Source organism: Mobula hypostoma, chromosome 21 (genome assembly GCF_963921235.1).
Source record: "Mobula hypostoma chromosome 21, sMobHyp1.1, whole genome shotgun sequence".
NCBI classification, from domain to species: Eukaryota; Metazoa; Chordata; class Chondrichthyes; order Myliobatiformes; family Myliobatidae; genus Mobula; species Mobula hypostoma.
In genome coordinates this window covers 48,020,830-48,268,631 of record NC_086117.1, presented here as the reverse complement: position 1 = coordinate 48,268,631, position 247,802 = coordinate 48,020,830, and the positions used below count along the sequence as shown (strand labels likewise).

Sequence of the window (247,802 nt, the reverse complement as noted above, 5' to 3'; positions counted from 1 at the left end):
CACAGGACCAGCTTGGTGCCAAGACTTGAGTGATCTGGCTCTTTGCTGTCTCTAAGGAGGTGAGCGGCCTCAAAGCCAAGAAACTTAGAGACTGGCAGGCCCATAATTGACTCTGTTTCTTGCTGATCAAAGCATCGAGTAAGATTGAGACACATGCAGAAGGCAATTGAGTTTGCAGTGCCGTCTACCAGTCTCTTGGTTACTGCTGCTGGAGGAAGGTGTGGGCGTGTGATGGTCTCTCTCCCTTTTGCACCCTGCTCCTGAGGGAAGGACCCTGCGTTCAAGTGGTCTGTCACTTGATGCTGTCAGTCGATGGTACCAAACTTCTGAGTTTGTGGGTTGGACTGTAGTTCAATTGGACTCTTTCAATTTTGTGTGTTTATATTTCTGTGTTGTCACTCCCATTTTTCTTGTTCCAATTTGTGCGATTTATTTTTTTTACACATTGGGGGGGAGGGCTGATGTTCTTGCTGCTATTTACATGATTTGTTTTTTTGCATGGTGGGGATTGATGTTTATCTTTGAGAGGTTTCCTTGATTTTCTTTGCTCTGTGGCTGTCTGGAAAAGACGAATCTCAGGGTTGTATACTGCATACATACGTTGGATAATAAATGGACTTTGAACTTTGCATTTGCAGTTTGTTGTCTTTTGCACACTGGTTGAATGCCCAAGCTGCTGTGACTTTCATTGATTCTATTATGGTTATTATAATGTTATGGATTTATTGTGTACGGCTGTAAGAAAATGAATCTCAGGGTTGTATATAGTGAGATATGTTCAATTCAATTTGTTTAATTGTCATTCAACGATACATGAATACCCATGAATACAGCCAAACAAGATAGTGTTACAGTGGGGCTAAGGTGCAAAACACAATCCTAACAGTCACACACAGCACAAAGCACACATAGCATATACAAGATAGCAAGCACATGTATGGTATCAGTAAAATACAGCCACACAAAAAAAACAATCCAGACCTCGAATCCATGAATGCTGGCATGTACTTCGATTATAAATTTACTTTACTTTGCCCACTTGACATAAGTGGCTTTGAACACGTTTGATTAAGAATGAGTTTTTGGGATACTTGGAGGCACATAATAAAATAGGCTAAAGTCAGCATGCTTTCCTTAAGGGGAAGTCTTCTCTGAAAAATCTATTGGAAATCTTTGAGGAGATAACAGGTAGGATAGACAAAGGAGAGGCAGTGGATAATGTTACTTGGATTTCCAGAAGGCTTTTGACAAGGTGCTGTACATAATGATGTTAATAAGAGCGCACGGTATTACAGAAAAGATATAGCATGGAGAGAAGATAGGCAGACTGGCAGGAGGCAAAGGAGTGGGAATAAATGTGGCTTCTTCTGGTTGGCTGCCAGTGAGTAGTAGTATTCTGTAGAGGTCGGTGTTGGGACTGCTTCTTTTCACATTATATGCCAGTTATTTGGATGACAGAATTGATGGCTCTGTGGTCAAGTTTGTGGATGATACAAAGATAGCGAAGAACAAGGCAATGTTGAGGAAGCAGGATGACTGCAGAAGGACTTAGATATACGAGAGGTGGCACACGGACTGCAGTGTATAGTCATGCACTTTGGTAGAAGGAATAAAGACAAAGATTATTTTCTAAATAGGGAGAAAATTCCGTTTATCAGAGGTACGGTGCAAAGGGACTTGGGAGTCCTCGTGCAGGATTCCCCACAGGTTGAGTCCATCCTATGGAAGGCAAATACGATGTTAGCATTCACTTCGACAAGACTAGAATATAAAAGCAAGGAAGTAACGCAGAGACGTTTTAAGACATTTGACAAACTTCATTTGAAATATTATCAGCTGTTTTCTGTCCATTTTCTAGGAAAGGATGTGCTGGCATTGGAGAGGGCCCAAGAAACAAAAAGGTTAATGTATGAAGAGCAATTGATGGTTCTGGGTTTGTACTAGTTGAAGTTTAGAAAAACGGGGGGAGGGGGGAGGATCTCATTGAAACTTATCAAATATTTGAAGGCCTCGGTAGAGTGTGTGGTGAAGATGGGATCAGAGGGCACAGTCTAAGCATAGAAGGACATCCCTTTAGAACAGAGATGAGGAGGAATTTCTTTAGCTAGAGGAAGATGAATATGTGAAATTCATTGCCACAGATGACTGTGGAGGCCAAGTCATTGGGTATATTTAAAGTGGAGGTTGATTGGTTCTTGAATAGTAAAAGCATCAAAGGTTACTAGAAGGCAGGAGAATGGGATTGAGAGAAATAATAAATCAGCCATGATGGAATGATGAGCCAAATGCAAATTCTGCTCCTATGTCTTGCAGTTATTGGGGGGAATGGTCACAGTGGTACTCTGCACCATCTTCATATACCCCTTCCTTCTCCTAAGAGACGCCCAGCTACCAGCCTCCTGCAATTCAGCTTTGATTACCTCCCTGTAGCTCTTATCCAATATCTGCCCATACTCCTGAATGAGCTGAAGGTCATCCAGCTCCAGCTCTGTTTCTCAAACACAGTCTGTAAGGAGCTGCACCCAAATGTACTTACCACAGATGTAGCAATCAGGGAGACTGAACATCTCCTAGATCTCCCACATCTTGCATGGTATCCATTCTCACTACTCTAGCTAGGCACTAATAAAGGAAGAAAGAGAAACTTAACAAAAATCTCAGCTAGCCACAGCCTCTTCTCACTGAAGCTTTGTGAGCAAAGCCTCAGTTCGCCACTCTAATTCTCCCACTCACGCAATGGCCACCATCAAAAACTAACTTTCTTTAATTGACCCTTGTCAAGTGCTAACAAACCAATGCGATCTCAAGCTCCGCAGGAAGTTATTAGACACTGCTCACGTTTTAAATCTGAATGCCAATGATGCCCAACTGTGTAACTCTGGTGTGAACCTCCCACCCTCTCTTTCTCTTCCCTTCCTTCCCTCCAATAACCTCACCCCTTCCTCTCCTCTCCTTTCTCCTCCCCTTCCTGCCTATCCTCCTTCCTTTTAACCTCCCCTTCCCACCACCCTCCACCTCACACTCCCCTCCTCTCCAACTCTTCCCTCTCTCCTTATCCGCCTCTCCTCACCTCTATCCCTCTCATCACTTTAACTCCTCCCCATTCCCCTTCTATCGCTCCACACCCCCCTCATTCCTCTTACTTCCCCTCTCCTACCCTCACTTCCCTCCCATCCCTTACCCTCTTCACTTACCCCCAACCACCTGTTCCCGCTACATTCCACCCTCTGCTCTCTCTCCCGTCTCCCCTAACTCACTCACCCTTCCTCCTCAAACCACTCTGCTCAGTCGACTCTCCCCTCCTCCTGCTCCTTTGTTCTACACCACCTCCCCTGACCCTCCTTCTCCTCTCATCTCTCCCCTACACCCTCTCCCCAGTCCCTTCCATCCTCTCCTGACTTCTTTACCCTTCAGCTCTTCCCTAACCTCTTCTTCCAATTCCCTTCTCTCCTCTCCACCCTCATATTTTCCCTTCCCTCTCACCCCTCCATTCTCTCACATTATCCATCACTCACCCTCTGCCACTCTACCCCTCCCCCACACTTCCCCACTTTTTCACCCTCTCCATTTCCAAGTCTCCCACCCTCCCATCACTCTCCCCTTCTATCTTCCCCTCTCCCTCTATCTCCACCACATCACCTACCCAGTCTCACCTATCACCCCTGCTGCCTCATATCCTGCTCTACTCCTCATATTCTCCCTCTTCTTCCCCTTCATCACCCCCTCCCTCACCCCATTCTCCCCTCCCTCATCACCCTACCCCCATTCTCCCCCTCCCTCCTCACCTTCATCACCCCCTCCCTCACCCCATTCTCCCCTCCCTCATCACCCTACCCCCATTCTCCCCCTCCCTCCTCACCTTCATCACCCCCTCCCTCACCCCATTCTCCCCTCCCTCATCACCCTACCCCCATTCTCCCCCTCCCTCCTCACCCTCTCCCCATTCTCCCCCCTCCCCATCACTCTCTCCTTATTCTCATCACCCTCTCCCAACTCCATCTCGCCTCCTTGATCACTTCATTCCCCATCTCCCCCTTCATCCCGCACTCTCCCTGCCTCCCTCCTAATCCCTTTTCACTCTATACCCCTATTATATCTATCACTCACCCACCACCTGCGCAGCTACGCTGATTGGCCGCCTGGTTTGTGACGTAAGCATTCTGACCGCTCTCGGCAGGCCTGCCGGATTCGCTCCGCCCTGAGCGGAAGTGACGCATAGAGCTGGAGCTGGCGTCTCTGTGCGGATGAATCGGCTGTAGGGTGAGGAGAGACCCGGGCGGCGGGGACAGAGTGAGCGGGTTGAGCGGATACTCGGGGTCGGACTGCCGTGGCGGGTGTAGAGGGAGTCGGGGGACGGTCCCGAGTTTGGGGTTGCTGTCTGGATCCTGTGAGGCAATTTCCCCGTGATGCCTCCCCCCCCCCACCTCGGCCTCCAAATCCCCTCGCCCTCACCCTGCGTCTCCCTCCCACCAGCCCACCAGACTGACATCGCACCGACCCACTTCCATAGGGCGGAATTAATGCTAGCTTTAAAAACGTTTTTTAATCTTTGTTCTGTGTTCAAGTTGTTAGATATGTTTAAGATATTCTGCTGATCTTAAAACTTTGATTAAGTGAGAATTTCCCAGCTGCTGATAGTTGTAAACAGCACCTTTTAAACCGAGCAGTTAATGTGTTGCACTCAGTAATGCACAGAGCAAGATGAAGGGTCTCGATCCGAAATGTCGACTCTTTATTTTCCTCCACAGATGCTGCCTGACCAGCTGAGTTCCTCCAGTGCCTTGTGTGTTGCTCCAGGTTCCGGCATCTGCGGTCTCTTCCGTCTCCAGGTGTTACACCCGTTTACTTATAGTTGCAGGATGTTGTTTTGAAAATATTCAGCACCTTAATTTATAGCTGAATGGGATTTGGAACCGGGTACAGAAATGCAAGAGCTCCAAAAATCCTGCATATCTGTCCATTTTATCTTTGGTGTCTTAGTTTAATTATTCTTGTAGCTTTTGTCCGTCCTTGCTAGCTAAAAGTGAAGTTTGTGAATGTAACGAAAGACACCAGGAACATCTTGTTATGTTGATTCTTTATGGTGCAGTATATTAAAATAGGGTGGCTGCACTAAGGTGAGAATGTAGGCATCCATGGTTGACAATGGCAACAGAGGGAACGTGGACTGCCTGACTTCATCACAGACATTGTCTCCTAATTAATGAGGGGTAGCAGTAACTTTTTACATAGTGGCTGATATCTGGGGTTTGCTGCCAGTGAAGGAAGTGATAAAGGATAATCACTATGTTACAAAGCATTAATGCACACTTAAATATGCAAATAACAAAGATTTGGCCCTAATGTGGGCAAATGGGGTTAGCGTAGCTGGGCTAGAAGTCGGTATGGAAATATCTGGTGGGCTGAAGGACCTGAATTTGCTATATAGACCTTTGACACTCAAAGTTGGTTTATTTTCGTTCCTAATAAATGCTGTGTCATTTCTTCATTTATCTAAAACTGCAGCTGATTCATAGTTTTTAACCAGTAATGCTCTAAGTTATATTACCTTCCTCTTTTCTTGTGAGGGGGGTGTTTGGGAAACTAGATGTACAAACTAATTTGCTGTTAAATTTTCTGCTCATGATTTAAAACAGTGGTTCCCAAACTTGCGTTCCTGCACCCTTGGCTCCAGACCACATTCCCAGTAACCCCCGGCCTTTCTGGCCATTACATAAAAGCTGTAAAGAACTTTGATTTATGATGCACAGTGAAAGAAAACAGGAACTGCAAATTCAAAACTCTCATGCAAAAATTCTTCAAATCTATTTAAAGATACAAAATAAATTATTTAATTACAGTAAAACAATTTTCATTAACGATTTTGGAGGTTGCATTAGTAGCCCAACTATTCAAATTCAAGTTTAGTTGTCATTTAACCATACATGAATACAACCAAATGAAACAATGTTACTCTGGGGCCAAGGTGCAAAACATAGTACCAACAGTCATACACAGCACAAAGCACATACAAGATAGAAGTAAACATGCAGTCCCCCAAAGAAACAATATAGCTCAAGTGCTATGTCATGTCCTGTAGCTTGATAGTGCATGGTGGTTGTGTGCGAGAAACAGCCCACAGCAGTTTGCAAATGAGCACAATCCAGTTTGTCTTTCACTGAGCAAACACTGGAAGTCAGCATGGGCACTGCACCACACTGCCTCTGGCATCTCTGTTAGGCAGCTGCAACAGGCGATCACACAGAATTGGGCCTAGTCTGCGCTACACCTGAGGCCATGCCACTCTCCCACCATTGGTCTCTTCAATAAATCAGTGAACCTTATTTGTAGTGCTCTACACTACCAAATACTTCAACTACCACTGCTTCATTACTTTTTCAGTTTTCAGTGAGATGAATGGACTAGGTGCAGTGACATCAGCTTCTCAACATCAGGCTGAACGTCACTCAGAAAGAGTCTCAGGTCCACACTTTGCCGTCTGTTTCATTGTGACTGGACTGAAACCACGCTTCGCTAAATATTATGTTGAAAAGGCAATAAAGAGCATCTTGACCCTTTTCCATGGTGCAGGATAGCATTCAGATTTCTTTTTGTGATTAAATGTCTTGCTATGATTTTTTTGAAATGCAGCTTTAGCTCAGTCATTTTGTAGTGAGGTCAGTTCTTCCTCTATCGTTCCTGTTAATTCCTCATTACAAGTGTTCAGAGATGGAATAATTACCCAAGCTGGAATTCCAAAAAGCGCACAAGTGCATTAAGCATTTTTCTTTTCAGAACCATCTGACTTCTGTGTGCAACAGCAAGAGTTCAGACTGTTCGTCATGCTCAATACAAAGCTCTTAAAATAAACGAGAATTGAGAGTATGCGACTTGATTTTATTTCTGCTGTGATAACAGCAGTTAATGATTTGTGCAGCCGATCACAGATGTTGTCTGTGAATCACAGTGAATGTTAAATATGCTAGGTACAGCTTTTTTAAAGCAAATAATAACCCCATTGTGCCCTAGAAAGTTTCTTTGCTTCACTAGAAAAAATATTTTCACCTAACAGACACATTGGCTGCTGTTGGTTGCTTGGTGCTGGTATAAATCCATATTTCAAATACTTTACACGATACTGTCTACACTTTCTCTTTTTATCTGCTTTTGCCATTTTTGATCTAGATTTATGACCATGGTCAATCGCCCTCAAGTGCTGTGATCAATAAAGGGGAAAGTTATGACATCATAATAGCTTAGGCAAAAACTTGACTCTCTGAAGATGCATGAAGTAGGGCAGTGATTTCTCAGTTGAGCTGTGGGCTATAGAAATCTGGTCAAGACCATTTGAAAGGGCAGATTCTGAACTTTTACCCCATTGAAAGTCATACCCTAATTCAGAGGAATTTCAGCATTTTAGGATATTTAGTATGGGAATCGTACCAGCAAACACTACTACAGCAGTGAACAGCAATAGTGCGCGGGCCGGGCCTGGCAATAACACAACTCCTTCAGTCCAGAATTCCCATGATGTGCCAAATACAGAAGTGTCACATTGCTTTTCAACAACTTTAACACTCTTCAATCAGTCTTAAGAGAATGGTGGGTTAGCAAGAGATGATGTGATTATGAGATCATTATAATCAGTTATGAGGCATTGAAGATCAAATGCTTATAAGTGATTCACTTCTTAAATTAAGCCTGCAATCCCTCAGCTGCCCCCCTCCCCCGGGTACTGATTGCAACCCTCTGCCCTCATTACCTGTGACACTCCCACTGTTCCCCAGGTGGGTGATAGCACCTACTTTACGCACCACTGATTTAAAGCATTTTTTTTCCAGTCTGTGCTAGGGTTGTAGGCATATATTTCAACACTTTTTTTAAGGAAATATGAACTGTTTTGGACTTGGGAATTGAGATTGCAATTTTTAAACAAAATATCAGCAGAAGACAAACTCGAGGGAAGCAGGCGATGATGATCAGCACAGAACAAGTATGCTCAGAAATCCAGGAGCTTTATTATCTGCCTCAGTGGTTGATGTATTTTGCACTCCTCCAGAACTCACCACAGCCTGTTTCAATCACATTTTATAAAAATCACTGAGCCTGGTTCCCTCACTCCTTTTAAATTGGTGTGTTTCTACTTTTTTAAGGGCACTGTGATTTTCTTCATGAGCTCTCTTTCAACTCAACTGGTGCACTGAAAACAATTATTTCACTAGAGTGTATAGAATCTTAAAAAAAAATTAAAATTGTGCAGTGGTATTAAAGGTAGTAACATCACTGGAAGATCTACCTGTCTGCCCCCAACCAAAGCCCCAACGATTCCACATTATTCCGTATTCACTTTATAATTTACAAACCACCTTACAAGGCGTGCAGGACTGAAGTGATACACTGACGTACAGTAAGTGGTACAGTTGGCTAAGGTTCACAAAAAGATAAAAAAACTATCATCCATTTTTAAGGATAGACTGAAAAGCACCACTATATTCATCCTTCGTGCAATCTTACTGGATCACAGAAGAATTGGTACTTGTGCAGTGTCACTGAGTGTCATTGAGCCTCTTGGGTGTGTGGGAGTGTCTGAAAGGCAGTCTTATTACTTGGATTCCACTTCCATTCACCTATAGTTGCAGATTTTATTGTCTCTATGTTCCCAAGAACTCAACAACTCAACTTTGGTTTTGTTTTGCCATTAACTCACAAGGACCCTCTATTGCTAGAAACACACCTTTGAGCTATTGGGGGGGCGGGGGGGGGGAAGAATCTTGAGGACACAGGGAAATTTTGCGCAGGCAAGGGGAGAATGTGCAGATTCTGCGCAGACAGCACTCCAGCCCAGGATTAAAGCAGAATCCCAGGATTCATGAGGATCTGTGTCTCCTGTCATTAAGAAAGCTCGTGTAACATTTGGAAAATTGAACACAATAGTGAAGGGAAGTAAGAGGTGTGACATCAGAGCACCGTTATGCTGCTGAGCTGCCTCGTAAGGCAGACAATGTTGATTAAATCGAACATTTTAATTTTAAATATGAATATTTTTGTAATGTTGATGACTGATGTCTCTGGTCAGTTTCCTACAGGTTCTTCAATTGATCTTGTTCTGTAAACACTCCTGCTATTTGATTTGTGGAACTTAATGATATAAAAGAATAATGTACTTTTGAAGGGAAACACATTTGTAAGCAAATCTGCTCAGAGTGCATCATCTTGTTGTTTGTATGACTTCTTTGTGCCTTGTGTTCTTTTAATTGTTTGAGGGGATTAGCCATGTTCAACTGGCAGAACGGTGTGAAGGAACACAAGTTCGTTCTGTTTCTATTGCAAATTTGATCCCTAAGCCCTTTTCTCTTTGGCTGCTATGTCATTCATTATATATTTTTTTGTGTGGGAGCATATGCTAGTGTGAAAGCTAATTTATTTTGCTGTGTATGTTAGGGAAAGCGTTCTTGTTCTGTTAAAAACAACTTTCATTTCAATGCTTCTTCATTGAATTAATTGCAGCATACCAGAAAGTGTTATCGTCGCAGGAGTGTGAAGGATGTACTCACCACAGCGAAGGGACTTCATTTCAGTGACACTGGGTAGCCAGATAGGAAGGAGCTATGATAATAGTAAAACCTGGCGAAGACAATCATGCTGGAGGGTAAGATGTATTATGTTGTGAATTTTCAGTGGTTTCTCACAATGTTTCATTCAGTGTGAGCATTCAGTCATTATGCAAACGACAGAGAATGAGGCTGTCTCTCACTTATTTGTATCAATATGGTCTGTAAGGGAAGTGTGTGGAACTGGTATATTTATATACAGTCCTCATGGCTGCATTGCTGTTTGTTTCAAGTTGCAAGTTCCGGAGAGTTTGTGCTTGTGATTGTGTGGGCCGTGCAAAAGCACTCAATGGAACCTTGCTCTGTGTCCCAACCACTTTGCATCTATGTCTGAAGCTGACAGGTTTTGTCCATGACAGTTTTATCCCCCAATGAGGCAAAGGTGTTAAAATAACAACAGCTAAATCATTAGTATACTAACTTCCATGCAACTGTTCAAGTGGCTATAATTCAAACAAGAGAAAACAGGTTATAGGAAATGTAAGTATTGTCAGGTGTGCTTATCTAGTTTTCAGACACTATACTCAATGGTTAAAATGTGTCTGGTGCTCCCTCTGCAGCATGGTCTACACCACTGAGAACCGATGCATATTAGGGCACTGCTTTGTTGAGTACCTTTCGTTCTGTTTGTGCAAGAGGCAGGATCCCTGATTGGCTACCCATTTTAATTTGACTTCCCATACCCATACTGATATGTCTGTCCATAGCTTCCTGTACTGCTATGATGAGGTCCAACTCAGGCTGGAGGGGTAACACCTCGTGTTTCATCTGTGTAGCCTCCAACTTGATGGCATGAATTTTGATTTCACTAACTTCCAGTAATCTCCTCCGTATTCCTTCCTCTCCTCCAGCGTTACCTAAATTTTGTTTTACAGCTGTGCAGATTTTTTTTTAAACAACCGTTGCTCTGAGCAGGAAATTTTTATACAGCCTGAAAACTGTGCGGCACTTTAAATTAACATTTTGTATATAAGAAATTCCCGCTGTGCGGCAATAAAGGCTATGTATGGCAGAGCATTTTGGTTACTGTGCGGCTGCCCACGAGTAACTCAGAGAGAACAGTGCATTCCTCCCACCTTATTCTGACTTCTGCTTCTTTCCTTTCCAGTGCTGATGAAAGGTCTGGGCCTAAAACATTGACTGTTTATTCCCCCTGTAGATGCTTCCTGACTTGCTAAGTTCCTCCAACATTTTGTGTGTGTTGCTGTAGATTTCTAGCATTTGCCAAATTTCTTGTGGTTAAAATATGTTGATGTTTTATGTAAAGTTTGGTATGGTGAACAGATTTAATTCCTTACCTTTGTACTGGAGACAACATTTCAAAATACATTATTTCAAAAATCCTTTTCATGATGTAAGAGTGTAAAATGTGGTGTACCAGTACTTGTGGGGCATTAGGTATAATGAGAGCCATGTTCTACTTAAAAATAATATGCTTCCAGATATGGGTTGTGGAAGTTTCATTGCGGATTTACAAAGCATTACAAAACTTGCAGTGAACAACTTTGTGAATACAGTAACTGTACAGTTGCTATAGTCACCTTATTAGGCAATCCCTTGAGATCAAGAGGAGAAAATCCAAGCAACACACACAAAATGCTGGAGGAACTCAGCAGGCCAGGCAGCGTCTATGGAAAAGAGTGAACAGTCAATGTTTCAGGCCAAGACCCTTCATTAGTTCCTCCACCCTGGTTTTGTAGGTTTTGAGTCAGTGAATTAGACCAATATGGATACTGCAGACACTGCTACAGATGGGGCAGATGGTGACCACCATGGCAGATAGTCAAGTAGTTTATGAGGTAGTTCATTCCTTCCACTGCTTACTCGGGGCCTCTATTCTCTGTGTAAGTCCAGGTGGTTCTGAATACCGTACAGAATTTTCCTTCTCCACACTTAGTGGTGATGAACAGGAAATTTGCCACTGTTTGGTAGGGATGTTGCATTTCCTCCAGGAGTCTTTGAGCACATCCTTGACTCTATTCCTCAGTCCACTTCTCATTGCGGAGGTCAGAGCAGAGTCTGGTGTTGGGTAAGTGAACCTCAGTGTAACCAGGGCATCAGTGGTGAGGACATTAGCCTGGGAAAGAACAGCAAACCAACTTCTGGTCCTTCTGATGGTTTTAGATAATTTTGTGGAGACATCATTGGTGGTATCTTTCCTGTGGCTTAAGTTGCATTCTGTGGGTAGTCCAGGTCTCAAGAGCACATAGGAGCATAGTGGTTACTTCTGACCTTGAGCACTGTGCCAGGCCTGAGGTCTTTGTTTTCAAATGCTCACTGTCTCAGTTTACTATTGGCTGTTAAGGTAGTAGTGACTGTCATCGCTATCTACTTTCAGTGAAAGTGGCTTCTGAATGGTCTATGTTTTCTTGGGCTTGTTGTTGGAGAGCAATGTGCTGTTGTAAGAAGAGGTTGGTTGAGGACCCTTCTGTATGCTTTGCCATGCAGCCTGCACTGGGCTAGCTGTGTGGCGCTGAACTGAATACTACTAGATTCTCGGTTTGATGTTTGATATTCCATGTTGTCCGCTTGCTTTTTGCCGTTTGTACAGTTTATTCTTTTTTCATGTATCAGGTGACTGATGTTTTCTTGAATGGGTTCGGTGGTGTTTCTTTGTTTCATGCCTGCCCGCGGGAGGACAAATCTCGGGGTTGTATTCTGTAACACATACTTTGTACTTTGAAACTTTGAAGGGTCCTTCCCTGAGCCTGCACAAATAAGTTAATCAACCACTTTGTGCAGCTTGAATGGGGGTGTTTGGATGACCTTGTTCTGGAATGTAGTCATGGTCTGCTCTGCAGATTTGCTCTACTGCCACTGGTAGTTTGTTGAAGGTGAGATGCAATATTGTAGCAAAAAGTATTGAGGCAACGATGCATCTAGTTTGGCACTGGTCTTCATTGAGAATGGTCCTTTTGCAATAGATTAATAGCACAGTTTCCATTTCTGATAGAATCAAAGGCTTTAGAGAGGTTGAAGTGGCAGGTGTTGTGCTCTCAGTACTTGTTATTGCACACAAAGTTCTTGTCCTTTGTCTCTGGATGAGTGGAATCCACACTGCAGTTCTTCCTTCACTGGGATGATGCAGAAGTGGATGACCCTGGCAGTGATGTTCTCTGTGACAGGTAACAAGGTCATCCTTTCGGTAGTTATCACACTCAGACTTCTTGAAGCTGGTCACTATGACAACATTTCTGGAGTTCCTTGGAAAACTTTCCCTTTCCTGCCATGGGTGAAGAGGCTAAGGGTTAATAATTGAAATGCCTCGCTGTTGAAACTACCAAAAAACAAATTCAGCAGGTAAGGCTGCAAACTTTGGGGGAAATGGACAGTCCCTCATCAGAACTAAGGGGGATAGTGAGTATGATGAGGTAATGGATAGGGCCCAGGGCACTCATGCCAAGGCTGTAGTGGTGGAAAGGGTGATCAGCTTCAAGTTGCTGGGCTTAACATCTCTGAGGATCTCTCCTGGGCCCAACACATTGAAACAGTCACAGAAATGGCACACCAGTGACTCTACATCATTGGGAGTTGGAGGAGATTTGGTAAGTCACCAAAGACTCTTACAGATTTCTCGATGTTCAGTGGAGAGCATTCTGACTGGTTGCATCATTGTCTGGTATTGTAGACTCAATCAGTTCCACCACAGACAGAATCCTTTCCACCACTGAGGTCAGTGCCTCAAGAAACAGCAACTATCATCAAAGGTGTTACATTGGAATAGGTACAGGAGTCTAAAGACCCACGCTCAAACCTTTCAAGACAGCTTTCTCCTCTCCACCATCCAATTTCTGAACAGTCCAGGAACACAAATTTGTTATTCATCTTTTGCATTATTTATTTATTTTTTAACTTGTAGTAGTTTTTATGTCTTGCACTGTACTGCTGCTGCAGAACAAATTCCATGACATATGTCAGTGATGATAAACCTGTTTCTGATTCATAGTTGTGGGTGAGGAGCTGTTGAAGTGTTCCTTCTGTCAGGCATTGACTATCGTCTTGGGTCTTGTTGAAGTGTCCTTGGAGTGGTGGGGGGGGGGTCATAGAAAGCTTTTATAGTGTTTAAAAGCCTGGGCATAGCTGCCAGTGTGTTGCAAAGCTTCCTGCAATCTCTCCAGCCACCACCCTTCTTTAGCTGGGCCTCCTCAGCTTTCAGGTGCCCGTAGAAATGTTTTCCTTCCCTTGAATGGTGGAACATCTAATCCAGGACCACTACTCGTGCTGAATTAGCTCTTGCATCTCCTGGCCATTTTCATTAAACTGGTCCAGGATAGAGATGGTTTTCAAACATAAGAGTACAGCGCAGGAACAGACCCGTCAGACCACAAAGTTGTGCCAAACTAATTAAACCGATCCATTCTGTCTGCACAATTTTAATATTCTTCCATACTTCGCACATTCTTGTGCCTATCCAAGAGCCTTTTAAAATGCCAGTATTGTATTTCCTCCACTGCCATCCCTTGAAGCACATTTCAAGCATCCACCACTGTGCTTCTTGGAAAAAACCCTGCCGCACACATCTTTGAATTTATCCCTTCTCACCGTAAATGCATGCCCTCTAATATTTTGACCTTGGGAAGAAGAAATCAGCTGTAATATCTTTGTGGCTCCTGTGTGCTGGAAATTGTAAGGCTACTTGAGTTGCTATCTGAGAAGAGCCAGCTTTGTGCCTGCCTCAACATTGTTCTTCCTGTGGCAGAACTTCTGTTGACGCTGATACCTTGGGGCACATTGAAGGAGAGTGTGGAGTAAATTGGGTGGTGGTCATCAGTCAGCATCTCAGGATACTGTATCCATGCAAAATGCCACAATTCCCAAGAGCAAGTGTTACTGTTAGGATTGTGCAGCTGAGTTCTGACATTGCAAGTCCTGAACTAGGAGCTGTAGCAAGGAAGGAGTGAGTGAGTGTGTGAGAGAGAGAGAGAGATTGATTTCCAATGTGGGGTAGCCTCGACCTGCAAGGGCTTCAGGAAAGCAGGTGAGTGACGTCAGCCCTGTGCCCAGAGTAGTGGTCGCCAATGTTTTTAAGCCCAGGATCCCCTACCTCGGCCTTAGTGAAAGGCAAGATCGACCTACTAAATCGTTTAGTCACACGCATGCGCACCGGGCAGAAAAGACCGGAAGTAAAACCCCACAACCCGGAAACAATCTCTCTTTACAAACAGATTTCAGTAGCTGGAGTATTGCCATATTCCCATTATCCTAATTAGTATTACTTATTTTTATAATGCTCACATTACAACAGTATTTGTGTATTTATTTATTTTTCATTTTTTTCGGGATCATCGAATGGTCGATCGCGATTGACCGGTTGGCGACCACTAGCCTAGAGGAAGACAGTTGTATCTGGGCAGAGCACATTTCAGAGGAGTTTCTGATTTTTTTTTTGTCCTTTTGCTTTTTCCTGCTGTGATCTTTGCTGGCAAATTGGTGGTTTTTCTTCCAGCAAGGTCAGATATATTTGTCATACACTCATCTTAAACATTTCTGGGTGGGTACAGCTTAATAGACTGTCTGTAGCTCTGCAGTTTATTCTTTTGCCTGAGGAAATGATATGGTTAACTATTGGGGAAGGAAATAAATCACACCACTTGTTTTTGATACAAAAAAGAATGACGGTGCATTTTTGAGAGAGGTTTTTAATAAACAATTAAATTTCTCCCACTTTTTGCATTTTTCTACTAGAAATGGAAACAGCTTTCAAGATTGCAACGGAGTCTGATTGCCTTCCTATTTATTTTCATGGTGTTCTGTGGTATTGCAGCATATCCTGTCCTGTTTGAATACTGGCAAGGTAGGAAGCATTGCTGGCTTTTACACTGAGTCTTTCTGAGCTGTCAATTTAAAGGCATTCTACAGTGGCATGCAAAAGTTCAGGCACCCCAGTCAAAATTCCTGTTACTGTGAGTAGTTAAGCCAGTAAAAGATGACCTGATTTCCAAAAGGCATAAAGTTAAAGATGACACATTCCTTTAATATTTTAAGCAAGATTACTTTTTTATTTCCATCTTTTACAGTTTTAAAATAACAAAAAAAGAAGAAAAGGGCCTGAAGCAAAAGTTTAGGCACCATGCATGGTCAGTACTTAGTAACACCCCTTTTGGCAAGTATCACAGCTTTTAAACGCTTTCTGTAGCCAGCTAAGAGTCTTTCAATTCTTGTTTGGGAGACTTTCGCCCATTCTTCCTTGCAAAAGGCTTCTAGTTCTGTGAAATTATTGGGCCGTTTTGCATGCATTGCTGTTTTGTGGTCTATCCACAGACTTCCGATGATGTTTAGGTCAGGGGACTGTGAGGGTCATGGCAAAACCTTCAGCTTGCACCTCTTGAGGTAGTCCATTGTGGATTTTAAGGTGTGTTTAGGATCATTATCCTGTTGTAGAAGCCATCCTCTTTTTGTCTTCCGCTTTTTTTTTTACAGATGGTGTGATGTTTGCTTCCAGAATTTGCTGGTATTTAATTGAATTCATTCTTCCCTCTACCAGTGAAATGTTCCCCGTGCCACTGGCTGCAACACAAGCCCAAAGCATGATCGATCCACCTCCGTGCTTAACAGTTGGAGAGGTGTTCTTTTCATGAAATTCTGCACCCTTTTTTCTCCAAACATACCTTTGCTCATTGCAGCCAAAAAGTTCTATTTTAACTTCATCAGTCCACAGGACTTGTTTCCAAAATGCATCAGGCTTGTTTAGATGTTCTTTTGCAAACTGCTCATGCTGAATTTTGTGGTGAGGACGCAGGAAAGGTTTTCTTCTGTGACTCTTGCATAAAAGTCATATTTGTGCAGGTGTTACTGCACAGTAGAACAGTGCACCACCACTCCAGAGTCTGCTAAATCTTCCTGAAGGTCTTTTGCAGTCAAATGAGGGTTTTGATTTGCCTTTCTAGCAATCCTGCGAGCAATTCTCTTGGAAAGTTTTCTTGGTCTTCCAGACCTCAATCGTTCCTGTTAACTGCCATTTCTTAATTACATTACGAACAGAGGAAACGGCTACCTGAAAACACACTGCTATCTTCTTATAGCCTTCTCCTGCTTTGTGGACATCATTTATTTTAATTTTCAGAGTGCTAGGCAGCTGCTTAGAGGAGCCCATGGCTGCTGATCGTTGGGACAGGGTTTGAGGAGTCAGGGTATTTATAAAGCTCTGAAATTTGTATCACTTGCCTTTCCTAACGATGACTGTGAACAAGCCATTGCCCTAACAAGCTAATTAAGGTCTGAGACCTTGGTAAAAGTTATCTGAGAGCTCAAATCTCTTGGGGTACCCAAACTTTTACATGGTGCTCCTTCCCTTTTTTCACTCTAAAATTGTACAAAACAAAAATAATACACTAATCTTGCTTAAAATGTTGAAAGGAATGTTTCCTCTTTAACTTTATTTCTTTTGGAGATCAGCTCATCTTCTACTCACTTAACTATTAACAGAAATTTTGACCGGGGTGCCCAAACTTTTGCATGCCGCTGTATATTTCCACAATAAAAGGACATTTTGCTTGAAAATATGTTGTAGTAATGTGTTCGGAGTAAAAATATGGAAATGAAAGCAAAAGATGCTGGAAACACTTGGGTGATGAAAGGAAAGTTGTTAGTGGTGGTTGATGTGAAATGTTGTTCTCACCAAGAGCCTGGACCTTACTTAACCCAACCTGTAGCGTGTGGTTAAGGCTTGTCGCAGGACATTTCAGACTATTGGAGGACAGGTACACAGTTGCCAGTGTCCACAACATCATCTTGGTGAGTGGACTAGGCCTTAAGTGTTGACCAGATCTCATCATTTGGAGCAAGGTATAGCCTTTGACTCTATAACTTTTGAACTGTCTCTGATAATCAGGGATCTTTGAAAACTTGAAATTATTTAAATAATTCAACAGATTTATTTTGGATTCTCTGTTATCAGATTTCTGAATGGTCCATGAACATTACTTTGTTGTTTTGTTTTTTTACTATTTATTTATTTTTGCAACAAAATCTCAAGGACACAGATACACAAGGAGATTTAAGAGACCTGCAAGGTAACTTCTTTACTCATAAGTGCAGTTCCAGAAGATTGGAGGGGGCTATTGTTCATTGTTCAAGAAATGTCCTGTGGCAAGGACAAGCCAGGTAACTACAGACTGGTAAGCTTGGCTTCATTTGTAGGGAAATTACTCAAGGGAATTCTAAGGGATAAAATCGCCATCACTTGGATAGTCAAGGCCTGGTCAGGCACCGTCAGCTTGGTACATGGGAGTACATGGTTCTGATTAATCTTTTGGAGTTTTTCAGAGGGGTGTCGAAGAGGGGTAGATGAAGGTAGGTCAATGGATGTTGTCCGTATGGACTTTAATGAGGCTTTTGACAGAGTCTGGCCTGGCAGACTGATCTTGAAGGTTAGGTAACATAGGATTCAGTGGAGTGGGGGTGGGGGGAGCTAGTGAGGTGGATTCAGAATTGGCTGTGTTGTGGAACAGAGGGACCGGGGAGTAGAAGTGCACAGTTTGCTGAAAACAACTGCATAATTAGGGTGTGAACACAGCCTTCATCAGTTAGAATATTGAGTCTAGGAGTAAGGACATTATGATGCAGTTATATATGTCCTTAGTAGGACTGCTCTTGGATTACGGAGTACAGTTTTTGTCACCCTGTTACAGGAGAGACATTGTCTAGCTGTAGAGGGTACAGAGAGATTTGTGAGGATGTTACTTGGACAAGAGGGGTCTGAGTTATAGGGAGAGCTTGGCCGTGCTGGATTCTTATTCCCCAGGGTGCAGGAGAACAAGGCGTAACCTTAGAAGTTTATAAAATCATGAGGTGTATGGATAAGATGCACGGTTGTAGTCTTTTCCCCAGGTTGGGGAGTCTAAGACTAGAGGACACAGATGTAAGAGGACACATGTAAGATGACGGGAGAAATTTAAAAGGGACCCGAGAGGTAACTTTACAGAGGATACTTGGTACCTCGAATAAGTTGCCAGAGGAAGTGGTCGATTGTTGATATTAGTTGGTGGGGAGGGGTGAAGGTGTTGGAATCCAGGGAAGTTAAAGTGGGATTAGAGCGAACGATTAAAACCAGTGGTTGGTGTAGAATCAGTGAGTCAAAGAGCCTGATTCCGTGCTGGATGATTACATCAGTTCAATAATTTAACTACCACACATACACTGAAGTTAAACCAGTTGATAATCCTCTCCTAACCTGTCTGAATGCAGCTAATTTGGAAAATCTAAAGCAGCAAACCCCATTGTAGCTGTTGACTGGATCATGCTAGCTGTATGAGTCTACTGTGTCAGATCATGCGCTCATCAGAAGTAGGACATTGCTAAATTGCAGTAAAACAATGAGGGGGAATGAAGGCAAGTAAGAGTGTTGGCCCGAAAGCACACAGACTGGTGCTAAAAGGTGGATTGAGTTGGGTAACACTTTAACTAGCACAGAACATTCTGAGACGAAAGCCACCTGTCTTAAATTTTCTGTGATATGCAGGTGTAACAACAGCCTGCATCACCTATATCTAAATGGTTTTATAGTTGTTCATTATTTCTACAAAATGTAAAGCATGCTGGAATACTGGAGAATCACTTAGAAGTAGATTCACTTTGATCCTAGAATCATGACTGTTCTTGATTGTAATTTTACCCAGAGTTTAAAAGAATCACCTGTAAAATAAGAGGGACTACAAGCTGTTCTGTATAAGTAGCAGGCAGATTTGACACGTGGACTTTGCTCAGACTATTAGCTTGCACAGGATGAACCTTTGTGCTGCTAAACAAATGTGATGTTTACAGTCCATATTCAGCTTTTCATAACAAAAGTAATATTTTCTTTTTTTCCTTATTTTGCTCCCCTGTAGTCTCCCTGTACAACACATCATCCATCCTTGGCTAAAAGGACAGGGTGGAGTCCTCCTCCCATGCTTTTGTCAAAGCACAATAGGAACTTCATCTGACAGGGTACCGTAGAAACTTTTTCCTCAAACACTTTGTAAATTCAGAAATGATGGTTGAATATAGAGTCTGAAGCATCACTGCTAAACAATTACCTAGTGTTCATTGTTTTCATGTGCTTTGGAAGTGAAAGGTTGGTGTAAAACTGATCTTCGAATTCTGCACATCTAAGTAAGCCATTGAAATAATAAGAATTGAAAATACACTTGGACTAAGATGTTAACTGTCCTGTGCTATCACCAGTGGGATCATCAGTTGATCTGTCTTCAGGAGTTTCGGCCCACTCATGATCAAGACTCCCTCGAGGTGGTGGGCCAGGAGCGCTAAAGCACCACCTCCCGCTGGTGAGCTTAAAAACTTGGCATCTACATCTATCAGAGTTGTTGGTCGCTTCCATCCAACAGATAGTCTACTCTTCAGGTGTCTATGCAACTACTGAACGGTTTGCAAAAGATGGATGCACTGTCTGACTATCTGCCCCTCTGGACGTACTTGGTCCACACCCATGCTGATACTGTCCCTGCTGCCTCAGCTACAGCCCTGCTGGTTGACTTGATCTCTCTACTAGTGAAGCCAAGGTCACACAGCCACTTCTAGAAACATAGAAAACCTACAGCACAATACAGGCCCTCCGGCCCACAGAGTTGTGCTGGTCATGTCCCTACCTTAGAAATTACTAGGCTTACTTATAGCCCTCTATTTTACTAAGCTCCATGTACCTATCTAAAAGTCTGTTAAAAAACCCTGCTGTATCTGCCTCCACCACCGTTGCTGGCAGCTCATTCCACGCACTCACCACTCTGAGTAAAAAATAAACTTGCCCTTGACATCTCCTCTGTACTTACTCTCCAGCACCTTAAACCTGTGTCCTCTTGTGGCAACCATTTCAGCCCTGGAAAAAAACCTCTGACAATCCACATGATCAATGCCTCTCATCATCTTCCACTGGGATGGTAAGCTTTGTCTGGCTACTGTGGATTACAACATTGGTAAGGTTAGTCAGTACTCCAAGCCACTTCTTCACATACTTGTTGATCTTCCGTTCCATTGCCTCAATGTGGGACATCGCCACTTCATAGACAATTAGTGGCCACATTATCCATGGCATCAGTCTGTACTGCAAGCACCATAACTTCAACTTGCCAGGCAAGCCACACTTGTCGACAGACATCAGACCTCTGCTGATCTGTTCTCTTGTCTCTTGAACCCTCTTGGTGTCTCTCAGCTCCTCTGTGTATCATCGCCCGAGGCTCTTAACTGGTTGGTCCTGAATGGATGGAACCTCCTCTCCACAAAGGGTGAAATGAAAGTCAACCAGCCTTCCTCTCCTAAGAACAAGGCTCCTTGACTTCTTGGTCTTGAACTTCGATCTTCCCCGATCCATTAGCTCCTTGAGACTAGATAGTACACTTTCCACTGCCTCCGTGCTGGGACCCAAAAGGGTGAGATCGTCCATGAACGCTCGTATTGCTGGTAACTCCCCTCCGCCATCAAGTGCGACACTTGGTCCCACTGATTCTGCAGCCCTCACAATGACCTCCATGGCTAACACAAAAAGAATGGGTGAAATCGCACATCCCATTGGGATTCCAACATCCAAGCTCTGCCACCTAGTTGTAAACTGCTGAGTGGAACACCTCATCCGGAAGTCATTGTAATACTGCATAACAAAGTTTCTCACCTTAGCAGGAATCCAGATTTCTTCTCAGCCTTTTCGACTCCTGGATGGTATGCCATCTCATACTAGTATGTTCAAGGCATCCTGGGAAGCCTGGTATTCCTGCCTTCTGCACAGATGTATTAACCAATCCAGTCTCTATCAGAAATGAAGATATCCCTTCTGCTAGAATGCCAAACATAATCTTCCCCTCTACACTCAGGAGTGAAATTGGTCGGAACTGATTCAATGTAGTAGAATTCTCTTCCTTTGGGATGTTTCCTCCTTCAGCCTCACTCCATGACAAAGGAACAACACCTTGCCTCCACACCACCTTTAACAATCTCCACAAGTATTTCCTCAGCTCTTCACACTTCTTGAACACCTTATACAGCACTCCATTAGGTCCTGGCACTGAACCTGACCTTGCCTTTCCGGTGACTTCTGCCAGTTTGGGTTCTGACAGATTGAACTTCTCTCCTGGCTCACTAGGCTTCACAAGCCCTGAAATGTCAAGCAAAAGAGCCTCCCACTGTTCATCAGAGTAAGTGCTTGCCTGGTGATCCTCAAGTTCTTGTTGAGAGATGTTAAGCTTCCTGCTCTTGCTTTGTTCAAACAATTTCTTTGTGAACTGGTGAGGGTTCTCAAAGAACGACTTTCTTCCGCACGACAGAGTGACGCTAACTTTAATCGAAAATGCTCTCAGAGATCAGCAAGCCCTGACTTGTCACCCTCACTTGCTGCCTTCCATCTCTGTCTCAATGATCTAAGCTCTCTCCTCAACCTACTAATCTCCTTCTGGTGCCTGTTTGGTGTCTGTGTAGGCTTTGCTTTCTTCAACTCAACCAAACCGGTACTTTCCAGCATCGTAAATCATATCCCCCATCACTTCCAACTTTCTCTTTGATGTTCCCATGAGAGTGTTCTCCAACATCATCCTGATATCCTTATCAAACACATGCCAAGCCTTCTCATCTGTCATTGCTGGCCACTTGACGCTCCTCTTCTTCGCTGTCTCCTCACCACCGCCATCATGGGTACTGTGGTCTGAAACCTGACTCGGGTTATCTCTCGTCTGACCTGGAGTATGATGACCCTCTCCAGAGTGAATCGCTAGAATAAAAAAGCTGGAATAATAAAAGTTAGACTTCTACAATTTTCATTTTTACTTTTTACACTGAAGGTGGAATACCTCATTTTTTAATCTAAAGCATACTTAAATTTGTAAGTACAAATGTAAAGCATTTTCTTTGGGTTAAGACCAATAATTCAAGAATTTTTCAGTTAAAAATATATTAATAATCCCAGTATTTGGGCAGTGTTCTTTTATAGTGCAGCAAACTATGAAATTTAAAGTGAAGTTTGTGTTATGAACCATAAAAAGCGTCTTTTTAACTTCAAAGTGATTTCCTACTTGATTGAGTTTGGTGTGGGCAAATGTATATTCTCTTGCTATATTACAGATACTTCATAATTGATAACATGACATGCCAGTAGTTTTTAAGGTAGCTTGTGGGTTTGTTTTGGCTCTGTCAACCGGGAATGTTTTTTAACCTTTGGCATTTATTACAGGGCAGAGCAGATGAAATGGGTCACGTATACATTTATATGAAATGAGTCATCAATATGTATTCATCACCCTTTCTGATTTGGTCCCCATGTGGGATGATTTGAAGTGTAACATGACAAAATTGAAAAGAGTGATAAATACAGGACTGAAGGTGTTATATTTAAATGCATGCAGTATACGGAATAAGGTAGATGGTTTTGTAGCACAGTTAAAGATTGGCAGGTATGAAGTAGGTATCAATCACTGAAAGGAGATCATAATTGGGAGCTTAATATCCAAGGTTACCTGTACGTATTGTATTGAAAAGACAGACAGTGAGGCACAGGGTGTGGGGTGGCTCTGTTGGTAAAGAATGAAATAAAATCCCTAGAAATGAGGTGACAAGGGACCAGAAGATGTAGAATTCTTGTGTGTAAAGAAACTGCAAGAGTAAAAAGACCCTATTGGGAGTTATACGGACCTCCAAACAGTAGCCAGGATATTGATACAAATTAAAACAGATGTAAAAGTTATGTAAAAAGAGCAATTTATGATAGTCATGGGGGATTTCAATGTGCAGGTAGATTGGGAAAATCAGGTTGGTGCTGGATCCCAAGAGAGGGAATTTGTAGAATGCCTACAAGATGGCATTTAGAGCCGCTCGTGGTTGAACCCACTAGGGGATAGGCAATTCCACATTGGGTGCAGTGTATTGAAACATACATGATTAGTGAGCTTAAGATAAAAGATCCCTTGAGAGACAGTGATCATAATTTGATAGAATTCATCCTGCAATTTGAAAGGGAGAAGATACTAAAGTCAAATATGTCAGTATTACAGTAGAGGAAAGGGAATTACAGAGGCATGAGAGGAGCTGGCTAAAGTTGATTGGAAAGGGGACAGTGTCATTGACAGCAGAGCAGCAATAGCTAGAATTTCTGGGGATAATTTGGAAGACACAGGATAGGTAGATCCCAAAATTGAAGTATTCTAAGGGGAGGATGAGACAACCATGGTTGACAGGGAAGTCAAATGCAGCATAAAAGGAAAAGATAGGGCATATAATGGAGCAAAAATTAATGAGAAGTTAGAAGATTGGGAAGCTTAGAAAAGATGAAATATGAGCTTAAGCTAGTTAATAATATTAAAGAAGATATAAAAAGTTTTGGCAGATACATTAAAAACTAAAAGTAGTGAGAATGAATATCGGACCCCTGGAAAATAACACTGGAGAACTAGTAATGGGGACAAAGAAATGGCAGATGAACTTAAATATTTTGCATCAGTCAGTCTTCACTGAAAGACGAGAGTCAGAAATACGAGAGTGTCAGGGGATAGAAGTAAGTGTAGTTGCTATGACTAAGGAGAAGGTGCTTGGGAAACTGAATGTGCTTGGACTACACCCCAGGGTTCTGAAAGAGGTAGCTGAACTGTGTACATACATCTATTGATGCTTCTGGACACATCTTCAGTGATGTTCCTGGAATCATCGGGTGTTTCGGGTCTTTCAACATAATACAACCTCCTCCAGGTAACCCAGCCGGGGCTGATCAGACCCCAGCTTGTGTCCAGATGGCTAGCTACTTATGACTCCATGCCTCCCCTCTTTCGAGCCACAGCCATCTTGAGGCCCTCTCTGCCGCATTGGTGGTACTGCGGATGGCTCTCCTCTTCCTCTCTCCCTCGCTGCCCGAAATGCTGAAGGCTCTAACTAAAGAATGGGCTACGAATCCCCTACAACCAGCCTCCACTGGGAGACACCTCGCTCTCCATCCAGCCCGCTGACAGTTGCTGACCAGTCCTGCGTACTTGGAGAGCTTCCTTTCAAAGGCCTCTTCCAAGCTATCTTCCCATGGGACTGTCAGCTGCAGCAGCACCACTTGCTTAGTCGACTCAGACACTAGGACAATGTCTGGTCGCAGGGTGGTGGCTGCGATATGGTTGGGGAACTTCAGCTGCCCTTTGAGGTCCACCAACAGCTGCCAGTCCCTTGCAGAGGTCAGAATGCCTGCAGGTAAGAGATTGTGGATGCACTAATCTTTCAATAATCACTAGTTTCTGAAATGGTTCTAAACGAATGGAAAGGAGATCTTACCTGACAAATCTGTTGGAATTCTTTGAGGAAATACAGGTAGGACAGACAAATGAGAGTCAGTAGATATTCTTTACTTGGATTTTCCGAAGGCCTTTGACAAGGTGCTGCACATGAGGATGCTTAATAAGATAAAAGCCCATGGTATTACAGGAAAGATACTAGCATGGATAGAAGTTTGGCAGGAGGCAAAGTGCGGGAATAAATGGGGTCTTTTCTGGTTGGTTGCCGGTGACTAGTGGTGTTCCACAGAGGTCAGTGTTGGGGCTGCTTCTTTCCACGTTATATGTCAGTGATTTTGATAACGGAATTGATGTCTTTGTGGCCAAGTTTTGCGGATAATATGAAGATAGGTGGAGGCACGGGTAGCGTTGAGGAAGCAGGAGGTCTGCAGAAGGGCTTGGTTTGGGAGTTTTGGTAATACAGTGGTAGATGGAATATAGTGTAGAGAAGTGTATGGGCATGCACTTTGGTAGAAGGATTAAAGGCAGAGACTGTTTTCTATACAGAGAGAAAATTCAAAAATCAGAGTGCAAAGGGACTCAAAAGTCCTTGCTCAGGATTCTCTAAAGATTTAACTTCCAGGTTGTGTCAGTGGTAAGAAAGGCAATACATTAGGACTAGAATGTAAGAGCAAGGATGTAATGCTGAAGCTTTATAAGGCATTAGTCAAATTGCACTTGGAGTATTGTAAGCAGTTTTGGGCCCCTTATCTAAAAAATGTGCTGGCATTGAAGAGGCTCCAGAGGAGGTTCATGAGAATGATTGTGGGAATGAAAGGGTTAATGCATGAGTCGCGTTTGATGGCTCTGGGTCTGTACTCACTGGAATTTAGAAGAATGAGGGGGGATCTCATTGAAATCTATAAACTGTTGAAAGGCCTAAGTAGAGTAGAGTGAATGTTTCATATAGTGGGTAAGTTTAGGACCAGAGGGAACAACCTCAAAATGGAGGAACGTCCATTCAGAACAAAGTTGAGGAGGAATTTCTCTAGGCAGATGGTGGTTCTGTGGAAGTGATTGCCACAGAAGGCTGTGGAGGCCAAGTCATTGAGGATATTTAAAGTGAAAGTTGATAGGCTCTTAATTAGTCAGTGTCAAAGGTTATGGGGAGAATGCAGGAGAATGGGGTTGAGAGGGATAATAAATCAAGCATGATGGAATTCCAGAGTAGACTTGATGGGCCAAATGGCTTAATTCTGCTCCTCTGTCTTATGGGTCAATTTGCATAAAAGGAGATAAAATGATGTAGATAAATCTGTAGATATTCCCAGATCATTGACTCAAGGTACGTGAGCTATGCATGACAAGTTTTTCTGAAACTTGCTAGATATTTTGGAACTGAATTATAATACATGAGAAATACCCTTTAGTCTTTACAGTTTAATACTTCGGGAGATTTTATGTGTATTTGTTGCAAACACGTGAAATGATTTATGCAAGCATTTGCAAGAAGAATTCACTTAATACTGTCTAAGATTGAATTACATCTTTGGACACTTGCTAACAGTTAACTGCAGTCCATGATGCCTACTGTTCTGTAGCATACTGTATGGTTATAGGACACAAAATGGTATGTATGGGATTGAGATCAGGCCCACAGTGTGTGCTGAACACAATGCCAAGTTAAATTAAATCTCTTCTGCCTGTGCTCAATCTGTATTCCTCCATTCCTAAAAGCCTCTGAATGCCACTATCTTATTTGCCTCTGCCTCAATTTCTGATAAACTGTTCCATCCACCCACCATTCTTGTTTTTAAAACATCTTGATCCATACATCTTCAAAACCCTGCTAAGAATTTTAAATTATGTTCTCTGAAATTTTATCATGTCTACTCTGGGGGGAAAAGATTTCTGACTGTCTACCCTGTCAGTGCCTTTCATAAATTTATTAACTTCTGTCAGATCTCCACATGTCTGATGTGGACTAACCTAACAGTAGCTGTTCTCAATTATCTCTTAATTCCAGTCTATTAATGTCGAAATTTGCTGTCTTCAAATTTAGTACTTCCTTGCAAGGTCCAGACTGATCATTATTTGTAACTATCCTGAAAGTTAAATTGTGATCACGGTTCCCACGTGTCCACGGTTCCCAACTGACAGACCAAATCACCTGGCCAGGCTCATTTCCCAAAACAAGGTCTAGCATAGTCCCTCCTCAATCAGGACTATCCATGTACTGTTTCAGGAAACACTGTTAGATGCCTTCAAGAAATTCTGCCCCATCTTGTACCAAGGAAGTCCCAATCAATATGAGGGAAGTTGAAGTCACCTACTATGACAACCCTGTTGCTTTTACATCTTTCCATAATCTGTCTCTACGTGTTCCTCCATCTCTCAGAGGCTTTTGTGGGGGGTTGGGGGGGAAAGCATGAGTCTATAGTACAACCCATCAGAGTGATTTCACCTATATTTGAGCTCTACCTATATTGCCTTAATGTATTAGCCCTTTCATATATTCTCTGACCGCAGCTGTGACATTCTCTCAGATTATTAATGCAACTCCTTCACCTCTTAAATCCCTCTCCATCGTGTTTAAAACATTTAAATCTGAAAATATTGAGATACCAATCCAATCTCCCTAGCAAACAAGTCACAGTAATGGTCGCTGATTCAGGCTTTAAGTTCACCTGCCTTACCCAGTCTTTTTGAATTGAAATAAACACACTTCAGACCATCAGTCCCACTATTTATATTGGACTATTGTTTTGTTCAGACTCGCTTGGCATGGCATCCACTTTCTTCTCAGCCCCTCTGTCTGCTGCCCTGATGGTTCCCATCTCTGTGCCTTTCTAGTTTAAACCCTTCGAAGTAGCACAAGCAAACCTCCTTGATAAGATATTGGTTCACCTTCAGTTGAGAGGCAGCCCCTTCCTCTTATACACCTGCTCCATTTATCTGAACCCCGGCCTCCTGCACTAGCTCCCAAGCTGCATATTGAATTGAACAACTTTGCAATTGCTTCACTAGCGTGTGGCAAGGGTAGTAATCCTGTGATTACAATCCTCAGGATTGCAGGATTTGGGGAGACCTGTGCATTTGGTGAAAAGGTGCAGTGAAAAGAGTGGGCTGTTGGGCTGGAAGGGCCTGTTACTGTGTGCTGTATCACCAACAGCAAAAAAATGAACCTGACTGAACTCTCCAGGATACCCGCACAACCTTCTAGTCATAGGGGAGTACATTTGTTCAAATTAGACTTGGTTATTTTCAGGTACTGTATTGCTATTAGTCTCTTATATGCCTCTTTCATCATTCTCATCAGAACATGGCAATTTACTCAAATGCGATTTTAAATTTGAATGATAAAGTCTTGTTTGAACAGTTTGAGCATGCAAGCATTATGGTGTTATAAATTCTTGAATTTTGCCTAACTTCATGCGTTGTGGCGGAGGTTATGCCACAGGATTTCAGGGATTATGGAAAATGGGTTGTACTTTAATTTTGTAAAAGGTTAATTGCCCTACTATCCATTTAGCAGATGAGGGCCACGAGGAAGAGCTGAAACAAGTTAAGCCAGTAGTTGTACCTGCATTAGATGGGCTTTTACCCAAGGCATCGTTTATCTCACAGCCACCGGTAAGTAACCTGGATTATATCCATTGCTATTAGCTACTTGTGGTTGGTTTTGACTAACAGCAAGTCAATGAATCATTTAAAGAACATTTCTAATGGTTAAATCTTAGCAAATTAACCTTGGCTCTTGGTATCTATATTCCATTTGTTATTTATTTTGCAGCTTAGTGAAGAAAGAAATGTAATAATTTTGTTTTGGGGAATAGTCTTTTTTTGGTCATTAATTATATAATCTTTCATTTTAATTGAGGTATTTTTCCCATCTGATGATTTTTTCAAAAATAACCCATATAATTACATTCTTACATTAATGTTAAAATAAATCATATTTCAATCACCTTTGCTAATAAAATGCACCTGATTTACTGGAGACAAGAGGCTGCAGATATCTTACTGTTTTGTGAGAAAGATGGGAGAAGAGTCTTTTATCTAATATCTAACACTATTTGGTTAGAAATGTGCCTTCAGTGCTTCTGTGTAATTTATAAATCTACTTTGGTAAATAATAGACATTGAAATTGAATGTTAACACTTTGAAATCGTTATGTAAATTCCTATCATTTAAACCAGCTGCTCTTTCCAGTTAATAACACAAAATGAGTGAAAAGGATTAACAAAATGGTAAATACTATTTGACCAATTATTCAAAAAGATCAGTGTGAAAGATCAAACCACAGGTAAAAATCAGTAATTCAGGCTGGATGCTACCTTCTGTTATACCTCTGTCCAAATATTACCCAGTACAACCAGTGCTACTTATTTCAAGAGAACAATATGCACTTGCTGCATTTTCATTCCTTTGAGCAGGTATATAATTTTACAGTTATGATTTATTTGAAATTGTGTGCCTGTTCTATACTGAAGAGTTGGGCCTACAAAGATTGCAACACAGCCATTCCTTGAATATAGAAATGTCAGTTTTCAAATATTATTCACAACTTTTCCTAGCTCTTCGGTGCCATTGCAAACCCATGTAATCACAAGTTACTCTCATTTTTAAACTGGTAAAAGATGTGTTATATTCTCAGCAGGATTTGTCAGATCTCCAAGAAACAATACCATTTTTTTTTCATTAAAAAAGTTGTAGAATTATTTTGCTCCATCTTCAACCAACTCCTAGGTTTGTTTTAATCCAGAAACTCAAAGGACCAAATTTGAATAAGCGTGGGCCCCCATTTTTACAAAATCGATTGTCAAAGAAAGGAAAAAAGGAAAGTAAAATAAGGAAGGAAGATAATGAAGCTGAGGCTATTCCTGACGCCAAGGATAAAGAACAGAATAAGATCAGGTACTTGATATGTGAAACTGGACATTTTAATGTTTAACACAGCATTTACACATTAGAAACATAGTTTTTCTTTGAAACCTCTGCTTTGAATTTCATGGTGAAAGGTCCCTCCTTTGGTTTTAATTTGAAAAGCTGATAAATGTTTATCTCAGCAAATATGCCACTTGATATTCAGGCCTAAGCTGTGGATAAGTGACCATTTAACTTCCTCTTGTGTCACATTGCCTGTGCTTTAATTGATAGTTTATATCCTATTTCCCAGCATGCTGTTCCATTACTGCACTAACTTCCTTTTCATATCCATCTACTATCTCTGCCCTTGCTTCGCGCTGCCAGTCTCGTGGTTGTAATTCTGACAGAATAGAATGTCTGCATCTCAATATCTGGCCTTTCAAAGGTAGATGACAATTTTATAATCTTATACCGTCCTCTTGTCCTGGGTATGACTCTAAACTGTAACCGGTGATGAGGCTCTGATTAGGGACTTTCAGAGCTTTGGGGAAAGTGGAGTTACCCCTTAGTCATTCATTGCTCCCAGGGGTGCTCTGACCCGGAACGAACGGTAACACCTGCGAGCGTTCCTGCTCAGGATACAAGCAAAAGCCAACGGCAGATCCGGCAGGTTCAGTAACTGAACTTTTGACGGAGAAGGCAGATGAGCTAGGACCTCAAATGTCAACAGCTATAGTACAGGCGGATGAATATTTGGGAAGAGAAATAGCGATTTCTTTAGTTCGCCCAACAGTAGGCAATAGCAAACCACCGTTGCTAGATACTAGGTTTCCTAGAATCTATTTGCTAAGAAAACCATGGTCAAACTCACAAAATGTATCACACATCAACAGCATCAAGAGGATCTTCAAGACAATTCTGAAGATGTTTCGCTCGGTAGGGCTGATTCTGGTCAGCAGGGGATCCCCGACCGTCATCAAGCTACTGCTCATAAAATTCAAGTAACACAAAAGAAAATTATTGCCACTTGGAATGTAAGAACCCTATATCAAGCAGGAAGATTGGACAATGTGATAAATGAAATGGAAAGACTAAAGATTAACATCATGGGAATTAGCAAAGTTTGTTGGATAGGTGCTGGAACATGTCAGAATAGAAATAGAACACTAATTTATTCTTGTGGAACATCCCATACGAATGGAGTAGGAATTCTTATGGATGAAAACATGGCAAAAAGTGTTTTAGGATATTGGGCAATATCAGAAAGAGTGCTCCTTGTTAGATTCAGAGGACAACATTTGATTTAGCAGTTATACAGGTATATGCACCAACAACAGATGGAACAAATGAGGATATAGATACATTCTATGAAGAGCTTGAACAAGAAAAGAATGGATGCAAACCTCAAGATATTGTTATTGTCATGGGAGATCTAAATGCCAAAGTAGGACAAGGTGCTGGTGGAACTACCATAGGAAAATTTGGACTGGGGAAAGAAATGAAAGAGGTGAGAAATGGGTAGAATGGTGCAAGATGAATAATCAGGTCATTATGAATACCTACTTTAAAAACCATCCAAGACGCTTGTGGACCTGGAAAAGTCCAGGTGATAACACTAGAAATCAAATTGACCAAAGATTTAGAAACTCAGTGACTTAATGCAAAACATATCCAAGTGCAGACTGTAATAGTGACCATAACCCAGTAGTATGTCATGTAAAAGTAAAACTTAAAAAACTAAAGAAGCAAAAACCTGAACAATCCCTTGACTACTTGCAATTAATTAAAGAAGAAAACTCAAGACAAAAAATTTACAATTGAAGTAAGGAATAGATTTCAAAGCCTAGAAATAGAATCTGTTGAAGATGATGGCAATCATGTGGAAATGAAATTTAACTCTAAAGGATGCCTTGGTAGAATCAGCAAAGTCAGTGATTCCTAAAAAAGCAAAAAAGCACAAAGAATAAATGGATGACAGATGAAATCAAAAATCTAATGAAAGAAAGGAGACGGAAGAAAGCAAATCCTATAGAATACAAGTCCTTAGATAAAAAAGTTAAAAGCTTATGTCAGAAAGCCAAAGAAGAATGGTTAAACCAGGAATGTGAGCAAATAGAAAGAATTCCTATTACTGATCCAAAAAGGTTACATCAACAAATCAAGAATATCACTGGTAAAAATCTCCTCTGTTCTTCAGGTGGATGTTTGAAAGCAAAGGATGGTACCATTATCATGGAAAAAGATGAGATTATGAACAGATAGACTGAGTATATTCATGAATTGTTTGAAGACGATTGAGGCGAAAAACCAGAAATTAAGAAAAACATTGAAGGTCCAAGTATTTTGAAATCTGAAGTTCGTAATGCAGTAAATAAGATGAAGAAAGGAAAGGTAGCAGGTCCTGATGAATTATCGCCCTTGAAGATCATGGAATTGAAAAACTTACTGATTTAATCAATGACATTTATGAGACTGAAATAATACCAGAAGAGATGAAAAAAAATCAGTATTTATCACTCTTCTTAAGAAAGCTGGAGCAATAGAATGTGAATTACATAGGACCACAAGTTTAATGAGTCATATCACTAAGATACTTCTAAGAATTTTGATGAGAAGAGCTAAAAGTAAGGTACAAGCTGAAATAGGTAGAGAACAATGTGGTTTTGTGAAAGAAAAAGGTACAAGAAAAGCAATATTGATGTTAAGGATACTATCAGAACGAGCTATTCAAGTGCAAAAAGATTTGTATGTTTTATCGATTACACAAAAGCACTTGATAAAGTGAAGCACAATAAGTTATTTGAAATATTATAGAAAATTCTAGATCTAGATTCGAAAGACCTCCACCTAATCAGAAATCTGTACTGGGAACAAACTGCCGCTGTAAGAATAAATGGAGAAGTGACTCAGTTTACGAAAATCAAGAGAGGCATTAGACAAGGGTGTTTTCTCTCCCCTGATTTATTTAATGTGTACAGTGAAACAATATTACAAAAAATAAGACATCTCGGGAATCACAGTTGACAGTGAAAACATCAATAATTTCAGATATGCAGATGACACTTAATTGCAAGTAAGGAGGAAGAACTACAAAACTTAATTGATATAATTGTTGAAGAAAGTGCAAAAATGGGTCAATCTATCAATTGCAAAAAGACAGACTGTATGGTGATATCCAAAAAGAAGGAGAATCCTATCTGAAGGCTGAGAATAAATGGGGAAGACATAAAACAAGTACAGAACTTTTGCTACTTAGGAAACTGGGTGACATCAGATGGCAGGTGTGACATGGACATCAAAAGAAGAATAGGGATGGCAAAGGACACCTTTATGAGAATGAAGAGTATACTGACCAATACTAAACTAGGCATGACAACCCGCCTCAGAGTACTGAAATGTTACCTTTATCCAGTTATGTTATATGGCTCAGAATGTTGGACAATATCTAGTAACATAAGGAAACAAATTGTAGCAGCAGAGATGTGGTTTTTGGGGAGGATGCAAAGAATATCATGGACAAAATGTATATCTAACGAGGATGTCATGAACAGAGCAAACACAAAAAGAGAAATAATGTATGAGATCATGAAAAGGCAACGTAACTTCATTGGACATGTGATTAGGAAAGAGGAGTTGGAATGCACGGTAATTATGGGAAAGATTGAAGGAAAGAAAGCAAGAGGAAGGCAAAGACAAATGATGATGGAGACAGCAGCCAGGGAACTGGAAATGGATACCAATAAATTGATCCACTTAACCCAAAACAGGAGTGTGTGGGTCGTGGCTGTCAAAGTCAAACTGGGCATGGCACCTGATGATGATGATACTGTCTTCAGAATCAGAATCAAGTTTATTATGACCCGCATGTTTCGTGAAATTTGTTAACAGCGGCAGTTCAATGAAATGCATGATTATATAGAAAAAATATATATAAATAAGTAAATCAATTATGGTAGGTATATACTGTATAGATATTGGATAGATGATAATATATTTTTTTTAAATGTGAGGTAGCATTCATGGATTCAGTGTCCATTTAGGCAGAGGGGAAGAAGCTGTTCTTAAATCGCTGAGTGTGTGCCTTCAGGCTTCTGTACCTCCTTACTGATGGTGACAGTAAGAGGGCATGTCCTAGGTGATGGGGGCCCTTAATAATGGACGTCGCCTTTCTGAGACACTGCACCTTGATGTCTTGGGTACTACAGAGGCTAGTACCAGATATGGAGCTGACTAATTTTACGATTTTCGGTAGTTTCTTTCAGTCCTGTGCAGCAGCTCCCTATAGCAAACAGTACTTCAGCCTGTCAGAATGCTGTCCACGGTACATCTATAGAAATGTTAATATTTTAGTTGACAAACTAAATCTTTTTGAACTCTTTTGCACATTGTTTATTACTTCTCTGACAATAAGTAGCAACTTCTAACAACTTCCTGGCCCTATTTGTAGTCCTTCATCCAGCTTTCTGGCGGAGGTCTCCAATCTCCACTGTTTTTAAAGCTGCCTCTTCCTAAATTTATTAGCCATTCAGTACCTTCCAAAAAAAAAATGCCTGTGCAAGTCTGAGTTCTTGCAAGACTTGGCTATTTGAGCTAATTTTACATCATAATAGGAAACCTGTAATTTGTTCTTCTTCTGTGCTGTGTCTCTATTCTCTCTTTTTCCCCATGCTCTCTGTTTACTCCGTCTTCCTTTCTGGTCATATCCAAGGTTCCACCTCAGCAGCTGAATTCTACAAGACATTAATGGGTTAGATGTTACTGGATGTCCCTTGCTTATTAACTCAAAACTAGACTTGGGAAGTCTTAATTATTTGCAGTGGACTCACTCATTCTGAGGTACAAATGTCACTTGTCTGTAAATGCTATTTGTTTCAACTGATGTGAAGGTGGAGTGATAATTGAATTAGTGTGCCATATATGTATTCAAAAGAGAGATCAATTTAATTAAAGGACAATGGGGAAATTTTTGAATTTTTCAGGAGGGCACTTTTGAGAATATGTGGGGCTTCAGCAACACTCACTGCTGCTGTTACAAGCATAGGGTGCGTCAGGTATATTGTAACTGGTTGGCTGCTATGTTCTTCTAGTCCAAAACCAGGAAGGTCATGCTGACTTTCATGTGCTTGTTGAACCATGTGCTTATTAACATTAGTTTAAACTTCTTTATACCCAATTGTCCAAGAGTTTTAAAAGCATCTCAATTTCCAATTGCCCTTCAGCGAGCAAGGGAACTGTCACTTGTATTCCAACAAGTATTTAAAATAGCAAATTGGTAAGAAAGTAAACAAATTGATGAAGGATTTTTTTCCTGAATAGTAAAGCTCAGCTGTATTGCCCAGTCTTGTGGTTTAGTATCGTTTCTAGCTTTTCAGAACTGTAAAATCATCCTGTCCTCCAGTTTTGCAAACTTCACATTTGAAATATATTTGGCCTCATCCAACTGTTGTTTTGTTATGTCTTTCTCAATTGCTATTTCAAACTTGATACTTTCTTCCACTTGGGATCTGATCCTTCTATATTAAATTTATCACTTGGAAAGATACTTGGTTATCTGCTTGTACAAATCATTATTTCATTTTGGTATGCTTCCACTTTACTGTTTTTGGAAGCTGCTGCATTTTGCCAGCTGGGACTGTCATCCTTTCCTCTGAAAACTTGCAGCTTTCCTTTCTTTTCTCCAAATGCCTGTTGGAGTGTTCTGAACTTGGAAGAATGGGCGCAATGAAGGCTGTGTTTCAGAGATCTCTCTGTACCTGCCAAAAGTAACAGACTGAAGTTCAACCTGCAATGGTACTCAAGGGGAATTTTTTGGCATGTAACAAGAGAAAAAGAGAGTTCCTTGTTTCAAAATAGTGATTTCAGTAATTATTTCTTATAAAACTAAATATGCAAACTGTAAGACTAGATGATAAACAATTCTTTCTTCAGTATAAATCTTTTATCTTTCCTTCATTGTCCCTTTCTGGTGTTGGAAGTAAGTTGTCTTTAATGGACTCTGGAAACATAAAATGTGAAATCTCTAATACAATTTAGAAAGAAGTTGCACAAATCTTTAAGATGAGAAAATTCACAGATTGTGGAAATCCAAGTAAAAAAAACACAAACACACACACAATGTTGGAGGATCTCAGCAGGCTAAGGAGCATCAAAGGAAAAAAGTAAACAGTTGATGTTTTGGGCTGAGACCCTTCATCACACTTTTGTTTATTCTTTTTGATCGATACTGCCTGGCCTGCTGAGTTCCTCCAGCTTTTTGTGTGTTGCACAAATCATTGGTTGGGGTAAACTTGGTGTTTTACATGCAGTCTAGTTAATACACTACAGGAAGGATGCGATTGTGTTTGAAGTTTCTGAAAAGATTCACAGCACTTTTGCCTGGATTAAAGGGCTTGAATTAGACTGGGAATGAAGTGAAGAAAGCCAAGTGGTAACCTTATTGAGGTGTATAAAGTAATGAAGGGCATAGGTAACCTGGATAGCAAGTTTATTTTGCCAGAATGAGCGAGTCCAAAGCAGAGGTGATCAGTTTCTATGAGAAGGGAAATAACCATAGGTGGTGGTTATATGAAACAAGCTGCCAGAGGAGGTGGTAGAGGTGGGTATAATTATGACATCTGAAAGTTATTTGGACAGGTACGTGAATAGGGAAGATTTAGAGAGATTTGGGCCAAACTCAGGCAGATGGGACTAGCTCAGGAAGGCACCTTATTGGACTTGGACATGTTGGGACAGAAGGACTTGTTTCCGTGCTGTACAATCTGGATCTTAGAACACTAGGATATTTTTGGCCAAAGCAGTCAGAATCAAGATTTTAGGCACTCTGAAGATGGGAATCATTGGCCAAGAGATCTTTACCTGTTGAAACAAGTAAACCGTGGTCAGTGGTGAGCAGTTCACCAAGCAGCTAATGTAAAGGCTGGCAGTTAATCCACTTGTGGAAGGACAATGTGAAGTAAACAGCTTAAGTGACATTTTAAGTTAGTAAATTAATGCAAAAATATTCATCTGAATTCAAGGTCAAATTAGGTGAAATATAAATTTTACAAATGATTTTTTTTCTATGAAATGTCTGCTGTTAACAGGAAAACGATCAGGATTCCAGTTGCTCTTCTAGCTCAATGTATTTCTCAAGGTACTACCTTCTTCTCTTTCCACTTTCAGGATCAGGTTTAGTATTTCTGATATGTCATGAAATTTGTCGTTTTGTGGCGCAGTACAATGCAAGAAAAATATAAAAATGACTACAAATTAAAATAAATAGTACAAGAGAGGAGTAGCTAGGTATCAACCATTCAAAAAAATGTAATGGCAGATTTATTTACCATAGTTTCAGCAGTAAATCTCCAATAATGTTGCACGTTTGGGACTTTGCTGCTGGACTCTGTCCTAACACGATATAAATTACTCTTATTTTGAAGTTACAGTATGATAACTTTTACAGTGAATCGGTAAATTGGAACTTGGGGGGCCCCCGGATTGTTGGAAGGGAGTGTGGGAAACATTGCTGAGCTATTGGGATTTCTGATGGTAGGGTTACCTGAGTGGACTACCTGAGCTTTACTGTAATAACAAACCACTGATGGAGACTTTTTCTTAAGCAGACCCTCTGGAGAGAGGGTGACTTGATTTCTTTCTGATTGTGGATTCTGAGCCTTTAATTGAGGCCACTGTAGGGTCTCTTCGAAGAAGACAACGACCTTGTCATGATCTGGAGGCTTGCGTGCATCAGTGACCTGGAGCTATGCATGAGCTACGTTGGCTGAAGTCAGAGCTCTATACTGTGGCTCTTTGTAGGGTCACCTATGCCGAACAGGTCAAAGAGTAGAGGACAGACCACGAGTGGTCCACTGGTCCTTCAGATTCGGAGGTTCAGCTCAGGGCCAACAACCCTAGCTGGTCAAACAACACGCAAACACGAGGAAATCTGCAGATGCTGGAATTTCAAGCAACACACATATAAGTTGCTGGTGAACGCAGCAGGCCAGTCAGCATCTATAGGAAGAGGTACAGTCGAAGTTTCGGGCCGAGACCCTTCGTCAGTACTAACTGAAAGAAAAGTTAGTAAGAGATTTGAAAGTGGGAGGGGGAGATCCAAAATGATAGGAGAAGACAGGAGGGGGAGGGATGGAGCCAAGAGCTGGACAGTTGATTGGCAAAAGGATTATGAGAGGATCATGGGACGGGAAGTCTAGGGAGAAAGAAAGGGGGAGGGGGGAAGCCCAGAGGATGGGCAGGGAGCATAGTGAGAGGGACAGAGGGAGAAAAAGGAGAGAGAGAAATGTATATATATAAAATGGATGGGGTACAAGGGGGAGGAGGGGCATCTCTCCCATTTCACGCACATCTGCTCTCACCCCATCCTCCTGCCACCCCACTAGGAATAGGGTTCCCCTGGTCCTCACTTACCACCCCACCAGCCTCCAGGTCCAACATATTATTCTCCGTAACTTCCGCCACCTCCAACAGGATCCCATCGCTAAGCACATCTTTCCCTCCCCCCCGCTTTCTGCAGGGATCGCTCCCTACGTGACTCCCTTGTCCATTTGTCGTCTCCCCCCATCCCTCCCCACCGATCTCTCTCCCAGCACTTATCCTTGCAAGCGGAACAAGTGCTACAGCTGCCCTTACACTTCCTCCCTTACCACCATTCAGGGCCCCAGACAGTCCTTCCAGGTGAGGCAACACTTCACCTGTGAGTTGGCTGGGGTGATGTACTGCGTCCAGTGCTCCCAATGCGGCCTTCTATATATTGGCGAGACCTGGCGCAGACTGGGAGACGGTTTCGCTGAACACCTATGCTCTGTCTGCCAGAGAAAGCAGGATCTCCCAGTGGCCACACATTTTAATTCCACGTCCCATTCCCATTTTGATATGTCTATCCACAGCCTCCTCTACTGTAAAGATGAAGCCACACTCAGGTTGGAGGAACAACACCTTTATATTCTGTCTGGGTAGCCTCCAACCTGATGGCATAAACATTGGCTTCTCTAACTTCCGTTAATGCCCCACCTCCCCCTCGTACCCCATCTGTTATTTATTTATTTTCTCTCTCTCTCCTTTTTCTTCCTCTGTCCCTCTCACTACTTGCCCATCCTCTGGGCTTCACCACTCCCCCTTTCTTTCTCCCTAGACTTCCCGTCCCATGATCCTGTCATATCCCCTTTGCCAATCACCTGTCCAGCTCTTGACTCCATCCCTCCCCCTCCTGTCTTCTCCTATCATTTTGGATCTCCCCCTCCCCCTTCCACTTTCAAATCTCTTAATAGCTATTCTTTCAGTTAGTCCTGACGAAGGGTCTCAGCCTGAAATGTCGACTGTACCTCTTCCTATAGATGCTGCCTGTCCTGCTGCGCTCACCAGCAACTTTTATGTGTGTTGGTAAAACAAAACTGTTGCAGAAACGACAGTGAAGAATCCTACATCTGAGTGCAACGGTATTCCTGAGATTCCACCTAGGACTTGCATGACTGATAGTAGTGAAAACTGAGAGGAAGCTACTGACATGATGAAGGAAGCTATGAACATCTCCAGAGATGAAGGACCTTCATTGCTGCTTAACAGGCAGTTATATATAGTAAAAGGATTCACCCGCTCCTTGGAAGTTTTTATGTTTTATTGTTTTACAACATTAAATCCACTGTGATTCAATCTGGCTTTTCTGATCAACAGAAAACAAATTTCTACAAATTGGTCTAAATTTATTATGATTATTAAACAAAATAATTGATTGCATAATTACTCACCCCTTTCAATTCAGTATTTAGTAGATGCACCTTTGGTAGCAATTATAGCCTTGAGTCTGTGTGGATAGGTCTCTATCAGCTTTGCACATCTGGACACTGCAATTTTTCCCCATTCTTCTTTACAAAACTACTCAAGCTCTGTCAGATGGGAATCGTGAGTGAACAGCCCTTTTCAAGTCCAGCCACAAATTCTCAATTGGATTGAGGTCCGGACTCTGACATGGCCACTCCAGGACATCAACTTTGTTGTTTTTAAGCCACTCCTGTGTAGCTTTGGCTTTATGGTTGGGGTCATTGTCTTGCTGGAAAACAAATCTCCAAAGTCGTAGTTCTCTTGCAGACCGCATTGGGTTTTTCTCCAAGATTTTCCTGTATTTTCTGCATTCGTTTTAACCTCTACCTTTACAAGTCTTCAAGGGCCTGCTGCAGTGCAGTGAAACATTCCCACAGCATGATGCAGCTATCACCATGCTTCATGATGGGGAAGGTGTGCTTTTGATTATGGGCAGTGTTTAGTTTAATAGCCAAAAAGCTCAATTTTGGTTTCATCAGACCATAGAAGTTCCTTCCAGCTGAGTTCGGAGTCTCCCACAGGCCTTCTAGCAAACTCTAGCCGAGATTTCATGCAAGTTTTTTTTTCCCCGATAGTGGATCTCTCTTTGCCATTCTCCCATAAAGCTGTGACTGGTGAATCACCCTGGCAACAGTTGTTATTTGCAATCTCTCCCATCTCAGCCACTGAAGCTTGTAACTCCTCTAGAGTTACATAGAAACATAGAAAATAGGTGCAGGAGTAGGCCATTCGGCCCTTCGAGCCTGCACCGCCATTTATTATGATCATGGCTGATCATCCAACTCAGAACCCAGCCTTCCCTCCATACCCCCTGACCCCTGTAGCCACAAGGGCCATATCTAACTTCCTTTTAAACATAGCTAATGAACTGGCCTCAACAGTTTGCTGTGGCAGAGAATTCCACAGATTCACCACTCTCTGTGTGAAGAAGTTTTTCCTAACCTCGGTCCTAAAAGGCTTCCCCTCTATCCTCAAACTGTGACCCCTCGTTCTAGACCTCCCCAACATCGGGAACAATCTTCCCGCATCTAGCCTGTCCAATCCCTTTAGGATCTTATACGTTTCAATCAGATCCCCCCTCAATCTTCTAAATTCCAACGAGTACAAGCCCAGTTCATCCAGTCTTTCTTCATATGAAAGACCTGCCATCCCAGGAATCAATCTGGTGAACCTTCTTTGTACTCCCTCTATGGCAAAGATGTCTTTCCTCAGATTAGGGGACCAAAACTGCACACAATACTCCAGGTGTGGTCTCACCAAGGCCTTGTACAACTGCAGTAGTACCTCCCTGCTCCTGTACTCGAATCCTCTCGCTATAAATGCCAGCATACCGTTCGCCTTTTTCACCGCCTGCTGTACCTGCATGCCCACTTTCAATGACTGGTGTATAATGACACCCAGGTCTCGTTGCACCTCCCCTTTTCCTAATCGGCCACCATTCAGATAATAATCTGTTTTCCTATTTTTGCCACCAAAGTGGATAACTTCACATTTATCCACATTAAATTGCATCTGCCATGAGTTTGCCCACTCACCCAACCTATCCAAGTCACCCTGCATCCTCTTAGCATCCTCCTCACTGCTAACACTGCCACCCAGCTTTGTGTCATCCGCAAACTTGGAGATGCTGCATTTAATTCCCTCATCCAAGTCATTAATATATATTGTAAACAACTGGGGTCCCAGCACTGAGCCTTGCGGTACCCCACTAGTCACCGCCTGCCATTCTGAAAAGGTCCCGTTTATTCCCACTCTTTGCTTCCTGTCTGCTAACCAATTCTCCACCCACACCAATACCTTACCCCCATTACCGTGTGCTTTAAGTTTGCACACTAATCTCCTATGTGGGACCTTGTCAAAAGCCTTTTGAAAATCCAAATATACCACATCCACTGGTTCTCCCCTATCCACTCTACTAGTTACATCCTCAAAAAATTCTATGAGATTCGTCAGACATGATTTTCCTTTCACAAATCCATGCTGACTTTGTCCGATCATTTCACCGCTTTCCAAGTGTGCTGTTATCACATCCTTGATAACTGACTCCAGCAGTTTCCCCACCACCGACGTTAGGCTAACCGGCCTATAATTCCCCGGTTTCTCTCTCCCTCCTTTTTTAAAAAGTGGGGTTACATTAGCCACCCTCCAATCCTCAGGAACTAGTCCAGAATCTAACGAGTTTTGAAAAATTATCACTAATGCATCCACTATTTCTTGGGCTACTTCCTTAAGCACTCTGGGATGCAGACCATCTGGCCCTGGGGATTTATCTGCCTTCAATCCCTTCAATTTACCTAACACCACTTCCCTACTAACATGTATTTCGCTCAGTTCCTCCATCTCACTGGACCCTCTGTCCCTTACTATTTCTGGAAGATTATTTATGTCCTCCTTAGTGAAGACAGAACCAAAGTAATTATTCAATTGGTCTGCCATGTCCTTGCTCCCCATAATCAATTCACCTGTTTCTGTTTGCAGGGGACCTACTTTTGTCTTTATCAGTCTTTTCCTTTTTACATATCTATAAAAGCTTTTACAGTCCGTTTTTATGTTCTCTGCCAGTTTTCTCTCATAATCTTTTTTCCCCTTCCTAATTAAGCCCTTTGTCCTCCTCTGCTGAACTCTGAATTTCTCCCAGTCCTCAGGTGAGCCACTTTCTCTGGCTAATTTGTATGCTACTTCTTTGGAATTGATACTGTCCCTAATTTCTCTTGTCAGCCACGGGTGCACTACCTTCCTTGATTTATTCTTTTGCCAAACTGGGATGAACAATTGTTGTAGTTCATCCATGCAACCTTTAAATGCCTGCCATTGCATATCCACCGTCAATCCTTGAAGTGTCATTTGCCAGTCTATCTTAGCTAATTCATGTCTCATACCTTCAAAGTTACCCCTCTTTAAGTTCAGAACCTTTGTTTCTGAATTAACTACGTCACTCTCCATGTTAATGAAGAATTCCACCATATTATGGTCACTCTTACCCAAGGGGCCTCTCACGACAAGATCGCTAATTAACCCTTCCTCATTGCTCAAAACCCAGTCCAGAATAGCCTGCTCTCTAGTCGGTTCCTCGACATGTTGGTTCAAAAAACCATCCCGCATACATTCCAAGAAATCCTCTTCCTCAGCACCTTTACCAATTTGGTTCACCCAGTCTACATGTAGATTGAAGTCACCCATTATAACTGCTGTTCCTTTATTGCACACATTTCTAATTTCCTGTTTAATACCATCTCCGACCTCACTACTACTGTTAGGTGGCCTGTACACAACTCCCACCAGCGTCTTCTGCCCCTTAGTGTTACGCAGCTCTACCCATATCGATTCCACATCTTCCCGGCTTATGTCCTTCCTTTCTATTGCGTTAATCTCTTTTTTAACCAGCAACGCCACCCCACCTCCCCTTCCTTCGTGTCTATCCCTCCTGAATATTGAATATCCCTGAACGTTGAGCTCCCATCCCTGGTCACCCTGGAGCCATGTCTCTGTGATCCCAACTATATCATAATCATTAATAACAATCTGCACTTTCAATTCATCCACCTTATTACGAATGCTCCTTGCATTGACACATAAAGCCTTCAGGCGCTCTTTTACAACTCTCTTAGCCCTTTTTAATGCTTGCCCTGGATTTGTTAGCCTGCCACTTTTACTTTTCCCCTTTGTACTTTTTGCTTCTACGCTCACTTTACACCCCTCTGTCTCTCTGCACTGGTTCCCATCCCTCTGTTGTGAACTAACCTCCTCACACCTAGCCGCTTTAATTTGATTCCCACCCCCCAACCATTCTAGTTTAAAGTCACCTCAGTAGCCCCCGCTAATCTCCCTGCCAGGATATTGGTCCCCCTAGGATTTAAGTGTAACCCGTCCTTTTTGTACAGGTCACACCTGCGCCAAAAGAGGTCCCAATGATCCAAAAACTTGAATCCCTGCCCCCTGCTCCAATCCCTCAGCCACGCATTTGTCATAGGTCTCTTGGTGACTTCCCTGACTAGTCCCCTTATTGCAAAATCACTCAGTTTTTGAGGACTGCCTTCTCTGGGCAGGTTTACAACTGTGCCATATTCTTTCCATTGCTTAGTGATTGACTTAACTGTACTCCAAGGGATATTAAGTGACCTTTGGAAATTTTTTTGTATCCATCTTCTGACTTGTGCTTTTCAATAACCTTTTCACGGAGCTGCTTGGAATGTTCTTTTGTCTTCATAGTGTAGTTTTTGCCAGGATGCTGACTCACCAGCAATTGGACTTTACAGACCCAGTTGTATTTTTATTACAATTAATTGAAACACCTTGACTGCACACAGGTGATCTCCATTTAACTAATTATGTGACTTATAAAACCAATTGGCTGCAGCATTGATTATTTAGTGTGTCGTATTAAAGGGGATGAATACTTAACGTAATCAATTATTTTGCACTTTATATTTGTAATTAGTTTAGATCACTTTGTATAGATGTGTTTTCACTTTGACATGGGAGTTTTTTTTCTGTTGATCAGTGTAAATAAAAAGGCAAATTAATTGTTGTACTTCAGTGTTGTAAAACTACAAGACATGAAAACTTCCAAGTGGGGGGGGCGGTTGTGAATACTTTTTATAGGCACTGTATATACTGTGGGGTCTGCAGATTCTTCCATAGGTGGAACAAGTGCGTGTGGTGGATGGGTACTTTGTAAGCTGAGCCTCTGTGTTTCCCATACATGACCTAAAGGGTCTGAACAACACCCTAGCATTTACCTGGAGTTCGTAAGAATGTTGTATTCCTCTGTAAAGGCTTTGAGCCCACCTTTTCCTCTCTGTACCTGGTAATCCCTTTCAATGGCAGAGCTTGGAATATACTCTGCTTTGGAAGTTTGGAGTTGGAGTTGAAGTTGAAGGATTTTGGAGAGGTAATATAGGTGATAGTTTTCTCATGCCTTGCGATGACGGTTGATAGTGGTCTCAGGTCTCAGTAGTTTTTGCTGGAGCAAGTTCCCCAGTGTCATTCTCCTCTGGCCAACCCACCTTTCTTTTGTAGGTTCTTAGTAGTAAGTAACTATCTCCTGAAGCAGACAGAAACACATCCTAGATTATAGAGCTACACAACACAGAAATGGATTGTACAGTGTTGTACAATGCTGTCCATGCTGACATTTCTGTCCATCTGCACGTTCTACACTTGCCTACATTAAGTCCATATTCTTCTCTGCTTTGTCTTTCTTAAACATAGTGGTTGTAGCTGACTTCACCATCTCCTCTGGCAGTGAATGCCAGATATTAACTACTTTCTGTATAAGATAAAGAAAAACTCAAATCCTCTTCAAATCTTCTACCTCTCACCTGAAATCTATGCCTTCGTTTGTTGGTACTCCTGCCCTCTCACTATAGCCTTTTATCAAGCAAGTGAGAGTAGCCAGTGATTATAAACACAAGCAGCAAAATAAAGATTGTAGCAGGCATAAAATATTAGGGAAGATGTTGAAATAACATTAATGTTTTCAAAACAAAAACTAGTATTTTAGGAAGTATACAACTTTTAAACAATTGAGGCATTATAATTTTCCTTCACTGAATTTGAATTTATTGAACAGAAATTATGGGATGGTAAGTTATTGAGAGCTTATTTATGCCACAGGTGACAAAGTTAACATTTGTGGTGGTTTATTTTTTTCCCTTTTATTTACGTTGAAAATGGTTCTTGAGACAATACTTATTTTCTGGAGAGTATGCTGGTGAAGCTTGACAAACAGTTGTGAAATATATTTAGCCCTGAAGTATTTATGAATTTATAACTTTTGTAAATTGTAATGTGACAAAATGGAACCTGTATAATCCCAGATTGCTTTGCTAATTTGCTGATATAGTTGGATAAGAAGCTTGCAAGAGTATGTGATTTCGAGCAGGAAGTGTTTTGACATTACATGACCAAAAGCAGAAAAACAGGATGCAGCTGTTGGGTGGGAGGGTGGGAAGTTGTGAGAGAGAAGCCTTAAAGACAAATGGGCTCATTTAAGACGAATGCAAGATAAGATAGGAATGCATTTAAGGGATAGAATGACCTCAAAGACATGAAGTTGATGAATTACTGGACTCTATAAACGTATAAAATGACCTGTTTTGAACTGTAAGATTGAAGCTACCTACCGACGATTTAACGTACAGAGGTGGTCTTCCCTTGCAAGTAATAAACACGCTTACAATTTGTTACTGTCTATTTAGAAGACCTAGTTGAACGGTACACACCACCGTACACCCTGTGGAGTAGCAGCATGTCCCTGAAGTTTCAATGTTTAACTGTACAGTGTGATCCACAACAGCTGCTGTTATTTTCATGTTTAATGAAGGTGAATGTTGACGGTTTTGCAGTTTAAAATCTGCACCTGTGTTAACTGAATTCCCCACATAGAACAGGATACGCTGTAACAAGATCCTTATTACCTTACTAAGATAGTTAATCCTCTGATCTCCAGGTCACTAGATCCTTACTGCAAAACTGTGTATTTTTTTTAGTTTAACCTTTAAAACTGCCCCAAAATAGCAAAAAATGAATGAACTCTTCTAAAACACAGTGGGAATGATTGTGAATAAATGAGCAACAGTAGTTTGAGGATTTAATAGAAGTGCTAATATTTGACCTTCTTCACTCTGTTTAATTCCTGGCTCACGTGTTTCATGAAAATAGTTACCATAGTGGTGTTTGTATTTGCAGCTGGCGTGGGATGGAGATCGCACCTGAATGGGTTACTGCAGCTTTACCCAATTCAAAGCAAAAGGAGAAACCAATGGCCCATGATAAAGTGAATGGCAAAGAAGCAGGTAGCACATCCATGTGAGGTGTACTCGTCTTAGTCTTTTCACACTGTTATAACTATATTGTGCAGTTTAAGGAGTAGCAGCAGACTGGGGAATTGAAACAAGGCAGGTCAGTGTATAGCATTTAAGTTTTTGCTTTGACGTCATTACAAATTCTTATGAATGGATTTCAGACAGGGTGGTTTCAGAACCTGGAGGAAAGCTTCATCTTAGGAAGTTACATGCACTCTTTACCGTTATTTCTTTGGATGGCTTTATCATCGTGGAGTCCTACTGTTAATGACATTAGAAAGGAAGCAGTTTTCCAATGTGAGGCGTGCATTTAGTTTTGCACAGTAGCTTGAGAACGACTCAACAGCCTTCTAGATGTGGCTAAAGGAAATGTTTGCCTTTCAAGATTTTTTTTGTAAAAAGTAACATTTTCTGTGGTAATCACTGTACGTTTCATCATAGACAGTGCAGCACAAGAACAGGCCATCCCCATTCCCTTATGGCTGCACCAACCATGGTCCCAATGTAAACTAGTTCCATCTGCACATGGATTATATCCCTCCATTCCCTGCCAGTTCATGTGTCCATCAAGATGTCTTGTAAATGTTGCTATCATATCTGCTTTCACCTCTTCCCCTGTACCGTATTCCAGCCACCTACCACTCTGTGTGTAAAGTAAAATCTTTACACGTTTCCTTTAAACTTTCCTCACTCACCTTAAAGCTGTGGTTTCTAGTACTTGGGGGCGGGGGGGGATCTATCTACCCTATCAATGCCTCTCATAACTTATATATTTCTAAGGTCTTCCCTCAGCCTTTGGTCCTCCTGAAAAAACAATCCAAGTTTATACAACCTCTCCTTGTAGTTAATGCAACACCTAGTGAACCTTCCCTGCACTCTCTCCATAGCCTCCACTTCTTCCTGTGGTGTGGTGACCATTCCGCACAAGGTACTCCAAACGTGGCTTAACCAAGGTTTTATATAGCTGCAGTGACTTCCTATTTCAGTGCTCTCTCTAGTGAAGACAAGAATGCTATATTCTTTCTTTACTACCTTATCTACTTATCTCTCGCTTTCAGGGAGCCATGAGGTTGTACCCAAAATCTCCTCTGTATGTCAGTGCTCCTTAGGATCCTGTCGTTTACAGTGAACTTTCCTCTTGCATTTAACCTCCCACAAAGCATCACCTCACCTTGCTTTTATTGTCTGTGCATTATAATATTCCTTCCCCATGGTATCGGACTGTTGGGAGTGTCACAGGTCAAATGAGTGTACTCATTATACTGTTTATAATGGATGCACTCAGTTCACCCATTTGATATTTTCATGATTTATTTTTTCTCATTTAATTTGGTCAAAAATAAGAGGTGAAGATGATGGGAAATCAACAAAGGCCTGCATAGCATTGGGGACATGGAATTTATTTTAAAATAGGTATTTTCATAGAACATAGAAATCTACAGCACAATACAGGCTGTTCAGCCCACAATGTTGTGCTGACTATGTAACCTACTCTAGAAGCTGCCTAGAATTTCCCTACCGCATAGCCCTCATTTTTTTAAGCTCCATGTACCTATCTAATACGAGTCTCTTAAAAGACCCTATTGTATCTGCCTTTACCACCTTCGCTGGCAGTGCATTCCACGCACCCACCACTCTGTGGAAAAACTCTGACATCCCCCTTATACCTACTTCTAAGCACCTTAAAACTATGCCCTCTCATGTTAACTATTTCAGCCCTGGGGAAAAGCCTCTGGCTGTCCACACAATCAATGCCTCTCATCATCTTGTACACCTCTATCAGGTCACCTCTCATCCCCTTTCATGGGCTATTTTTGTTGTATATGGCCATATCAGTGTACATTTTGGCATTCAAGTTAAATGAAAATTCATTACAACTGCTTTTCAGCTCATTGATATTTTAATTACTTGGGTTTGTTAAGACCAGTTCCTCAAAACCTAGTATTAAGTTCACACCACCAACCAAATGTCTGGTAGCTTTGAAATGTTGCACCATGCACCTTTTTAAATAATCCCACCAAGATTGAGAAGAGCTGAGGTGATCAGGAAAGGTCTTTAGACTGTGCTTCCATTTTATCCTCAACCTCCAATGCCCCACCCTTAGTAAAAAAAAAAGTAATGCTCTAGTAGGTGGATCTGTAAGGAAGGAGGCTGTTCCTTCAGATCACATAATCAGATTATTCAAATTTTTTTGTTGCTTTAATTTTGTACTTTTATTTCCTATATCGATTTCCTCACAATGAAAAATGCTGACTTAGTCCAAATTCTTTATTTTACAAGTTTGAACCCACACAGTTAATACATGATTCCAAATTCTCTACTTGTTCTTTTCGGCTGAAAAGCTGTTTACTTCCATTTCAAACATCGTCAGTCTGCAGAGAGGATAAACGTTTCATCATTTCTCCTGAAAGTGCACTGCAGTAAAGCAGTGACTTGCCTGTTTAAATAATGTATTCAAGCTAAAGTTAACCTGATGTCAGAGCCTTCTGTCTCTGGTTCTGCTCTGAACCAGACCGCACGTTATTTAATACTGTATGTGTTTGTATTGTTTGAACATGTTGAGTGTTTCAATCCATCAAAAGCTGTCAGATCCTTTAACCATTTGAATTTGGAGTACATAAATTACTTCATTTTTCTAAATACAAGAAATTCTGCAGATGCCGGAAATCCAGAGCAACACACACAAGATGCTGGAGGAACTCAACCAGTTAAGCAGCATCCATGGAAATGTTTCGGGCCGAGACCCTTCATCGTCATTTTTCTTCCCAGTTGGAATGATTTCCCTTGATGTTAATAAAGGTGTTTTTCTGACAGTTAAGTGTTCTGTTCCTCACCCTTTTCTCACATAAGCAGAAAATGTGAGAGAGAATAAAAGTAATCAGCTCTTGTTTTCTGATTGTTTGGTTACCTAGCTGGGAAAAAGTTTGAATGTGGTCATCTGGAAAACATGTTAGAGCGCTCTGACCTTGAACTTGAGGTACTGGAAAATTACTAGCAGAAGTAGAACTCTGGAACAAGAAGAATTAGGTCAGGAGAGAAAATAAACTACCCATTTTGAAACACAGCTTTTTTAGGAGTTCTTAGTATTTTTTATTACATTTTGAAACTTCTATAAGTAATCTGAATGTTAACATTGAAAGTAGCTGTAACAGCCTCATTTTGTTCTGTTTGCATGTAGCCACTATAAATGAACAGCAGAAGGCAGTGATAGAAGCATTCCAGCATGCGTGGAAGGGATACAAACAGTACGCCTGGGGACACGATGAACTGAAGCCGATTTCTAAGTCTTACAGTGAATGGTTTGGCTTGGGATTGACACTCATTGATGCCCTGGACACAATGTGGATTTTAGGCTTAAAACAAGGTGAGATCCGTGAATTGTGTAACCTAGGTGCCATTTTCCTTTGGTGTAAGATGGAGATTGCAGATACTAGTTCTTTTAGATAGCAGGGTACTTTTGTTTTCTGTAGTTGGAAAATGATGTTGATACTAATTGATATCAAATGATCTTTAAGACATTTGTGATTTCGATGAGAGGATGTGTTTCACATTTAGAGTCAATGAAAACTACACAGAAACAGGCCCTTGTGCCCATCTAGTCCATGCTAAGCCATTTAAACTGCCTAGTCCCATCGACCTGCACCAGGACCATAGCTCTCCATACCTCTCCTATCCAAACTTCTCTGAAACATTGAAATCAAAATCATATCCACCACTTGTGCTGGCAGCTGGTTCCACACTCTTGCCATCCTCTGAATGAAGAAGCTTCCTCTCACGTTCCCCTTAAACCTTTCACCTTTCACCTTTAAACCATGACCTCTAGGTGTAGTCTCACCCAACCTAAGTGGAAAAAGCCTGCTTGCATTTACCCTATCTATACCCCTCATAATTTTGTATATCACTATCAAATATCCCTTCAATCTTCTATATTCTAGGGAATAAGGTCCTAATCTATTCAACCTTTCCTTATAACTCAGGTCCTCCAGACCCAGGAATATCCTTGTAAATTTTCTGTGTACTCTTTCAATCTTATTTGCATCTTTCCTGTAGGTAGGTGACCAAAACTGCACGCAACACTCTAAATTAGGTCTCACCGACATCTTATACAACTTCAACTTAACATCCCAACTCCTGCACTCAATATTTTGATTAACGAAGACCAACGTGCCAAAAGCTATCTACCTGTGACACCACTTTCAATGAATTTTGGACCTGTATTCCCAGATTCCTTTGTTCTACCACACTCCTCAGTGCCCTACCGTTCATTGTTCAAGGCCTACCTGGTGGTCCTCCCAAAGTGCAACACCTTGCACTTCTCTACGTTAAATTCCGTTTGTTCTTTTTCAGCCCAGTTTTCCAGCTGCTCCAGATCCCGCTGCAAGCTCTGATAGTCATCCTTGTTGTCCACTGCACCCCCAATCTTGGTGTCATCTGTAAATTTGCTGATCCTGTTAACCACATTATCATCCAGATCGTTGATATAGATGATAAACAACATCAGATCCAGCACCAATCCCTGGGGTACTCCACTAGTCACAGGTCTCCAGTCAGAGACGCAACCATCTACTACCACTCTCTGGCTTCTCCCACAAAGCCAATGTTAAATCCAGTTTACTACCTCATCTTGAATGCCAAGTGACTGAACCTTCTTGATCAGTCTCCCACGCTGGACCTTGTCAAATGCCTTGCTGAAGTCCATGTAGACAACATCCACTGCTTTTCCTTCATTAACTTTTCTTGGCAACTTCCTTGCTAAAATTCTTAGGATTGGCTAGTCATGCATAAAGCCATGCTGACTATCTCTAATCAGTCCCTATCTATCCAAATACTCATATATCTGGTGTGAGGCTTACCTGCCTATATTTTCCTGCTTGTTTTGCCTCAGGACAGCAAACAGCTCCTCCTCTGTAATCTGTATAGGGTCCATGACCTTGCTGCTACTTTACTTCACTTCTGCAGATGCAATGTCCATCTCCCAAGTAAATACAGATGCAAAAAAATCCATTTTACATCTCCCCATCTCCTTTTGGCTCCACACAGAGATTACCATTCTGATCTCTCAGAGGACCAATTTTGTCTCTTACACTCCTTTTGCTCTTAATGTATCTGTAGAAGCTCTTAGGATTCTACTTCACCTTGTCTGCTAGAGCAACCTGATGCCTTTTAGCCCTCCTGATTTCTTTCCTAAGCGTTCTTGTTACATTTTATATACTCCATAAGAACCTCATTTGTTCTACCTGCCTATATCTGCGATGCACCCTTTTTTTTACCTAACCAAGGCCTCAATATCTCACAAAAACCAAGGTTCCCTGAACCTGTTGTCCTTGCATTTTATTCTGACAGGCTTTGCACTCGCAAAATTTCACTTTTGAAGGCCTTCCACTTCCCAAGTACACCTCTACCATAAAATAGCCTGTCCCAATCCATGCTTGCCAGATATTTTCTGATACCATCAAAATTGGTCTTTCTCCAATTTCAAATCTCAAACTGAGGACCAGACCTATTCTTTTCCATAATTACCTTGAAACTAATGGCATTGTAATCACGAGATGCAAAGTATTCCTCTACACAAACTTCTGTCACCTGCCCTATCTCATTTCCTGACAAGAGAACAAGTGTTGTACACTCTCATGTTGGGACTTCTGTCTAATGATGACAGAAACTTTCCTGAACACATTCGACAAACTCTATCCCATCTAGTCCTTTTATAGTATGGGAGTACCAGTTAGTATGTGGAAAGTTAAAATCACTTTCTTTTACAGCCTTGTTTCTTGCAACAGTTGCAATCTCTCTACAAATTTGTCCTTCTAAATCCCTCAGACTGTTGGGTGGTCTGTAATATAGCCCCATTAACATGGTTATACCTTTCTTATTCCTTAGTTCCACCCATAACTAGAAGAGTTCTCCAGTATGTCCTGACTGAGCATTGCCATGTCATTTTCCCTGACTAGTAACATCACACCTCCTCTTTTAATCCTGCCCGCTCTGTCATGTCTAAAACTATGGAATCCTGGAATATTGATCTGCCAGTCCTGCCCCTCTTGCAACCAGGTCCCACTAGTGGCTATAATATCATAATCCATGAGTTGACCCATGCCCTGAGCTCATCTGCCTTTCTGACATAGTACTTGCATTGAAATATTTGCAGCTCAAGAAATTAGTTGCACCGTGCTCAATCTTTTGATTCCTGACTTTGTCTGTGATCTCCACAACCTCTCCACTATCTTCTGGCACTCTGGTTCCCATCCCATAGCAACTCTAGTTTAAACTCCTCTGTGCAGCCTTAACAAACTTTCCCACTAGGATATTTGTCCCTCTCCAGTTCAGATGGAAACCATCTCTTCTGTACAGGTCCCATGGAAGAGAGCCCAATGATCCAAAAAATATGATGCCCTCCCTCCTACACCAACTCCTTATCCATATGCTAAACTGTATGATCTTTCTATTTCTAGCCTCACTAGCAATTCTGAGATCACATCCCTGGAATTCCTACCCTTTTAACTTAGCACCTAAGTCCCTGAACTCACTTTAAAGAACCTCATCACTCTTCCTACCCATGTCATTGGTACCTACATGGACCACAGCCTCTGGCTGCTCACCCTCCCACTTAAGAATGCTTAGGAACCAATCCAAAATGTCCTGGAATCTGGCACCCAGAAGGCAACATTTCATCCAGCAATCTCGTTCTCGTCCACAGAATCTCTTTTTCTCTTCCCCTAATTAACAAATCCCATGTCACCACAACTTGCCTCTTCTTCCCCCCCCCCCACCGACTTTCCTCTGCTTGTCCCTCCTAACAGTATCCAAAGTGGTATACCCGTTGTTGAGGAGGATGGCCACGAGGGTACTCTGCATTGGCTGTGTAATCTCTTTCTCCCTATCTGACTGTCACCCATTTTCCTGTGTCCTGCACCTTGGGTGTAATTACCAACCTATATGTACTGTCTATCACCCCTTCAGAATGATCTGGAGTTCATCCAGTTCCAGCTCCAGCTCCTTAACGCGGAGTGTTAGAAGCTGCAACTGGATGCACTTCTCGGAGGTGATGTCGTCAAGGACACTGGAGGTTTTCATATCATCCCACATCCTGCGAGAGGACCATTCAGCTGTCCTGCCTGGCTTCCCTACTGCTCTAACTGTGCAATTATAAAGAAGGAAACAATAAATAAACTGAAGTAAATATCTACCGACAGTTTTTCACCTTCTCTCACTCAAGCCTGTCCTTGCCAAGGCCTCGTAAAGCTAAAGACTCAAATCCCCACTCTAACACTGTCTACTCCAATATTGGCCACTGCGCTTGTCCCTGCCTTATTTTTATTTGTCTTTGCTAATGAATCCTGATCTCTTATTAGCTGTTGTTCAAACGCCAAAATTGCCACGAAGCACTGCTTTTTAATGCACATTCGCCAACCTGTGTGATTCACCTGTTCTGTTCCTCCTGACCTCTGGTCACTGTTCATTATTTTTAAATGTTAAATAGTACTTGAATTTAAGAAAATTGCCCTGTACCAAATGTCAAATTGTTTTCAAATTTGATATTTCTCATCATTTCATTTTTCCTTTTTCAGAATCAGGTCTGTACATAATTATTTTGTGATTTTTAGAATTTGAAGAAGCCAAGAATTGGGTGATAAACGAATTGAACCTTGGTAAAAGCGTGGATGTGAATTTGTTTGAGACAACAATTCGTATTCTCGGTGGATTACTCAGTGTTTACAATCTAACTGGAGATCAGGTTTTCCTGGATAAAGCAGTAAGGATTTTTTCTTCTCTTTAAATCAGCTCATTATCAGGCATTCATATACTTGTGTTTGACATTAAAACAACTAGTACAGAATAGTTATTATCTGCTGCTGTGCAGTTCCTAATTTAGTAAATATGTGTTAAAATTGTGGAAGCAGAAAAAGGATCCAGTACTTTCCTGGCGTATATGACAAATAAACTCTTCTTGGGCTTCCAGCCAGGTACAAGTGTTGATTATAACTGATTCGATGGCAAACATTATCATTGAAATGTTGGCTATAATCGATACTTGTGCCCGGCTAGAAGCCCAAGAAGAGTTTATTTGTGGAAGCAGTATACTATATTTCACCATAGGGTAGGCCCCTGATTTGCATGAGTAAGCCAGTGACTGTACAGCTGTGGAAGCATCTCTGATGCTTGTGCTGTGTAGCTGGAAAAGCTGGTGTGTAACCCACGTCCTTATCCCCACCATGCTGGATCCTACCCTGCCTGATGTTGGTTGTAATTAGCTACTTGAGGGAGGAAAAGTAGAATCTTTTAGTCATGCTGAGAAATGGTTATAGAGCTGTACATCTCAGGAACCTTTGGTCCACCATCTCTATGCCTATTTATGCTAATCCCATTTGCTTGAAGTTGAGCTATATCACTCTGCTTATTTCCTAAGCAGGCACCTGTCTAAATGTTACTTAAATGTTGTAATTATGTCCACCTTTACCACCTATTTGGTGATGTGTTCTTGATGACCAACATTTTCTATGTAAAGAAATATGCCTCAAATCTCCTATAAATTTCTCTCCTTTCAATTAAAATCTGTGCCTTCAAATATTAGACTGTCTTCGAAAAAGATTGTGCCTAGCCTGTGTATACCCCTCACTTATATAGATGTCTATAATGTCTGTATTCCAGTGAGAATAAACACAGTCAATCCAATCTCTCCATGCAACTCATAAACATGAGAGATTCTGCAGACGCTAGAAATCCATTCCAACACGCACCAAATGCTTGGGGAACTCAGCAGCTCAGGCAGCATCTAAAGAAATGAATAAAAGGTTAAATTTTCGGGACGAGACCCTTCTTCAGGACTGGAAAGGAAAGGGGAAGATGCCAGAATAAAAAAGGTGGAGGAAGGGGAAGGAGGTGATGGGTGAAGCCATGTGGGTGGGAAAGGTAAAGGGCTGGAGAGGAAGGAATTTGTTAGGAGAGGACCATAGGAGACCAGGGGGAGGTGATAGGCAGGTGAGAAAGGGTGAGAGGCCAGGGTGGGGAATAGAAGGGGGGATGGGGAGGGAATTATTTTATTGATATTCATGCCATCAGGATAGAGGGTACCCGGATGGAATATAAGGTGTTGCTCCTCCACCCTGAGGGTGTTCTCACCTTGGCACAAGAGAAACCCATGGACTGGCACGTCAGAATGGGAATGGGAATTGGTATGAAAATGTTTGGCCACTGGGAAGTTACACTTTTGGTGGATGGAATGGAGGCGCTCAGTGAAGCAGTCCCCCATTTTACAACGAGTCTCACCAACGTGAAGGAGACCATATTGGAAGTATATGTCCTTTTGGTATTTAATATCCCAAAATGCATTATCTTGCACTTGACTGGGTAAAATTCCATCTGCCACCATTCTGCCCATCTCTCCAAATGATTAATGATCCTCTGTAACCTTTCACAACCTTTTTCACTATCAACTGCACCAACTATTATGTCATCAGAAAACATATTGATCAGGCCACCTGTATACTCATCCAAGTCTATTCATATCTAACAACAAAGGATCCAGCATCAATCTCTACAGTGCAGTACATCAGCCAAAGACCCTCCTGCACTGTCTTCTCTCACCAAGACAACTTTGGATCCAGATTATCAATTAACCTTGGATCCCATGTGTTCTCACATTGAAGAACTTTGCATGTGGGACTTTGTCAAAATCTTTGCTAAAGTCCCTGTAAACTTTTCTATTGCCCTGCATTTATGAACTTTAATTAGTTTGTCAAAATGCAACCATATTTGTGTGATAGGATTTCCTCTGCTCAAACCATGTTGACTCCTCCCAATCAGTCTTTGCCCTGAGAATTTCTTTCCAATAATTTCCTTCATTTTTATGTATGGCTCACTGGCATGAATTTCCCTGGCTTATCACTTCTACACTCTTGAAGAAAAAAGATATTAAATATCCTTCAGTGTTGTGGAGCCTCACCTGGGGCTAATGAAAATTACTTTATGTATACTTTATATATAAAATGCAGAAGTCTCTGTTGGTGATGTAGCAGTCTCCTCCCTTACATTCTATAGCTTTCTGGGATAGATCATGTCTGGTCCTGGGGATTTATCCACCTTGATATGTGGCAGTATCTCTTAACATTACCTTCCTGACACGGACATGCTCCAGAATATCAGTGTTGCCCTCCCTAACTCTCCAGACGTCCCAGTGAGAGACATTCATTCAGGACACCCAGCTCCATACATAATTACTCCTCTGGTCCTTGAGCAGACCTGTTCCTTCCATAGGTACCCTGTTGTATCTAACGTACTTCATAAAGTTTTGTGATTACTTCATGGCCTCTTTTTGCCCTTCTAATGTTTACAAATTTTCTCCTACATCCCCTGTAATCTCAAAGGATGCTACAAAATGCCTACACCTAATACTTAGTCTTCCTTTCTAACCAAATCCTCAATTTCCTTTCACAAACAAGAGAAAATCTGCAGATGCTGAAAATCCAGGCGACACACACAAAATGCTGGAAGAACTCAGCAGGCCAGGCAGAATCTATAGAAAGTACAGCTGACATTTCGGGCTGAAATGTTGACTGTACTTTTTTTCTATAGATGCTGCCTGGCCTGTTGAGTTCCGCTAGCATTTTGTGTGTATTGTCTCAATTTCCTTTATGTATACTTTATATATAAAATGCAGAAGTCTCTGTTGGTGATGTAGCAGTCTCCTCCCTTACATTCTATAGCTTTCTGGGATAGATCATGTCTGGTCCTGGGGATTTATCCACCTTGATAGGTCCTGGGGATTTATCCACCTTGATATGTGGCAGTATCTCTTAACATTACCTTCCTGACACGGACATGCTCCAGAATATCAGTGTTGCCCTCCCTAACTCTCCAGACGTCCCAGTGAGAGACTTTCCAATTTTCAATTTCCAAGGATCCCTAATTTTACCGTTTTTGCTTCTTGTTCTTGCAGGCATGTTGATTTCTTGTCAGTCTTCATTGAAGAAGTATCAGCAATCTAAATTAGTAACTGGGGGTCAGTGGTAGAATTTGGGAAGGTTTCTTCGTTTGAGCTTTGTTGAAGTATGTAATGGTTGATGCAGGAAGGGGAAATTGACTGGATATTTGAAGCAGATTTTGTTCTTGGACAATGAGGTTACTTTAGAATCCTTACTGATGGTACTAGCCAAATGGTTTTGCTCTATACAGGGAAGGATTCAGTTGAGGAACAATATCAAGGTTAGCTGGAATGGCTTTTTAATATTTCTTCTGAACTTGGCACAAGACTGGTAAGTCTACAGAGTCTTCAAAAGAGTAAATCTACACATGGGTTGTCATTGGAGCAGTGTCAAAAGGAAGAGGTGCCTGTGGCTACCTGTAGGTGGGGAGGGGGAAGGGAAAGTTGTAAGGAATACCATTATTTTAACTCTTATTTTGATTAAAAAAATCAGACTCTCATTGGTAGCCGATAATTGAGCGTGAATAGTATAGCACAGGAACAGGCCCTTTGGCCCACAGTGTTATGCTGAACTAATTAAACTAGTAATTAAATAAGAGAAGGGACCATACTAGATCTAGTGTTGGCTAATGAGCTCGGATCAAGTGACTGACCTTTCAGTGGAGGAGTAGTTAACAACAGCAAGGAACAGTGTCCACAACTCCTTAAGCTTCAAGATGGCTATAGATGAGGATAAGTAAGGATCATTCGGGAGAATATTAAAATAGAGCGGGACAAATTACCAGAGCATTGGACAGGAATTAGAGGGAGTTTATTGGGAACAGCTGTTTTTGGGTAAGTCCACATCTGACCTGGAAGCTGTTTAAAGACTTATCTGTGCATAGTATAGGACAGGTATGTTTCAGTAAGAAGAAAAGACAAGGTTCAGAACTGCTTAATGTCCTATCCTATACATAAGTGTAAAGGTGACTGACAGGAAACAATAAAGTAGTGGTGGAGTTAGTGGGTGGAGGTATTGATCAGCCTTACTGTGGTAAAAGTAATTGATTATGCATCTGGTGGTCCTACATAGCCTCCTCCCTGATGGGAGTGGGACAAACTGTCTATGAGCAGAGTGGGTGGGATCCTTCATGATGTTACTTGCCCTGTTCCAGCATTTTTTTGTATATACGATATGTCTTTCATGGCGGATAGGCTGGTGTGTTGAGCAGTTTTGACTACCCTTTGTAGAGCTTTCCTGTCTGCCACGGTGTAGTTTCCACATGGAACTGATGCAGCTTGTCAGGATGCTCTCTACTGCACATCTGTAGAATGACATGAGTATGGACATAAAAAATAAGAGACATCTTGGGAATCAAAGTTGGCAGTGAAAACAGCAATAATTTTAGATATGCGGATGACACTGTGTTAATTGCAAGTACAGAAGAAGAACAACAAAACTTAATTGATATAGTTGAAGAAGTGCAAAAATGGGTTTATCTATCAATTGCAAAAAGACAGAATGTATGGTGATATCCAAAAAGAAGGGGAATCCTATCTGCAGGTTGAGAATAAATGGGGAAGACATAAAACAAGTACAGAACTTTTGCTACTTGGGAAGCTGGATGACATCAGATGGCAGGTGCAACATGGACATCAAAAGAAGGATAGGGATGGCAAAAGACACCTTTACGAGAATGAAGAGTATACTGACTGTCACATACCCCGTGACAGGTTAAAGATCCCGCAGAAATGGAAAACACTTCGGAGTCCAGTATTGCTATTAACTTATGGTATTTATTAGTAACTATGCAATACAGTAATATAAATGCAGATAAATCAAACAGGTTAGCAATGATTATAAGTAAGTATGGAAATATATGAAAGCCAAGCATCTTCAAGTCTAGGGGTAAATACAATGATGAGTAAAGTTCAGTTCAGTTCATGGTATTGAGTTGAGTAGTGATGGAGAAAGAGGGAGGGAGAGATTTAAGTCTTCAAGTGAGCGGATGCCGTCGATCTTCCTGTTGTCCTCCGAATTCCTTTAGAAGTTACCGACTGTGACCACAACAAAGGGGACTGTTCTTCTGTGGTGGAATTATCAAGCCAGGCAAGGGTTGGCCACACAAATAACTCCCCACCGGTCACACCCTTTTCATACTGCGAGAGCCACTGATCAATCCACCTGATCGATCCTTAAAAACCCACCTTTTCTGTGGGGCACAACAAATCTCATTCAGTGTCCAAAACCATGTGTCTGTAGGTCTATCATCTGACCTTCTATTTATCTCACTGTGCTGAATACCAACTGTCTCTCAAACAGCTCCTCCCTTCTCTCTAAGAATTTCCAAGCAGGCAGCATCCTTGGAGAAAGTATAAACATGCTGTGAGCAGTCTTCACGCTTCTCTCTCTTTCTTTCTTTCTTTCTTTCTTTCTCTCTCTCTCTTTCTTTCTCTTTTTAACAAGGTGTTTGTGTTGGGTACCTCTCTCTCTCTCTCTTTTCAAAAGCACAGTTCATAGGGGTGATTCAGGACCCCGTCACACTGACCAACACTAAACTAGGCATGACAACCTGCCTCAGAGCACTGAAATGTTATGTTTATCCAGTTATGTTATATGGCTCAGAATGTTGGACAATAACATGAGGAAACGAGTTGAAGCGGCAGAGATGTGGTTTTTGAGGAGGATGCAAAGAATATCATAGATGGAACGAATATCTAATGAGGATATGAGCAGAGCAAGCACAAAAAGAGAAATAATGTATGAGATCATGAAAAGGCAATGTGACTTTATTGGACATGTGTTTAGGAAAGAGGAGTTAGAATGCAGGGTAATTATGGGAAAGATTGAAGGGAAGAAAGCAAGAGGAAGACAAAGACAAATGATGATGGAGACAGCAGCCAGAGAACTGGAAATGAATACCAATGAATTGATCCACTTGGCCCGAAACAGGAGTGTGTGGGTCATGATAGTCAAAGCTCAAACTGGGCATGGCACCTGATGATCATGATGGATGTGCAACATCCAGCTGTCTGCATCCTCCTCAGAACACGGAGGTGTGGGTGAGCTTTCTTGACTGTATAGGATGTAGTTTTGGTACTTGAGAGGCCGTGTGTGTAATGTAGTCCCAGAGTTTGGGACTGCTTATAGTTTCCATTGTTGCCAGTGATGTAAAGAGGTGTGTGAGTGGAGCGAGTTCTCCTGCAGCTAACAACCATCTCCTTTGTCTTGTTGGCATTAAGGAAGAGGCTTTTCAAGCTCTTCCACCTCCTCCCCGTAAGCTGTCTCATCATTATGGGTAATGAGCCCTACCAGTGCTTTGACATCAGCAAACTTAACGATGTGATTGCTCGCATGTTTGGCTATGTAGCCATGTGTGAGCAGAGTGAAACACAATGGGTTTAGCACACAGCCTTGGGAAGCACTCATGTTGAGGATGATGGGAGGCAAGAGCGGTTGTGAATCCTGATTATCTGAGGTCTGTTAGGAAGTCCAACACCTAGTTACACGGTGGTGTATTTAGACCGAGGAGTAGGAGTTTGTTCAACAAGGTCTATGAGACAATAGACAATAGGTGCAGGAGTAGGCCATTCGGCCCTTCGAGCCAGCACCGCCATTCACTGTGATCATGGCTGATCATCCACAGTCAGTATCCAACAGTGTTGAATGCTGAACTGAAATCCAGAAACAGCGTTCTGACATGTGTCCTGTTCCCTAGGTGGGTCAGGGCCAGGTGCATGACAGATGCTATGGCATCTGTCGCAGAGTGGTTCTTATGTCGATAAGCATATTGGTGAGTGACCAATGTGGCAGGAATGGCATATTTGACATGTGCCGTTATCAGCCATTCAAAGCACTTCATTATGATTGGAGCAACCCACATCAAAGTTGCTGGTGAACGCAGCATGCCAGGCAGCATCTCTAGGAAGAGGTACAGTCAACATTTCAGGCCGAGACCCTTCGTCAGGACTAACTGAAGGAAGAGCTAGTAAGAGATTTGAAAGTGGGAGGGGGAGGGGGAGATCCAAAATGATAGGAGAAGACAGGAGGGGGAGGGATGGAGCCAAGAGCTGGACAGGTGATTGGCAAAAGGGATACGAGAGGATCACGGAACAGGAGGTCCGGGAAGAAAGACGGGGGGGGTGGGGGGGATCACAGAGGATGGGCAAGGGGTATAGTCAGAGGGACAGAGGGAGAAAAAGGAGATTGAGAGAAAGAATGTGTGTATAAAAATAACTAACAGATGGGGCATGAGGGGGAGGTGGGGCATCAGCGGAAGTTAGAGAAGTCGATGATCATGCCATCAGGTTGGAGGCTACCCAGACGGAATATAAGGTGTTGTTCCTCCAACCTGAGTGTGGTTTCATCTTTACAGTAGAGGAGGCCGTGGATAGACATGTCAGAATGGGAATGAGATGTGGAATTAAAATGTGTGGCCACTGGGAGATCCTGCTTTCTCTGGCGGACAGAGTGTAGGTGTTCAGCAAAGAGGTCTCCCAGTCTGCGTCGGGTCTCGCCAATATATAGAAGGCCACATCGGGAGCACCGGATGCAGTATATCACCCTAGCCGACTCACAGGTGAAGTGTCGCCTCACCTGGAAGGACTGTTTGGGGCCCTGAATGGTGGTAAGGGAGGAAGTGTAAGGGCATGTGTAGCACTTGTTCCGCTTACAAGGATAAGTGCCAGGAGGGAGATCAGTGGGGAGGGACAGGGGGGATGAATGGACAAGGGAGTCGCGTAGGGAGCGATCCCTGCGGAAAGCGGGGGGGGGGGAGGGAAAGATGTGCTTAGTGGTGGGATCCCGTTGGAAGTGGCGGAAGTTACGGAGAATAATATGTTGGACCCGGAGGCTGGTGGGGTGGTAGGTGAGGACCAGGGGAACCCTATTCCTAGTGGGGTGGCAGGAGGATGGAGTGAGAGCAGATGTACGTGAAATGGGGGAGATGCGTTTGAGAGCAGAGTTGATAGTGGAGGAAGGGAAGCCCCTTTCTTTAAAAAAGGAGGCCATCTCCCTCGTCCTAGAATGAAAAGCCTCATCCTGAGAGCAGATGCGGCGGAGACGGAGGAATTGCGAGAAGGGGATGGCGTTTTTGCAAGAGACGGTGAGAAGAGGAATAGTCCAGATAGCTGTGAGAGTCAGTAGGCTTATAGTAGACATCAGTGGATAAGCTGTCTCCAGAGACAGAGACAGAAAGATCTAGAAAGTGGAGGGAGGTGTCGGAAATGGACCAGGTAAACTTGAGGGCAGAGTGAAAGTTGGAGGCAAAGTTAATAAAGTCAACGAGCTCAGCATGCGTGCAGGAAGCAGCGCCAATGCAGTTGACGATGTAGCAAAGGAAAAGTGGGGGGCAGATACCAGAATAGGTACGGAACATTTTGTTCCACAAAGCCAACAAAAAGGCAGGCATAGCTAGGACCCATACAGGTGCCCATAGCTACACCTTTGCAGGAAGTGGGAGGAGCCAAAGGAGAAATTATTAAGAGTAGGGACTAATTCCGCTAGACGGAGCAGAGTGGTGGTAGAGGGGAACTGATTAGGTCTGGAATCCAAAAAGAAGCGGAGAGCTTTGAGACCTTCCTGATGGGGGATGGAAGTATATAGGGACTGGACATCCATGGTGAAAATAAAGCGGTGGGGGCCAGGGAACTTAAAATCATCGAAAAGTTTAAGAGCGTGAGAAGTGTCACGAACATAGGTAGGAAGGGATTGAACAAGGGATAAAACCGTGTCGAGGTATGCAGAAATGAGTTCGGTGGGGCAGGAGCAAGCTGAGACAATAGGTCTGCCAGGACAGGCAGGTTTGTGGATCTTGGGTAGGAGGTAGAAACGGGAAGTGCGAGGTGTTGGAACTATAAGGTTGGTAGCAGTGGATGGGAGATCAACTATAAGGTTGGTAGCAGTAGATGGGATAATTATGATTGGTGTCAGTACCACCAGGCAGTAATCATTTAGTTCTGAAGTTGTAGAGTTCTTTGGTACAGGGATAATGATGGCTGATATGAAGCATATGGAGACAGCAGACTGAACGAATGAACTGTTGAGGATGGTTGTGAAGATGTCAGAGCGCTTGTGTGCAGACTTTACATATTCAGCCTGGGATGTTGTTTGGCCTGGCCACCTTATGGGGTTGACTCTGCAGAATCTTTCTCGTGTTTGCTGCTGTTACAGACAGTGGCTGTTCACATGGACAGGCATGACCGGTGTGTTGCATGCCTTGAACTGCATAAAAGTTGTTCAGAGTGTCAGGGAGTGAGACATCACTGGTGTAGTCGACTCTGTTTTTCCTTGTGCAGTTAGTAATGCCAGGGATCGTTATTGGACAAGTATTCCTGATTTTTTTTGTGTGTAGGCAACCTGAGCCTTCTTGATACCTAACATGAGGTTTCCCCTGGCTTCTCCAAGAGCTGTTCTTTCACTATACTTGAAGGTGGCATCCCAGGCTTTTAGTAACGAGTACATAAGGATGCAAGGTAAAGAAACCTTGGTATTGAGAGAAGTGGTGAATTTAGTCAAGAAGAAAAAAGTAAGTATATGTAAGGCTCAGAAAGCTAAAAATCCAGTGGAGCCCTTGAGGATTATAAAGAACCCAAAAAGAACTCAAGAAGGGAATTGGAACAGCAGGGGGAGCCATGAAAAGTCCTTGGCAAGAAGGAATAAAGAGAATCCCAAGGCATTCTATACATTCTATAAGAGCAAGAGGCTAGCTAAGCAGAGGGTGAAGGATAAAGGAGGGAACATGTATTTGGAGGCAGAGGATGTGGATAAGGTCTTAAATAAGTATTGTGCATCAATATTTACCAAGGAGAAGGACATGGATAATGCAAATCTGCCAGGGTATTTTGAGAGAAACGAGGTAGCGTTGTGTTTCTCAAAGAACATTGACATTGATTAGGCCCCAAAGCCTGAACGGGATACACCCCAGATTATTGAAAGGTATGAGATGAGATATAGTTGGGGCTCTGACCAATATATTTATGTTCTCTCTAGCCACAAGTAAGGTCTTGGAGGACTACTGAATAGCTAATATTGTTCTGTTATTCAAGAAGGAAAAGAAGTTATGAGGCACTTGAATGTGCTGGAAATGGAAAGATATATAGGTATTAAGTAGGCATGAGGTATTTGGCTACGAATGTAATTAATTTGGCACAGCACTGTGGGATGAAGGGCTTGATCCTGTGTTGACTGTTTTGTGATCTAAATGCCTTACTGAATTGGTTGCTTGTGCTTACACAATGTCCATTTCCCACCATTCTCTGTGTATATCATGTCCCTATCTAAGAAAGTCTTAAGCAGCTCTATCAATGGACAATTATAAACTGGCCTTTAACAGCCTTTTTCCTATCACACTTCTTTACCAGTGCACTTGCCTCTGTTACAAGCCCTGGCAGACCATCCTAGGCATCCACAACTCTGTGTTTAAAAACGCAACTTGCCCTTCATGTCTCCTTTGAAATTTCCCCCCTCACTTTAAATATCCTCAATAGATGAGCTTTATTTCTGCTCAGTTTCAGTGGTGACACTTTACCAATGTTTGAGACTTAATGCCTATGTTGAGGAGATGGGGAAAATTTTGTGTCCTTGTGGGTCCAAACACTGGTTATCTCTTAAAAATTAATCTTTGTGATCATTAGAGCCAAACAACTAATATATAATCAAAACCAGTATTTTTCAATTTTAGTCACTTACTTTTATGTTTTATTCTTGATAGGGTACATAATTTGACTTGTACCATAAATTTATGAAAATTATTACATTTTTCAATCTCAGTAAAGGTTTCCCCAAGATAGTTTGTGTTAGTGAAAATGTCTACCTGACTTGTGATTGCACAGCATAATTGTGTCAACGCTTAGTCCATGATATCTAAATGTCACATCTCTGAAGGTTTTCCATCAGATGAATTTTACAACTGCTCCCATCAACTTAGCCAGTGATATTGAAGTAACTTGGATTTCAGTATTTTTACTTCCATCTTATTTACTATTTTTTTTGTATACACTCACTGATTTTCTTTGAATTTATCAACTGTGTTCCCCCTCTCAGCTAGTCTTGTGATAGACTGAAGGAGGAACATTCTTTAACATGTAGGAAGAACAATGTAATCTAGAAGTACTATGTTGTGGAAGAGTTTCATTGGTGGTTGGAATTCCCAAGTATCGCAGAGCCAAAGTTCAAATTCGATACACAGTGAAGATCAGCCTTTACCAGCCCTATTTTCCCGTCACACTTTGTTTACTGTTATATTTATACTGGCTATTTTGGTGATTTTTTTGCTCTTGCCTATCTGCTGTTGCATTATACATGATGCAATTCATTTATCCATTTTAATTTTCCAATCCAGAAAGTTTTAAACTTGATTATGCCATTTCTTAAAGTTCAATGAACAATAATCCAAAAATTTAAATCTTAAAAATTTGGTAATAATGACAGCTGTAAACTGTTTTTGCTCAGCAATAATGTGGACAAAATGCTTTTGCCTCCTGTACTAACAGAGTGAACTTGGAGATCGCCTAATGCCAGCCTTCAATACCCCATCCAGTGTTCCATACTCAGACGTGAATATTGGCCGTGGAACTGCCCATCCACCTCGCTGGACCTCCGACAGTACTGTTGCAGAGGTGACCAGCATTCAGCTGGAATTTCGGGAACTCAGCCGGCTCACCAGAAAGGAAAAGTATCGGGTATGGCAGGCTCTTTATTTCACTGAAATCGGTTTCAAAGTCTACCCCCCCCCCCCACCGCCCTAGTCACAGTGATATAGAACTGTGAATGTTCTTGAGTGACCTTTAATTTTTTTTTGATGCTTTGAATTTTTTTTGGTTTGATGTATTCTGAGATAAATGTAGTATATTTCAATACTCAACCTTTCAGTAATATAGTTTTTTGAAAATTTTCAGAGGAATTATCAATTTTTAATAATTTGTTGTATGTTAAATTAGAATTGTATATGTTTTGTTAAGTCTTCATTTAAATCCACATTGTAGTCTTGTAATCTATGTACATAAATAGCTGTAGAATAGACTATTTGGCTTCTCGTTATCAGTAAGGTAGTGGTAGAATTTTGAACCCAGCTCCATTTTCCTGCACTGTCTAGATATTCAAAAATCTATGGATCTATTTTCAATTTGCTCAAAGGCTGAGTGGGTCTCCGCAGCCTTTACATAGAGGGTTAATGACATCCACTGTCCTCTGTGTGAATGAATCTCTTACCTCAACCAGAAAAGGCCATTTTCTTATTCTTGAGTTTATGACCCCGCTCAGGGGAAGCATGGTCCATACATCTACCAGTCAAACCCTATCAAGTTTTTTTTTGCTTCTATGACCTTACACATGCTCAAATGTCTCTATAAATCTAAATTCAAAATTTGCCTGTTACTCAGTAAAACGGAGAGCCAGCATAGCTTTGTGTGGGCAAGTCGTATCTTAATAAATTGATTGAGTTTTTTGATGTGCTCACAAGTGTGATTGATGAAGTGGATGCTTCATGAATTTTATAAGGCATTTGACAGGGTTTCTCATTGGCCATTTGGATTCAGAACTGGTTTGCCCATTGAAGACAGAGGGTGTAGTTAAGGAACTTATTCTGGCTGGACGTCTGAGATTTGTGATGTTCTGCTGGGATCTGCACTGGGACCTCTGTTGTCTGTGATGTATATAAATGACCTGGATAAAAGTGTAGGTGGGTGGGTTAGTAAATTTGAAGATGATTCGAAGATTGGTGGTGTAGATAGGATTGAAGACTAGCATAGAATACAGCAGTAGTTTAACCTGGCTGAATGTGAAGTATTGCTATTAAGGGCAAAATCCTTACAGTTTTGATGAGCAAAGGGATTTGGTGGTCTAAATTCAGATCTTCCTGAAAGTGAAGGGTGGTTAAGAAGGCATATGCTTGCCTTTGTTAGTTGAGGCACTGAGTTCAAATTTAGGAAATTATGTTGCAGCTTTATAAAACTCTCCTTGGGCTGCATCTGGTCGCCCTGTTATAGGAAGGATGTCGAGGCTTTGGAGTGAGTGCATAGGAGGTTTAACAGGATACTGTCTGGATTGGAGGACATGTGTTATGATGAGGTTGGACAAACCTGGGTTGTTTTCTCTGGAATGGCAGAGGCTGAAGGGAAGCCTGATAGAGCTTTATAAAAGAAGAGGCATAGATAGAGTAGACAGACTTTTTCCCAGGGTTGAAATGCCTAATCCTAGAGTGCATGCATTTAAGATGAGAGTGAGTGTTCAAAGGAGAGTGAGGGGCGAGTTTTTTTTACAGAGTGGTGGGAGCCCGATATATGCTGCCCAGGGTGGTAGAGGCGGGTAGATTAGGGATTTTTAAGTAATATTTAAATAAACACACGGATGTAAGGGAAAAGGAAAGAGAAGGACATTGTGTAGGGATTAGTTTAGTTGGCCATTTGGCCAATTTAGTTGGTTCGGTACAACAGTGTGGGCCTAAGGGTAAGTTCCTGTGCTGTACTGTTCTATGTTCTAAAACAAAAGCAAAATGACAACATAAAATTGGGATCATTGCATTTTCTGTGGATCTTGCATATTCTCCATGTGACCATGTAGTTTCCTTGGGTGTTCTAGGTCCCTCCCACATCCTAAAGATCCTAAAGTCACCTACTTCATTCTGAGAAACAACTTTCATCCACCACCCTCTGCTTCCTACATCCGAGCCAATTCTCTCCCTGGATTCCATGGAACCTAATCATCCAGACCAGGCTACCATGCAATACCTTGTTGAGGGGCTTGCTGAGGTCCAAATAGGCAATGTTCACTGTCCTACTGTTATTTACATTTCTGGACTTTCCACATGCAAAGCCATGCTGATTCCTCTTAATCAGACTTCCTTTCTTTCTTTTTAAATTTTAATTTTCCAAAATTATAAACAGAATAACAATATTGATACAGAGAGATTGGAATAATCTTATTGTTGATAAGCACATACAAAAAATAATTCAAATAATACAGGTATAATAGACTTCCAAACTCTTAATATAATTAATCATAGGGAAAAAAGAAATAAAAAGAAAAAAATACAAAGAAACCCCCCCCAAAAAAAAACAAAAAAATGAAACTAAATACTAAACCCAAAAAAAAAGCAAACGGAACAAAACAAGGCTAGACCAATATCTTAAATCGAACACATTCAGTAATGTTGTCAACTCCACTCCTCTATTCGTTTATTTTAAGTTGATAAGGATTCAGAAAGGTCAAATTACATCATATAAAAATGTTGAATAAATGGTTTCCAAGTCCCTTCAAATTTAACTGAAGCATCAAAAATGTCATTTCTGATTTTTTCTAAATTTAAACATGATGTAGTTTGGGAAAACCATTGAAATGTGGTAGGAGGATTGGTTTCCTTCCAGTTCAATAAAATGGATCTTCTGGCCATTGAAGTAACAAATGTGATCATTCAACAGGCTGAAGAGGATAAAAATCTATGCTGTATCATTGGCAAACCAAATATTGCCGTAATAGGATGGGGTTGTAAATCAAAACGCAAAACTGTTGAGATAATATAAAAAATATCATTCCAGAATTTTTCTAAAGAGGACAGGACCAAAACATATGAGTTAAGGAAGCCACCTCAGAGTGACATCTGTCATAAATAGGGTTTATATGGGAATAAAAATGGGCTAATTTATCTTTAGACATATGGGCCCCATGCACTACTTTAAATTGTATTAGCGTATGTTTGGCACATATAGAAGAACTAAACTAAATGAAAAATTTTATCCCATTTCTCTATAGGTAGGCAAAGTTGAAGTTCCCTTTCCCATTCACTTTTAATTTTATCAGATATACCTGGCTGTAATTTCATAATTATATCATAAATAGATGCTAGTAATCCCTTCTGAAAGGGATTTAAACCTAAAATTTTATCAATGATATCAGTAGGGTATGAGATCGGGAAGGTAGGCAGCATGGTATTTAAAAAGTTTCTTATTTGTAAATATCTTAAAAAATGGGATCTGGGCAAATTAAATTTATTAGATAACTGTTCAAAAGACATGAAACAGTTATCCAGAAATAAGTCAAGAAAACGTGTTGTACGTTTCATTTTCCATATCAAAAAGACTTGATCCATAACTGAGGGTTGAAAAAAAAATTAGATATAATAGGGCTTGATAATATAAACTTGTTCAAACCAAAAAATTTACGAAATTGAAACCATATTCGTAATGTATGTTTAATTATTGGCTTAACCATTTGTTTATTCAATTTAGGTAATACAAAAGGAAGTGAAGTTCCTAAAATGGAAGCCAAAGAGAACCCTTGTACGGGTTTACCCAATTGGACTTGGAATTATATTCCAATCGTGTGTCCAAAATATTAAATATCAAATAGTAGTGGACTAAGAGGGCAACCCTGCCTAGTACCACAAAATAAATGAAAGAGAGGAGATCTTTGATTGTTAGTAAATACCGAAGCCAAAGGAGAAAGATATATCAATTTAGTCCAAGATATAAATATCAGACTAAAATTAAATTTCTCAAGGGTATTACACAAATATGTCCATTCGACTCTATCAAAGGCTTTCTCAGCGTCCAATGAAATGACATATTCTGGAGTTCTGGGTGAAGGAGTATAAACAATACTCATTAATCTCCTAATATTAAAGAAAGAGTAACGATTTTTAATAAATCCAGTCTGATCAGCAGAAATAATTTGAGGCAATACATTCTCCAATCTCGTTGCCAATATTTTAGAAAAAATCTTAGAATCCACATTCAACAAAGATATAGGCCTATAAGATGCACATTCAGTAGGATCCTTATCTTTTTTGAGAATTAGGGAAATAGAAGTTCGATAAAAAGATTATGGTAATTTACATATAGATACTGCATCCCTAAAAATTCTACATAGCCAAGGAGTCAGTATAGTAGAGAAAGATTTTAAAAAATTCTACTGTATATCCATCTGGGCCAGGTGCTTTACCTGAGTTCATCGAAGAAATAGCATTGGATGATAATTTTGGAATATTCAATTTCTTTAAAAATTCATGCATTATAGTGGAGTCATCAGGAAATTCTGATTGATATAGGGAGATATAAAATTCTTGAAAAGATTTATTTATCTCATCATGGTCAACCATCAGAGTACCATCTTTTTTTTTACAAATCTTAACAATCTGGCGCTTAACCAAAGCCGATTTCAATTGATTAGCCAATAGTTTCCCAGTTTTATCACCATGTATATAGAATTGACTCTTAGTTTTAATTAACTGGCTTTCAATCGAAGATGATAGTAATAGACTATGTTCCATTTGAAGTTCAATTCTCTCTTTGTAAAGCTCCTGATTAGGGGCTATAGAATATTTCTTGTCAATTTCTTTGATCATGTCAACCAGTTTAAGTATTTCATTATTAGTTCGCTTTTTTAATCCGGCAGTATATGAAATAATTTGTCCATGAATGTATGCTTTAAAAGTATCCCATAATATCCCGCTGGAAGTTCCCTCCATAAGATACGTTGTAAAGAAAAAATTAATCTGTTCCTCAATAAAATTAACAAAATCCGAATCCTGAAGCAAAGTGGTATTAAATGGCCAGTGTCTAGAACTAGAAGATGTATCCCTTGACTTAATAGATAGTTTCAACGGCGCAGACTTTGTCTACTCAAAAGCTGGTAGTCCTGTCTCTCAGAATTCCCTTCAGTAACTTCCTCATCAGTGATGTCTGACGGACCAACCCTTTGTTCCCTGCTACCATTCTCAACCAAAGGGTTGATGGATTAATGAGACCCTAGTGGGGTGAAGGGGAGGAGAACCACAATGCGGATGGGCACCGAGAAAGAATAAGTGAGGGAATGGAATAGCTGAGAGTTATTCTTGACAAGGTGGGCCAAGTTGTCTTCTGTGGCGTAAGAAAATGGGAGAAAGAAAATACTGAGTTATATTTATCAAGGACAAACAAAACCAATATTGTACTTCTGTTTTCAAACTGCAGGCTGTTGTATGCCTTGTGCAGTACCCCAAAGATCTTTGTTTCTGTTCCTTGATATTAGGTTGATGTAGTATTCCTTATATTCGGACTTCTAAGATGTTGACTTTGAAGGAGTGTCAAATTATTTTTCTAATTAAAGCAACACACATCAAAGTTGCTGGTGAACACAGCAGGCCAGGCAGCATCTGTAGGAAGAGGTGCAGTCGACGTTTCAGGCCGAGACCCTTCGTCAGGACTAATTGAAGGAAGAGTGAGTAAGGGATTTGAAAGTTGGAGGGGGAGGGGGAGATCCAAAATGATAGGAGAAGACAGGAGGGGGAGGGATAGAGCCAAAAGCTGGACAGGTGATAGGCAAAAGGGGATACGAGAGGATCATGGGACAGGAGGTCCGGGAAGAAAGACAAGAAGTGGGGGAGGGGACCCAGAGGATGGGCAAGAGGTATATTCAGAGGGACAAAGGGAGAAAAAGGAGAGTTAGAGAAAGAATGTGTGCATAAAAATAAGTAACAGATGGGGTACGAGGGGGAGGTGGGGCATTAGCGGAAGTTAGAGAAGTCGATGTTCATGCCATCAGGTTGGAGGCTACCCAGACGGAATATAAGGTGTTGTTCCTCCAACCTGAGTGTGGCTTCATCTTTACAGTAGAGGAGGCCGTGGATAGACATGTCAGAATGGGATGTGGAATTAAAATGTGTGGCCACTGGGAGATCCTGCTTTCTCTGGCGGACAGAGCGTAGATGTTCAGCAAAGTGGTCTCCCAGTCTGCGTCGGGTCTCGCCAATATATAAAAGGCCACATCGGGAGCACCGGACGCAGTATATCACCCCAGTCGACTCACAGGTGAAGTGTTGCCTCACCTGGAAGGACTGTTTGGGGCCCTGAATGGTGGTGAGGGAGGAAGTGTAAGGGCATGTGTAGCACTCGTACCCCATCTGTTACTTATTTTTATGCACACATTCTTTCTCTCACTCTGCTTTTTCTCCATCTGTCCCTCTGAATATACCTCTTGCCCATCCTCTGGGTCCCCTCCCCCCCTCCTTGTCTTTCTTCCCGGACCTCCTGTCCCATGATCCTCTCGTATCCCCTTTTGCCTATCACCTGTCCAGCTCTTGGCTCCATCCCTCCCCCTCCTGTCTTCTCCTATCATTTTGGATCTCCCCCTCCCCCTCCAACTTTCAAATCCCTTACTCACTCTTCCTTCAGTTAGTCCTGACGAAGGGTCTCGGCCTGAAACGTCGACTGCACCTCTTCCTACAGATGCTGCCTGGCCTGCTGCGTTCACCAGCAACTTTGATGTGTGTTGCTTGAATTTCCAGCATCTGCAGAATTCCTGTTGTTTTTATTTTTCTAATTGTTGACTGAGGCGTATAAATCAATGATCTCCTTAAGAATTGTCTTTCTGAATCAAAAAACTGTTTTCTTTAGCTTTTCTCCATTTTTAACTTTTGATTTTGATTTGTCCTTTTGATTTGTTATTTTATTCACACACAGCACCATACTTACATTGCCCGACACTGAGTGTTTTCATTCTGTTGCAAGCTTTCTCTGAACCCCTAGCTTAGCATGTGTTCGTATTAGGTGGATCTCAAAGTACAGGTTTTCCCTGCTATCCGAAAGTAGAGCGTTCCTATGAAACCTTTCGTAAGCGGAAATGGCGTAAAGCGAAGAAGTAATTACCATTAATTTATATGGGAAAAATTTTTGAGCGTACCCAGACCCAAAAAATAACCTACCATATCATACCAAATAACACATAAAACCTAAAATAACACTAACATATAGTAAAAGCAGAAATTATATGATAAATACACAACCTATATAAAGTAGAAATAATGTATGTACAGTGTAGTTTCACTTACCAGAATCGGGAAGACAGCGAGCACCCTGGAAGGTTCACGCATTTTTCTATCATACAGTTCTTTATAAGCACACAAAACATCCTGCAAATCTGCCCTAAACCTACGTGCCCTTTCGAAATTAAAGTCATCCTTTTCTGCAATCATTGCAGCACTGTCAATAGTAGCAAAAATTTCATACAGTTCAAAGCTATGGCTGCTCGGGGTGCGTGCTGCCTCTAACAGCTCGCTGCAAAACAAACGCTGAACGCTATTTTCGCTTTTTGCCACTCTCGCTGCTCGGGGTGCACGCTGCCTCTAATGGCTCACTGCAAAACAAACGCTGAACGCTATTTTCGCTTTTCGCCTTTTTTCGTAAAAGCAAAAATCCTCTTCGGATTCCTTTCGGTTCGCGAAAACAGGTACTAATGTAGGTCTTTCGTAAAAGCGAAGTGGCATAAGTGAACTTTCAAAAAACGGGGGGTACCTGTATTTAGGTTTTTGTGCAAAATAACTTCCAACAGAACATGCTCTTTTATCTGTACATTTATGACAACTTTTCTGTACCCAAATAATCTTTCTCTTTTTAAACAGACGGCAGTAGATGATGTAATGAAACATATTCACAGACTTGGAGGGAAGAAGGATGGATTGGTGCCAATGTTCATCAATACTAACTCTGGACAATTTACCCACCTTGGTGTCTATACACTCGGTGCCAGGGCTGACAGCTATTATGAGTATCTGCTTAAACAGTGGATCCAGGGAGGAAGAAAAGAGGCAGAGTGAGTAATGCTGAATTTAAATTGAGCTAAACAAAGCAGCAGGGATTAGTAAAATTCTAAGTCATTTCATTCTTTACTGAAATCCCAGAAATAAATGAATCAAAAATTAAACCGAATGTTGTGGTTTGGCAATTACAGAAAAACTTGAGTAGTCCACTATCTGACCGGTCAAAGTCCTGATGATTAGGCATTTGTTCTCCAGGTAATGTTTGCTGTATCCCACTTCCCCCCGCCCCTTATTCACCAGCAACCCAGTTTCTGTCCCTTGCCCATCCTTATTTGCTGGGACCCCAGTTCCAGCACCTCCCGCTCACTGGCACTCCGGTCCTGTGCCTCCCTGCTTCCCGTTTGTCAGCACCCTGGTTCTTGCACCCCCATTTCTGCTTAGCTGGTTACTGGAATATTTCTTATTTCAGGTGACATTTGAAAGGACAGAATTAAGAATGTTGAGCTATTATTAGAAATACTATCTAATAATCTGGAACATCTGCCTGTCTGGCTTCACCAATGTTAGATTATCATAAATTTATAATACTTTTTCTCTGCAACTGTTGGAACTAGTTAAAAGCCTATGAAGTGCTTTCTCAGGATGGCTGTGTGGATGCTGGAATGATTTAGTTTGGGCATGCTCTAGGACTTAATCATTTGCATTTAACAATTCTGAAACAAATTTATTCAAGTGCAAACAACAGAATGTAGAATGCAGTTTGTTTTTTTTTTCCCTTAATTTAAGTAACACTTTTACACTTCCCGGCATAATTTTGATAATCCACTTTCGGAATTATTTACACCAATTTTTAATGCCTGTGAGACTTATAATTTTAAGGACGTTCTCAAAACCAACATTTGCCTCCCATTTTCATTCTTCTGAGATGTTTAAATTTCACTGGATGGATGTAGCATCTAAACCAGCTACAGTATATAGAAACATAGAAACATAGAAAATAGGTGCAGGAGTAGGCCATTCGGCCCTTCGAGCCTGCACCGCCATTTATTATGATCATGGCTGATCATCCAACTCAGAACCCTGCACCAGCCTTCCCTCCATACCGCCTGATCCCCATAGCCACAAGGGCCATATCTAACTCCCTCTTAAATATAGCCAATGAACTGGCCTCAACTGTTTCCTGTGGCAGAGAATTCCACAGATTCACCACTCTCTGTGTGAAGAAGTTTTTCCTAATCTCAATCCTAAAAGGCTTCCCCCTTATCCTCAAACTGTGACCCCTCGTTCTGGACTTCCCCAACATCGGGAACAATCTTCCTGCATCTAGCCTGTCCAATCCCTTTAGGATTTTATACGTTTCAATCAGATCCCCCCTCAATCTTCTAAATTCCAACGAGTACAAGGCTAGTTCATCCAGTCTTTCTTCATATGAAAGTCCTGCCATCCCAGGAGTCAATCTGGTGAACCTTCTTTGTACTCCCTCTATGGCAAGGATGTCTTTCCTCAGATTAGGGGACCAAAACTGCACACAATACTCCAGGTGTGGTCTCACTAAGGCCTTGTACAACTGCAGTAGTACCTCCCTGCTCCTGTACTCGAATCCTCTCGCTATAAATGCCAGCATACCATTCGCCTTTTCACTGCCTGCTGTACCTGCATGCCCACTTTCAATGACTGGTGTATAATGACACCCAGGTCTCATTGCACCTCCCCTTTTCCTAATCGGCCACCATTCAGATATAATCTGTTTTCCTATTTTTGCCACCAAAGTGGATAACTTCACATTTATCCACATTAAATTGCATCTGCCATGAATTTGTCCACTCACCCAACTTATCCAAGTCACCCTGCATCCTCTTAGCATCCTCCTCACAGCTAACACTGCCACCCAGCTTCGTGTCATCCGCAAACTTGGAGATGCTGCATTTAATTCCCTCATCCAAGTCATTAATATATATTGTAAACAACTGGGGTCCCAGCACTGAGCCTTGCGGTACCCCACTAGTCACTGCCTGCCATTCTGAAAAGGTCCCGTTTATTCCCACTCTTTGCTTCCTGTCTGCTAACCAATTCTCTATCCACATCAATACCCTACCCCCAATACCGTGTGCTTTAAGTTTGCACACTAATCTCCTGTGTGGGACCTTGTCAAAAGCCTTTTGAAAATCCAAATATACCACATCCACTGGTTCTCCCCATCCACTCTACTAGTTACATCCTCAAAAAATTCTATGAGATTCGTCAGACATGATTTTCCTTTCACAAATCCATGCTGACTTTGTCCGATGATTTCACTGCTTTCCAAATGTGCTGTTATCACATCTTTGATAACTGACTCCAGCAGTTTCCCCACCACCGACGTTAGGCTAACCGGTCTATAATTCCCCGGTTTCTCTCTCCCTCCATTTTTAAAAAGTGGGGTTACATTAGCCACCCTCCAATCCTCAGGAACTAGTCCAGAATCTAACAAGTTTTGAAAAATTATAGCTAATGCATCCACTATTTCTTGGGCTACTTCCTTAAGCACTCTGGGATGCAGACCATCTGGCCCTGGGGATTTATCTGCCTTTAATCCCTTCAATTTACCTAACATCACTTCCCTACTAACATGTATTTCACTCAGTTCCTCCATCTCACTGGACCCTCTGTCCCCTACTATTTCTGGAAGATTATTTATGTCCTCCTTAGTGAAGACAGAACCAAAGTAATTATTCAATTGGTCTGCCATGTCCTTGCTCCCCATAATCAATTCACCTATTTCTGTCTGTAGGGGACCTACATTTGTCTTTACCAGTCTTTTCCTTTTTACATATCTATAAAAGCTTTTAGTCAGTTTTTATGTTCCCTGCCAGTTTTCTCTCCTAATCTTTTTTCCCCTTCCTAATTAAGCCCTTTGTCCTCCTCTGCTGAACTCTGAATTTCTCCCAGTCCTCAGGTGAGCCACTTTTTCTGGCTAATTTGTATGCTTCTTCTTTGGAATTGATACTATCCCTAATTTCTCTTATCAGCCACGGGTGCACTACCTTCCTTGATTTATTCTTTTGCCAAACTGGGATGAACAATTGTTGTAGTTCATCCATGCAACCTTTAAATGCCTGCCATTGCATATCCACCGTCAATCCTTGAAGTGTCATTTGCCAGTCTATCTTAGCTAATTCATGTCTCATACCTTCAAAGTTACCCCTCTTTAAGTTCAGAACCTTTGTTTCTGAATTAACTACGTCACTCTCCATGTTAATGAAGAATTCCACCATATTATGGTCACTCTTACCCAAGGGGCCTCTCACGACAAGATTGCTAATTAACCCTCATTGCTCAAAACCCAGTCTAGAATAGCCTGCTCTCTAGTTGGTTCCTCGACATGTTGGTTCAAAAAACCATCCCGCATACATTCCAAGAAATCCTCTTCCTCAGCACTTTTACCAATTTGGTTCACCCAATCTACATGTAGATTGAAGTCACCCATTATAACTGCTGTTCCTTTATTGCACACATTTCTAATTTCACATTTCTAATATCAACAATAACGCAGCATCCTGGAATTTTACCAGTGCCACACTGGCAGATGTTCTAGATTATTGAGTGTTGCCCTCCTTTATATTAAATATACTTTTATTTCATTTTTTTTTCATATAATTCACTTGTGTCATTTGCTTGTGAACCCAGGAGTGAGGAGTAGAACATAGTCCAGACCCTGGGTCTGACTGCTGAGCCACCCTCCCCATTCCTGACCCTAAACCTAGCTCTAGCCACAGGTTCAGCTTGTACTCTAGCTTCTGGTTGACATCCTGGTCGAATGAAAGAGCTTACTACAGGACAATGAGGATTGGAGTTTTACTGTATTACTAATGAGGAATAATTAACTTCTAATTACACGGGTATATGTTTCACCAGTATCTATCAGTATTCTGCTGTAAACCATTAACAATTTACATTAACATCTTGAATCATGTGAGGTGAAATTTGTAATTTAATTTTTTTGTTTAATTGCTAGCTTGCTAGAAGACTATCTACAAGCCATAGAAGGTGTTAAGAAGAACTTGATTCGAAAGTCAGAACCAAACAAACTGACCTTTGTAGGTGAATTGTCCCATAATCAATTTAGTCCAAAGATGGTAAGTAGCTTTCACTAAATTAGACTGGAGCATGATTGGCATAGTTTGATGCCTGTCACCAGATAAATTGTGATTTTTGTGCATTTTTTTTTGTGTGTGTTAGGATTTTGACGTTTTGCTTTGAACAGGTTCCGTGGTGTATCTTTGTTTCATGGTATCTGTGGGAAAATGAATCTCAGGGCTGGGTACTTTTGATAATAAATGTACATTGAAGCTTTATACCAGTGATTAAAGAGTTGTGAAAAGTGGTTAGTTCTTTAAAGGGCTCCTTCTCTGGGGAAGGTCACGGAGGGATTGCTTTAATAGTTACATTTTATTGAGTATATTGCAGTAAAACTCTGATGATCCACATTCTGGACGTTCAGAAGCCCTGAATTTGGCATCTGGTTCACCGGCAAATATTTGCCACACTCATTTCAACATACTGCGGCCCCAGTGCCTACACTCCCTTTAGATTCACCTGGTTCACTGGAAAATTTATTATCTCTCTTTGGTTATCCATCGAAATCCGATGACAACGTCCACTCCTTTAATGGTGAGATCTTTGATGACTATACAGTCCTATCCTGGACCCAGAAGCTCTATTGCAGGTGGGACATGTATATGTAGTAGTGGTGGCAACCATGGCTGCATTTCTGGCTCTCCTCTGCTGTCTTCTGGTTGTTCTTTCCATCTCCAGAATATGAATCCCGTCCCTGCACAGCTGTCGCCAACTGGTACAGTCAGCAGCAACATCCTCCAGGTCCTCGGGTCTGATCTTGCACCTCCTTAAAGCATTCTTCATCTGATCCTTATAGCACTTCTTCGGCCTTCCAGCTGAGCGTTGACCATGATGTAGCTGGCCGTATAACACTCTGCGAGGTAGCCGACATGGGGGCATCCTTATCATGTGCCCCAGTCACTGCAGCTGACGCTGGGTGATCATGGCCTCAATACTCCTGCAGTTGGTCTTTACAAGTATTTCAGTGTGAGGCATCTGCTCACGCCAGGTAATTCCCAGGATGTGCTGGAGACAGCTTATGTGGAAGCGCTCCAAGGACTTGATGTGACAGCTGTAGGTTACCCAGGCTTCACAGCAATAAAGGAAGGTGGTGATACAGACCGCTTGGTATATGGTGACTTTTGTGGAGGGACGAAGGCTCCTGTTCTGAAAGACTCTACGCCAAAGTCTCCCAAAGGCAGCTGATGCCTGGTTTAATGTGGCTCTGGATGTCGTTGTCAATGCCGTTATCCTCAGAGAGAATGCTTCCCAGATATTTGAAAGAATGCACTGTAGACTGCTTTTCATCACCAACAGTGAAGGCAGGTAGAGTGGGTGGGATACTGGTGCTCCATTGGCAAACCACGTCTGTCTTGGTGGTATTGACAGTCAGCCCCATCCTGCTGTACGCTCTCACTGCCACAGCAAGGACAGTCTGAAGATCCTCCGGAGTGTGGGCCACAAGAGCACAGTTGTCTGCATACTGCAGCTCCTGGACCCGCTCTCTACAGAGTTTGGTGGAGCCTCCTGATGTCAAAGAGGTTGCCATCTAATCTTAAGTCCACTGCCACACCGCTGCTGTCTTCAATCTCATTGTGGAGAAGTTTGGTAATACACAACAGGAAGGTGTTAAAGAGCACTGGCGCTAGTACACACCCCCTGCCTCACTCCTGTGCGTACAAGGAAGGGCTCGGACTCTTGTCCTCCTGTGGTTACTCGAGCAGCCATCCCATCATGGAACTGGCAGAGGATGTGAACAAATTTATTGGGACAGCCAAACCTAAGGAGGACATCCCAGTGTTGAATGCTTTGGAGAGGTCGACAAAGGCCATAAACAGGTCCTGATGTTGCTCCCAGCACTTTTCCTGAAGTTGCTGGGCTGTAAAGATCATTTCAATAGTGCTCCTGTTCTTCCTAAATCTACACTGCGATTCAGGCAGCATTGACTAGGTGATGTTGCTAATGAGTCTCTGAAGCATCACCTTAGCCAGGACCTTTCCAGCAATAGAAAGGAGTGATATGCCCCTACTATTGCCGCAGATGGCCTTATCACCCGTGTTCTTATAAATGACAACAATGTTTGCATTTCTCCATTGCTGTGGGATGTTCTTATCAGTCCAGGCCTTGGTGCTGTACTGGTACAGGGTGCGCCTACACATGTACCCTCCGTTCTTCAGTAACTCAGCAGGGATGTTGTCAGTGCCAGGGGACTTGTTCTTAAGGGGATGAACAGCTGATAGAACCTCCTGGAAAGTTGGTGGTAGACTGAGATCGCGGATAGGAGGAAGTTCAGGCAGTTTGTCCAGGATGGTGGGGTCTGCGTCAGAGTCCTGATTAAGCAGGGTGTTAAAATGCTCAGCCAACCTCAGCAGAATGGTATTCTGATTTTTCAGAGGTGTTAGACCATCTGCTGTTTTCAGGGGAGTCATGCATCGATTTATTGGGCCGTAGATGGTTTTGACAGCATTGTAAAAATTATGCATGTCATTGTTATTGGCAAAAGACTGGATTTCGTGTGCCTTTTCAGTCCACCGCTCATTTTGTATGGCCCATATTGCCTTTTGCACTTTCCTCTGAGCTGCCTGCCAATGTTGTCTGATGCTGGTGGATGACGTATTGTCTAAAGTTGCCCGGTGTGCTTTGTGCATGTCCTTAAGCAAGTTGTGGATGGTGTCTGAGTTATTGTCAAACCAGTCTTGGTGGTTCCTGCTCTTATGGCCAATGGATTGGGCTGCTGCCTCATAGAGCGCAGAGCTGATATAGGCCCACTGTTGTTCCATGGTATTCTCTGAGCTCAGACAAGGTTCCAACTCCCTTAGTTTCTCAGCTAGGATGCGTCGAAACTCACTTCCTGCTTCTGTGTTTCTCAGGCGGTTGCAATTTAGCCGCTTTTTATTGGGTTTTTGCAGCCGCAAGGGGGGATGCACTTTCATATGGAGCTTGGCTACAATCATACAGTGGTTAGTCCAGCACTCTGCACCTCTCATGGCACGGGTGATAAGAATATCCATGATATCACTACGACACAATGATGAAGTCAATCATGTGCCAATGTTTAGAGCGAGAGTGCATCCACGAGGCCTTATATTTTGCCTTCTGCTGGAAGATGGTGTTGGTTATGGTAAGGTTATGCTCAGAGCAAAGAGTAAGTGGCCTCATGCCATTTGCATTCACCTTGCCAATACCATGCCTACCTAGCACTCCACTCCATGTCCTGTTGTTCTGTCCTACTCTAGCGTTGAAGTCCCCAAGCAAAAGGATCTTAACATTCTTAGGTATCTGGCAAACAGCTTCATCCAATGTCTGATAAAAGCCTTCCTTGGCCTCGTTCTCAGGGGGTGCATAGGCATTGAGAAGCGTGGCATAACATTTCTTTGTCAAGGGGATACGGAGGGTGATTAGTCTTTCACTAATGCCAACAGGTGTTTCTGTAAGACTTGGTAGAAAGGTGTTCTTGATGGCCAAGCCTACTCTGTGGAGATGTTGTTCACCTGGGGGGGGGAACCTTTCCAGAAGAAGGTGTAACCCATCCCTTCCTCTGTTAAAGAGCCTTCATCCAGGAGCCTGGTCTCACTCAGGGCAGCAATGTCGATGTTGTAGCGCCTCAGCTCAGCAGCGATTAAGGCTGTTCTCCGGTGAGGTCTGTCAGAGATGCTATATGAGTCCAGGAGAGTCCTTACATTCCATGTTGCCAGCTTTAAGTTGTATTGTTTCTTATTTCCTGATAGGCGTGGTAACCTATCCAGGTAAGTGATTGAATGGGCAATTTTTAGGCCACCTTTTCTAGGCCCTTCCCCAGTTGGGGTGAGCAGTCCCTAAATAGGGCTGCTCAGTCGCACAGGGGTCTACCGAAAACAGCTGCCACTCAGTCCCAGCTGCTAGCGACCAAGTACCCTCTGCCGCTGCCGTGTAGGGTTCTGACTAGGAGCTCCCTGTCCATTCGTATCTGCACCCATTGCCAGACGCCCCATCGCCATCAGACTTCAACCATATGTAAGGTCCAGGTATTGTTCACCGTGGTCAGAGGTGGAGCCCTGCGCAAAGAAGATTTTAAAGTGCCATGGGGGTGGGCCATCCTCAGTAGCACTATCTTCACCATGATGAGGTAAATCCCCATGGCAAGGATGATCCCAGGACAACCGGTCCCACATCTTGGTTTCAGGAGGCTGCCGGGTCCTTTGTCTGTTAAGGCCCACCTATTGCACGCCAGCGCCTTGCTTTTCTGTCAGGGTGTGCTCCCTTAGCCTTGTCTCAACAGACTTACCACAAGGCAGTGGGGCTATTTTCCCATAGCTGGGACAGTGGTTGACGGGCGCCAGGGCGTGTCCACACAGTGGTGGGCCTGCACGCCATGTCTCTGGGGCCCACTGCTGCTCCGAGATACCCTGTAGTTTAGCCTGGGGCCGTAAGATACCCAGTTTCCATGTGTGACCCTGAGGAGGCACTGCAGGAGTCTTGGTGGTGGAGCGGCTCTGTACTGGCAGGAGGAGGCTTACACACTCAGCTCCTCTTTTCACCCTCTATTAAGAAGGCTAGCCAGCAGCAATAGCTACAGCACGCACTAACTACAAGTACTACTACACTACTGCACTAGACACTTCACACACACCCTGTGAGCTAATACTCCCACCCACACACTAATAAAAGAAAGTTTAAAATATGCTGAGATGTTACTATAAACAACATTCCAGAAGTTTGGGTAATTAGTTAATCAGGTTCCATCATAGTCCTGAGCATGCTGGATTATCAGAGTTTTACAGCATTGTAACAGAACAGTACAGTACAGGAATGTGCACTGTTTCCAATTGTTAAGAACAATCAGTGAAGCGATAGCTTAGCCTGCTGGAGCCCCTCTGGCCTGTCTGGTAGTCTGATCTCTGACTATCCACCACAGGATACATCCTCTCCACATCCACTCCTATCGAAGCCTTTCAACATTTGATAGATGTCAATGAGAACCCCCTCCCCATTCTTTTGAATTCCAGTGAATTCAACCCAGAGCCATCAAACGCTCCTCATATCATAAGCCTTTCAATCCTGGAATCATTTTCGTGAATCGCCTTTGAACCCTCTCCAATATCAGCACATCCTTTTGTAGATAAGGGGCCCAAAACTGCTCTCAGTGGCTTATAAAGCCTCCATATTACATCTTTGCTTTTATATTCTAGTTCTCACGAAATGAACGGTAACATTGCATTTGCTTTGCTCAACACTGACTCAATCTGCAAACTAACCGTCAGAGAATCCTGCATGAGGACTCCCAAGTCTCTTTGCAACACAGATTTTTAAAATTTTCTCTCTATTCAGAAAATAGTCTACGCTTTTATTTCTTCTGCTAAAGAGCATGACCATACACTTCCTGACACTGTATTCCATCTCCCACTTCATTTCCCATTCTCCCAATCTACCTCCTTCTGTAGCCTGTTTGCATCCTCAACACTACCTGCCCCTCCACTTATTTTTATATTGTCCTTAAACATGGCCACAAAGCCTATCATCCTTATAGTGTATGACATATAATGTAAAAGGAAACAGTTCCAACATAGGCCCCTGTGGAATACCACTACTCACCAGCAGCCAACCAGAAAAGGCTCCTTTTAATCCCACTCTTTTTCTCCTGCTAATCAGCCAGTGTTCTATCCATGCTAGTAACTTTCCTTTTCTTTTCTTTTTAAATCTTTTTATTGAGTAAGTATACAAAAAAGGTAAGCCATATAAACATTAATACAATGTTAAAGTATAATAAAATTCCAAAAGATAACAATACCAAAAAGAAAATACTACAATGTAATTTAAGCATAAGAAACCAAGATAACATAATAGTATACTAAATTTTATATATATCAATGGGAAAAAAAAGAAAAAAAAACCCCAAAAAAAAACCCACCGTGCAGCTAACTAAAAGCAAGGCAAAGCAATGGGCTAACTTGAAACCAAACAGAGTTAAACTTAAAATCACGTCCTCAATCCCGACCTCCATTAAAACAGTGAAAAAAAAACAAGAAGGGTAAATATTACATTAAATGAAAATATCGAATAAAAGGCCCCCAAATCTGTTCAAATTTAAATGAAGAATCATAAAGGTTACTTCTAATTTTCTCCAAATTCAAACATAAAATCGTCTGAGAAAACCAAAAAAAGGTAGTTGGAGCATTAAGCTCTTTCCAATGTTGTAAAATACATCTTTTCGCCATTAAAGTAAGAAATGCAATCATTCTACGGGCTGAAGGGGAAAGATTACTAGAAATTTTAGGTAGTCCAAAGATAGCAGTAATAGGGTGAGGAGAGATATCTATATTTAATACCTTAGAAATAATATTGAAAATATCTCTCCAAAAAGTTTCCAAAGTAGGGCAAGACCAAAACATATGAGTTAAAGAGGCTATCTGCCCCGAACATCTATCACAGAAAGGATTAATATGCGAGTAAAAACGCGCTAACTTATCTTTGGACATATGTGCTCTATGAACCACTTTAAATTGAATTAGGGAATGTTTAGCACAAATAGAGGAAGTATTAACTAATTGTAAAATCTGCCCCCAATCATCCACAGAAATGGTAAGCCCCAATTCCTGTTCCCAATCTACCCTAATCTTATCAAATGGAGCTTTCCTAAGTTTCATAATAATATTATAAATCATAGCCGATGCACCTTTCTGACATGGATTAAGGTTAATTATCGAATCTAAAATATATATAGGAGGAAGCATTGGAAAGGAAGAAAGTATAGTACTTAGGAAATTTCTAACTTGTAAATATCTAAAAAAATGTATTCTTGATAAGTTATATTTATTAGATAATTGTTCAAAAGACATAAGGGAACCATCTAAAAATAAATCCAGAAACCGTAAAATACCCTTAGTCTTCCAAGTTTGAAAAGCGCGATCCGTAAAAGAGGGAGGAAAAAATATGTTACCTAAAATAGGAATCGCTAACCCGAATTGATTAAGATCAAAAAATTTTCTGAATTGAAACCAAATGCGCAAAGCATATTTAACTATCGGGTTAGAGACCTGCTTAAGGCGTTTCGAATCAAAAGGAAGAGAGGAACCTAAAATAGAACCAAGTGTATAACCCTGAACAGATTGTAATTCCAATGCTACCCATTTAGGTATAGATAGTATGTCCCGGTCAAGTAACCAAAATTTCATATGTCGAATATTAATAGCCCAATAATAAAATCTAAAGTTAGGTAATGCTAAACCTCCATCTCTCTTAGCTTTCTGTAAATGTATATTACCCAGTCTCGGATTCTTATTCTGCCAAATAAATGAAGAAATTTTAGAGTCAACTTTATCAAAAAAAGATTTAGGAACGAAAATTGGTAATGCCTGAAACACATATAAAAATTTTGGCAAAAAAAACATCTTAACTGCATTAATACGACCAATCAAAGTTAAATATAAGGGAAACCATTTAGATGAAAGTTGAGTAATATGGTCTATTAATGGTAAAAAGTTAGTCTTAAATAAATCTTTATGTTTACAAGTAATTTTAATCCATCTCCCACTTCATTTCCCATTCTCCCAATCTACCTCCTTCTGTAGCCTGTTTGCATCCTCAACACTACCTGCCCCTCCACTTATTTTTATATTGTCCTTAAACATGGCCACAAAGCCTATCATCCTTATAGTGTATGACATATAATGTAAAAGGAAACAGTTCCAACATAGGCCCCTGTGGAATACCACTACTCACCAGCAGCCAACCAGAAAAGGCTCCTTTTAATCCCACTCTTTTTCTCCTGCTAATCAGCCAGTGTTCTATCCATGCTAGTAACTTTCCTGTAATACCATGGGCTCTTAACATGTTAAGCAGCCTCATGTATAGAATTTTGAAAAAGGCCTTCTGACAATCCATGTTCACAGCATCTACTGATTCTCCTTTGTCTAACTTGCTTGTTATTTCTTCAAAGAAATACAAAAGATTTGTCAGGCAAGATTTTCCCTTAAAGAACCTGTTTTATCATGTGCTTCCAAGTACCCCGAAACCACATCCTTAACAATTGACTCCAACGTCTTTCCAACCACTGAGGTCAGACTAACAGAACTACAATTTCCTTTCTTCTGCCTCTCTTCTTGGAGAGGATTGACATTTGCAATTTTACAGTCCTCTGGAACCATGTCAAAATCTGTTAATTCTTGAAAGCTCAATACTAATGTCTCCAGAATCTCTTCAGCCACCTCTTTACCTGAGGTGTAGACTATCTGGTCCGGGAGTTGGATTCTACCCAATCAGTGTATGACAAATGACAATTCACATAGGTCCATGATTTAAGATTAAAAAATGCAGCACTTTGCAGCAGTTCAGAGTTGGACTGTGCCCAATCAGTGAGCAGGAGCATGAGAAGAAATGATAATTTTACTTAGGTCTGTGATTGAAGATTAATAAAGGCAGCACTTCATGGCAGTTTTCAGAGTTGGATTGGCCCAATCAGTGAGCAGGGGCTCAAGAAGTGACAATTTCAAATAGGTCCACAATTGAAGATTAAAAATGGCTAGTGCTTCGCAGCAGTTATTGGAGTTGGGCTGCACCCAGTTGGTGAACGGGATTCATTGGAAAGGGCGAATAAAAATAAGGCGGGGCTAGTGAAGTGGCCATTGTGTGAAAGGACTAATGCTGGAAAGGCCTTGGCTCATCTAGGTAGGGATCTGATAATCTTCTTTATTCTTTATTCCTCCTATTAGGGCACAGGGGCAGTGCTGTGTTTTTTGTGTGAGATGTGAGAACTCTGGGAGACCTCCAGCCTCCTAGATAACGACATCTGCACCAGATGCACTGAGCTGCAGCCCAATGACCTTTGGCTCATACAGGAGACTAAGGCTGTAATGGATAGAAGCTACAAGGAGGTAGTCACTCATAGGTTGCAGGAAGCAGGTAACTGGGTGACTGTAAGGAGAAGGGAAATGGGCAGCCAGTGCAGAGTATCACCATGGCTCACCCCTCAATAATAAGTATACCAACTTGGATATTGTTGAAGGTGATGAAGTACTGGGGGGGGAGGGGGGGGGAAGCTGCAGCAACTGGGCATCTGGCATTGAGGCTCAGGAGAGAAGAGAGGTGAAGAGTACTGCAGTTCTGATAGGAGATTCCACAGAGGAATAGAGACAAGATTCTGTGGGCGTGATAGTGATACCTGGCCGGTATATTCCCTCCCAGATGCCAGGATCAGGGATGTCTCAGGTTGGGTCTACAGCATCCAAAAGGAGGAGTATGAGGAGCCAGAAGTCTTGGTATATACTGGCAGCATAAACAATGTGGTCCTGGAGAGAGATTTTAGGGAGCTGGGTAGGAAGCTGAAAAGCAGGATCTCCAGGGTAGTATTTTCTGGATTGCTGCCTGTGCCATGTACCAGTGAGGGTAAGAATAGGATGATTTGGCAGATGAATGTATGGCTGAGGAATTGGTGGAGGGGGCAGGGGTTTAGATTTGTGTATCACTGGGATCTCTTCTGGGGAAGGTAAAACCTGTACAAAAGTAACAGGTTACACCTGAACCTGAGGGGGACCAATTTCCTTGAGGGCTGGTTTGTTAGAGGTGTTCAGGAGGGTTGAAACTAATTTGGCAGGGGGATAGGAACCAGAGTGGGGTTGTCAATCCGAAATGCTGAATGTTTACTCTTTTCCAAGTCCTGATGAAGGACCTCGGCCCAAAAAGTTGACTGTTTACTCTTTTCCATAGATGCTGCCTGGCTTGCTGAGTTCCTCCAGAATTTTGTGTGTGTTGCTTAGGAACTGGAGTGATAGGGCTGAGGATGGGATAGTTGGTTTACAAACAGAGGCAGTGTAGTAAGACTGCTAGCAGGGAGAGTCTGATAATAGGGTAAAATTGCAGTCAACCAGATGAGTTGCAGTGTAAAAGGGGGACAAAAATCAAAAGGGGTGATGAACACAGGATTGAAGGTGTTATTCGAATGCATGCAGTATATGGAATAAGGCAAATTGTAGCACAGTTACAGATTGGCCTGTATGACATTGTTGGGATCACTGAATCGTGGCTTAAAGAAGATTATAGCTGGGAGTTTGCATCCAAGGATACCTGTTGTAGCGAAAGGACAGGCAGAGGGGTGGGTAGCTCTGTTGGTTAATAAATGAAATCAAATCATTAGAAAGAGGTGACCTAGGATCAGAAGGTGTTTATCGTTGTGGGTAGAGCTAAGAAACTGCGAGGTTAAAAAGACCCTGATGGGCGTTATATACAGACCTCTGAACAGTAGCAAAGATATGGTCAACAAATTATTATGAGAGACAGAAAATGTATGTCAAAAAGGCAATATTAAGGTAGATTGGGAAAATCCGGTTGGTGCAGAATCCTGAGAGAGAGAGAGAATTTGTAGAATGAACCAGAATTGTTTAGAGGATTTAAGGTAAAGGAACCCTTAGGGGCCGGTGATCATAATATGATAGAATTCACCCCGAAATTTGATCAGCTAAAATCAGATGTGCCATTATTACAGTGGAATAAACAGAATTACAGAGGCATGAAAGAGGACCTAGCCAAAATTGATTGAAAGTGTACACTAGCAGGGATGACAGCAGAGCAGCAATGGCTGGAATTTCTGGGAACAATTTGGAAGGCACAGGATAGATACATCCCAAAGAAGGATTAGTATTCTAAAGGCAAAATGACACAACTGTGGCTGACGAGAAGTTAAACCAATATAAAAGTCAAACAGAGGACATATAATAGAGCAAAAATTAGTGCAAAATTAAAGGATTGGTAAGCTTTTAAAACCAGAAAGCAATTAAAAAAAGTCAGAGGAGGAAAAGATGGAATACGAGGCTAAGCTAGCCAATAATATTAAAGGGAATACCAAAAGTTTCTTCAGATATGTGTAAGGGGAGGCGAGAGTAGATATTGCACTGTTAGAAAATAATGGAGAGGTAGTAATTTGGGGTGGAGGCAAGGAAATTGCAGACAAATGGAATAAGTATTTTGCATCTGTCTTCACTGTGGAAGACACTAGCAGGATGTCAGAAGTTCGAGAGTGTTACAGGGCAGAAATGAGTGAAGTTGCCATTACTAGGGAAAAGGTGCTTGTGAAACTGAAAGGTCTGAAGGTAGATAAGCTTGTGTTAGTATACTTATTCAGCACCTAACTATCAACAGATACCGTGAAATATGTGTATTGCAAATTAATTTATACAGATGAGAATATTCTCAGATTTCTGATACAATTGGAACATCCACAAGTGGTGTTGAATTGTTGCCCTCCTTGAATCTTCATTGGGCATGTATGATTATCGAATCATGTGGCAAATTGGTAGTTAAAGGCAGAGTGATGGTTGAGGATTGTTTACTGATTGTAAGCTTGTAAGCTTGTAACCAATGTTATACCATTGGGATCAGTACTGGAACTCCTACTGATGGTGATATACATTTGTGACTTGTTATTGGAGGAGCTACAGTATACTTTGTAAGTTTGAGATACCACAAATATTGGCCATGACAGTAGTGAGTATAGACTTGAGATGATATTGCTAAGTTCAGCAGGGCAATGCAAGATGGAATTTAGTCTTGATAAGTGCAAAGAGACGTGTGCTGGGAGTTGAAGTAAAAGACTGGCCACATACAATAAGTGATAAATTACTGACGAACTTAGTGTACATGTTCAAAGTTCTTGAAGGTGGCAGCACATAGGATGGTGAAGAAATCATTTGTGGTGTTAGTCTTCATTTAGCCAGGGAAATTGTGTTGGCCCATCATTCAATATGATGATGGCTGATCCATGCTGGCTTCACCTCCTCTTCTATGCCCGTTTTCCATAACTCTTAATTCTGTGATCTTTTGATAATTATATAGCTCTACCCAGAATGCATCTAATGATCTGTTAGCCTCCACCCTCGGGGAATAGAATTCTAGCAATTCACTTTCCTCATCTTCCATCTGGGCACAATGCAGGCTTCGGAACACTATCAAATTTTCCAAATTGCTGTCTGTGTAAGAAGTGGCCTTTTCTGCCTGAAATGCACTTCAGATGTTGACCTGGTTAGTTTCTGTGTCCATTGGTAGATCCTAACCCGCTGGGTATGTCCCACGGCAACACCTAACAAAGACAAACATCTAGCTATTTGACCCGGTCATGCCCTAAGACAGATGTGACTTTTGTCCTATTAATTTCTTGAGCTACCTTTTCTGCAACTTAAAATTGACTACCAGCTCTTTTCCCAGTTTGGACAAAAAGGTTCAGACCTCTAATATTTCTTTCATAGATGCTGCCCGTCCTGCGTCTTCCCATCATTTTCCCTTTTTTTTTATTTTTCTCTTTGTTTGAACTGGCCAGTACTGGTGTAAGGTTATGAACTTGTTTTTCTCTCTCCCTCTTGTTTATAACTTTGGATTATTTTGGTAGGATGTTCTAGTCCAGGGGGCATGCTTCACCAGAGTATTCTTCCAGTGGTTGTTCATTGTGGGGAAGGAGGTATTTTCATAACAGAGAAGTGGGAGTAGGGTAGAGGAAAAGGTAATCCTGGTCTAAATGGCTGAAATTAAACAATTTTCCTGTCTCTTCATTGCTAATCCACAGTGCAGGCTTGGTTGAATTTCGGAAACGCCTAGTGCACTCCCATAGATTGCCATTCATTCCAAAGGTGTGTAAATGGTAATTATGTTTACTTTTAACATGCAGAGTTCAGCACTTCTTACAGTGAACTGATATGCACGTATCATGAATTTTTCTCCATGATCTCTACCTTCTTGACAAATTTGAAAGGAGATCACCAATTAATCATTACCTCCAGGATGTACCTGCTATCCTATCAGTTACCAAATTAAGAAATACTGTAACAGCTGGAAAACATAGAACATAGAATAGTACAGCACAGTACAGGCCCTTCGGCCCACAATGTTGTGCCGACCCTCAAACCCTGCCTCCCATATAAGCCCCCACCTTAAATTCCTCCATATACCTGTCTAGTAGTCTCTTAAACTTCACTAGTGTATCTGCCTCCACCACTGACTCAGGCAGTGCATTCCACGCACCAACCACTCTCTGAGTAAAAAACCTTCCTCTAATATCCCCCTTGAACTTCCCACCCCTTACCTTAAAGCCATGTCCTCTTGTATTGAGCAGTGGTGCCCTGGGGAAGAGGCACTGGCTGTCCACTCTATCTATTCCTCTTATTATCTTGTACACCTCTATCATGTCTCCTCTCATCCTCCTTCTCTCCAAAGAGTAAAGCCCTAGCTCCCTTAACCTCTGATCATAATGCATACTTTCTAAACCAGGCAGCATCCTGGTAAATCTCCTCTATACTATACTTTTAAATTGTAGATATTATAGTTGCAGTGGTTCTCGGCAGCTGTGCTGAAGGCAACTAACAGATTTACTTTGAGAGTTGCTGAGACATTGAATTCCTTGTCAAAATTATGTTTATTGTCAAGATGGCATTTGAAAAATTTGTCATAGCCTATCCTTGCTCTAGTTTTGTGAATAAGCAACATACTTGTCTGCATCTCTGATTCGGGTATAGGGAATGTTCAATAAGTTTTGATTTTAGGTTGAATCTGTTCACCTTTATTGCTAATGCTGTATTTCCAGTTAATGGTTTTGCATCACAAATGAGAAAAGCTGAATGTATTGAGGGATACAGATTAAATGAGTTGTGAAGAAAAGGTGTGTGGGTGAAATCCTGAAGACTAAATGAGGGAAGGGAAAAGGTTAGGAAATGCGAATGGAGTCTTAAGGAGGTACTCAATTTCAGGTAGAGATTTGGCTTCTATTTTACTTTTGCCCCTGTTTCTCCCCATTAATGCTGCTCTACATAAATGCTTTCTGCAAGAAGATGAATCTCAAGGTTATATATATAGTCGGCCCTCCTTATCCGCAAGGAATTGGTTCCAAGAACCCCGCGAATACCAAAAAATGCGGATGCTGAAGTACCTTATTCAACCTGCCTCAGTGCCAGTGGATTTTAGGACCCAGGGCAGCACAGGACCCGCCGCCCGCAGTGTTTCTGTTCCGTTGACTTATAATACCTAATACAATGTAAGTGCTATGTAATAGTTGTTATACTGTATTGTTTAAGGAATAATGACAAGGAAAAAAAGTCTGTACATGTTCAGTACAGACCCAACCATCGTAGCTCTTCTGATTCTACCGTGATCTTTGAGCTGTAGCGCTTTACATAGCCAACCATCCCTAGCACTAACACTTACACAAATTTCAGCTTCTTTCTGCTCTATTGTACGAATGCTCGATTCGTTCTGACCAACCTTACGGCCCACCGGAATGCGACATGCCACTTTTCAAAAGACCTACTCTTAGCCTTTGAGGAATTGCTTTGACTACGTAATTGCTTTTTAGGAGCCATTTTTTCATAGAAACAAAGTAGCGAACGAACGAGATGCGAGACGAACAATGCTCGAACGAGTGCTGGAGAGAGAACTTCCGGGTTTTCCCGAGTCGCGGTTGGTTGAATTCGCGCATGCGGAACTCGCGGATAAGGAGGGCTGACTGTTCTTTAAACTTTTCTGTTTCAGGCTTGCAGCATCTGCTGTGTTTTGAAATTAGTTATTACAATAGTGATGTTTGTGTTGTAAACTGATTTTCATTGAGTTTTCGTTTTCTTATAGGATCATTTAGTGTGTTTCCTCCCTGGGACACTCGCTTTAGGAGCTCATTATGGCCTCAGTGCAGATCATATGGAACTGGCCAAGGAACTAATAGGAACCTGTTACCAAATGTACTCACAGATTGAAACTGGGCTAAGCCCAGAGATCGTACATTTCAATCTGAGTCCACACAATATCAAGGACATTGAAGTTAAGGTAGGTACAATGAACAGCTAATTGATACAATAATACAGCATAGAAACAGGCTCTTAAACCCCCAAACCCATTCTGACCATCAAGCACCCATTTGCCCTAATCCCATTTTATTCTCTCCGCATTCCCATCATCTCTCTCCAGATTTTGCCCCTCACCTATATACCATGGGTAATTTACAATGGCCAGTTAATCTACCAACCCACTCTGCTTTGGGTTGTAGAAGGAAAATGGAGCACCCAAAGGAAACCCAAGTGATCACAGAACTTGTAAACTCCAGACAGACAGTACAGGAAGTCGAGATTGAGTTTGGAACATTGTAACTGTGAGGGAGTATCTCTACTGGACTGCTCATGAATTTTATTTGTAGTACAGTGCTCAATACTTATGATCCTTTGGAGATGTATGCATTTCATAAGATAAATTCACATTCAATTCCAATTGAATTCAGGGGCTATCTTTTTTTAAAATCAAATGCCAACAATCAGATTGAATTTAAAAAAGTGTTCTGATTTTTGTTTTAAAAATGGCACATTACGTGATGACTATAAAATGAGCTGAATATCAAACAGCTCTGGACAGTAAACAGTGAGAATGCTGTTGTGCATTAACTGGGAGGTATTTTGGTGGTGATGAACAGTGCCAAGTGGTACTGTACAGTACAGTCAACAAATAAAAGGGGTATTAATTAACTACCAAGTTTATTTGATGCTGACTCTTTCTGGAAGGGTTTAATATGAGCCAGTTACGCATTGTAATGAAAACTAATGAGTTGCAGCTTTGGAATGTTGGCACTTTATTTCACTGTCCTCCGTGCAAGAATGACTGACATTAAAAGCCAAATCTGGATTGATCATTTTTTTTGCAGTCAGTCAGTAAAGCCAACAAGGTAGCACACAACTGGGTTAGAATGAACATTTGGGTGTAAATAAATATTAAACACAAGATGTTGGTTGCAAAACCTGGTCTATGACACAGTATACCTTGATGTAATGTGTGTGCAGTTTTAATGGTTTTTGATTAACTCTGTCTTTCTGGTAGCCTGCAGACAGACACAACCTCTTAAGACCAGAGACAGTAGAAAGCCTTTTCTACATGTATAGATTTACTCGGGATAAGAAATACCAGGACTGGGGCTGGGAGATGTTTCAAAACTTTAATAAATATACCCGGGTAAGTATAGTGTGACTTGATTTTAGAATGAAAAATTGCTTTCAGGATATGTGGCTTACTATGAGCAGATAAATCTGTCAGCTAGTATCTTGCTTCCTGGTCAGGCAGTGAGCCCGATAACAATTGTAGATCTTGCCCTAAGTGCCTGCAAACCAAGCTAATTATATTCCTAGATAGAACTATATTGTGGAATCCAGGTGTCCTGAGGCATGTGTGCCAGGGAAGCAACATGATATGTTTACTAAGGTGTAGAATCATAGAAAACGACAGCACAGAAATAGGCACTTTGGTCCATCTAATCAGTCCCAAATCATTTAAACTGGCTGGTCCCATTGACCTGCACCAGGACCATAGCCCTCCTTATCCGTCCCATCCATGTACCTCTTAAACGTTGAAATTAACCCCACATCCACCACTTGCGCTGGCATCTTATTCCATACTGTCACTAGCCTGTGTGAAAACACTTCCCCTCATGTTCCCCTTAAACTTCTCACCTTTCACCTTTAACCCATGGCCTCTAGTTGTGTCACCCAACTTCAGGAAAAAGCCTGATGGCATTTACCCTAACTCTATTCCCTCGAACATAGAAGATTGAGGGGTAAAGTTCTAACCTATTCAATCTTTTCTTCTAACTCGGGTCTTCCAGTCCCAGCAACATCCTTGAAAAATTTCTCAGTACTCTTTCAATCTTATTTACATCTTTCCTGTAGGTAGGTAACAAACTGCACACAGTACTCCAAATTAGGCCTCACACCATCTTATACAACTTCAACATCTCAACTCCTATACTCAATACTTTGAAACACTCCCTCATGATTTAATAGCATAATCTAAATGGGTTAAAAGAAATGTTTAAGCTTTTACCCAGCTTCTAAAATAAATATGCTAACTCTTTTATAATTACCATGATTAATAAAAGTATCACTTTTCTGCATCTTTAAACTTTGTATGCAACATAACTGCAATTTCTTAAAGTTTTTTCAGTGATTAGCCACATAGGTCTTTAACTATGAACAGAATTTCAGCTTACCCTTGCATCAGTTTTCTTAAACGGCAGAAAATTCACAGCCCTGTCCAATTATAGTAAGATTTCCCTAGTCCTGTCTCATACTCAATCTTTATCTATAGAGGGATAGGGGCATGGGCTTTCTAGTTATAGAAACAAAGCAATAGCACTGAGGCTCAATACTGTACACCTCCCAAAGTAATATTCTAAAAACATTGATGTTCTTTTTGAGGTTGAAGAGCTATTGAGTCTGCTGTCGTAAATGTACCATGCCCTTTTTATGTAAATCTTGCTGGTGCCAAAATTTTTCACAGGTAACCAATGTAGAGTTTCTAATGCATGACTTATTTGTCTGTTGTTACCCTCTAGCAATTACTTTGGAACCTCCACCTAGTATATTTCACACTTCTCTAGAGTACAGTACATAACTGCAGTGGTCACTTTTCCCATTGCTTGTGCTTGTGATTGCCTGTAGTCCTTGTTTACACAGCCATACTTAGTAATTTCATAATTGAAGGGTAGTACTTGCTGATACCGATGTATACTTTAATCCTTAAGCTTACAAGGGGTAAAAACTGGGAGTCTAGGACTGACTTCAGAAACCAACTGATGAACTGAGGGTATTCAGTTAAGACCTCTATCAACACCACAATTCCAAAAATACCTCATTTTATCCAGTCTTTTCATCTGGTTATTTTTTCCCCAGTAGTCACAATGTAAACTTATTGGAACCCAAAGGGGAGCAGAGAGTCAGTGATGGAAGAAGGGGTCAGTTGGGGAGGGTAAAGAAACTGGATGACTGGACACTGGGAAGGGGGTGGGGTGTGTATAGGAGGACTTGAATAGATCAGAAGAGAAAGGGGCAGAGTGCAGGTTATCTGTAACTGCAGAATTCAATGTGCATGAATAGCACTCAGCCAACACCTTCAGCCTCAATTCATCCAGTTGCTTTTCCCCCTTCACCTACTCCATCATCCCTGGGTCCCTTCCCCACTGTTCCCATCTGCCTTCCCCATTATTTGGTTCCATGCTCCACCATTCTTTCTTATCAGACTCTGATCAGCTACAGCCCTTTGTTACCTCGACCTATCACCTGCCAGCCTGTCATAATTTCCACCTTTCCTCCTTATCTGCTAGCTCCCCTTCTCACCTGAATCCATCCATCATCCACCAGCTCTAGCCCCACCCTTCCCCACTACCCCTTTATACTTCTCTGTTTTTCAATCCAAATGGAGGGTCTCAGTTTGAAATGTTGACTGTTTCCCACCACAGATGCTGCTGGATCCACTAAATTCCTCCAAGGGTTTGCTTTTTGTCTGATAGGTCTAATATTCTTTATTGAGGTTATGTGACACTCCGCTTTGCTAATAGGCTCACCATTTCCAATAGCCACTTCTGTCTCTGCTGGTTGAATGTGTGGCATTTTTGCCTATTTAAAGCACTGACTTGTGTGTTAGTGTGGGTCCAGAACTAACACAATAATCACAGTAAATATGCTAACATAGCCAACACAGCAATCTAAAATGTCATTTTCTTTTTGAGGTCACACAGGCCGGTTAAATTTGGGAAATCCACTAGTTTGTTAGTGCTGCCATCTTAGTGAACAGCTTTGAGGTGAAGGAGTCCTATCACGCTGCTTATAGCAACTGGGCTTATGGGTTTACAGTCTTCTGATTAACACATTAAATTCAGGTCCATCTCTCCTCTCAGCTGGACATCAAATATCCATGGCATTGGTATCATTTAGATTTAGATGCAGCATGGTAACAGGCCGTTTCGGCCCAACAAGCCCACATCACCCAATTGTACCCATGTGACCAATTAACATACTAACTTGTATGTCTTTGTAATGTGGGACAAAACTGGAGCATCTAAAGGAACCCCATGCAGTCGTGGGGAGAAGGTACAAACTCCTTGCAGATAACAAGTCACTGGTGCTGTAGTAGCATATACTAACTAATTATCCTTGTCTTGTGAACGATTATAATTTACAATGTAGTATTAGTGGAATTGGATGCAAGTTAGGGTTTGCAGGCCATTATTTCCAACAAAGCGAAACCTATCATGAATGGCAGTGATGTTAAAATGCCGTCTAAGTTCAACGCCTTTTACACACACTTCGAAAGGCAGAATAAAACTACAGCTGTGAGGATTTCTGTAGCACCCTGTGATCTGTCTCCAAGGCTGATATCAGGTTGTCTTTCAAGAGGATGAACCCTCGCAAGGTGACAGACCCCAATGGAGTATTTGGCAGAGCTCTGAAAACCTGTGCCAACCAACTGACGGGGGTATTCAAAGACATTTTTAATCTCTCATTGTGACAGTCAGAAGTTCCCACCTGTTTCAAAAGGGCAATAATCATGTCATGCCCAAGAAGAGCAGGGTGACATACACTAAATGCTGGAGGAACTCAGTAAGCCAGGCAGCATCTATGGAAAAGGAGTACGGTTGATGTTTCAGGCTGAGACACTTCAGCAGAACTGGAGGAAAAAAAAGTGAGTAGATTTAAAAGGGATGGCAAGGGGAGGAAGAAACACAAGATAGGTGAAACTGGGAGGGAGTGGGGTGAAGAGCTGGGAAGTTGATTGGTTAAACATACAGGGCTAGAGAAGGGGAATCTAATAGGAGAGGACAGAAGGCCATGGAAGAAAGAAACGGGGGAGGAGCACCAGAGGGAAGTGATGGGCAGGCAAGGAGATGAGGTGAGAGGGGGAAAAGGGGATGGGCAATGTCTCTCACCTCATCTCCTTGCCCGCTCATCGCTTCCCTCTGGTGCTCCATGCCTTTTTTCTTTCTTCTATGGCCTTCTGTCCTCTCCTATTAGATTCCTTCTCCAACCCTGTATCTCTTCCACCAATTGACTGCCCAGCTCTTTACTTCACTACCCCTCCCAGTTTCACCTATCACATTGTTTCTCCCTCCCCTCCCCCCACCTTTTAAAACTAGTTGAATATTTTTTTCCCTCCAGTTTGCTGATGGGTCTCGGCTTGACACGTCGACTGTTTTCCATAGATGCTGCCTGACCTGCTGAGTTCCTCCAGCATTTTGTGTGTGTTGCTTGGATTTCCAGCATTTGCAGATTTTCTCTTGATTGTGGCACGACCAGAGTGAGCTGATTTAACTATTATCCAGTAACACTCACATCTACAGTAATGAAGTGCTTTGAAAGGTTGGTTATGGCTAGAATTAACTCCCATTACAGCAAGAACCTTGTCCTACTGCAATTTGCCTATTGCCATAAAAGGCCTAGGGCGGATGTGATCTCATTGGCTCTTCTTTATGCAGCCTTGGATCACCTGGACAATACAAATATCCATGTCAGAATGACGTTTATTGACTGTAGCTCAGTTGTTAACACAAATCATTCCTACAGCTCCAACCAAAGAGCTCTAGATCCTGGGCCTCTGTACCTCCCTCCGCAACTGGATCCTCAACTTCCTGACCAAAAGACCACAATCAGTATGGATTGGAAATAACATATCCACCTCCCTGACGTTCAACCATGTTTCACCGCAAGCATGTGTGCTTAGCCCACTGTTCTGTTCTGCTCTACTCTACTCTCTCTACACCCATGATTGTGTGTCTAGACAGAGCTCAATTGCCATCCATAAGTTTGCTGACAACGCAACTATTGTTGGCAGAATTTTAGATGGTAACAAGAGGGCGTACAGAAACAAGATACATCAGCTAGTTGAGTGGTGTCTCAGCAACAACCTTGTACTCAAACAAAGAACTGATTGTGGACTTCAGCAAAGGTAAGACAGGGGAACACACACTAGTCCTCAGAGGGATAAGTGGAAAGAGTGAGCAACTTCATGTTCCTTGGTGTCAACATATATTGGACTCAACATATCAATGCAGCTACAAAGAAGGCACAACAGCAGCTATATTTCACTAGGAGTTTGAGAATATTTGGCATGTCACCAAATTTCTACAGATGTACCGTGGAGAGGATTCTTACTGACTTCATCACCATCAAATGCGGGGTGGGGGGGGCCTACTGTATAGGATCGAAATAAGCTGTAGAGTTGTAAACTTAGTCTGCTCCATCTTGGGCACTAGCCTCAGTGGTATCTTGGACATCTTCATGGTGTGATGCGATGCTTCAAAAAGGCAGCATCCATCATTAAGGACGCGTATCACCTTGTTCTCATTGCTATCATCAAGAAAGAGGTGTAGAAGCCTAAAAGTGCACACTCAATGATTCAGGAACAGCTTCTTCCCATCTGCCATCTGTTTTCTGAATGGACAGTGAATCCTATGTCACTATTTCTACAAACGTTTGTATTTTTGAACTACTAATTTAACTAATATACATGTTGAAGTATATATACACTTACTGTAATTCACATTTTTCTATTATGTATTGCATTGTCTTTGCAGCAGTAGTACAATTTTTATGACATTTGCTAGTGATAGTAAACCTGGTACTGATTCTTAGAATTCAATGGTTTATAATTGAAATAATTTAGAGCCTCAACCATCAGGCTCTTGAACCACCAAGGGCGGAGCTTTACTTACCTCACTGCAATGTTCCAATAACCTAAGGACACACTTTCAAGGGCTCTTCATCTCAAGTTCTCTATTTATTGCCCCTCCCTTTCTCCTGTTGAACGCCCAATTGATGGACCGACATTGATTCTATTATGGTTATTCTATTATGGATTTATTGAGTATGCCTGCAAGAAATTGAATCTCAGGCTTGTATATGGTGACATATGTACTTTTGAACTTTGAGCTGTTGAGGAGCTTTCAAAGGCACCTTTAATTGGGTTGTTTTAACTTTGCACAGGTTGACACAGGAGGTTATACTTCCATTAATAATGTGCGGAATTCTGAAAACCCTGAACCCCGGGATAAAATGGAGAGCTTCTTCCTTGGAGAGACACTGAAATATTTCTTCCTCCTTTTTTCTGATGAGTTTAGTTTAATCAGCCTGGACAGATACATCTTAAATACTGAAGCACACATTCTTCCAATATGGACAACTTGATCAATGTAGGAACGATTTGAGATTTGTCTTGATTCCTGGTACATCTTGGTTGTGGAATCTACAATACCAGTTGGAGCTAACCACTATGGAGAATTGTACTAATCACTGTGAAAGTTCACAACTACACAGGTTTGTATATAAAATGTGGTCATGGCTGCACAGGTTGTTGAGACAAATGTGAACATAAATGTTACAAACCAGGGAACAATTATACGAGTGTACTTGAATTGACTTTTCTACATTACAAAATATGCTTACCACATGTTGCCTCCTGCCCATTCATTCTTTCCTGCTGAGTTCAGTCCAGTAGAGGAATATTTCATGTAACCTTTTAAAAAATTAAATGGCCTGAATGCAGAAATAGAACAGATTTTATGGACATATATATATAGACTGAATTGATAAGAAGAATTCTTAAAAATATCATTGACCAAGAAAGCTAATTATATACATATAGAATAACCAAAATTGATTCATTCATGTTATGATTGACATTTATGTAAATATGTTATGGAATTAATTATATTTTCAATACCAGTGTGTGAAATACCTTAAGGAAAATGCGGGTCCCATTTATGTATGTGTATATAAATACTGCTGGTTTATTTTGAAAAGTGGTTAGTATATTCATTTCGACTGAATTTCCTAGAAAAGGTTTTGTTCAGTGATTAAATATCGCTATCCCCATATCGGAAAAAGATGCAGAGACTGGATTTGTTTGTTGTAAATGGTTAGTATTTTTCTCTCTCTGCTTCAAGCTGCAGCTTGATTGCATTGGAGTTCTAAAAATTTGCATTCCTGATTTTAAAAAAGCTGGTTCTTGAAAGAGCCTATGAGGATTTATTTAGTCAGCATTTGAATGAATGTTTTGGTGATGCTTTTCCTCTTGCTGCAATATGAATAATTAGGAGCAGTAGGATACAGTTAGATTCAAACAGCCTTTATTTATTGCTCATTATGGGGGGGGGGGGTTACATAGTGACATGCAATCAGATTTTTTTAAATGAGGAAATGAGCCATAATTTTTGCAATTATTTAAGTTGTCCAATTTGTCTGGACATTAGTTTCAGAGGGTAAAAGTAATCTCTAGCTGTAGTAACTGGTAGCAAATAATGCCGATTTTGAATTTTGTCACTTTTGAATTATTTGTAATGCACTTAGAAAGTGTTCCATTTCTTACATGGTAGGTTACGGGTGCAATGTCAGTTGGAAATAAGACTGTTCTGGGGGGCGGGGGGGAGGAATTGAGAGTCTTTTTTACATTTAACCGCACTATTATAATAGAAGTGCCATATATTTTTTAAAAAAGTGATGCTTGATTGGTTACATATGCTGCTGAACTGCAGCTAAATTCTTAAAGTTGAGTAATTAATGTGAATAATGGCTCATGAATTATATTCAAATTAAAACACTTTACCTGCATCTCTTATAAGAATAACTTGGAGACAAAGATTAGATGAATTAGCCAAGTTCCAATTCCTGTATCAGCACAGTGATTTCAGGGTAATAGCTTTAATATAGGTTATTCGGCATCAAATTGCCGGATTAGCAATACTCCTGTTCCCATCAGTAAAACATTTCTGTACTTTCTATACCTGGTTCTTGTTTATGTACTCAAATGGTTTTAAATTGAGCAGCAGTGAATGTAGCTTTAATTTCTATCATTCCTTTATTTAAGTGTTATATTCAACAACCATTATGTACTCTGTGCCATTTTCAATAATTAAGTGACCTTGTTCAAGATTATTTCCATAAAAATCTAAGTGTTCTGTAAATTTTTTACATCGATTGTATAAAAATTTCTCCAGTATCAATGCAAATAAATACAAATTACATCTCTCCAACATTATTAGTTTGTTTCATATATTTCCAAATTCTCAGTATCTTTTTCAAACAACACAAATAACAAATGTCCTACTCTTATCAGATGTCACATCTAACTTGTCAAACTGAATGACGCTGATACTTTTTCACCCATTCACTGATGATACTTGATTCCCTTTTACGAATTATAGTAACTGATTGTGGATCAGCTGGATTAGATGCTCTGAAAGAGAACAATTACATGTGAACCACTCAGTAATTTAGACCCAAGATTCTGCTCCAGCTTTAAGTTATTACATTGTCAAAATCTTGCTGTATTTCTTAACAGTCAACACTATGGGCCCAGGTCAGCCTCTTGTCAATTACACAATAGGTGCATGTGTCATTAGTACTAAAGCTGATAAAATGAAGGAAGTGGTTTCATCATGTTTTATCACTGACCTCAGGTCGAGATGATGTGCTCCTCCCTCTATAATATAAGCAACCACAGAAGGGGTCATATTTCTGAGTACCTGTTTCAAGGAAAGAAAACAGTTAGTTTCCACCACTTTTGTTCTGCACTGCATTCAGTATAGTCAGGTCAGATACTTACACCACCATTTGCCCATGGATCCAAGTCACCATTAGAAAATATTATATTGCTTGCTGCTTTAAAATCTGCAATAACAGTATACTTGTAGTTAGATATCATTCCGCCCACTCAAAGTTGTAAGGCTGATTTAAAAAAAACTATTACCTTCTCCCCAGTACTGGATTTTTAACCATTCTGTATTGGGATATACACCCCATTTACTGTGACAATAACTCCTCCTCATTCCTTCAGTAAAGGGAAGCACTGGGAACATATCGGTCTCATTGTTGGTTTCGTACAGTAGGTTTACCTCTGTGCAAACCTAAAAATAAAATTAGGATAAACTATTGCTGATCAGAGTTGCTAAAGAGTAGTGTAATAAAATTAAAGATTAATATAGAAACATTTTTATTCTGAAGTTAATTTTGAATGTTTTATATGGTTTGTACACAGAGAGAAGCAGATGGCTCAGGTAAAACTATTTTAAAGCTGCCTTTGCTCAATGATCCATCCTGGGTAAAAGGTTCATTTCTTCCTTTTATGGAAGCATTAAGCTGCCTTGTATCTGAGCAAAAAAAATATCAATATCTGTATAATGCAAACACGGGGAAATCTGCAGGTGCTGGAAATTCAAGCAACACACACAAAATTATCTCTTCTTTCAGTTAGTCCTGACGAAGGGTCTAGGCCTGAAATATCGACTGCTTCTTCTTATGGATGCTGTCTGGCCTGCTGTGTTCCACCAGCATTTTGAGAGTATGTGTATAATTGTACTATCAATCTCATTTCAGGAATTAATGACGTGGATCTCCAGAGTGCATTTCTATATCATACTGTACATAGAACAGTACAGACACTTCCACCCATGATGCTGTGCTGACTTTTACATGTACTCCAAGATCAATCTAATGATTCCTTCCTGCATAGCCCTCCATATTTTTTCCATCCATGTGCATATCTAACAGTGTTAAATGTCTCCAATGTATCTGCCTCTACCACCACTCCAGGCTGCGCATCCCACACACCCGCCACTCTCTTTAAACCGATCTCTGACACTTGCCCTATACTTTCTGCTGATCACCATTAAATCATGACCTCTCGTATTAGCCATTTCCACCCTAGGAGAAAGGTGCTGGCTGTCCATTCTATCAATGCCTCGTCTTATCACACCTTTTATTACATTAAGACCCATCCTCCTTTGCTCCAAAGAGAAACACCCTAGCTGGCTCAACTTGTTTCTCCATGACATACTTACTAATCCAAGCAACATCCAGGTAAATCTTCTCTGCACCTTCTCTGTAGTTTTTACTTCCTTCCTACAATGAGGTAACCAGAACTGAACACAATACTCCAAGTGTGATCTAACTGGTTTTATAAAGTTACAGCACTACTCCACAGCTCTTAAATACCATCCTTAACTAATGAAGGCCACACACCTTCTTAACCACCCTTTCAACTTGCATAACAACTTTGAGAGATCTATGGATGTGAACCCCAAGATCCCCATGTTCCTCCACATTGCTAAGAATCTTGCCATTATTCTCCCTTCAAATTCGACATTCTGGATTGAACTCCATCTGCAACTTATCAGTCCAGCTCTGTATCCTATCAATATCTTGTTCTAACTTACGATATTCAACACCATTCACAACACCAGCCCTCGTGTCATCTGCAAACTCACTAACCCACCCTTCCAATTCCTTCTCCAAGTCATTTATAAAAATCACAAAAAGCAGGTGTCCCAGAACAGATCCCTGTGGAAAACCACTGATCAATGACATCCAGGCAGAATACACTCCATCTATACCACCTTCTACATTCTGTGGATAAGCCAATTCTAAATCCATGCAACCATGTTTCACTGGATCCCCTGTCTCTTGATTTTCTGAATGAGCCTACCATGGGGAACCTTGTTGAATGCCTTACTAAAATCTATAAACACCACATCCACTGCTCTATCTTCAGTTTGTTCTGTCACTACCTCAAAGGATTCAATCAGGCTCATGAGGCACGATCTGCCCCCTCAAAGCCATGCTGACTAACCTTAGTTAGGCCATGCATCACAAAATGTTGGTAAATTCTGTCTCCAAGAATCCTCTCCAATAGTTTGACCACCACTGACATACATCAGTGAGCTTTATAATTCCCAGGATTACCTTTTCTAAATAAATAGTCATAGTCATACTTTATTGATCCCGGGGGAAATTGGTTTTCGTTACAGTTGCACCATAAATAATAAATAGTAATAGAACCATAAATAGTTAAATAGTAATATGTAAATTATGCCAGTAAATTATGAAATAAGTCCAGGACCAGCCTATTGTCTCAGGGTGTCTGACGCTCCAAGGGAGGAGTTGTAAAGTTTGACGGCCACAAATGATTAATATTTGCCAACCTCCAATCATCTGGTACTACTCCTGTGGCCAGTGAGGACACAAAGATCAAAGGTGGAGCAGTCTGCCTCATTTTCCACAGTAACCTGCAATATGTCCTGTCCAGTCCCCGAGGACTTGTATATCCTAATGTTTTCAGAAGTTGCAACGCACCCTCTTTCTTAATATCAATATGTTCCAGCATATTACGACACTTTCCTCATTGTTCTAGGTCAACCTCACTGGTGAATACTGAAGCAAAGTATTCATTATGGACCTCTCCAACCTCCTCTGCCTCCAGATATGTTTCCTCTTTTAGCTCTGATTAGTTCTACCCTCACTCTAGTCATCCTCCTGTTCTTCATGAGTGTAGAATGCCTTGCAATTATCCTTAATCCTTTTGCATTAAGGTGGTATCAGTCAAAATTAAGGAAGTAAAAGTCCACCATGACAAAATTCATTATGTTTGCACCTTTCCAAAATGTTCCTCCCAATCTGTTCCTCAATGTCTCTTTTGCTAATGAGAGTATACAGAATATTCCCAAGAGTGATTGCTCCCTTGTTTGACTTCCACCCAAACTGACTCAGTAGACAATCCCTCTTTCTACAGCTGTGATACTATCCCTGATTAGCAATGCCACTCCCTCACCTCTTTTACCTCCCTTCCTGTTCCTTTTGAAACTTCAGAACATCCAGCTGCCAATTTTCCCCTCTGACAGCCAAGTCTGTAATCTCCACAATGTTGTAGTTCCATGTACTGTTCCATGCTCCAAGTTCATCACCCTTGTTCCTAAACCGTCTTGCATTATAACAGACACATTTCAACCCATCCAAATTACTACAATTATGCCCTAACCTCTGCCCATCCTTCAGTCTATCTGCACGTTGCATCTACTTTCATACCAACTGCTCTCCTCTGACCCACCACTCTGGTTAGTCTCCCCAAAATCTCTAGCAAACCTGCCTGCAAGGATATTGGTACCCTTTGAGTTCAGGTGCAGCCTGTCCCTTTTGTCCAGGTCATAACTTCCCCAGAAGAGATGCCAATAATCCAGAAATCTCAAACCCAGTTCCCATGCCAATTTTTCAGCCATGCATTCGTCTGCCATATCATGCTATTCACTGGCACAGATAGCAATCCAGAAATTACAGCCCTTGAGTTTTGCTTTTCAGCTTCCTACCTTGCTCCTTATATTCACTCTTCAAGGCCTCATCCCTTTTCCTACATATGTCATTGGTATAAATATCCACCATGAGTTCTGGCTGCTCACCTTTCCCTTTTAGAATGCTGTGAACCTGATCTGAAATGTCCCTAACCCTGGTAGGCAACTTACCATCCAAGAGTCTCCTTCACATCCACAGAATCTCCTGTTTGTTCACGTAACTACTGAATCTCCTAGCACTACCACTCTCCTCTTTTTCCCCTCCCTTTCTGAGCCATAAAGCCAGACTCAGTGTCAGAGACCTAGTTGCTGCATCTTTCCCCTGGTAGGTCATTCCCCCACCCCCCATCGACCCAACAATACCCAATGCAAGATGGTTTGAAAATAGGTGGTTCCCTATATCTGGTGTGCAATTTCTGTCACTTCTTTGGAGACACAGATTATTTAACATCTCAGCTGTTTTCCTCTTTCCTCTTTCAAGAATTCTCTTTAAGCCAATACCACAATAATAGCAATGTTACACAAGTTGCAAGCCAGCAGCTGTAAAGGAGCATCTATTCAGACAAGCATTCCACAGAATGGTTGAGGACAAGGGCATGTAGTGCAATAAAGGCACTCACTATACAGCACACATTTGGATTGCTACAATTACATCTGTCATCTCACTACTATTTTAGTGCAATGCGTGGTATCAAATTGATTAAGAAAAGCTCTGTGGCAGATTTCAAGCATACATAGAACAATTCAGTACCTGGAAATCCCATGCTTGACTTGCAGAGCCCAAGCCACAACCTGTCGGATCAGCACAATGTTGATACTCAGTATAGATATCAAAGCATTTTTTTGTCCCCGTCGAATTATAAAACATACCTGTTAGAGTGTAGTGAAAATACAAATTAGCTACTAGTCAAATGAGTTGTTAACATTACAAACAAAATTTGTGAATTTGTTGAGAGCAGACTTCTGAGAAAACAGACAAGCTGTTTGGATACATGTACAAATTGCAGGATAAGTATAACAGAACAAAGTCGAGTATCACATTTTGGTGGAAAGAATGAGGCAATATTAACCAAAGGGCTCAGGCATGGAGACTTGCAGGTATGCATTATTATTGAAAGTGGCAAAGCAAGTTGAGGAAGTAGATAAATTCATCAAACAAGATCCTACCATATGTATAAACTGAAACACAGAAACATAGAAAATAGGTGCGGGAGTAGGCCATTCAGCCCTTCAAGCCTGTGAAGAAGTTTTTCCTCATCTCGGTCCTAAAAGGCTTCCCCTTCATCCTCAAACTGTGACCCCTCGTTTTGGACTTCCCCAACATCGGGAACAATCTTCCTGCATCTAGCCTGTCCATTCCCTTTAGAATTTTATACATTTCAATCAGATGCCCCCTCAATCTTCTAAATTCCAGAGAGTACAAGCCTAGTCGATCCAGTCTTTCATCATACGAAAGTCCTGCCATCCCAGGAATCAATCTGGTGAACCTTCTTTGTACTCCCTCTATGGCAAGGATGTCTTTCCTCAGATTAGGGGACCCAAAACTGCACACAATACTCCAGGTGTGGTCTCACCAAGGCCTTGTACAACTGCAGTAGTACCTCCCAGCTCCTGTACTCGAATCCTCTTGCTATGAATGCCAGCATACCATTCGCCTTTTTCACTGCCTGCTGCACCTGCATGCCCACTTTCAATGGCTGGTGTACAATGACACCCAGGTCTCGTTGCACCTCCCCTTTTCCTAATTGGCCACCATTCAGATAATAATCTGTTTTCCTGTTCTTGCCACCAAAGTGGATAACCTCCCGTTTATCCACATTAAATTGCATCTGCCATGAATTTGCCCACTCACCTAACCTATCCAAGTCACCCTGCATCCTCTCAGCATCCTTCTCACAGCTAACACTGCCACCCAGCTTCGTGTCATCCGCAAACTTGGAGATGCTGCATTTAATTCCCTCGTCTAAGTCATTAATATATATTGTAAACAACTGGGGTCCCAGCACTGAGCCTTGCGGTACCCCACTAGTCACTGCCTGCCATTCTGAAAAGGTCCCGTTTATTCCCACTCTTTGCTTCCTGTCTGCCTACCAATTCTCTATCCAAATCAATACCATACCCCCAATACTGTGTGCTTTAAGTTTGCACACTAATCTCCTGTGTGGGACCTTGTCAAAAGCCTTTTGAAAATCCAAATATACCACATCCACTGGTTCTCCCCTATCCACTCTACTAATTACATCCTCAAAAAATTCTATGAGATTCGTCAGACATGATTTTCCTTTCACAAATCCATGCTGACTTTGTCGGATGATTTCACCGCTTTCCAAATGTGCTGTTATCACATCTTTGATAATTGACTCTAGCATTTTCCCCACCACCAATGTCAGGCTTACCAGTCTATAATTCCCCGGTTTCTCTCTCCCTCCTTTTTTAAATGGCGGGGTTACATTAGCTACCCTCCAATCCTCAGGAGCTAATCCAGAATCTAAACAGTTTTGAAAAATTATCACTAATGCATCCACTATTTCTTGGGTCACTTCCTTAAGCACTCTGGGATGCAGACCATCTGGCCCTGGGGATTTATCTGCCTTTAATCCCTTCAATTTACCTAACACCACTTCCCTACTAACATGTATTTCCTACAGAAACATTGCGCAAGAGTAAGCGAGTTATGATGCTTCAGTTTTTGTTTTAGATGGTGGTAACATTGAAACCTTTGGAAAAGTTAAAAGACATGTTTTCTACTTCAAGCCACATGATGACGAAGAAAAATAAAATCAAAAGCTGGGCAAGCAACTGGCACAACTTGATTTCTACTACTTATAAGTAGAATTTTAAAATGGAAATAAAATAAATAGGGTAAATCCATAGTATTGACAGAAATCCAAACAACTACGTTTGGGGAAAATTTGCATTCAACCTGACAATACTTCAAGCAGAAAATTCTACTTACAGCAACTATTATTTTAATATGATCCAGATTTTCATCCATAAGCAAAGCCAAAATATTTTGACAAACAAAATTACCTTTGTAATGTTGAATACATTGTTTTAGTCACACTATGACATTGGGTATCTGAACACTAATTGCATTTTGTCTGTGAACAAGTTCAGGCAACTACTGCCAACAATTTAAATACTTGACAAAGATAAAACACTAAGAGGAGTCAAGCTGCAATAAAACATTGCGATCTGTATTCTAAACAATTCAGTTTAACTAAATGTTGAATCAATGTAGCAGAGACAAACCAATGATATTCAATGTTAATAATCAGAATTTCTGGGAGTTTGTGATTATTGGACATTAAAAAAAGTATTTGAATAATGCTATATGTTTACTCATGAAACATCTCCAAGCAGTAAGCAATATCAGCAACAAAGAATCTGATGGTTACATAGCTTCAAGAGCCAGCAGTTGGACTGTTAAGCCTGATTTATACTTCTGCGTTAACTGGACGCTGTAACCTACGCAAGTGACTTACGTGCGTTGTGAGGATTTATACTTGTGCGTTGGTGTGTCTGCAATTCACGCACATTACGCATGCGCACTCACCTGCCCGCGCAAGGCCTCATGGTCATGGTAGTCTTTCTCGGGGTAAACAAGACGCGAGCATCTTTTTTCGTAAAAGCGAAATGTGTCCTCCATAATTTCGGAGGTCTGTAAAGCTTTATGGAAAGCATTGCAGTCAGAGATCCCTCCCTGCCCTTCAGTCTCCCAATGGGAAGCTATTGCAGCGTAGGATGAAATGCGATGCTACCAAGCGGACCAATCACAGCTGTTGCCTTCTGCGTTGCCACAACGCGCCGTTACATTTTGGGAGAGGTGTGCGTCACAGCAACGCAGGCTCTCGCGTAGGGTTCCGCGTCGACTTTGCGTAGGGTTTGCCGCAACGCAGTACTTACGGCGACGTGTTGACGCAGAAGTATAAATCAGGCTTCAGTCAAACATATGAATTAACATACCAATGCAACAGATAACCTGAACATCGGTATTTATTCCTTGAAGCACCTCAGAAGTATCTAATGAATTTCACTTACAACTGGCACCCTCATGACTATTATCAGAAAATTCTCAGTTACTGAAGTTCATGGTCACTATAAATGTCCCACCTCTAAAATATGGGACTAAATAAATTAGTAGATTCAGCATGATTTTTTCTATTTTTATTTGAGATACAGTATGGAATAGGCCCTTCGAGCCACACCACCCAGCAACCCCCAGTCTAACCCTAGCCTAATCATGGGATAATTTACAATGACCAATTAACCTACTAACCGGTACGCCTTTGGACCATGGGAGGAAGCCGGGGCACCCAGAGGAAACCCACGCAGTAACGGGGTGGACATACAAAACTCCTTACTGACAACGGCAGGAATCAAGCAGGAAAGTCAGAGTAAAGAAAAGAACTGTGGAGAAGAAATATTTTCTACCTTAGAAAAAATGTCTAATAGTTTGCAAAATCCATGTGAGCAATATTCATGATTCAGATACCTATCCCCGCAGGTTACTTGAGGGGCTCTTCCATTTGTGGGTAAGGAACATTTTGTGTGACATTACGCTGGAGACTTAAAGCAGTCACCTTCCTTGCACACAACTTTATTTTAGCATCTGTGAGTTGTTAGAAAGCCAACATGACAATACAGTACTATCAAGTTAATTTACATCACTGCAAGAGGGCTGAAACACGTGCTGGATTTCATTTACTCAAACAGATTAGATACTCCTTTAGAAATAATTGAAGATATATTAAAGACAGCAGAGTGTTTGGTGGTCTGGTATGCAATTAAACTATGTTTTAGGTTTCTTGAGGAATATCTCAATCCGGAAAATTCCTTGGATATTTTCAAAATAACTCAAAATTTGAACTAATGTTAAAAACAAAATTTTGTTTTTTTTAATTTAAAAATGTTGTTTCTAATTTATTTGTTTATTGCGATGCAGCACAGCATAGGCCCTTCTGGCCCTTACTAGAACAATGTTTTAAACCCTTATTTTGCTATCTGGGACATATTATATATATTAGAAAATCATCAGAACCTTGTGGAGCTGGATAAAACAGCAATGCAAAGTTCTAGAAAATGATGCAATGCAAGAACAGCGTGAAATGGAACTATTCAACTGTGCATCAAAATGCTGGAGAAACTCAGCAAGCCAGGTAGCTGCTACGGGAAAAAAAAGTACAGTCGATGTTTTGAGCCGAGACCCTTCAGCAGGACTGGAGAAAAAAATGATGAGGCATAGATTTAATAGTGGGGACGAGAGAGAGAAACACAAGGTAATAGGTGAAACGGGGTGGGAGAGGGATAAAGTAAAAGAGCTGGGAAGTTGATCGGTGAAAGAGATACAGGGTTGGATAGAGAGAGAACAGAAGACCATGGAAGAAAGAAAAGGGGGTAGGAGCACCAGAGAGGTGCAATGGGCAGGCAAGAAGATCAGGTGAGAAAGGGAAAAAGGGAATGGGGACTGGTGAAGGACAGAGGGCGGTGGGGGGGTGCCATTACCGGAAGTTCGAGGAATCAATGTTTGTGCCATCAGGTTGGGTGCCACCCAGACGGAATACAAGGTGTTGTTCCTCCAACCTAAGTGTGGCCTCATTGCAACAGTAGAGGAAGTCATGGACTGACATATTGGAATGGGATTCGGAAATGGAATTAAACCCAATCTCGGGTTTTTATTTTGCCAAATAAATGAAGAAATTTTAGAGTCAACTTTATCAAAAAAGGATTTGGGAACAAAAATTGGTAGTGCCTGAAATACATATAAAAATTTTGGAAGAATAAACATCTTAACAGCATTAATACGACCAATCAAAGTTAAATAAAATGGAGACCATTTAAACGAGAGTTGAGTAATGTGATCGATTAAGGGTAAGAAATTAGTCTTAAATAAATCTTTATGCTTACAGGTAACTTCAATCCCAAGATATGAAAAATGATTATTAACCAATTTAAACGGAAGATTCTGATATAAGGGAACTTGCTTATTAATCGGAAAAAGTTCACTCTTACCGAGATTTAATTTATAACCTGAAAAAAGACTAAATTGTGCTAATAAATCTGAGGCAGCAGGAATATCTTTGGATATCTGCTATCTTTAGATTACCTAAAATTTCCAGTAATCTTTCCCCTTCAGCCCGTAGATTGATTGCATTTCTTACTTTAATGGCGAAAAGATGTATTTTACAACATTGGAAGGAGATTAATGCTCCAACTACATTCTTTTGGTTTTCCCAGACGATACTATGTTTAAATCTGGAGAAAATTAGAAGTAATCTTTATGATTCTTCAGTTAAATTTGAACAGACTTGGAGATCTTTTATTCAACATTTTCATTTAATGTAATTTCTTTTCTTTCTCTGGCCATATTTACATTCCCTTCTTGCTTTTTAACTGTTTTTAATGGAGGTCGGGTTTGAGGACGTGATTGTTTTAAGTTGTTTAACTCTACTTGATACCTAGTTAGCCCATTGCTTTGTTTTGCTTTTTAGTTTAGTTGCACGGTGGGTTTTTTTTTCCTTATTGACATATTTGAAAATTAGTATACTATTCTATTACCTGGTTATCTTATATCTAAACTGCACTGTTTGTACTAACTTTTTTTTGTGTATTAATATCTCTTGTAAAGTTATATTGCAACTGTGTATCAGTGCCTATATGGTTTACCTTTTGTGTACTAATTCAATAAAAAGATATAAAAAGAAAGGAAATGGAATTAAAATTGGTGGGCACTGGGAGATCCCACATCTGGCGGAGCGTAGGTTCTCAGTGAAACAGTCTCCCAATCTCCTCACCTACCACCCCAGCAGCCTCCACATCCAGCACATAATTCTCTGCAATTTCCATCATCTCCAACGGGATTGTACCACCAAGCACACCTTTCCCTCCCCCAGCCATTTTACGCTTTCCCCAGGGATAGCTCCCTACGTGACTCCCTTGTCCATTCAACCCTCTCCACTGATCTTCCTTCTGGCACTTATCCTTGCAAGGAGAACAAGTGTAACACTTGCCCCTACACCTCCTCTCTCACTACCATTCAGGGCCCTAAACAGTCCTTCCAGGTGAGGCGACACTGCACCTGTGAGTCTGCTGAGGTCATATACTGTATCCAGTACTCCCAGTGTGGCCTCCTTTGTCATCAGTGAGACCCGACATAGATTGGGAGACCATTTCACCGAGCACTTATGCTCTGTCTGCAAGAAGCGGGATCTCCTAGTGGTCACTCATTTTAACTCCACTCCACATTCCCCTTCCGATATGTCAATCCATGTTTCCTCTACTGTCGCGATGAGGCCACACTCAAGTTGGAGGAAGACCACCTTATATTCCGTCTGGGTAGTCTCCAACCTGATGGCATCAACATTGATTTCTCTAAGTTACAGTAATGGGCCCCTCCCCCCTCTCCTTCACCATTTCCCATCCCCATTTCCCTCTCTCATCTCATCTCCTTTCCTGCCCACCACCTCCCTCTGGTGCTCCTCCCCACTTTTCTTTCTTCCATGGCCTTCTGTTCTCTTCTATCAGACTCCCCCTTCTCTAGCTCTGTATCTCTTTTCACCAATCAACTTCCCAGTTCTGTACTTTCTCCCTCCCCCTCCCAGTTTCGCCCATCACTTTGTGTTTGTCTCTCCCCTCCCCCATGTTTTAAATATACTCATCCTTTTTTCTCCAGTCCTGCTGAAGGGTCTCAGCCCGAAATGTCGACTGTACCATTTTATGTGTTGCTTAGAATTCCAGCATCTGCAGACTTTCCTTATTTGCAACTATGCATCAAATTGGCTACACCACAATAAGAACAGAATGAAATCCGGATGTAGTGAAAAGAATTCAATTCTGCCTTGTTTCAGCAGTCAACTTACAGAAATATGTTCAAGAAGTCTCAGTTAAGAAAACTGATTCCCAGTGTTTCAAATACCTTCAAGAAGCATTTAGTTACCATTCTTGAATATATGCTCAACCTGTGATGACGTTTGAATATTTGCAGATTCAGTCAAACTGAAAATATGTTAACCCTCAAGAGGCCATACAACATACAATAGTACTTGCAGTAATATCTGGTTGCAGATAAGAATAGCAGCTGCTGGAGAAAAACTGGGAGAAATGCATATTCCTCTGTACAATCATGGTGCAGTGGTTGTTAATTTGGTATTTGTAATAGGTGGACAAAACAGCTTTGATGTCACTGGAAATCAGCCATCAAATGAAGCAAATCCTTATAATTTGCAATGTTACTGAATTCTTGGGCACAAATTTTAGATATTTCAAAAGTTATCCACTAGCTGCAATGCTGTGCCACTCATGGTGGGGGGAGGAGAGAAAATTTAAAAGTATGGATCAGCTTCTGATTATGTTGGAGTTGCCTCTGGGTTTGTCACTGTGGTACTAAGCCTGTCCTGACTATAAGACCATAAGACAAAGGAGCAAAATTAGGCCATTTGGCCCATCAGTCTGCTCCGCCATTTCATCATGACTGATCCATTTTTCTCTCAGCCCCAATCTCCTGTCTCTCCCCCACATCATATCCCTACTTGAGATATACTCAAGGTTACTTGAGAAACAGACTGTTCTCAGATGCTCTTGATGCTCTCCATGACTAGTGAGCAAGCGAGAGGCTGAATGGACTGCATAATGAAATATTCAGTTTTTGTTTTTATAAAGTTCATATAGAATTTTGGCTTTTTATGAAATTGGTTAAGTGGATAATTACCTACAGCAGGCGTGAATGCTGTGCCCATTCATGTTTCCACTCTGAAAATGTTATGTATTAATGCTTTATCTCATTTCAGTGGGAACAGCCTTGTTAGGTTAAAATAAAATTAAATAAAATTTATTTATTTATTTTACAAACCCATTACTAGTCAGGGAAATGTCACGGTAGTGCTCAATCAGGACAGACTGGAGAACTCATCTAGTGAGGCTTTATGGGTGGAACTGAGGAATAAGAAAGGTATGACCACATTAATGGGGCTATATTATAGACCATCCAACATTCCGCAGAATTTAGAGGAACAAATTTGCAGAAAGATTGCAGACTGTTGCAAGAAAATAAGATTGTTATAGTAGATGATTTTAACTTTCCACATATTGCCAGACTCCCATACAATAAAAGGACTAGATGGGATAGTTTGTCAAATGTGTTCAGGAAAATGTCCTTAATCAGTACATAGAAGTCCTAATGAGGGAGTGTGCAATACTTTATCTCTTATTAGGGAATGAGACAGGGCAAGTGATAGCTTATGTAAGGGAACACTTGGCATCTAGTGATCATAATGCCATTAGTTTCAAAGAAAATATAGAAAGATAGGTCTGGTTCACAAATTGAGATTCTAAATTGGAGATCTTCAAAAGTGAAATTTTGAGTACAAAGCTTATGTGCCTGTCAGGATAAAAAGTAAGGTAATAGATTTAGAGAACCTTGATTTTCAAGAGATAGAGGCCTTGGTTAAGAAGAGCTAGGTGCATAGGAATAAATGAGGTACTTGAAGTGTATTAAGAAATGCAAGAGAACTAATAACAAGGAAATGAAAGAAATCTAAAAAAAAGGCTTGAGGTTGCCCTAACAGACAAGCACCTTAAGAGAGTCTATAGATATGTTAATAGCAAAAAAGTTGCAAGGGACAAAATTGGGCCTCTGGTAAATCAGCATGGTAATCTATGCAAGGAATCAAAAGAGATGGCGGTGGGGGGAAGAGGGAAGAGAGGAATCTCAAATGGATTGTTTTTTGCATCTGTATTTACTCAGGAGACAGACACAGATTCGAAAGAGGTGAGACAAAGCAGCAGCAAGCTCATGGACCCTATCCAGATTACTGAGCAGTTGTCTACTGTCTTGAGGCAAATTTGATAAATCCCCAGGGCATGACAAGGTGTTCCCTCAGACCCTGTGGGAGGCAAGTGCAAAAATTGCAGGGGTCCTAGCAGAGATATCGAAATCATCCTTAGTGACAAGTGGGGTACCAGACGATTAGAGGATTGCTAATGTTATTCAACTAGTTAAGAAAAGCTCTAAAAATAAAACTAGGAAATTATAGGCTAGTGAGTCAGTCATCAGTAGTGGAAAAGTTACTGGAAAGTATTCTAAGGGACCATCTATGAGTATTAATTGGACTGATTAGGGATAGTCGGCATGGCTTTGTGTGTGGTAGGTCCTGTCTAACGAATGAGTTTTTCCAAGGAAATTATCTGGAAAGTTGATGAAGGTAAGGCATTAGATGTTCCCTACATGGATTTTATCAAGGCTTTTGATAATGTCCTGCATGGAAGGTTGATCAAGTAGGTTCAGTCGCTTGGCATTCAAGATGAGATAGTAAATTGGATTAGATATTGGCTTTGTGGGAGAAGCCAGAGAGAGGTAGTAGATGGTTGACTCTGACTGGAGGCCTGTGACTAGTGGAGTGCTGCAGGGATCAGTGCTAGGTCTGTCATCCACATCAATGATCTGGGTGATAACGAGGTTAACCGGATTAGCAAATTTGCAGATAACACCAAGATTGTGGGTGCAATGGTGAGCGCGGACAACCATCAGAGATGGCAGCAGGATCTGGACCAACTGGAAAAACGGGTTAATAAATGGGAGATGGATTTAATGCAGAGAAGTGCACAGTGTTGCACTTCAGTAGGACCAACCAAGATAGGTTTTACACGTTAGCGCACTGAGAAGTGCGGGAGAACAAAGAGATCTGGGAATACAGGACTATAATTCATTGAAAGTGGTGTCACAGATAGATAGGGTCGTAAAGAAAGCATTTAGCACATTAGGCTTCATAGATTAAAATATTGAGTACAAGAGATGGGATGTTATGTTGAAGTTGTATAAGATGCTGGTAGGGCCTAATTTGGAGCATTGTGTACAATTTTGGCCAACTACCTACAGGAAAGATGTAAACAAGGTTGAAAGAGTTTTGGTAAACCATATATATGTTGTAACTGGGTTAACTGTCTGGACACGCCCCTCTGCTGACTGCCCCTCTGGCTCCTCCCACAGATTCCTGAATAAAGGTGATTTCGCCTTGCCCATCCCCCTCAGTCTGGGGGCAGACACTCACCGTGGAGGTCGTATTGTACAGCGAATAACAGCCTTTCAGTATTTTACCCAACTTCAGTCTTTTGGAGTTATTGAAGGTGCTTCAATTTTATTTGCTGTAAATTTTAAAGCATGGAACACACCCTGAGACCCGACAAGTTAGACCTCGATCCGCAAACGCCTGAAGCTGGAAGCACTTTCGAACTCTGGCTGGCCTGCTTTGAAGAGTACCTAGAGGAGATTAAAGCGACCGATCCCGTAGCGAAGCGCAGAGTTCTACTCTCCGGGGTCAGTCCATGGGTCTATTCGCTGATCAGGGACCAGCTGAGCTACGACAGCGTGATGAGCGCCCTCAAAGGACAATACCTGTGGCCGATAAACAGCGTCTACGCGCGACATTGCTTAGCAACACAGCAACAATGGCCCGGGGAATCAAGTGCTGAGTTTGTCCAGGCCCTATGGACACTTGTGCAAGCCTGCAATTGCCAGGATCTTACGGCGGCGCAGCATGCAGAAATCCTAATGAGACGCCTTCGTCACGGGGACTAGGTCAGTGTATGTGTGCCAGCGGCTGCTGGAAGAAGCTGACCTTACCTTATGTTTGGCGATCGAGCTGGCCGATACGCTGGATGCCGCTCTGCATAACCCTGAGGCTCCCCAGGCACATGATCCCCCAACCGCCTCGTGGGCGCCGCAGACCCTGCAACCTGCCGGCGAATCGACAGCGGCTGCTGTCAGTCGCAAGTCCGCGAAGTGCTACTTCTGTGGACTTGAGAAGCACCCCCGGAAACACTGCGCGGCCCGCCAAGCTACCTCCTCCAGCTACGGAAAGAAGGGCCACTTCGCCAAGGTCTGTAAGTCCAAACCGCGAGCAGGATCCAGCAGCGCCGTGTGCGAAAGGTGGGGGTCGCTATCTTGCCCGCCGCCATCACGAGCGAGACATGAGGGCGGCCATCTTGGTCGGTGCCACCTCCCACTGCCTACGACCAACGGGTGCTCACGGGGCACCCCACTGCGCTGGACCAAGACAGCGACTCAACCCTGGCTTCCGTGACCCTCGACCAAAGCACTTCCCACCAGCTCGCAAGGTCAATGATGGACATCCTGGTGGAGGGGCGCAGGACAAGCTACCTGTTCAACACAGGCAGCACGGAGAGTTTTATCCACCCGGACACGGTGCAGCATGGCTTCCAGGTCGCATACAACAGGCATCCGGAGGGGTTGTGTAGCAACGCTAGTGGTGAAGGGCACAGAATATCGAGACTTTACGTTACTGGTCATGCCTCAACTGTGTGCCCGTGCTATTGGGGCTCGACTTCCAGAGCCACCTGAAAAGCGTGACAATGAAGTATGGTGGGCCCCTCCCACCAATTACTGCCGTAAATCCCCAGTTTTGTAGGGATATGTCAATACACCGCTACTGACCACACACACACACACACACTGACCCGCACATCCCACCCAACACCATGCCAACTGCCGCACTACCGACGCCACTTGCAGCCTCTCCACCCTCAAGATCCCTCCGCCACTGCTGTTCACCAACCTGACCCCCGACTGTAAACCTGTGGCAACTAAAAGCAGGAGGTACAGCGCGGGGGACAGAGCCTTCATTAAGTCGGAGGTGCAGCAGCTGCTCAGGGAGGGGGTCATTGAGGCAAGCACAAGTCCTTGGAGGGCGCAGGTGGTCGTAGTTCGGAACGGGGAGAAGAATAGGATGGTCGTGGACTATAGCCAGACCATCAACAGGATCACGCAGCTCGACGCATACCCTCTACCCCGCATCGTGGATATGGTCAATCAGATAGCACAGTACAAGGTGTACTCGACCATAGACCTAAAATCCGCTTACCATCAGCTCCCCATCCACCAGGAGGACTGCCCATACACTGCCTTCGAGGCAGACGGCAGACTTTATCAATTCCTGCGCGTCTCCTTCGGTGTCACGAATGATGTATCTGTCTTCCAGAGGGAAATGGACCGGATGGTGGACCAGTGCCAGCTGAAGGCCACGTTCCCATATCTGGATAACATCACCATCTGTGGTCACGACTGGCAGGATCATGACAACAACCTCCAAAAATTTCTCCAAGCAGCCAAAGCTTTCAATCTCACCTATAACAAGGACAAGTGTGTGTTCGGAACCACCCAACTTGCTATCCTTGGGTGTGTCGTGGAGAACAGAGTCATTGGCCCTGACCCCGACCGTATGCGCCCCCGTTGGAACTCCCTCTTCCCAACACCCTCAGAGCCCTCAAAAGGTGCCTGGGCTTCTTTTCATATTACGCTCAAAGGGTCTCTAACTACGCAGACAAGGCCCGCCCCCTGGTCAAGTCCATCACATTCCCCCTCTCAGCCGAAGCCTGTGCAGCCTTCAGCCGCATAAAAGGGGACATTGCCAAAGCAGCAATGCATGCAGTGGATGAGGCCATTCCCTTCCAAGTAGAGAGTGACGCCTCCGTCTTTGCACTGGCTGCTACCCTCAACCAGGCGAGAAAACCAGTGGCGTTCTTCTCCCATACCCTTCAAGGCCCTGAAATTCGGCACTCCGCAGTGGAGAAAGAGGCCCAGGCCAGAGTGGAAGCTATTAGGCACTGGAGGCACTATCTCGCTGGCAAAAGGTTCACCCTGCTAACTGACCAGCGCTCAGTCGCATTCATGTTTAATAACCAACAGCGGGGCAAAATCAAAAATGATAAAATTCTGAGGTGGAGAATCGAACTCTTCACTCACAACTATGACATCATGTACAGGCCTGGGAAGCTCAATGAGCCCTCCGATGCCCTATCCCGGGGAACGTGCGCCAGCGGGCAGATCGACCGGCTATACACCCCACATGTAGATCTTTGCCACCCGGGGGTCACCTGGCTTTTCCACTTCGTGAAAGCCCGGAACCTGCCTTACTCCCTTGAGGAGATCAGGACGATGACCAGGGACTGCCAAGTCTGCGCAAAGTGCAAACCGCACTTCTACCGACCCGAAAAGGCACAACTTATCAAGGCCACCCGCCCTTTGAGCGACTGAGTGTTGACTTTAAGGGCCCCCTTCCCTCCACCGACCGCAATGTGTACTTTTTTAACGTTATCGACGAGTACTCGCGGTTCCCCTTCGCCATCCCCTGCCCTGACACCACTACCACATCAGTTATAAAAGCCCTGCGCAAGCTCTTCACTCTGTTCGGATACCCATGCTATATCCACAGTGACAGAGGGTCCTCGTTTATGAGTGACGAGCTGCGCCAATACCTACTGGCTAGAGGAATTGCAACTAATAGGACCACGAGCTATAATCCCCGGGGGAATGGACAGGTAGAGAAGGAGAATGGCATGGTGTGGAAAGCAACACTCCTAGCCCTCAGGTCAAAGGGACTGCCGGTCTCCCGCTGGCAGGAGGTCCTTCCCGAGGCACTTCACTCCATCTGCTCCCTGTTATTCATGGCCACCAATGCCACCCCTCATGAGCGGCTCTTTTCTTTTCCCAGGAAGTCGACCACTGGGACCACCCTACCAACTTGGCTGACATCCCCGGGGCCAGTGCTGCTCCAGAAACATGCGAGGAGCAATAAATACTCCCCGGTGGTCGAGAGGGTTCACTTACTTCATGCGAATCTCCAGTATACCGATGTGGTTTTACCTGTTGGGTGGGAGGACACGGTCCCCATCCGCGACCTAGCACCCGCAGGAGCACTGGGCCCCTACCCTGAACACTCCGTAGTGACCATTGACCCCATACCCACTGATATATGTACCCACGAGACACTGCGCACTCTAAGCCCTACACAGACACCACACGACACTCCCATACCGGGCGCGACGCACACGCATGAGGGATTACCGACGCCTAACGTGCTGACACCTCAAGTCAGGCCGGAGCCAGCCCAACCGCCGTCGCCGATGCAATCACCACTGGTGCTACGTAGATCACAGCGACAGACTCCACCGCCTGATAGACTTAACCTGTAAATATACTTGTTTTAAATATTGTCAGTCACTTCACCCCGCGGGACTCTTTTTAAAAAAAGGAGGGGTGAATGTGTTCATATATATGTTGTAACTGGGTTACCTGTCTGGACACACCCCTCTGCTGACTGCCCCTGTGGCTCCTCCCACAGATTCCTGTATAAAGGTGTTTTGCCTTGCCCCTCCTCCTCAGTCCGGGGGCAGACACTCACCGTGGAGGTTGTGTTGTACAGCGAATAAAAGCCTTTCAGTATTTTACCCAACTTCAGTCTTTTGGAGTTATTGAAGGTGCTTCAAGAGTATAATGAAAATTTACAAGGATGCTGCTGAGACTGGAGGACCAGAGTTATAAGGAAAGATTGAATAGGTTAGGACTTTATTCCTTGGAATGTAGAAGATTGAGGAGAAATTTGAGAGATACACATTATGAGGGGCATAGATAGGGTAAATGAAAGTAGGCTTTTTTTCACTAAGGTTGGGTGGGACTACAACTAGAGGGGTCATGAGTTAAGAGTGAAAGGTGAAAAGTTTAGGGGAACATAAGAGAAAAATTCTTCACTCAGAGGGTCTTAAGTGTGTGCATGCAAGCTCGATTTCAACGTTTTAAGAGAAGTTTGGATGGTAGGGGTATGGAGGGCTATGGTCCTCTTGGGAGTAGTTAGCTTAAATGGTCTGGCATGGGCTAGATGAGCCGGAGGGACTGTTCCTCTGCTGGATTTTTCCAATGACTCTATAAACCTAGCATCACCTGTGCATCAAAACATGGTGAAATGCATAATTCGTATTAATAATAAACACTACCTAAGAATGTGCCACCACACATTCCGGCACCAACAACACAACAGCAACTGAATACAAGCCCCTTGCCATCTTCCCACCTAACCAGCGCCAGGAGACATGACTTCAGGGTCTCCAACCTCTAGTCCATTACCTGGACTTGCAGACTCGTAGAAAACAGGCTTCTGACTTCTGGACATGCTGACCTAGGAGCATCAACAATTAGTATTTGAGTTCCGCACTCGCTGAAATTGGATTTCAACCTTTTGTGTTGACCCTAGGACTCACTAATCATGAGACTGAATTCCAAATCTCAAATATCATAGGCTTCCAAATCCATGATTCAATAACCTGAGGTGTCTCGCCATCTTGAGTTTTACCAGCCCACATCCACAGGGCCCACCAACTTCAGTCATTCACCACAATGATTGCTGGTCTTTGTCTCAGTGCCTGCGCCTGTGATGGGTAGTAGTAGTAGTAAAGGAGGAATCTAACAGGAGAGTACAGTGGACCATGGAAGAACGGGAAGGAGAAAAAGAACCAAAGGGAAGTAATAAGCAGGTGAGAAGGGCAGAGAGGGTAACCAGAATGGGTAATGGAAAAGAGCAGGAGGTAGAGGGAAAATGATTACTTGCAGTTAGAGAAATTGATGTTTAAGGCAATCAGGTTGGTCATTACTCACATTTTATGAGGTGCTGCTCCTCCAATCTGATTTTGGCCTCATGGCAGTAGAGGTGGCCAGGAACATATATGTCAGAATGGGCAACAGAGTAGAGGGAGACAGAGTAGTAAGGCTTTGGCTCAACGGGGCTTCAGTGATAACGGGTTGAGGCGAGGTAGGTTATCTGTGTAGATTACAGACAGGAAGTATTCGTGTGAGGCCAGTGTTCTGTGCTTGGTGTCAGATGTGGGAAGTCTGGGAGACTCGCAGCCATCTGCACCAGGTGCGCCAAGCTGCAGCTCCTTAGGGACTGAGTTGGGGAACTGGAAATGCAGCTCCATGACCTTCGTCTGATCAGGGACAGTGAGGAGGTGATAGAGAGGGGCTATAGGCAGGTAGTCACACCGGGCCCTGGGGGAATCTCTCCCTGCCATGAGCTTCCAGCGCCGCAAACTTGCCGATGCAGCACCCTGGAAGCTCCCGACCACAGCCGACTCTTGAGTCCATCCGAAAATTTCGAGCCTCCAACCAGCTGACACCGAGCACCGAGCACCATCTCTGCCAAGCGCTTCGACCCTGGCCCCAGCAACAGGCAATAGGCAAAGCCGAAGATTTGGGGCCTTCCCCTTCGGAGATTCTCGATCGCACAGTAGCAGCGGCAGCGAAGCGGGCATTTCAGAAGTTTCTCCAGATGTTCCTCCATGCTTCTCACTTCTGTCTCCATCAAATCAGGATTGTGCATGGTACCAACTTACAACTACGATATCATTTCGGAGCGGCTACATGCGCTGCGTCGCGCCACCATCTTCTCCTCCCCTCCCTGTGATTAGATTAGATTATGAGGACATGCAATCCTCTTTTATTGTCATTTAGTAATGCATGCATTAAGAAATGATACAGTATTCCTCCTGTGTGATATCACAGAAACACAGGACAGACCAAGACTGAAAAACTGACAAAAACCACATAATTATAATATATAGTTACAACAGTGCAAGCAATACCGTAACTTGATGAAGAACAGGCCGTGAGCACGGTAAAGAAGTTCAAAGTCTCTCGAAAGTCCCACATCTCACGCAAACAGGAGAAGGAAGAAAACTCTCCCTGCCATACCCCACCATAGACCGACTCTGATTCATCCGAAAACTTCGAGCTCCGACCAGCCCTCCGACACCAAGCACCCAGCACCATCTCTGCCGAACGCTTCGACCCCAGCCCCGGTTGCCAGCAGCAGGCAAAGCCAAGGATTTTGGGGCCTTCCCTCCAGAGATTCTCAATTGCACAGTAGCAGCGGCAGCGAACCGGGCATTTCAGAAGTTACTCCAGACGTTCCTCCGTGCTCTCACGGCTGTCTCCATCAAATCAGAATTGTGCACGGCCCCTATTTAACAAATACAATATATTTCACCGGAGAGGCTACGCGCGCTGCGTCACACTGCCATCATAGTGATCACAATGCTATCTCCTTTACCGAAGCATTCAAGAGAGATAGGAACAGACAAGTTAGGAAAGCATTTAATTGGAGTAAGGGGAAATAAGAGGCTATCAGGCGGGAACTTGGAAGCAGAAATTGGGAACATAAGTTCTCAGGGAAACGTACAGAAGAAATGTGGCAAATGTTCAGGGGATATTTGCGTGGAGTTCTGTACAGGTAAGTTCCAATAAGACAGGGAAAGAATGGTAGGGTACAGGAATTGTGGTGTACAAAGGCTGTTGTAAATCTAGTCAAGAAGAAAAGAAGAGCTTACAAAAGGTTCAAAAACTAAGTAATGATAAAGATCTCAAAGATTATACAGCCAGCAGGAAGAAGCTTAAGAAAGAAATTAGGAGAGCCAGAAGGGGCCATGAGAAAGCCTTGGCGGACAGGATTAAGAAAAACCCCAAGGCATTCTACTAGTATGTGAAGAGCAAGAGGATAAGACGTGAGAGAGTAGGACCAATCAAATGTGACAGTGGAAAAGTCTGTATGAAACCGGTGAAGATAGCAGAGGTACTTCAGTATTCACTACAGAAAAGGATCTTGACGATTGTAGGGATGACTTACAGTGGACTGAAAAGCTTGAGCATGTAGATATTAAGAAAGAGGACGTGCTGGAGCTTTTGGAAAGCATCAAGTTGGATACGCCACCGGGACTGTGGGAGGCAAGAGAGGAAATTGCCGAGCCTCTGGCGATGATCTTTGTATCATCAATGGGGATGGGAGAGGTTCCAGAGGATTGGAGGGTTGCAGATGTTGTTCCATTATTCAACGAAGGGAGTAGAGATAGCCCAGGAAATTAGAGAACCAGTGAGTCTTACTTCAGTGGTTGGTAAGTTGATGGAGAAGATCCTGAGAGGCAGGATTTATGAACATTTGGGGAGGCATAATCTGATTAGGAATAGACAGCATGACTTTGTGAAAGGCAGGTCGTGCCTTACTAGCCTGATTGAATATTCTACATGGAGGTCGGTCACCAGTGGTGTGCCTCAGGGCTCTGTTCTGGGACCCCTGCTCTTCATGATTTTTATAAATGACCTGGATGAAGAAGTGGAGGAATGGGTTAGTAAATTTGCTGATGACACAAAGGTTGGGGGTGTTGTGAATAGTGTGCCGGGCTGTCAGAGGTTACAGCGGGACATTGATAGGATACAAAACTGGGCTGAGAAGTGGCAGATGGAGTTCAACCCAGATAAGTGTGAGGTGGTTCATTTTGGTAGGTCAAATATGATGGCAGAATATAGTATTAATGGTAAGACTCTTGGTCGTGTGGAGAGTCAGAGGGATCTTGGGGTCCAAGTCTATAGGACACTCAAAGCTGCTGCGCAGGTTGACTCTGTGGTTAAGAAGGCATACAGTGCTATGGCCTTCATCAATCGTGGGATTGAGTTTAGGAGCTGAGAGGTAATGTTGCAGCTATATAGGACCCCGGTCAGACCCCACTTGGAGTATTGTACTCTGTTCTGGTCACCTCACTATATGAAAGATGTGGAAACCATAGAAAGGGTGCAGAGGAGATGTACAAGGATGTTTTCTGGATTGGGGAGCATGCCTTATGAGAATAGGTTGAGTGAACTAGGCCTTTCTTCCTTGGAGCAATGGGGTATGAGAGGTGACCTGATAGAGCTGTACAAGATGATGAGAGATATTGTTCATGTGGATAATCAGAGGCTTTTTCCCAGGCTGAAATGGCTAGCACAAAAGGGTACAGTTTTAAGGTGCTTGGAAGTAGGTACAGAGGGGATGTCAGGGGTAAGTTAGTTAGTTGTTTTCTTTTAAAAACGCAGGGAGTGGTGAGTGAGTGGAATGGGCTGCCGGCGACGGTGGTGGAGGCAGATACGATAGGGTCTTTTAAGAGACTCCTGGATAGGTACATGGAGTTCAGAAAAATAGAGGGCTATGGGTAATCCTTGGTAATTTCTAAGGTAAGGACATGTTTGGCACAGCTTTGTGGGCTGAAGGGCCTGTATTGTGCTGCAGGTTTTCTACAAACCCCATTTCCAGAAAAGTTGGGATATTTTCCAAAATGCAATAAAAACAAAAATCTGTGATATGTTAATTCATGTGAATCTTTATTTAACTGACAAAAGTACAAAGAAAAGGTTTTCAATAGTTTTACTGACCAACTTAATTGTATTTTGTAAATATACACAAATTTAGAATTCAATGGCTGCAACACACTCAACAAAAGTTGGGACAGAGGCATGTTTACCATTGTGTTACATCACCTTTCCTTTTAATAACACTTTTTCCGTGGCAGATAGTACGGGCGACACTTCACCGACAGGTGTTCCAGTCTCCGTTTTCAAGATGGCGCCGGTATCTGGCAACTCAGCGCGTGCTCTCCTGAGCAAACTGCCCTCTGCACTATCCTATACCCGAGAAACCCTTCTAAACCTCCAATATGCTACATCTAGCAAGATCAACAACACCCTGGCAAAGCTACTGACCCAGCTGGAGATCACCGTGCCAGAACTGCTTCTTCAACTCTGGACTGCACCTAGACCCGACCAGCGAGGCCTGGTCCGAGGCCCACCATGTTCCCGGAGACCCGCGGCCTGCTACCATGCCGGAGCGCTTGGAGACGCGGCCCTTTCCGACCGGCACCTCTCCGGAGCAGACGACCAAAAAGAAGTGATGTCGGATGTCAGAACTTTTATATCTTTTGAACTTTTTTTTTGGTTTCAATTATCAAGAGATCGGGAGGACCTGTCTGGATATGATATTTGAAACTTATGTTTGTATATATGATTGCTATTATTGTAATCCTGTTCTCTTGGAATTGTTATTATTGATATGTTCATTTAACAGATTATAATGCAATAAAAAGATTTGAAAAGAAAGAATTCTCTAAATCGAATAGCATTCTTGTAAATTGCCTTTTTGTTGCATTGACAGACACTGTGCTGGATACCTCACCCTAACTGCAGCCTAACTGACATTTTATGCTGTACTAAAGTTACCGTTTCATTTGGTTATATTCATGTATGGTTGAATGATAATCAAACGAACTTGCTCGTTCTGCATCTCAGCCAATAAAGGCATCTGTGGGCACGCAAAAGAAGATCTCAATTACTCTATATTTCTGAATATTCTGCTTTGTTTCCTGATAGGAACATACAAACTCAGTATTTCAAAATTTCCACTTTTGAAGGTCTCCCAATTACCAAGCACAACTCTACCTGAAAACAACCTGTCCCAATTCACACATGCCAGACCCTTTCTGATATCATCAAAATTGACCTTTTTCCAATTTAGAATCTCAACGCAAGGACCAAACCTATCTTTTCCAATAATTACAATATATTGAAATTAATGGCATCATTTTTTTTTATTTAGATACTAGACAACCAGGTGACCCGTTGGGGCACCTTTTGAGAGAAAGGTAGTACAGTGTGATGTGATGTGCTTTGGAAATTAAGGAAGAAGAACTCAGTGTATTAAAGAAGAAAGGCGCATAGCAAGACAAATATTGCCCCTCCTCGTTTACGAAGGACACTTTTTATGACCACATCTCTCGCAATAATTACTCTGTGCCGCATATCCTTGAGTTGATCTTTCCTCTTCTCCTCTAGCTCTTCCTCTCTCCTCCTCCCCTGTCTATTTTTGTCATTCTGGAGACGCGCAGCCCTTTCATCTTTCATCTCTTCCACCATTTGTTTTTTCCCTCTGGTCCTGGAGTCGTGCGGCCCTGGCCTGATCGGATTCTTGTTCTCTCCTCCGTCTGTGCCTATTGTTGTTATTTTGGAGAAGTGCATGCCTGTCCTCCTCTGTCTCGTCTTCTCTCATCTTTTTTGTCCTGACTCTTTGAGCCTGGAGTCATGCAGCCCTGGCCTCATCTGATTGTTGTTCTCTCCCTCTCCTTGCCGCTTCCCGACGACGTTTGGCATCATCTCTTGACCATAATGTCCCCCTTCTCTTTCCAAGCGACGTAATTAGGCTATCCATATATTTTTACCCTAATGCTTTATAGAAGATAGGAAGCAGTAACACCAAAGCCTCCAAGATGCTGTTGTTTCTTGATGATGTGATAGCCCTGCCCTTTTGCTGCGGTTGGTGTGGCTGCTGTGAGCATCGTGAGGCGTGGCTGAGGCTGGCCGTGCGCATGCGTCGTGGTGTGGCGTTGCGGTCTCCATGGAAGGTGGAAGTGGCTCTGTGAGCATCGTGAGGCCCTGCTGAGGTTGGCCATGCGCATGTGTCGGGCTGTGGCGTCCCGATGGCCAATCAGGTCGCGGGTGAAAGGCAGCCTGCTGATTTTTGGCAAATGAGCTATTTTATACAAATATATAACCCTGAATTTTGCCTGCATTCTGTAAGTTAGCGCATTTTCATTCGACTTAGCTGAAAAAAGTGCCGCTGTAATGCACCGTTTGCGCTAACTAGAGGTCACAAACAGACAAACAGACGAGCATGACAGTTTCAGTACAAACCTCATTTCCGGAAAGTTGGGATATTTTCCAAAATGCAATAAAAACAAAAATCTGTGATATGTTAATTCACGTGAACCTTTATTTAACTGACAAAAGTACAAAGAAAAGATTTTCAATAGTTTTACTGACCAACTTAATTGTATTTTGTAAACATACACAAATTTAGAATTTGATGGCTGCAACACACTCACCAAAAGTTGGGACAGAGTTAAAATAAGATTGAAAAGTGCACAGAATATTCAAGTATCAGTTCAAAAGGAACATTTCTCAACGCAAGATTGCAGAGAATTTAGGTCTTTCAACATCTACTGTGCATAATATTGTGAAAAGATTCAGAGAATTCAGAGACATCTCAGTGCATAAGGGGCAAGGTTGGAAACCACTGCTAAATGCATGTGATCTTCGAGCCCTCAGGTGGCACTGCCTAAGAAACTGTCATGCTACTGTGACAATTATAGCCACCTGGGCTCAGGAGTACTTCGGAAAACCATTGTCACTCAACACAGTCCATCACTGCATCCAGAAATGCAACTTGAAACTGTATTACGCAAGGAGGAAGCCATACATCAACTCTATGCAGAAACGTCGGTGAGTTCTCTGGGCCCGAGCTCATCTCAGATGGACCGAAAGACTGTGGAACCATGGTCAGATGAGTCCACATTTCAGCTAGTTTTCGTAAAAAACGGGCGTCGAGTTCTCCGTGCCAAAGATGAAAACTACCATCCAGATTGTTATCAGCGAAAGGTGCAAAAGCCAGTATCTGTGATGGTATGGGGGTGCATCAGTGCCCATGGCATGGGTGAGTTGCATGTATGTGAAGGTACCATTGACTCTGAGGCGTATATTAGGATTTTAGAGAGACATATGTTGCCATCAAGACAACGTCTCTTCCCGGGACGTCCATGCTTATTTCAGCAGGACAATGCCAGACCACATTCTGCACGGGCTACAACAGCGTGGCTTTGTAGACACAGAGTGCGTGTGCTTGACTGGCCTGCTGCCAGTCCAGCTCTATCTCCTATTGAAAATGTATGGTGCATCATGAAGAGGAGAATCAGACAACGGAGACTACGGACTGTTGAGCAGCTGAAGTCTTATATCAAGCAGGAATGGACAAAATTTCCAGTTGCAAATCTACTACAATTAGTATCCTCAGTTCCAAAATGATTAAAAAGTGTTATTAAAAGGAAAGGCGATGTAACACAATGGTAAATGTGCCTCTGTCCCAACTTTTGTTGAGTGTGTTGCAGCCATCAAATTCTAAATTTGTGTATGTTTACAAAATACAATTAAGTTGGTCAGTAAAACTATTGAAAATCTTTTCTTTGTACTTTTGTCAGTTAAATAAAGGTTCACGTAAATTAACATATCACAGATTTTTGTTTTTATTGCATTTTGGAAAATATCCCAACTTTTCTGGAGATGAGATTTGTAGTATATAGATGTCGAGAACAAGCCCTATTGGCTAGACCTAACCAGTTATTTCCTGCTGCCTCAAATTTTGTTCTTAACACTATGTGTCACATACATACTTCTTAATCATGATTCTAAAGTTCACTAAAAGACCAGGAAAAGCAGGGTCTGTACTAGTGGGGCTTTAGAATTCCAATTCTATTTGCTAATAGGTCACCATAGAGTCATTTTTTGGATTCAACAGTTTTTTTTCTTGTATTCATAGGTTTTCACTTTCCGCTTAGTCTATCATGTGGAACTAACCAATTATTTTAATATGTTTTCAGATTAATTATTCTGAGTATTTAAGGGTCAAATTTATTACATTCCAAGAAAAGTATATCAGTTATGTTAATGTATTAGTCACATTAAGATCTTTTCTTTATGCAGGCTTTTTGGTTTGATCTATGAAGTAACTCATGGATTCAGTTTGCTGGCATGCCAGAAAGACTCACACGGTTTCATGTGGATGCAATTTTTGACCATATTATTTGTGGCAGAGGGCATATTATTAGTGAACCTCATTTCTACAGTAGAGGAATACAAATGTGGAGGCACCAAATGGGAGTTTGTAACAGTCATCCCCCATTGCAGTGGCAAACCATACCAGAGCTGTGCAGAAAGGCATTCTCTTATATTACAAGGATGGGAGAAAAATTACATGTATTTAGAAGTCAGACTTCAAGATTATTTATTATAAAGTGTAAAGCTATGCAGTAAACCTTTAGCCTCACCCTACATCCCACAAATAAAGCAGACTGCAATAACGAAGTATATTTAGGTATTTTAGAAAGATGAATACCTCCGACAACCTGCTAGCACTATCATCACAAAGGTGATGACAGGTGGCCTAGTACTGCTGGGTGTACTGCCTGTGGCACTTTCGAGAAGGTGGTTGGGGGGGGGGGGGAATAATAAAGACAATAGAATATAATCTAAAAGGAAAAGAAGAGAAAATCTGCAGATGCTGGAAATCCAAGCAACACACAAAATACTGGAGGAACTCAGCAGGCCAGGCAACATCCATGGAAAAGAGTATACAGTTGATGTGTTGAAATGTTCTAATTCCAAAACTAGAAATTTCTCTGCAGTTGATCAATGCACAATTACAATGACCCTTTAAGTATAATAGTCACGTTTAGAAAGTATTATTTTATATTTACAAGTTCCTAGAATATGCATTCATTAAAACCATTAGGTTATGTTAAATTTCTTTCCCTCTATTTCTATGAAATCTTGTGTGTCCATAATAGTTTCATATATTCTTGATTTCTTTGCCCTAATATTAGTGGCTGTGCTTCACCAATTCTTTGGAATCCCTTCCCTGGACATCTTTGCCTCTCCAGTTTTAAAATTTCCACTTAATATGTCCTAATACATTATTGGTTTGGTGCAAATTTAGAACATAGAACATTACAGTACAGGTTCTTTGGCCCACAATGTTGTGTCTTTTTACCTGCCAAAACAAGAAGGGGAGGAGCTTAGAAGGAGGCAATGGAGCCTAACTGCAACTCCTTTGCTTGCATCTCTGAAAACAGCTCTACTTCCATCTTCAATATCTCTATTTTTCCCTTTCAGGATTCTTTTGAAGACACTGACCTAGAGTTACATACTGACTTCGGTTCTTAGCGGGAATGGGAACCGCACTCGGGGTTTCATGACTGGCCAATATTCAACATGCCAAGGGTGTGGCCTAAGAGCTCAGCTCGCCTTCAAAAGGCCGATATCTGGTGGCTCTGGAGACGGGCAGATCGAAGGTCGGTGTCCCGGCCAGAGATCGGTGTGTTGTGGGAGTCCGAAGATCTATGGCTGTGTGCCCAGAGACCTGAGATCTTTGAGCACAGAGCTCAGAAAAAGTGATGCAATGGACTTTTTAACATCGTAAACCAGCAAGTTGTTTGTTAAGTCTCCCTCTCACTGTGAAACAGAGGCATCTCTTTCTCCCTAATTAGGGAAAGAGAGAGAGAAAGCCTGTGGTACGTTGACTACTGGGTGAATGAGTAGTCTTTGGGATACTGCAAGCCTGTGTCTTTGCTGTTGCTTTGCTGCACGCTTGAGTGCTCGGTGGTGATGCATTTGTTTGCTGGTGGAGGGAGGGGGAATCGTTGCAAGCTGCCGCTAACACGCAGGAGGGAGGGGAGCTGGAGGGGACTTTCGGGTTTTAACATTTAACTATCATTCTTTCTTTAGGGGCACTCCTCTGTTTTCATGGATGGTTGCGAAGAAAAAGCATTTCAGGATGCATATTGTATACATTTCTCTGACATTAAATGTACCTTTGAAACCTTTGAAATACCTTCTAAATGTTTATGTCCCTATCTCAACCTCTTGCTCCAGCAGCTCATTCCATACACTGACCACCATCTCAATGAAAAGGTTGCCCCTCAGGTTCTCATTAAATCTTGCCTCTTAACTTAAACCTAGGCCAACCAATTCTTGGTTCCCCAATCCCTGTGGGTGGGGGGTGGGGGTATACTGACGTCTAAGATTAGTCCTCATTTTCCTATTCTCCCTTAATAAAGTCCTAACCTACTCACCCTCTCTTCAAGTCCAAGCAACATTCTCGTTAATTCCCGCTGTACTCCTTCCAGCTTAGTAGTATTTATTTTTCCTATAAAGATGTCCACCAACACTGAACACAATATTCCAAATATGCCCTCACCAGCACCTTGTACAACTGCAACATAATACTTTTTATACTTTTATACTCAGTGTCCTGACTGAAGGTTAGCGTGGAAAAGTCTTCTTCAACACCTTGAAAACTGACACTTCCAGGGAAGTATGTACTCCTACGACCGTCTTTTCTACAACACTCCCCTGAGCTTACTATTTACTGTGAATATCCCACCAATTTGTCTTCCCAAAAGCCCTGTACTAACCTAAATTAAGCTTCATTGGCTATTCATCAGCCCATTTGGTATTCACCTTGTATTACTGCATTCCAGACCACATCATAACCTTGGGCCAAACACGACACAAAATGCTAAATTCGAGACATGAGGTGTAAACAGCTACCTTCAGCCATCAGGCTCTTGAACCAGAAGGATAACTTTACTCAACTTCACTCACGCCAACTCTGAACTGTTCCCACAACTAATGGACTCGCTTTCAAGGATTTTTTATCTCATGTTCTCGATATTTATTATTTATTTTTTATTATTTTGGCTTTTTCCCCTCTTTTTGTATTTGCACATTTTATTGTCCATTGTCTCTTTGTCTTGTTGTGTGCATTTTTAAAAAATTGATTCTATGGGGTTTCTTTGTATTTACTGTGAGTGCCTGCAAGAAAATGAATCTCAGGGTTGTATATGGTGACATATATGGACTTAGATAATAAATTTACTTTGAATGTTTGACTAAGTAAGGTGTGAAGGTGCCCTGGTAAAAGTTGCCAGAGGCTGGAATTTCTTGTAAAAAGGCAGCTGTATTTGCCACTCAATCCCAGGACATCACTGAAGGAGTTCCTCAGAATAGTGTCAAAGACCCAATCATTACTCCTAAACAATAGGAAGGCATGATATGTGGTATGCAAAATCTGCACACAATGCCTATCTGTAACAAGAAAATGAAACTACCTAACACTGACATTCAATAGCATTATGATTGCTGTGTCTCTAACCAGTAATCTCCCTCCTGGCACTTATCCTTGCAAGTGGAAGAAGTGCTACACCTGCCCCTACACCTCCCCCCTCACTACCATCTAGGGCCCCAAACAGTCCTTCCAGGTGAGGCAACACTTCACCCATGAGCCTGTTGGGGTCAAATACTGTGTTTGCTGCTCACAGTGTGGCCTCTTGTATATCGGTGAGACTTGACGCAGATGGGAGACCACTTTGCCAAGCATCTACACTCCGTCCGCCAGAACAAGCAGAATCTCCCAGTGCACCCATTTTAATTCCACTTCCTATTCCAATATGTCTATCCATGGCTTCCTCCACTGTCAGGATAAGGACATACTTAGGTTGGAGGAAGAACACCTTAAATTCCGGTTGGGTAGCCTCTAACCTGATGGCATGAACATTGATTTCTGAAACTTCCAGTTATCACCCCCCTTCACCATTTCCCACCCACTCGTCCCTCTCTCATGTTATCTCCTTGCCCACTCATCACCTCCCTCTGGTGCTCCTCCCCCCCATTTTTTTTCTTTCTTCCATGGCTTTGTCTCTTTCACCAATCAACTTCCTAGTTTTTTGCTTCATCCCTCCCCTCCTCCAGGTTTCACCTATCGCCTGGCGTTTCTCTCTCCCCTCCCCCACCTTTCAAATCCACTCAGCTTTTTTTTCTCCAGTCCTGCTTAAGGGTTTCAGCCTGAAATGTCGAGTGTACGTTTTTCCATAAATGCTGTCTGGCCTGCTGAGTTCCTGCAGCATCTTGTGTGTGCTGTTCAGATTTCCAGCATCTGTAGATTTTCTCGTTTGTGATTTCAATACTGTGCCAGACAACCATGCTCCTATTCCCCAGCTACAGCACGGGGCCCAGAGCAGCCATCGATCCTGGACCCAGCCTCAGAATGAAATATAGACAGCATATCTTCAACCTGATTTGCAAGTGAAACTAGCAGCACGGGGAGATCCATCAAAATAGTTATTCCCACTCTGCGGCTTGGTCCAAAAACACTACTGACGGAGTGGACTGGAATAGTACAATTTTCAGGTCAATGTACAAGAAACCTATATACCAGTTGACATTAATCAAGGAGGACCTTAGGAGAGATGATGGCGCCTGATGGTGACTCCTTTGCTTGCATCTTCAGAAACAGCTCGATTTCTACTTTAATATCTTTGTTTTCCTTATCAGGGTTCTTTTGAAGACCCTGACCTTTAGTTACACACAGGCTTCAGTTCTTTGCGGGAATGGGACCAATTCTCAGGGTCCCATGACTGGCCGCTATTCGACAGGCCAAGGGTTTGGCCTGAGAGTTTCGATCGTGTTCAGAAGCCTAAGATCTTGGGGCTCTGGAGACAGGCGGATCGAGGGTCAGTGTCACGACAGGAGAGTCGTGTTTCGTCGGGGAGGCCGGAAAATCTTTCGCTGTGGGGCTGAAGACCCGAGGTCTTTGCAATCTTCGGACACAGAGCTCAAAAAAATTGACGAAATGAACTTTTAAGATCGTAAACCAGCAGGCTGTTGTTATATCTCCCGCTTGCTGTGAAAATGGGGGACACCTCCTTCTCCTTTGCCAAGGAGAGAGAGAACCTGTGGCTTGTCGAATTTTGGATGAAATGCGAAGTTTTTGGGCTAACTTTGGTCTATGTCTTTGCTATTGCTTAGCACATGCTTGGGCTCTGTGATGGTACCGACACTTGCATATTTTTGCCGGTAGGGGGAGGGGGGATCGTTGCTCGCTGCCACCAACGCGCGGGAGGGGGGAGCTGTGGGGGGACTTTGGGGTTCTCACTGTCATTCATTCTTTGGGGCGCTTCTGTTTTTGTGGATGTTTGCGAAGAAAAAGCATTTCAGGATGTATATTGCATACATTTCTCTGACATTAAATTTGACCTTTGAACCTTGATTAAAGGCAGATTTATTAAAATGATACTGTGGCAACTCAGTACTATTTAAAACAGCTCACTTCCAATATTAGTCCAGATAGGATTATGGCAAAAATATTTATTTTTCAAATTGGCACTTACCACAGTTCAACACCAGTAAGAACAAATTGTTTTGATTAGCACTCTACCATTTACCATGCCTGCACTATAAACTCTCTATAAAATGTATCACAGCAATTGCTTAATTCTTCAGCACCAAGATTGTTTCTACAACATGGACTAATAAGGGTAGCAGGGCAACGGAACTTGCAAGTTTCTTAAGTTACATGAAAATACATCACGATAATACATCACACAATGTCAGAGAAAATATTACAGCGGTGGTCTGGCAAGATAGATTAGAGGGCTCGTCTAGGGAGGCTATTTGGGTGGAATTGAAGAATGGGAAAGGTGTAGTAACACTTATAGGAGTGTATTATGGACCACCTAATGGGGAGCGAGAATTGGAGGAGCAAATTTGTAAGGACATAGACATCACAAGCACAAGCTTGTGATTGTGGGAGATTTTAATTTTCCACACATAGACTGGGAAGCCCATACTGTAAAAGGGATGGATGGTTTGGAGTTTCTAAAATGTGTGCAGGATAGTTTTTTGCAGCAATACATAGAGGTACCAACTAGATAAGGGGCAGCGTTGGATCTCCTGTTAGAGAATGAGATAGGTGAGGTGACGGAGCTATGTGTTGGGGAGCATTCGGGTCCAGTGATCACAAAGCCATTAGTTTCAATATAATTAGGGAGAAGGATAGGTCTGGACCCAGGGTTGAGATTTTTGATTGAAGAAAGGCTAACTTTAAGGAGATGCAAAAGGATTTAGAAGGAGTAGATTGGGACAAATTATTTTATGGGAAGGATGTAATAGAGAAATGGAGGTCATTTAAAGGTGAAATTTTGAGGGTACAGAATCTTTATGTTCCTGTTAGGTTGAAAGGAAAGGTTAAAAGTTTGAAAGAGCCATGGTTTTCAAGGGATATTGGAAACTTGGTTCGGAAAAAGAGAGATATCTACAATAAATATAGGCAGCATGGAGTAAATGAGGTGCTCGAGGAATATAAAGAATGTAAAAACAATCTTAAGAAAGAAATTAGAAAAGCAAAAAGAAGATACAAGGTTGCTTTGGCAAGTAAGGTGAAAATAAATCCAAAGGGTTTCTACAGTTATATTAATAGCAAAAGGATAGTGACGGATAAAATTGGTCCCTTAGAGAATCAGAGTGGACAGCTATGTGTGGAACCAAAAGAGATGGGGGAGATTTTGAACAATTTCTTTTCTTCGGTATTCAATAAGGAGAAGGATATTGAATTGTGTAAGGTAAGGGAAACAGGTAGGGAAGTTATGGCAACTATGATGATTAAAGAAGAGGAAGTATTGGCGCTATTAAGGAATATAAAAGTGGTTAACTCTCCGGGTCCTGACAGGATATTCCCTAGGACCTTGAGGGAAGTTAGTGTAGAAATAGCAGGGACTCTGACAGAAATATTTCAAATGTCATTAGAAATGGGAATGGTGCCGGAGGACTGGCATATTGCTCATGTTGTTCCATGCTGACGAAGGGTCCCGGCCTGAAACATCGACTGTACCTCTTCCTAGAGATGCTGCCTGGCCTGCTGCGTTCACCAGCAACTTTGATGTGTGTTGCTTGTTGTTCCATTGTTTAAAAAGGGTTCTAAGAGTAAACCTAGCAATTATTGGCCAATAAATTTGATGTCAGTAGTGAGTACATTCATGAAAAGTATTCTTAGAGATGGTATATATAATTATCTGGACAGACAGGGTCTGATTAGGAACAGTCAACATGGATTTGTGCGTGGAAGGTCACGTTTGACAAATCTTATTGAATGTTTTGAAGTGGTTACTAGGCAAGTTGACGAGGGTAAGGCGGTGGATGTTGTCTATATGGACTTCAGTAAGGCCTTTGACAAGGTTCCACACGGAAGGTTAGTTAGGAAGGTTCAATTGTTAGATATTAATACTGAAATAGTAAAATACTTTGTAGATTTAACAGTGGCTGGACGGAAGACGCCAGAGAGTGGTGGTGGATAACTGTTTGTCAGGTTGGAGGCTGGTGACTAGTGGTGTGCCTCAGGGATCTGTACTGGGTCCAATGTTGTTTGTCGTATACATTAATGATCCGGATGATGGGGTGGTAAATTGGATTAGTAAGTATGCAGATGATACTAAGATAGGTGGAGTTGTGGATAATGAAGTAGGCTTTGAAAGCTTGCAGAGAGATTTAGGCCAGTTAGAAGAGTGAGCTGAAAGATCGCAAATGGAGTCTAATGCTGATAAGGGTGAGGTGCTACATTTTGGTAGGACCAATCAAAATAGAACATACATGGTAAATGGTAAGGCATTGAAGAATGCAGTAGAACAGAGGGATCTAGGAATAATGGTGCATAGTTCCCTGAAGGTGGAATCTCATGTGGATAGGGTGGTGAAGAAAGCTTTTGGTATACTGGCCTTTATAAATCAGAGCATTGAGTCTAGGAGTTGGGATGTAATGTTAAAATTGTACAAGGCATTGGTAAGGCCAAATTTGGAGTATTGTGTACAGTTCTGGTCACCGAATTATAGGAAAGATTTCAAGAAAATAGAGAGAGTACAGAGAAGATTTACTAGAATGTTACCTGGGTTTCAGCACCTAAGTTACAGAGAAAGGTTGAACAAGTTAGGTCTTTAATCTTTGCAGCGTAGAAGGTTGAGGGGGGACTTGATAGAGGTATTTTAAATTATGAGGGGGGATAGATAGAGTTGATGTGGATAGGCTTTTTCCATTGAGAGTAGGGGAGATTCAAACAAGAGGACATGAGTTGAGAGTTAGGGGGCAAAAGTTTAGCGGTAACACGAGGGGGAACTTCTTTACTCAGAGAGTGGTAGCTGTGTGGAACGAGCTTCCAGTAAAAGTGGTAGAGGTAGGCTCGATATTGTCATTAAAAGTAAAATTGGATAGCTATAGGGACAGGAAAGGAATGGAGAGTTATGGGCTGAGTGCAAGTCGGTGGGACTAGGTGAGAGTAAGCATTCAGCACGGACTATAAGGGCCGAGATGGCCTGTTTCCGTGCTGTAATTGTTATATGGGTATCACTAATCGAAAATTCTGCAATTTCCTAACTTACCGCAATGCGTGAAGCACTTCAGTAACAAGGACTGTTGCAATTCAAGGTATAATCTCACCAATATCTTTTCAAGAGCAATTAGAGATGGGCATTAAATAACATTACATTGGCTAGAAACACTTACACTCCCTGAAAAGATTAGAAATAAACATACATAAATGAAAGTGGCAGTCACCAAGTATGAGTTCCTCAGGAGCTTTGCTGTGACAAAATTGAAACAAACGCAAGATAGCAGATGGATTTAGATAATTTCCAGTTATTAAAGTCTACCTGTAATCTCCCAAAACAGAACAATGATGAATGTAAAATGTACAGGAACCTAACAGCAATAAAGATTCCTATACATTGTTATATAACAATAGTTCTCCATGTATGACCTTTTTCTAGTTTGAAAAGGGATGCAATTTTATATGTCAGCCCTGTGCCTTAATGAACTCTTCCAATTGAGTCGATGAGAATATCAACCTCCCACTTGATTCCCTGTTCAGAAAATACTTTTCTGCAAAGTTTACTGTATACTTACTTAATATAGATAGTAAGCCTCCAATAAGTTCACTCTTCTGAATAATGTAATGGCATGCAACCTTAAGAAATTAACAGTCACATTAACATGTGCAGGTATATCTGCATGTTTACATAAAAATGTATCTGTAAATCTATAATTCTTCTACATGTTCAGATTTTAGATAATTAACTTGGGGTATGCAGTTGAACTATGTGTGTGCTATTAATCAATTAAACATATTGAGAATGAACACATACATAATCAATATTGTAATCTATAGTGTGTAGTTGGGGCACCATGCTAGCGTAGTGGTTAACGTGAATCTATTACAGCTCAGGACCGAGATTGGAGTTTAATTCTGTCCTCATCTGTTAAGAGGCTATAGTCATAGTAGTCATAGTCATAGTCATACTTTATTGATCCCGGGGGAAATTGGTTTTTGTTACAGTTGCACCATAAATAATAAATAGTAATAAAACCATAAATAGTTTAATAGTAATACGTAAGTTATGCCAGGAAATAAGTCCGGGACCAGCCTATTGGCTCAGGAGAGCCTCGAAGAATGCATGGGTTTTCCCAAGGCACTCCAGTTTCATCCCACAGTTCAAAGACATACTGGGTAGGTTAACTGGTCATTGTAAATTGTCCCATAATTAGGTCTGGGTTAAATCAGGGTTGTTGGGGGTTGCTGAGGCAGCGTGGCTCAAAGGGCTAGAAGGGCCTATTCCAAGCTCTATCACCAAATAACTAGAAAATGAATAATTTAAAAACCTCATTGTTCAGGGAAGCTAGGATACTTACATCCACTGGGTTTGCTGGAAAATGCAATCCCATTTCAGTCTCATATGGGTAGTTAAACATCGCTAAATATGTAAAAGCATTTCGTGCCCATTCGTATAGGTGATCAACTTCTTTTTTTGATTTCAATGGCTTACACAAAGATAGTTCATTGCCAATTTTGTTCCATGCTATAAAACAAGTTTTTAGAGGACAGAAAATAAATTCAACACCCGAATTTCTCATGGCAGATCCTATCACTACTGAAATCTTTATTATTCATATTATTACTAGAACAATACTACTCCATGCAAACAACAAAAGATTAGCAGAGAGGCATTAGGTGGACTCTAATCTCTTCTTAAGACCTTGACTTTACAGATGACCTTGCATTACTATCACATACACACTAGCATATGCAAGTGAAAACTCAGCACCTATGGTAGACAGGTTGGTGTACCTTTAGTGGACAGGCTGGATTCAGAATCAACCAGAGAAAGACTGAGACCATAACCTTCAATGTAGAGTCTTCTCATTGCTTCAAGATACATGGCCTCTACTTACCCAGCACCGGCAGATTCACCTGCATGGGCAGCATCATTCGGCGGGATGGTAGGGTTAAGGGCAACATCCAGTGCAGACTCAGCAAAACTAAAACATCTTCAGATCAATGAGCAACATATGGAGATCAACCAAATACAGCATCCAAGGTAAAGCTGTACCAGAGCTATGTTCTGTCCACACTCATGTATGGGTCAAAATGCTGGCACATTGCAGAGAGACCTTGCCAAGATGTCACCATTCTATGCCACAAGCCTCTGGAAAATCCTCTATATTTTCTGTCCAAGAAAGATCTCCAATCATGCCCAACTCCTTCAATGCCATCAAGAGGACATGGCCACAATCATGAGGAAACACTGGATTTGGATTGGGCATGTGATGAGAAGACAGGCCAACTCCATCATCAAGGCAGCACTTCATTGGATCCCTGAAGGCCAGAGGAAAGCTGGGAGAAGAAAGCCATCTTGGCACCGTACCACAGAGGCAAAATAAGGACCCTGAACCAGACCTGGGGCACAGTAGAAAAGATGAGCAAGAACAGCCAGTTGGAAGACCTTAACTGCTGCCCTACAAGCCAACAGCATAAAGGATAGCAGTGACAGTAATTCAATAAAGGTACAGTATATCTAGATGTATTGTTTGCAGCCCGCAGAATGTTGCCATATTTCACCGGCAGCATCGAAAGCAGTCCAAAAGCAAATATACATAAATACCAATATGGAATTATTTAGGCAAGTATAAGAGTTCTGCAAATATTTCATTTTAAGATGGTGCTACTAGTAATTGGAAATGCAAGAAATTTGACTAAAAACATTACTAATAACACCTTTTTTGAAGAAAATTGTGGTAAACCAACACCACAAACAAGGAAGAAGTAAGCAAAGGTGAAGCTGAGTCGAAGGATGGGCCATGCGGGTACATCAAAGCTGAAGCACACCATGTTCAAGACATGGTTGCAGATGGAGTTGATATCATTGTCAGAGTTGGAGTGAGCAATTTGGAGAAGAGTTGATATGGAAGAGTTTCGATGCCTGTCCACCTAACCCGAGTGAGAGGTTGGATCGCTCCAAGAACCGACCCAATTTGGTGAGATCAAAAACTGCTTCAGGCTGTTTTCGCTAGGCCGGGGTCTGGGTCCTAGAGTGAGACACTACCTGGTGCTTGAATTTAAATTACAGTCCAGACAGACTGGAAAACCCTGTGTCAGGACCTGAGGTGAGGGCCGAGCTGATTTCTCTCGCTCTCCCAAAATGTTCAGTCATCTCTTGGCGATAAGCTGCTCCAGGGAGAAGATCAAAGGACTCAATCTGGTTCGGAACATTGTCTCTTGCTTCTATTGTTTGTATTATTGTGTTTTTTTTACATTTCTCTTTCTCTAAGGTAGTTTTGTTTTTTTTTAAATATTGGGTTCTTTGGGTTTCTTGTTTTGTGGTTGCCTATAAGCAAATAGATCTGAATTTTTATCATTTATACATTCTTTGATAATAAGTGTACTTTGAATCTTTGTATGTTGCACAGTATTTTCATAATGTGGAATACAAAGACAGAGCAACTTTATTTTATCTCAATACCTCACACAAGCTTGAATTTTCCAGATGGAAGTCTTTTGAATAATATTAGAGGGCTTTCCCAGATTTGCTGAGAAGTCTGGTTATTGCAGTCTTAGTGGAAAAGCTTAAAGTTATTTTCTGAAGTTTGAATTTGATTTTTTGCTTTCTACTTCTGAAGTAAAAACACCGAATTCCTCCCTTCCAAGATTGTAATCATTTGACATCAGAACACACAAGTGCTCATCTCGTCCAGCAATATCCTGATATACAGTGGCATGCAAAGGTTTGGGCATCCCAAAAGATTTGAGCTCTCAGATAACTTTTACCAAGGTCTCAGATCTTAAGTAGCTTGTTAGGGCTATGGCTTGTTCACAGTCATCATTAGGAAAGGCTAGGTGATGCAAATTTCAAAGCTTTATAAATACCCTGACTCCTCAAACCTTGTCCCAATAATCAGCAGCCATGGGCTCCTCTAAGCAGCTGCCCAGCACTCTGAAAATTAAAATAAATGTCACAAAGCAAGAAAAGGCTATAAGAAGATAGCAAAGCGTTTTCAGGTAGCCGTTTCCCCAGTTCGTAATGTAATTTTAAAAATGGCAGTTAACAGGAACGGTGGAGGTCAAGTTGAAGTCTGGAAGACCAAGAAAACTTTCCGAGAGAACTGCTCATAGGATTGCTAGAAAGGCAAATCAAAACCCCCGTTTGACTGCAAAAGACCTTCAGGAAGATTTAGCAGACTCTGGAGCGGTGGTACTGTGCAGTTCTACTGTGCAGCGACACTTGCACAAATACGAGCTTCGTGGAAGAGTCATCAGAAGAAAACCTTTCCTGCATCCTCACCACAAAATTCAGCGTTAGAAGTTTGCAAAGGAACATCTAAACAAGTTTGATGCATTTTGGAAACAAGTCCTGTGGACTGATGAAGTTAAAATAGAACTTTTTGGCCGCAATGAGCAAAGGTACGTTTGGAGAAAAAAGGGTGCAGAATTTCATGAAAAGAGCACCTCTCCAACTGTTAAGCACAAGGGTGGATCGATCATGCTTTGGGCTTGTGTTGCAGCCAGTGGTACAGGGAACATTTCACTGGAAGAGGGAAGAATGAATTCAGTTAAATACCAGCAAATTCTGGAAGCAAACATCACACCGTCTGTAAAAAAGCTGAAGATGAAAAGAGGATGGCTTCTACAACAGGATAATGATCCTAAACACACCTGAAAATCCACAATGGACTACCTCAAGAGGCGCAAGCTGAAGGTTTTACTATGGCCCTCACAGTCCCCTGACCTAAACGTCATTGGAAATCTGTGGATAGACCTCAAAAGAGCAGTGCATGCAAAACGGCCCAAGAATCTCACAGAAATAGAAGACTTTTGCAAGGAAGAATGGGCGAAAATCCCCCAAACAAGATTTGAATGACTCTTAGCTGGCTACAGAAAGCGTTTACAAGCTGCGATACTTGCCAAAGGGGGTTTTACTGACTATGCAGGGTGCCCAAACATTTGCTTCAGGCCCTTTTCCTTTTTTGTTATTTTAAAACTGTAAAAGATGGAAATAAAACAGTAATCTTGCTTAAAATATTAAAGAAATGTGTCATTTTTAACTTTATGCCTTTTGGAAATCAGGTCATCTTTTACTTGCTTAGCTATTCACAGTAACAGAAATCTTGACCAGGGGTGCCCAAACTTTTCCATGCCACTGTATAGGAAGACCACTCAAGATATTTTACTTAATTACATACTGTATAACTGCAAAATGCAATTCTTGTATAATTTTTGTGAACTAAATTAGAATCAGTCTGAATTTTTTTTATCTTGTGCTTTAGGCACATGAAATTTTTTGACCAACTGTTCCAATACCTTGTTGCTGTGTATACTTTTCCAGTTCTTGAAAAGCTTCTCGGATTTTTGAAACACAATCAGGTGAAACCCGCTCAAAATCCTGTTGAAAGATTTAAAATACAATGTAAGAATTACAGCAAATTCAAAAACTGTGAAAATTAAAATAAAAGGCAAAATATCTGAGCATTTTCCTAAAACACAAATGCAATTTTAAAGATAGTCATGGTTATTTTATGTGTAAATGTACTAGAAAATATGAACAGCAGGATACTACAACAGAATTGAATCACTGTTGAATTAATCAGCCTTATGCTAATGGTTAAGGAATGAATGTTGCTTAATATTCCAGAAAAAATACTTGCTTGTCTACTTATACTAAGGGATATTGACGCAATTAAGATAGTGGTTGATGGTTTCAAATCAAAAGACCCAATCTGGGGCTTGTGCTGAATTCACTGTGGAAAATCAATCTTGCAGATTTCTTACCCATAGGCAGTGGGAATGAGTAAAATGGACAATATGTCAAAAACATGAAATAATCTAGCACAATGTTTCCAATAATTGTGATTTTTTTTTAAATAAAAGGTTGGATTCTTATAGAAAAATGCTATCAGTTGCATGTAGTTGCAGCATTCCCCTGCATGCGTACCACATAGATTAGGATTTCTGCATGAATAAGAACAAACCAATTTTGTAGCACACTGAGTTACACTTTCAAATGGAAAGTTGTGATCGTTTGCAGTTTTTCTGTCAGATAAATGTGGCACCAAGACTTAGTCAATCTGCATTTTATTATTTGAAATTATATAGTTGCTTTTGTTATAAAGTGTTTTGAGAGCTTTAACTTTAGATCGATAATCACTCAACAATTCTTCCTTTGTAGGGTAATGTAATTGGGAGAAATGTACATAATTCAAAACTACGGACGTTGAGTTGGGGTTTCACCTTAAGACGCCAGTCTGAAGTGATAATGTTGTTACATAAAGATATTTAGCAAGCTTTTGTTTTCAGGTTTTGGAGTTCAATGAAATATGTTACTGGTTTTATTAAACATAAAACACCTCACTATGTTCTATTTTTCAAAAGCTACACCTTGATCGGGACATTCAAATAAACATTAAGTTCTTTAGCATACTAAGTGCAAAAACAGTGGAGTTAACAACATCAAATTCTGTTGTTTCATTGCCACAGGTTTGTTATGCCTCCTTCACCCCCTTTCCACAGCATTTAAGCAAGCAAATTCTTGTTCCTGTGCAGGGCCCCACATTTATGATTGGGTTGGCACTTAGTAGCATTAGACTTTGTCCTGTACATCCATCTTGAAAGGGGGCAGCTCACTGCTGGAAGGAAATTCTGGATTCTAAAATTTAAAAAAGAGAGACACCTAGTTCCTTTAAATTAAAATACAATGTCCCAGAAGACAATGGGAGGAAAAAAAAAGAGGGAAAATCCTCTTAGAATGATCTAACATTGATCATCAAGTGCTGGCATTATAATAAATTAGTGGAAAGCTGGAGTTATATTTTTCAACCCAAAACGGGCTTACATCATAAAATACCACATGAATCAAAATAAATAAATATTTAAATACTAAAATAAAATATACTTCAAATTTGAAGTGATTTTTTTCTTTGATCATTCTGCTTTGATTCCATTCTCTTATTTCAACAAGTTGCTTTGTCCATAAGGCCATAAGGCACAGGAGCAGAATTGGGCTATTCACCCCATCAAGTCTGCTCCGCAATTTGATCATGGTTGATCCTTTTCCCTCTTCAACCCCATAACCTTTCACCCCCCAAAACTTCTCAGGAATCTATCAACCTCTGCCTTAAATACACTCAATGACCTGGCATCCACAGCCACCTGTGGCAATGAATTCCACAGATTCACTATCCTCTGATGAAAGATATTCTTCATCTCCATTCTAAGGGGACCTCTATTCTGAGGTCATGCCCTCTGGTCCTAGACTCCCCCACTTTCGGAAACATCCTCTCCATATCCACTCTATGCCTTTCAACATTCAATAGGTTTCAATGAGGAACCCCCAGCCCCCCACCACACTCCTTGTTCTTCTAAATTGCAGTTAATACAGGCCCCGAGCCATCAAGCTCCTCATAAAAGCCTTTCAATGTCAGAATCATTTTCGTGAACTTCCTTTGAACCCTCTCCAATGTTAGCACATCCTTTCTTAGATAAGGGGCCCAAAACTGCTCACAATACTCCAAGTGAGTCTTCACCAGTGCTTCATAAAGTCTCAACATTACATACATGGTTTTATATTAACATTGCATTTGCCTTCCTCACCTGCTAAGTGACCTTCAGGGTTTGTCAACCTGCAAAGTAACCTTCAGGGAGAATCATGCATGAGGACTCCCAAGTCCCTTTGCAATTCAGATATTTGATTTTTCTCTCTATTTAGAAAATACTTTACACTTTTATTCCTTCTATCAAAGTGCAAGACTAAACACTTTCCAACACTGCATTCCATCTGCCACCTCTTTGCCATTCTCTTCATCTGTCTGTCCTTCTGCAGTCTCCCTGCTTCCTCAACACTACCTGCCCTTCCACCTATCTTATTATTTGCAAACTTGGCCATAAAGCCATCAATTTTGTCAACCAAGTCATTGACATATAATGTAAAAAGCAATCCTAATATCAACCCACACTTGTCAACAGCAGCCAATTAGAAAAGGCTCCCTTTATTCCCACTTTTTGCCTCCTGCCAATCGGCCAATTCTCTATCCATGCTTGTATCTTTCCTGTAAGACCATGGGCTCTTACCTTGCTAAGCATGTCTCACATGCAGCACCTTGTCAAAGGCCTTCTGAAAATACAAGTACAGAACATCCACCAATTGTCCTTTATTTACCTTCTTCGTTATTTCCTCAAAGGATTTCAACAGATCTTCCCTTAAGGAAACTATGCCGTCTTTGGACTATTTTACCCCGTGCCTCCAAGTACCCCAAAACATCATCCTTAGCAACTGACTACAACATCCTTTCAACACTGAGGTCAGGCTAACTGGACTACAATTTCACTTATTCTGCCTCCTTCCCTTCTTGAAGAGTGGAGAAACATTTGCAATTTTCCACTCCTCCAGAATCATGCCAGAATCTAGTGATTCTTGAAAGATCTTTAATAATGACTCTACATGCTCTTCAGCAACTCTTTCAGAACCATGGGGTGTAGTCCGTCTGGTCCAGGTGATTTATTTACCTTCAAACATTTCAGCTTCCCAAGCAGATTCTCCCTAGTAATATCAACTGCACCCACTTCTGTCTCCTGACATTCTCAAACCTCCAGCATACTGCTAGTGTCTCCCACAGTGAAGACTAAGCAAAATAGTTATTCAGTTTGTCCACCACTTCCTTGTCCCCCATTTCTATCTCTTCAGCATCATTTTCCAGTGGTCTGACATCTACTCTCGCCTCTTCCACTCTTTATGTATCTGAAAAAACTTTGATATTATTGGTTAGCTTATCTTCATATTTTTTCTTTTCCCTCCTTATAACTTTTTAGTTGCTTTTTGTTGGTTTTTAAAAGCTTCCCAATCCTCTAACTAGTGTGGCGCATGGCCAAGTGGTTAGGGAGTTGGGCTCACGATCTGAAGGTCGTGGGTTTGAGTCTCGGCCAAGGCAGCGTGTTGTGTCTTTGAGCAAGGCACTTAACCACACACTGCTCCAGTCCACCCAGCTGAAAATGGGTACCGGAAAATGCTGGGGGTTAACCTTGCGATAGACTGGCGTCCTACCCAGGGGGGAGTCTCGTACTCTCAGTCGCTTCACGCCACAGAAACCGGCATAAGCACTGGCCTGATGGGCCACAAGGCTTGGGACAGACTTTAACTTTAATCCTCTAACTTCCTACTAATTTTTGCTCTATTAAGTGCCCTCTTTTTGCTTTTTACATTGGCCTTGACTTCCTTTGTCAGAATGGGTGTGTCATATTGCCTTTTGGAATACCACTAATTCTTTGGGATGTATCTATACTGTGCCTTCAGAATTCCTCCCAGAAACTGCAACCATTATTGCCCCACCATCATCCCTGCTGGTGTCCCCTTCCAATCAACTTTGGCCAGGTCCTCTCTCACACCTCCAATTCCCTTTATTCCATTGTAATACTAATAGATACGTCTTTATCTTCCCCCTCTCAAACTGCAGGGTGAATTCTATCATATGATGATCACTGCCTCCTCAGGATTCCTTTATGTTAAGATCCCTAATCAAATCCTTTTCACTACACAACACCCAATTCAGAATAGCCTTTCCCCTAATGGCCTCAACCACAAGCTTGTTCTAAAAAGCCATCTTGTAGGCATTCTACAAATTCTCTTGGGATCCAAAATCAGCACCAACCTGATTTTCCCAATCTACCCACATATTGAAATCCCCATGACTATCGTAATACAGTGTTGCCCTTTTTACATGCATTTTCTATCTCATGTTTGTAGCACACATCCTGGTTATTGTTTGGAGGCCTGTATATAAATCCCATCAGGGTCCTTTTACCCTTGCAGTTCCTTATCTCTACCCACAATTCTACATCTTCTGATCCTATGCCACCTCTAAGGATTTGGTTTCATTTTTTACCAAGAGCCATGCCACCCCCTCTGCCTACCTGCCTCTTTTGATACATTGTATCTACTTGGACATTAAGCTCCCAACTATAATCTTCTTGCTACAACTCAGCAATGCCCACATCATCGTGCCTGCCAATCTCTAACTGTACTACAAGATCATCTACTTTTTCCGTATACTGAATGCATTCAAATACAACACCTTCAGTCCTGTATTCACACTTTTTGATGTTGTCCCTATTACACTGTAGCTCATTCCACTGACTGCAATTTAGGCAGTATCATCTGCCTTTCCTTCCTGACAGTCTCACTACACACTGCTCCTATATCAACTGCCCCATCACTCAGTTTCCTATCTCTCAGCCAAATTAGTTTAAATTCTCCTGTACAGCTCCAGCAAACCTGCCTACAAGGACATTGGTCATGCTTGGGTTCAGATGTACCCCATCACTTTTGTACAGGTTGTACTTTCCCTAGAAGAGATCCCAATGATCCAGAAATCTGAACCCATGCCCCCCTGCACTAGTTCCTCAGGCAAATCATCGTATTCTTACCCTCACTGGCACATGGCACAAGCAGCAATCCAGATATTACTACACCGGAGGTTCTCCTTTACAGTTTTCTACCTAGCTCCCTAAATACACTCTTCAGGACCTCTTCCCTTTTCCTACTTATGTCATTGGTGTCAATATGTACCACGACTTCTGTCTGCTCACCCTCTCTCTTAAAAATGCTGCGGACCCAATCCGAGATGTCCCTTACCCTGGCACCTGAGATGCAACCTAAGTGACCACAGTGTCTTAATTAGGGTCCACAGAATCTCATGTTCACTCTTCTAACTATGGAATCCCCTATCACTAATGCAGTCCCCTTCTCCCCACCCCCCCCCTTCCCTTCTGAACCACAGCGCTACACTCAGGGCCAGAGATCCGGTTGTTATAGCTTCTCTCTAGTAGGTTGTTTCCCCCAACAGTTTCCAAAGCAGTATATGTATTATTGAGGGGAATAGCCACAGGGTTAATCAGCAATGGCTGCCCATTTCTTTTCCCTCTCCAGAGAGGCTTCCAGGTATCTGCCTCCTGCAATTTCAGGGTGACTACCTTGCTGTCTCTGATACTCAGACACTCCTTCGGGCTGGCTGGTGGTGTAACGGCATCAGCACTGGATTTCAAGGCAGATGGCCCTGAATTCAAATCCAGCTGGGTTCCAATCTGGGCAGCAGCAGTATCGGCACTGAAGAAAGGCCTGACAATCTACTTCCATATCTTGCCATGAAAACCCTATGGACCCTATGGTCCATGAGGTCACAAAGAGTCAGACTCGACTAAACGACTAAACAAATCTTGCTTAGCTCCTATCTATCACCTCCTCAGTTTCACATATGAGCTGAAGGTCATTGAGCTGCAGCTCTATTTCCTCGATCCATTCTCTAAGGAGCTGCAGCTCGGTACACCTGGTATAGATTGGTTATCTGGAAGGCTGGAGGTCTCCCAAATCCCATATCTCACACAAAGAACACAAGATGACCCTGGAGCCATCCTCAATGCTCTATGTACTAACAGACAAAGAATGAAGAAAGAAACTTATGAGATACGTACCTCACCAGTCTGTTCTCACTGAATCTTGACAATCCAAAGATCCCCGCTCTAACATTGGTCCACCCACACAATGGCCACTCCACTTGTTTTTATTTGCCTTATTTATCTTTTCCCCTGCTAATGAATCGCTATTTGATTGGGCTGCTTAAAAGCACCAAAGGCCCGAGAATGCTCCTTTTTTAAAAAAAATTTTCCTCACAGACCTGCGAGTTGCTCCCTCTCTCACTCCCGATTCGATAAGGCACCGGAAAAAACACTGAATCTCATGAACGCTTCTTTTTTTAAAAAAAATCTCACTCACAGTATAAGTAGTATTTTAAGCAATCAAAAATTGATTTCTTCTGAAATTTGAAAAAAAAAGTCCATTCTAATTCCTTCACCAGGATACAGGAGCAACCAGTGATTCCTTTTTAGTTACATCACTGTTTTAAAAATTTGATTTGCAAGTATTTCAGTTCCCAACTAGCACTTTACTTAAGTTTAAAAAAAAATCACTACCTTTAATAATTTTGTTAGATGTCTCTGAGTATCAGAGACAACTTGAAGCTCTAACAAAAAAACCTCAGATTTTGAAACTAGGCCAAAGCCTTATATTAAAGCTTTATTCTTTCCCCAAAGTTTATCAGGTGATTATGGAAACAGGACTTAATGACCGCAATGCTCGTGGCCTACATGCCATTGCCTTATCCACTTTACCATCAAACTTCTGGATGCAGAGGATTAGTGAGAAGTTCCCCCTCATCTTTAAGTACAGGAGGGGATTGCAGGTTACAAATTGGGACAATCATCTCAATCTATCGTGATTTTGTCCTTAATTTCTCAGCAAGTGTAGTGTTGAACTACAGACTTTACAATATAGAAATGTAAGTTTACATGACTAAATTTAATAATTTAGACTTAATTATATGGGCACAATAAAATGTTTGCAGATTCTAAAACAGACCACTGAGGAAGAAACCTTTAGATTCCAGGAAGATATCAAGTCAAAGGGGAAGAATTCAGTATTCTAAAGTCTGATATAACATGGGGAAGTGCAACATGGGAAAAGAATGCACAGCAAATCAGAGGATGTTAAGGGGTGTGGTGGAACAGATAAATCTGGAAGTAGGAAGATATATTGGTAATGTGGTTAAAAAAAAGCACAAACCATGTAATCCTTTATTAGTTGAGGCATTGCATTTGAGAACAGAAATGTTAGACCTCCTTATAAAACAGTTAGGCCTCAGCATGAATGCTGCATTACGGGAGACATCTTGTCGCATTGGAGAAAGTGCAAAGGAGAATTGCAATAACGCCGCCAAAGCTGAAAAAATTAATCATGAGGAGAAATAAAAAGTGGTCTTGTATTGTTTCTTTGGAACAGAGTGAAGATTGTGTATAAAATTATGAGTTGCCCAGATCTGTAATTAGGAAGAGCCTATTTCCTTTAGTAAAAGCATCAAAAACTAAGAGCAAATTTAAACTAATGATAGAAGAACTACACAGATATTGAAGGATATTTTCATCCAGAAGACAGCTGGAACATTGTTTGAATAGGTTGTAGGGGCAGAAACTCTCATTACACCTGGGGAGATTGGAAATGCACCTGAAGACCTGTAACCTGCACCCTGCACAATTAGGAGTTATAGAGTACGGCATGGACATGAGGGGAGACTGACTTCATTCTGTCATAAATCTTCCAGGATTCTACTAATTTTCCCCCATTCTAATTTTTCCTCATTCTAATTTATCCTCTCATTTTTGTTGGAATTATGCAACTGTCCTCCTCTCAGTTTTGCATCAAGCCTCAGCTTAATCGGTTCATTTCAACTACAGTGGAATACAGTACAGTATCTCATCACTCTGCCTAGAACCCATTATATACACAAGTCAATATATTTTTTTGTTAAAATAACATCAATAAATATAAGCAAAATACGTTTGTAAATGCTATGAGGACTTTGACAGCATTGTATAAACAAAAGTAAGCTGCCACTATGGCAGCACCTTGCCTACACTCTACAAATGTTTTGATGCATTATATAGCTAATTCCAAATTTATTCATTTGGACTCGGTTTTCCATGTTTGTTAAAATTATTGTAAAATCAAGAAATATCTCAAAGCTGCATATTTCTTTTTCTAACGCCCTGGTAAAGGATTCAATGCCAATATTGTAGGGTATTTCATGTAATGGTCTTTCTGTAAAATCAGTGTTTGGGTTATAGTTAGAGATAACAGGTATTTCGGAATGCGACCCATCCAATCATTTTTTTTGTGTGCCTGACACTGGTGTGAGCTTTGGTCTTTGTTCGGCTGGAGATGGAAAGAAAAGATGCTGGAGAGAACAGATCCAGTGGAGACCATGATTTGATGGGGCATGGTGCAGAAGTCTACTGAGGATCGGTGAATATGACTTTTGGAAGAGTTGAGCTCCAACCTGTGCACATTTGACCATTTAATTATAATGGCCTTTGTTTTTCTTCTTTCTTTTCCTTACTAACCCTCTAGTTAAGTTAATATTCATAAATATCCTTCCTTAATTATATGCAGTGTGCGGTCTGTTATTTCCTGGTAACGAGCTGTAACAGGGCAGCAAATTATGCAGCATTCACACAAACCAAGCTTGGGTGGATCTCATGGATTTGTTGGAACTGGAGTGTGTATTCCCTAGAAGTATGCGGCCTGAGAACAGTGGGAGATTGCCAGCAAGGATGAATGAGCCATTCCCAGAGACACCCAAGAAGAAAGGGGCTTCATTTAAATAAGTTAAAACAGGGCTTATAGTTTAATTATCCTTCGAACCATATAGATACAGCTGAACGAGACAGTGTTCCTCTGGGGCCAAGGTACAAAACATTCAAAATAGCAAGTAACATAGCAAGACAGTGAGCAAAGAAGCATATTCACATGAAAATCAGTGGTAGTCTCCCAGCAGCATGCAGACGCAAGCAATTCAGCCTGTATTCCAGCGCTTGAACACAGGAGGGCAGCACCAATAGGAAAGGCCAGGCCCTGTCCGAGCACAGACGCCGCACTATAATGCTTCCGTGTCTTCTCACCTGGTCTGCATCTGCAGGCAAACCTGAGGCTTGAGGCTTCGTCCTCGCCACAACTGAGGCTATGCAGCTCCCATGTTGTCTGTCCCACCACCAGAGAAGGGTAACAGGTCTGCAGCAACTTACATTACCACTGTCCAACAGAGTCTTGCGATCGCAAAGGAAATGTCCAAGACAATCTTCCATGGTTACACTGCATCAACTTTGATGCTTCCAAGTAGTGAGCAACAACATGTTCTGCAGCCAGGTCAGCTCCTCCGATGTCCCAGCTGGCCCCACAACCTACACAAGTCCAGCTACTCAGATCCGTGAGCAGCTCACTGATGGAGTAGCCCTACAGTACTCAAAGTTTTTGGAGTAGAATTGTCTTTAGATCATAAAAAACATCTTATAAAGGGAAAAGCACCTTTGGTTGGATTGCAAGAGGCCGCTGCATTCGCACACACCGCCATCTTATCGGATGCAGAGTTTTGATTTGTCAACAATTCCCTGCCTCCCCCACATGCCACAGATGATTTTCAACCCACTGAATTCCTCTAGCAATTTACGGCTCTTATTATACAGTTTAACCTGATTTAATACTAAATTATCAACAGGATTGCCATTAGAGGGCAACGTCACTATTTTTTTTAACCAGCTATGCTCATTTGTGAATCAGAAGAACTGAAGAAAATAATGCCAAAGCAATCATTTTTAAGTTTGCTGATAGACCCCTGACAGAGAGCTGTGACAGCATTGAAAAATTACATTCTAGATTCCTGCAACAAATCAGACTTTCGAAGTAAAACCGCTCAACACTTATTACAGAACAATAAGAAAAGGACACAACTTGTCTCCACATACTCACTGTAGTGACATCATGAAAAAACTGCCGACTATCTCCAATATTTGCAGCAGACATGACAGGTGCACTTGATGCCAGAGCACCTTCCACAATATTAGGATACTTAATTCTAATATATGCACTTAACATTCCTCCATAGCTGAAAGAAAATCAAGAAACAGAACATCAGAACAGCAAGCTTTTCATTAACAGAGCATCTTTCACCTCAAAGAGAAAATATGAATTTTTATTTAGTTTAAACAGATAAAGGATCCAAGTCTCATTTACCACGGGAAAAAATGCTTAAACTTAGGTTTTTTTCCCCTGGAGAAATGTTTATCTTTCTCCTGCTTTATCTACCTGGAGAGGGTAGTAATGCAGATTCAACAGGATTTTCTTTATCTGAAGAGAGTTGTTCAGCACCTGACACTAAGTTTATCTCTTCCAGTGTATATATTGAAGTGTCTCTTTATTACTTTATTTAGATACAAGCTAATAAACTATTATTTGCCCTGGTGTGATTTATAGGCACTCTAGTTCTTTGTATATGGCAGTGTATGAAGTGTCCAGGGAGGGTTAGACCTCTGGTGAAGGGGCTTGTCGTGCCATTCCAGGGCAGCTCACTCACCTTTGGTCCTCAATGGACACTCAGTTCTCACCTGTGGCTCCAAGTAGCTGTTTGCATATGACAGGGCCCACACCCCGGTACACCATGACAGGGCATGCTAAAGCAGCCTCATATGCCAGTTAGATTGGAACATGCCTGTCCTAGCATGCAAAGTCTGCTCCAGTGGACTATGTGGATGAGATCTACAGTGAGATCTAATGGCTAGGAAAGTGGTACCACAACACTCCGTGGAGAGTACAGGGCATGACGAGACACAGAAGGCATCATGGTTAGCCCCTGCAACCAAGGACAACCCCAATTTGTGATGTTTGCTTGCACCACTAGCCCGGATTTCTAAGGTCAAAAAAAGAGTCAAACTGCCACAGTGCAACAGCTTTTCCACTTTAAAAACTGCCCCACCCAGGTTTCCTGGTATGGTTGGACATGACAGACCACCACCAGGTTCCTTGTGAGGCAAGCCTAAAGTTTCAGACAACGTAAGCAGTATTATTCCCTCACATCTGCTGCTAATATCAGTAATCTCCAGTGTCAATCACCTCACAGAAAACAGATGCTTCCATTGACCAGTCTTGCAGATATCAATCAAATGAGATGATTAAAACTTCATTAAAATCAGTAGGCTCAGTGGACTTATTGTGGAGATCAGTTCCACAATTAAAATGGCTGCAGAGGAGATAGATATAATAGCATCCACATTGCTCTGGTAATTCAAATACAACACTGAAGCATAATATCAAATGTAGTTCTTATAAATGGAGGACTATGTATCTACCCTTAACATTGCACCAAGTTGATTTTAGGCCATTTTGCAATTTTATCTATAATAACCTAAAGTCATGTGGAATTTTGCTTTTCTAATAACAACCAAGTTTTTAATTTTAATTATCCATACCTGCCACCAAATGCAATCACAGGACAGTTTTCAGCATCAAGCTCTGATTTCACTTTTGTAACAAGTAGAACATAATCTGCTATAGCTTGCTCTACTGTCAAAAATTCGATGTTTATTCTCTCATATGATTTCTTGCCAAAAGGAAGGGATTTGCCATAGTATCGCTGTAGAACAAGGATAGAAAGTGCTGCTGATGTTCTTGTAAATTTAATTTTTTTTTTAACATCAACCATCAAAGTAAGCACTGAATCACTAATTTATTGTCCCACATTAACAATTTCAAAAAACTAACATGAAAACTAACAAAGCATCACAGGCTTCAAAGTATAATCAATCATCATTATTGGAAAAAATATAGGTAATTATTTCTTACATAAACTTATATTAAGTAGTGAGGTATACACTCAGTGGCAAGTTCATTAGGTAACTAATAAAGTGGCCACTGAGTGAATGTTCATGGATTTCTGCTGTAGTTCATCCACTTCATAGTGTTGTGAATTCAGAGATGCTCTTCTGCACACTAATGTTGTAACGTGTGATTATTTGAGTTACTCTGACCTTCCATTCAGCTCGAACCAATCCAGTCATTCTCCTCTGACCTATTAGCAAGGCACTTTCACTCACAGAACTGCTGCTCAGCATGGAAATCCCAGATCATCAGCAATTTCTCAGATACTCAAACCACCTTGTTTGGCACCAACAATCATTTCACATTCAAAGTTACTTAGAGTTGTTGCCACATATTTGCCTGATTAGATATCTGCATTAACAAGCAGGTGTACCTAATAAAGTGGCCACTGAGTGCAGATATATGCTGTTTATAATAAACTGAGTTATGTTACCTCAATTGAAACCATAGATTAATATACACATACTGTCACTCTAAAATCAAACTTAAGTTTTCCACTCAAAATATTTACCACCAACTACAAAAAGGAAATTCAGAACAAGCAATAAATGTTCATCTTGATAATAATCAGCCATACCCTGAGAAATGAAGCACAAAACAATTGCACAGAACTATGTTTAATTTTAAAACCTGCATGAAACATACTATTTTTCAATTTTTGTATTTAGTAGTCTGTTCGCAGAATCAGATAACATCCCCCTAAACACCATTTCACATCATATTAAAAACATCTCATATTTTAGTACAGTTGATTTTTAAAACAGGAACATGTATTGTAGGCTGACAGGCCTGTATTGTGCTGTAGGTTTTCTGTGTACTTTCCTCGCTCAACTTCTCAGAAGATATTTTGTCCTATCAGAATGTGGATTAGATCATTAAACCATTGCACAGATTTCAGAGCAAGCACATCTTCCTTTGTCCTGTTTCCTGATGTGACATAATTACATCTTACAAAATGGTCTGGGCGAGGGAACTCCTGGACTGGGCTAGGAGGACTAGGTTTGGCTTGGCTCTTGGACTCGGCTTGGTTGGGCTCTTGGGTACGGTGCTGGGACTCCTCCTTGGAGCGCAGGGCCAGGATACTTGCTGAGGTAAACTGCCAAGGATTCAGATAGGGAGGGGTAGAGACCAGTCCAGCAGGGAATCCTTGGTTTAAGAGGTATTTATGTGCCAGCCCAAAATGAGAATCAGGTGCCCCAATTAAGGTACCCAATGGAACAAGGGAAAACAGGAAAACCCAGAATAAGGATCAAAGAACCAGACTGTGAACTGGAATGCGGATTTCACGGACTGGACCATGCCAGTACCAGCACCCACCCCCCACCCCCCACATGGGAGCCTCCTGGTGACCGAAAAGGCTCTCCAGGACTAAGTATGACCTGGGCAGGTGCGGGGGGGGGGGGGTATTTAACAGGAGGGAACCCAGAATGGCGAGAGTTAAGCAACAGTGCTGGTGTTGCTGGGTCCATGTATGGCTGAGCTGGTCTGTTACAAGAGGGCATTGGGAGCGGACCCAAATACAAGACACAGTACTAGGAACAGGACAAGGTTTATCAAGAAAGCAAGGAGAATCAGGAAGAAACAACACTAGACATGGACACAGGCCCTGGACGAGATAAGGACACTAGGCCTGGGCTAGGACTAAGACTAGGAAAGCAGGACCAGGACAAGGAACTTGGAACTAGGAGCCTGGGCTAGGACTCTGGGCCAGAGACTGGACAGGGACCTGGAACTTGGGTCTTGACTCGGGCTCAGACCCCGGATCTAGGCGAGGACAAGACGTGGCTACAGGACTGGACGTGGAACTCCTGCACAGGATGAGAACACAAAGCCTTGACTTAGACAGACGAGGTTCTTGGACATGGCTTGGACTAGACAAGAGACTCCTGGACAGGACGAGGGAACTCCAGCACTGGGCTGGGAGTGGCTCTTGGATTAGGCTAGGCTCAGCTCTTGGACTCAGCTTGGTTAGCCCCTTCGGTACAGAGCCAGGACTCCTTCTTGGAGCGCAGGGCCAGGATGGCTGCCGAGGTAACTGTCGAGGATTCAGATGGGGAGGGGTAGGGAATAGTCCAGCAGGGAATCCTTGGTTTGCAGAGGTATTTATGTAGCCAGCCCAAAACGAGAATCAGGTGCCTCAATTAAGACACCCAATGGAATAAGGGAAAACAGGAAAACCCGGAATAAGGATCAGTGAACCGGACAGTGAACTGGAATGCGGATTTCACGGACCAGACCATGACATCTCTTCCCACCTTACTTTATCCAATTTTTCAAAATTATAGCATCACAACACAGAAATGGGCCCTTTGGATGACCACGTAAATGCGGATGTCTGTTGCCCATCTACAGAAATTTGATTTACCCGCACTAGACCTGCATCATTCTATGACTTGCTGGCTCAAGTACTTCCCTTAAACATGGCGATTGCATCTGATTGCACTACTTCCTTTTGTCAATATCAATAACTGTGTATAAAACTTTACCCTCAAATCATTTTAAAACTCCTTCCTTAACTTCAAGCTATGCCTTCTTGTTTTGATATCCCTATGATGGAAAAGATGATTTTGACTATCTACCCTATTTTGTTTTATCTACTGCTATCAAATCACCATACAGATTCCATCTCTCCAGAGAAAACAAACCCAGCCTATTAACACTCTCCCAATACAAAAGTACTCCAATTCAAGTCATATCTTGGTGAAACTCCTGGGTACTCTCTCCTGCATAACCATATCTTTCCACGGTGATGGGAACTGTATATATTACTCCACATACAGTATAACCACTGTTTTGTGATGTAGTAAAATGTTACAACTTTTATATTTTAATACCCTGACTGTAAAGACAAGCTTGCCATTTGCTTCCTTCACCATCCTGTCTCCCTATGTTGTTAATCTTGTGGAACTATGACCTTGAACTGGGATTGTTTTTCTTCAAGAGCAAAATTTACTTTGAACTTTAACAAGAAATAAATTTGAGTAAGGGCAGTGGGGATACAAGTAGAGTTCAAATCAAAACAAAATTATGAAATGCCAAGGTTATGAATATGGGTGGGGTAAATAGTGATTAAGAATCATTTACACCGTGCATATAGCATGAGCCAAGATGATGATTGAAATAAAAAAATGATACATCATTCAATACGAATGTTTAAGAGAGAAAGTCTGGGTAGGTGGGGTCTTTGATTATACTGACTAAATTACCAAGCCAGTGAGAAATGTGGATAGGTGTTTGTTTAGGGGAGGCTGCTTTCAATTATGTGCTGAGCTGTGTCTACAAATCTCTGCAGCTTCATGCAATTGTCATACCAAGCTGTGATGTATCTGGATAGGATGCTTTTTATGAGGAATCAATAAAAATTTGTGAGGGTCAAAATGGACATACCAAACTTCTTTAGTCCTGAGGAAGTAGAGCTGCTGGTGAGCTTTCTTGGCCATAACATCAATATGGTTGGGCTAGATCAAACTGCAGGTGGTGTTTACTCCTATGAACTTGAAGCACTCTACCTTCTCAACTGCAACGCCACTGATGTAAACAGGAGCATGTGAACCCCCAACACCCCCCCCCTTACTGAAGTCAATGACCTGCTCTTTTGCTGTGATGACATCAAGGGGAAAACTGCTTTCATTCCACCATGTCCTTCGGCTTTCTACCTTCTTCTGTACACCGACTCATTATTTGATATGCGACCACTACAGTGGTATCATCTGCAAACTTATAGATAGGAGTCGGATGAGAATCTAGCCACACATTCGTAATTGTGCAAGTAGAGTAGGGGCAGAGGACACATCCTCGTGGGGCACCAGTGTTGTGGAAAAGTTGTTGCTAACTATCCTTACTGTTCATTAGGAAGTCGAGAATCTAAATACAAAGCGTTCTAATGAGGTCGGAGTTTTTTTTTGGAGTTTTAGTTTTGAATGGCATAGTATCAGGGTGTAGTTAATAAACAATAGTCTAATCTAGGTACTGACCAGACACTCCAGAGGCGCATGTAGGGCCAAGAAGATGGTGCCTGGTGTAGACTTGTTTCAGCAGCAAGGAAATTACAATAGGTCAAGGTTGCCTAAGAGGCTGCACAATGAATGTGGATTTGGGTACATTGGAGTGGATATGGGTCCACTTCTGTTCAAACCATGCATAGAATTATTAAGTACATTGGGAAGTGATGCACTGTGCTGTTATCTACTTGCTGGTGATAAAAAGGGAAAGCACAGTGAGAAGAAAAAAATTACTAAAAAAACTATTGAAACTAAAAAATTACTAAAAAAACTATACAGTACAAGGGGAGCATAAAAATAGTTAACATTCAGCATTTAGTCCTCAATTGTTCTTGTTGATCTCACCAACAGAAAACATGAAAATTTTCCAACTTACTTTTAAGACTAGGAGGAAACTTACATGTTCAGCAAAAATGACCAAAGCCTGCTGCTCTGCTGCTAGTTCAGAGATGAAGCCACAGTTTTTAGCAAAGTCCCATATATCAGCTTCATTTCCAGTATAAAGGAATATTGGTCCAATGCTTTTGAGCCAGAATTGATCTGAAAAATTAAAAATGGGAAAAATCTCTTTCATTAAGGAGCATCTTTTTTTAAAATAACAAATACACAAAATAGCATGGAGCTAAAACGCAAGAAGCAGAAGAGTCCAACAAAAAAGAGTTATAAAATAATATGTCCTAGTAATTAATTACTTAACTTGGCTTTAACACAGCTAGCTCAAAGATAATTGAAAAGAACCAATTTTACTGCAGCTTAATGTACATCACTAGCACATCATGGTTGCAAAATGCACCGTCTACAGGAGGCACTGCAACATCATCAAGGTTATTCAGTTAGGTTTTCCAAAATCACAAATTATCAACACATTGAATGGGGCGGCAGGTACATGTGATACAGCCACATCTACTCCCTTCCAAATCACTCGTTAATATCTCATGCCTCGCACTGCAGAAGATGCAGAACAAAGCCACAGAGAAAGATAATACAAATCAGTTTAAAAATGGTTAATTTATCACAGCAGTGATTAAAATACATATTTTGTATTTACATTGAATTTGGGTTCATTGGGACATATCGGGATCAGTACATACTTGCCCAATTAGCTGAAATTTCATGAAAATAGTTAAAAAGGAACAAAAAAAATTACATTTAACTGAGTAACAATTTCAGTGAAATACTGAACAAATTAGAACACTACCAATACTACAACAGTACCATAAAACTATTAGTTCCTAATAATTATTGGAGGTACATTGCTGAGCTCTTTTGATTGATTATAAATGAACTAAATCAGCATAGACACCTAGTACAGATAATGGACTACCTTCACTGCCTTCCTGCATGATCTAGTGTCGTAATCTAACAATAAATTTCCTGACATCCTTTGTAGTCACTAGCTCAAGTTCAGATGTGTGATCTTAGACCACAAGACATAGCAGCAGAATTAGGCAATTTGGCCATTCGAGTCTGCTTCGCCATATGATCATGGCTGATCCTTTTTTCCCCTCTTTTCAGACACCACCATCAGAGAGTTCAGTTCCATCCCCACAACATCACTGGCCTTACGAATGAGTTTGTTGATTCTGTTGTCCCAGCACACAATAGCAAACATGATAGCACTGGCCACCACAGACTCGTAGAACATCCTCAGCATCGCCAGACAGATGTTAAAGGACATCAGTCTCCTCAGGAAATAGAGTTGGCTCTGACCCTTCTTGTAGACAGCCTCAGCGTTCTTTGACCAGTCCAGTTTATTGTCAATTCGTATCCCCAGGTATTTGTAATCCTCCACCATGTCCACACTGACCCCCTGGATGGAAACAGGGGTTACCGGTACCTTAGCCCTCCTCAGGTCCACCACCAGCTCCTTAGTCTTTTTCACATTAAGCTGCAGATAATTCTGCTCACACCATGTGACAAACTTTCCTACCGTAGCCCTGTACTCAGCCTCATCTCCCTTACTGATGCATCCAACTATGGCAGAGTCATCAGAAAACTTCTGAAGATGACAAGACTCTGTGCAGTAGTTGAAGTCCGAGGTGTGAATGGTGAAGAGAAAGGGAGACAAGACAGTCCCCTGTGGAGCCCCAGTGCTGCTGATCACTCTGTCGGACACACAGTGTTGCAAGCACACGTACTGTGGTCTGCCAGTCAGGTAATCAGTAATCCATGACACCAGGAAAGCATCCACCTGCATCGCTGTCAGATTCTCCCCCAGCGGAGCAGGGCGGATGGTGTTGAACGCACTGGAGAAGTCAAAAAACATGACCCTCACAGTGCTCGCTCCCTCCACCCACCAGGCAATTGCAAAACCCCCAAGACCATGATCTGCAGTACAACAAAAACTAATTGTTCACCCCAACAAATTAGCCCTCAGGCTCTCTCTCTCTCTCCCCCCCAGTAAAGAGACAGAGAGGTGCCACCCTTTCATAGTGAGAGGGTAGACATAACAAAACAACTCACTGATTTGTGATGATAAAGTCTAACGTGTCACTTCTCCCCAGCTCGAGTTCTCCAATTTGAGAATTGGCAACAAACTCTACCCCCACCCAGAGAACGAGCGAGCCAATCCACTATTCCCAATGTTGCATTTTTTCCTATGATACTTCAGTGGGTGCACCGGCATAGAGTCATCTCATCCACAGGGCCACAAAGCCTCAGAACCTGAAGGAGTGCTCCATCATCTAGGCCGTGTCCTTTGTCTGGTCCAGAAGCTGCAAGACATCGGATCACAAGACCTTACAGAGGACAGTAAAAGCCACCGAGAGGATCACCAGGATCTCTCCCCTTATATTTGAGACATTTACTGAGAGCATTGTATAAGAAGGGCGTAAGGTAATGTTGAAGATCCCTACCAGCCATCCCACAATCTCTTTGACCCACTACTGTCAGGAAGGAGGTACAGAAGCATCAGGACTCGGACTGCCAGACTGGGTAACAGCTTCTTCTCTCAGCCTGTGAGACTAATAAACACCCTGCCACCAGCAAGGTCTCATCACTAAGATGGTGAGCTGTTTAATGTACTGTTTACTTGCGCTACACATTTCACATGCACTTTAAATTATATTTTATTAACTTATTTTGGTAACATTTTGTTCTATATTCTGTGTGATATAAGTATTGTGGGTGCATTGTGGTCTGGAGAAATGTTGTTTCCTTTGGTTATATGCATGTACAGTCAGATTACAATAAACTTATCATTTTTGTGTAAGGTAGTGTACAACAATTTGATTTATTTGCCTACTTTTTAGTTTGTTTTGAGGACCAATAATTATTTTAAGATTATGGCCAAGGCATGAAGCCAAACAGGCATAAAACAAATAGCTTCTTGTGCATACTCCCCAGGTCCAAAACCAGAGACTTCAACTTACTAAAAGAAAGAGAGTGGCTAAGTGTGGGACCTCTAGACAATAAGGCTGGAAACAAAGTAATAGGTATTTTAAGTTAAGGTTTAGTCAGAGTCATTGAGATAAACAGAGTTAGAGTCAAATAGCAACCATCTACTTACACTAATCACAACTTTACAAAATCCTACCATGCACTGCCCCTGTAGTATTAGTGGACTATGCTCTACAGTAAATAAAATAATTGATATGATTTCAATTAAGTATAAAAATTATTGCAATAGCAATACTCACCTCGTGCAGTGAAACATCATGCTACTGAGGTTGCACCAATAATGCAAACAATTTAAGCCTGGTATCTGCACTGAGTCTTGAAACTGCCCTTCACTTTGGCATCAGGCTCAGTCCAAAGTCAAAGGAGAGTCAAGCTGCATCTATACCAGAACTACAGAATCCATCGGAGAAATTGCTTCACAGTAACACCAAATAGGAATGCACAACAGTTTCACAAACAAAATTAACAGTTTAATGGAAGTACTCAATGAAAAACAATAGCCTGCATCAGTCTTTACCATAGACACTGCAAATACCCCAAACATAACATGCAGGGTAATTACAGCTAACATGGAAGAATTTGTAAAATTCACAATTACAAGGGACAAAATATCCAGGAAATTCACAAGACAAGTTGCCAGGACCTAAGGAAGATGTTGTAAAGATAGTGGCACACGCAAAATGCTGGAGGAACTCAGCAGTCAGACAGCATCTATGAGGAAAAAAGTACCTTTTTCCGTAGATGCTGCCTGGCCGGCTGAGTTGCTCCAGCATCTTGCGCGTGTTGCCTGGATTCTCAGCATCTGCAGATTTTCCCGTTTGTGTAGAGATGAACTCATTGGTTGAATTTTTTCAAAACTCACTGAATTTGGGAAGGATACCAAAAGGTTGGAAAAGTGCAAATGTTCCTCCCTTGTTAAGAAGGGAAAAGAAAATGCTGGGAACTATATTTAGTTTAACACCATTTTTGACATGAAACTGGAGTCAACAATTAAACAGGAAATAACTTATCATTTAAAGTAGCCGTTGTAAAAGAAATTTACTCTAGTTTGTTTCATGAAAGGCAAATCATGTTTGGGAAATTTGTTTGAGGGGAGAGCTGACACAGAGGATCCAGTAAATGCAGTGTATTTGGGTATCTGACAAGGTGCTGCATAAGAGACTGGCATATAAATTAAGAGCTTCTGGTAATGGAGTGAACCTGCCGTTATTCACAAAGTAGGGTGTGAATAAACAAGATGAGGATACTGTGACCCTGCCACAGGATACAGATAGACTGAACGGCTGGCAAAAACATCACAAATGCAGTTCAATATTAAAAAAAGCAAAGCCATACTCCTGGTTAGGAATAAAGAAAGATTAATATCTAAATGGAGATAGACGACAAATTAATCTAGATGTTTTTCTATTCCATGAATTGCAAAACATTAGCAGACAGGTACAGCAAGTAGTAAGGCTGTAAATGGTATATTGACCTTGATTGCAAAGGAATTAAGAGTTTTGTTGTAATGGTAAAGAGGTCACAGCAAGGAGTACTTTGCAGATTTTTAAATCTCTCTACTTCCTGGCATTAGAGACAGTCCATAAAACATTCTCCAGACTAAGTCCTGGGGTAATAGGATTGTCCTATCAGGGGAGGCTGAATAGGTCAGGTCTACATATCTTGGAGTTCCAAAGACTGAGTTGTGACCTTATTGAGCCATCTAAGATCCCAAAGGAGCATATGCCTGTTTGGGTTCACTAGTGAGAGAGTATAAAAACAAGGGGCATGGTTACAAGGAGCCAATTTTTTAAAACAAATGTGTGGAAATTTTCTTTTATAGAAGGTGGCATACCTTTATTAATAAGTGTTTTTATGGCCAAAAGTTTGCAGTCTATGAATCTCAGTGCCATGTTAAACACATTAACTTAAGTTTAACTACTTTTCGCCCAGATAGAAGCACTGTAATTAGTATTGAAACATAACTCAAATTTAAATGAAGAAATAGATATAGTTACTTCAAAGCGTTCATAAAATAAACAAGAGACAAGCACCATATAAAATGAGGTATCTACTAACAAACCATTTTATCATAAACATCATATATTAGAAACATCTAGATGAGGTAGAAAAATTCCAGACAAAAAATATTATTGACGATCATCCAAAGTGTAGGAAAAAACCCAAGAAATTAAACTACCCAAAGTGCACACTGCGAAGTCTTAACATGATGCAGTCATCTTAATCAGGTTTCAAATAATGAAACATTTTGTAGATCAAAATAAATTGGTATTCATAGAACAACATCTTCAGCCCATCATGTCTGCAGCAATCATGATGCCAATCTAAAGTCATCCCATTTGGCTGCACATGGTTTTTATCCTTTGTTCATGCAACCGTTTAAATGCCTCTTTACATTGCTACTGTATCTGCTGCAATAGTTTTGAAGGTCGGGGTGCATCTAAGGAAATAAATGGATTGTCAACATTTCTTATGGATTGGAAAAAGAGGGGAGATTAGGAAGGAAAGGGTGGTGGAAGAGCTGGCAGGTGATAGCTGGATGCAAGTGAGAAGGGTGATAAGCAGATGGGAAAGGGGAAAGAATACGATTGTCAGAAGCTGAGAGATGATAGATGTAAGTGACAAAGGACTGAAGATAATGAAATTTGATTGGGGAGGAAACTGGAGCACAGAATAAAGGGAAGTGTTTAGGGGAACCAGTGGAATAAGTTTGTAGGTGATGGGCAGATGGAAAGAGAGGGTGGAATACTTATGGGGGCCATTTGGATCAGTAAAGAAAAAAGGGCCAAAAAGGGACTGAGGGGGAGTGGTTACTGGATGTTACAAAAAATGATGCTCATGCCAGCAGGTTGGAGATTCCCCAAATGGAATAAGTGATGCTGTTCCTCTAACTTGTGTTTAGTCTTGACCTGGCAGACGAAGAGACGATGAACAGATCTGTTGATGTAGGAATGGATAGTCGAATTAAAATGGCTAGCACAGCAGATAGAATTAAAGTACTCAGCAAAACAGTCTCACCAACGTAGAGGCGGTTGCAATCGAAGTACTGGATAAAGTAAAATACTGAGGGATTCAGAAAGATTGTGGTCCTGGATGCACACACAGGAGTGCAGAGGCAGCTGTCACACATCGCAGTTACAGGAATGAATGCTTGGGAAGGGAGGCCATCAGTGGGGAGGATTGAGCATTGAGGGAGTCATGGTGAGAGTGATCCCAGCATAAAGCGAAGAGAGGAGATGGGGTCCTGTTGCAGGTGAGCTCTGAAAAGGATGAGACTCCCAAATACATTTACAGTCCTTATCATTGACTTGTATATGAACACAAACACCATGGAGGTGGGAAAGAAGACAAACCTCATTAAGGTCATGAGGAGTGTCAAGCAGCGAGAAACTATCACCAATTCTTTTCAACATTGTGATGGATCTGATTATATGCACCCTAGAGAGAGAAGGCAAAGAAGTCTGAATAAAGTTAGGTGAAAAGAAGAAATGGTTCGTCAGTGGCTTTCACTGACAAAATCACCAAAGTGGCCCTTATACTACAGTGGCGGACAATGTGAAAATTCTGTAAAAACTTTTGCAGAACTACAGGCCTGAAAAGCAGAGTTCGATGGTTGATCCCAGAAACTTGAGGGTTAAGTTGAAGCCCCTGAAAAATTTAGAAATGTTAAAAAACCCACATGGTACCAAAGATACACTCCTTGCCAGAAGCCTTGCAAAGCTGTCTAAAAGAACTGGGCATCTTGATGAAGACAGTTAAAACTACAGATCCTCCCAAAAGAACTGATGAGATTCTATATGTAAAAGATAGATGAAGGACCCAGCATACCAAAATTAAAGTACAGATACCAGCTGCTGTCAAGAAGCAATCCCTAGTACTCTCCACTTATGTGGTGATAAAGGTCTCATTCAGTACAGTAGGCAAGGACAATGAGCACCAAGTGGACAGGCTGAAACAACAAAATGTCCTCAAGAGTTGGAGACCTTCCAATATCAAAGATGAAGACCTGTACAATCAGCCACACCTAGAGTAAAATGGAGACATAAGAAATGGGTGGGATGGAAGGTGCAAAAGACTAGGAAAACACGGAAAGCCCTAGTATTTGGAATGGAGGCCCTAGGAATTCCAAAGAAAATGGGTCAACCTTGCCTGTCAAGGCTTGGCATCAATGTATTGCAGTGGAATACATTATCAAACACTTGGCTTCTAAACAAAACAGTGGAAAGCCCATTAAGTCATTAATGTTCTTCTAGTTAATCTACAATAATATTGAAACAATGGCATATACTTCTGGCCATTTCATCATTGTGAAAGAGGCATGAACGAGATCACAAATTGTTTGAAAGGAAAGACCAGCCAACACAGATGGATGCTATACATCAAGTCATATTTCTGGTTGAGCACAGAGCCCTGTGGAAATCAGACCCCATCTTTGTTAAAAATGGCAAAGTAGCAGAGGTCAATGTGATGACTAGATATGAGTACAACCATACTTATGGTTTTAACATACAGAAAATGCTGGAGGAATTCAGATCTGGCAGCATCTATGGAAAGAAATGAACGAGTGACTTGAAGGGGCTTGGCCCAAAATGTTGACTTGTGTGTTGACTAATCTCTCTTACTACCTAGGCAACATTCTGGTGAACCTCTTCTGCACCCTCTCCAACACCTTCCAAGAGCAGCAAGCAAAAATACACACAATACTCCAATATGGCCTTAGCAAAATTTTTCACAGGTGCAACATGACCTTCCGTCTTTTATACTCAAATGTCACAACTAATGAAGACAAGCATGCTATATGACTTTACTTCTCTATCCACTTGTGTTGCAACTTTCAGAGCTATGAACTGACCCCCCATGAACCTTGTGCATATCTGAGCTCCCAAGGGTCCTGCCATTTACTGTATACTCTCCCCTTGTATTTGACCTCCCAAAATGCCTTAGTTGTCCAGTTGAAATTCTATATGCCACTCTGTCCAAGTTTCTAATGATCTATGGTATATTCTGTGGTATCCTTCGATAACCTTCAATACCCTTAAATACAATTTTTGTGCATCTGTAATCATACTAATCAGAACCACTGACATTTTCATCCAACAAAAGGCAAGACTGTTTGATTCCAAACAATTGGTTTATTGATCATTACAGAATGTCTCTCTGGTGCTTCCCACTTCCACCTGTCTCCCTTCCATTTTGCCTCACCCATGATTCCCTCTCACTGCCCCCCCTTCCCAATCTTAGTCCACAATAGAGACCCATACCAATATTAGGATTATCATCTAATAAACTATTCTTAGGCTTCCAGCCAGGTCATCATCATCATCAGGTGCCATGCCCAGTTTGAGCTTTGACTGCCATGACCCACACACTCCTGTTTCGGGTCAAGTGGATCAATTCACTGGTATTCATTTCCAGTTCTCTGGCTGCTGTCTCCATCATCATTTGCTTCCTCTTCTTCATCTTGCTTTCTTTCCTTCAATCTTTCCCATAATTACCATGCATTCTAACTCCTCTTTCCTAATCACATGTCCAATGAAGTTACGTTGCCTTTTCCTGATCTCATACGTTATTTCTCTTTTTGTGCTTGCTCTGTTCATGATATTCTCCTTAGATATTTGTTTTGTCCATGATACTCTTTGCATCCTCCTCAAAAACCACATCTCTGCTGCTTCAACTCGTTTCCTCATGTTACTAGATATTGTCCAACATTCTGAGCTATATAACATAACTGGATAAACATAATATTTCAGTACTCTGAGGCAGGTTGTCATGCCTAGTTTACTGTTGGTCAGTATATTCTTCATTCTCGTAAAGGTGTCTTTTGCCATCCCTATTTTTCTTTTGATATCCATGTCGCACCTGCCATCTGATATCACCCAGCTTCCTAAGTAGCAAAAATTCTATACTTGTTTTATGTCAGGTACAGGTATCAATTATAACCGACGTTTCAACGACAAACTCTTATCTTCTCGTAATCTCACCACATACTCAACTGTACTATCTTCTCAGTTCTCATCTACCTAGCATTTGGCACAGGGAGTAATCTCGAGAGTGCAATCCTAGAGGTAACTTTCAACCAAGTTTATTAAGTTCCCTTTGCAGAACCTCATCCCTCTTCCTGCCAGTGTCATTAGTATGTAGAGAGACCAAAAAGGTAAATTAGAATATGAGAATACCTTAGCAACACAGACAGAAAAATCTTAAAATGTTATGCCAGAAGGAAAAAATTAGCAAATGTTTATCTATCAAGTCAGGAGAATTTACCGTATATTGGGGAATAAGGAATTGGCAAAACAAGATTTTTATGTCTGTCTAACTTCACTCTGATTACAGTGAGCTCTGAGATGTTGGCCTTAGTGCCTCTTTGTGCAGTTGGTTCCTTGATTTCTTCATTTGCAGACCCCAGTTGGTTCAGATTAGCAGTAGTATCTCCTCCACGTTCTCCAATAACGTGGCTGCACTGCGGGGTTATCTGCTTAGCCCCCTGCTTTACTCACTTTACACATGGCTGTGTGGTCAGGCACAGCTCCAATGCCATATTCAAGTTTGCTGTTGAAACCACCGTTGCGGGCTGAATTAGAGGTGGTGATGAATCAGCATATGGGAGGGAGATTGAACATCCTGCAAAAGTAGTGGATACAGGCCAGTCCATCACAGGTAAAGCTCCCCTCGCCATTGAGCACATCTATATTGACTGCTGTCGCAAGAAAGCAGCATCCATCATCAGGGACCTCCATCACTCAGGATGTGCTCTCTTCTCACTGCTGTAATCAGGAAGCTATTACCCCCTCCACTATTAGGCTCTTGAACCAAAGGGGATAACTTCATTCAATTTTGCTTGCCATTGAAATGTTTCCACAACCTATGGAATCTCTTTCAAGGACTCTTCATCTTATGTTCTCAATATTTATTGCTTATTTATTTATTTTTCTCTTTGTATTTTCAGTTTGTTGCCTTTTGCACACTGGTTGAGTGTCCATGTTGTGCCTCTGGAAAACATTGGCATTCAGAAAGTCCTGGGTTTCCTTTAATATGAATCACTGAAGGTTAATATGCAGGTATATTATGCAATTCATGAATCAAATTATATATTGGCATTTATTGCATAGGTTTGAGTTTAAAGCTGAAAACATCTGTATGCAATTAAAAAGGACGCTGATGTGATTACATCTTAAATATTACATATAGTTCTAATCGCATGAAAATGCCCGACGCAGCCTCTCATGGTCTGAGTCGACGTTCCCTCCCTAATCGTACTAAACATACAATTGCACTAGAGGGAATGCAACAATGGTTCACCAGATTGATACCTAGAATGGGGTCTAGAGAAATTAATCAGAATGGATCTACATTCAGTGCCGTGCAACAAGGAAATAGCCCCTCTGACCTGCCACATCTATGTTAACCATTAAATACCCATTTACAGTCAGGAACTCAGGCAGTGCCATCAATTAAATGTTGTTTAAAAATGCAAACAAAAATTTGCAAACGTAAAATAAAAAATCAATTAAACTTTAATCACATTTGCAGTGAAAATTCTTCCTCGTATCCCATCTAAATTTCATACTTCTCATTTCAAATATAAGACCCTCCAGTCTTAGCCATCCCAGCCATGGGGAAAAGTTTATTTGCCCAATAACTCTCATACTATTAAACATCTTCATCAAGCTCCCCCTTCAACTTCCTCTGCTCTAAGAGAAACAGTCCATGCAATTGAATCTCTCATTATAACTGCAACATTCCATCCTCTGTACCCTTTCAAGTGAAACTAGGTCCTTTCCAGTAAAGTATTCTTTCGAGTTTAGATAACTATGTTGAAACCACACGGAATGATACCAATCTCTTATGGAGCTAACAGGATATACGTATGTTGGACTGGTTATAATCAAGGGTCACTGTCTTAAGTCAGCCATTCAGGATTGAGAGAAGTAGTCATTCCTTCACATTAAATATGAATGAATCTTTGTATTTTCAACCCGAAGGCTGTGGATGCTTAAAATGTATTCAAGAGAGATAGTGATAGATTGAGATATTAAAGGCTTTCATTGGTAGTTCTGTTACCCAACTAAGCATCCTATACAAAAATACCAATTTATCTGCACAATAACTTTTTTTCCCTCAATTATCAGCCAGGTAGTTCTATGTTTTGTTGCTGGTATCTCCTCCCCAATGACAGCTCAGGGCCTGGAGGAGTTTCTGGGTCCATTTCCTCATCAAGCAACTTACTGGGTGAAGCCAATTTCTGAAATAACAATTAATATCATAGAAATACAGGAAAGGAAGAGTTAGAAAGTCAAGGGAAAGGAAATTGAAAGTAAAATTGTTGTTTTGCTCTCATTCTCAGCTAGAATATAACACTGCACTTCATTCAAATGATCAAAGAAGGAAGATTACATAACCAGGAATGGACCAAGCCATTCACATCTGACAAAAAGATTGGTATAAGCATGACTCATGGATAAACAAAGCAGCTGACTTACAGCATTTTGGGAATGAGCAGAATTTTAAAAAAATATTTCATTTGAAAAGTAGAGTGCATGGTAATGAATGGAAGCAGGGGTTTCCTTCATTGAGTGAACTTGGGATAGAGTAGAAGCCACCTACAAAGGCCTGAGGATTACATGGTTAAAGGCTTTGGAGAGTGGATTGCTGAAGGGTCAGATCCGTGTTGGTCCGGGTATAGCTTATGTTTGATAGTGACATCATATTCCAAGGAGAAATGGTAGGTAACTGCAGCTGGGATTCAGCCAGTATATTAGTGTAAACACAGTAACTTCTTTAGTAGCAACACACATAAAAAATGCTGGGGAACGCAGCAGGCCAGGCAGCACCTATAGGAAGAGGTACAGTCGACGTTTCAGGCCGAGACCCTTCATCAGGACTTCTTTAGTAGGCTTAATGATAAGATGCAACAAATTCAGAAAGAAAAAACAATGTGAGGAGAGTAGAAAAAATGAAGCCATCTCAAGTTGTAAAAAACATTAGAGTGGATGGAAAGGGCCACTGTACACAAAGTGGGGTTAGTATACAAAAAGATTGGCGTGGTGAAAGGGAAAGCATCTTTCCACTGGGCAGAGATGGTGATAAGGGAATACATTTCAAGATCAATGCAGACATAGATAAAACAGAATAGTACAGCCCTTTGACCCACACTGTTTGTACTGGCTAAGATGCCAATTCAACCAGTTCCATCCGACTAGCTATATTCCATGATGGAAACTCCTGATTTCCTGATGAAGTCTAGCTTAACAAACAATAATACTTGGATTATATCAATTTATCAGGATCAAAAAAAAACACAAATTTTGAGCCTATGTTGGACAAAATCACACCAAATGATGCACTTTCCCTCTTCATTCAGAAAGACACGGATCAATTTAACAAATATTCAGTAGCAGATTGAAGAAACCCTCACACCTGTTATAAGGTATCGCTGACGATAAGTCTTTCGGTGGGCACTGAAACTAAAGTGATCCACCAGTTGCTCAATGTACATTTCCTTGAACTCTGGGTTGGAAGTTATCGTTTTCTCAACTTTTTCCTCAACGCGAATGCCTTTGTCATCGATATTAATGACTGTTTCATCGGTCTCAGAGACTATGGAACTAACGGTAGTGCCCGTAAATTGGGTGATGATGGTTTCGGCACTGGTGGCTGTATCCGTGGTAAGAATTTGACTCGTCACAGGAATTTCGGTCTCCCTCTGGAATTCATTAGAGTCCACATCAACTTCTTTTATGAGGAGGTAAACTTGTGAGGTCTCGGTGATGGAGAGAGGCGGCAAAGTGCCTTCCCCCTCCTCGACGATGAGCATTTTCTCCTTATCAGGACTGCTGGGTTTGGATTTCCTGCTGGTGTTTTCAGGTTTGGGTTTCTCAGGCTCGCCCCCCTCCTCGGCTTCACTCTGCTGTTTCACCGGCTTTGTCCGCGACTCCCCCTCCTCGTGGCGGTGGCCTTTCTTCAGCTGCTGCTGCTGGGCCTGGCCTGGCACGCCGGTGGGCTCCGGCTGGTCGACCGGGCGACTGGTGCCCTTGGGAGCAGACGTGGGTGTGGTGCTTGAAGGCGAGAAAGCGGTGCTACCGGCCGTGCTGTTGCTGAGAGTCTCCTCGGTGGCCGGCGTCAGCTTCACCAACACCTCCTCCACCTCCTTGGTGGCGGCGGGCGGCGGCGGCAACCCGGTCACCGCCAAGCCATTGGCGTCGGCGCCACCACTGATCTTGACCACGTGCCACATGGGCTCAGCCGTCTCTCCGGCCTGCGCCGCCACGTTCTCCATGTCGATCTCGATCTTGAGCGGCTGCGTGGTCGGGGTGTCGGTGACGGTTACCGTCGCCTGGGTAGCGGCAGGCGTGGTGCCGGTGCCCTCCATCACCTCCACCTCCACGTCGATACTCAGCGGCGTCGCGCTGCTGCTCAGGTTTCCCGTGCCCACCTCGCGGGCGGTTACGGCAACGGTAACGACGCTGTCGCCGGAAGAGGGCGCCGGCTTCTCCCTGCCAGGCGGGATGAAAAGCTGGGCCGACGGCGCACCGAGACCCAAGAGCAGGAGCAGGCCCAAAGGCCGGCCGCACTTCATGGCGCCGGCTGGAGCCCCCCGTGTGAGCGGCCCGCACGTGACCAACAGTCCGCCCATTGTTGTCACGTGGCTCCACGCAGGCGCGCTCGCAAACGCGGCGTCGCGCGGAACAAAGCGCCCGCGTGCTGACCGCACCACCCACCCCCGCCCCCAAGTCCGCGATGGCGGGGACGCAGCTGGGCGGGAGAGTCGCGCGCTCCCGCGGCTGCGCACTAAGCCGAGGGGCCAGTACCCGCGGTGAGTGGCGGCCGTTCGGGTAAAATCCCCTCAGGAACTGACGGCGAACAGAATCAGAATAGCACGGGTTTTGACAAACATGACAGAGCTAATGAGAATCTGCAGTGCGGACTTCCCCAGCAGCCGAGCGGACCCTCGGCTGTCAACAGCTGGGAGCTAAGGGGGAGTGAACCATGGAATATCAACGATCCCGGGACTGCCGATTGCTGCTGTCTTTTCAGTTGGTAATGGGAAGGTGTTTCGCCTTCGTGGCCGTCCTGCTACGTGCAGCGGGAGCATCGGGAATACACCCAGTCATAATTGAGATCGGAAGTGGGTAGCATCGGCTCCACCATCATCAAGCGACTCTTCTAAACTGTCCTCGCACCGAGGAGCATCAAATCAATTCATGTGTACGTAAGAACCTTAACAGCATTGGTGTGCGTCAGGAGATTCACTGATCCTAGCTGGGTAAATTTCTGTTCCTAAAGGATATTAGCAAACCGGGTGGGATTTTGCAACACTGCGAGTTCATAGTTAATTAAAGTCATTTAAATTCTCCAGCACAGTGATGAACAAGAGAACTACAGTTGCTGGAAACTGGACCAAACACAAAATGCTAGAGGGACTCAGCTGGTCAGGCAGTGTCTGTGGAGGGAAGTGAACAAGCAATATTTTGGTGCAAACAACAGGAATTCTGCAGATGCTGGAAATTCAAGCAACACACATCAAAGTTGCTGGTGAACGCAGCAGGCCAGGCAGCATCTGTAGGAAGAGGCGCAGTCGACGTTTCAGGCCGAGACCCTTCGTCAGGACGATATTTTGGGTTGGGACCCTGCACTAGTCCAAATGAAGGGTCTTCAACCAACACGTGGACTGTTTGTTTCCCTCCACAGATGCTGCCTGATGTACTGAGTTCCTACAGCATCTTGTTTTTTTTTTGGCTATGAATTTAAACTTAGTCATTAAGTCACAGAGTTATACAGTGTGGAAGCAAGCCCTTGTTTAGTCCAATTTCCCTCTTGAAACCTTTACTATCCATGGGGTTGTTCAAAGTTCTTCTTCATGTTATAATATTAGCCAATTCTACCATTTACTCTATTGATTTCTTCCACATACCTTCCACCTTTTGTGTGAAAATGTCACCTCTCAGGTCCCCTTTAAATCTTTCCTCAGTGTAGACATGAACGTAAGAAGGTGTTCTGAGGAGATTTTAGCTTCTATAACATCACTGATCAGTGGATATTGAAGGCATAGGACTTTTGAAATGCACTCAACAACTTTTGTAATTAAGCCTGGAAGGAATCAGGAAAGAAATTGAGTTAATTTTAGGAAGTGAACTAATGTAAAGAGGGCGCATACCATGAGTAGTGATCATAGAAACAGAAAACCTACAGCACAATACAGGCCCTTTGGCCCACTATGCTGTGCCAAAAATGTACTTACTTTAGAAATTACCTAGGGTTACCCATAGCCCTCTACTTTTCTAAGCTCCATCTACCTGTCCAGGAGTCTCTTAAAAGACCTTATCGTATCTCCCTCCACCACTGTCGCAGGCAACCCATTTCACGCACTCACCACTATCCACGTTAAAAAAAACATACCCCTGACATCTCCTCTGTACGTACTTCCAAGCACCTTAAAACTATGCCCTCTCGTGCTAGTCATTTCAGTCCTGGGAAAAAGCCTCTGACTATCCACACAATCAATGCCTCTCATCATCTTATACACCTCTATCAGGTCACTTCTCATCCTCCGTCACTCTAAGGAGAAAAGGCCAAGTTCACTCAACCTATTCTCATAAGGCATGCTCCCCAATCCAGGCAACATTCTTGTAACACTCAGAACAGCTGGAGGAACTGAGCAGGTCGGGCAGCATCCGTGGAAATGATGAGTTGGCATTTCGGGCCGGAACCCTTCGTCAGGACTGAAGAGGGAAGGGGCAGAGGCCCTATAAAGAAGGTGGGGGAGGGTTGGAAGGAGAAGGCTGGTAGGTCCAGTTGAAAAACCATTAATTTGAAAGACAGGGGTGGGGGAGAGGGAGCAGGGAGGTGATAGGCAAGAAAGGTGAAGAAGGAATAGGGGAAAACACAATGGGTAGTAGAAGGAGGCGGAACCATGAGGGAGGTGATAGGCAGCTGGGGGAGGGGGCAGAGTGACATAGGGATAGGGGAAAGGAGGAGGAGGGAATTACCGGAAGTTGGAGAATTCTATGTTCATACCAAGGGGCTGGAGACTACCTAGACGGTATATGAGGTGTTGCTCCTCCAACCTGAGTTTAGCCTCATCATGGCCGTAGAGGAGGCCATGTATGGACATATCTGAATGGGAGTGGGAAGCAGAGTTGAAGTGGGTGGCTACCGGGAGATCCTGTCTGTTTTAGCGGACGGAGCGGAGGTGCTCGATGAAGCGGTCCCCCAATCTGCGTCAGGTTTCACCAATGTAGAGGAAGCCACACCGGGAGCACCGGATGCAATAGATGACCCCAACAGACTCACAAGTGAAGTGTTGCCTCACCTGGAAGGACTGTTTGGGGCCCTGAATGGTGGCAAGAGAGGAGGTGTAGGGATAAGTGCCGAGTGGGAGAGTGGATAAGGGAGTCGCGGAGGGACCGATCCCTGCGGAAAGCGGAGAGGGGCGGAGAGGGAAAGATGTGCTTAGTGGTGGGGTCCTGTTGAAGGTGGCGGAAGTTGCGGAGGATAACGTGCTGGATCCAGAGGCTGATGGAGTGTAGGTGAGGACAAGGGGAACTCTGTCCCTGTTGTGGTGGCGGGAGGATGGAGTGAGGGCTGAAGTGCGGGAAATGGAGGAAATGTGGGTGAGGGCATCATTGATGACGGCAGAAGGAAACCACGATCCTTAAAGAGAAAGGACATTTGAGATGTCCTGGAACGGAAAGCCTCGTCCTGGAAGCAGATGCGGCGGAGACGGAGGAACTGGGAATAGGGAATTGCATTTTTGCATGTGGCGGGGTGGGAAGAGTTATAATCGAGGTAGTTATGAGAGTCAGTGGGCTTGTAGAAGATGTCAGTGGACAGTCTGTCGCCAGAGATGGAGATCGAGAAAGGGGAGAGAAGTGTCCGAGATAGACCAAGTGAATTTGAAGGCTGGGTAGAAGTTTGAAGTAAAGTTGATGAAATTGACAAGCTCAGCATGGATGCAGGAAGCAGCGCCAATGTAGTCGTCAATGTACTGAAGGAAAAGTTTTTCTACCTGCACTTGATCTCTTCATCTCCAACTGTCGCCGAGACATCAACCAACTCAACTTAACCCCTCCTCTCTCCTGTTCCAACCTCACTCCCTCTGAACGCACTGCCCTCCACTCTCTCCGCACTAATCCCAACCTCACCATCAAACCTGCTGACAAATGTGGTGCCGTAGTAGTCTGGCGGACGGACCCGCTGGTGCAGCCTCCTCTACATCAGTGAAACCCGACGCACATTGGGGGACCGCTTCGTGGAGCACCTCCACTCCGTCTGCCACAACAGACAGGATCTCCCAGTAGTCACCCACTTCAACTCTGCTTCCCAGTCCCATTCAGATATGTCCATACATGGCCTCCTCTACTGCCATGATGAGGCTAAACTCAGGTTGGAGGAGCAACACCTCATATACCGTCTAAGTAGTCTCCAGCCCCTTGGTATGAACATAGAATTCTCCAACTTCTGGTAATTCCCTCCCTCTCTCTTCCTTTATCCCTATTTCACTCTGCCCCCTCCCCCAGCTGCCTACCACCTCCTTCATGGTTCCACCTCCTTCTACTACCCATTGTGTTTTCCCCTATTCCTTCTTCACCTTTCCTGCCTATCACCTCTCTGCTTCCCCTCCCCCACCCCTTTGTCTTTCAAATTACTGGTTTTTCAACCGGACCTACCAGCCTTCTCCTTCCAACCCTCCCTGACCTTCTTTATAGCGCCTCTGCCCCTTCCCTCTTCAGTCCTGATGAAGGGTTCTGGCCCGAAACATTGACTCATCGTTTCCACGGATGCCCGACCTGCTGAGTTCCTCCAGTGTGTTGTGAGTGTTGCTTTGATCCCAGCATCTGCAGATTATTTTGTGTTTAACATTCTTGTAAATTTTCTCTGCACCATTTCTTTAGTTTCCATATCCTTTCTGTAGTGAGGTGACCAGAACTGAGCACAGTACTCCAAGTGGGGTCTGACCAGGGTCCTATATAGTTGCAACATTACTTCTCAACTCCTAAACTGAATCCCACAGTTGATGAAGGCCAGTGCACCATATGCCTTCTTAACCATAGGGTCAACCTGCACAGCAGCTCTGAGTGTCCTATGGACTTGGACCCCAAGATCCCTCTGATCATCCACACTACCAAGAGTCTTGACATTAGTACTATATTCTGCCGAAATGAACCATCTAACACTTATCTGGATTGAATTCCATCTGCCACTTCTCAGCGCAGTTTTGCATCCTATCGATGTCCTGCTGTAACGGCCGGCATTGTAACCATACGCCAGAACCAGGATACCAGAATTGGGATCAATTCCCCGATTGGCCTTAACCACATACCCCCAGATGACCCATACGCCCCAGGACCCAGCTAGATGATGGCAATAAGGGGATGACCCCAACGACCTTATCCCCCTGAGCGAAGAAAAGGGCCACCCCAGCGCGCGCCCATGCCTGGGGAAGGTCAGCCTGCAGTGTGTTTTAACTGTGGCTGACCAGAACACTTGAAGGCAAGGTGCCCATGGGGACAGCAGAGACGCACAGGGCCAAACCGGGCAGTCACCCCATTCTCCATAAACAATTCTTTTGCTAACTGGCCCTCGAAAATGTTGCCCGTTGTAAGTAGCGACAAGCAAGAGGAGCCCAACATAATCCTTCATCTAGCTGGAATTCAACTTCCATTTATGATTGATACAGGGGCAACCACTTCCACCCTTGATCATGAGATAGTGTCCGAACATGGATTCTGGCTTTCCGGGGCCACCATTGCCCTCCTGGAGTTCGAAGGGTCTGAACGAACCTACCAATGGACGCAACCCCTATGGGTGGAGTTTCAGGGAAGGCAGTATATACCCTGGTAACTGCGGCTTCTAATATTACCCTACATCAGTCTGTAAATGTGCTCTCTTCCCACTTGGTGGTGGAGCTTTTGACCTCTCGACAGACACAGCACCTCACTCAAGCACGACAAAATCACTATGTGACAGCCTTACTGAGCAAACCGCTGCTGACATTTTCTCTTGGCTCCTTTAAACCCGGTCACTTACCTAACATTGCCACCCCAGGTTACAAACAATTCTGAACACGATTGCGTGCTGCAAAATCAACGCCTCACTACAATCCACAAGGACCTCATGGACCAACCCCTACAGGACCCTGACATAACCTTGTATGTCAATGTAGTTCTTCCATTGGCCCTCAAGGCCAGAGATGTTCCGGCTATGCTGTGGTCACAGATCAGATGACATGGTACTCGAGCAGGCAGCCTTTCAACCAGCCGTGTCAACACAAAAAGCTGAGTTGTTTGCCCTCACTCGTGCCTGTATCCTTACCGCCAACAAACGTGCAAACATCTGCACTGATTCTCGATACGCCTTCGAGGTAGCTAATGACTACGGAGCGCTTTGGGAATGCCAGGGTTTCCTCACCTCCTCAGGACATCCTATTAGCAACGCTATGTTTGTACAGAATCTCCTCACTGCCTTGCAACTTCCAAGAACATTGCCCATTATCAAATGCTCCTCTCATACCTGCCAGACTGATAAAATCTCCTCCGGTAATGCCATGCCTGATGAGGCTGCCAAAGCCGCAGGCCAGACACTCGAAACGATAGTCCCACCGGGGCCCTGCCAAAGCCCCCTGCGCCTCTCAGACAGCACAGTTATGCCAGACGTGCGAGCCGTACATACGTTTCAGGGGGACACCTCTGAGGAGGAACGCAGACTGTGGTCACAGATGGGCTGTAAGGAGGGTCCCGTGATGGCCCTCTGGTACACCTCTGCAGGACAGGTCTGTGTCCCTACCTGATTTCTACCAATCCTCCTTGATTATATACATACATGTACTCACCTCGGAAAGGAGGGAAGGGTAAACAGTTTGCTGCAAACATCGTGGCATCCGAAATTGTATCAAGCGGCAACAAAGAGGACAAAAGCATGTTTAATATGCCGTAAGAACAATGTGGGAAAGGGGACACCCTGTGTGTCGGGTGCCACTCCCCTACCTGGAAGCCCCTTTTCATGTTTACAAATTGATTTTATTAAACTATCTAGAGTGCATTGTTACAAATATTGCTTACTGATCATAGATATGTTTAGAAGATGGATCGAGGCAATCCCTGCCACGAATAATACAGCCCTGACAGCAGCTGTTGCAGGATGTGATTCCCCCAGGTTACCAGAAATACTGAGTTAAGATAACGGTCCCCACTTTGTTGCAAAGTTAAATGAGGAAATCTGCAATGCCTTATCTATCAAACAACAATTCCATCGCTCTCACCATCCCCAGGCTGCAGGTATAGTGGAAAGGGCAGATGGTACATTAAAAAAACCAAGTTGGCAAAACTTATGGAGGAAATGGGGCTTAATTGGTAAAAGGTATGCTCTTAGCATTATTCCATATGAGGGGCACCCCTGGAAAAAAACCGGGATTGTCACCAGCTGAAATCATCTTTGGAAAGCCCCTAAAGACTCCATGGGGTTCCATGCGGCCTCCCACTCTTGATATAAACAGGCTACCTAACTAAGATTCTCCGAGCCTTACATTCACAGGTGCATTAGGCATATGAGGTCAAAGACGATACAACAAGAAAAGGCGACTACCCCAGTATTGAACCTGGGGACTAGGTACTAATTAAGAACTGGAGCCGTGGCAAACTAGAACAAAGGAGGAAGGGACCATTCCAAGTACTGTTCACCACGCCAATGGCAGTCAAGTTGGAAGGACACCTGTAGTGGGTACATCATAATGACTGGTAGAAAATTACGGACTTCATGTATTGGGCCGTTGTCTTTTGCCTTCTTTTTGCAGGCTTCCAGTCAACTAAAGTCATACATAAAGGCGGGAGCAGTGGCCACCAAAGAGGTGGCAGCTCCCCACAGGTTGGAACCACTTTTTCCCCAAGGCCCACACAGGGAATAGTTCCCCAGGTGCCATGGCCAAAACATCCCATATTGTCTGATTTTGCCCATAATACTTTCCTATCCCTTTTCCACAACTATGCCAAACACTAAGAAGCAGGGGAATGTTGGATATGTGCGCAAGTACCCTTGCGAGGAAAGGCTATGGTATACTTGTCAGTGATACCCCTCAATTCTGGGAGGAACTCTGCTTGGGGATTCTCTAACAACACCCGGGGTAGTGAAGTCCATAATTGCAAGGGGACCCTGAGCGATTGCAAATATCAGTGTTGTGAAGGGTGGTACCTCAGGTCCCCGTTGAATATAACCTCCTCCCCTGAAGCCTCTAGGCCACACTTACGTGTGCCCCGCGCCCAGGTGACAAATACCACTTGTTACTGTAATTGCCAAAGGAGAATCTTCCTGGGTAATAGCACTTGTGTCACCTATACCACTGCCAAACCACCGGGTCCCTTGAATGGCACCTATTGGGTTTGTGAGGATAAAGCCTACTTGTGGCTACCCGGGGAAGCGACCAACAGGTGGGACTCGCAGCCGCCCCAGAAGAAGCGGAGTGGGTGCTTTTATCTAGCTTACCTAGTCCCCAACCTAAGCGTAGTGCCCGTGCTGCAGGTTCACCCCCACTGGCAGAGGCAGAAATGGGGAATCACGGAATCAGAGAGGTTCTGGATGATTGCCTTCCCATCTTATGACATGGCTAGGAACTCCCGAGAAATCATTAAGCTGGCAGCTGCCCTGGAGGAACTGGCAAATGAAACTGCCAGTGTTCTATTAGGCACCTAGACTCAGGTGGCTGAGTTGACCACAGAAATGTTAGCCATCTGAAAAACAGTCCTACAGAATCGTATGGCTTTAGATTTTATTGTAGCTGAGAAAGGGGGAACCTGTGCTATTATTGACACAGAATGCTGCACCTACATCCCTGATGAGTCTACTAATATTACGTCCCTCTTTGAGCATATTGCCAAGGAGACCGACAACATTAAGAAAATAGGGCAGGATTTACATGCAAACAACCGGAATTCTGCAGATGCTGGAAATTCAAGCAACACACATCAAAGTTGCTGGTGAACGCAGCAGGCCAGGCAGCATCTCTAGGAAGAGGTACAGTTGACGTTTCAGGCCGAGACGAAGTTTTGATGAAGGGTCTCGGCCTGAAATGTCGACTGTACCTCTTCCTAGAGATGCTGCCTGGCCTGCTGCATTCACCAGCAACTTTGATGTGTGTTGCCAGGATTTACATGGGTTCACCGAGGGGTGTAAATGGTGGTCGTTCGAAGGCCTGTTTGTAATATGTGGGGCATAATAGTGCATTATGGCCTAATAGTTGTACTTATTGTTATAATTACTGTTGTACACTGTTTTTACCCACTGATAACTCAATGCTGTACTCGGTCACTTTCTCTGTAAAAGCTACTCTTTGTTGATCATGTAATGATCAAAAGAGGGAATGATAAAGTATGTAAAAGGGTTAACATGTTAGTTAAACAATAGCAGTCTCTTTTTCTGAAAGAAACCACTGTGATCAACAGATGTGCTAATTTTGTTATTCAATGCTGAGCAATATTTCTTCTTGAAGGTAGCTAGCTAGGGTTTCAGGATGCTTATCTCCTTGTGCAGTCATGCGTAGAGATAGGACAGCTCCAGCCTGTTTGTGTATGAGGCCATTATACCTGTTCCGTAATTTGTCTCAGTACTATCAGGCAATAGATAAGTCTGACTCCAGCTTGGTATCGGAACACTGCATCTCTTCTGTAAGGGGAATTGTTAGTTGGTGGACCGGGCAGGAATAGTCACAGAGTGTTCCTGTTTGAGTGACTAACTGAGTAAGCCCCGGGTGCTTTGAATAAAGAGTTTGTACTTATACAGTCTCTGAGTGAGTTTATCCAGATTTGACTTCCACAAACCCATCCCTCCACTTCCTTATCTAGGTTATTTATAAAAATCAGGAAGAGAAGGGGCCCCAGAACAGATCTCTGAGGCACACCACTAGTCACCGCCCTCCACACAGAATATGGCCGGTTTACGACCATTGTTTGCCTTCTGTGGGCAAGCCAGTTCTGAATCCACAAAGCAAGATCCCCTTGGATCCCATGCCTCCTTACTTGCTCAATAAGCCTTACATGGGGTACCTTATCAAATGCCTTGCTGAAATCCATATACACTACATCTACTGCTCTACCGTCATCAATGTGCTTAGTCACATGCTCAAAAAATGTAATCAGGCTCGTAAGGCACAACCTGCCTTTGACAAAGCCATGCTGACTATTCCTAATCATATTATGCCTCTCCAAATGTTCATAAATCTTTCCTCTCAGGATCTTCTCCATCAACTTACCAAGCACTGAAGTAAGACTCACTGGGCTATCTCTACTCCCTTTCTTGAATAAGGGAACAACATCTGCAACCCTCCAATCCTCCAGAACCTCTCCCATCCCTATTGATGATGTAAAGATCATTGCCAGATACTCAACAATCTCCTCCCTTGCCTCCCACAGTAGCCTGCGGTATATCTTGTCTGGTCCTGGTGACTTACCCAACTTGATGCTTTCCAAAAGCTCCAGTAGATCCTCTTTCTTAATGTCTATATGCTCAAGCTTTTCAGTCCACTGCAAGTCATCCCTACAATCATCAAGGTCCTGATCCGTAGTGAATACTGAAGCAAAGTATTCATTAAGTACCTCTGCTATCTCCTCCGTTCCATACACACTTCTCCACTGTCAGACTTGATTGGTCCTATTCTCTCATGCCTTCTTGCTCTTCACATACTTGTAGAATGCCTTGGGGTTTTCCTTAATCCTACTCACCAAGGCTTTTTCATGGCCCCCTTCTGGCTCTCCTGATTTCATTCTTAAGCTCCTTCCTTGCTAGCCTTATGATTTTCTAGATCTCTATCATTACCTAGTTTTTTGAGCATTTGTAAGCTTTTCTTGACTAGATTTTCAACAACCTTTGTACACCATGGTTCCTCTACCCTACTATCCTTTCCCTGTCTCATTGGAACATGCCTATGCAGAATGTTACGCAAATATCCCCTTGCCACATTTGCCACATTTCTGCCGTACATTTCCCTGAGAACACCTGTTCCCAATTTATGAAATGAAATGAAATATCTTTATTGTCATTGCATAGTACAATTTGTCATAAACCAATACAACGAAAATGAGTTTGCAACTCTCATACTCAATGCTATAAAACAACAAATAAAATAAACAATAAATAAAATCAAGTAACCAGCCAGTACAAGCAATGTCCAGCAGTACAAAAGCGCAACTCAGATGCATGACAGTATTAAAAGTAGCAATATAACAAATTCATGGATGATGCTTGATCGATTGGTTCAGAGCAATTATAGCTCTGGGGAAAAAGCTATTTTTCAGTCTAGAAATGCAGGCATAGAAAATCTTATAATGTCTGCCAGATGGAAGAAGTTCAAACAGATGATTGCATGGGTGTGTATTGTCTTTCAGATGTTCGTAGCTTTCCTTAGGCAGTGTGAGCTATAGGTGTCCTCTAGGGCTGGGAGCTGTGTCCTGATGATTTTCTGTGCACTAGAGACGACCCGCTGAAGTGCTTTCCTATCAGCTGCTGTACAACTGAGATACCACACAGAAATGCAGTATGCTTCCAAGTTCCTGCCTGATAGCTTCATATTTCCCCTTACTCCAATTAAACCTTTCCTAACTTGTCTGTTCCTATCCCTCTCCAATACTATGGTAAAGGAGATAGAATTATGATCACTATCTCCAAAAGCTCTCCCACTGAGAGACCTGACACCTGATCAGGTTCATTTCCCAATACCAGATCAAATGCAGCTTTTCCTCTTGTAGGCTTATCTACATATTGTATCAGGAAACCTTTCTGAACACACCTAACAAACTCCACACCATCTAAACCCCTTGCTCTCGGGAGATGCCAATCAATATTTGGGAAATTAAAATCTCCCACCACGACAACTGTTATTATTACACCTTTCCAGAATCTGTCTCCCAATCTGCTCCTCGATATCTCTGTTGCTATTGGGTGGTTTATAAAAAACACGCAGTAGAGTTATTGACCCCTTCCTGTTCCTAACTTCCACCCACAGAGACTCCATAGATAATCCCTCCATGTCTTCCTCCATTTCAGCAGCCGTGACACTATCTCTGATCAAAAGTGCCACGCCCCCACCTCTTTTCCCTCCCTCCTTGTCCTTTCTGAAATATCTAAAGCCTGGCTCTCTAAGTGACTGTTCCTGCCCTTGAGCCATCCAAGTCTCTGTAATGGCCACAACATCATAGCTCCAAGTGCTGATCTATGCTCTAAGCTCATCCGCTTTGTTCATGATGCTTCTTGCATTAAAATAGACACACCTCAAACCATCAGTCTGAGCGTATCCCTTCTCTATTACCTGCCTATTCTCCCTCTCACACTGCCCACAAGCTATTTGTGAGCCAACAGCCCCTTCTTCCGTCTCTTCACTTTGGTTCCCACCCCCAAGCAATTCTAGTTTAAACTCTCCTTAATAGCCTTAGCAAACCTCCCAACCAGGATATTGGTCCCCCTCGATTCAAGTGCAACCTGTCCTTTTTGTGTAAGTCACGCCTGCCCCAAAAGAGGTCCCGATGATACAGAAATCTGAATCCCTGGCCCCTGCTCCAATCCCTCTGCCATGCATAATTTCATTAAATTTATCGCCGTTAAGGAAAAGTTCAAATGTATGCTGAATTGGGGTAAGGACATTCTTGCTATTGGTTGAGGAAAAAGGGGGAGGAGAAGATGGCGGCACGACGCAGTGCATGCGGCCGCTCTGAATTGATAATCGTATTTGTGAAGTAGGGTGCCGTGCACAATCCTGATTTGATGGAGACAGCCGTGAGAAGCACGGAGGAACATCTGGAGAAACTTCTGAAATGCCTGCTTCACTGCAGCTGCTACTGTGCAATCGAGAATCTCCGGAGGGGAAGGCCCCAAATCCTCGGCTTTGCCTTTTGCCTGTTGCTGGGGCCGGGGTCAAAGCGCTCGGCAGAGATGGTGCTCGGTGCTTGGTGTAGGAGAGCTGGTCGGAGGCCTGAAGTTTTCGGACGGACTTGGAGTCGGACTGTGGTCGGGTGCTCCAAGGTGCTGCATCGGCAAGTTTGCGGCGCTGGAAGCTCATGGCAGGGAAAGTTTCTTCCTTCTACCGTCTGCGTGAGATGTTGGGACTTTCGAGAGACTTGAGACTTTGTTTACCGTGCCCATGGTCTGTTCTTCTATCAAATTACGGTATTGCTTGCACTGTTGTAACTATATGTTATAATTATGTGGTTTTTGTCAGTTTTTTTTAGTCTTGGTTTGTCTTGTGTTTCTGTGATATCATTCTGGAGGAACAAATTGTATCATTTCTTAATGCATGCATTACTAAATGACAATAAAAGAGGACTGCATGTCCTCATAATCTAATCCAATATGATCAAACAAAAAATGAGTATTAACTCTAAAGCTAAATCAGTGGAGATGTTCAAAGAGAAAATAACAAGGCTCGGGTCAAGTATGTTCAGTGAGCTAGGACTTTCCTCTAGGTAGTGATTTGATAGAGGTGTATAAGATGATAAGAGGCAGAGATGGGGTGGACAACATACCATTTTCCCACGGCAGCAGTGGCTTATACAAGGGAATATCCTTTTAAAGTGGGTGGTGGAAAGTGACATATCAGTTGTGATTTGTTGGTGCCTGGAACAATCTGCTGGAGGTGGTAGTGGTGGTGGCTGATACATTAGTGTCCTTTAAGAGACTCCTAGATAGGTACATGGATGAAAGGAAAACTGAGGGTTACGGGCTGTGTCAGGGGAAAGGTTAGATTGGTCATGGAATAAATTAAAGCATGGGCCAAAGTTCCCACACTGTGCAATGCAGTTCAATGTTCACCACAGACTTACTTTCTCTATTTTTAGATTTCCCTACACTGGGAACATTGTATCATTTCTTACTGCATGTATGCATTTCTAAATGACAATAAAAGAGGACTGAGTGTTCTCATAATCTAAAAAAAAGACTAACTGCCCCTCACAAATTTATAAACCACTGACACTCCAGAGAAGATGATCCTAGTCTCTCCTTATAATTCAAGCCTTCCAGTTGCCGCTACAGCTGTGTGAATCTGCATCCTTTCCAGTTTATTAACATCCTTCCTATAAATGGACAGCTACACAATTGTTTCATTTTACCAACATTGTTTACATTGTAATATGATGTCCAAATATTTGTACTGAATGCACTAACTGACGAAGGCAAGGCTGGGTTAAAGTAATCACAACCACTTTTCCACCACCTCACTTAAACAAAACTTGACTTATTTGATTGTACTATGTTCATTTAACATTTGAATTAACATACTGAGAACCCGAAAAATAACTTGCAACACTTAACCCTTAATATTAAAAAAATGATTAATTGAAGGACTGTCAGAAGCAAGTGTCTTAAACTTCTAGCAGTGATTTTATGCATACTCTTGCATCTTTCAAATCTATGTTAGGAACAGAAAGTGAGATAAATTAGAATCTATAAATCTAGAATTAATTATATGCAGGAAGTATTGCTTTGTGGATTGGTAGCAACTGTCCACTCAGCTGATGCTCATTTGTTCTGTTAACCAGTAACTCAAAAGCGTATAAACAAAGTGTTCAGCATTAGTCGGTACTAAGTGAGATTTACCAATGTCTAAAATGAACTGTAAATTACTGGAGATTAAAGTAAATTATTTGTTATGTGGGTAGGCAGAACTACTTTCTTTGATCTTCTTTTCTGATTTGAAGGTGAATGGTGCACAGAATATTGTTATTCTGTCCTCGGCAATGTTTCTTGTTTTGCTTAGCACACAATTGTCAACCAAATGCCTTCCTTCTGTGATTTGTTACGAATTTTATAATTGAAACAGGCAGATTGTTAAAGGCAGGTAAGTTCGCACTTTGCAACTTGCAAAATCACAAGACAAAGGAGTAGAAGTAGGCCATTCGGCCCATCAAGTCTGCTCCGCCACTCCACCGTGAGCTAAACTATCTTCCCATCTAGTTCCAATTTCAGGGTTTTTCCCCCATATCCTTTGATACCCTAACTAATTAGATACCTGTCAATCTCCTCCTTAAACACCCTCAATGATTGGGCCTCCACAGCTGTACGTGGCAATGAATTCCATAAATCCACGACCCTCTGGCTAAAAAAAATTCTCCTCATCTCTGTTTTAAATGGGTACCCTCTAATTCTAAGACTGTAGCCTCTTGTCCTGGACTCACCCACCAAGGGAAACAGCCTTTCCACATCTTCTTCTGTCCAACCCTTCCAACATTCGAAATGTTTCTATGAGATCTCCTCTCATTCTTCTATACTCTGATGAATACAGTCCAAGAGCCGACAAATGCTCCTCATATCTTAACCCCTGCATTCCAGGAATCATCCTCATAAACCTTCTCTGAACTCTCTCCAACATCAGTACATCCCTTCTAAGATAGGGGGCCCAAAACTGCACATGATATTCCAAATGAGGTCTCACCAGTGCCCCATAGAGCCTCATCAACACCTCTTTACTCTTATATACTATTTATCTTGAAATGAATGCCAACATAGCATTCGCTTTCCTTACTGCCGATCCAACCTAGTGGTTAACCTTTAGGATATCCTGCACGAGGACCCCATGTCCCTTTGCATTTCCGATTTTTGAATTTTCTCCCCATATAAATAATAATCTGTCCGATTATTTCTTCTTCCAAAGTGTACAACCGTATATTTCTCAACATTGTATCTCATCTGCCATTTCTTTGCCCACTCTCCTAAACTGATCAAGTCTCTCTGCAACCTTTCCATTTCTTCAACACTTCCTGCTTCTCCACCTATCTTGGTGTCATCCGCAAACTTAGCCACAAAACCATTTAATCCATGATCTAAATCATCGATATACATTGCAAAAAGAAGCAGCCCCAACACCGACCCCTGCGGAACACCACTAGTAACCGGCAACCAATCAGAATAGGATCCCTTTATTCCCACCCTTTGCTTTCTGCCTATCAGCCAATGCTCTACCCATTCCAATATCTTTCCTGTAATTCCATAGGCTCTCATCTTATTAAGCAGCCTCTTATGTAGCACCTTATCGAAGGCCTTTTGAAAATTCAAATACACAACATCCACAGCCTCTCCCTTGTCAATCTTATTTGAGATTACCTCAAAAAATTCCAATAGGTTGGTGAGGCAGGATCTTCCATTCATGAAACTATGCTGGCTTGGGCCTATCTTGTCATGCACCTCGAGGTACTTCATAACGTCGTCCTTGAGGATCAATAACTTTCCAACTACTGATGCAGACTAATATGTCTGTAATTTTCTTTTTGCTACTTCCTTCTTTTCTTAAACAGCGGATGCAACTTGTGAAACATTGCAACTTTCAATCAATGCAGAAAATTACATCATTGAGATAAAGCATTTTAGCATTGGAAAAACATTATATAAACAATGAATAAAAAAGAGTATGATGGGATACTATGTGATAAAACATATAAAAGGATCGGTGATATAAATTTAATTACACTGTCATTAAATAATTGTAGTAACTATTTCTCCAAAGCAAATATAAATGCTTATGCAAAAGGACACCTCATAGCCCTTGTAGAGACAAGTGCCTGACTTTACACCAAGGATAATCTTTAATGTGTTTTGTAGCACTACCAATGGACTTAGTGGGAGGCACCTCAAAACAGGGCACTGTGAGCAATTGTGGGCCATCAGCAGCAGCAGAGTAGTATAACACTGTAATCTGCAATCACGTAGTCTGTCATATTCCTCACTATAACGTCATCTCAAACTAGTGATCAGTCCTGGTTCAACGAGGAGTGCGTATGCTGGGAGCAACACCAAATACAGCTAAAATAAGATCTCAACTTGCCAAAGAGACAACACAGATTGACAGATGTGTAAAGGCATCCGTTAGTCTTGCGAGACCATGGATCTGAGACCATGGATCTGCACCTGGAAAGCCTTCACTCTCCAGGGCGCAAGCCTGGGCAATATTGTATGGAATACCAGCAGTTGCCCATGCCGCAAGTCTCTCCTCTCCATGACACCAATGTTGTCCAAGGGAAGGGCATTAGGACCCATACAGCTTGGCACCAGGTCGCTAGGCCAATGCCTTAACCACTTGGCCACGTGCCCACACTGACAGATGTGTAAAACATTGAAAGCAAAAAGGAGTATACCTAGCTAATCCTATAACCAATAAATCAAATGAGAACTTTGGAGTCCTAGCACTTTGATCCAAAACTGATCCAATCATGAACGAAAAAGCTGAATTCCAGAGGTGAGATGAAAATGAATGCCATTAACATCAAGACTGCCATTAACTGAACATGACAAGAAGAATCTCTGGTATAACTGAAATTAACGTGCATTAAGGGGAAACCATCTGTTTACTGGAGTTGTACTATATTTAACAGAAGAAAATCATGGTTGTTTTAGGGGGTGGGAGGGTTGGAGGGGGATGGATGTCAGTTATCTCAACTCCAAGATAAAGTTGTGAAAGATCTTCAGGCCTGTGTGTCCGGCTGAGCCATCTTCATCTACTTCTTTGGTAACCTACCTTCCTCCCTCCATATTCAGTCAGAAATTAGAATGATTGGATACTTTATTAGCAAATGAAGCAGTACATAATTACCTGCAGTGGGACTTGTACAGCATTCAGGTATGGGCTAATAAGTACCAAGTAGCATTCATGCTATTCAAGAGTCAGACAATGGCAACCATCAACAAGGGAGATTGAATCCGCTGAAGCATTCTGGCATCGGGGTGTGGGTAGGGTCACCATTAACCATACATTAATTAGACCAGCCACATAAATATTGTGTGTGTTATTAAAAGGTCAGCATTTATCCATCAGCCCCAATTGCTTTTAAAGGTAAAGAGGAGTGGCCCTAACCCAATTCAGTAAATCAACTCCAACAGTAATACTTCATGGGCAGCTTTATTCTAATGGATGAGTGAGCACATAAAAAAGAGAAATTATTTCTAAAGGAAATGATTTTTGACTTGTGTCAACTTTGCAGATCTGACAGCATTGTCTTTCTAAGTCAAGACTTTTCTTGGTGACAAGGATAAAGCTTTATTTTAGCCAAGCATTTAAAATGCTTGGAAAACATACCTTTTCAAGTCAAAGTAGTATGTGGGAAACAACATTTCATACACTGATTTAATCTTCACTGTCTCCATTTCAACTATTGGCTGCTATTAAAAATTCTCCCATTTGAATTTGTGAAATATGAATTGATTTAGAAATGCAGTTAAATTATAAGTGCAGCAGTCTAGAGGTTTAGAACAAAAGTTTAGGGCTATGAGTTGAAATGGTGAATTTCAGAATCAGGTTTAATGCCATCATATGCCATGATATTTGTTAACTTTGCAGCAGCAGTACAATGCAATACATGATAAATCTAGGAAAAAATAAATTACAGTAAATATATTCGTATATTAAATAGTAAATTAAAATAAGTGGTGCAAAAACATAAAATAAAAAAGTAGTGAGGTAGTGTTCATGTGCTCAATGTCCATTCAGAAATCAGTTGGCGGAGGGGAAGAAGCTGTTCCTGAATTGTTGAGCGTGAGTCTTCAGGCTTCTCTACCTCCTTCCTGATGGCAACAATGAGAAGAGGGCATATTCTGGATGGCAAGGGTCCTTAATGATGGACACTGTCTTCCTGAGGCATCACTCCTTGAAGATGCCTCTGATACTACGGAGACTAGTACCCATGATGGAGCTGACTCATTTTACGACTTTCTGCAGCTTACTTTAATCATGTGCAATAGCCACCCCCCCCCCCCGCCATACCAGATGGTGATGCAGCCAGTTGGAGTGCTCTCCATAGTACTTATGTAAAGTTTTTGAGTGTTTTAGGTAACAAACCAGATCTCCTCAAACTCCTAATGAAATATAGCCACTCTCTTTCCTCCCTTATAGCTGCATCAATATGTTGGGGCCAAGTTAGGTCCTCAGAGATATTGACACCCAGGACCTTGAAATTGCTCCCTTTCTCCACTTCTGGTTCCTCTATGAGTATTGGTTCGTGTTCCCTCTTCTTACCCTTTCTGAAGTCCACAACTAACGTTGAGTACAAGGTTGTTGCTACGACACCACTCAACTTGCTGGTATATCTCACTCCTGCGTGCCCCCTCATCACCTTCTGAGATTCTGCCAACAATAGTTGTATCATCAAATGGCATTTGAGCAGTGCCTAGCCACATAGTCACGGGTGTAGAGAGAGTAGAACAGTGGGCTAACCACACAACCCTGTGGTACAGCAACGTTGATTGTCAGCGAAGTAGAGATGTTATTACCAACACATGCATTTTGTGGTCTTTTAATGAGTTCTCTGGTGCAGGGGCAGAATTTAAATAATCTGGGACTTCAATTTTGTTTAACTTATCCGTACTCTGCAAAACATATAACAGCATTGCTCTTGCATATTATGCGTGCATCCACTAGGACAACACTGCCAGGCGTGTTGCCAACTACTCCCCACTTCCAAGCCCCAATCTGCTGGCTTCAATATCTGCAGCTGCACCCCCCACACACACACACACAAAACCCACCCCCCAGACATCCGCCTACTACCCAAGATCACAGTTCTGGGAATTTTATTCCCAAACTTGATTTCAAGCAGGACTCTCACTTCTCCAAAGTGTGCACTAAATGGAAACTGCTTAGCTGAACTAGAACTTGTTCCAGAATGCTCTTATAAATAACACTGCAGCCTGGGGAGTAGGCATGTTGAGAGTGTTGCTGTTCATCGAGTGGCCAAAACAATGTGATCTAATTTCCAAGGCAACACGTGAAACAAAAAACTGGTCAAAGAGAATAATGTCATCCCACATGCAAGTAGCATGTGGGAAGTGCACTGTTGGCGCATACTGTAGATCATTTGCAATTGATGACTAGTTAACCAACCAAAAGTGGGCAGATATAAATGTGATGCACAACTACACACACTTCCTCACCAATAGAGGTGAAATTTGAAACCATCTGGCCCAAATGCAGCTGCTAAAGCAGCAGGTTAATTCTCTGTAGTCAAAGATTTATGATTGTGGTATATCAAACGATTAGCAGCACCTTCCCCAGTAAGACAGTGGCCCCTTCATTATGCTATTCTTCAGAACAATATCATATACCTCCTGGAAATATCCCCAATGACAACATTTCTAACTTGTGTAAGATGCTAAGATATTTCATCCTAAATTAATCCCATAAACATGGATCAATCTCATACATTTTAACTGTACAGTACATTTATTATCACCCAGGTAGTTAATATTATTGTACCAAGTTTTTGTTTCTAACCTCCATTATTTACTTCTTATTTAATCCTACCTCTTCATTACATGCACGTTTGATATTTAATAGCTGCTAAGTATAATTCTAAGGCTGCAATCAAGTGTCCCTGAAAGGGTTAATTCATTCTTTCACTTATTAGTGCACGATTTAATAGGATGATGGTAATGAGAATAGGTAAAGAGTCTGAAATAATTGATGTAATATAAATTTAGAAGGAAATTTATTGGTTATTGTCTCCCAAAGATATAATGCCCATTAGTTGGTAAGGAGTTAAATGCACTAAGGATTCATCCTTGCCTCTTATTGTAAGAATATGGAACCCAGTATTCTTACAGGAATGAGTCATTCTTGCATCAATATTTTCCAACAATACCAAAAGTCTCCAGGTTTTGTCCCATTGTTTATTTTAAATATCAATCTGTACAGTATGTATTTTTCTCAGTTATTAAATAAGCCAATTTGTTGCTGCGTTTGTGATGCATGATTGAACAGATTTCTATTACTATTTTCATAATCTCCAAAGCACAATGTAGAGTTCAAAGTGGATTCCTTTTGCACATTAAAAAATATCTAAGCATATAATGCTCAGTTCAATGTATTCATAGAAGCTGGCATTTGCGTTAAATGTCGGCTTCACATCGAATTCATATCCTTGTTATTCACAGCCTTGTAGTTTCAAACTGCCAAAATTCTCCTTCAGTTGTCATAATGGATTCAAAGTTCAAAGTAGAGTTATGATCAAAGTACATGTGTATCACCATATACAACCCTGAGGTTCATTTTCATGAGGGTTTACTCAATAAATCCATAGTAGAATAATAACCAGAAAAGAATCAATGAAAGATTGCATCAACTTAAGTATTCAACTAGTGTGCAAAAGACAACAAACTGTGCAAATAAAAAAAGAAAGAAATAGTAATAATAAATAAATATTGAGAAAATGAGATAGAGTCCTTGAAAGTTAGTCCCTAGGTTGTGGGAACATTTCAGTGCTGGGGCAAGTGAAATTGAGTGAAGTTATCCCCGGTGGTTCAAGAGCCAGATGGTTGAGGGGTAATAACTGTTCCTGAACCTGGCGGTGTGAGTATGAGGCTCCTGTACCTTCCTCCTGATAGCAGCAATGAGGAGAGAACCTATTCTGGCTGGTGGGGGAATCTGATGATGGATGCTGCTTTCCTACGACAATACATCATGTGGATGTGCTGAATGAGGGGAGGGTTTTACCCGTGATGGACTGGGCCTTATCCATTACTTTGTGTAGGCTTTTCTGCTCAAGGGCATTGGTGTTTCCATACCAGGCCATGATGAAACCAGTCAATGTACTCTCCCCTAAGAGAAGTTTTGTCAAAATTTTTGATATCATGCTGGATCTAAAAGAATCATCAGAAGGGAAAAGATGAAGTATGAAAGAAAGCTAGCAAACAATATCAAAGTGGATAGTAAAAGCTTTTTCAAGTATGTAAAAAATAAAAGAGAGATGAGAGTGTATATAGGAATGCTAGAAAATGAAGCTGGAGAAATAATGGGGGCCAAGGAGATGGCAGATGAGCTAAATGAATATTTTGCATCAGTCTTCACTGTGGAAGACACTCGCAGTGTGCCAGATGTTGAATGGTGTGAAGGAAGAGAAGTGAGTGCAGTTACTATTACAAGACAGAAGGTGCTCAAAAAGCTGAAAAACCTAAGGGTATATAAGTCACCCGGGCCAGATGAACTGTATCCTAAGGTTCTGAAAGAGGTAGTGGTAGAGATTGTGGAGGCATTAGAAATGATCTTTCAAAAAATCATTGGCTCTGGCATGGTGCCAGAGGACTGGCAAATTTAAGAAAGGAGGAAGGCAGCAGAAAGGAAATTGTAGACCAGGTAGCCTGACCTCAGTGGTTGGGAAAATGTTGGGAGTCAATCGTTAAGGATGAGGTTATGGAGTACATGCTGACATGGGACTATATAGGACAAAGTCAGCATGGTTTCCTTAAGGGAAAATCTTGCCTGACAAAATTGTTGGAATTCTTTGAGCAGATTTCACATAGGAGAGATAAAGGGAATGTAGTGGATGTTGTATACTTGGACTTTCAGAAGGCCTTTGACAAGGTGCCACGCGTGAGGCTACTTACCTAGTTACATGGCATTACAGGAAAGTTACTAGCATGGTTAGAGCATTGGATGATTGGTAGGAGGCAGCAAGTGGGAATAAAAGGATCCTTTTCTGGTTGGCGGCCAGTGATGTTCCGCAGATGTCAGTGTTGGGACCACTTCTTTTTATACTGTTTATCAATGATATAGATGATGGACTAGATGGCTTTGTTGCCAAGTTTTCAAAGTTCCAGAGGTACATTTAATATCAGAGAAACGTATACAATATACATCTTGAAATGTTTTTTCTTAGCATTATTCCACGAAAACAGAGGAGTGCCCCAAAGAATGAATGACAGTTAAATGTTAGAACCCCAAAGTCCCCCCCCAGCTCCCCTCCCTCTGGTGCGTAAGCAGCAGCGAGCAACAATACCCCCTCCCCCTCACCCCCACCAAAAAAACAGCATCGGCACCCACCACCAAGCACTCAAGCGTGAGCAAAGCAACAGTAAAGATACACACTTGTAGTTACCCCAAAGACTACATTGTTCACCCTACATTCGACATACCACGGGTCGATCGACTCCCGAGTCCCCAACAGCAGGCGGCAAAAGGGAGAAACTCCCTGCCATAAATCTCCAGGCACCGTCAACTTGCCGATGCCTTGGAAGAAGCCGACCACAGCCGACACTGAGTCCATCCGTCCGAAAACTTCGAGCCTCCGACCAGCCCCTCCGATACAGCCTCCTGAGCGCCACCCTCTGCCGAGTGCCTTCGACCTAGCCCCGGCCGCTGAAACAAGCAAAGCCAAGGATTTGGGGCCTTCTGCTCCGGAGATTCCGGTTACCACACAGTAGCAGCAGCAGCGAAGTGGACATTTCAGAAGTTTTCCAGATGTTCCTCCGTACTCTTACATCTGTCTCCATCAAATCAGAATTGTGCATGGTCCCCTACTTGACAGATTACAGATATCATTCAACAGAGAGGCCGCGCGCGCTACTGTCACGCCGCCATCTTCTCCTCTGGCAGTAATCTACTAATACGAAGATTGGTAGAGGGGCAGGTAGTGTTGGAAACAGGTAGGTTGCAGAAGGACTTGGACAGATTAATGGGCAAGAAAGTGGCAAATGAAATACAATGTTGTTAACTGCATGGTCATGCATTTTGCTAGAAGAAATAAATGTGCAGACTACTTTCTAAACAGGGAGAAAATCCAAAAATCTGTGATGCAAAGAAACTTGGGAGTCCTTCTGCAGAACACCCTAAAGGTTAACTTGCAGGTAGAGTCGGTGGTGAGGAAGACAAATGCAACATTAGCATTCATTTCAAGAGCAGGTATGTGATGCAGAGGATTTATAAGGTACTGTTGAGAACTCACCTTGAGTATTATGAACAGTTTTGGGCTCCTGATCTAAGAAAAGAGATGCTGGCATTGGAGAGGGTTCAGAGGAGTTTCACGAGGATAATTCCAGGAATGACAAGTTTATCGTACAAGGAACTTTTGATAGCTCTGGGTCTGTACTCTCTGGAATTTAGAAAGATGAGGGGGGATCTCATTGAAACCTTCTGAATGTTGAAAGCTCTAGACAGAGTAGATGTGGAAAGGATGTTTCTCATGGTGGGGGAATTTAAGACAAGAGGGCACAGGATAGAGGGGCATCCATTCAAAACAGTGATGAGGAGAAATTTCTTTTGCCAGAGAGTGGTGTATTTGTGGAATTTATTACCACCAGCAGCTGTGAAGGCCAGACCGTTGGGTGTATTTAAGGCAGAGCTTGATAGGTTCTTGATTGGACATGGCATCGAAGGTTACGGGAGAAGGCTGGGGAGTGGGGCTGAGGAGGAGAAAAAAGGATCAATCATGATTGAGTTGCAGAGCAAACTCAATGGGCCAAATGGCCTAATTCTGCTCCTTTGTCTTATGGTTGTATCTTCACAAACTCCTAAGGAAGAATTGATGCTGCTGTGCTTTCTTCTTTGTTGCACTTATGGGTATATTAATTTAAGAGACAGCTAGATATTATATTTACTGGTTACAAATGCAAAGTTATTACACTGTACTAAAAGCTTATGGTTTCAGTATATTACTCCCCTTTTTTTGCCAGAAAGGCCATTTTTTAAAAAAGATGAACAGAAAGGAAGAGCAAGTAGCCATGTATCAGGTAAAGAATTCAGATCCCTATTTTCTGTCCTATTATTCAACTGCATATTTTAAGTTTGTTAATATTCAGTCAAGTACCATTTTAAAGTAGAGCTGGATGACTATTTGACCTGAGTTTGAATGGTAGATTTTAAAGGTTGGTTTAGCTCTTCAGTGGCCCATTGTGTAGTCCACATGTAATGTGGTATGGTCTAAGCCAGGGGTTCCCATTTTGGGGTCTACAGACCCCTTAATAGTATTGGTCCATGGTACAAAACAGGTTGGGATCACCAGGTCTAAGCCAAAATGATTTTGTTCCTTACTTGTTCTGTAGCTAATCTCAAATAGTCTAACAGAAAGAATGTTTTGATGGATCTGCAGAGACAGATGCATTGGCAGTATTCCCACTTCCACTACTATGGAACACTCATCATCCAACCCTGTCCATTAATTTCTTGCTGTTTGGTAGCACCATCATCATAAATAGATTCCACCAAGGAAATGAGCAAATATATAAATTTCTCCTACAGAGAAAGTAATGAACTGGGAGCAAATGTCTTGGAAATAAAGTTGCTGAATGACATAGTGTTGATTTCTTAGAAGGTGAGTCATATATTCAGGATATTAAAGATCATTTTTTTTCTCAAGGCAAATAGTCACAAATAATTCCAACTATTTTTCTGAATAGTTTAATTATTTTTTTCAATTTGGTTGATTTAAATGTTGCAAGATAATGATTCCAGTGAACTACCTGATAACAGAAAGAGCCACACTGGATCTACAGCCCACACTTCAACAATAATACAAACTTTTCCAAGTCACTTCATAAAGTTTGTAGGTTGAAAGGGATCAAGGAATATGGGGAGAAAGCAGAAACTGGTACTGAACTTGGATATACTGTTGTGATGATATTGAACCAAAGAGCGGGCTTGAATAATTTACTCCTGCTCCGATTTTCTGTGTTTGTAAGTTGTTCTACTGGTCATGTGATGTAGAAGGGCAATAGGACATTAAATGCCTGACCTACTAAACACCTGACCCCAGTCACCTAGCACTTTCCATAGAAGGTGCAATACATCTCTACACTACCTTCCTCACCACCATTCAGGGATCTAAAAAGCCTTTCCATGTGAGGATTTGTGCTCCTCTTTCAACCTAGTCTACTGTATAATGTGCTTGTGATGTAACCTCCTCTACATCGAGACTAATAGACTAGGTGAACTTTTAGTGAAGCCACCTGCACCCCATTCTCAACCACTATCTTGAGCTTCTGGTTGAATGCCATCTTAACTCCCCTTCTCATCCCCATGTTGACTGTCAGTCCTCAGCCTTCTCCAGCGTCCTGCTGAGGCCAAACACAAACAAACGCACAACACCTCATATTCCACTTGGATAACCCAAGCCCTGTGCTACAGACATTGAATTTTCCAGTGTCAGATAGCCAACACCCTCTGTGTTCCTTTCCCATTCCCACAAGTCCAGCCACATTCTCTCTCCCCTTGGTTACCCTTTTCAATGTGCTCTCCTCTTACACCTCCCCAACATACCTATCAACTAGGGTTTCTTATTTCTTGGTTCACCTTTCCTATCCACTCCCCTCACCTAGTTCCATGTGCCCATGATCTCTCTCTGTTTGTTTCCAGCTATCACTTACCAACCTTTGTCTCAACACTGCTCTTTCCTACCCCCTCCCCAATCTGGTTGATTTGGAACCACATTGAACCCATGAACACCACCTCCCTACTTCGTTATTTTTGCACTACTTATTTAACTATTTAATATATATATTCATACTGTAATTTGTTATAAGTTGACAAATTTCACGACATATACCAGCGATATTAAACCTGATTCTGATTCTGCCCATCATCTCTCCCCATTTGGTTCAATCTATCTGGAGCCTCTGTCTCCCTCTCCCTTTATACCTCACCTCTTTAAACTGGTCATCTTCCTTCTGCACTTTCAAATCTGGCATAGGGGCTCAGCCGGAATCATTGACCATCCCTTTCCCACCACAGATACCTCTCGATCTACTGAACTCTTCCTGCAGTTTAATTTTTTTGTTCCAGATTCCAGCATTTGGAATCCATGTCTTTTTTTTTAAACAGTATGAAACTTTACCCCAGAGCGCAGGTGTTTTAAGACCAGATGAGCCGATCTGGGGAAGAGATTTTTCACGGGGGAGAGGGGGAAGGAACTCTAATAACATTAAAGAAATAGCCGGTGAATTGTCATGGAATAGAAAGCTATGGACCAAGTGTTGGTTAATAGGATTAAGATAGATCTTTGACGGAGGGGTTTGTTTCAGAGCTTGGTTACTCATACAACAGATAACCACGCTGATGCGTTGTTGCTGGATTCTCCGGTGAATGGGAGAGAAAACCCCAGCACCATTCTCTGTGTGACATGCGCTGGGGAAAAAAAACGATCCTGTGATCCACCCCTATTCTTGTGAGCGGCCACAGCCCGAGTTTCTAGGACAACCTCTGAGAACAGCTGGGGCTATGCAGCGCTCACGTTACAACGAGCACACTCTGGCAACCAGGCAAAGCAGCGAGTAACGGAGCGGCTACAACTTTGATGGGGTCCAATCGTCCGCTGCAATGCAGCCTGCACCAAGCAACCTTGGGAAAGTAGAGTTGAACCGGGATGTGACCGGGAAGGGAGTTTTCATCAAAGATATTTGAAACGTGCCTGTGTTTAGCTCGCTGTGAGGGAACGGGAACGAATTACCCATCAGCTTCTGGTTGCAGTCGGTGGATCTTTTTCATGCCTTGCAATTCATCATCGAGGGTAGGTTCCGATGTTTGCAACTTCTCTCCGTATTTCCCAAACTACTTGCCATTTCCATGGTGTCCCTCCTTAGCTACTAACCTTGTTTGTAAACGACCCCCGTTGCTAAAGTTGGGCGTGCCGAGATTAAAGTTTCCTATCATCAGATCTGTGTGCAACATATGGATGTAGTTTTACGCAGAATTCCTGCAGATAAGTGTTGTTCATTCTGGTAACTGTGAAAGTTGAGACAGCAGTAACGAAAGAGCCATGCCATAAAACGAAATAAAAACGCTCTTTAAATACAGATCTTAATTACTGCCGAGCCCAAATCAATTCTGACCTCTACATTATCTCCTCTGTACGGCATTGATTGAACAAGAACAGAAATAAGAATTTCTTCCAGAACGATTTTTAGCTACATGCAACACACACAAAATACTGGAGGAATTCAGTAGGCCAGGCAGCATCTGGAAAAAAGTACTGGTGAAGGGTCTCGGCCCAAAACGTCGACTACTCTGCTCCACAGATGCTGCCTGGCCTGCTGAGTTCCTCCAGCATTTTGTATGTGTTTGGATTTCCAGCATCTGCAGATTTTCTTGTGTATGTGTTTTAGTTGTATGGCTTTATTGGTGATTTTCTAATAACCGGGTTTAAAATAGAGCAAAGGAGGTGAAAGGAATTTAGGGCCATTAATGTAGCCGGATACTGCTGACAGGGTGAAGATGGCATCTCTGTGTAGTTCACAATGGTTTACCCCGCGATCATATACATAGATATCTCTGTCTGCTGGACAATCTATCATATTTTAGATCTCTATCAGGATATTGGTTAATCAGGAGATTCACTATATCTCCAGCGGCAGTTTCTCTTCAGTTAAATCTTCTTGTCTTTATTATCTCCAGACTTGCAAACTACAACCATTCTTAGCCAGCTTCCATTCCTCCTCCATTCATAAATGTCACTCGTCCAAAACTTTGCTACCGATTTTACACTCATGCCAAATCCTATCAGCCCTGCTCTTCTAACTCCTTGTTTAAGCGTCACCAATGTTTCCATTGTGTTTACATGCCTTTGTACGGTCACCCCCCACCCGTGCCTGAAGTTTCTACCAGTGGTGCCAGCCTCTGGGACAGATCTCAGAGCTCTTCCGGTTTTGATCTACATCGCTGATTTTAACTCGTCGATCACTGCTGGAGTCGAATTTACCACTGAGATTTCCTCCCTGAACATCACCCGGCCTCTTGCTCACTTTGCAATTCTTTAAACCTCACTTTTAGTCCTCTCTTGTAACTCCCTGTACGTTCAGTTAGAAATTTTGTGTGATAATGCTCTTGATGAAATCCTTGGAATGTTATATTCTGTGAAAGAGCTACATTGGTAGCTGCATATTATGCAAGAGAGGACAGTCTTTTTATAACTAATAAAAAGACTGGCAATTTTGAAACTATATTTCACAGTCTGGGAACATTCTGAGCACACAGTATCTGTACAAGATTGGTGCTAACATAAAAAAATGTGGTATAGAACTGTATTCTGAAAATAATTGTATTGCCTTTGTAACATTTTGATTGGTATGGATCAAGTAAAAGCAGGGAAAACATAAGTCTACATTATCCCTTACATTTTCCTTTCAACCTTTCCATACAAAGTACTCAAAAGACTTCTGCTGGTCCATTGAGTCATTCCTGTCACACACCCACGCACCTTGTGACATTTTAGTAAATATTGCTGTAGTTCAGCTTCAAATTAATTGTCATGGGGATACATAAAAAGGGCATGAATTCCACAAAAAAATGTTCTTTTGTGCTGCAGCAGCACAATATATTATAAACATGACCTACATAAATTAGATTTTGAATTATGAGAACACTCAGTCCTCTTTTATTGTCATTTAGAAATGCATACATGCATTAAGAAATGATACAATGTTCCTCCAGAGTGATATCACAGAAAACAGGACAAACCAAAGACTAACACTGACAGAACCACATAATTATAACATATAGTTACAGCAGTGCAAAACAATACCATAATTTGATAAAGAACAGACCATGGGCACGGTAAAAAAAAGTCTCAAGTCCCAATTGACTCCCGAGTCCCCGACAGCAGGCGGCGAAAGGGAGAAACTCCCTGTCATAAACCTCCAGACACCGACAACCGCCGATGCCTTGGAAGCAGCCGACCACAGCCGACACTGAGTCCGTCCATCCGAAAACTTCGAGCCCCCGACCAGCCTCTCCGATACAGCCTCCTGAGCGCCTTCGACCTTGCCCCGGCTGCCGAAACAAGCAAAGCCAAGTATTTGGGATCTTCTGCTCCGGAGATTCCAGTTACCACACAGTAGCAGCGGCAGCGAAGCGGGCATTTTAGAAGTTTCTCCAGATGTTCCTCTGTACTCTCACGTCTGTCTCCATCAAATCAGAATTGTGCACGGTACCCTACTTGACAGATTACAGATATCATTCACCGGAGAGGCCGCGTGTGCTGCGTCGCGCCGCCATCTTCTCCTCCTCCACATTAACATAAAGTATACATAATTTACATGACAAAAATAAACACAAGGACATTAGTGCAAGTTGAGGGAGAGAAAACTGAAGTGTAGTCTGAGGCGGTATTAGAGTTTTACAAATTGGTTCAAGAATTTGAAAGCACAGGGGAAAAGCTGTTGTTGAACCTTGAACTGTGGGTCTTCAGGCTTCTGCATCTCCTGCCTGGTGGCAGCAATGAGACGAGGGCATGGCTGGGATGATGGGATCCTTTATGAAGGATGTAGTGCTGATTGCTACAGAATTTGCATCTGCTGTCTTTTGCCTTCTCTGCTGTGAAATGAATTTGATTAAATTTGGATCTTTAATGGTTGAAAAGTAGAAACTGAATCTCTGAAAATCTGGACAATAATTCGAATACACATCATCAAATTGAAATCAAAGGTATCTGGTCCAGTAGATAGTCTGTACTGTCAAGAGAATTGTGAATTTCCTAGATTTATATTGCACAAAACTGCTTCAAAATAATTGCTTGCTGTAGCATTAAAAGTGCCTTAAAATACCCTTAGTAATGTAAACTTAAGTGTGATCATTAGTTAAAAATTACAGTATGCATAATTCATCTGTAGATTCTAACCTAAGTTACTGTGTGTTATATGTGTGTTACGTGTTCTACTGTGATTTACATCCTGGTTCGGAGAAATGTCTTGTTTGACAATATGGATGTACATAGTCATTAAAGGACAATAAATGACTTGACTTGAACTCCTAATCATTTTAAACTTTCCCAAAGGCTGTAAATAAAAATAACACCACTGTGCTAGATGTATAAACAGAGTATTCAGTCCACCCATGCATTGTGTAAATGTGAGAGATGCATTCAAGTGACAATGACGGCATCTACTTAGGCAGGCACCCAATAGCACTGTTCTGTGGGCATAAACAAACTACAGTACTTCAGTTGGTGATTTGTATCATCATTTACATTACAGTGCTAAGTTTTGTATCATCACTGTAATACAACATACTGTAATTTTATATTGGTAGTTGGAAGGCTTGGATGTATCATTACAGCTGATTACAACCAAGTTTTTATGACTGATACCATAAACAGTTAAAATGATTAGTTTTTTTAAACTTATAGTGAATTTAAAGTGCCAATGTTTACTTCCTGTATATATAAATATTATATCCTTTAAATAGATTTCATTTAGAATAGAAATTCTAATTTCATTGTGAATATAAGATTATAGACATCAAGTATTGCCCTGGGTACATGAATACAACAGTACTATTTGAAATATTGGCATGCTGTGTCTGAGACGGAGCTGTAGATGGTGCTGAAATTACTTTTTGATAAGGCATATTACCTATATCGTGCATTTAGTCTCACAAATTAACAATGTGAAACCTGGAACAACAGTGATAATTGAAGTATCTTGTTAATTCAGGGAAAAAAGGGCATTTAAAACCACATGAAATAAAGAGTGTCATCATAAACCAGGCAAGTTTAATACTGAAAAAGTCTGAGATAACGAACTCAAATCCCTGAATAATGAATGTGAAGGACTGATATTTATAAATCATTTTACGTGGCACTATTTCAGAACTTGCATCAATATGAAACAATTCCTTCGTGACAGCTAAAGTTGTGGGAGAAAGATGATAGTGAATGAGATTACATACTCTTAGGTATTGCCGGCAGTATAGAATTCTAACTGCAGTACAATGACAACATTGTTTTGAGCAACAGACCCTGCATTCAGCAAAACCAAATGAGATGTGAAGGCAAAATGGAGTATAGAAACCATCAGAGATGATGTCACTGGTGGTATCCATGAACAGATTTGAGACAGAAAACTCCCTCCAACTGATACAAGATGATGATTAAATGGAAACTTAAATAAGGAACCAATGTTTTCACTGTAGGCCCACTCTGCCAGCTCAAATTTTATTTAATGTTGACACAAATTTCCTACAAAGAGAATTGAAAGTCAATTAATGACTGCTTCAAGAATAGCACTTTAATTCATTTAATTTTCCATGACATCATAATACCTGCTGTTTCATTCATTTTAATGTTTAATAGATTACTCAGGGTAAGGTCCCTAAAGGAATTCTGAAGTGACATAGTGAGCGGGAGAAGTCTTGCCTATTTGGTTATTTCCAGTGTGAATTTTACTTAGAGCTCTTTCAGAATTTAAAGACATGCCTTGGAGGTTACATTAGCAGTAATGAAAGTAAAGAAGCCAAACCCACATGGACTAAATTTGAAAGGTACGTTTAATGTCAGAGAAATGTATTCGATAAACTTCTTGAAATGCTTTCCTTTGCAACCATCCATGAAAACAGAGGAGTGCCCCCAAAGAATGAATGACAATTAAGTATTAGAACTCCAAAGTCCCCCCCAGCTCTCCTCCCTCCATTGCGTAAGCAGCGGCGAGCAACAATCCCCCTCCCCCCACCAGCAATAAAAAAAACATCGGCACCCACTACCGAGCACTCAAGTGTGCAGCAAAGTAACAGCAAAGGCACAGACTTACAGTACCCCAAAGACTACTTGTTCACCCAGCATTCGACATACCACAGGCTCTCTCGCTCCTTAATAAAGGAGAAAGAGATGTATCCATTTTACAGCAAGAGGGGAGACATAACAAACAACTTGCTGGTTTACGATGTTAAAAGTCCGTTGCGTCGCTTTTTCCAAGCTCTGTACCCAAAGATCTTGGGTCTCTGGACACACAGCTGGACATCTTCCGACTCCCACGACACACCGATCTCCTGCCGGGACATGGACCTTCGATCCGCCCGTCTCCAGGGGCACGAGATCCCAGGCCTTCAAAGGTGAGCTAAGCTCTTTGGCCACATCCTTGGCATGTCGGATAACGGCCAGTCGTGAAACCCCGAGAGCGGTCCCCATTCCCGCAAAGAACCAAAGTCAGCGTGAAACTCCACGTCAGGGTCTTCAAAAGTTGGCCAACCAAAAAGGGTAAATTTTCATATGGGTCAATAAGTGAATAGTCTGCAATATATTATGAACCACAAAACACTGGAATCACATCAAAGTCCTAATTTCTGCTGAGTGATGTAATCTCTAAGTCACTCTACAGTAAAATTACTAAAATTTGACCAGGCTGCAAAGGGAGGAAAGACTTGCCAGGGATCTGTCACTATTAGAATGAAAGAATGAGCATTCATTACATTTTCATATGAGATTGAGTTTAATATAGAAAAATCTGTCATAATTCCTGATATGGGTCATCTTTAAAGATGACTGAGGTGGTGGAGAGTGATGTTCCACTTGTACATCTACATATCTGGAAGTATCCATGACTTTAAAACGGGGCACACTTTTACATTTTTACATTTTTATTTACAGGATGTCAGCATCATTATCCAGGCCCACCTCTAAATTTCCTTGAGCCTAGTGGCCTGCTGGCCATTTAAGAGACGATGATGTTTGTGGATCTGGAGTTACGTAAAGAGCAGACCAGGTAAGGATGACAAACATCCTGCTCTGAAGGATAGTAATGAATCAAGAAGGTTTCTATAAGAGCACATTATTTTGTGAACTTGATTACTAATCTTTTTTAAATAGCGGAGTGGTGACCAAATTTAAATTCCATGGCTACCACGTGGAGGTTGAACTCAGGTTTCTAAATTGTTAATCCAGGCTTCTGGATTGTCAGACCATTAACTTAACCAATGTGCCATCACGTTAACTAACGAATGGAACTTATGTGTCATGAAGTGCATGAAGTTATGATTACTAAGGAGAAGGTTCTTGGGAAACTGAAAGGTCTGAAAATAGATAAGTCACCTGGACCAGATGGACTATATCCCAGGATTATGAAAGAGGTGGCTGAAGAAATTTTGGAGGCATTAGTAATGATCTTTCAAGAATCACTAGATTCTGGAATGGTTCCAGAAGATTTGGAATTTTGCAAATGTCACTGCACTCTTCAAGAAAGGAGAGAGGCAGAAGAAAGGAAAATACTGCCAGTTTGGAAGATGTTGGAGTCAACTATTAAGGATGAGGTCTCAAGATACTTGGAGGTATACGATAAAATAGGCGACAGTCGGCATGGTTACCTCAAGGAAAAATCTTCCCTGACAAATCTGCTGGAATTCTTTGAAGAAATAACAAGCAGGATAGACAAAGGAGAACGTTGTGGATTTTCAGAAGGCCTTTGACAAGGTGCCACACATGAGGCTGCTTAACAATCTACAAGCCCATGGTATTATAGAAAATATTCTAGCATGGATAAAGCAGTGGCTGATTGGCAAGAGGCAAAGTGTGGGAATAAGATGTTTTCTATGGTGATTGACTGCCGGTGACTAGTGGTGTTCCACAGGGGTCTGTGTTGTGTTGGGGATGATTCTTTTCACGTCATACGTTAATGATTTGGATGATGCAATTGTTAGCTTTGTTGCAAAGTTTGCAGACGGTGTGAAGATAGGTGGGGGCAGGTAGTTTTGAGAAAGTAAAGAGGCTACAGAAGGACTTAGACTGATTAGGAGGATGGGCAAAGGAACAGCAGATGGAATACAATCTTGGGAAGTATATGGTCTTGCACTTTGGCAGGAGAAATAAAAGAGTTGACTATTTTCTGAATGGGGAGAAAATACGAAAAACTGAGGTGCAAGAGGCTTGGGAGACCTTGTGCGGGATTCCCTAAAGGTTAATTTGCAGGTTGAGTGTGTGGTGAGGAAGGCGAATACAATGGTAGCATACATTTCAAAAGCACTACAATTTAAAAGCAAGATGTTAATGTTGAAACTTTATAAAGCACTAGTGAGACTTCACTTGGAGTATTGTGAGCAGTTTTGGGCCTTGTATCTTAGAATGGATGTGCTGAAACTGGAGAGGGTTCAAAAGAGGTTAACAAAAATGATTCCAGGATTGAATGGCTTTTCATATGAAGTGCGTCTGCTTGCTCTGAGCCTGTTTCACTAGAATTCCGAAGAATGAGGGGTGACCTCTTTGAAACCTATCAAATAGTGAAAAGCCTTGATACAATGGATGTGGAGAGGATGTTTACAATGGTGGGAGAGTCTAAGATCAGAGGACACAGCCTCAGAAACCTGGATTAACAAATAGGGACCTGAGCTCAACCTCCTTTTAGAACAGAGATGAGGAGGAATTTCTTTAGCCAGAGAGAGGTGAATCTGTGGAATTCTTTGCCACAGGCAGCTGTGGAGGCCTAGTCTTTAGGTATATTTAAAGCAGAGATTGATAGATTCTTGATTGCTCAGGTTATGAAGGGATACAGGGAGAAGACAGGAGATTAGGGCTGAGAGGAAAATTGGATCAGCCAAGATGAAATGGCGGAGCAGACTCAATGGGCCAAATGGCCTAATTCTGCTCCTGTATTTTATGGTCTTATGTTCTTAATGGTCCTGAGAAAATCTGAAGCTTCAGGTATATATTTTAGGGCAGTTGTAGGAGGCAGGCAGATATCTGGTAGAAAAAAACAAGCAATGACATTCAGTGATGGAATCTAATAGGGTGACAATGCAGAAAAATTATTTAAACAACATCAAGAAGTAAAAGATTGCAATACTAGAAATTTGAAATAAAAATGGAAAAAGCTGGAAATAGTTAGGTGGCCAGGTAGCATCCGTGGGGAGAGAAACTGAGTTACTATTTCAGATCCATGAGATTTGATTGCTGCAGCAAACTGGGATATTAATGTGTTGGTCACATACTGTCACAGTACTTTATCAGCTCAGGGGATCTTCCATCCACTGCTACCAACCATATAGTTCCCACACCCCGCACTTCCCGTTTCTACCTCCTGCCCAAGATCCACAAACCTGCCTGTCCAGGTAGACCCATTGTCTCAGCTTGCTCCTGCACCACCTAACTCATTTCTGCATACCTCGACACTGTTTTATCCCCCCTTGTTCAATCCCTTCCCACCTATGTCCGTGACACTTTTCACGCTCTGAATTTTTTCAATGATTTTAAGTTCCCTGGCCCCCACCGCTTTATTTTCACCATGGATGTCCAGTCCCTATATACCTCCATCCCCCACCAGGAAGGTCTCAAAGCCCTATGCTTCTTTTTGGATTTCAGACCAAAACAGTTCCCCTCTACCACCACTCTCCTCCGTCTAGCAGAATTAGTCCTTGCTCTTAATAATTTCTCCTTTGGCTCCTCCCACTTCCTCCAAACTAAAGGTGTAGCCATGGGCACCCGTATGGGTCCCAGCTATGCCCACCTTTTTGTTGGCTTTGTGGAACAATCCATGTTCCAAGCCTATTCTGGTATCTGTCCCCCACTTTTCCTTCGCTACATCGACGACTGCATTTGCGCTGCTTCCTGCATGCATGCTGAGCTCGTTGACTTCTTTAACTTTGCCTCCAACTTTCACCCTGCCCTCAAGTTTACCTGGTCCATTTCCGACACCTCACTCCCCTTTCTTGATCTTTCTGTCTCTATCTCTGGAGGCAGTTTATCTCCTGATGTCTGCTATAAGCCTACTGACTCTCACAGCTATCTGGACTATTCCTCTTCTCACCCTGTCTCTTGCAAAAATGCCATCCCCTTCTCACAATTCCTCCATCTCCACCGTATCTGCTCTCAGGTTGAGGCTTTTCATTCCAGGACGAAGGAGATGTCCTTTTTTAAAGAAAGGGGCTTCCCTTTCTCCACCATCAACTCTGCTCTCAAACGCATCTCTCCCATTTCACGCACATCTGCTCTCACCCCATCCTCCCACCACCCCACTAGGAATAGGGTTCCCCTTGTCCTCACCTACCACCCCACCAGCCTCAGGGTCCAACATATAATTCTCTGTAACTTCTGCCACCTCCAACGGGATCCCACCACTAAGCACATCTTTCCCACCGCCCCCCCCCCCGCTTTCCGCAGGGGTCACTGCCTACACAACTCCCTTGTCTATTTGTCTCTCCTGGCCCTTCCCACTGATCTCCCTCCCGGCACTTATCCTTGTAAGCAGAACAAGTGCTACACATGCCCTTACACTTCCTCCCTTACCACCATTCAGGGCCCCAGACAGTCCTTCCAGGTGAGGCGACACTTCACCTGTGAGTCGGCTGGGGTGATATATTGCATCCAGTGCTCCCGATATGGCCTTCTGTATATTGGCGAGACCTGACGCAGGCTGGGAGACCATTTCGCTGAACACCTATGCTCTGTCTGCCAGAGGAAGCAGGATCTTCCAGTGGCCACACATTTTAATTCCACGTCTCATTCCCATTCTGATATGCCTAACCACGGCCTCCTCTACTGTAAAGATGAAGCCACACTCAGGTTGAGGAACAACACCTTATATTCCGTCTGGGTAGTCTCCAACCTGATGGCGTGAACATCGACTTCTCTAACTTCCGCTAATGCCCCACCTCCCCCTTGTACCCCATCTGTTACTTATTTTTATACACACATTCTTTCTCTCACTCTCCTTTTTCTCCCTCTGTCCCTCTGAATATACCCCTTGCCCATCCTCTGGGTCCCCCCCCCTTGTCTTTCTTCCCGGACCTCCTGTTCCATGATCCTCTTGTATCCCTTTTGCCTATCACCTGTCCAGCTCTTGGCTCCATCCCTCCCCCTCCTGTCTTCTCCTATCATTTCAAATCTCCCCCTCCCCCCCCCAAATTCAAATCTCTTACTATCTCTTCTTTCAGTTAGTCCTAACGAAGGGTCTCGGCCTGAAACGTCAACTGTACCTGTTCCTATAGATGCTGCCTGGCCTGCTGCGTTCACCAGCATTTTTTGTGTGTGTTTCTGTCACAGTCCATTTTGTTTTTGTTGTATTGCACTTCTGTCTCTGAAGAATTAGCATTTCTGTACTGTGGACCTTAGTACATGATACTGTCGTTACTGTCCCTGTCCTTTTGAAAACCTGTGCCACAGAGGCTCATTTCCACTTATGCCCTGATGATCCTTATGCCAGAACATTACATGGGGAAGGGGTGCCATTCACACTGCAGATTGCCCTAATCATCCGTTCTTTTTTTCTGTTTTTCTCTCACCTCCAGCCTTGTTATGTTACGTTGCAGTTCAGACCGTGAGACTATAAAGCAAGGGAACAGAATTAGGCTATTCAGCCCATCGAATCTGTTCCGTTCTGCCAGTTACACAATATGTTGGCAAGACCACACTTGCAGTATTCCCTGTTATAGTAAAAAGAGTTCAAGGAGGTTTTACGAAGACACTGGCAGAACTCAAGCACTTTTTTACAGGATATTACTTGTCAGAGCACAGGAGATTGACTGATAATCTCTATAAAGTGTATGAAATCATGAGGATATAGATATGGTGAATGCACACAGCCTTTTCCCCAGGGTGTAGGAAAGAACATTTTGTCTCACACCCTGGGAAAAAAAACTATGTGTTTTCACCGTCTCTGTACCCTCATAGATCTTAGGTTGAAGGTGAGGGAGAAGAGATGGATCAGGAGCTTAAGGGGAAACTTCTGCATGCAGAGGGTAGCATGAATGAAACAAGCTTCCAGAGGAAGTGGTTGATGCAGATACAATAATATTATTATAAAAACATTTAGATAAGTACATGGACGTGAATGGTTTAGAGGGATTCCAGTTCATTTATTGATCACATGTACATCGAAACATACAGTGAAATGCATCTTTGGCATTAGCAACCAACACAACCTAAGGATGTGCTGGGGGTAGCCTGAAAGTGTCACCACACACTCTGGCACCAGCACAGCATGCCCACAATGCTCGGCAGAAAAACACAACACAACAAACAAGCAAAACAACAACAGTAATAGAAACCCTGTTCCTCCCAAACACAGATGGTCTTCCAACCACAAGGCAAGCTTTGGAGCCTCCGGGCTTTGACCATAGGGCTTGGACTTCTGAACTTTCGATCAACCTTCAGTTTTTCGATTAACCTATCCCTCAACGTCAGCAAGATGAAGGAATTGGTTGTTGACTTCAGAAGGAGTAGCGGACCGCACGACCCAATTTACATTGGTGGTGCGCAAGTGGAACAGGTCAAAAGCTTTAAATTCCTCAGGGTTACTATCACAAATGACCTGACTTGGTCCAACCAAGCAGAGTCCACTGCCAAGAAGGCCCACCAGCGCCTTTACTTCCTGAGAAAACTAAAGAAATTTGGCCTGTCCCCTAAAACCCTCACTAATTTTTATAGATGCACCGTAGAAAGCATTCTTCTAGGGTGCATCACTACCTGGTATGGAAATTGTCCTGTCCAAGACTGGAAGAAGCTGCAGAAGATCGTGAACACCGCGCAGCACATCACACAAACCAATCTTCCGTCTTTGGACTCACTTTACACCGCACGCTGTTGGAGCAGTGCTGCCAGGATAATCAAGGACATGACCCACCCAGCCAACACGCTTTTCATCCCTCTTCCCTCCGGGAGAAGGCTCAGGAGCTTGAAGACTCGTACAGCCAGATTTGGGAACAGCTTCTTTCCAACTGTGATAAGACTGCTGAACGGATCCTGACCCGGATCTGGGCCGTACCCTCCAAATATCCGGACCTGCATCTCGTTTTCATTGCAGTACCTTACTTTCCATTTTTATATTTTCCATTTATGATTTATAATTTAAATTTTTAATATTTACTATCAATTTGTAATCCAGGGAGCGGGAAGCGCAGAATCAAATATCGCTGTGATGATTGTACGTTCTAATCTCAATTGTTTGGCGACAATAAAGTATAAAGTATAAAGATTTTGATCATCAGTATCAACGCCAGACTTGTCAACTTGACAGGACCACAAAGTCCAGACTCTGAATTTGGAATCACCAATATCAAAGTAATTGTGTTCAGTGCAGAGATCAGACAAATATCTGAAATGTGCACCACTCCCTGGACATATTATAAACTCTAAAAATTCTTCCCATTCAGTTTGAACTGTGGTCCAATGTAATTGTTTTCATACCAGGAGATGTTACAGGCATATTATATTTACAGAGAGTGAGGCATCACTGTTATAGTAAGTTACTAATAGAACTTCATATTCATTTTATGTAATAAACAGCAAAGGATGTAAGTATAATAACAGTCACACCACCAATAATTAGCATAGTTTTTATACTAAAGATAAAAGCATCATCGCTTGGAAGAAACCAAATTCCACCTCTGATTTGTGTTTGAATTACGGTGTAGAAAAATCAAATAAGACCATAAGATGTAGAAGTAGAATTATGCCATTCAGCCCATCGAGTCTGCTCTGCCAGTCCATCATGGCTGATCCCTGATCCCACTCAACTCCATACACCTGCCTTCTCGCTATATCCTTTGATGCCCTGACTGATCAGGAAATAATCAACTTTCGCCTTAAATATACCCATGGACTTGGCCTCCGCCGCAGTCTGTGGCAGAGCATTTCACAGATTTACTTCTGTCTGGCTAAAAAAAAATCCTCCTTACCCCTGTTCTAAGGGGTCACCCCTCAATTTTGAGGCTGTGCCCTCCAGTTTTGGATACCCCCGCCACAGGAAACATCCACCCTATCTAGTCCGGTCAACATTCAGTAGGTTTCAATGAGATCCCCATGCATTCTTCTAAATTCCAGTGAGTACAGGCCCAAAGCTGCCAAACGCTCCTCATACGTTAACCGCTTCATTCCCGGAATCATATAGTGTTCCATGTTTGCAATTCTTTCTGAGCTTCCTGTAACTTTTTGAGCTGTAGGTCTTTACATTTTCCACTTTGCCATTCAAGGCTTACTTTTCACACAGTAATGTGCTATTTTCATTAACTGCAGAGTTTAAAAAGAAATGTTACTCAGTTTTTTTAAATTATGCCCAGTATGCCATGTTCAGGTTGAGATCAATATATTGGGGCAGATCTTACAAAATGGAACTTCTGATGATCGGTATTGTTAATTGCATCTCTCCCTTCATATGTTATAAGCAACAGTGCAAGCCCTTACCCTAATCCTCAGTGAATAACAGGACATCAGCATCTCCTTAAAAATGGAGAGTGAATAAGATGTAGGTCCGGTAAAGTGAGAACAATGAAGAGAGGTAGAGAGTGGCTGGAATATGCGACATGTAAAAAGAAGATGGAACCTTTTCACCATGTCGGATTCAAAGCTGAGACATTCGTGATTATCGCTACTGCCCACTTCCTGCCACAGGCCATTCATAGGCAGTGATCTGGAATTACATATGTCCTCTAAAGGTAAAGCCTATTCCTCCAGATATAGCATCTAACTACTAACCAAGTCGAGGCTGCTGAGCCTCTGAAATCAGACAGGATCAGATCTCCTCACCAGCAGCTTAGCACTCTGTAAACCACTAGCAAGCTTTGGAAATCGGCAGCTGTCATGGCTGTCATATGTATGCCTGTTCTAATCTTTATGTGAGATAGACTGACTTCATCAAATTAAGACCCAAATGTTGTTTGAGAGCACTCTGAACACATAAAGACTGGTTGCTCCTTTTGTTCACAGGCTCAATGGGCACATTGACTTGGCATTATCTGCAGAGATGGGCTTGCAGCCTTTGTACACAATGTATTTCTAATGGATAAATGAAACTGCTTTGTGATGATTTCTCTCTCTGAAACTGCCAAGAGCTTGCAAGTCATTCAGTAATAGCGTAAATGTCTTCTGAATGTCAGACGTATAAATGGATGCCCAGGCTTGCCTCAAAATGAATAGTTTATGGCATATTAATAATTGTTTTTATCCGCCAGCTTTCAACTAAAACACGTATTTCTTCAAGAATGGACATATTTTTATTTGCATTTATGGATATAATGGGAGAATCATGTGGTATGCCTGTTATGTAGCAATGTAACATTGTTACAGACATACTGGAACATTGAGTCTGCCAGCTGTAAGTTGCAATATGCAAATACATGGGTTTCCCTGGTTACTTAAGAGTTCCATTTCCAGATTACTGTATGCAAAGCTAAATTTTCTCTAAATTAGAAATAATTCTCCCCAAATTGTAATGTGAGATCTTTAGCCTCAATGGCCTTTGAGATTGATTTATAAAGAGTGGAACTGGGGAATGTCTTGGCAAATTTTAGCTGATTCTGTAGCATCAAAGCTCATTCAGTATAATGACTTTCATGGAATTTCGTTTATCGCTTCTGCCTGTGCAGAGAGCGGAGGCAACGGCTGGAATATGCACATATTGCACAACTGCTGCGTTACACTGAGTTTAGTTATGTTCAATCGTAGGTGGTAACATTCTGACTGGCTATACCAGGAGTCTCAAAATGAATGAGAGCAATATCACAAACAAGTTAAAATCTGCAGATGCTGGAAATCCAAGCAGCACACATAAAATGCTGGAGAAACTCACAGACACACACACACACACACACACACACACACACACACACACACACACGCTCAACTGAACACCACTCTACTCCCTTTGCAATTTTTGTTCATTTCTTTCTCAATTCCTGCTAAAACATTGTTTACATTTACATTTACATCATTTATCATTATATTGTAATTTGTTCTTTACTGTGCCTATTGTCTTGTTTATTAATTATTGTACTGTCTTGCACTGTTTTGTGCACTTTATGTAATCCCGTGTAGGTCTCAAGTCTAATGTAATTTTGTGTTGTTTCACGTAGTCGAGTGTAGTTTTGTGTTGTTTCATGTAGCACCACGGTCCTGGAGGAACATTGTTTCATTTTTACTGTGTACTGTACCAGCAGTTAAGGTTGAAATGACAATAAAAGCAACTTGACTTGACTTGACTTGATTTTGTACGTGCAGCTCACATATCAATATTTTTTAGGCTTACTAAATTCTGGAGGTGCCCAAAATGCTCTGATATGAGAGTGTAAAAAGAGCAATATTCCTGACTGAGACTGAGCCAGAAACATGTTGCATATCGGCAATAAAAGTAAAAACTGCTGGGGGAAAAATCAACAGGTCATGCATAAACTATTGAAAGAGAAACAGTTTGTGTGTCAGGTCTGAGACCCTTCATTAGAAACACAGAAACCCTACAGGGCAATACAGGCCCTTCGGCCCACAAAGCTGTACCGAACATGTCCTTACCTTAGAAATTACCTAGGGTTACCCATAGCCCTCTGTTTTTCTAAGCTCCATGTACCTGTCCAGGAGTCTCTTAAAAGACCCTATTGTATCTGCCTCCACCACCATTGCTGACAGCCCATTCCACGCAATCACCACTCTCTGCGTAAAAAAACTTACCCCTGACACCTCCTCTGTGCCTACCTCCAAGCACCTTAAAACTGTGCCCTCTCGTGCGAGCCATTCAAGTCCTGGGAAAAAGCCTCTGACTATCCACACGATCAATGCCTCTCATCATCTTACACACCTCTATCAGGTCACCTCTCATCCTCTGTCGCTCCAAGGGGAAAATGCCGAGTTCACTCAACCTATTCTCATAAGGCATGCTCCCCAATCCAGGCAACATCCTTGTAAATCTCCTCTGCACCCTTTCTATGGTATCCACATCCTTCCTATAGTGAGACGACCAGAACTGAGCACAGTACTCCAAGTAGGGTCTGACCAGGGTCCTGTATAGCTGCAACATTACCCCTCGGCTCCTAAACTTAATCCCACGATTGATGAAGGCACCGTATGCCTTCTTAACCACAGAGTCAACCTGCACAGCAGCTTTGAGTGTCCTATGGACTCAGACACCAAGATCCCTCTGATCCTCCACACTACCAAGAGTCTTTACCATTAATACTATATTCTGCCATCATATTTGACTACCAAAATGAACCACCTAATACTTATCTGGGTTGAACTCCAACTGCCACTTCTCAGCCCAGTTTTGCATCCTATCAAGGTCCCACTGTAACCTCTGCCAGCCCTCCACACTATCCACAACACCCCCAACCTTTGTGTCATCAGCAAATTTACTACCCCATCCCTCCACTTTTTCATCCAGGTCATTTATAAAAATCACGAAGAGCAGGGGTCCCAGAACAGATCCCTGAGGCACACCACTGGTGACCAACCTCCATGCAGAATATGAACCTGTCTACAACCACTCTTTGCCTTCTGTGAGCAAGCTAGTTCTGGATCCACGAAGCAATATCCCCTTGGATCTTTACTTTCTTAATAAGCCTTGAATGGGGTACGTTGTCAAATGCCTTGCTGAAATCCATATACACTACATCTACTGCTCTACCTTCATCAACGTGTTTAGTCACATCCTCAAAAAATTCAATCAGACCTGCCTTTGACAAAGCCATGCTGACTATTCCTAATCATATTATGCCTCTCCAAATGTTCATAAATCCTGCCTCTCAGGATCTTCTCCATCAATTTACCAACCAGTGAAGTAAGACTCACTGGTTCTCAAAGATCCTGGGCTATCTCTACTCCCTTTCTTGAATAATGGAACAACATCCACAACCCTCCAATCCTTCGGAACCTCTCCCGTCTCCATTGATGATGCAAAGATCATCGCCAGAGGCAATTTAACTGTGAAAGGGAGAAAATGTTAGTCTAGGTAGCACTGAAGTAAGGGGAGGGCAATGGGTGGAGCAATGTCTCTGATAGCTTGAAATAATGTAGACATCAAAGGGCTGTTCCTTTCTTTGAGGGGTGTCGCAAACTGGCCAGAATATACAAATTAAAGAACAAAGATATTAAAGCTGAGGGAGATGGTAAAAGAGCCAGTCCTGATTTTAAAAACAGCAAAGAGCAGGTTGAAGGGCAGACATGCTGGTGCTGCTTGGAAGGATTTAAACTAGTTTGGCAGCATGTGGGATCCCAAGTAGAACTGAAGCAATGGAGAGGCAGGATAGTGATAGAGAAGACAACAAAAGCAAATTGAACAGGCAGAACAGGAAGGAGCATGGCAAAGAGTGAGGAAAGATAGCTGGATTACTTCAGTGTGGAAGGTCTGAGGCAATGCAGGTGAACCCAGGGCATAGATACGAACATGGGATTGGGGATATGATATCCATCATGGAAACATGGCTAAGGGAAGGGAAAAAGTGGCAGCTTAATGTTCCAGAATACAGATGGTTTAAGCAAAATAGAGGTAGAAGGAAGCGAGAGAGGATTTGCTTTTTTGGTTAATGGGATCATCACACCATGGTTGGAGGTGATATTGCTGAAGGATCATTTAGCAAGGCTTCATGGGTGGAACTGAGAAATGAAGAGGGGATGATCATCTTGTTGGGATTGTACAGGTTCCTCAAGAACAAAAGGAACACATGAGCAGGGAGTCTGAGGAGAGTTGTAGGGTTGTCATCGTAGGAGATTTTAACCTCCCGAACATTGACTAGGATTGCCACAGTGTTAAAGGTCTAGATAGGGGTGGAGTTTATTCTGAGTGTTCAGAAAAGTTTCCTCAGGCAGTATATAGATGGCCCTACTAGGGAGGGGACAAAGCTTAATTAACTCCTGGGAAATAAGGAAGGATAGAGAGGTCATGCAGCACTCTGGAACCAAAGACCATAGTTCTGTTAGTTTTAAAATAGTGATGGAAAGGGACAGAACTGGTCCACGGGTCGAAATTCTGAGCTAGGCAAGGTGAATTTTGATGGTATTCGGAGCTTGCAAAGGTTAATTGGGTTAGATTGTTTGTGAAAAGTGAGATAGCAAGAATTCAAGGACAACATATTCCTACTGAAGTAAAAGGCAAAGCTGCTGGGATTTGGGAACCCTGGATGTCAATGGATCTTGTAATTGGGTACAGGCCAGTCCATTACAGGAAAACACAAATGAGAAAATTTGCAGATGCTGGAAATCAAAGTAATACACACAAAATGCTGGAGGAACTCAGAGGCCAGGCAGCATCTATGGAAAAGAGTAAACAGTCAAGGTTTCAGGTCAAGACCCTTCATCAGGACTGTCCTGATGAAGGATCTTGGCCCGAAATTTCGACTATTTACTTTTTTCCATAGATGCTGCCTGGCCTGCTGAGTTCCTCCAGTATCATGTTGCATTACCATTAGAGGAAAAGCCTTCCCCACTATTGAGCATATCTACAAGGATTGCTGTCAAAGGAAAGCAGCATTCTTCATCAAGGACCCCTCCCTCAGCCAGCGAGGCCGTGCTCTTTTCTGTCTGCTGCCGTCAGAAAGGAGATACAGGAGTCTTAGTTCCTACACCACCAGGTTCAGAAACAGTTATTATCCTTCAGTCATCAGGCTCCTGTACAACAGTGATTAATTACCTCAACTCTGATTCCACAACCAATGGACTCACTTTCAAGAATTCTACACCACATTCCCAATATTATTTATCACTTTCATTACTTATTCATTATCATTTGTTTTTTTTTCCTTTTTGTATTTATATAGTTTTTGTCTTTTACACATTGGCTATCTAAATATCTTTGTGTGTAGTTCTTCATTGATTCTATTGTGTTTCTACTGTGAGTGCCCACAAGAAAATGAAACTCATGGTAGTATATGGCGACATGTATGTACTTTGATAATTACTTTGAACTTTGAAATGAGTCCTGTTGTGGATTACGTTAATCCAAAAGTGTTTAGAATAACTGAAAGAAGCCAGAAGCAGGGTGAAACAATGGTTCTGTACGTTGTTTGATTAAAGAACTTATCCTTGTATCATAATTTTGTGCTTTTTTGCATTGTGACTCATATAATGTCTTATTATGCTCTGTTGGATAGGCAAAGTTGCTGATCATGCAAGACCTGATTTTCAAACTTGCTGTATTGATGTGAGTGACATACAGCAATGCTAGAGAGCTTGTAACACAGCAGTGAACATACTCAAATGGGTGCAAAGCTACAAAGTTAAATCTGAAATGTCCTGATAGGAACAATTCAATCAGTTACTTTCACTATAATGGCCACCTCTCACTCGGATAAAACGGTAATTGATTTGATTGCTGAAAGGATGCTACATTTCGGGAGTCTGCAGATCTAAGGTTAAGAGAAGGAATAAAAGCAATCTTAGTTGCATATTGAAATGACATTAGAAAGGAGAACTTTGCAACTTGTAAGAATTAATATTTCATAATTTGAAAGTTAACTCCAACATTGAAGAAACCAAATAGAGACTGTGTGATCACTTTCAAGAATACTCATCTTCAGTCCACAAGAGTGACTCTGAGCTTTCAATTGTTTGTCTTTACAATTTTTCATTCCATTCGCACTCTGACTTCTCTGTCTCTGAATTCCCACATTGTACTAATGAAGCTTGATATATAATAAACTGGAAGAACAGTGTTTTGTCCTTGGCATAAGTACATAGCAACTTGATATTTAATTCAATAATTTCAGATAACTTGTCTACCCTGTTTAGTATCAGAACTGTCTAATTCAGCTGTATCATCAAACATCTATTGTTTTTCTTGCCCCTCCACAGACACAGCCTGATCTGATGGATTTTTTTTCTCTTTTCGATTATGTGAGCAGGATTAACATACCAGCATGTCTGTTTTCTCTCTCTCCCTAGTCTCCATCATTAAACAATTAATCAGATGGTTCAGTAGAAAAATTGGGATCATCTTTATCTGATCCATCCCTACCCTAGCCTCTCTGTAAATGAAAGTTAACTTCTTTGCTCTCTTTCCTGGTTCTGATCTAGGGACATGAAATGTTAACACTGCTTCCCTTCCCACAGATGCTGCCTGGCCTGCTGGGTGTTTCTAAAGTTTTCTGATTTATTTCAGATTTCCAGCTTTTTAATTTTCAATGAGGAACTGGGAGTATGCTTAAGCAGTAACTCTAATAAAGAGACAAACCTTTTAAGTAAAGGTGTTGATTAGCAGCACGTAAATTGGCATGTGAACTGATAATACTTGATATCGAATCAGTTCAGCCAGGAATTGTTGAATAATATCATGACATTGTAAACTATTCAAAGTTGTACTTTGACACATGGTTACAAATGTCTAGAACTACGTTCACACTGTTCGCCTCAGGCTATTTGGAAGGCTGATCTATTTCATTCCAGCACCAGCCTCATTTGTTCTACAGAGAAGAAAACTTTCAGAAAAATTATGTGCTGGTAAAAAAAAACATCAGATTGAATGAGCACTGTCAATAATGCTTTTAAGATGTCAAAGCAATGCACCTGTTGGTAGATTACTTAGATTAATTAGTCATTCTAAATTAAGCTTTAAATGATGAGCTGTTGCCATTAGCCATGACAAGAATTACTAAATTCAAAGGTAGAAAATTATATCTTTCCCATTCCTGATAAGACAGATATCAGTATATAACTATCAACATGGATGGTAGTTTGCCTCCCAGGTGCCAGGGTCCGCGACGTTTCTGAACACCTCCACAATATCCTGAAAAGGGAGGGTGAGGGGCCAAAAGTCATGGTACATATTGGTATCAATGACATAGGTAGAAAAAGTGAGGAGGTCCTGAAAAAAGAATACAGGGAGTTAGGAAGGAAGCTGAGAAGCAGGACTTCAAGGGTAGTAATCTTGGGATTACTGCCTGTGCCACGTGACAGTGAGGATAGAGCATAGAACATAGAAATCTACAGCACATTACAGGCCCTTCAGCCCACAATGTTGCTCCGACCATGTCACCTGCTCTGGGAACTGCCTAGAATTTCCCTACTGCATAGCCCTCTATTTTTCTAAGCTCCATGCACCAGAATCTCTTAAAAGACACTATTGTATCCGCCTCTACCACTGTCACTAGCAATGCATTCCACTCACCCACCACTCTCTGTGTGAAAAACTCACCTCTGACATCCCCCTCTACCTACTTCCAAGCACCTTAAAACTGTGCCCCCTTGTGTTAGCCATTTCAGCCCTGTGAAAAAGCCTCTGGCTATCCACACCATCAATGCCTCTCATCATCTTATGCACCTCTGTCAGGTCACCTCTCATCCTCTGTCGCTCCAAGGAGAAAAGGCCAAGTTCACTCAACCTATTCCCATAAGGCACGCCCTCCAATCCAGGCAACATCCTTGTAAATCTCCTCTCTGCACCCTCTCTCTATAGTATCCACATTCTTCCTGTAGTGAGGTGACCAGAACTGAACTCAGTGCTCTAAGTGGGGTCTAACTAGCTGTAACATTACCTCACGGCTCTTGAACTCAATCCCATAGTTGATGAATGCCAACACACCATACGCCTTCTTAACAACACTGTCAACCTGCGCAGCAGCTTTGAATGTCCTATGGACACGAACCCCAAGATCTCTCTGATCCTCCACACTGCCAAGAGTCTTGCCATTAATATTATATTCTGTCTTTAAATTTGACCTAGCAAAATGAACCACCTCTTACTTATCTGGGTTGAACTCCATCTCCCACTTCTCAGCCCAGTTCTGCATCCTGTCGATGTCCCGCTGTAACATCTGACAACCCCCACAGCACCCCCAACTTTTATGTCATCCGCAAACTTACTAACCCACTTCTTCATCCAGGTCATTTATAAAAATCACAAAGAGGAGTGGTCCCAAAACAGATCCTTGTGGAACTCCACTGGTCACTGACCTCCATGCAGAATACAAACCATCTACAACCACCCTCTGCCTCCTGTGGCTTGCTACATCTGGATCCGCATTCCATGTCCCCTTATTTTCAGAATGAGCGAGCCTTGCATGAGGAACCTTATCAATTGCTTTACTGAAATCCATATACACTACATCCACTGCTCTACCTTCATCAATGTGTTTTATTACAAAGAATTCTATCAGGCTCACAAGGCATGACCTGCCCTTGACAAAGCCATGCTGACTATCCCTAATCAGATTATGTCTCTCCAAATGCTCATAAATACTGCCTGTCAGGATCTTCTCCAACAACTTGGCCACCACTGAAGTAAGACTCACTGGTCTATAATTTCCAGGGTTATTTCTACTCCCTTTCTTGAACAAGGGAACAACATTTGCAACCCTCCAATCCTCTTGTACTTCTCCTGTCCCTATTGATGATGCAAAGATCATCGCCAGAGGCTGAGCAATCTCCTCCCTGGCTTCCCACAATAGCCTGTGGTATATCTCGTCCGGACCCGGCAACTTATCTAACCTAATGGTTTACAAAAGCTCCAGCGCATCCTCTTTCTTAATGTCGATATGCTCAAGCATTTCATTCTGCTGTAAGTCATCCCCACAATTGCCAAGGTCCTTTTCACTGGTGAATACTGAAGCAACGTATTCATTTAGTACCTCCCATGACTCCATGCACACATTTCCAATATTGCACCTGATTGATCCTATTTTCACACAGCTCATTCTCTTGCTCATCACATACTTGTAGAATCCCTTAGAGTTTTCCTTAATCCTGCTCACCAGGACCTCCTCATAGCCCCTTCTAGCTCTCCTAATTTTATTCTTCAGCTCCTTCCTGGCAATCTTGTAATTTTCTAGAACTCTAACAGTACCTAGTTTCTTGAACCTTTCATAAGCTTTTCTTTTCTTCTTAACCAGATTTTCTACATCCTTTGTACACCATGGTTCTTTTACCCGACCATCCGTTCCCTGCCTCAGTGGAACATACCTATGCAAGTATCACCTGAACACTTTCTACATTTCTGCCATGCATTTCCCTGAGAACATTTGCTCCCAAGTTTCTGCCTAATAGTATTATATTTCCCCCTACCCCAATTAAAAGTTTTCCCAAATTGTCTGCTCCTGTCTCTCTCCAGCACTATGGCAAAGGAGATAGAGTTGTGATCACTACCTCCAAAATGCTCTCCCACCGAGAGATCTGACACCTGACCAGGTTCATTTCCCAATACCAGATTAAGTACAGCCTTCCCTCTAGTTGGCCTATCTACATATTGCATCAGGAAACCTTCCTGAACACACCTAACAAACTCCACTCCACCAAGCCCCTTGCTCTAAGGATATGCCAGTCAATATTAGGAAAGTTAAGATCACCCATCACAACAACCCTATTATTATTGCACCGTTCCAGAATCTGCCTCCCTATCTGCTCCTTGATGTCTCTGTTACCATTGGGGAGGGTGGTCTATAAAAACCCTCAGTAAAGTCATTGTTTCGTCCTGTTTCTGACTTCCACCCATACTGACTCAGTAGACAATCCCTCCATGACTTTCTCCTTTTCTGCAGCCGTGATACCATCCCTAATTACCAATGCCACACCCCACTTCATTTGCCTCCCTCCCTGTCCTTTTTGAAACACCTAAAGCCCGGCACACCCAGCAGCCATTCCTGCCCCTGAGACATCCAAGCCTCTGTAATGGCCACAACATCATAGTTTCACGTACTGATCCACGCTTTAAGTTCATCCACCTTGTTTATGATACTCCTTGCATTAAAATAAACTCATCTCAGACCATCTGGCTGAGTGCTTCTTTGCTCTATCTTCTGCCTATCCTTCTTCACAAGCTCCTTCAAGCTCTCTCTACTTCTGTGCCACCCATCCCATCCTCTGCAACTTCACTTCGGTTCCCACCCCCCTGCAAATTTAGTTTAAACCCTCAAAAAATGGCATTAGCAAACCTCCCTCCCAGGATATTGGCTCCCTTCCTGTTCAGGTGCAACCAGTTCCACTTGTACAGGTCCCCCTTTCCCCAGAAAAGGTTCCAATGATCCAAGGACTTGAAACCTGCCCCCTGCACGATCTCCTCAGCCACTCATTCATCTGCGCTATCTTCCTGTTCTGACCTTCGCTAGCTCATAGCACCCAGAATAATCTGGAGATTACCACCTTGGAGGTCCCGCTCTTCAGCCTCTTTCCTAACTCCCTAAACTTACCGCACAGGACCTCTACCCCTCTCCTGCCAATGTCATTGGTACCAACATGTACCACGACCCTGGCTATTCACCCTCCTCTTCAAGGATATTCTGCTCAGAGACATCCTGGACCCTAGCACCCAGGAGACAAAACACTATCCTGGTGTCACTTTTGCTGCCACAGAATCTCCTACCTGTCCCCCTAACTATCAAGTCCTCTATGACTATTGCTTCGCCTGACTTCACCCTGCCCTTCTGATGCTCAGAACTGACCACAGTGCAATTGGTCTGGCTGCTGCTGTCTTGCCCAGATAGGACATCCCCCTCAGCAGTATCCAAAGAGACATCTGTTGCTGAGGGGAATAGCCATAGGGTAATCCAACAGTGATTTCTTTCTCCCTTTACTTCTCTCGGTGTTCATCCATCTACTCCTGAATACTGCACTCTGGGTGTAACCTCTTGCTCGAAACTCTTATCAATCAATTGTTCTGCCACCCGGATGATCCTTAGTTCATCCAACTCCTGCTCCAGCTCCAGCTCTTTAATGCAGTCTTTCAGAAGATGGAGTTGGTTGCACTTTCCGTAGGCGTGGTCATCAGAGAGACCATCAGGTTCCATGAATTCCCACATCCTACGGCAGGAACATTCCACTGCCATATCTGCCACCCTGCCTGCACCCTGCTATGCACAACTGAGACCAAATCAGCAATAACGAAAGAAAAAACCTACCCTTTTTATCTGTTTCTTTGGCCTCACCCTCTTCTCGGCAAAGCCTCCAAGTTCCCACTACGACGATGGCCACTCCAATGATGGCTGCTCTGCTAGACCCTATCTCTCTTTTATGGTTTAAAGAATAAGAAAAACCCCCATGCAAGGACAAAGGACTCCCCACGTATGATGGTGCTCTGCCTGCCTTCTGCCGCTGATGCTTCCTGCGCCTGCGCACTGTCTACTGTTTTTAAGAGAAAATCCCCCACACAAGGCGGAAGAACTCATCATGTTTGATGGTGCTCCGCTTGCCTTTCACTGCTGCTGTTGCTTCTGACGATTCCCACACCTGCGCACTTACTGTTCTTAGAAAAAACCCACGCAAGGAGAGAGAATGCACCATGTTTGGTGGTACTTTGCCTGCCTTCCACTGGCACCGATGCCTCTGAGACTTCCCGCACCTGCGGACTGGCAACTGTTTTTTAAAAAAAATCCCACACATAGGGAAAGAACTCACCGTGTTTGGGGGTACTCTGCCTGCCCTCCACTGCCGCCATTGGAAATAGAGTGAGGTGGCAGATAAATCTATGGGTGAAGATTTGGAGCAGGGGGCAAGGATTCATATTTCTGGATAATTGGGACCTTCTCTCAGGCAGGTGTGACCTGTACAGAAGGCTGCATTTGAATCCGAGGGGGACCATTATTCTTGTGGGCAGGTTTACTAGAGGCTGTTGGGAGCGGTTCAAACTAATATGCCAGGGGGATGGATACCAATATGATAGAGCTGAGGATGAGCCAGCAGGTTTACAAGTAGGTAATGGATGTAACATGAACATAAGGAAGGACAAGCCATTGATTGAGTACAAATGCAGACAGAGCTAAGTGTTAAGTTGTACCACGGAGGCAAAATTCAAAAGGACGCAGAATGCAGGACTGAAGGTGCTGTGTTTAAATGCGCATAGCATTCAGAATAAGGTGGATAAACTCATAGCACGATTACAGATTTGTCGGTATGACGTTGTAGGCATTACTGAATCATGGCTCAACAGATATACTTGGTATCGAAAGAACTGGCAGGAGGGCACAGGCGGTAGTTTGGCTCTGTTGGTAAGAGATGGAATTACTTCTTTAGAAAGAGGTGACATAGGGTCAGAGAATGCTTAATCTTTGTGGGTGCAGTTAAGAAACTACAAGCATAAAAAAAAATTATGGGAATCATATTTAGGCTTCCAAATGTTAGCCAAGATGTGGGGTTGTGATTGCAAAGGGAGCTGGAAAGGGCGTGTAATAAGGGTAATGTCACAATTGTAATGGGGTCTTCAATACACAAGGGGATTGGGAAAATCAGGTTGATGTCAGATTGCAAAAGAGGAAGTTTGTTGAATGCCTACGAGATGGCTTTTTGAAGCAGCTTGTGCTTGAGCCTACTCGGGAAAAGGTTATTAGGAGTTGTGTGATAACCTAGATTTTATAGTAACATAGAAACATAGAAAATAGGTGCAGGAGTAGGCCATTCGGCCCTTCGAGCCTGCACCGCCATTTATTATGATCATGGCTGATCATCCAACTCAGAACCCAGCCTTCCCTCCATACCCCCTGACCCCTGTAGCCACAAGGGCCATATCTAACTTCCTTTTAAACATAGCTAATGAACTGGCCTCAACAGTTTGCTGTGGCAGAGAATTCCACAGATTCACCACTCTCTGTGTGAAGAAGTTTTTCCTAACCTCGGTCCTAAAAGGCTTCCCCTCTATTAGGGAGCTTAATGTAAAGGAACCTTTAGGAGGCAGTGATTACAATAGGATTGAATTCATACTGCATTTTCAGAGGCAGAAGCATAAGTCACATCTAGCAGTATTGCAATGGAATAAAAAGAATTACAGAGGCATGAGAGAGGAGCTTGCCCAGGTGGATTGGAGGAGAATACTAGCAGGGATGACGGCAGAGCAGAGATGGTTGAAGTTTCTGGGAATAGTTCACAAGGCAGTATAGATATGTCCCACAGAAGAAGTTCTCAAACAGCAGGGCTAGGCAACCGTAGCTGACAAGGGAAGTTAAGGACTGTATGAAAGCCAAGGAAACGGGATATAAGGTAGTAAAAGTGAGTGGGAAGTTGGATGATCAGGAAGCTTTTAAAATCCAACAAAAGGCAACTAAAAAAACTATAAGAAGGGAAAAGATGAAATACAAGGGCAAACTAGCCAATAATATAAAGCAGGATACTAAAAGTTTTTTCAGTTATATAAAGAGTAAAAGGGAGATGAGAGTTGATTTTGGAACACTGGAAAATGATGTTGGTGAGGTAATAATGAGGGACAAAGAAATAGCAGGTAAACTTAATAAATACTTTTCATCTGTCTTCACTGTGGAAGACAGTAGCAGTGTACCAGAGGTCCATGAGTGTCAGGGAACAGGAGTTAGTGCCATTGCTATTACAAAGGAAAATGTGCTAGACAAATTCAAAGGTCTTAAGGTGGATAAGTCACCTGGGCCAGATGAACTTCATCCCTGAGTCCTGAGAGAGGTTGCTGAAGAGATAACGGATGCATTGGTCATGATCTTTCCAGAATCACTTAACTCTGGCATGGTCCTCGAGGACTGGAAGTTTGCAAATATCACTCCACTCTTTAAGAAGGGAGGAATGCAAAAGAAAGGGAATTATAGGCCAGTTAGCCTAAGGTTGGGAAAGTGTTGGAGTCTATTATTAAGGATGAGGTTTTGGGGTACTTGGAGACTAATGATCAAATAAGTCAACATCAGCATGATTTCTGTGAGGGGAAATCTTGCCTGACAAATCTGTTAAGAGTTCTCTGAGAAAGTAACAAGCAGGGTGGACAAAGGCGAGGCAGTGAATGTTATTTACTTGCATTTTTAGAAGGCATTTGATAAGGTGTCACAAATTTGCTGCTCAACAAGATGAAATCCTATGGCGTTACAGGAAAGATACTGGCATGGATAGAGGAATGGCTGACACACAGGAGGCAGCGAGTGGGAATAAAGGGGGCCTTTTCTGGTTGACTGCTGGCGTCCAGTAGTGTTCCTCGGGTCAGTATTGGGACTGCTGCTTTTCACATTGTGTGTCAATTATTTGGAAAATGGAATTGATAGCTTTGTGGCAAAGTTTGCAGACGATAGAAAGATAGATGGATGGATAGGCAGTGCTGAGAAAGCAATGTGATTGCAGTGGAACTTAGACAAATTGGAAGAATAGGCAAAAATATGGCAGATGGAAGACAGCGTTGGGAAATGTACAATATTGCATTTTGGTAAAAGGAACAATAGAGTGGACTGTTATCTAAATGGGGAAAAGCTTCAAACCTCAGAGTGCAGAGGGACTTAGGAGTCCTCGTGCAAGATACCCGGAAGATTAATTTACAGGTTGAGTCTGTGGTAAAGAAGGCAAATGCAATGTTGAGATTTATTTCAAGGGGAATAGCATATAAAAGCAAGGAGATAATGCTGAGGCTATATAAGACACTAAGCAGGCCGTACTTGGAGTATTGTTAACAGTTTTGGGCACCATATCTCAGAAAGGATATGTTGTCATTGGAGAGAGTCCAGAGGATGTTCATGAGGATGATTCTGGGAATGAAGGGGTTAACATACAGGCAGCTTTGGGCCTGTACTCACTGAAACTTAGAAGACTGTGGGGGGGGCGGTGGGGGTGGAATCTCATTGAAACCTACCGAATGTTGAAATGACTAGGTAGGGTGGATGTGGGTGTGGAAAGTATGTTTCCTATGGTGGAGGATGTCCAGAACTAGAGGGGCAACCTTTTAGAACAGAGTTAAGGAAGAATTTTTTTAGCCAGAGAGTAATGAACCTGTGGAATGCTCTGCCACAGACTGTGGTGGTGGCCAAGTTCACGGGTATAATTAAGACGCAAGTTTATAGCTTCCTGATCAGTCAAGGCATTAAACAATATGATGAGTAGGCAGTTGTGTGGAGTTGAATGGGATTGGGAATCAGCCATGATGGAGCAGACTCGATGGGCTGAGTGGCCTCATTCTGCTCTTATGTCTTATGGTCTTATGGTCTAATGCACTTAAAGAGCTCTACTCAAACACAATATTGTTATTCTCCAGCTCAGAATGGATAAAGTCCCACAAGTAATGTACAATTGCTTGAATATTCAAGATAACATGTTCAAAATCTTTGAATTGTGAGAGTATTCAGGAAAATACATGAATACTTGAAGCAAACCAGCTTGTAGGTCTCTTGCTTTGAAGCATTATGCTGATTGACTTCAGTGAAACAAAAAGAAACACCTCCACCAATGCTGCAGAGCTTGAAAGTGTTACAGAGCCAAGGTTGTCTTCAGAGATGGTACTGTATCATGTATCATTCTGCCATGATGTTCATGACATTGTATCACTCGTTGAAAAAGAAACTCAGCTGGATCTCGAGCAAAGAGAAACAGTGCAGTGGATGAACACAAGAGAAGATTAGGAAATAAAGCCCTCCCTGTCATTTGATAGTGTATGAGCAATGATTGGCATGTGAAGTGTTAAATATTGGAATACTATCTGCACTTCATATGGAACAACATCAGCATTATTGGACTTGAAATTTTTGTTTCTGGTCAATCGGATGTGACTATTTCAATTGTCTGAGCACAAGCAGCTTTTGGAGTCTTGAACTTTGGTGTTAGAGCACATCAGGGGAAGCTTAAATATCTCACTGAAAAAGTGGACTGTCTGAAAACCAATTCTATTATTCAAATATGGTTCTGTTAATTGTGCAGGGTGGAAATTGGGTTTAACCAATTAAGTCAATCAGTGGCAATCATTTCTTAATGACATTGTTCGAAGGTATTTAATGACTGCAGAACTCTCAAGAACTGTCTTGAGAATAGCAAAGTGCATCCATTTGAAAATATATAATAATTGGTGCTAATTTATATTCCACTAAATTACTGTTATTATGTGATAAAATTAATATAGAAATATTTTAGTGGCTTCTACCTGTTTTGTCATGCCACTTCTTTTTGAAGCTAACATACAGAGAGTCATAGACTGTACGGCATAGAAGCAGGCCACTCGGTACATCTAGTCCATACTGAATGATTATTCTGCTTAGTCCATTGACCTGCACCTGGACCATAGCCCTCCATACTCCCTCATCCATGTACTTGTCCAAATTTCTCTTAAATGTTGAAATCGAACTTGCATCTACCCCTTCCACTGGCAGCTTGTTCCACACTCTCTCCACCCTCTGAGTGAAGAAGATCCACCCCCCCATGTCCCTCTACATTATTTCCCTTTCACCCTTAACCCACGACCTCTAGTTCCAGTCTCACCCAACCTCAGTGGGAAAAAACCTTCTTACATTTACCCTATCTATACCCCTCGTAATTTTGTTAGCAAATCTTCCCTCATCCTTCTGCGCTCCAGGGAATAAAGTTGTAATATATTCAATCTTTTCCTATAACTCAAGTCCTCAAGTCCTGGTAATACCTTGTAAATTTTCTCTGTACTCTTTTAATCTTATTGATATCTTTCCTGTAGGTAGGTGACCAGAATGGATACAATACTCCCAATTAGGCCTCAACAATGTATTGTTCAATTTCAACATAACATCCCAACTCCTGTACTCGACACTTTGATTTATGAAGGGAGGGAACGTCGACTCAGACCATCAGAGGCCTGCGTTGGGCATTTTCATGCCTTACAAGGCGCAGGTTGGAAGTCTATGTGGCTGCCACCCCTCACACAGACTAGAGCAATGTGTGATTAAGTGCCTTGCTCAAGGGCACAAACATGCTGCCACAGCTGAGGCTCGAATTAGCGACCTTGAGATAATTAGACGAACGCCATAACCACTTGGCCATGTGCCCAACACTAATTTATGAAGGCCAATATGCCAAAAGCTCTTTTTATGACCCTATCTGCCTGTGATACCACTTCCAAGGAATTATGGACTGGCATTCCCAGATCGCTCTATTCTACCGCACTTCTCAGTGCCCTCCTGTTCACTGCATAAAACCTACCCTGGTTGGTCCTCCCAACCTGCAACACCTCACATTGTCTGCATTAAATCCCAATTTTCAGACCATTTTTTCAGCAGGCCCAGATCCTGGTGCATCTTCGATAGTCTTCCTCGCTGTCCATTACATCCCCAATCTTGGTTTCATCCATGAATTTGTTGACCCAGTTTACCACATTATCATCCAGATCAGTGATATGAATGATGAACAACAACAATGGACCCAGAACCACTCCCTGTAGAGCTCCAGTCAGAGAGGCAGCCAACCACCCCACTCTCTGGCTTCTCCCACAAGGCCAATGTTAAATGCAATTTATTACCTCAATCCTGAATGCCGGGTGACTGAATCTTCTTGACCAACCTCCCATGCAGGACCTTGTCAAATGCCTTACTAAAGTCCATGTAGACAACATCCACTGCCTTGCCTTCATCAACTTTCCTGGTAACTTTCTCAAAAAACTGTATAAGATTGATTAGACACAATTTACCATGCACAAAGCCATGTTGACTATCCCTAATCAGTTCCTGTTTATCCAAATATTTTGACATCAATTTCCTTAGAATGCCTTACAATAATTTAACCACTACTGATGTCAGCCTCACCAGCCTATAATTTCTGAGCTTATTCTTAGAATCTTTCTTAAACAACAGAACAACTTTAGCTATGTTCCAATCTTCTGGCACCTCAACTGTGGCTAAGGACATTTTAAATACCTCTGCTAGGTCCCCTGCTATTTCTGAACACCTAGTCAAGCCCAGGGGATTTATCAAAACAGCAAGCACCTCCTCTTTTGTAAACCATATTCAGTCCATGACCTCACTACTGTTTTGCCTTAGTTCTATAGGCTCTGTGTCAGTCCCTAGAGTAAACAGAGATACACAAAATCCGCTTAAGATCTCCCCATCTCTTTGGATCCATGCACAGATGACCCTACTGATCTTTAAGAGGACCAATTTTGTCCCTTGCTTTTGTCCCTTTGACCAATTTTTCTCTTAATATCTCTGAGAACCTGTGAAGTTGGATTTTCTTGGCAGCGTCTGATTTTATAGGAAGGCTATTCAAAAGAACGTGACTGCAATTTTCCCTCCATTGGTTTTAGTGACCACTGTATTAACTCACCACCCATGCACACCCCTTCACAGCACCAAATTACAGAAGGCTTAGGAAAGGTTTTCCCCAATTATAATCACTGTCCTGTCTTGGTTAGCTCATCCAAGCTGAAGGGGTGCAAGTGGTATTTCTTGGGCTAGCCACTACCATCTAATTACCGCTGTGAGCAAATATAAATGGTAAAGAATGGATCCAAAGCTTGCCAGGATTATTCCTATACACTGTAGAAAGCATCCCTTCCGGATGTATCATGCACTGCTCTGTACATGAGTGCAAGAAACTAGAGTTGTGAACACAGCTCAACATATCACAGACATCCCATCCTGCAAAAACTCATTTCAGGGAGGTAGCACCCCCGCCCCCCCAAAACCCCATATCATCTCCCCCCCTCCCCCGGTCGACCTCCAAGGGTGTATGTAATGCTTTGTTTAGTGATTTTGTCTAATCTGTAAACCAAGTAGGGTATATGCAGAAAATGTGACATTAAAATATGTACTTATATTATATTATCATGTTTATTCTATTACAACTTTAAGCAAGTCTACGGGGAGTTTGGCACCATCACGTAGGACATCAATAGAGTAGTTCCTTAGCAGCTAGCCAGCTGGTTTAAATAACGTTAGCTACGCTAATGAATGAATGACACCTGTTAAGCTCACCTCAACATGTCTTTTACATTTTAACCCACCATGGGAAACAGAAAAGTCACTGTTGCAAACAGTGCAGCGAGCAACACTGTCATTATTTTTGAGGTCGACTGTAAAGCCCACCCACAAAGAAAACTGATAGGTCTACTTAGCACGAAGAGAGACCAATCAGGATGCTCACTCTTGCTGTCCCTCTCCCTCTCAAAAAAAATCGATTTGCGGGATGTCGTGTATAATTTCTGGCATCAGGGAGCCACTATCAATATGTGGGAGACTCCTGGAACTTCCGGGAGAGGTGGGATGTCTGATATCAGGGGAAACCACCCTTTCTCCATGGGCTCTAATAAAAGACCTCACTCACCCCAAACATTCTCCTTTCTCCCCTCTCCCATCAAGTAGAAGAAACAAAAGCTTGATAGCATGTACCACCACTAGACTCAGAGAGCTTATACCCTTATGTTATAAAACTATTGAACGGTTCCCTGGTACAATAAGATGGACTCTTGATCTCACAATATATCTCATTGTGATCTTGCACCTTGTCTGCCTGCACTTCACTTTCTTTGCTCCTGTGGCACTTGATTCCGCACTCTGTTATTGTTTTAGCATGTACTGCTGCGATGTACTGTGTAATGAACTGATCTGTATGGATAGTGTGCAAGATGGGCTTTTCACAGTATCTAAGTACATGTGAGAATAATAACCCAATTCCAATGTTAATTCCAGTTCCCAGCAGTGGATAAACAGCACACTGAGTGGAGAATGGATGAAGTAACGAGGGTGACTGAACCACACTGAGTACTGTTCACAGCAGAAGAGAGAAAATTGGAAGATAGGTGAAAATAAATCCCATTAATTGTTTCTGTGGTACAAACTATAGATTATAAATCATATTTGTTCTTACCTCACCTCCACTGTTATATTGTTGCCATCTGGCTTTTTAAAGTTTGACCACGCACATTTCAGTATGTAAGGTGTCAGAAAAAATGCAATTATTATACACAGCTCTTCTCCACCGTTGCTATGGAGACTACTGAAATTTTATCCCCATTTGAGAAAATAGATTGATAGCAAAACTCAGAAGTTGAAGAACAATTAATTCTGATAATGCCATTTTTAACAACTTTGACTATAATCAAAACGAGGAGCTGGGAAATGTGAGTGATTCAGTAATAAAAATTTGGATGAATAATACATTTACGATATAGTTTCAATGATCTGTGTCGACTCTTACAAAAGTAATCAGGTTCGAAATGAAAGGAATTAGCAAGTCATTTATTTGTTGCAGAAGGCTTAACACAATATTTTATAAAAAATTTTGAAGATAAGTGGAAACAAAATTTAGTTGGTTATCTGTGCAAGCAAAACAGCTTCACACAAAATCTGAGGTATTGAAAATGGCCTCAACTGTCAAAGCCCTGCATTGAAAGCAGCTGTCACCTTAAATCAGTACAGAGAACATGAATTATAATAGAGTCTCTCTAAACTCTTTTCATTGAAGGTGTTGCTTCCAATGTCTGAAAAGGCTTCATGGAGCATTAACAATCTATTCTACAAAAGGCTCAAAGTTTGCTGTAGTGCCTGTATGGTTATAGGATCAAAATAAAGAACCTATTTGCAGATTTACTGCATTAGTAATATTTCTGCAGCTCCCTTGATAAAATTCATCCATTGGCTCAAGCATGTTGACCCTGGAGCAGTGGGCAGTTGTGTCACTGTCACCCACCAGCGGAGAATGCGACATGTATATTCTGCATGGACAAAGAACACCATTTCAAAACAATTGGAAGGAGAAAGTTTTATTGATAAATTTGGAGCTTCATTTCGTCAATAATCTTTGACACCCAGGAACCTGATACTGCTCACCCTTTCCACTGCTGATCTCTTGACAAGGACTGAAGTGTATTCCCTCGACTTCCCCTTCCTGAAGTCCACAATCAATTCCTTGGTCTTACTAACGTTGAGTTCGAGGTTGTTGTTTCAACATCACTCAACCAGTTGATCCATCTCATTGATGTACGCCTCCTTGTAACCATTTGAGATTCTGCCAACAAAAGGTGAGTCATCAGCAGATCTATAGAATGTGTTTGAGCTGAGCCTCACCAGATAGTATGGGTGCAGAGAAAGTAGAGCAGTGAGCTAAGTATAGATTTTTGAGCTGAGCCAGTGTAGACTGTCAGTGAGGAGGAGTTGTTATTTCCAGTCTACACTGACTGTGGTCTCCCAATTAGGAAGTCAGGGATCCAGTTGCAGGAGAAGATACAGACACGCATGTTTTGCAGTTTTATGATTAGTCTTGAGGGTATAATGCTGTTGAACACTGAGCTGTAATCAATAAACAGCAACCTGATATAGGTATTGCTGTTGTTCAGATGATCAAAGGCTGAATCGAGTGCATCCACAGTAAACCTATTGCAGTGTTAGCACATTGCAGCATGTCCAGGACCTTGCTGAGGCAGAAGCTGATCCTGGCCATGACCAACCCTTCAAAGCACTTCGTCACAGTAGACGTGAGAGCCACTGAGTGATAGTTGTTGAGGCAGCTCTCCCTGCTCCTTTTGGACACTGGTATTTTTGTTACCCCTTTGAAACAGGTGGTAACCTCCAACTGCAGGAGTGAGAGATTGAAGATGTCCCTGAACACTCCACCAGTTGGTTAGCACAGCTTCTCAGTGCCTTCCCAGGTACACCATCAGGCCCTGATGCCTTGTGAGGGTTCACCCTCATGAAAGATACACACAGGTCTAGATGAATTCGGTGACAGCTGTGACGTATTTATTCAGATCCAAAGATGAATTCCTGAATATCGTCCAGTCTGCTGACTGAAAGCAGTCCCGTGAGCAATCATCCACCTCACTTGACCATAACTTCTTGATCCTCACCACTGATGCTGTGGTCTTTAGTGGCTGCCTATATGCCAGGAGTCGAGGCACAGCCAGGTGATCGGACTTTCGAAAATGTGGGCACAGTAAGCGTTCTTGATGGTGGTATAACAGTAGTCAACTGTGTTGGCCCTCTGGTTCAACAGGTGATATGTTGGTGGTAATTGAACATAGAAGATAGAAATCTACAACACATTACAGGCCCTTTGGCCCACAATGTTGTGCCGACCATGTAACCTACTCTAGAAACTGCCTAGTATTTCCCTACCGCATAGCCCTCTATTTTTCTAAGCTCCCTTAACATTGTCCAGAAACCTCTTCAAGCTGGCCTTGTTGAAATCCCCCACAATAACAGGGAAGGCTTCAAGGTCCACTGTTCTGTGACTGCTGATCATGGTGCTCAGCTCCACAGTGCTTGCTTGACATTGCCCTGAGGTGGTATGTACACCACTACCAGGATGATGGCAGAAACCTCACTGGGCAGAAAAAAAAATGGATGACACTCGACTGTTAGATGTTCCAGGTCCGGTGAGCAGGACATAGATAGAACCATTATGTCTGTGCACCATAATGAGTTAATCATGAAGCATAGTCCAGCTCTCTGCCCTTAATAGACTCAGCTGACCTGTTTTTGCAAAGAACGGTGAAGCCATTGGGCTGCATTTCTCTGTGTGAAATGACAGCAGTGAGCCATGTTTCCAAGAAGCAACGTACATAGGAGTTGCTCTTGTACTGTAATCTTGTTCTGAGATCTTAAATGTTATTTTCCAGAGACTGTACATCAGACATCCCACCCTGCAAAAACTCATTTCAGGGAGGTAGCACCATCAATTTGCGGGAGACTCCCGGAACTTCCGGGAGAGGTGGGATGTCTGCAATAGAGTAGCTCCTTAGCAGCTAGCCAGCTAGTTTAAATAACGTTAGCTATGCTAATGAACGAATGACACCTGGGGTTAAACTCACCTCAACATGTCTTTTACAGTCTTAAGCCACCATGGCCAATAGAAAAGTCACTGTTGCAAACAGTGCAGCGAGCAACATTGTCATTATTTTTGAGCCCCATTAGGCAGGAGTACACTTTAGGGTAGTCTGGGGTGACGTACCTTTTATATTTTCTTTTTTTGGAACACTCTGCCATGGCACGCGCTTTCTTTCTCTTGCTCTCGCACTCTCTCGCTCGCTCTCAAAAAAATTGATTTCCGGGATATTGTACATAATTTGTGGGCATCAGGGACCCACTGTTAATATGCGGGAGACTCCCAGAACTTCTGGGAGAGGTGGGATGTCTGTGCACATTCACCAGCAGGATAATCAGGACTAGGGGTCTAAGGCCTCTGTGTTTCAATCCTTCCTGCAGACTAGCACATCTTCCCCGCTTCTATTTTCTTAAAGGGGAACTACACTCGTGATCTGAGTCTGCCATCTGGGGTCCAACAATTTTGAGGATCAATAGAGTTTTTAAACATTTTAAAATGATGTTGCTTAGTGCAATACCCATGGCTGTGACTGTGGATTTTAGCTGTAGTGGTCTTAATGGGAATACAGTGGATTCCAGTTAATTGGGCCATCTGTTAATCAGGGCAGCCACTTATTTGGGACAACTCTTAAAGAACAAAATCTAATGGACAAAATAGCCAGGGATCCCTTCAATTATTTGGGATACTATGCCAGTTAATTGGGGCAGGAGGCTGTTGCCGAACAATTTCTAATGAACTTCCATCGCGTTTGCTTGAATGGCCCTAAGACGCAACACCATTCTTCAAGTGAACAGTTTTTAAATAGCATCAGTTGTGTGTGTTGCTGTTCAAAAGACAGAGATTTTTATCACTAATAGTTGGTGAGAAATAAGCAGAACGACAATTCAATCACAAATAAGAGAAAATCTGCAGATGCTGGAAATCCCAGATGCTGCCTGGCCTGCTGAGCTGCTCCAGCATTTTGTGTGTGTGCAGCAATTCAGAACTGTTTTGTTCACAGTGGGTTCAAGCATTCAGGCTTGGAGATGCCAGAAGCAGGCGGGAGTTAAAATAAAATTTCTTCACTATTTCAGCAAGTTAGTAATTATGAAGAATTTGAAGATTTTGACAGTCGTCTTGAATTTTGCAATAAAATTAAAGATATGGTCAATTCAATAGGTGGCAATATTGCTTGAAGGCATTCAGTACTTACTGCCATTATGCCACTGGTGTTGAGGGAAGCAACACCATCTCAGTTGGTGTTCAGGGCTTCCTCTCAGTTTTCACAACTGTCAGTCATGCAAGTCCTGGGTGGAGGCTCAGGAATACCGTTGCACTCAGATATAGAAGAATTCTGCGTTGCTGTTTGCATAACAGTTTTGTCTTACCAGTCAGGGTTGGTAGCCCTGAGCTGAACCTCCGAACCTGGGGTTCTGGTGGACCCCTCTTGGTCTGGCTTCTACCATTTGGCATGGGTGACCCTAACAAGAGCCAAAGCATAAAACCGTGGCTCCAGCTAATGTAGCTCTCTGGGTCGTTAGGCACGCAAGCCCTCAATCCACGACAAGGTTGTGGTCCTCCTGGAAGATCTGCATTAGGTAAAAGTAAAGGCCGTTAGTCTTGCGAGACCATGGATCTGTGGCTGGAAAGTCTTCACTCTCCAGGGCGCAGGCCTGGGCAAGGTTGTATGGAAGACCAACAGTTGCCCATGCTGTGAGTCTCCCCTCTCCACGACACCAGTGTTGTCCAAGGGAAGGGTATTAGGACCCATACAGCTTGGCACTAGTGTCGTCGCAGAGCAATGTGTGATTAAGTGCCTTGCTCAAGGACACAACATGTTCCCTCGGCTGGGGCTCGGACTCATGACCTTCAGGTTGCTAGTCCAATGCCTTAACCACTTGGCCACGTGCCCACTGCATTAGGTATCTGTGCTAATTTACAGTCAAAAGAATGTGATGTGGATAAATTCCTTCGGCATTAAGTATTAGAAATTATTACACAGTAGTATTGTAGTACTGCTGGTAGCATTCTAATCTGTTCTGAATTTCATTTAAATAAATTTGTTACTCAGTTTGTCATTTTTTATACCTTTTCAACTATTTCCATAAAACTTTGGGTAATTGAGTCAAAATGTTCTAGGCCTGATGTGTCCAAACCGGAATCTACCGTATTTGATGATTCCCATTGGAGCTGCACGCAATAAGTTGCTACTTATCAGCACCATCTGAGGAGATCTCACAGTGGAGAAGCAGCATTGAGTTGAGCACTGGAGTTCTGGAGTTCAAATGTCAGGAGCACACAAAAGCCTTGCATAACCTCCTGGTCCTCTGGTCCTTTGTGGCCAAATTTACGGACAATACGAAGATAGGTGGAGGGATGGGAGCATTGAAATGGCAGATTGAATATAGTTTAGGGAAGTGTATGGACATACACTTTGGTAGAAGGAATAAAGGCATAAACTACCTTCTAATCAGGGAGAAAATTCAGAAGTCAATTGCAAAGGGCCCTGGAAGTCCTCATGCAGGATTGTCTAAAGGTTAACTTCTAGGTTGAGTTGGTAGTAAGGAATGAAAATGCATTATTAGCATTCATTTTGAAAGGACCAGAATATGAAAGCAAGGATGTAGTGCTAAGGCTTTATAACGTATTGGTCAGACTGTGCCTGGAGTATGGGGGGCTTTTGCTATTGCTTGCGGTGGGGGGTGGGGTTGGTGTTTCTGCTGGTGCAAGTGGGGGGAGGGGGAGTGTCAATGTTTCTGCTTCTGGTTGTGCATGGGGGGCTTTGGGGTTCTGATATTCATTCTTTGGAGTCTCTTGTCTCATGGATGTTTCTGCAAAGAGTAAGAATTTCAGGTTGTATACTCTATACATTCTCTGATATTAAATTGAACCACTTGGCCACTTGTGAGCAATTTTGAGCTCAAAATTGAAAGGATGTGCTGGCATTGGAGAGGGTCCAGAGGAAGTTTACGAGAATGATTCTGGGACTGAAAGAGTTACCATCTGAGTAGCACTTGATGGCTCTGGGTTATACTAACTGGAGTTTATAAGAATAAAGGTGGGGGGGGGGCTCACTGAAACCCATCAAACATTGAAAGGCCTAGATAGATTGGAGGTGGAGAGGATGTTTCCGACATTGCAGGAATCGAGGACCTGAATGCCCAGCCTCAGAATAGAAGAATATCCCTTTACAACAGAGAGGAGAAGGAATTTCTTTAGCCAGAGGGTGGTGAATCTGTGGAATTCATTACCACAGACTGCCGTGGAGGTCAAGTCATTGGGTATATTTGGGGAGGAGAAGATGGCGGCGCAACGCAGTGCGCATGGCCGCTCTGAAATGATATTGTATTTGTAGGTAGGTACCATGCACAATCCTGATTTGATGGAGACAGACGTGAGAAGCACAGAGGAACATCTGGAGAAACTTCTGAAATGCCTGCTTTGCTGCCGTTGCTACTGTGTGATGGAGAATCTCCGGAGGGGAAGGCCCCAAATCCTCAGCTTTGCCTATTGCCTGTTGCCGGGACCGGGGTTGAAGCACTCGGCAGAGATGGTGCTCAGTGCTTGGTGTCAGAGGGCTGGTCGGAGGCTCGAAGTTTTCAGACGGACTCAAGAGTTGGCTGTGGTCGGGTGCTTCCACGGTGCTGCATTGGCACGTTTGCGGCGCTGGAGGTTCATGGCAGGAAGAGAGTTTCTCTTCCTTCTACCGTCTGCGTGAGATGATGGGACTTTCGAGAGACTTTGAGTCTTTTTTTTTTACCATGCCCATGGTCTGTTCTTTATCAAATTACAGTATTGCTTTGCACTGTTGTAACTATATGTTATAATTATGTGGCTTTTGTCAGTTTTTTAGGTCTTGGTTTGTCTTGTGTTTCTGTGATATTCTGGAGGAGCATTGTATCACTTCTTAATGCATGCATTACTAAGTGACAATAAAAGAGGACTGCATGTCCTCATAATCTAATCCAATCTAATCTAATATTTAAAGCAGAGCTTGATAGATGCTTGATTAGTCAGGACATCAAAGGTTAAGGGGAGAAGGCAGGAAAATGGGGTTGAGAGGGATAAGATGTCGGCCATGATTGAATGGCTGTGCATACTCGACGGGCCGAATGACCTAATTCTGCTCCCATAGCTTAATGGTCTTGTTGTGGTAAATAGAACACAGCACTTTACAAACTGATCATTTGCCCATTCAATTTGGCATATTCTTCTTGATTTATGGAAGAGTTTCCAAGTTGCACATTCACCTCAGAACCAAAGGGAAGCAAGTCAACATGAATGCTGACAAACCACCCAAAGAGAATGACAGAAGAAATATTAGCTTGGATATCAGAAGAAACTCTTCTTCCCTACTTCAATATTGTGTCATGGGAGCTTTAACAACTATCTGATGAGGACCGGCAAGATCTTAATTTAAGGTTTTATCTGAAGGACTACATTGTGAATGGTGAAATGCAAGGGCAAACAGAAAAAACTGCAACTGTGATGTAATATCATTCAAACAAGATATAGTACATCTGCATGAAGTTCAAATTTGCATGACAATGGATCTCTGCCGAGCAGCATAGATCCGATTTTATTTCACTGTGGGTTGCATATTTTAAAAGAAAAGTCAGCAGACGGAGCTACAATTGAGTTATTCTTTCTTCCTGAAATAAAATTGTTGTTGACAGTAGGAACTCACCTGAAGGTTTAACTGGCTGCTTGTAAATAATTGATGAAACAATATTATTGTTTAAAAAAATCAAATAGTAAAAAAAAACGCAGGAAATAATATTAGTTTTCTGAACAGATGATCTATCTTCATACTGTATTTCATTACTGAAAGATAAATACCCTTATGATTCTCTTGGGAGACAAACACAACAATTTTAGGCAAATTGCCTGAACGTGGCAGTGGCTCAGTGAAAGGATAGATTCAGCAGTTCATTCAGGAGAACAATTGTTGGCCTTACCATCATTCTTCAAATTGAAATAAACATGAAAGCTCAACATTGAGAATTTAGGAAAACAAATGTATAAACTCAGAAATTTCAGATGTTTCAGGAATTCAGAACAGAAAAATAGGTTAAATTATACCTAGACTCTGTCAGTGTCTTTGTGATTTGATGTTTTGTATTCTACGTTTCTCACTCATTTTTTTTTTGCCGTTTGCACGATTCTTTTTCTTGTTTGCGTCAAGGGGGTTTGATGTTTTTCTTTAAACGGGTTCCATGGTTTTCTTTGTTTCGTGGCTGTCTGTGGGAAAGCCAAATCTTTGGGCTGTATATTGCATACGTACTTTGATAATAAATGTACATTGAATCTTTGAATCTTTAAATTATGCAATGCTAAAGACCATTACAATACAGTCTCTGTGTGGAATCAGAATCATATGTGAAATTTATATAAAAATTAATTTAACTACCTTTACCAGATCAGGTAGTAATTAGGATTTTACAGGGCCCTCAGATAATTTTTATTAATTTCAGACATCCCACCCTGCAAAAACTCATTTCAGGGAGGTAGCACCCCCACCCCCGGTAGGCTTCCTAGGGTGTATGTAATACTTTGTTTAGTGATTTTGTCTAATTTGTAAACCAAGTTGGGTGTATGCAGAAAACGTGACATTAAAATAGGTACTTATATTATATTATCATGTTTATTCCATTACAACTTTAAGCAAGTCTACAGGGAATTAGGCCTCATCATGTAGGACATCAATAGTGTAGCTCCTTAGCAGCCAGCCAGCTAGTTTAAATAACGTTACACCTGTTAAACTCACCTCAACATGTCTTTTACATTTTAACCCACCATGGGCAATAGAAAAGTCACTGTTGCAAACAGTGCAGCGAGCAACACTGTCATTATTTTTGAGGTTGACTGTAAAGCCCGCCCACAGAGAAAACTGATTGGTCTAATTAGCGGGGTCTCCAACCTTTTTGCACTGCGGACCGATTTAATATTGACAATATTCTTGCAGACTGGCCGACCCTTGGGCGGGGTGTTAATCATGACCGGAATATAGGTGATAAGCCAACTATGAGTCACTTATAAATGGCTAATACACTCAAATTTGTTTCTAAAAGGGTTTATCTAATGAATTTAATATCAAACACACAGCGCATATTTTCCTCGCATGAATATAGTGATAAGTCAATTATAAGTCAACAGCATCATAACATTTTAAGTAACATTTGGATATTAAACACACAGCTCCCCGTATGAACATATAAAATCATTGCAACACACCAATATTGCTGAATCAGTGGGAGGCCTGGGCTTGTTTTCCTGCAACAAGATGGTGCCATTGAGGGGTGGTGGGAGACAGTGATACTCAAGGGGGTTCCTTATGTCCAGTCTATTCCGCAATTTTATTTTTGTTGCATTCATTGCAGAAAACCTTGCTTCGCAGAGATATGTTGAAAATGGAAGCAACGTTTTCAGTGCTTCCGTGGCTTTCTCAGGATATTCAGCCTTGACTTTGATCCAGAATGCTGGCAAAGATGTTATGTCAAACATACTTTTCAGCCTGGCGTCATTTGCAAGCTCGAGGAGTTAATCTTCCCGCGCTGACATGGATAATGTGTGCGTAATGACCTTGCGTGCGTTCAAGTTCAACAGCGCGTGACAGGGAATGAGGAAAGGTGCAGCTGACTCATATCGTTCCATATCGCCAAATCACATCATTTCATATCGCCAAATCATGTTGTTTCCTTGTGGCCCAGTGGCTGGGGACCACTCTTAGCATGAAGAGAGACCAATCAGGATGCTTGCTCTCCCTCTCCCTTTCTTTCTCAAAAAAATCGATTTCTGGGATATTGTATATAATTTCCAGGCATCAGGGAGCCACTATCGATATGTGGGAGACTCCCGGAACTTCCAAGAGAGGTGGAATGTCTGTAATTTAATAATTAATGGTCCATGTTTGTGGGCCATTGATATTCATTATTTGCAGGCTTCATGTGTAACACAGGCCCAGAGCTTTAAGGGCTGGAGAGATTCATTCCCACAATAGTTACTCACCTCTGCCAAATGGCATTATAATAATGATTTAGCAACTCTCCACATTTACAAATGCACCAGCTGTTTGTCAAAGTACTTCAACAATGCAACCTGAAACCTCATGTAGAAGCACAAGGGCAGCAGGCACAAGGATTGCCACCACCACAGTTTTCCACCAGGCCATCAGTGTGGGAATTTGAATTGGAATTGGTTTTTTTATTGACACACATGCTAAGATACAGTGAAAAGCTTTGTTTTTTATGTTATCCAGACAGATCATTCCAAACATAGGTAGACTGAAAAAGGCAAAGCAATAACAGAATCCAGAATCTTACAGAGAAAGTGCAGTATGAGTAGATAAGTAAGGTGCAAGGGCTATGATAAATAGATTGAGAACTTTTAAGTTAGATGAACTCTTTATCATACAAGAAGTCTGTCTGTCCAAGAATCTTATAACAGTGGGATAGAAGCATTTATTCAGTCTGGTAGTGAGTATTTTCAAGCTTTTGTATCTTCTGCCCAATGGAAGGAGAGAGAAGAAAAAGTGACTGTTTTCCTGAGGCAGTGGGAAGTGTAGGTATAGTCAATGGAGGAGAAACTGGTTTCTGTGATAAACTGGACTGTGTTCACAACTCTCTGCAATGTCTTACGGTCTTGTGCTGGAAAGGAGGAGTAGTTGCAGGAAAGGACATTCATAGGAAAGGAAGAGTGATGCCATGGGCACTTTATATTGAGATGAGAACTTTTAAGTTAGATGACTGGGGGATTGATGGCCAGTGGAGATCAGAGGGCACTAAATCTCAGGAAACGGTTCAGGGTGACTGGCACATTCAAGTTTCCATCAAATGGTAGGGTGCGGTTGGCTTCTTTGTCTTTGATGTTTCTCAACACTTGGGTTTTTCTGTGTTAATTTACCCTGGAGATAAATCGAAGGAAAAATTACAAACTTTTTGTGGACGCCATTTAATTATGGGAAACTGTTGCGAGGCAGCTTCTACAAGACATTATGGTAAGGTGAAAAATCACTTCCATTTGTTAGATTGTACACATTTAAATTTATAACAAATGCAAATACAAATCAAACGCTGTACAAACATCCATTTCATAATCTAGATTATAGATACAAGAACAATAAAAACAAAGCACTTTGAACTTCTTTGATGCAATTGTAAAGAAAGAAAGGTTTGTGTTTATATTAACTTCAGGACATTCCAAAGTTTCTTCTAGCCAATAAAATTCTTTTGAGATGTACTAACTTGTAATGCCACACCTTAACTGAGCACAGGGACGTATCTATTAGTATGGAAATAGCAAAGTAAAAGTATCAGATTAGAATAAAAAATACTTAGTTAAGATTCCCAGTCTTTGTACTCATGGTTTGTCCAATCCTCTTGATCATTTTCTTGCCATGTAATCCTGTTTTACTTCTTCCAAATGTTTCTCTTTGAAAACCTACAAACTGATTTCTCTCTTAACAACCAAGTGCATTAACATCATCCTTCCAAAAGCTGCATTATTTGTGACTCAAACCAAGGAATGTTGTCTCTCTTTCTCTTTGTGACCTTCAATAGATACGTCATAATAAAATGAACAAAAAAGGAGGAGCAGGAGTAAGCCCCTCAAACCAGCACCACATTCAATGTCCGTGTGTCATCTGCTCCCCCCTCAAACCAACACCACATTCAATCTCCGTATGTGATTTGTTCTCCCTCAAACCAGCACCACATTCAATCTCCGTGTGTGATCTGTTCCCCCTCAAACCAGCACCACATTCAATCTCCGTGTGTGATGTACCCCCTCAAACCAGCACCACATTCAATCTCCGTGTGTGATCTGATCCCCCTCAAACCAGCACCACATTCAATCTCCGTGTGTGATGTACCCCCTCAAACCAGCACCACATTCAATCTCCGTGTGTGATCTGTTCCCCCTCAAACCAGCACCACATTCAATCTCCGTGTGTGATGTACCCCCTCAAACCAGCACCACATTCAATCTCCGTGTGTGATCTGTTCCCCCTCAAACCAGCACCACATTCAATCTCCGTGTGTGATCTGTTCCCCCTCAAACCAGCACCACATTCAATGTCCATGTGTGATCTGTTCTCCCTCAAACCAGCACCACATTCAATCTCCGTGCGTGATCTGTTCCCCCTCAAACCAGCTCCACATTCAATGTCCGTGTGTGATCTGTTCCCCCTCAAACCAGCACCACATTCAATCTCCGTGTGTGATCGGCTCCAACCCAAAAGCCAACACCACATTCAATGTCCGTGTATGATCTGTTCCCCCTCAAACCAACACCACATTCAATCTCCGTGTGTGATCTGTTCCCCCTCAAACCAGCACCACATTCAATGTCCATGTGTGATCTGTTCCACCCCTCAAACCAACACCATATTCAATCTCCATGTGTGATCTGTTCCCCCTCAAACCAACACCACATTCAATCTCCGTGCGTGATGTACCCCCTCAAACCAGCTCCACATTCAATGTCCGTGTGTGATCTGTTCCCCCTCAAACCAGCACCACATTCAATCTCCGTGTGTGATGTACTCCCTCAAACCGACACCACATTCAATAACCGTGTGTGATCTGTTCTCTCTCAAACCAACACCATATTCAATCTCCATGTGTGATCTGTTCCCTCTCAAACCAACACCACATTCAATGCTCACGTGTGATCTGTTCCACCCTCAAACCAGCACCACATTCAGTACGTCCATGTGAGTGTGAACTGCCCCACATTCAATATCCATACGTGTGTAATCTGCTTCTCGTTTGTGAGTTCCCCATTGCCATGATTTGCTTATCTTTCACCTTCCCCTCTGGCATCTCTTGACCCAATACAGTGTTATGAGCAACTCACACTTTGTCCCATAGTTATTATTTTGACATCTCTGGATGTGAATTACCGATCGCTCCTGCGGTACTAATATTTTCCAGTCTTGTTCCCCTCCTGTTTACTACTTTAAAGCTATCTGTGTTACTTGCAAATATGGAGTCAAGTTGCATATACCTCACCCCAATTTCTTCCTCCAACATTTTCAGTACTACAGTCATGAAGGATGATGGATCATTGTAAGCATGAACAGTATTTGTTATTTGAAGAATTGAAGATCAAATATAAAAAATTTGAGGAATAATGAAAAAATTTCTGCCTGCCCTGAGATTGTGGAATATACCAACAGATTAAAGACTGAAGATGAGGCTATTTGAATATTTAGGGTAAGTTGGAAAGGGGAGTGAAGGAAAGTGAAAGAAGTGTGAAAACAGAGCCAACATTTGGAAATAAGACTGCATCTCATGTAGAGGATATGTACTGATACAGAAAGGACGGGCCATCGGCCAGCTATCGTGCAAAAACTCCATGTTTATTTGATGCACAGTTGAGTGCGCTTAATCTCTTTTCAAGACCTATAAAAATGAGTCTTGGCCCCTAGTATAAGCTTGTATTTTGTTTCCACATTTTCCTTGCACTTGAAGTCCATCTGCACGTGAAACCAGGTCAAAGTAGCATATGCCAGTTGGACTTTAGTGTAAAGTGATATAGAGTTGTACAGAACAGAAATGGATGCTTTGGCTCACCACATGCATGTGCATGTACACTAATCCCATTCATCTGCATTGGGATCCTTTCCTTGCTTGCATCGCCAATGCAAGTGGCTGTCTAAATGCCTTCTAAATATTGTTATTATATCTAATTCCACTAGCTCTCAGGCAGCAATTTCCAGATATCAACCAATCTCTGTTTAATGACCTTCCCTTCAGATTCCATTTACAACTCCTATCTTTCACTTTAAACCTATGCCCTCTATTTTTTATATACTTACAAAAGGAAGGGCCACATGTTCTAACAGGCTTAGCTTCAGTCTTAATGCAACTGTTAGACAAAAAAAAAATTAAAGCTGAGGCCAAGATGGAGATAATAATGGAGTCAAGTGCATGCAATTATATTTAAGGCTTTTTTTAAAAAAATACAGCTTTCTTCTTGCCATTTCTGTAGTTCATTGTGTTACCCAGCCTAAGGGAGAGAAATCTTTCCACAGTCTTTGATGTTGCAGTTGATGAAATGCACATGGGGTGGACTGCATATCGGATGGGGTAATATACTTCTGTCCATTTACCAGCAAGCAAAGTAGGTTACTCCATTTTAATTAAATTAAATTTTTAATTTTAATTAAAAACAATGACTCAAAGTCAGTGGTTTTCGTGGTTACACAGAAATGTGAGAAATGATTTAGTTTTACAGTGTCTAACTCCCAAATGTTCCTGTTTCTCAATTAAATTGATTGCATCCATTATCTCCGTGTTCACTGACTGACCATGAGTTTACACAAGTTAATACTGAACTGGACTAAACTGACTGCATTTTGTGTGTGTGTGTTGCTTCAGAGGTATACCGTCTCAATGGTCCTGATTTTGTTGAGTATGATTTGCCTTGAAGAAGATCTCTTGAGACTGGATGGCCAGTTATTCCATCCGCTACATTCAGGAAAGCTATATCCAAGCAAGTGGATTGGATCTAACACAGTATGATCTATTCATCATTTTATGCAACTCTCAACTTTATACAGTCTACAAATTCAGCTATTTTCACAC

General features: G+C 42.2%; 2 protein-coding genes across 7 annotated transcripts; one reads left to right on the top strand and one right to left on the bottom strand.

Moving 5' to 3' along the window:
- Positions 1-4,216: 4,216 nt before the first annotated feature.
- On the top strand, positions 4,217-101,534 carry LOC134359996 (endoplasmic reticulum mannosyl-oligosaccharide 1,2-alpha-mannosidase-like). Of its 5 annotated transcripts, none has more exons than XM_063073957.1 (15): positions 4,217-4,260; positions 4,749-4,829; positions 9,487-9,628; positions 15,276-15,384; positions 28,287-28,384; positions 29,518-29,669; positions 46,128-46,234; positions 49,422-49,607; positions 53,848-53,996; positions 65,637-65,825; positions 73,517-73,707; positions 77,649-77,769; positions 92,324-92,518; positions 93,557-93,688; positions 99,487-101,532. In XM_063073957.1, the coding sequence occupies exons 3-15, from the start codon at positions 9,524-9,526 to the stop codon at positions 99,685-99,687; spliced, it is 1,935 nt and encodes a 644-aa protein (XP_062930027.1). In that variant the 5' UTR covers positions 4,217-4,260; positions 4,749-4,829; positions 9,487-9,523; the 3' UTR covers positions 99,688-101,532. The 5 variants fall into 5 exon arrangements, with proteins under 5 accessions (XP_062930027.1, XP_062930025.1, XP_062930028.1 ...); XM_063073955.1 differs by having other exon boundaries at positions 28,284-28,384; XM_063073956.1 differs by having other exon boundaries at positions 4,230-4,290; positions 28,284-28,384.
- Positions 101,535-101,599: 65 nt separating this feature from the next.
- dpp7 (dipeptidyl-peptidase 7) lies at positions 101,600-173,274 on the bottom strand. Of its 2 annotated transcripts, XM_063073952.1 has the most exons (12): positions 172,076-173,274; positions 159,660-159,799; positions 154,850-155,013; positions 153,354-153,489; positions 143,315-143,396; positions 139,372-139,538; positions 138,589-138,649; positions 106,369-106,487; positions 102,248-102,404; positions 102,104-102,168; positions 101,953-102,023; positions 101,600-101,734 (listed from the first exon to the last, which is right to left on the bottom strand). In XM_063073952.1, the coding sequence occupies exons 1-12, from the start codon at positions 173,232-173,234 to the stop codon at positions 101,632-101,634; spliced, it is 2,424 nt and encodes an 807-aa protein (XP_062930022.1). In that variant the 5' UTR covers positions 173,235-173,274; the 3' UTR covers positions 101,600-101,631. The 2 variants fall into 2 exon arrangements, with proteins under 2 accessions (XP_062930022.1, XP_062930024.1); XM_063073954.1 differs by lacking the exons at positions 138,589-138,649; positions 139,372-139,538.
- Positions 173,275-247,802: the final 74,528 nt, after the last annotated feature.

Bases quoted from the DNA above. Each gene is read 5' to 3' on its own strand.
- LOC134359996 (XM_063073955.1), top strand. From the start codon at position 9,524: ATGTACTCACCACAGCGAAGGGACTTCATTTCAGTGACACTGGGTAGC. The intron at 15,385-28,283 runs GTAGGAAGCATT...CTATCCATTTAG, and splicing joins CCTGTTTGAATACTGGCAAG to CAGATGAGGGCCACGAGGAA. The intron at 77,770-92,323 runs GTAAGTAGCTTT...GTTTTCTTATAG, and splicing joins ATCAATTTAGTCCAAAGATG to GATCATTTAGTGTGTTTCCT.
- dpp7 (XM_063073952.1), bottom strand. From the start codon at position 173,234: ATGAAGTGCGGCCGGCCTTTGGGCCTGCTCCTGCTCTTGGGTCTCGGT. The intron at 143,397-153,353 runs GTGAGTATGTGG...ATCTTTCAACAG, and splicing joins TTTTTCATGATGTCACTACA to GATTTTGAGCGGGTTTCACC. The intron at 139,539-143,314 runs GTATTGGAACAG...CTTGTTTTATAG, and splicing joins AAAGTATACACAGCAACAAG to CATGGAACAAAATTGGCAAT.